Here is a 288,358-nt window from a genome sequence, read left to right as displayed (position 1 = left end):
TCTACCTACCACACTTAACAAAATATTTTTAAATGTGCATATCCTGTCACTCAAGTAAGCATACACAAGGATATAGGTGTATAGGGATGTTCATTACAGCATTTTGAAAAGAATGACAAAGTACTGGACACATAAAGTTTCATTGTTAGGAAATCAGTATAGAAAATTAGGGTATACCCATACAACATAACTGCAGGCTGATGTTTCCAACGATGTGGTAGCTATAAAATTATGAACATGTCTGATAAAATGTTAAGTGAAAAAAAAAGATTACAAAACCATATGATATAGCCCAATCCCAGTTTTTAAAGTATATACATACATATGTGTATACACGTATGTGAATATGTTAATATACATATAAAAAATAACTAAAAGGCTACTCAACCCTGGATGGTAGAAGGACCATAAGTTCCTGTGTGCCCGAAACAGTCCAGATTTATGCCTATTGTCCCAGCAATGATTAGCATTCTCTTTCACTGTCATATGATCACTCAACAATTTTCTAGGTTTTGTTTTATTTTATTTAAAACAAATATGTATTACTTTCCTGGATGTTAAAAGTGGCATGAACCAGACTACATTAGCTCTTAAAATTTTAAAAAATTAATGTAACTTTTAAGAGAGAGGCTTTTTGTTGGTGAGGAAGATTGCCACTGAAGTAACATCTGTGCCAATCTTCCTCTATTTTGCATCTGGGATGCCACTACAGAATGGCTTCACAAGCAGTATGTAGGTCTGCGCCTGGTATCTGGACCCCTGAACCCCAGGCTACCGAAGCGGAGTGGGAGAACTTAACCACTATGCCACTGGGCCAGCCCCAGAAAGATGCTTTTTAATACATGAATTTGCAACCACCAATTGTGAACTATCTAAAACACATTATACCACTTGACAGCATCAATGGCAAATGCAGATATCAAAAGAGAAACTTTTCATTTTTAAGAGCAGTGCCCAAGTGTGCAGTGGACGAAGACGGAGCAGATTAAGGTCAATCCCAATTCTGCCACTAATTAGGTAATTTGAGTCACATCCTCCTTTTCTACAAAATGCCAATCCAGTTATACAAGGTTATTGTATACAAGAGGATAAGAAGACATTATATAAAAGCATTTTAAAAAGTATAAAGCACGAGTAAAATGTAAGATGGTCCTTGAGAGGAATAAAGTAGCCCACTTCACAGTAAAGACCCCTCAACCACCCTATAGCCATTTAAGGCATAACTGCTCCCACCCAATTCAAAGACTACATTAGCAAGTTTATAGGTAAATACTGATACATTCAGAAATGCAGAAAACGAAAACAACGTATAAATTAGGCTCTTTATCCAACTGGAAGTATGCTGGGTTTTATATATACATCTCCTCATGTAATTCTCCCAATAATTCTATTTCTGTCATTTTACAGATAGAAAAATAGAGTGGAAAACTTAAAACTAGAGAAGTTCAAGGACACATTGCTATACATAGGAGAGCTGGGATCTGAACTCAGGACAACCTAAATACAAATTAGGCCAGTCTTAATTCAAAGGCCTTGCTCATTCAACTCACTACACCATGGTGCTTTCTTAGGAAACCAAAAAGACTCCTGTATATGAGTTTACAGACACCAAATTAATAATTTTTTTAATTAGAAAGTGATTAATGTGTTAACTTTTCTTTTCCTTTTATAAACCAGAATTTATGACCAATATGCCTTAACATTCGTTTTGCTTCTTAAAATGTTCTTTTTTTTCATTAAAAAACAAAACAAAGCAAAACCAATAATTACTTCAGACAAACTATTATTATTTTGGTTATTTAAGTGCAACAGAATTTGAGAAATATGTACTTTATAGAATTAGATATTAAAATACCAAAATTTCACTTGAAAATTCTGTTACACAAACTGGGCGTGTGTGTACATGCACAAAATTTTGCAGATGCCCTAAGATACTTTTTACATTCAAATTGAGCCTCTGGTGGTTCTCTTAATACTATGCTTTTTATCTTTTTCTGCCAGCAAAAAAAAAAAAAGAAAATTCAAATAAGCATACCTGTAACTCATTTCTTCTTTGAAGACCATCTTCCAATTGCATTTTACTCTGATTATCTTACTACTGATATCTCATCACTGCACAGTACTCAAAGAAAATTTGGTTATGGTTGTCACCTGATAAAAAACTAATAATTCGTGACCTTTCTAAGAGGCAGTATAAGGGAAACACATTTTAATATACTGCATCCCAACTAACACAGCACTGACGTACTGGGCCTTTGGGAAGAGGAGGGAAGGAAAAAGGATTCAACTTAATGTGGTCAGTGAACCTGCAGAGTTGTAGGAAACAGACTGAGGCTATTAATGTATCAATATAGCAATTCTTTAAATATAATAGATTGTAGAATCATGTTTGTTAAGACAGACACTACAGAAGGAAAAATGCCCTCAAGAAATGTGAGAACAAAATGTTAATCATCAAAAAGAGTCTCAAAAAGAGCCTGCAACGTTTTTTATCTTTACAACAGACTTGAAAAAGCTAAATCCAAAGGGACTTCAGTTAATGTTCTGATTTTCCCCCTAACGCTACAGAACCCCTTCCCTTACCTCCACTCCCATTCCATGTCTAAGCTCAACAGGTGAGGATTTTATAAAATAAGTCCTATCAACCCAAAGTTATTTTCAGAATTACATGCGTTCACTAAAACTCTCATCTCCTCCATAACAATTTAATAATGTTCCAAAGAACTAATTTTTGCCTAAGATGAGGCTACTTTCAAAGGTAAGGAAATGAAATTTAAATCTTTCTGTATCTCAAGGGAAGTAGTGTAGGCATTACAGAAATATCTTTCTCTTGTGTCTCCCTATTCCAGCAGGAACCTGTACAACACTGGCCATTCAAACATAAAATGCTCCCAAAAGATTAACGACCAGGTTTGTTGAAAGAGAACCTCAGACTCCCAAAGAATGAGATAGGGACTAAGCATAATCTCTTTAATTTACATGACATAACCTGACTGCCAGTCTGATCTGATCACAATGTTTACATCAACCAAACTCTCAACTATTCCTAATACCAAAATTTTTAGAGTTCCTCAAACAGACTGCCCCCAGACATTTACTCATTTTCTTCCCCTGCCTGCTACATTCTTCCCTTCTTTCTTCACTTGGCTAATCCTCCTCATCCTTTAAGACTGAGCTCAAGGGTTCAACTCCAGAAGGTTTCTCTGAACTCCACAGGCAGTAAAAGTTCCACTTCCCTCAGTATACTTATGGCATTCCTTGAAAACATTTAGCATACCATTTACCACATTATATTGAAATATCTGTGAAATATCCATCTCCCCCAAGAAATCACTACCCTAAGGAACAAAAATCACTTCATCTGTCTTTATATTCTCAGAGCCTAGCACTGGCATTTATAAGTATTCCATAAATGTTTTGGAAAAACAAATAAAAGCATAAAACTTTTATTCAACACCAATTATGTACATTGCGCCATTAAAAAAACGGTGAGACATGGTCTCTATCATACTCAGTCTAGCTGCAGAGATAGTCCACTTACATAAAAAAAGAGATCATTACAAATTTAAGAAACTCTAAGTACAATATGACTACGAGACAGGAAATGCTACACAGTTCAAAAATTGTAGAAATCATCAAAGTGGACAAGAAATCTTCACAGAGACAGTAAAGCTTAAGATAGTGGAGGATGGTACTCGCTACAGGGGAAATGGCCTGGGAAGAGAGATTAAAACCAGAATGGATGGATAAACCATGTTTAGAAGACAGTAATTACTCTGGCTAGGGAAGTTGGTTCCTATCAAAAATAAGGAGATATCACATGGCAGAGGTAGATGAGGGTCATTTTACGGAAGGCCAAGAATACTAGAATAAGGAGTTCAAGCAAGGGAAAGCCATATGCAAATGCTTTTCAGGAATAATACAGAAGCACTGCAAAAGATTAGTTGGCAAGGGACAGGTGGTGGGAGTCTGAAGGAGAACTAGAATTTGTTAAACATGTAAGTCTCTGTTATTTTGTTTAACACTCACAGCAATTTTATGAGACCACTGTTCTATTTAAAGATAAAGAAATCAAGACCAGAAATGTTGTGAGTTCAAAAAGAGAGAAAGTAGTGGGCAGTGTTTAAAAACCCAAAGTCAATGCTTTCTTCTTGTTACATATGAGAACTTCAGGCAAGCTACCACTTGGAAAACTATTTCAACAGTATGGGTATAAAGTTGACAGTGCTAGAAATTAAAAAGAAAACACAATAGAAAGGCAACATTTCCAAAAGGTATATGTGTGGAAGAGGGTAAGGAAAACTGGGAGAACTCAAAGATGACTGCAAGGTTTTAAACCTGGGTGGGAGGATGAGGAGTGGCAGCACCAATGAAGAAAGAGAAAACATGAAGAATAGGGTGAGAGGAGAAGGGAAAGGATTAAGAGTTTAACTTTTAGACTGCTGAGTTTGCTATGACAAAACACTTCTAAAATTAGGAATGTCCAGAAGGCATAGGTGCAAAATTATCAGATTAGTCAGTGCCAGAGGATAATTTTCACGCATTATACATAGCTAAACCTTATACAGTGCTCACTGTGTGCCAGAACCATTCCAAGCACTTTACATGTTAACTTGCTTGATCTTTATAACTCTATGGGATAGATACTACTATTATTCTCATTTTCCAGATGTGGAAACTGAAGTACAAGAAGCTTAAGTAGTTTGCCCAAGGTAACACAGCTAGCAAGCGGTAAAGCTGTGATTTGAATCCAGGCAGTCCTGCCCCAGAGACCATGTTCTAAACCACTAAACTGGACTTTGTTTTATGTATTATTTTATGTTTCTGCCTATTTCATTAAAGTTCATAAACTCTTTGAATGGCAGGCACAATATCTTATACCAATCTGTCTCCCCAGGACCTAGCACAATGATTTATACTAAGTAGATGCTTGATAGATTGTAAACAATGATGATGTGGTGATAGCAAAAGTCCTGTGAGTGGATGTGACTTCTGAGGAAAAGAAACATTGAAAGAAGAGAAAACAGAGGAATATAGGGTTATGCCTTTCTTTTTGCCACTGATAGGGTGACAGGAAAAGAAAACAAAATAAGAGGCAGGGCAATCAGCATCATGGAATCTCAGCGCTAAAAACAAGAGACAGAGCTCAAGAACTTCCCTTAAGACCCATGTGTATACATCATAGCAGCTACGAACTATGTAGCAATTAGGTACTTACTTGTGGGCCCAGTAAAACTACTTGAGGGTATATTCTCTTTTTATCCTCGGGGACTGCGATATACCTTGGCCAAAACTGGGACGGATGGATTAATGGATATGAGAGGAACAGAGAGACACAGAGAGAAAGGAAAACAAAAGTGTGTCAGAGAGAAAGGAAAAACAATCAGTGGATGAATCTAGCCCTTAGGTCTTTGGTACCTTTCGAAATATCAATTCCAGTAAAGTGCTACAGGAAAACAGCTGTATTACAAGGGATTAAAGAAAACTGGATGGTAAATAAAAGGAAAAACACAGTATAGGGCAAAATTAAAATTGTTAGCCATAAAAGAAAGGTAAGGAAGGACAGAGCTTAAAGGGAAAACAGGAAAGGATGTTTTTAAAGATTGGCACCTGAGCTAACAACTATTGCCAATCTTCTTTTTTTTTTTTTTCTGCTTTTTCTCCCCAAATCCCCCCAGGTCATAGTTGTATATTTTAGTTGTGAGTCCTTCTAGTTGTGGCACGTGGGACGCCACCTCAGCGTGGCCTGACCAGCAGTGCCATGTCTGCGCCCAGGATCCGAACCAGTGAAACCTTGGGCCATGGAAGCCGAGCACTGGGGTCATGGGGCTGGCCCCAGGAAAGGATTTTTAAAAGAAACTGGAGATTGCTCCATAAAAGAGATTAGTAAAGCAAATAATTAGAAAGAAGACTAAAAGAAGAGAGACAGCACAAGTGAAATAAGGTTCTGGAATAATGGTATATAATCAAGAGCACAAGTAAAGAAGGGGATTCTGCAGGACTCAATCTAACCAAATTGCTTTTCTCTTTGCAAGACCTATACCAGCCATCAAGTCTTCAGAACTACCACTTACACATCTCTACTTCTCTGTCTATAACCTATCTTTTATCTAAGAAAAACTTAGGCCTGGCCAGAATATTAATGTCATATATAAAATGGATGTGAACAAAATTTTTAAAAATGTATTCAGAATAAAGAAGCTGTGAGATGTTCCTCCTGCCTGAAAAGTGCATTTGCCCAACATCCACTTTTAAAAGTACCATCCATCTTTCAAAGCCCAGATCAAGGGGCCAGCTGGGTGGCGTAGTGGTTAAGTTCACACACCCTGCTTTGGCAGCCTGGGGTTTGCAGGTTCGGATTCCGGGCACAGACCTACACACCGCTCATCAAGCCACACTGTGGCAGCATCCCACATACAAAATAGAGGAAGAGTGGCATACTTGTTAGCTCAGGGACAATCTTCCTCAAGCAAAAAGACGACGATTGGCAACAGATGTTAGCTCAGCGCCAATCTCCCTCAAAACAAACAAACAAAAACACCCAGACCAAATCTCACCTCCTCTAAGATACATTCCTCACCCCACCTCTACCTCTGCTGGAATCAAGTTCTTCTTCCCCATACTTACAGAGTACCTCTGTTTCTCTATCACGGCACTTACCAGTTCATCTGCTATTATAGTTACTTGAACGTTTTTCTCCAGGATCTCTGAGTTTCCCATAGGTAAAGCCCCTATAATTGTGCTCTGCATATAGTAACTATTCAGTAATTGCCAGTAAAATAAAACACAGATTTAAAAAAACATACATTTAGAACAAGTTTTTATGGGTAAAGCCTAAACATGGTAACTAACCAATTACTACCTAAGAGAAAACTGTTGAGAGAAGCCTAAGATGTAATCTATGATAGCCTGAAGAAGGCAAAAACGAGAAAATGAATCTATGCTGTGCATATATATCTTTCCTGAATATATTTCCTAAATCAGTGGTTCTCAACTGGGAGTGAATACGCATCCACAAGGAACGTTTGGCAATGTGTGGAAACATTTTCGGTTGTCACAAATGGAAGTGAATGATACTGACATCTAGTGGGTGGAGGCCAGGGATGCTGCTAAACATTCTAACGCACAGGGCTGTTCCCCACAACAAAGAATTATCTGTCCCAAAATGTTGGTAGAGTGATAAAGTTAAGAAATTCTGTATTAGTGAAGCAGAGAAGAAAAAAATCCAAACAAAACTGCTACCTTGTCTACCTGAGACTCCTAAAGTTTCCTTAAACAATTAGTAGTCACCTACTCTTCCCACTGACTAAAAACTGGGTCTAAAGGAGGGTGAAAGTAGCCTTCCTAAGCAGCTCCACTTACATGCTAACAAGAAAGGAGTGGGTTACAAGTTCTCACTTACCATGTAACAAGTTTGCCAAAACTTTATCCCTGTAGTTCCCTGTAACTACTAATTAGCCCTTCTTAGTTACCACCTCCTAGACCACTGATAAGTCTATCCACAACAACTCAGCAACTAAATTAAAATACAGCTTGATTACAAAACTTAAATGGCAATATGTGATGACCACATGCCAAAATACCCACATACAGATGAAGAATCCACTATCTGAAACACAAGTGAACAAGAGCAATCAGTTAAACAAACCTACCTAAACTTTCAGGTACTCATTCACGCCACCAATAACAACAAACGGCTAGTCAGGGTTAGAGATGTAGTTGGAGGCTGCAAACAGTATTTCTCCACTATTAAACAAACTAGCCCTTTTAAAGTCTGAACCACCCTCCAACCCAAAACTGCCTCATGAGAAACTTGCTGCACTAGTGGGTCCAGAATTTACTATTACATATCTTAAAAAACAAAACAAAAACTCAGCAATTGCTTCATCTACCATGAAGGTAGAACACAGCAGGTGTTAGAAGGCAATGAAACACAGGCTAGGACAGGAAGTATACATTTTGAATCCAACTGAAACCACAAGGGAAACAGAAATTAACTGCCAAAATAATTTAGCCAGTCAATATTCAAGCAGGTAGAATGCTATGAACACCATTATAACAAAAACTAGACTTTACAAGCCTCAAGAGAAAGTCACTTCTTTCAAACAATTTTACCATGTTTGGTAAATCAGCCATGTTTGGCTGGTTTTCTGAGACCAAAGCTATTTTTAAATCCTGTTGGAGAGGGGGGATGGGTCAGGGAAAGACTTCTTGATCACGTGCATTAATATCAGTATGAGCTATAGGATTTCTTGAAGCTTCTAGACACAGTGAATACCCAGCCCAGCATTACCAGATTCTTCCAGAAACTGGAGCCCACACTATTTAGTACACACATTCCTCCCAAATGTTCCCACCAACTTCCCGGTTCCTCTCCCCAGGCTAGGATAAGGTCCTGCTTGCTACTTTATCCAGCCTCATCCCCTCCCCTTATCTCCCTCTGTCTCAAGATTTATAGTGACAGATTTTATCCTACAACACACCGGATATTTTAATTAGTATATAAATGACCACCTTTTTTCTGCTGCCTCTGAAAACAACCTTATGGCTGTTATATTATTTCTATCTCTGGTAACAAAGTTTCTGACAAAGAAGCTACCACTGGAATGCAGCTTCTTCACTAACAGAGGTATCCCAAAAAAAAATTCTAACAAAACGGGCAATTTGTAAACCTTTCCTGTAAAGGGGTCTAACACTAGGGATCAACTTCAAGGGGACCTCTCTGAAAAACCTACATCATAGAAAAAACTAAAGACAAAAGAGAGAACAGTGAAGGAAGGAAAAGAGGAAAGTTGGAGGAAGTACAAAGTATGAACAGCTGCCTCCCACAACAGCAGCAGATGTCATTCAGTGGCACCTGTGTCACCTTTTATAACCAGCTTTGACCTGTTTGGTATTCCCAACGGCTATGATGATTCTACTTTCTCATCTTCCAAAACAACTTTGATGATGTCTACCCTCTCTGGTACTCCAATACTTCTCCCACTCTTGCTTTCCCAACTTTGATATGTTAATTTCCATATTTCTGTTCTTTCAAATGCTGTTCTTTTAAAGTATGATATTATACCTCACCTATATTTCATTGATGGCCTTTCCTCACCCTTCTCCTAGCATTATCAAATGAACTATATTCAACACACCCTTTTCTTTTAATCAACAGAGGTGTCAAAAAGTCTTTAAAAATCTTTCCATTTTGGCCAGCACAGTGGCACAGCAGTTAAGTTCGCACATTCCGCTTTGGCGGCCCAGGGTTCGCCAGTTCAGATCCCGGGTGCGGACATGGCACTCCTTGTCAAGCCATGCTGTGACAGGCATCCCACATATAAAGTAGACGAAGATGGGCACAGATGTTAGCTCAGGGCCAGTTTTCCTCAGCAAAAAGAGGAGGATTGGCAGCAGATGTTAGCTCAGGGCTAAGCTTCCTCGAAAAAAGAAAAACTTTCCATTTTGTCATGAATCAAAAGAGAAAATACTGATTTTTCCTTCAATTTGAGTAATAAATTTCTAATTATTCAGTCTTGAAACCCCCTATTTAAGACTATTTCTTCTTATAAAATGTAAGAAGATATTCTTAACTTATTCATTTGGATATGTCTTGTCAGTCTGCTATTTCAAAAAAATGACACTTCCCTTCTAACCAAAAAAATTTCATCATCTTTTCTTGCCCAGAATATCACCTTTTTTCCCATACAAAGGATAGGTTTTCTTTTCTTTCATCTCTGCTCTATTTCTACAACTCAAGACTAATTTCACTCCCTTGATGTCAAATTCCCTCTTTCTTCGCTTTACTGATGTTTCTTACCTCATATCCTCATTTCTTACTCTCTTCAAACTGCTGTGTTGCTACCTGGTTTGCCACCACCCCACCATTTCAATGCCAGACACCCTAGCTCACCTACTCTAACAAACTAATTTTCACCTACATGAGGGAAGATCTACAACTATGCAGCTTCAAAACTGCCCAGTCATGGTCTTACACCACCGACAAAGGTAGGCAACAAAGCTCTTCCCGAAGCCAAGGTCACAAAGAATACCTACCCAACTCTCAACCACACTCATTCAGCAATACCCAGCATCCTCCTTGAATTGTCTATAAAAACCCACGGTTCCATTTTCATCAAGAAAAAGAATGTGAACATAAGGCTTCCCTGAAGACATTCTCCAGTCTCTCCACAGCAGACTTTAAATGGAATGATTATCTTAAGAAGAGGAAAAGGGAACTTTGGGCTGGTCAAGCCTTTCTTTATTACCTCTCCACCTCAGTCTCAGACTACTATTAGCCCTAAGACTTGCTTTATTTACTTAGGACAGATGTGCAAGACTGAGAAAAGTCTGGTGTTCAGGAATCTTTAAGGGATTCCAGGTCCTATGCCTGTTCAATTTTGCCTGTTCAACTTTAGCTGGAAAATACAGGTTATTTAAACATTTTGTTCACTCTTATTCTTTTCCCCCTTCTTGAGAGACCTAAACTCATCCTGAGCCATCTACCACTGACTCCACAACCTAAGGATAAGTCTTGCCTACCATGTTGATTTACAAAATATAAGATACAGTAAAACAGAAGCCTCTCAAAGCCAACTGATCTTCCCATTAAAATTACCACCACTCTCTCAATCTGCTTTTCATCATACTTTTCTAGTACCATTGCCACCACCTTATTTCTGGCCCTAACTGCCCACCATTATACTACAGATTCATCTTCCTAATACATAGCTATGAACATGTGAAGTTCCTTCTAAACAAGTCATCTCAGATTCTCTACTGGCCACTTGATGATATTCAAGAACCTCTCAAATACAGGCACCTTATCAAATCGGCTTTCCCTGATCACTCTGTCCATATAAAACAGCATAGTCCTATCTTGCTTTATTTTCCTTCCTAGTACCTGTTAACACCTGATAAACATATGTTTATTGACTGCATCTTTCTACTAGAATATATCTTTCCATGTTCACTCTTTTGTTCACCACTGTATCCTCAGTACCTAGAATACATAGTAAGCTCTCAATATGTATTTGTGGAAAGAATGGATGAACCCAGATATGTTGCACAGAGCACAGATAATCTGGAGTTAGAAAATCTACATTTTGAGTTACAGAGCTTCCACATACCAGGTATATGATCCTCAAAAATTTTAACTTCTTTGGGCTATACTTTCCTCATCTGTAAAAGGAAGGGGTCAAACTTAACAACCTATGAAAAACCTAAGTTTTTCCAGCTGCATCACCAGATATTCTTGTTTAACTGGACTGAACACCTCACCTGACTCCGGACCTCCCTATCCACATTTCTCTGCTCAGTATCCTTCCATTTGAATTCCCCTCTTCCCAATCCACACCTGTCAGGATATTGTTTATCCTTAAGGTCCATCTTAAGTGCCATTTTCTCCTTGAAGCCTAATAAACTGTAAACTCTCTAAGAGGAAGGTGGAGTTCTTAATTTTCTATTCTCAGCAGTTGGTACAATGCCTCTCATATTGGTGATCAACAAAATGACTGATGAATCATAAGCGTATGAATGAGCAATGAACAAAGGAAGCTCTTCCTGATTCCCCCCAGTTGCTCAGGTAATCTCCTGCCTTTGGACTCTTAAAACATTTGGCATCTTTTATGATACTTACCTTATTCTACTCTGTGCTGTTATTAATTTATTTGCCTAATATACACTAAACTGCAAATTCTTTAAAATTAAGGAGTGTCCTAATGGTTTCCATATCCTCCCTCTACAGCATCTACCACAGATCTTTGCCACAGTTGCATTTAAGTTTATCTGATATGTTAAACAATAAAAGGATAATAGAGAAAAAAAGGACCTTGATATCATTCCAACTACCTTATAGTCACTGAGCACACATTTTGTGTGGATCCTGTCCCTGTTAAACTGAGGCAATCAACCATAATTCAAAGATCTCATTATTCTCTCCTCTCCACACTATGCTTAATAAAACTATTACTTCCATAAGTAGAATAACTACCCTCGTGTTTCACTTACTACATACCTTCTCTTGCAATATACATATAGGGATCTGCTCACACATCAAGACTTTCACTTCACTAAACAGCTAAAGTGACTTTTCTGCTCATTTCAGACTTCTACTCCATTCAAATCCCTCTTTCACAAGGTATGAAACTACTTTTTTAAATATCTTCCCATAAGCCCGCCTTTCTTAGTTCTGTTCCTGAAAGACAAAAAGGGACCCATTTTAAGGTCTTCCTTCCCGTTTTCTAAGCAGTAACAAATCCCCAATTAACTTCAGGCTCTAACCACCTTTTCTCTGCCATCAAGACTTTGACCCTCATTTACCTCTACTTCCAAGCTCACATCCTGCTTCCATGGAACCTTTCTGGCTGCACAACAGCTGATCTTTCCATTCATTATGCTCTGCGATCAGGTACTTGGTTCCAATGTGTCTGCATCTTCCCCCTCCTAAAATGGGTATCAATCGCCCCCTTCACCTCACCCCAGACACACATCACCTACTCACACACACTCTGTACCAATGAGTCACTCTACCTCGGACATACAAGTTCCTTACACCACTCTTAAAGAATGCACGACTCTCAGAATGATGTCTTCCGACTACACTGATTCTAACCCAGTTTCTTCTGGGGAACCCAACCCCGTCCACAGTACCTCCCTCTTTCCTCACTTCCTCATCCATTCCCCCTCTTTATGCCCCCACTCCCACGACACCAACCAACTACAGATGACATTATTCCTCAGCACTTCCACCCCGAGAATGAAGAACAAACTCCAGCTTCCTGCAGTCTCCCCCTCCTCCCTCGCCGGCCACCCACACCCCCCAGGTGTGCTGGCTTCCACCGCGTCTTCTCTTCGTGCATCGCTCCAACCAATCCCACACCAACCACGTTTTCCCCCGCCACCGGGATGAGACTCCACACCCACCTCCACTCGGGGTCGCCGCCGCCTCCCCGGGCGCCTCCCCCACCCCTCGCCAGCGAGCCCGCGACCCCGGGCGCGCGCGCACACACCTCACACTTCCTTAACCTCCTTCCCCGCGCCGAGATGAGCCGGCTTCGCTGGAACTCAGCCTGGCCCGCGGGGGCCAGGTACCCGTGTGTGTGCCCGCTCCGCCCCCTCCCGCGGATTCCCTCGCAGCCCCCGCCTCCCTGCCGGGGAAGCAGAGGACACGGCAACTCCCCCGCCACCCCGGACATACCATCTCTGTGTCTGTTGCTCCATGCCCCAACCCTCGGCCTGCTCCCCCCACGTATGGGGCCGGCCTCGGCACTCACCGGAGATACTGCGCGCTCTGCAGGCTCATCCTCTGCCGCCGCGTCTTCCCGCGAAGCCTCTGTGGGTCTCTCAGGCTCCTCGGAGCGGCCCCGCGGCACCGCGGGTGCTGGCGGCCGCCGCCATCTTCCTCTCCTCCGGCTCCTCCTCGCTCGGCGGGGGGGTGGGGGTGAGTGAGGCGAGGGGGAGGGAGCGGGGAAAGCTGCTCTCGCTGCTGCTCCGGCCCGTGGGGCGCAGGGACACTCCGACCCGGGAGGGGGGAGGGGGAGGGAGAAGGGAAAGGGGCGGGGGGAAGAGGAGGGAGAAGCGGAGATAGGAAGTGGGGGTCCCTCTCGCGAGAGTTCAGCGGCCGGTGATTTCCGCCTCTCTGTAGCGCTCCCTTTGGGGATCTGCTAGCTGTGCGGTGCTTGTGCGGCTGCTGAGCGGCTCGCTGGAGGCGCTTGACGGCTGGCGGCCAATCCACCCCTCTCCTCCCGCGCGAGGGGGCAACCCCAGCCTCACTGGGAACATCGAGCCCAATTCGACCGGGAGTTACACTCAAAATCTTCCCCCGTCTTTCCACTCCACCCGATTTCTCTCTTCCTTTTTCCTTTCCTCCACTCTTCCCTACTGGAAACGCCGCCCCTTCCTCCTACAGTTCCGCCCCTAATCCCTCGACTCTTGTCTTCTCTCGCGCCCTAGAGAGTGACGCTGAGGACCCCCCTCTTTTCCGCGTCCCCTCCCTCTGCACGCTGGGAGACTGTTGGAGGGTATGGGGTGGAGCCCAGGGAGGAAGAGAAAGGAAAGCAATCGGATTGGATAAGCAGCTGCCATGGCAACTGGAGGCTGTAGTTGTATTGTCATAGTAACCAATGTGTGCGGACAGGGTGACCCTCCCTGGGCGACTGGATTGTCGAGAAAGTGCCCAAGGTTCCCCCTTGGCTTCCCTTCCATCCAAGGCCTCCCCCAGGTTGGGAATCTGGGTCGTGCTCCCAGGCGGTGAGGTTCATTTCCTCCTCCCTTTTCCCTTCCCGCAGCGATAGGGGAGACCCCGAGGCATTCACCGTGGGCTTTTCCACCGGCCTGCGGGCGGGAACCACCTCCATACTTTCCTCCCGGGGCCGGGCGTGGAGAGGGCCTAGAGGCTGGCAGGCGGCGGGCCGGAGCAGAGAGGGCGCGGCGGCGGCGCGGAGCGGCGAGGCGGGCGAGGGGTTTCCCCACAACGGCCTCGGGCTCCGGGAGGCGGGATCCCGCCAGGACGGGGTCCCTGAGGGAGGAGAACGGCACACGACAGCCGCGATCCCTCGCCTGCCGACAGGGACAGCCGACTTCTCCAAGCTGGTCGACCCCTTACAGAAATCCCCCCAAACCCCACCCCACACACACCCTAGGCGACCGAGCCTCCTCGGAGTTCCCCGCGTGGCCTTCCGGAGCCACATCCTGCCGCAAGGAGGCCAGAGCGAGAGTGGGAACACATCCTAGGGGGCTAACAAGTGGTTTCCCAGCATTTAGAGCCAGGACGTCGTGAGACGCTGACGATGGCCATCCCTCTCAGAGACACCCCCCCGTGGGGGTGCCGCTTGATGATCACAAGCAGACCTCCGAGGTCCTCCCTTCTCTGCAAACTTCCTCCTTCTCTGATGCGTCTGCAGTGTTTTGGAACGTGTCTCTCTGCATCTTTTGAGCCGGAGATGAAAGCGTTGGGTAAAATAGTATCACGAAAAACCTAGATGCTGGCGCGAAGTTCCACTGAAAGGCGTCTAGGAAAAGGATTTTAATACTTAGAGCAAATCTTTTTGAATATCTATTATGTGTATATTTTGTGTTTGGTTTGGGGCTAAAAAGCAGGAATAAAGAATTGGGTCAATAATAATATGGAGTGTGTGAGAAGTAGCTGGAGAAATCGTTGTCCTAATGGTTTAAAGGAATGATTTGACATTTTGCAAATTATGTTTTCGGTTCCTATTGTGGAGTCGTTTAAGCAGCTGTCCCAAAGGACTTTAGGATATGTAATGGTATAAAACCTTCCAGGAATGCAGCTCTCCCTGGATAGTTAAAAATCAGGATTTTAATGGGCTATTTTGGTCTGGCTCCATTTGGGTACCTGGATTCCTGCTATCTTCCGTGCTAGGTGAAGAGGCACTTTCAAGATCCTTCCCTGAGGTTGCAACTATTAAAAGACTGGACCAGTATCTATTTGGAATAACAGTATAAATTTGAGGGAAATGAAAGTGCAGGCTACTTTGAAATAAGTCCCAAAGACAGAGTATCATTAACGAAATAGAAACTGAACTATGCCCCTCCCGCTGCAGGCGCCTACTGTGATGGCGGTGTGACGCACGTGGTTGCAGCTGTACAATGCCCCCTGTCATTGCTGCACCAACCATTTGCCCGCTCACGGGAAAGAGAGCCACCTAGTGAAAGATTGTTCCCATCTCTGGTATAGGATCCTGTTTTTCCTTCAACCCTTAGAGCCCAAGGATGGAGATTACTACTACATATTCCCTAAATCCCCTACATTTCTTTCCTGAAATTTATTGGTTAGATTTTTTAAAAAGATTTTAGAATAAAAACTTTATGTAAAATAATTAGTAATCATCATAATAACACCTTTTATGTCTGTGGCTCATATCTCCAGCATAAACAGTATATGAACATATAACACTCCTGATAAGCAATCTGGGAAAATATTACTATCTTCTCGTTTTGGAAATAAGGGAAGTGGAATCAGAAACATGAATTCTTTTGTTGTATTGTTTACTCAGTAAACATTTACTGAGTACTTATTATATTTCAGGCACTGTCACAATGAAAGAGACATAGTCCCTGTCTTGGAGGAACCCACCTTCTGGAAGAGATACCAGAGAGTAGATTAGGATGCAATATGATGAGTGCAGTAATTAAGGTAAAAACAAAGTACTTCAGGTACACAGATGAGGGCCCAAAGTATAAATAATCTTTGTATTTTATGGCAGCTTTCCTAAGAATTTTATAGGATTCTTCAATAGCTTTACAATGTCCCTCGATAGAACTAGTCATATTTACATTTTACAGGTTATAAGACATTGATGCCCTCGTGTGACAATAACTTTCAAAAATCAACAGTACTCAGAAAAATTATGACCCAGAATTTAGATGTTGCTTGCTGTACATTTTTCCAATCTCATCTCTTTCTACTGCCCCCCTCATCAACAGATTTGCAGAATACAAGCATCTTCCTGCAATAGATTTTATTCACTTTTTTCCCTAGTAGATATAGATTATATCTAAACCAAAAGAAATTAAAGAGTTGAAGCAGAATGATTTTGTTTAATCCTACCTGATTTTAAGTTTTTCAGTTTGTGCCTAAATGATTTTAAGGAAAGATCGTAAGCTAGCAGACCTGAGTGTGGATTCCAGCTCTGCCATCTCAGTCTCTGAACTTCAATTTCTCCCTTGACTAAAATGGAAATATTAGCTATTACAGGCTTCCTGTAAACTTTAATGATGATATATATGACTGAATATGTGAGTGCCTCACTTAACAACACAGGTTCATGATAAATGTTAATTTTTTTTTGCCCTTTTGCTCTTTTATATCAAGCTAAAATGAATGATTTAGAACTACTGCAGCATAAAATTATTTTTTAAAATAATAGTTTATTTAGTCTTTATCTATAATACTCATAGGTCTGACCACACACCCAAATCTATTCTCATTCAGTGCTAGAAGATAGATTTCTTCATCCATGACTCTGATTATAGAAAAGAATACAGTATCAGGATATGGTGAGCCAGATTCTAGAGGGTTGAAACTTTTAAAAAACCTTTTTATGTCTAAAAACAGCCTAACATAACCACATTTCTGCCCAAGTAAACAGATTGGCCAGCTTTCAACCAGACACCAGCTACTTGCTGAGAAGCTACTCAACATTCATTCCAAATTTACCCAGAGCTTTGGTAACCTGACAGTTAATACATAGCAAGCCTCCTCCCTTTTTAGAATAATAGACATCTCACGTGTTCCATGAAACCTTAACAAGCACTGGTTTATTTTCATATTTAGCCTACATATTCGGAATGTTTCCAAATCCTGTGCACAATTAGGTACTTAATAGGTGTGTTTTTATTTTGATGGAAGGATTTATCAATTGCAGTCCTCAGGTACACAATGTATGTGAAGCTGGCCTATGCCCTCTTTAGTACCACACCTCAGACCGTGGAGCTAAGTGATTCAATCAAGTGAGTGATTCATTCTCTTCAAATAGTGAGTCACATGCAAATGGACATTGCAACTCAAGATTTCTTAGATCAAGGGTCAGCAGCCTTTCTCAAACAGTTTGCCAAATGTATGTTTATTCATTCACTCCTAAGAGGGAGTCACTGAGCCTGAGGAACAGTCAGGAAGCATTGCAGTCCAAGATCCCAAAGAAGAAACTCCTGGTTTGGAAAACAGTGGGGTGTTGGAGAATGGTGGTCAGAACTCTCTCTCGTTCTCTATTCTCCTAATATTTACTAAGGGAGACTTTATTAATCTTCAAGAATTTCTCCCAACTCCCAGTAAGAAAATACCTCTGGGAAAGATCTACACCTTGAAATTTTGTCTGCTAATTTAATGGACACAGACCATCTGGAGAAGACAAGAAGAAATGCTCATAGGGAAGACTGAAGAGCATTAAAAAAGAAAATTAAAACCTTAGCCTCTTGTACTCTATATTGTGCAAGGGCCTTAGTGTTTGTGGATCTCTTTACCACTCCAAGCACAGTACTAGCAAAGCCATCTTGGGGGTCCCTAGTCTAAAATCAACATATTTCATGTCAAAATCTGTTGTATTACCCAGAAGCTGCTGTTTTTCCCTAAAGCATCCAACTAAAAGAAAAAATCTTTTAATATTTTATTCTCTCCACTTTCTTAGTTTCTGTAGGGTAGACTACTATTTTTGAGTGCAGAGAATATGATACTGATATTCATTGTCATAAATCTGCTTTTCTTCGAAACCATGGGAAACCACACGTGCACAGACATGCACAACTTCCTCCTTTCCCTGCCTTTATTATTTTACCACCTCCATGTGCAATCAAGTTAAAATGTGATATAGATGAAAAGCTAAGAAACTCAGGACGTATGTTTGTCACATTAAGACATTCTAAGGATATGTACCCAAGTACTGTTCTGCTTTGCTTAACTATCTTAGGGTCGGTTTTTTTCTTTTTTTTTTTTTTTGAGGAAGATCAGCCCTGAGCTAACATCTGCTGCCAATCCTCCTCTTTTTGCTGAGGACGACCGGCCCTGAGCTAACATCCGTGCCCACCTTCCTCTACTTTATATGTGGGACGCCTGCCACAGCATGGCTTGACAAGCGGTGCCATGTCTGCACCCGGGATCTGAACCAGCAAACCCCGGGCCACTGAAGCGGAATGTGTGAACTCAACTGCTGCACCATGGGGCCGGCCCCCTTAGGGTCTTTTTTATTCTCAGAAAAATTCTATGTATCAGAAACTAGATAATTTGTCCTATATTTATAAAAACCCTTAATATCATTGGATTACAAGGTATGAGCACATTCCAGAACAAATAGTAACTTGATATATTCTTATATTCCACATTTTGACCATATTAAGCTTTTAAAAAAATTTTATTTCCTGGCTTCAATTCTCCATTGTCCTTAGAATAAAGTCCCCAGTCCTTAGGATGACCAATGTGATCTGGTCCTTGCCAGCCTCTTCTCTAGCGTTTCCTGGCGTCATCCCTCTAGCCCCAGTGACCTTCTCTTAGGTCCTTGAATAGGCAGTGTGCTTTTGTGCTCAGAGCCTTATACTAGCTTCTCCCTTACCTAGATAACTCTTCACCCTAGACCGCTCTTCCTTCTAATGCTTCAAGCCTGAAATTGAACTTCTTTGGAAAAATCTTTTCCTCCCACCATCCCAATCAGGCTAGGTTAGTTTTACCTGGTACATATTCCCATGGCACCCTGACCTCTTCTTCACAGCATTTGTCATATTTGTAAAATTTGCTTAATATCTGTTGTCCCCAGTTGGCAGTAAGCCCTGTAAGGGCAGACATATGCCTGTTTCACTCACTTCTGTCTTATCACTCCCTCAGCAGGGTGCTTGATACAAGAGGTGCTTGATAAATGTTTGTTGAATCAATTAATCTTAGAAAAAAACAAACAGAAATTTGGACCATAACTTTCATATAAATGCTTAAAATTCCTGACCATGTTACTATGGAACATAGAAGTAATCCCTAAGCAATAAGAAAAGAACTTTATTGGCCCTTCAACCTATTTAATCGGCCTTCAACCTATCTGGGGAATTGAAACCTGCTATTATATTTAACAAGATGGAAATTTTAATTAAATGAAATTTACTTAGGCAATGAATGAAGAGCACACTTATAAGATTATGGATAACTCATCAGTTATCCCACAGCAGTCTCATACTTGAATGTAGGGAAAAAAGTCTTCAATGTCCAAATCATTTTTATTTAACTTTTATGTTTTCTAATTTGGGAATACGGGAAGCAGTTAACCCTTTTATTATGTGGCAAAATAGGAATGCGCTGCTGGGGGAGGATGGCAAGAGAGAAGAGAGGCTATCAACTAATTGGAAAATAAGATGGAAAAATTAGATTTCAAAATTCAGAAAGAAAATTGGATAAGAAGGTAGAATGGAAAGCTCAGTGATTTTCATATTTCTCACCAGAAAAGTGTTTATAAATTCTGGAATTATTTTTTTTTCTCTTCTACTGAGATAGGGCTAAATAGATTGAATGTAAATTTCTTAAGGAAAGGGCCATATGCAATTTCAAAGTAACTGAGATATTTAAATTATGTTTCTGGAAGCAGGTTCTCCAAGTTCAGTTAGATAACGTATGTAACATACCTCTGTGCCGGGCGCTTAGTAGGTACTCAACAGGTGGTACTGCTCTTATTATGCAAATAGGGTGAATCAGAGCTTCACACAACTTCACACTAATGAACGTAAGTTAAACCTGTTTAAAAAAACACACACACAAAGTGTTGTAGAATTGCGTTTGTAGAGAGAGGTACACAGCATACTGCCTGAAAAGCATACGACCAGTTGTATCATATGACCAACTATAAATTGCCAAGAGAGAAAATATCTTTCATCTACTTACAGAGGATGTCTCAGTTCATTAGCAGTTTCGTGTTTGAATGAGATGAAATCCAAGACCTGTCAAAGCTGAAGAGGATAAGGAGGCTCATAAAGAGCAAACCCAGCTGCCTGTGCTTTCCCCTGCCCTCTTTCAAACTGACATCTCTAGAAGGCTCTCTGGCTTGCTCTCTTACTCTCTTGCTCACTCTCAACCATTGGCTGTAAGCTTCCCCTCATGGTCCCCTAAGTGATCCAATCCTTTGTCCAAGAGGACGTGCATGGTTTTAGTTGTTCTTTAGCAATATCCCTGTGGTAGAACAAAGCCTATAGGGCCAAATATTGGAATGCCAACATTTCCAAAAGGTAGGCAGCAGTGGCCGAGATGTTACAGAAGGTTATTAGCTGTAGAAAGAAGTTGAAATTAATTTTCTATAACTATTTGTGGGACAGCCAAATTTTAGCATTAAAGCACAGTAGGAATCTTAGGGAGAGTTAAGAGTTTAGGATCTATAGGGAGTGTTCAACTGATGATCAATTCCTATCTTTCTCTGCTCTTTCAAGACAAATCTAAATCTAAACCAATATTTTACTTCTGGGAACCTTAATCTGGATGTATCCTGATACTAAGGAGAAAGCTTGTTGAGTTATGGATCCTCTAGGATTTAAGCATGTTATTTATTCATTCTTTCATTCATTCAGTCGTCAAAAATACATTGAGAATTTTCTATGTATTGGGTCATGTGCTAGTCACTGGGGTACAAATGGGAACCACACAGTCTGCTCTCAGAGTTTAAAGTTTAGAGGGAAATTAAGTAAAGGCAGTTATGTGATAGGGTGATAAATCTGTGGAAGAGATCTTTGGAACCATTCCACCTTGAGATCACGTGCAGACGTGCAATCAGATAATGCGCTTAAGTATCCCAGTCAACTGTAAGGTCCTTCAGAATAAGATTTTGCAGAGTTTGCTTTTTCAAATTCTATTCCCCAGGAGGAAAAGGAATATATACAGTTCAACCGGCCAGAAAAGTGACGGAAAACCATGGCTAGAAGTATTCTAGACTAAAACATGCCTGAAAGACACAAAACTATATGTATAAAGTATAACTGTGAAATAGAATTGCATAAAAAATGGTCAGAAATACAACAAAATATTAATAGCAGTTATTTCTGTGAGGAGAACTGTCTATGGGCAGCTTTTATTTCTTATGTTTGTCAACGTTTCCCACCAACCCAAAAGTAAAATAGGTTTTATTGTTGTTGCTGTTGTTGTTAGAAGTTTCACTGTTTGTCATGGTTTTTAAAGAATGCCAGAACTATCTGCCACAGTACGGGAGCCTGAAAGTAACATTGGAAATGGAAAAGGAGATAGATTAAGGATCAATGTAGGGGCCGGCCCCGTGGCCAAGTGGTTAAGTTCATACGCTCTGTTTCGGTGGCCCAGGGTTTCGCTGGTTCGGATCCTGGGCATGAACCTGGCACCGCTCATCAAGCCACGCTGAGGTAGTGTCCCCCATAGCACAGCCAGAAGGATTTACAGCTAGAATATAGAACTATGTACTGGGGGGCTTTGGGGAGAAGAAGAAGAAGGAAAAAAAAAAAATTGGCAACAGATGTTAGCTGAGGTGCCAATCTTAAAAAAAAAAAGATCAATGTAATAGCTTTCACATCCTGGTGATTGAAAAAACATCTTGTTATAGGCTTTTCCTAAGGCTCATTCTAATGTAATATTAGGTACTGATACTTTTGTACAAACAAAAACTGAAGAGGGTGATCATCTTTGAATAGGTCATTACTGACCCTTGGTAATTTTGCATCTCCTGGGAACCATCACAGCCTGAGAAAGATGGAATGCTCTAGATGGGATTCACAGAATCATTTAAGTAATAAAAGTCTAAAATTTAATCTTTACTTAAACTTTTTGCTTTCTCTTGGCTTTATGGTTCTCTTCTCCTCTTCCCTCAACTTTAGGTCACACCCCTGACCCCTCCCAATTATATAACAACCTGTATTTCCTCATTTCTCTGGGATGTCACCAGTCAGGAACCTCAACATTTGCATTTTTTTTTTTCTATTTATGGGTGAGGGAGAAAAAGAGAGGCAGGAAAACTGAACTGAGAAAGAAGCAAGAATAGGGAAAGAGAAAGAGAAAAAGAAGTCTGAAGGAAAAGAAAGAAGAGGTGGATGAGCAAAGAAGCACACTGCCTGGTAGCAGTAGTAGTTGTTAGACACCTATCTATTAGAATCTACTCTCCATGAGAGATATTAAGAAGAGACAAGATCCTGTCTATCTTAAAAACAAGAAAGGGACCTGGCAACCTCTGAAATATACTTCCAGACTCAGCAATCTCTATCTTGTGAATGGGACATCCATGGGTCTTGCTGCCTATAATCTGTGACAGTTGGAGATGATTCCATTTAATGACCCAGTTCAAGGAGGCTGGAATACACCGTGAGAAACTTTGTATTGCCATTTTAAAGACTGATATTCTCCAGAACAAAAAGTATCATTAGAGAAAGCTAGGAGAGATTTCATCTTATAAAGAGATTACAGACTTCAGCAGGAAAGAATCCAGGATAGAAAAATAAGAGATAAGAGAGGCTAAGTAGACAGGAATGTGGCTTCTGAGGAAATGGGAGAAGACAGATTTTCAGGACACAAATGCAGAGAGGAAAATATCTTTTCTGGTAAAATAATAATGAGTGTAATTGTGAGATTTTCCTCCTCTCCCTCCCAAGTTTTCTTTTATCTCTTGCCCTTTTGGATTTCAAAACTTAAGGTTACAAAATTATATAGACTCTAGAGAATTCAGGACAAAGACTGATGATTTAAGAGTAAGGCTTTCAGCACCAGAATAAATAAAAATTCCTCTAATTGGTGTATACGGAAAATCAGAGAGGAGAGTAAGAAATAAGGGGAACTTCGTACTCTGCCTCCCACCCCAAGCTAGAAGCCCTGCGGAGATTTACAGAGACTCTAAACAGGTTTCTGGCATTGAGAATGGCAGAAACCTCAGCTCCCATTACTCAGTAAAGCCAAGGAAGGTAGCAAGTCCACAGAGTTCCTCACATCCAGATGGCACAGGAAAATAGGCTAAATGGTATTATGAGCTCACTTTATGAATTGCTACATCTTCTCCAAAAACTTCAATAATAAAAACTTTTTTTAATTAAAAGATATTTCTGGATTCATTAACGAGATTATCTTCTCTGGGCATCAGAAATGAAAAAGCAACACAGCTCTTACTGGGTTCGTGGGGCTAGAGCTGTGATCCTGATGGTCTTCTGGGTCTGAAAGCAGGTGAAGTTGGCTAGGAGTTTGACTCCTTCGGAGTAATGGAGATCAATAGCACCCCACACAGGGGTATGGCTCCTCAGCCAGGCTCACTGTGAACTGGGATTTGGGAAAAGCTATGACTTCCACCCTGAGCTAGAGTTTAAAAAACAAAACAAACAAAACCCCCAGCTCATCTGTGGGAGTGTTGGAAGGAAGCAGAGAAATCAGTGCACACAGACATGTGCCAGTCTGCTTTCTGGCTCAGTAAACACATCTGTTATCTTCCCCAGTGTTCTGAGGGACAGGAGTCCTGAGACACCTAGTTCTGGACCAGAGGGTCTCAGGATCTACAAGGAGGCTGCACTAAAATGGGATTGGGCTGGAGTAGGTAGAAAGATAAAGCTACCACTTAAGATGAGCTGCAAATGACAGTTTGCACACAAGGCAAATTAAGACTAAAAACATCAGCCAGCCTCTCAACTTAGTTTTTGTTTATTGATCTGTGAGTTTCTAATAAAGATATATTAAAAATTCCCAATGTAATTGTTAATCTACTTATTTTTCCTTGTAATTCTGTTACTTTTTGTTTTATTTCATGGTTATATGGATAGCTGGATAGAACTCCTGTCAATTTTTTAGCATTTTTTATTTTTACCACTTTTTAATATAATGTAATTTTTTATCATTATGTAATATCTCTTTATCCTTATTAATACTTATTTGCTTTAAACTATTTTATCTGATACAGTACTCCATTCCAACTTTCTTTTGGTTCTCATTTGCTTGCTGTAACTTTTTCCTTTATTTTCAACCTTTCTATGTTATTTTATTGGCAGTTGGCACATCTTTTGTAAACAGCATATAGCTGGGTTTTTGATTTTTCATCCTGGTAGTCTCTGGGGTTTTTTTCTTATTGTTGCCGTGACATTGGTGTATAACATTATATAAATTTCAAGTGTACATTATTATATTTCGATTCCTGTGCAGATTACATCATGTTCACCACCCAAAGACTAATTACCATCCGTCACCACACATATGTGCCTAATCACCCCTTTTGCCTTCCTCCCTCCCCCCTTCCCTCTGGTAACCACCAATCCAGTCTCTGTTTCTATGTGTTTCTTGTTGTTTTTATCTTCTACTTAGGAGTGAGGTCAAACGGTGTTTGACTTTCTCCCTCTGACTTGTTTAACTTAGCCTAATACCCTGAAGGTCCATCCATGTTGTCACAAATGGCCAGATTTCATCATTTCTTATGGCTCAGTAGTATTCCATTGTGTATGTATACCACATCTTCTTTATCCATTCACCCCTTGACGGGCACCTAGGTTGCTTCCAAGTCTTGGCTATTGTGAATAATGCTGCAATGAACATAGGGGTGCATGTATCTTTATGCATTTGTGTTTTCAAGTTCTTTGGATAAATACCTAGCAATGGAATAGCTGGATCATATGATAGATCTATTCTTAATTTTTTTTTTTTTAAATATTGGCACCTGGGCTAACAACTGTTGCCAATCTTTTTTTTTTTTTTTCTGCTCTATTTCCCCAAACCCCCCCCTGTACATAGTTGTATATCTTAGTTGCAGGTCCTTCTAGTTGTGGGATGTGGGACACTGCCTCACCATGGCCTGATGAGCAGTGCCATGTCCTCGCCCAGGATCCGAACCCTGGAGCACCACAGCGGAGAGTGTGAACTTAACCACTCGGCCACGGAGCCGGCCCCTATTCTTAATTTTTTGAGGAATTTCCATACTGCTTTCCATAGTAGCTGCACCAGTTTGCACTCCCACCAGCAGTGTATGAGAGTTCCCTTCTCTCCACATCCTCTCCAACACTTGTTGTTTCCTGTCTTGTTAATTATAGCCATTCTGACAGGAGTGAGGTGATATCTCATTGTAGTTTTGATTTGCATTTCCCTGATAGTTAATGATGTTGAACATCTTTTCATGTGCCTGTTGGCCATCTATATCTTCTTTGGAGAAGTATCTGTTCTGATCTTTTGGCAGTCTCTGTTTTTTAACTGGGAAGTCCAATCCACATGAGTACGACCTATTTGAAATAATATCTACCATCTCTACCATGTACTTTTGATTTTCTGTTTACAATGCTTTCTCCTTATTTAACTTATTTATTTTTGGTTTGTTTGCCTTTCCTGCCTTTGTTGGATTGATAACTTTTTTTTATTCCCTTTCTGCTGATTTGGAAACTATAGATTAAATGTTGTCTATACTATAAGTAGCTACTCTTAAATTTTTAAATGCACACTTAACCATTTATTTTCCTAACAATTTATAGTTTTTTAAATACAACTATCCTTCTGCTCCAATAAGACTGTGTTTTAGCTACCAAATGTATTGGGACGTTACTGCTATCTAGAATTTTAGTTCCATATTTATTAGTATATAACATAAAACAGTTACTATGCAGTCAATGTATAATTAGATTTATTAATCTAATTTATCAATTCTTATATATTTACCATTTCTTTCCTTAATACCACACTTTCATTCTGACTTCACTTTTCTTTTTGCTGCAATACATCCTTTAGTAATTCATTCAATAAAAATTTGTGGTTGGTAAACTTAGTTTTGAAAGAAAAGTTCTCTATTTCATCATTACTCTTGAATTATAGCTTAGCTAGGTATAGAAATCAATGTTGCCAGTTATTTTCCCCTCCATGCTTTGGAGATATTACTACATTGACATCTGGTATCTGTTGTTGCTGATGAGAGTTCTTTGTCTCATTGCCATTCTTTTTATGAGTAATCTGTGTTTTCTCTTTGGTGGCTTTTGAAATTTTCTCTTTATGCTTAATGCTATGGATCTTCACTATAGTGTACCTAGGTATGAATTTATTTTCATTATTTTGCACTTAATATGTGCTTTCATTTCAAGAACTATAGAAAATTCTCAATATTATCTCTCCAAATATTAGTTCCATCATTCCTTTTATTCTCTCTTTCTGAAACTGCTAATTAGATGCATCCTTCATGTGTTCTGTCTATGTATTGCTGTGTAACAAACCACTCCAAAGCATAGTGGCATGAAACAATAACCATTTTATTTTGCTCCCAGATTCTGTATGATAGGAATTTGGAAAGGTACTTCAGGGATAGCTTGACTCTGCTTCATGATGTCCAGGGCATCAAATAAGAAGACTTGAACACCTGGTAGTAACTTGAATAGCTGGGGTTTTTCACTCACATGTTTAGGCTATAGTAACAAAGGCTGGACTCTACTGGAGCTGTAGATTGGAGGACCTATACATAACCTCTCCATGTGGTTTGAGTTTCCTACATGGTAGTGGCTTCAGGGTAATCATCCTACTTATATGGCAGCCCAAAGCTCCAATAGTGACTGTTCCAGCAAACAAGGCAGAAGCTACATGGGCTTTTATTATCCAGCCTCTGAAATCACATAGTGTCACCTCCACCTAACTTAGTCACAAACGTGCCCAGATTGGGGAATGCAGGGGCTAGACCCACCTCTTAATGGGAGGAGTATCAAAGCATTTGTGGTCATAATTTAAAACTGCCACACATGTTTACTCTTTTATATCATGCTGTATTCTGCATGAATTCCTAAATATAATCTTCCAATTTAATAATTTTTTTCTTAATTAACTAGATGGAGGAATTCCCTTACCAATGTATATCAATTCATCACAATATACACTTTAAATACCTCACAATTTTGTCAATTATACCTCTAAGAAACCTGGGGGAAAAAAATTTATTCTCTGACTGTGACCAATTTGCAGTTTATCTCATTATTGATTTTCTGTCTTCTTTTTTTTTGGTGAGGAAGATTGGCCCTGAGCTAACATCCATTGCCAATCTTCCTCTTTTTACTTGAAGAAGATTGTCTCTGAGCTAAAATCTGTGCCAATATTCCTCTACTTTGTATGTGGGATGCCGCCACAGCATGGCTTGATGAGTGGTATGTGGGTCCACGCCTGGGATCCAAACCGGTGAACCCCGGGCCACCAAAGCAGAGTGCACGAACTTAAACACTACACCACTGGGCCGACCCCTAATTATTGAATATTTTTTATCACAATGTCTATTTTTCTATTTATTTTTCATATTCATTTTTTCTTTCTTTATCTCTTCTGTGTTTGTTTCTTAAGCTTTGATTTTTTAAATATTTTATTTCTTTGTCTCTGTGAATGTATTTATTTTAAAGTCATTTTAAGATTACTTTCCAATCTGAACTTCTATTCCAGTGGAAATGGATTGTCTTCAGGAAATAGAAGATTTCTATAATATATTGTGTACAGACATATACAAAAACCTCCACCTAACAAATAGAGGATTCATACATCTCAAACATTTATAAAATTTGGCCACATACTAGGCTAGATATTTCAATGCATCACGATAGTACAGACCAAATTCTTTGATAAAAATTTAGTTAAATTAGAAATTCTCATATGTTTGAAAACTTAAAAACACATTCCTAAATAACTCATGATTCAGACTAAAAATTACAAACCATTAGAAAAGAATAAAAGAGAAAATACTTCATGGCAAAAGTTGGATAACGCCGTGAAGGTAGTCATTTGAACGAAATTTATGGCATTAAATGCATTTATTAAAAATTATTTCAAGTGGATATGCTAAGCATTCACCTCAAGGAACTAGGAAATAAATATGGTCAACCCAAAAAAGGTAAAATTGATTGATAAATTCAAAAGCTGGTTCTTTGTGGAGACCAATAAAATAAACTTCTAGCAAGCCCCATTGAAAAGAAGACAGCTTAAATACGCAATATTAGAAATTCAAAAGGGGATATAATTAGAGATACAGTAGAGTAGAGATTAAGAAATCAGTTATACTATAAAATTTGTAAATTTAAGTGGTTTTTCTCAATAAATTGAAAACTGAGGTAAAACTGACAATTTACCAGAAAAATACAAGTTAAAAAGTTGACTTGAGAAGAAATACAAAATCTGAAGAAATTAATCATCGATGAAATAGGTCAGTAGTCAAAAGTCTCCCAATACTTCCCTTCCTATGCTCCCACTCTCCTTTGCCAAAGAAACCATGCCAGGTGGTTTTACATGTAAGTTTTACCAAATTTAATGGAACTGAAAATCCTCTCTCATACAAATTGTTCCAGAAGAAGAGTAAAAGCTATTCAGCCTATCTTATGAAGTTGTTATAATCTTGAGACCAAAATAAGACAAGAACTCTGTAAGCAAAGAAAATTATGGATGAATCTCAGTTTTTTGAACACTGATTGAAAATACTAAAGAAAGTAATTATGAAATCAAATCCAGCAGAGTGTACAAAATGATACATCAAGCACAAATAAAGTTTACCTCAAATATAAAGATGGTACTGCAATTTAAAATCTATCTGTAATCTACCTTATTATCAGATTAAGGAAAACACCCATATGCTTGTCTCAATGGATACAGATAAAGCATTAAAAAGTCAAGAACCATAATTAAAAACAAAATCTCTTAGCAAACAAAGAATATTAACTAGATGTGGATTATATGTGAAGAGTCTGTAACAAAACATTTAATTATGAGATTATAGAAGCAATTCCATTGAAGTCACGAACATGACAAGCCTGTAATAACTTCTTCAAGTAACATTATCCTACAAGTTCTGGTCCTTGTATTTAAGAGAAAAAAAAATATTCAATGATCAGCAAGGGAAAGTATAAAATATTTGTAGACAACATCATTTTTCAGCTAGAATCTCTACAAGGTTCTTCAAGAAAAACAAATTAGGCAAAGTGCTGAGCAAAGTTGCCAAATCATGATCAGTGTGAAAGATCAATAGCAATCCTATATACCTAAGTAGCAGGAAATCCGTATACCTGTGTCATAGTGGGGGAAAGATCCTATTCACAAGTGCAACAGAAATAAGATGCCTAGGAATAAATCTGACAAAAATGTGCAAGAGCTTTATGGCTAAAATACCAAAAGGCATGGGGGCTGGTTAAGTTCGTCTGCTCTGCTTCGGCGGCCCAGGGTTTCATCTGTTCGAATCCTGGGTGCAGACATGGCACCACTCATCAGGCCACGCTGAGGCATCCCACGTATCACAACTAGAAGGAGCCACAACTAAAATATGTACAACTATGTACTGGGGGCCTTTGGAGAAAAAAAGGAAAAATTAAAAAAAAAATCTTTAAAATACCAAAGGGCAAAAAAAAAGAAGATTGTAATAAAAAATACATGATACTAAATTCACAGAACAGAAAATCTATGTCATAAAGGATTATGATTCTCCACAATTAAGTGCAATGTCAGTCAAAATCCAAACAAGACTTTCTGTGGAATTTGACAAACGGATTCTAAAGTTAATTATAAAGAGAAAGATCTAAGAAGAGCCAAGGCAATTCTAAAAATCCAAGGAAGTGTGATTTATCCCTCCAGATAGGAAGATTCCTTATAGAGCTGGAGTAATTCGATACTGCAGTGTTGTGATATGATAAAGAACATTGAAGTAGACACAAGTGCATATGGGATGTTGACATATGACAGAGGAAACATTACAACCTAGTGAACTTGGGGGCCACTGACTTTCCGTGCTAAGAAAAATGAAATTAGAGCCCTATCTCATAGCTTATGCCAGCAGTTCTCAAACTTTTTGGTCTCAGAACTCCTTTATACTCTTCAAAATTACCAAGATTCCACAGAGTTTTTGTTTATGTGGGTTACATCTGTTGATATTTACCATATGCTTTGGTCTGAATGTTTGTGTCCCGCCCAAATTCATATGTTGAAATTCTAACCCTCAAAGGTGATGGAATTAGTAGATGTGGCCTTTAGCCTTCATAAGTGAGATTAGTGTTCTTATAAGAGACCCAACAGAGCTCCCTAGCCCCTTCCCCAATGTGAGGATACAGTGAGAAGTCTGCTACAGGAAGAGGGCCCTCACCCAACCAGGCTGACATCCTGATCTCAGACTTCCAGCCTCCAGAACTGTGAACAATAAATTTCTGCTTTTATAAGCCACTCAGTCTGTGTTATTTTGTTATAGCAGCCAAACCAACTAAGACACCACGTTAGAAATTAAAACTAAGAAATTTATAAAACACATGAATGCATAAGCGCACATTCCATTAGCCATCAGAGTGATGACATCATCACATGTCATGTAGCCTCTGGGAAATTCCACTGCTCATAAGAGAATGAGAGAGAAAAAAGCAAATAATGCCTTAATATTATTGCAAAAATAGTTTTGACCTTGCAAACCTCCTGAAAGAGTCTTGGCGACTCCTAGGTATCCCCACATTACATTTTGAGAACCACTGCTATAAATTAAACTCCAGGTGAATTAAAGATCTAACCCTAGAACAAAATAAAAACTTTATAAGTATTAGGAGAAACTATAGGCGAGCACATTTATGATCACAAGGGAAGGAGGGGTTATTTAAATGTGACATCAAAAACACAAATTATAAAGGAAAAGCCTAATAAATTTGAACCCTCCAAATTTGGTACTTCTATTTGATAAAATATCCCATAAACAATATTGAAAGGAAAGCCACAATCTCAGAGAAGATAATTGTAACATATATATCAAACAAAGGATTAATATTCAGACAATATAAATTACTTTCATAAATAAGAAAAAGACAAACAACCTAATAGAAAAATAGGTAAAAAGGAAACACGCTTGACCTTCCAGGTAATCAGAGAAATGTAAGTTAAAGCATCTATCAAAATGGGAAAACATTCTAAATGTGACAATATCAAGTGTTGGCTATCAGTTATATGAAAGTGAGAAATCTTACCTACTGCTGGTGAAAGTGTGAATTGGTGCAGCCACTTAGGAGAGCAATTTGGAAACGTCTTGTCCAGTTGAAAAGACACACGTTCTGTGATCCAGAATCTCCTCCTCTAGGTACATAATTTAGAAGAAATATTGAAAAATGCATAAGGAAACATGCATTCATTTATTGAATCAATATTTATCTAGTTCCTACCTGAACCAAGCATCATAGTAGGACTTGGAAATAAAAGGTCAACAAGACTGCTCTTACGAAAAGTGAGGCAGACTTATGGGTAAATATATATACTCATATATAAATGTTGGTTCAGGGAGTGGAGAGTAACTTGGAGCAAAGTGTGGCAGGGTAACGGGAGCGGGGCTGGAGGTGCTATTTTAGGTAGGAGGGACAGGGAAGGCCTCCCTGAGAACGCGAATTTGAGGAGACACTTGGAATGCGACGGAGCAAGGTCCATGTTTAAGTTCCGAGGAAAGTGCGCTTCAGGCAAGAAGGTATGGCGAACGCCAATGATCTGAGGCAGAAACGAGCTTGACACGCTGGAAGAAAGCAAACAAGCCCGTGAGGTAAAGTGGAGTAAGTGAGTGCAGTAGGGCGGAAAGCTATTGCCATGGTAGGAAAGAGATGTTGGTGGCTTGGACTTGTTTGAAAGTGTTGAAAAGTGGTTGGATTCAGGATACAGAACAATTTGGTGACAGGGATTTGAGGTGTGAGGGAAAAGGTTCAAGGACGACTCTGAGGTTTTTGGCCAAGACCCTAGGTCTGGTGCCTGGAGATGCCATCTACTGAGATAGAGATTGCTGCTACTGAGGAGTAGCAGATTGTGAAAGAGGTAGGAAAGGATAGTCATTATAGTATTGTTTGTATTAATAAAATGCTGGAAACACCCAAAGGGTGAATGAATAGGGAGCAGACTAACTATAGTATATTCATTTGATGAAATACCGTACAGAAGTTAAAATAACTAATTGACTCTATGTCAATACATGAATAAGTCTTGAAAACAGTCTGCAACATCAAATTGCAGCATGTTCAGTATGATACTATTTGTAAACACTTTTTAAAAACAAATATGATATATATATATATATATATATTTTTTTTTTTTTGGCTACGAATATATCAGACAAAAGCATAACAACATGGACTACCTTTGCACCAAATTCGTAATCCCTGTTGTCTCTAGGGAATGAGGGAGTCGGGGAGGAGTAAGGCTGTGGAGAGGCACACAGGGGATTTCACCTTTATCTGTACTGAAGGAAATATGAAAAGAGTAACACTTGCTCATTTGGGGTGATAAGTACGTAGATGGTTTATATTATTGTTTGTACTTTAAAATTTTGTTTTCATTAAAGAAGGACGAGGAAAAACTGAATAATCTCTAGGAAGATGGGCCAGAGCCAGGCCCATGGAGCAGTGGAATGACTTCCCATCCCCCTAAGGGCCTGAATGAGGTGACAACCCAGCAGTACCTAGCATGGGCTGACAGATGACTTATGACGGTGATCTGCCGGTTGCCAGTGAAATTAGACAATGGCTGCAGTCTGCATGCTGTGGGTCCCCAAAACCCTGTCCACCCCCATAGCATAACGCAATCCCCAAAGTCTGAAATTTAGATACTACTCAGAGAAAATCAGCCAAGATTATATTTCTGCCAATGTCAGAATGGGGTCTGTAATTGAAGTTGAATTTATTCATAGAAAAATAAAATATTTCATAAACATCTGAGTTTATGCTGCATTTTTATGTTAGGAAAGAAGAAAGTGAGAATGGATAGTGATGTAGATAAATTACTCACTGGGGGGAAGTGTGAGTTGTCTTGGGTAGGGAAGGAAGAGGAAAAGGGGGGGGGCCTAATAAATTGAGAGAACAAGTGTGGCAAGAATAATGGAATGAGGTAGCTGGAAGGCTAGGAGTTGTAGTCAGATAGTGACAGGTGTGAATTTGCCATTTGTGACGCTGAATGGCCCCAATGGATTTTAAGGTCCTGGGTGTGGTCACGGGACCAGGAGGATGAAGTGAATTGGAAGTGGAGTCAACTGGGGTCTCCCTCCTTTTCTCCTGGTTTATGCTTAGTGATCCATTAAGGAAATGTTTTCCCTTTATTTTATAAAGTGTAATCATGGATGGATTAGTAATGAAAGTATCCTGCTCATTGTTCAATACTTTCATATATCCACGGAGTTACAGAAGTCATAGCATCATGAAGCTAGAAACCCCTCCAGAGGTTATGGTCTTCTCCCTACTTCCAGAAGTGTCAAGCCCAGAATTATGTGTGTGTAAGGACCTCTCGGTAAAAAGAGTCTTTAACTTTTTGAGGTAACCTACTTAAATCTCAAATCACTTTTGATTTAAGATCAACTTATTATTTTAATTCAATACCTGTCTACTTAGGGACAAGTTCTTGAGTTCAGTAAGATGGGAAATTCTGTCCCACATCACCAATGGAAAAGATAGGTAATGCTCTTTACACTTATCCAGAATTGTCACTTCCCTGGTTATCTTTGGTTCTCACGTTATAAAAATTATATATAACTTCCCCCCATCAAATTGTCAAAGATAAAAATATTTGATAAAATACTGGTTTGATAAAGATTTAAGGTAGTAGCCACTCAAAAATAGTTGATGGGTGTGTCAGTGATGAAGAGCAATTGGGAAATATCTTTCAAAAGTAAAACTGCCCTTACCTATTGACAAAATTCCATTTCTACGTGTTTATTCAGTGAGTCTATTTGATGCAATATTGTTAACTATATGAAAGATTGGCAACAATATATCAATAGAATGGTGAAATAAAATGACACAGGCATTCAGTGAACACCATGCAGCTGTTAAAATAACCAAGCCACTAGCTCTCCAGAGACTAATATGGAAAGATATCTAAGATATATTCATAAGTGAAAAAAATAAAAGTAGAGAGGAATATGTATATTGTGCTATCATCTGTGTGAAAAAAGAAAATATGTATGTGCTTGTAAATACATAGAATATCCATGGAAGGATATTTAAGGAATTAGTAATAATAGTTGCCTCTGGAGAAGAAAACAGGATCACTGAGATGCAGAGGAAGGAGAGAAACTTTTTTTTTTTTAAGATTTTATTTTATTTTTTATTTTTTTTCCTTTTTCTCCCCAGAGCCCCCCAATACATAGTTGTATATTCTTCGTTGTGGGTCCTTCTAGTTGTGGAATGTGGGACGCTGCCTTAGCGTGGTTTGATGAGCAGTGCCATGTCCGCGCCCAGGATTCAAACCAACGAAACACTGGGCTGCCTGCAGCGGTGCACGCGAACTTAACCACTCAGCCACGGGGCCAGCCCCGAGAAACATGTTTTTAATGATATGCTGTTTTGTGCCCTGTGTATTTTGTAGCATGTGAGTGTGTTATCTATTCACAACTAAACAAGAATTAAAAACAAAAAAATCCACAGCCGTGCAGATAGCCATTTATTTATTCATTAAACGTAAAAAGATACTCCTCCACACTTAATATTACTTATGAAACACTGCATCAGCAATTTTTGGACTATGGAAAAGAAATATTCCACATAGTCAAGCATGGTTCCCTCAAATAGAGCATCATTCTGCAGATTGAGTCCCCTTCCTGTAAAGACAAGAGGTGACCTCAAGTGGTACAATCTGTGGACCATGAAAGACCCAACTAACCCAAAACATTTCCTCCTGCTAAGTTGCTCCAGTTCTGGAAATCCCTACCTTGAACCTCCTTTTTCAGGAAAAAGGCATTATATTTTCAGCAAGCCCCTGTTACACAGCAAATATGTAACCTGGCTAACCTGGTAACGTTAGGATGGGTTTATTTGTAGGTTCCCTAGCAGAAAGAAGTTTCCTGAGGAATGAGGTTGGTTTTGGTGGGAGGGAGTTAAAAAAACTCTGATGCATACAACCCTGCAAAGGAAAATTTACGTCCTAGAGATTAAGCCAGATGAGAGTTCCTGGGGAGTACAGGCGTTATGAAGGTACTGAGCATTTAGGAGAAATGAAGTAAAGCATGCAACTTTGCAGTGAGTGCCAAATACAAGTCTCACCCAGTTTTTATGAAGCAATCCTTGACTGTACGGTAGGGTAAAGCCCTGCATTGAAATTATAGAAAGGTCAAAAGTCACAGTAATTGAGTATAGGCTGACAGTAGACTTATGTCCTTTAGTATTTTTTTTAGCTATAAGAGAAGTATAAGCTATTATAAAATGGTTTCATACACATCATCTATCCCAATACTAATCAATGTATGTTCTGAATAATACTGGCCATTGGATGTTAATAGATGTGGCTAAAATAACGTGTTCCATGATTAAATAAGTTTGGGCAACAACAGTTTAAGCAGGATTTTTTTCTTGGTAGGACTTCTCAGAGGCTATAACATCATGTGTATTTCCCTAAGTGAAAAGGATTATGCAGTGTGCCCAAAATTATCTTCCCATAGAACCTTTTTTTAAATCACAGCACATCTTAGGGACTAATATTATATAGGACTCTTGGGGATAGCTGATCCTTTCTACTCGCCCTGGCCTCTTACTTCTATCCTGATGATCATTTTCATCTTGTGTTACCTCTCGGGAATCATTACATATCCTCCATTATGATGGTCATACTTGGAAACTATTGATGACATCAAAAGTGATGGTGACCTTCATGCAAGGTCTTCCTTACTTGTTACCATACCCGTATGCAGGAGAACAAGCAGGAGGCTCTGCATTTTCTGAAGTAATTACAATCTGTAACAAGACCCAGAGACATCAGTGTCAGATTGGAGCAGACCTGAATACACCATCTCATTGTCAGTGAGGCCTGTCCTTTAAGTGTCATGATGCCCCGTAACCTGGTCTTGCCTTCTTTTAGGCCTCAAAAACTAGCTCCAGGTCTTGGCCTTACGCCTCCCTGAAGCAATAATAGTGTCTTTTCTACGCTTCCACGTTTGATTCAACTAAATTCCTAACTCCTTTAAGGCTAAAATTAAATTTCACTAAAGGTAGAAACTCCAGACCATAGAATGCCACCCATCTGTGGCCAGCACCCACTATGAGTACGATATGACTTGAGAGTGGGGCAGCTCTGGCCGACATATTCTCTGAGGGTAAGAGATAGAAACTGCTGATTATTTTCCTCAAATATATATATTAGTAAAACCAGAATAGGGCTTACTCCAGCCTTAGTGTCCATCTGAACATTTTACCTCATTCAAAAGAATCCCAAGTCCATCCTTAAAGAGCTTTAAAAAATAATTTGTCTTCACTGAAGTCGTGAAGAAGTAGCAAAGTGGTGAATCACACCACATAACCAACAGTAGAACTTTGTTAAAATCCTCCTTTCCAATTTATTTCCCCAAAGCCCCAGACCGCAGAGCAGTTGCTGTCCAAACACCCTGTCTCTGCTTTTCAATCTCTCCCCTCATCTCTGGCTTCCCTCCTTTCTCTGTCCCCTTCCGCTCCTTTCCACTGTGGTAATTTCTTATCCCTTTAAAAATTAATATGCATCACTTTAGCTTCTCCTCCAGTTCCTTCTACCCTTTATCACCATTTCTCCCCATTGTCTGCCGCTACTTATCCCATCAACTCAACAAGGAAGCCGGGGAGAACAGAGTAAGAGGGAATATAGTCCATTCTCACTTGTTACATTTTTTTCTCTGTGATATACACATACACATAAGATATTATATGATGTCTAACATATAACGTATCTTTTATATATATATTATGTGGTGTGTCCAGCGTAGCCTCATTATAACAGTCTTTGCCTGTTACGGTCTTTCGCATAAAATTGCTAGGCTAATGCACCAATCAGGTATTTTCTTCTGATACTCTAGTAACTAGTGTTCTTAAAAATTCAAGCCCTTTACTCAGTTCCATGGAATCGCAAATGGTGTTCTAAGGAGTTTCTCCAAAGACTCTGTAAGTAAGCTGTGTGAGATTAAAGCAAATGGACAAAATACCCAGGTGTTGGTCATTTATATGAATAAAGCTGCCCTTCTGTCTATCTTCCTCTGGAGAGGTCTGCACGTACACGGGAAGACTCTTTTATGTCTTACTTGTCCTAAGCAAGATAAGGAAACCATTGAGTAGGAACTGGATCAGCTTCCTTGCACTGCTTATCACAGTCATCAAAGCAAATTTCTTAGGCTTAGAAGTTTCATGTCTCTTAAGTGGATTCCTTGTTCTCTTTTCTTCTGTACAAACCAGAAAGGCATTTGCTAATCATCCCACTTTCATGAAAGTTTATACATCATTGTGCGTGTGTGTGTGTGTAGATTTGTGTGATATTTCTCAACTCATTATTTTTTAGCTTGCATATCTGATGATTTACTGGACCAATGCTTCATACGCAAACTATGCAAAAACACACATCCAGGCTGAGTATATGATTTTAGAATCAAAAGTAAAAATTTCAGAGAGAAACTAAACTTGAAAAAGAATAGAAAATGTCGTAATACACTCCCCAGTCTTTCTGCTGCTTGATCTTGGTCAGAGTGAAATCTGCATTCAGTGATGAAGACCACATCCTGTTGCCATGGAAATGATTGTACTGTCACAAATTTAGTACTATGACTTCATGGTGAAGAGGAACAGATGGTCTGGAAGAGAATGAAAGCCTAGGGTTAGCAAAAATGTTTGAGGAATGAACCAGCTTAGATCCTTTTGGGAAACAGGTAGGAACATAAATAATAAGCAAAAACTACTTCACTATAGCTTTCCAATGCCACTGAACAGGAAGGAATTTAGCCAGGGTAAAACTACAAAGTTCTTTTCCAATGAGAGAAAAACAAACATTCTACTGTAAGATGAAGCATACATAGGAATACAATATAGCTTACAGTTACTCCATGTTCCAAAGCTGCCTCTTCACCCTTCACCAGCCTCTCAATTAACCACTATTGAAGTTAGTAATATCTAGAAACCTTAGGGCCAGTGGTAAGGCCCATACTTGCCACACTTCTCACACTGTCTCCTTTCTAGGTATTTCTGTCTTCAGTGTTGGTTTGACTCTGGCATCTTGGGTCATACACTTCCAAACAGCCTTAAGAACACAGCCTTGGGTAGTTGAGCTGGTAGGGTTAGGGCCTGCTGCAGGGGCATGTGTGGCTAGCTCATCTTGCCTCCGAGTGGTCACTCTCTGGACCCAATTCTCCAGTCATGCTGGCACTCTGGAAATTGCAAGCCTATAAGTACTACTAAAATCACTCATCCTTAGAAACATACTTTGTATTTGGAGTAAAGGCAACAAGAGAGATTTCCCAGCACTATCACCCTCTGGGGATGATTATCAAGTAAATTAATCAAGAGAAGCTAACATTAGTTAGCAACTAGTATGTCCCAGCCTAAGTGCTTAAATTTTTTTTGTTTTGTTTTGAAATAGCTTTAGATTTACAAAAGAGTTGTAAATATTGTACAGAGGCCTCATGGATATCTTCCATCCAGCTTCCCCTAAGGTTAACATGTTATACAACCATAGTGCAATGATTGACACTGTGAAATTGACATTCGTACAGCGCCATTAACTAAACTACAGACTTTTGGTTCCGAGATCCAGTCCATGTTACATTCAGTCATTATGTCTAAGTCTCCTTCAATCTGTGATAGTTCTCAGTCTTTCCTTATTTTTCATGACCTTGACAATTTTGAAGAATATTGGTCAGATATTTTGTAGAATATCCCCAAATTGGAGTTTTTCTGATGTTTTCTCATGATTAGACTGAACTCATGGATTTTGGAAATGACATCACAGAGATTAAGTGCCGTTCCCATCACATCATATTGGGGTACATGGTATCAACATGACTTCTTACCGAAGATGTTAAATTTGGTCACTTGATTAAGCTGGTGTCTGCCTTGTTTCTCTACTGTGAAGTTACTATTTTTCTCTTTCCATAATCTGTTTGTTGGAAGAAATCCTTAAGTCCAATCCACACTCAAGGAGAAAGGAATTAGACTTCGCGTCCTGGAAGTATGTGTATCAAAGAATTTGTGGACATATGTTTAAACCACCACAATGACTAATAAATTTTCTTTTTGGTGAGATACTTTGAAGTAGTGCAAATATTCTGTTTCTCCTTGGTTTCACCTACTAATTTTAGGGGATCTTGCTTGTAGCCATTATCACTGTGGTGTTCTCGTGGTGATTTTCAATTTCCTGATTCTTTCTACACTCTTTATTTGGAATTCTTCTGTAAGGAAGATTTGGTCCCCCTACCATCTAATTTATTTGTTTGTTTCATTCATTTATTTATATCAGTATAGACTCATGGATATCTATTTTATTCTTTGAATTATAACCCAATACTATTATTATTTATTTTGTTGTTCAAATTTTTTCAATTTTGGCCATGGGAGTGGTTTTAGGTTGGCTCCTATGTCCTTCCGATATGCCCTGTACAGGAAGGAGTTAACAGAGCAGGCCAGAGGCTGATATCTTTAGAAGGCCTGCTTGCAAGGTTGCCCTTGGCTGGCATCTGGGAACTTGGCTTGTGAAAAATTCCTGACTCTGACATGGAAAGTTCTCTACACTGGTAAGGTTGTTTTGCCCACTTAAGGCATTGAACACCTGCTCCCTTCTGAGAGCCTGGGATTTTGGTAGTTGCCAGGCAGGGAATGGAATGGCAACATGACTAGCCCCCAATAAAAGCCCTAAACTCTGAGTCTCAAATGGGTTACACATGTGCCACTGCATTTTCCCTGCCAGAAAAGGGAGCCCACCTGGTGTATGTCCTCCTGGGTGGAGGAAAAGTATAGAAAGCCTGTGGGTAGATTTCTCCAGACTCTGCCCAATGTGTCGTTTTCCCTTAAAGATCTGCTGTGTAACCCTGCTGTGCCATTTGGAGTAAATTTTAGCCATTAGTGCAATTATATGCTGAGTCCTGTGGGTCTTCTAGAATTGCACAGAATGTGTGAGTGGTCTTTTTACCCCCAAACATGCCCTGTCCTTTAATCTTTTTACATTTCCTTGCTTTGTGGCACCTCCAGGCTTGTATTTTCCTTATCCCAGTCATAGAATCAGCCGTTTCTTCAAGGAGTCTTGGTTTCTTTTATTGAAGGATGATATTTGGAAAGCAAGATCTGGGTGCTCATTGCTAATGGAGTGTCATTGCTCCCAGGCCCTTTGAGCAGATAGACAAGGTAATGTATGTATGTTTACTAAACCGTATGTATATACAAATTTATATTTATTTGTGTATCTTTCTACCTGTGTATACACAGGCACGTGGTGAATTCATAGTGATATCAGCAACTTTAATCTAGAACCACACCGTTCATTCTTGCCTTTTCTGCTTATTTGTAACTTCTTTCTTTGACAGTGAGAAACCTGGCTCCCATCAGCTACAATTTGTTTCCTTATTTGTTCAACCCTAGTATACATGCAAAGTAGTTGCAGAATTGCTAACTTACACCCCTGTGAGAAAAAAATTTTCCAACTAAAATAAAGCATTTATGTATAGTTGCTTTTGTTTCGGCCTTACAGTAGCCAGTCAAAAGTCAAAACATATTTGCATATTTACTTAGGTCAGCTCCCTTTACCTCATCCATTTCAGTTAGGTTATGTCGTGTATTTGTAATACAGTTAGATTTGTTAGTCTGCATTCCATCCTGGAATCCCCCCACATCCCGGTTGATTTTTTTAATTTGCTTACAGTAAATTTCACTCTTAGTTTAACAATAAATTTCACCTTGTTGGAATAAGTGTACTGTTCTATGGTTGTTGACAAATGCATAGAGTTGTATATCCACCATCACAGTACCATACAGACAGTTTCATCACCTAGAATTTGCCTTGTGCCACCGCTTTGCAGTCAACCTCTTCGCAACTCCTGGCAACCACTTATCTGTGTTTTCTGTCTCTATAGTTTTGCCTTTTGCAGAATGCCATATATATCGAATCGTACAATGTGCAGTCTTTTAGGTCTGGCTTCTTTCATTTACCAAATGCATTTAAGATTCATCTATGTTGTTGTGTGAATCAATAGTTCATTTTTTAAAAATTGCTGACTAGGGGCTGGCCCCGTGGCCGAGTGGTTAAGTTCGCGCGCTCTGCTGCAGGCGGCCCAGTGTTTCGTCGGTTCGAATCCTGGGCGCGGACATGGCACTGCTCGTCAGACCACGCTGAGGCAGCGTCCCACATGCCACAACTAGAGGAACCCACAACGAAGAATACACAACTATGTACCGGGGGGCTTTGGGGAGAAAAAGGAAAAAATAAAAATCTTTAAAATAAAAAAAAAAAAATTGCTGACTAGTATTCCATTGTATGGATTATTAAAACTTGTTCACCTCTTGGAGACATCTCAGTTGCTTCCAGTTTTTGGTAATTATGAATAAAACTACTATAAATATTCATTTACAGTTTTCTGAATATACAAGTTTTCAATTCACTTTCGTAATTACTCACGATTGGGATTGCTGGTCATATGATGTGTGTATCTTTGTTAAGAAATTGTTAAACCAGCTGTACCATTTTGTGTTTCCACAAGCAGTGACTGAGAGTGCTTATCGTACCACATCTTAACCAGCATTTGGAATTGTCTATTAAGATTTTTTTTTAGCCGTTCTAATAGATAATGTGGAGCTATCTTATTGTGCTTTTCATTTGCATTTCCCTAATGATTAAGGACTTAGAGTAGCTTTTCATATGCTTATTTGCCATTTGTATATTTTCTTTGGAAAAATGTCTCTTGTCTTTTTTCTTCTTTTAATTCAGTTGTTTGTTTTCTTTTTTTTTTTTTAAGATTTTATTTTTCCTTTTTCTCCCCAAAGCCCCCCCAGTACATAGTTGTGTATTTTTAGTTGTGGGTCCTTCTAGTTGTGGCATGTGGGATGCTGTCTTAGCATGGCCTGATGAGCAGTGCCATGTCCGCCCCCGGGATCCAAACTGGGGAAACCCTGGGCTGCCGAAGCAGAGTGTGCGAACTTAACCACTCTGCCACGGGGCCGGCCCCAGTTGTTTGTTTTCTTGTTGAGTTATAAGAATTCTTTTTTTGTTTGTTTGTTCGTTTCTTTCTTTCTTTTTGAGGAAGATTAGCCTTGAGCTAATATCTGCTGCCAATCTTCCTCTTTTTGCTGAGGAAGACTGGCCGGAGCTAGCATCCGTGCCCATCTTCCTCTACTTTATATGTGGGACACCTGCCACAGCATGGCTTGCCAGGCGGTGCCATGTCTGTACCCCGGATCTGAACTGGCGAACCCTGTGCCGCCAAAGCAGAACATGCAAACTTAACTGCTGTGCCACCAGGCCAGCCCTATAAGAATTCTTTATATTCTACCTAACAAGTCCTTTATTGGACATGTGATTTGCAAATATTTTCTCTAGCTCTGTAGCTTATCTTATCATTCTCTTAACTATGTTTTTTTCTTTTTTTTTTACAAAGCCAAAGTTTTGTAACTTAGTTTGATAAGTCCAGTTTATCAATTTTTTCCTTTTATGGATTGTGCTTTTGGTGTCATGTCTAAAAACTTATCACCAAGCCCAAAATGATGCAAATTTCTATATTTTCTTTTAGAAGCTTGTTACATTGAGGTATATGAGCCACTTTGAGTTAATTTTTGCACAAGGTGTGAAGTCTGTGTTGAGTTTTTTTCTTTTTTGTATACGTACGTTGAATTGTTTTAGCACTGTTTATTAGAAAGACTATGCCCTTTCTTCGTTGAATTAACTTTGCACCTTGTCAAAAATCAGTTGACTATATTTCAGTGAATTTATTTCTAGGCTTTTCTCTTCCATTCATCTATGTGTCCATCGTTTTGCCAATTCCAAACTGTCTTGATTATTGTAGCTTTATAGTAAACCTTAAAATTGAGAAGTATGACTCCTCTAACTTCATATATTTAACTTTATATTTACTTTATACATATAAAGCATGTATAATACTTTTGTATATATATATATAATTCCCTGTCTAGTTCTAACATCTATATCATATCTGAGTCTACTTGTGATGATTATTTTGTCTATTCAGGCTGTCGGCTTAGAAGTTTTAAATGCATTATCTCAAAGTTTTCAAAAGCATCTAAGAGTTCAAAGGTGATTTTTTAAATGTTCTGTTTATCTTTTATGATCATCTAATATATGATTATTCTAGATCTTGTCATACAGTATTAGTCCCCAGGTTTGTTTCTAGCTGAGTTTGTGCCAATGAACACCTAAAGTAACAACACATAATATTTAATGAGTGGAAAAGCATGTCAGACTCCTATTAATTTACATTTCTTAAAGTCAAAATGATAATTGTCCTGCATATATTTCCGTGCTCATGTTGATTAATTTTACCAGTTATGTAGATAAAACTAAGCTTTCGCAGTGATAATATAAATTGGAAAGGTATTTTCATAGCAAAATTCTTTGACTTAAGTTATTTAATAGCTTGAAATTTTGATTAAACATGATGAAAATTACATAGTGTCAGCTAATGAATAGCAGCTGACCTAATACGTAAAGTTCTTATTTACATCAAGTGAAGGCTAAATGACATCATGCTAGCTACACAAAAGAAGCGCTTCCAGCAGCAGTTTAGATAGAGGAGTGGGAGAATTCAATAATCTGTCACCTAATGGTTTCATATTGCAAGCAGATATATTCCTTCCATATTGTCTGTCAGCCCAGTTTCAATAGATTGCTAGCAGAGGTGTACTAATATTTTCCTAGAATTGTATTTTGGGATGCATTATTGAATAATGAACAATTCAATATTGGATTTATAGTTAAAAACAAGTTATTTATCGAACAAAGGGTTAATCTCCATAATATACAAAGAACTCACACAACTCAACAATGAAAAATCAAACAACCCAATTACAAAATGGGCAGGGAACATGAACAGACATTTCTCTAAAGAAGATATACGGGTGGCCAATAGGCACACGAAAAGATGCTCATCATCACTAATCATCAGGGAAATGCAAATCAAAACTACACTAAGATATCACCTTACACCTGTTAGAATGGCAAAAATATCCAAAATCAAGAGTGACAAATATTGGAGAGGCTGTGGAGAAAAGGGAACACTCATACACTGTTGGTGGGAATGCAAACTGGTGCAGTCACTATGGAAAACAGTATAGGGATTCCTCAAAAAGTTAAGAATAGAAATACCTTATGACCCAGCCATCCCACTACTGGGTATCTATCCTAAGAACCTGAAATCAGCAATTCCAAAAGTTCCATGCACCCCTATGTTCATCGCAGCATTATTCACAATAGCCAAATCATGGAACCAACTTAAGTGCCCAGCAACTGATGATTGGATAAAGAAGATGTGGTATATATATACAATGGAATACTACTCAGCCATAAAAAAGGACAAAGCCATCCCATTCACAACAACATGGATAGACCTTGAGGGTATTATGTTGAGTGAAATAAGCCAGACAGAGAAAGACAAGCTCTGTATGACTCCACTCATAGGTGGTAGTTAGCATATAGACAAGGAGAACTGATCGGTGGTTGCCAGGGGAAAGGGGGGGGGAGGGCACTAGGGGTGAAGTGGTGTACCTACAACGTGACTAATAATGATGTACAACTGTAATTTCACAAGGATGTTAACTTTCATAACCTTAATAAAAAAAAAACAAATTTGTTGTGTAAAATGAAAAACAATAACAATAACAGCAGCCCAAATTTTAGCCAGTCAATCTCAAAATCAAATGAAGTCAACAAGTGACAGAAAGCTAAAGGAACTCTCCTTAGTCTCTTCCTCCTATTTGGAATTGGCAGCTTCAACCTGAGTCCTTTGAACAGAGGCAGCCCTTCCATGTAGCATAAGCAGGCAAATTGATGATCTATAATGGCACCAGGGCACGTGGCAAAGGAAGGGAGTAGGACCTGAAATCTATCTAGAGGAAGAAGCACATTTTCTAATTTACACAGTGGTGTCAAATGGGGTAACAGAAACCTTAGTTGAAGAATCCTTTCCTTTGCCAAATCTATTCTATCAGTCAGGATACATATAGCTGCAAGTCACAGAATATATGACAAAGAATGGCTTAAGCAATTGACACATTTATCTGTAGATAAATGGTTCCAGGTTTGGGAAGTGGCTCGGTGATGCCATTAAAGATTTTTTTTTTTTAATCTTTCCACTCTGACATCCTTGAGTGTTGGATATTCATCCTTGGATCGTCATGGTAACAAAATCGCTGCTGCAGCTCCAGGATAACATCCTCATACAATTATACTGAACCCCCATCTCTGTTTTGATCAGGAAGAAAAATCACGCCCAGAAGTAAATCCCTCCTCCCACCCCAGCCGACTTCCCCTCGTGTCTCCTTGGCCAGAACTGGGTCACATTGCTACACTGGCTTCAGAGAGAGCTGTGAATGACAGCCTAAAGAAAGCAAAGAGAGTTGGCAACCAACGGTGTCTACCACGCCCATAAAAGAAAAGTCTCTTTTCCACTTTCTGTCTCAAAGGCAACCTCCAAGTCTAGTGTGCAAAAAGCATCTCAATCACCTTTTCCTTTGACTCTGGAATTTCTTTCTTCACTAACTTTGTAATCTATATATTATTGGACTCATTCAGACTAATTGGAAAGAAGATAAAAGTGAGTTAGTTTGATATTAAAAAAAATAGAGTAATTTTAGTAACTTATATGTCTATCACTTTAAACTGGACCTTATCAGTAAGGACTGGACTAACTAGCGAAGGCCAGGAAGGAATCCTTCAGAGGAAGCTTTAAGCTTTAATGAAGACGAATCCCCTGGGATAAATATACTCTTTATATACAAATGGATCCACCAAGCTTCTTAAGCATGTTTTTTTATGCACTCCCCCTGCAACCCTGTTTAACATGTTTATCTTTTGTGTGTAGGATGGAGGAGTGGTTAATCAAGGGAGCAACTAAAGGAAATTTAGGCAAATTAGCACAATATTGGCTTCTTAATGTAACTATAACTTAGTTTCCTAAATCTTATAACATGGATGCCCAATTAGGATCTTGGTATTTAGAGAAATACTATTTGTGACTCTCTAAAACAAAAAATCCACCAGTAATCAAATAACCACTCCCTAATTATCTCTTGTATAAACGTGGATTTACATAGATGAAGTTTAATTATAGTATACTTTTCTGCCTTGGTTTCTCTTAGTTGTATTATTTTCAATAGTATCCACATCTCTCACAACAAAAATTTCCAGGTAAACTCTTTTATGCTCTTTTAGCAAGACACTTCCCTCTTCGTGGGTTCACACACACTGGAAACGCACCCCCTGCCCCCAAACAACAAATATACCAAGCCCCACCTTATACTCAGAAAAACCCCATCTTGTGCAAACTTGCCCTTTATTTCAGCAGAACTTTTAGGAAAGGGTGTAAGCAAGCTTCATTTTTCTCCCTCTGAATCCCATTCCCAAGATTGATAAATTAAATCTGATCTGGGTCATTCTCATGTGAAAAGTACTTCCTTTTCTTTCAGTGTGGATTAGGTGGATTTGCTGAAGAGCATAATGATAAGAGAAGAGAGAAGAATGTGTCAAAATCAGCCACCAAGGCAGTACCTTGTCCATTGCATTGTGACATTGCCTCCTTATAGGTAGCATATTTAATTTTAATCCATAGTATGGCTCCTGCATTTTTCCAGAGAGGCTGAGAAAGCAGAAGACCCATCATTCCAGTTATAAAGATTGATTACTTCAAAGTACCCTTGCAGTGTTATTTATATGAGGAAATGAACACTCTGCTATACATTAATGACACTTCCTTTGCTGTCATGAATTTGCTCAAATCATCCTGGAAACCACCTCAACTTATAGGTAACCTTTAGGGCCGAAAGGAAGACTTTAAAGTGTTTTCACCAAAACTGGCCTGTGCTTACTTAGCTTCCGTCAGGAAGTCTTCCTCGAGAGAGACATGCTCCGGGACTAAGAGATCCTAGAACTAGAAGGAAATTCCAAGACCAGCTGAGCCAGAGAACTTTAAAGTCTCACAACTAGGGGGAAACTAAGGTGAAGGAGGCCTCAGCAGAGATGGGCGGGTGAGGAAGGAAGCAGCACAAAGGCGTCAGTGATGGTAGGCAGTGGGTGCTGCCTTACCTACCCCATATATCGCTGGAACTCTGACTGGTGGGACTCTGGCTGGCAGTCACTTCTGGATAGGTTGGTGTGCTCGGCCTTTAGCTGGAAATGTCACTGGGCTGCAACGTGGGCTGGCACAGCAGCCTTCCTGTCCTCCTCCAAGCTAGTTATCATGTTTGTGAGTCAAAAGACCTCACTTACGTCATGGTCCCGCAATTGACAAAGGAAGTTGTGTACCCCCATCCACAAGTCTTTCTTCAAAAAGGCAGCCTGGGGCCTTGGAATAGGAATGGGCCCTGGACTGCAGCAGCCCTTGTTCAAATCCTGGCTCTGCCACGTGCAGTGGCTGAATGATCTTGGGCAAATCCTTTGACTCCTCTGACCCTTTTCTCAAATGAAAAATTGTGACAACAGTCCCTGCTAATCTCCACACGCCCAGGTTTAGAGCATAGAAGTTAGGAAACATCTGACTTTCAAGCTCTCCTGAGAGTTTCTTTTCCTTCCTTCTCTTAAAAATACGTTTCCTATGCTGGTGTGGAGACAGAGAAGAGCTCCCATCCACAGGGGTGAAATCTGACCGTGTAGGCTAGTGGATGTGTGCACAAGGGCTGTTTAAGATAACAACAGTAATGAAAAGCAGCCGTAAATGTGAGTTATATAATGCACCCTCCTCACCTTTACAAAATGAAATCTCCGAACTTCCAGAGCTTGGGACCTCTAAGGACATCTTTTCACCTTCAGTTCAAATAGCCACATGGTCATCTGTCAGCTTTAAGACTGAGGGTGTATTGGATGAATTCATTAATTTGATTATGGCAATGATTTTACAATGTGTACGTATATCAGATCATCATGTTGTACATCTTAAATATACACAACTTTATTTGTTAGTTATACATCAATAAAGCTGGGGAAAAAAAGACTGAGAGTATATTTTTATGGATTTCCAATGTTCCATAGGGTCCTCTGCACTTCTCTTTCTAGAAGGCATCTACCAGTAATTTTAAAATTGCTGCACACACCTATCCGCAAACAGTAGCTTTCAAACTCCTCTTGCCTTCTTTAAATCCCTTTTAGGTCCTCTTTCTTGACAGACAGGTGTAGGCAAGGTGAGCCCCTCCCTTCCTACTTCTTGCATTTTCTCCTCTACCCAGGGCAACCTGAAGCCCAGCTAATCCTAAAGTGGCTATTGCCTGCATTTGCTGAGATGGGCTCGTCTTGGGCATATGCCATTACACCTGGAAAAAGTTGGGGAAGCCCTATAGTCTCCCTAAGAAAGTATTTTCCCCTTGCCACAATATCGAGGTCAGGACCAGATGCATCTATGTTTATCATGGTGCCAGTCACTCTAGGGACAGAGGACTGTCTTCTTTTCCTCCTGAAATGTCCCCCAGACAGAGGAAAAAATAGCATAGAGCCAACTTCTTTTTGTTCCCCTAGATGACAGCTTATTCCTCCTTCCCTCTCTCACTCCACTTCTGAGCAGCTGTTTGTGTATCACTGTCCCAGTGGAGACAGCGCTCTCTGTCCCTCAAGAAAGACACCTTGCCTGCCTGCACCTTTAAGTAGGATCAACTGAGATGCTAGGAAGTGTGAGAGCTGAGAGCAGGCTGTGTGGAAGGTAGACACAGCACCAGGGGCCTCTGCAAAGAAGGCGTCCCATTTACTGTAAATCACGATCGGAGCGCTCAAAGGGTGCCTGGTCTTTAATGCGACCGTGGAACCAAACCTTAGTCTCTTACTTCACCCCAGTGCCTTTCTGTGTGATGAGTAATAAGAACTCAGCCAGACTTTTAAGTGCAAGAGTGACTTTACTACAACATGGGAGCATCAAACGAAAACTATTTATAAAATGCCAAATTTTACCTACCTAGTATAGAGACTGAATCCACTTTTCTCCTCAGTTCTACTGCCAGGCCACTCAGGCTCTGCCTCTCAGGGACTAGTGGCTGAGAAAGAACAAAGAAAGACACCTCCTAAACTGGAGAAAGGCAAACATCTTCATAAGTGGGTCCTAGAGCCTTTGTGTTCAGATTTAAAATAGCATGCCTATCATCCTCGACAGTCTAAATTCTTCAATTCTCCCTCATTCTTAAAGTAATTTCTATAGCTAGCTGCCTGGAGGAGGACACTTGAATTTGGAATCAAGGTTCTGATCCAGTCACTTACTAGCTGTGACCTTGAGGAAGTTGCTTAAACTTCCTGAGCCTTGCTTTCTTTCCTCATATGAAAAATCTGTGACAGGATTTGCAAAGGCTTAGCTCACAGAATCATTCATTGTAATGATCAAATAGAATACACATGTGAGAGCACTGTGAGCTCTAAATGGCTCTACACACATAAACAGTTATTGGATCAAGTTCTTAATAATACTAATAACTTATTATTAATTCCAACTCTGCTCTGCTAGCCCCTTGTGGAGCCCTAGGCTTCTCTGCTCATCCTTCTCTCTCTCTTCTCCTTGTCATCATCTATCATTCTGCTTGATTCATCCTTCCTGCCATCTCCCTTCCCCTGCTCATGAAACATGCACACACAAACCTATAATTCTTTCACCCATTGTTCTAATTCCTGTCAATCAATTTCTTATTCATTGCATCTTTACATTTCCAAAATAACTGCATTTACATATAATTTGCTCTTGCCTGCACAAAAAGTGGGTACAGATACATACAGCATTTAAGGGAGTGTGTCAGGTTTCAAGTCAGGAAGCAGAAACAGATCTAGGTATTTCAAGCAGAAAGGGATTAAAAACAAGGAATTAAGTGCCTGCAAAATTCATTGGAAGAGCTAAAAAAAAACCCTGAAGGTAGGAGCCACCTTTGGACTCTAGATTTCAAAGGCACACCATGACACCTGCAGTCCAGAGCTTGGCTGCCAAACTGCCTCTCAACGCCCATGACTTTGGGGACTGCTAGAATGTGGGTTCTGGCTTCAAACACACATCTACAGTGTTGCTTAGCAGCAACAACAATAGCAAGATGGCTTTCACCTCACTTCCGCCTTCCAAATCTCAGACAAAGGAACTGTCCTGGTAGAATCTAATTAATATCCTGAAATCTAGCTGCAAGGGAGTCTGGGAAATATTGCTTCTAACTTTCAAGGCCCTAAAATTTGGGAACATGCATAGAGGGTTTGCAAATGAATTCCTCCTTCCTGCTAACAACAACCTGCTCAAGGGAATGACTTTGTATCTTACAGAATGAACAACACAGCCATGTCTAAAAGTGAGCTTGAGGAGCTGGCCCAGTGGTGTCGTGGTTGAGTTTGTGTGCTCTGTTTAGGTGGCCAGGGATTCATGGGTTTGGATCCTCAGAGTGGACCCACCCACCGCTCATGGGGCCATGCTGTGCCTGTGTCCCACATACAAAAAGTAGAGAAGGATTGACACAGATGCTGGGTCAGCAACAGTCTTCCTCAAGCAAAGAGAGGAAGATTGGCAACAGATGTTAGCTCAGGGCCAATCTTCCTCACCAAAAAATAAATAAATAAAAAATAAAAGAGACAATGAGGAGAGAGGGAAAGAAAAGGTACGTAGACCTTATAGTTGCAGGCTTTACAAATACCCATTGGGATTCATTTGGGGCAGTCCTTTTATTCAATTTTTAAGACATCTAACTCAGAATAGGAATAAAAAATTATGCACAGAGAGTGGAGTCAGCCATAAGTAAAAGTCATCTCAGGTTTATTAAACTAATAGTTTTTGAACCCTGGCTGTGTGTCAGACTGTGATAGATGCCAGTGATACGATAGTGAACAAGACAGAAGCTCTTCCTCCTCTCATGGAGGTTTTGGGAGAGTAGGGTATTAGAAATGTCTGGTTGACTGCCCAGGTTAAAAGCCTGCCTCTACCACTTACTAGCTGTGTGACCTGAACAAGTTATTTAACTTCCCTAAGTCTCAGTTTCCTCATCTGTGAGAAAGGTACAATCCAAGAACTGCCTTAATTGAGATGTAGTGAAAATTAAATGAGATAATGTATGTAGGGTGCTAAGCACACTGCCTGGTACACGGTAGTGTCTGAATAAATGTTGATGATGGGTATGAGCAAATCAAAAGGCAGTCACAATACAGGACACTGGGATAGTCTTATGACGCAAGAAAAACAGCACATGTGAGGAGAGGTATCACGTGAGACCTAGGGAGCTCACAGAAGTCTCAGGAAGTAAAGTAAGTAAATTCTGGGTTGGTATTTGTCAGCTTGGAAAGAACAGGCCACGTTTGATGACTAAAAGAAGTTCAGTGTGGCTGGAGTAAAGGGAGTAGGTGAGGTTGGGAGGCAATTAGGAGCCAGATCATGAAGGGACTTGCAAGATTTTTAGGAGTTGGAATTTTATTCTGAGGGCACCAGGAAGCCACTGAAGGATTCAAAGCCAGAGAGTGACATGATCTGATGTATATTTTAGGAAAAAAAAATCCTTTCGCTAGAGTATGAAAAATGGCTAAGAGAAGGGAAAGATTACTGGCAGGAAGTCCAGCCAGAACTCTTCAGTAATTAGAGAGAAAAAGGTGTCCTGAACCTGTGTAGTAGCAGAAAGAGAAAGAAAAATGGAACAGTTCTGGAAGTATTGGGGAATTAATTGGCTAGAAAGTAAGGTATGCTTTTTTTAAACTATTCTCCTTCTTTGTTTTCCTTTATTCATTTCTTTATTCGTTTAAATTAAGAAACAAAAATCTCTTGGGGCCGGCCCCGTGGCCAAGTGGTTAAGTTCGTGAGCTCCGCTTCGGCGGCCCAGGGTTTTGCTGGTTCAGATCCTGGGTGTGGACATGGCACCACTCGTCAGGCCATGTTGAGGTAGTCTTCCACACGCCACAACTAGAAGAACCCACAACTGAAAATACACAACTATGTGCTGGGGGGATTTGGGGAGAAAGAAACAGGGAAAAAGAAGGAGATTGGCAGTAGTTTCCTCAGGTGCCAATCTTTAAAAAAAAAATCTCAACAAAGTTATCTTTGTAGGCAACAGATCAGTGCTGTAACAGTGGCCTCCAGAAGCATATGCCCCATGTTAGTTATTTAACATAGTGGAGATTTTAATATTGCAAATTTAGGGCCATGTGGGAAAAAAGATGGAGCAGTGACTGTATTTGCATTTGGCTTCTGCTTTGGTGGCCCTCAAATTCTGCAGTGTAGTTTAGTGATCACCGTCCATTCTTTTGTTGGGCTAATTTTTTGATCTGAGCTACTTCTCTCAGAGCCATCTTAGGGGTAATAAAAAGTTTCATGCCACACCATCATTACCATTCCTCTTCTAGCTCCTGAGTCTGTTTTTTGTGGTGTTTAATTTGGGGGTGTGTTTAGAGTATTAGAAGTGGGACAGTGCCCCCTAATAACCCGGACTGATGAGGTGGGCAGAGGCAGACCTATTTTTTGCTCCCTGGTGAGTGGACCAAGATAGTCACATGACTCAAGCTGAGCTAATAGAATTCTCTCTCTACAGTTTGTCCCAAGACACAGAAACTCAGGTAAGTGGATGTTGGGAACTGGAGGCCATGTATAGCCTGTGCCATACTTTGGGCCATGAAAACCCAAATCATTCTTATGGAGCAGCAGGAACCAAGAACCTTTCAGAGAAACTGCTATGTGGAGAGAAGGATGAAGCTGATACATGGCACAGACAACAGATCATGTGAAGGGAGGAGAAAGAGATAGACAGAGGATGGGAGAGAGAGGGCAGGGGTGAGAAGAGGGAGATAGAGACTGAAGGAATTTAGAAACTTCTAGAAGCCAAGCAAGGATATCTTAGACTCAGTATTAAGCTCTCATTCTCAAGAGAGTATTTTCAACCCTCAGTCCTTGAAAGCTACAGCACAAGCATCCTAGATCATCCAGGGCTACCTTAGAAAGCTTTGCTCCTTTCCCACCAGCTCCTACCCTCCCACTAAAATCATTAAGTCTTAGCTTACTTCCTACAAGGAGTTTAAATTCTGAATATTAACAAGATATTTTCTTGGATTCAATCAGCTTGTTTCACTTTATGTCTACACTATATATTTTCTTCTTATAGGGACGTTGGCGGCATAATTTTGCCAAGCTTCTCCACTCTGTTCTAGAACAATCCTGCACACCCAAGTAGTTTGAGTACAGTTGGCCTCCTTCCTGTTTCCCTTCCCCTTCAAGCCCAACATGGGCAAATGACCCAGGTTTGGTCAATTAGAATACTTCCTCTTTCTAGTCACCGTGATTGATGAGGGATGGGCACATGATCAGTGCAGGACTAATCAGAGTCTTCCTTGAGACTTTTACTGGCACTCCCGGGAAAGATGTGCCCTCTTTCAATGGGATTACGATTTGTAAGGACAATGTAACTGGAGGCTGCCAGCGGCCACCTTGCTTTGATATGGAGAGCACCCATCTGAAAAAGTAATCACAAAGGAAAGTAAACTGAGAGACAGTGAGAGAAAGACAGGGGTCTGGATGATATCTGAACTTTTGGATACAGCTGGTCCTGAAGCTAGATGTATCTTTTAAACTTCTGTTTATAAATATATAGGGAGACAGTGCCCCGCCCTGAGGCAGCCAATTCCTAGAGACGGCAAAGGGCCCAGCAAAGAGCATGTCTTTGATATGCAAACTAATCCAGAGCCAGACCTCTTTCATCTGGCCCATAAACTCCAGGAGGCAATATTCTTCTGCCAGCAATCATCCTAGGGCCAGCTGCCAGGCAACTAGCGACCACCCCAATAGCCCAAAGCCCTCCAAAATTATTCAAACTAGCCAATCCTAAACTGTATACCCTGTCCTGCCTTGCCTTTCGTGTGGAAACCTCAACAAAGGCCATGGCCTAGGCCTCCCCACCACAACTTCCTGTCTTCTGCCTCCTGACCACCCTTGTGTTCCCATGTGGCCCTGCGTGATGTGTCATGCCTCCTGTCTCTAGGACCTGGGAAGATAATAAACTTTGTTTTCCTGAGCCTCTCCGTTTTCCTGAGTCTCCTCTTGTGGCCCCACCTAGCTGACCATCTCATAAAAGAGTATGAAACAACTTCCCAATCACATAAATTCAATGAATTCTGTCTTCACCTTAAGCTAGTTTGAAAAGGGTTTCTGTTATGAATATCTGAAATAGTCCTGAGTAATACAAGCAACTTATAAAATCTAAAAACATACAGCTGTCAACCTTGAGCCACCTCAACTCTAGCAACGGAATGAACACAGGTTGTGAAGATTAAAGTTAGGAGGTCCAATTGGTGCAGATTCGTTTTATGCCTCCATTTCCTCTGAAATTAGTTTAGTTATCACTGACAAGTTATTCGAGTGGCTCTGCTGCACTGTTATTTTCCACATCTCATAAGTTTAGGGAGTCATGGGATGGAAATTCTGGGGTAGATCGGACTTAACCAAATTGTGAGGTATTGACGTCATGGAAAAAATATTTTGTATTTTATGTTCCCTATCCTTTATTTAATGCTCCCTGGAGCCAAATGTGTTTTCCATTTGGGTGACTTAAAGGAGGGAGGCAGAGATATTCTCCGATGTCATTTCAGGGAATAATTTTACTTCTTAATCAATTATACTTCTTTCCAAGTCTGTTAGAACTGACTTGTCTATCTCCTATTTCTGCTCTTGGGCAAGCTTTTTATGAGAAGTAGTGAGATCTTCAGTCTCAAGGTGAAAATAATAATTTGTACATGTCCCTCCCCCATATATCTGAAAGAAGCCATGATGAAGAAATTAGCAGATATCTGAGTTATCTGAAGAAATTCCCTATTTTTAATGGTGTACAATGCTTATTGGTTATAAAGACCTGTGTACTGTTTTCCTTTCACTGTGGTGCCAGAAGTATTGCTATATATAATTGATAACCGGGTTTTAAATCTGGAAATATCTTTCATTTGTGAAATATGATTTGAATAATTAGAGAAAATATAATTCTGAGTGAGATTTTGGGGATTTAGAGCTGGAGGAAGGAGGATCTTGATCTAGGGACATATTTCACTCCACAGATGTAAAAATATTTGCTTGCGCGGAAGATGGGGAAAGAAATGCCAATCATTTTAGCTGTGTCTCCGAAGATGGTTATCTTGAAGAGAAGTGGAAAAAACAAAGGAGAGAGAACTATATCAATGTAAAGAACTGTAGAGAATTCCAGAGTCATGGTTTTCTCAGAATAATATTTTTACCAGGAAAACAGAAAATAAATATTCAGTATCTGACTTGACCCTGGGAACTGAGGGACCCACATCTCTGTGTATGTCTTTTTGCTCTTCCTAAAAAAGGTGATCTCTAATATTACTTTGCAACTCAGCTTTATAACATGGAATGGTTTCACCCTGATTTGTGGTGCAAATGGATGATTAATGTGGAATAGGGAAATAGGGAGATAATTGAGCATACGTCCCCACTCTGCTAGACTTCACAAATGCACATTTCAAATCAGACCCAGAAGACACTTAAGCCTGCCCATCAGAAAAGATGTTTACAGCAGGGAAAGCTCTGGCTTGGACTGTCTCCCCTGAGCCGTTTCGAAAGTGAACTGGCTGGAGCAGACTGCAAAACTTACTATGGAAGAATGACTCTGGTTCCTTTTCAGCCTAAAGCAATAACCCAGCTGTTAGAAAGTTGAAATATTGGACCAAATTATATGATCTAAATTAAAATAAGCACCCCTGAGAATAGATCACTATATATATTAAGGGACATGGATTACACAAGAGTTGATGTTCATATTTCTGTATTATGTGAACCAGCCTTGGAATCTTCACTGAAAATGAATTTGTTGTTAGTATGTTTTTGGGTATTTGTTTTCATTACTTGATATATACACTATTGACACATTTCCAAAGCCATTACCCTCTAAGATTGGAACTTCCAGAAACATCCTTGACAAAGCCATCAATAGAAACAACTAAACACCTAAGTACAATAGATGTTTTGTATGTAGCAACTGTGGAGTTTGACCTAAAGCTGCTCACATGCTTTTAAAAAAGTCATTTCCTCACACATGGTTTTACTTGATCCATACAGCACCCCTGTGAAGAACACAGGGCATGTATTATGGTATTTCCAGTTGACAAAATAGTCTTAGCAATAAAAGACTCGCCCAAAGCCAAACAATTAGCAAATGCCAGAACCAGGACTCGCTCTCCATGTTTTTATATTCCGATTCCAGAGCCCTCTTTGGGTATACACAAATTAGAGATAACCATAAAGAAAATTACAGGAGACAATTAGAATCACAACCAATTAATCTAATCTATAGAATTTAAACTCTTGCTTAAGACATAACCCACAAGACTAAAAACATATTTGTCACATTGTATAACAAATTCACATTTCATTGTTATTCTCTGGACTGGTAAAAAGATTTTCATACTTAATTCATCAGTAAATATTTACTGACCACTATTCCATGTGGGAATTTTGAGTTGGACATTTTTTTTTGGTGAGGATGATTGGCCCTGAGCTGACATCCATTGCCAATCCTTCTCTTTTTTTCGCTTGAGGAAGACTGGCCTTGAGCTAAGATCCATGCCAATCCTCCTCTATTTTGTATGTGGGTTGCTGCCACAGCATGGCTTGACAAGTGGTGTAGGTTCAGGCTGGGATCTGAACCTGCAAACCCAGGCCACCGAAGCTGAGTGTGCTGAACTTAACCACTATGCCACTGGGCCAGCCCCTTTTTCTGTCTTTTTGTTAAAATTAATTTGTAGAATTGAGTGAATGTCCAGTTATTCCAGCAGATTACATTGAATTTTGTTGCCAACTCTTCCCTTTTTCCTGGATAAAAAAGGGAAAACCTAAAGACTTGGTAAGGCAATTTTCAGTCTGTTCTTCAAACCTCTGCTAGGAAGTCCCATTCTTCTATAAAAGAGGTATCACGAATTGACCATCTATTATATGCAAAGTGTCCTGTGTACATTATCAGCAATCCTCACATCTCTGTGGCTTGGTGGGTATAGTTATCCTCATCTTTGCGAAAGTGGTTGGTATAGCCTAGCAGTGAAACAAGATGAGATAGCAGCCTTGGATCAAGAGCAGAGGCTTCCATAGAAACTACCAGGGTTTGAATCTGGCTCCATACATACTAGCTATCCGAACTTGGACCACTTATTTCTTTTCTCTGTGCTCCTTTATGCTCATCACTAAAATAGGATAAAAGTATATGAAGTTAGAGTTATTGTGAGTGTTAAATGAATTAACATCTGTAAATGGCTTATGGTGCCTGGGCTTCCAGTGATACTCAGTGGATGTTAGCTACTATTAGTAATTTGGTGTGCCCCAGGGCTGAATCTGAGGGCCTCTTTTCTTCTTTACATATCTGTTACTCCATAGGTGACCTCATTTAATCCTATGGTTTTAAATATGAAACTTTACTGATGACTCCAAAATTTATATCTCCTGACAAACTGATGCTCTTCAAGTACAAGCCAGCTCACATCACTTCTCCACTCAAAACCCTCCATTGACTTCCTCTCTTTCTCAGTGAAGAAGCCAAAGCCCTAATCAGGGCCTACGAGGCCTGATGAGATCTGTCATACTTTTCTGATCTGTCTCCTACCACTTTCCCACTCTCTTTTCTCCAGCCATAGGGCATCCTTGTTGAACACGCCCAAGCATTCCTGCTCCTCAGACTCTTTGCACCTACTGTTCTGCCAGGTATTTCTTCCCCGGATATTCACATGACACATTCCTTCACTTCCTTCCAGTCCCTGCTCAAATACCATTTTATTGGAGGGGCCATCCCTAACCACCTAAAATAAAAGAGGATTTCCCTTTCCTTTTCTTCTTACCCTGCTCTATTTTTCTTTTATGGCACCTACTACCACTATGTTTATTCCTTTTGTTATAGTCTGTTGTCCTCCTCTAGAATCTGAGCTCTATTAAAGCAGGGACTTTTTTTTTGTTCACAGCCCCTAAGTCAAGTGCCTGGTACGTGGCAGACACTCAATAAATATTTATTGCTCCACTATAATTACGTTAATTGCCCAGCTAGTAAATGTAAGAGTTGCATACCCACACCAGCCTCCCTTCAACATCTCTTGCTGTTTCTACCCCACTAATTTGCATCCTAAGTCAGGGAAGCTACAAACCCCATTGTAAATATACATCAATTCTTAGGACTCTTGTACTTAAACTAGAAAGTTTGTGCCTATTAGGGTTGATTGCTATTCAGCATAATTTAACAAATATGTACTGCACACCTACCACATGCCCTTGGATAAGAAACAAAGACCAACCCACTAATATAGGGTAGTAACTTATCCAAGAACATAAAGCCCAGCAAAGGTAAATTTTATACTTGTGGATCTCTAAGTTCAGAATTATTATGTACACCTAAAATTAATACAATGATATATGTCAATTATATCTCAATTACATAAAAGAATTATTAAGTCTATCTATTGTATCAGAATAGAACACTTGGTCATCCCTCAAACTTTCTCGATCTTTCTGAGTCTCAGTCCACTCATTTGCTTAAGTCAAATTTCAAAGACATTTTCCTAGATGTCTCTTTCCCTCATCCTCCACATCCAATCCATCTACAAAGACAGTAAAGTCTATTTACAAAACTTATCCTGAGACCATATGCTTCTCATCAACTTCACCTCTATAAATCCTAGACCAAGGACAGCTCCACTTCCAAGGCTACCAGCAGAATTTCCTAAATGAGTTCCTTGCCTTCCAAACCTACCCTAGCCTACAAGCCCTACTTGACTAGGTCCTCACCACCAGTCCAATCTTCTCTCCTAGCATGTTTCCGCTTATTCATGCGTTCTGGTCACACCGGCCTTCTTTCATTTCTGTGAGTATATTAAGCCCTTCCCAGCCCCAAAATATTTGTGTTAGCAACTCCTTGTCATTAAAATCTTAGTTTAAATTTCCCCAGAGAGGCCTTCTTTAGCTACTCATTTAAAATAACCCCCTCTCCTCCACTCACCTTTGTTCTGTCAGAGAGTGAATTGCATTCACTTATTGTGTGTTGCACAATTGCCATCTAATATTTTCCTTCTCTGTTTATTGTCTATCTCCCTCCAGTAGAATGTAAACTCAACGAAGACATGGACTTTGCTTTTATCAGCAGGATTTATAACAGAGCCAAACACATAGCAAGCACTCAAGAAATACTTGTTGAATGGGTAAATCTTTGTCTCAACTTTGATAGCTTATGTAAGATCAAAATAGTTTTCTAAGGCAGCTTTAGAAACTTGGCCCCATCCATCTTCTCTCAATCTGATAGCATTATTTCAACTCACTCCAGGGGAAAGATTCAGGTTCCTGCTATTTTTGGCAACCACTAGGTCAAGATGTGGCTCAGTTCAATAGTTCAAAATCATCAGATAAGGGGAAAAAGAAAGGCAGAAATGAACACTCTTGAAATGAACAGTGATCATTTCTCACTTAAAAATCCAAAGAAGCAAGAAAGAAAACAGTTCTTAAGACCAAACATTTTTGGCGTTGGAAATGTTAGAGAAAGTAGATGTGGACAGAAGAATGTTGGCGACAAGGAGGCAAACTATATCAGAAGGAGGTAAGAGATATAAAGAGCTCACACCATGCTGTAAGTATTCATGGTTCTGGATTTGGGTACCATGTCTTCCCTTGTAGATAAACACTAAGGAAGAAAGTGTGAAGGAGTGAACAGGGGTGGGGGCGAGAAAAAGGGAGTGGTGGGAGACCAGGACGAGAGACGCGAAAGAAGCTAGAAAGCAAAGAGAGGGAACCAGCAGAGCAACACAAAAGCGGTCTCGGATTTTGCCGGAGCTGCAAGCGTTAAGGGGAGGCGGGGAGTGACGCGGTTTGCGTCTAGAGCGGCTCCTCGGAGTCCACAGCATCCACCACCGGAGCCTCGCCTTCCTTTCTCCCTCTGCAGACACATCGAGACACAAAAAGAGAGGCGACCCCTGGACCAGGGCGAGGGACCCACCCACATCATGACCGAGACCACCAAGACCCACGTTATCTTGCTTGCCTGCGGCAGCTTCAATCCCATCACCAAAGGGCACATTCAGATGTTCGGTGAGTCCTCCCGCCCACCCCCGGAGGCTGCTTCCTCCTCTCTTCTTTCTCCGGCACCTGTGTTTTCCAGGGCGACTGAACAGTAAGGCGTGTGCCCCTCCGGAGGGGTGAGCAGGCTGATCTCGCTGGTGGGAGGTCAGCCCCTCTATTCCTGGCTCCTGGGAGGGGACGTAGACTGCGCTTCCGAGGCGTCACTTGCTCGGGCCCGACCCCGCTCGCAGGGGGCCAAGAGGTGGGGGAGGGGAGGGGCTGGAAGTGAGTGTTGGTGTGGGCTGGGCGGGAGGTCGAGGTTCGAGAACTGGGGTGCGGTGGTGCGGTGGTTTGGCTGTTTGGCTGGTGAGAATCGGGATGGGGGCAGAGGCTGGGCGTGGAGAACAGAGGAGGGGGTTGGAGATAACGTGCTGTTTGTTTAGGATAGGCGGAAAGCTCGAAGGAGTTAAATGATGTATATGCCTCGGAGACACAAACACACACACACACAACACACTAGTAACAGAGCTGAGGCTTCAAAGAGATTAATTTAGGGTTTGGCTGATGGTTCAGGGCGGCCCAGGGGCGAATGTTTGAGGGCTGTGGACCGCGTGTTGCCTGCGCGAGGTGGATGGCTGAGTGAATGGGGTGGGGGGGCCTGGCCAGTCTGGGCTTGGTTGCCAGGACCCGCTGCCTAGGAAGGGGAGGGGGCGGGGCGGCCGCTGCGGGCGGCCCTTTGCGAGCCGGTGTTAATGGATGGGGGCCCAAGTTGGCTGAGGCTCTGCCCAGGGTGACAATGGCACCCGGAAAGCTTGCGGCTTGCGATTGTATGTGTGTGTGTGCGCGCGTGTGTTGGGGGGTGGGTGGAGGGCGCATCATCACGCGTTTGTTTCTTGGAGGCTTTGGGGCGTGGAAGGAGAAGGAGCAAGGGGGGGGGGGGGGGCTCCTGGCTGCTTGTTTGGCATTCAGCAGCGGCAAGAGAAAGGTGATCGATACCTATTGGAGATCTTGGGCCACCAGTGGGTAAATGACGCGGCTTCGCTGCTGCTCCTGTAAGACCCAAAGGCGCGGGGGTGTGCGAGTTTAGACCCTGAGGGAGGGACACGGAGGTCACTTTAGAAGCCGGAATTGAGGAGAGGTTAGAAGATGGTGGTATTTTTTTTTTCTCTAGCACTGAGGGAAATGAGGAGAAGAGGAGAGGTAGTGGGCTGGGGTTGGATGAGAGACGGATGGGAGGCCCTGACCCGGCCGGCCAGCAAGGCGCTATCCAGAGGCGGCGGTGCTGAAACACAGGGCGCGCCGGAGCTGGCTGCGGGCACACGTGTTTACTCTGAGCCTGAGGATTGAGTGAGCCCTCCTAGCGCTGTTTAATGAAAGTCACATCATATCGGTAAGGATTGGGTGAGGTAGCTTAAACTAAAAATATTCCTCTCTTAAACCTAAAAGGTGCGTTGAACTGGGCCTGCTTATTAAAAATCTCGGGGGAAAGAATATTAGAACTACGTGGAGTAGAGCGCTGCTCAGGGAGGCACATTTATAGGATCCAAGGAGGGGGACTGAGAGGTAGCCATCCCTTTCGCAGCACCCCTTCGCTTTTAAAAGTGTTTTATTAGGAGCTAATGCCAACTTACCTATTAAATAAAGACTTTTATTCAAGCATCAGGGTAGACCAGAGCATCTCATCAGGATGCATCTCTTCTAAGGGAACGTCAGTGCCCTGGGAACACTCTACTTTCACTTTCGTTTGATTCTGATATCTTCACCCCTGTTCTTCTTTTCTCCTATGTCCGTATTTCCTCTAATCATTCTATGTTGATGTACTTTATTCCTCTCCGTTGCTCAGACAGGGATGAGCTTTCCTCTGGAACTCCTTAGCTCTAGGAATCTTTAGCGAGCCAGCAGGTACTCCTCCTTTCTTTCTTCCTGGGGCTAAGGATATCGTTAATTCTGCTTGCTTTGGATTGCAAGAGGGACAGATTTAGACTGAGAACTAAGGATTCTGTCTCACAGCTGAATAGAGTTTGGTAACAGTGATAAAGGCTTTTGTTGAGTGGATGCTGACCTGCCAATTCTCCATGAGCTTAGAGAAGAGAATATGTGGAAATAAGCCTGGATTACAGCAGGGAGGTTAAGATACAGAATAGGTGAAAGGAGACTCTTTGACAGTCATGACTGTTTGCTTGATATCGGAACTGGGGAAGAAGAGAATATCTGTCAACAAAGCCTTTTGAGTGTCAATTAGTTATGTGTAATCCAGAGAGAAAAAGGGAAAGAGGATATGGTGTGCTTACTGTGGCTTTAGGAGCTTATAACTTAAGGGAGGTTTTAGCAGATATATATGTGAAAAGGAAGCAAGAAGAAGACCACAAATACATATTAAACTATTTTTTGTGGAATCTCTCTTGTGGGAAACTTTGAGCTTGTGATAAATTTTGTAATTTATTTTTGGAGAGCAGTTTCCGGTTTACCAGGCCTTTTCATATATGTTATGTCACTTATTCCTAATAACAAGCTTATAAGAAAGGCATCATTATCTTTACTTTACAAGTGAGAAACTCATGTTCAGAGGCTGACTTCCTTAAGTGATTTAAGTGACATGGAGAGTGGGTGGCAGAGTTGAGACTTGAACGCTACATTCCTGGTTCCTCTTGCAAACGCCACATTCCTCAGTTCCTTTGCACTGTACCAAAGACAGGAAGAAGTGCTCACAAATCTTCTGACTCCATAATTCCGTGAACTCTATTTCCTTCAAATACATACTAACAGAGATTAGAATTAAATTGGCCATCAGCTAAATGAGATTCCTCAATACGTATTTCCTTAAGAGCTCTATTCCCATCTCTAAAGGAAACAGTTATCCGTGAACTATTTTCTCCTTTTAAATGGCTTTTAAAATTTTCTCTGCAATAATACAAAAATAATTAATGTAATAAAATTATCAAAGTTTCTTTAAGAGGCCTGAAATTTGTAATAGAAAATTTTTAACAAGACCCAAACAGAACTTTAAAATTAGATGTCTTTAATAGAGCTCCTATATTTTGAAATCCAAAGAAAAAAGAGAAAGAAAGAATATAAACAAAAAGAGAAGTGGCATTCAGAACTAAAAACTCACTCTTCATCTCTGTAAAGTAGTACTTGCACAGTTCTCAATATTAGTAAAATATTTTGTAATGTGCTTTTCCCTTTACTCTGAAAGGGAGTCGATATTATTCCTATTTATGGCTATAGAAACATATAGGAAAAAGATTAATGTTTGTGATAGAGATATTTGACATCTATATACTTAACTGTAGCTAAGATGTTTTCAGGGATGAATAAAAGTTTTTGGCAAAGTAAACCCATAACTAACAATGTTTTGTTTCATGGGTCTGCCCTATTACATAAGAAGATAATGTGAAGCTAGAAATTGTTGGTTGTTTTTTTGTACGTGCAAGTTCTTATTTATTAGGTATGCAGAAATTATACTTCATTATAAATTTCTTTGCATTTCTGTTGCTATATTTGTCCATAAACCCACCACTGGGAAATCAGATAGCAAGTTTAAATAGAAAAGTAAGAAAGGACTGATCAGATTAGTTTCGCTATAAAAAATAAAGGAATTGAGACTTGATCATGGCAGAAATGTATCCCATTTTTTGATGATTGCAAAATAACTGGATTTTTTAGTTTTTCTACTTCAAAATATTTTTGCTTTGAACAGTTGGGTCTTTTGAAAGAGATATGATCCAAATCGGTTCCTCTTAAAGGGTGATGAAGAGGGCTCTCTACATGTCGTGGAATTCGAAATGCAGCCCTATTGATACAACTAGAAGTCAGAAGAAAAATGAATTTGAGTTGCTACTAATATAGAGAGAACTGTCAGAATTTGAGAAACTGTTTAATATTCTTGAAATGCCTATAAAAAAAGGTCATTGACCATAGTATGGTACTTATACATTTGCACCATCTTTATTCAATCCTACGCTATAAGTTAAACTGAATGATATTATCATCCTCCTTTTACAAAAGACAAAGCAGAGGTACAGGTGTAAGTCATTTGGTGAAGGTCATAGCAAAAGTCAGGACGTAACCAGATTCCTGATATCTAGACCCTTTCTCTCATCCAAGATGTTTCTTCTTTATTCTTTTAGTTACAACAGCACCTATGAAAGGAGGATCCACCTGAACTTAGTTATCAACAAAGGGTAATGAGAACTTTACGAATTTTTTTCCCTGGCAAGACAGGCTATCAACAAAATATATTCAACAAATATATCTGTTCTCAATATCTTATGCTTATAATAAAGAAAGGCTATTTTTTTCTTAATATTTGTATATTTTCCTTTTAACTGTGTCACTAGAACGTACCTTCCACCACTTCCCCCACTGCCTCCTCCCTCCACACTCTTCTGTTACCACAACTAACACCTACTCGCCCTTCAGATTTTAGCTTCAACAGTACTTCCTCAGGGAACCTCCACTGACTCCTAAATTAAGTATGGTGACCCTGACATTTGATCCTACATCACCTTATACTTTTCATGCCATAACTCTCATTTCACTGTATGATTCGTGACTGTTCTCCATGGTAGACCTTAAGCTCTATTAAGACAGAAACCATGCCTGTTTTCATCATTGAATTATTTCCTATACCTAGTATGGAGTAGGCTTTCCATAATCGTATATTATAATAAGAGTTGCAAATAGCAAGTCTTTGCTTCATAATAGTTGTTGAATAAATAAAAAATAAATGAATGTATAGAATCTTGTTCCAGGTAGAGGAGTCAGCTATATGCAAGGGCTGGGGTGGTGAGATAGCCACATATATTAGAACAAAGGAAAGTTCAGGATGGCTCAAGGAAGAGGGGAGTAAGAGTTAAGACTGGAAAGGTAGGTGGAAGACTGATTAATTATAACAGCTTGTAGGTCATGTTAAAGAATTTATATTTTATCTTAATGACAATGAGAAAACATGCATGCTTTTTTTAAGTAAAGGGATGCCATAGTCATCTTTTAAATTATGATTTAATTCAATTTTGAATATAGATTGGTAAAGGGCAAGAATGGAAATGTAGGACAGCTAGGCACCTATTTCACCAGTACCTAGGTTAAGTCAGAGAAGACGGTCACTTCACCCAAGTTTTTGGTATTTGGGATGCAGAGTGAGTACATTTTGAAAATATGTAGGATGTAAAAAGAGATCCTTGTTTGATGATTTGATGGATGGGTGATGGCAAAGTAGTCCAGGGTAACTCATAGGTTTCTGTACAAGATGGATGAGTAAAGGACACTGCATGAGAAGCAAGTTTGGCATTGGTGGGAAATGTGAAGATTCATACTTCTTACTCTAAAATTTGAGAAATATGGATTCTAACCAAGCACTAATGCAAAATAAGGAAGTATCTAAATTCAAAGTCTCTTTGTAGCCTGGGACATCTGAATCTTCTAGTGAAATCTCCCAATAGGTTCCAGTTAGATTATTCACAGTTCTTCATGCAAGAAAGATATTGAAATTGGTTAACATTATGGACATAAAAAGATGAAAAAAGGTTTGCTGGCATTTAAAAAAAGTATAAAATGAGAGAAAATCAGGGTCCCAACATTGACTTTTTTTTTAATGTTGAGGCTGTGAAATTGGAAACAGTTGATGCAGTTCCAAAGACCATTCCAGAACTTGCTTATCACTGTGATGATGGCTGTAATAATATATTCATGCAGATGTTTGGGAATTCTAACTCCCTGAGAAGTTGAAGGTCCGCTAATGGAAACTCATGGATCACTCCTGGTCGTTTCACTGGCAGGAGCTGTGTCTGTTCACGATAGGAGAATAATGACTGAAAAAGAAAATTTAGGACATTTTTCTTCACATAAACAGGTGTCTTGATTTTCTTTCTCCTGCTGAATTGACTAACTGAGCCTGGTGGACCTAAGCTAACCGTGAGAGGCAAATCTCCCATCTGGAATTCATCCCAACTAAGGAACAGGATATGAGCAAAAAGAAAGTTAATGTTCGAGGAATTTTGAAATGTAGAAATACTCATTTTTAGTATTGTAGGGGAGGAAGACATTTCCTCTACCCTCTCTGGGTTTGTCTGGCTGGAGAATGAATTAAATTCACGTGAGACAGAATAGCAAGAGAAAATTAAACAAAGCTTTATAACATGTATACATGGGAGAGGCTCAGGCAAGCTGAGCAACTCACCAAAATGGCTGAAGCCCCCACCTTAAATATCATATCCAGCTAAAGACAAAGGAGGATGTTGGGGGTGGGGAGAGCCAGTTACAGGAGGTTACCAGACAAGCACAACAAACAAATGCAGATTTAAGTCCTTGCCTTCCCCATTGATTAAGAGTTTCTAGAGATAAGGTCATCCGCCCCTTCTTCCTGGTAGAGAGGGAGATATCTTTACAGATGGAGCTTTCCTTTACAATGTAAATATCTCTTACAAAGGGTAAGTAAATTCTACTTTTCAGTTGCTTTCCTGTATGCAAAGTAACCAGCCCCAAATAATCATGCAAAAGAGACATATCTTGGGGTGGCCAAATTCCAGGCCCCCACAGTATCTCTTTTCTTTTTGATCTTATTCTGCATATCTAAGCCTCTATGCTTAGAACGATCAGACTTAATAGGTTCATATGCCTTTTAAGAAATAGTTTGAAGTATCACTTAGTAGGAACATCCTTTAAAGTGTTATGAATCTCAAGAGAAACATTTCTACACAAATTTCCAATAGACCAAGTCAAAAATGAACAGCCTAAAGTTTGGAGGCAAACTAAAAAACATAACGTGCCAACCCTTAAGTTTGGACCTCTCTGTTTCACAGATATCCTCAGACATGAGAGGAACATGCAAAACTAGATGGATAATCTATGTTTTCTGTTATTTTTCTATTGATAATCAATAATCGTGAAAGTCGTCTATGCATGACTGGCAAAGAGAATGAAAAACCAGTTTTGAAAGTGTTTCTTTCAAAAGATTCAAGTCTAAATTGTGTAATATCAGTCTTCTCAGCCACCAATACAGTGTTCTGTATGTGGTGGTTGCTTAATCAATATTTAATGATACCACGAAATATATACTTTGTAGTAGAGTTCTTGTTCATTTTTAAAGAGTTTTCAACTCATCCTGAATTGCTCAAAAAAAATCCTAAGGACACAAAGGAATGCATTAAATATTTTTCAATGCCAGTTTTATTTTTTTAAGGATTTGTGTAACAGACTAAGAACTGGGATATAGAAATTCACTTTATAGAGAATTATATAACTTTATTTATGGATATGTTCCATATCTCAATATATGTAAATGCAACATCAGTTTACAAAGAAGGAAGTTTTCCATTGCCAGGGGTTTTCCAATTACAAGTGTTCACTTGCACGGAACACACTTGCTTTTTTTGGATACAGTTTGGCAGATAGCCTTGAAGTATTTTAGCCCAAAAAGATGCTCAGCAGCTTACATGGTGGTGTGACTAAGGCCATCCTTAGCTAACATTTTAAAGTTATTATTTCTGTATCACTCTTTGAAATAAGGAGAGTTTTTTCTTTTTCTTTTTTTGTGATTTTCTTTTATTTTTTATTTTCTGAAATAGAACCACTGTACATTGTGCAAGCCATATCTACTGAAGGAATAAATAAGTCAAAAATTATATTTCTGTACAACTCACCAAAGCAATCAAACAATCAAACAAGCACTTCCCTGATGGGAATGGTTCTCATTTAGGTTCCAATGTACCCCTTCTGTTCTTCAATGGGTTGGCCCACCTAGTTCAAGTATTCTCAGATTTGGTGAATTCCCTTCACCCTAGTTTGATCTTCTATCATCTTGTGGAATTTGGAACATGTACCTGCTCTCTTTGCCACAGACTTACTTGTTTGAAGAGTAAGTACCATGGAGATTCTTTTCTTTGACACTTATTTTTAGCTCTAATCCTTTCAGGAGGTCTTAAACAAGTGTACTTCTGCTCTTGCTATGAAGCCATGTGTTTCCATGTCTTTGAAATTTATTATTATATCATTTTAAAGCCTCAACTCAGTGACATTCTAGTGAGGGGTTGGGTTTTCCAAGTGCCTTATTCTTCAGCTTTTCTTTATTTTCAGCTGTTGATTCTCTATTTTCCAACCCTTCATCTTGGTACCCACAGGCAGGTAGAATCCTCGTTCCATGTAGCACTGAGATTAAATTACATCAATAACTATTCGTATTTCTTTTGAAATATTTATTTACTGATAAATATTTAGCAGTGTATGGTTCATCACATGAACTACAAGATCTTTAAAATAACACAAAATTTTTTTAACTTAGAGACTGCCGCCATTATAAATTAAAATTAAGAAAGACAATAAAACATTGTACATATAAATTTAAGCCATAATTGCATCATTTACCATAAACCAATCTTCCCAAGCACAGTTTAAAAATTATTTACTTGTTATGGCCCGGGGAATCAAAGTTTATAGATAATATATGATTTTCCCATGCTGTGAATAATGTTGATAAAGAGTGAGTAAATGGCCCAGTTTTTTCTATTGCTTCATTATTTCTCTATGTATGGACGTTACTAAACTGAACTGCTGTCAATTTGGGAACATGCTTAGTTGCCTCTAGCCTTTTTTCTCTCATCTGTAAATCGGGTGATTGACATAATCCAGGGGTCAGCAAGCTACAGCCTGCTGGCCAGATGTGGCTTGCTAACTAAGAAGGGATTTTACATTTTTAACTGGTTGGAAAAATGTAAAAGAAGAATAATATTTTGTCACACATGAAAATGTTATAAAATTCAAATTTTAATATTCATAAATAAAGTTTTATTGGCACACAGCCACACTCATTCACGTGTGTGTTGTCTGTGGCTGTTTTCATACTACGACAGCAAAATGGAACAGTTGCAACAGAAACTGTATGACTGCAAAGCCTAAAATATTTACTCTCTGGCTGTTTATAGAAAATGTTTGCCTCGGGGCCGGCCTGGTGGCATAGAGGTTAAGTTCGCAGGCTGGGATCCTGGGCACAGACCTACACACTGCTCATCAGGCCATGCTGTGGTGGCATCCCACATACAAAATAGAGCAGGATTGGCACAGATGTTAGCTCAACAACAATATTGCTCAAGCAAAAAGGAAGATCAGCAACAGATATTAGCTCAGGGCCAATCTTACTCACCAAAAAAAAAGTTTGCCTCCCCCTGATGTAACCTACCTCTGGGTGTTGGAATGGGGAATGAATCTGAAGGTTTCTAAAAATATAAAGTACAGTTGAAGTCCTTTACCCAGAGGAACTCTTCAATGAACAATTTTCAGTCTAAATCAAATCTCTAAAAAGACTCATTTGAGCAGCAAATGTAGTTTCAATTTCATAATTGTAATTTTTCTGGCTGACTGAGTAAATGGCCACGTTCACAATGAGGGTGATTTTCTGGTGTTTGGGTTGCACTGGACATTGAGTAGCCCCTCTGGCTAATGTTGGACGTTTATCTACCGTTGAACGTTAGACATACTTTCTCCGAACATCCTTTTGCTGATTCACAGCTACCTCCTTCTTTGAATCTAACATTTTACGTATCTTATAAATGAGGATTTTGAAAAAGTAGCACATCAGTTGCATCAGGCTTTTCCAGACTGCTCTTGCAGTCACATCTCGTTTTTCTGCAGCGTCTCACCCGCCTCTGAATTCTGATAGCACTTAGTTTGTACCTCTCTTATGGCACTTAGCACATTGTGCTGTGGCTTGTAGCTATTTCTGTCCACGTTTCATATTCTCTATCAGATTGAGGGCCTTGCCAGAGTCGTATGGCTTTTTGTATCTCCTAAGGTGCCTAACACAGTGTTCTAGGTACATGGAGGATACTATAAATATTTCGCAAATGGAGGAATGATTGAACTGTTAGGAATATTCAGAATCTCAAAGTTAAGGCAAAATACGTGATCAGAAATCAGACAAGAATTTGGGGACCACCAACAGAGATTCAAGTATGACAGAGTCAGAAAACAGCACCAACAGCAAACACTCAGGGTCTTCAAAACTGAGATGACTGTTGGCTCCAGAGAGGAAAGTTCGTGCATCCTTGAGTGGAACCCTATCCCGGAGTACAGCCTTCCCAGAGATCCACAGTGGGAACCTGCAAGTCAGGTTTGGGAGCTGTTAGGTGTGTAACATAGCAGGAGTGAAAAACGTGAGCTCAAGGACAAAGGGGAATCCTGAAACTGTCCACTGGATGCTTCAGTCAGATGCACAGCTCACCTAGGCATGGTTTCTCAGTGAGGCAGAAGGAGGTTTGAGGCCAGCAGAGGAGTTAAGTTTTATTTTTATTTATTCACAGTTTGTAAAAGGTTTAATATACATGGCACCTGTCAAAGGGAAACTTTGTATATTATTTATTCAACTTCAAACAAACAAAACGAACATAAAACCTTGGTTTGACAATTGTAAGTTTTCATCTTCAGAAAGCACAGAAGCTCCATTTGAGGGAGATTTCAAAAATCATGCAGGGGCTGGCCTTGTGGCTGAGTGGTTGCGTTTGCACGCTCCGCTGCAGCAGCCCAGGGTTTCTCTGGTTCGGATCCTGGGCGCGGACATGGCACTGCTCATCAAGCCATGCTGAGGCAGTATCCCACGTGCCACAACTGGAAGGACCCACAACTAAAATATACAACTGTGAACTGGGGTAATTTGGGGAGAAAAAGCAGAAAGGGGGAAAAAAAAAAGAAGGTTGGCAACAGTTGTTAGCTCAGGTGCCAAACTTTAAGAAAAGAAAAAAATCATGCATATACTCTTGCGGTCCTGAAATCTCCTTTAAAACATTTTTACAAGCATCTGCCCAAACTCTGCTTGAGATCTTCCTGGACCAGCAAATGCACTATTTTCCAAAGTAGCCAGACAGCACTTGGCACGATTATACTTTTTTTCAAGACTGTTCCGTCTTTTGGGCTGACATTGGCCTTCCTGAGACTTCCATGTGTTGGCTCTAGTTTTTTTCCTTGAGATCCGTGGAGCAAGTCTCATGTGTCTTCTAGAAGACATTTGAATAGCTGATGACAACCACTCGGTCCTCCTCACCCATCTTCTCTTTAGGCTTAACAAGCCCCAGTTCCTCCAGCTGGACATCCATTACTGTTTCTTGTCTTCATTACATCTTGGCTTATCTACTTTGAACACATCCTCATTGCCTACATACCTCTTAAAATGTTATGTCCAGTTCATGATACAGCATTCATTGTGGCCTGATGTGTACTGTCTTACTGAACTCGGTCTAGCAGATGTTCACTTTACGTGTGGCGCTGTGTCTCTCTCTTTTTAATTGCATCAGATAAGGCAAGTTATGGCTACCTGCCTGCTAAAACGTCCTGATCTTCTGAGTAACTGGTCACTTTGGTGGGCTAAGCTGCTAAACTATTCCAATTTACTTAAAAATCTACGTGGTAAGAAGAAAAAACGATAACTGGCTAGTGTGCTGTCAAGATGTGGTATCTTTGTAGCTTTGCAGGTTGACGCACATGCTTATTTGTATGAAATGTCAACCACACACTGGGAGTGACATGCTGCCTTTAGAATAAGAAAGCAACTTTGCAGGTACCCAGACAGGGCTGAGACTAGAAGCCTCTGCATTCTTAATTATCAAGTTTCTTGATATTTCATCACTGGGACTTTTATTTTTTAAACAGGTTCTGTTGAAAGCTCCAAATTAACTCTTGTCCATGTTTAAAAGTACTAGTTTGGGGACTGAACTCTGGACTCTCTTCCTAGCTTGTGTAGCCCCTCCCCTCCTGGCTCTACCACTGGCACTGCCCTATTCCCAGGATCCCACGAGAGTGGCAAAAATGCTTTTGTTTCCTGCAGTGGTGTTGACTTTGTCCCAACAGAGGTGAGGCATCACATTTAATTTGGGCAGGTGGAATCTTTAAAAGAACAAATAACAAAAAATTCGTTTTTCTTGTGGAAGTTTCGAAACACATGCAACAGTGAACAGAATGAAACCCTGACATACCTGTCATCCAACTTCGATAACTATCAATTCATTGCAATCTTGATTCATTGATACCCCAACGCTCTCCCCCAGTCCCGCCCTATGTTCTTGTGGAGCAAATCCCAGGCGTCCTATTGTTTCAAGGTGAGATCCTTTCAGCCAGCACATAATTGCTTCTCTGTCTATATGACCTCCATTTACAGACTGGATCTTTCTCCTCCCCATTTCATGTTTGTTTGCTTGACAGTTTGAGTTGCAGATGGGGCTGGTATGGAAACAGTGTCTAATTTCCCATCTTTGAGCAGATATAATAATGTCTCCATCCCAGTCGACAGTGGTTGACACTTTGGCATTGGCATTGCTTTTAAAGCACTGGATGTATGGCCTTTCCTGTCTCTCTCACATCATGTGGGGCCTCCTAGGCTCCCCTCCGGAGTGGAACTCTCACTGAACACAATGAGCCGTTCTTCCCTGACATGCAACATTCAGCTCATTACCCCTTGTCATTCAAAGTCATGAATGTCTGTGTTAGAGGATGTTCCTCCATCAATGGTTCCCAACCTGGGGGCTCTGAACAACCAGTTTCTCATAAATTAGAATAAGGGTCTGGGAACTGTTTGCAGTATTTCTAAGCATATGCATTCACCCTTGATATGGCACAGCATAAATATCAAGTTTTTGGGCTTTTGCTTGTATTATTATTAGCTTGGTGAAGTAAGCTCAAACTGATCAGGAGTCCCGCTTGGTAACTATAGATGTCTTTGATGAATTAAAAAAATGGGAATCTTCTTTTCTTCCATTTCTTCGCAAGAGGAGGAAAATAATTCAATGAATTCTGTTTGGTGACAAGGTTGGCTCCTGCGATAGCATTTGAATTCTGGGCTTCTGTTTGGCCTGACTTTAACCTCAGTAGAAAATTAAAATAAAATCCTTCTCCTTGGTCCCTTAATCCTTCCCTGGTGCTGTTTTAAATCAACTTTTCAAAGCGTCATTGTCATGCAGTTTTGTTATCATTTGCATTTAAATGTAGTGAAGAAAGAACTTCCTGCTGAACCCTTTGGGGAATGTTAAGTCCAATATCCCAGTTTGCCCAGTAAACCTTATGGTTCTGAATATTCATAAAAGAGGCTTGAATGACTTCTCCAGATGGAATTTGCTCTTCCCGGCTGCACTGTTTCGTTAAGGCTGGTTCTTCGTGGTTTCATTTGTGGTTGTATTGAGCTCTGACGGTGGACAGGGAAGGAGTGATGGGGAGCTGGTTAGGACAGTCTCCTGAGTGGGGTCTCCCGTCACCGCCATGGGATACTCTACTGTTGTGTTTCTGGCATTGCTCCCATCCTCCACTCAACGCAACCCACAGTAATTTACACATACACATCTCTTTTAGATGCAAATTGGTTTATTTCAGTCCCTTGTGATCAAAAAATTTGTTTGTTTGTTTGTTTAAAGAAACGCAGAAACACGCTGTGTTTGAAAAGGCCAGGAAAGGGAAAAGGAATAAGAAATGACATTGCTTCTGAGGAATCATTTTATTTTATTTTATTTTATTTTGGCTGAGGAAGATTAGCCCTGAGCTAATATCCGTTCCCAGTCTTCCTCTTTTTGTATGTGAGCCGCCACCACAGCATGGCCACTGATGGACGAGTAGTATAGGTCCACACCTGGAACGGAACCCAGGCCCCCAAAGTGGAGCATGCCAAACTTAACCACTAGGCCACCGGGGCTGGTCCAGGAATCGTTTTATTACATGGTAGTAGCTTTGGGGTAAAGTCCCAACTTTGGAAATTAAAGAGATGGAGAAGAGAAAGAAAACTCATCTGATCAATTATGTGGTCTCTCGCTTCCTCGCCCCTTCCCTTTCTGCTGGCTTGAACTATCCCCTGAGGGCACTTGCCCAAAAGCCTTTGTGGAAAATGGAACCACGTACACTCTTCCTGCCTTGAGGGAGTGGGGAGAAACAGTGGCCTGACATTCCTGACCATGGAACTTTCTGGCCTGTGTTGTGACTGACTCTGTTCATGCTCTTGAATAAATAAGCACTGTAACCTAACATGTGAGCTAACATTTATTGAGCACTTACTTTGTGCCAAGCACTGTATTAAGTGCTCTCCTTGCCTTACCTCATTTAATTGTTACAACAATCCTATTATCATTCCCATTCAGCTAATGATCAGAGAGGTTAGGTAACTTGTGTCAAGCTACACAGCAAGTGTGTGGTGGGCAGAAATGTAGACCCACATGCTCTGACTCTGGAGGTCACAGTTTTAACTACTGCAGGATGCTACCTTGCTCGTTTATTGAATGACAAGGGACCCCTCAGCACTGTGTTAGGTTACAGTGATTATTTATTCAAGAGGATGAAAAGGGACCCTCAGCACTGTGTTAGGGGCTGTGACAATGCAGAAATGAGGGCTAGGTCTCATCTGGCATTTGCATCTACCAAGTGGACAAGTGCCAGGGTTTGTGTGCAGAGAGGCTGGCAATCCTCTGGGGATCCTGCCCAAGGCAGCCACATGTGGAAAGGCCAGAGGACTCTGCAGACCACGAAGGAGACCTGTGGACAAGTCCAGAGCACAGAGAGAGGAGCGAAAAGAAAGGCTCAGCCGACAACCAGGAGGCACTGGAGGGAAACAGGAGAAGATTGGGAGCAAATCAGGAAGGGTCCTGGGTGATGACCACGAACAGAAGGAAGTGGCCACACACCTTTTTTGCTAACTTAAAAAAGACACAGGATGAAAGTGGACAGACAAGAACAGAAAATTCTCTCCCATCCTTTACATTATAGTTGGCAAGACTGTCTACAGATAATTATTCAGTAACCTCCCTCCCCTCAATGTGAAATGAGTATAATAATACCCACCTTATTGGGTTGTTGTGCCTATTAAATGAAATGATGTGACTACGTTGTAATACCGCCTCCTTTGACTGCCTGGCTCTCACCTTGGGTCCCAGCATGTTATTGCATCCCCTGCAAAATCACAGATGCAGTCCTGAGGTACTAAGTGATGTGAATTTTACTAAACGTTTTATGAAGAGATAGCAGGGGTTACAGTGTAAATCACCAACAGTTTCCGCAACGTCCCACTCAACTTTAGGGAGAGGAAATTTGGTTCTTCCTCTTATGGCAGCAGGTTCATCTCTCTTTTTCCAGCAACTGCCCCTACCTCCCTATATCCTTCCCACAAAATGTCCTGATTCCCCCTCCCCTGCACTTACCTTCCTTGGCCCAGCTGCCCCTCCACCACCTTTCCCACCTGTCTAAATCCCCTTGGCAGCCTACCCGACTCAGCAAACAAAAGCCACCCCTGCTAGTCAGACTCTGGCCAGTTATAGCTCTCCAAGCATGTCCCAGCCATGTATATAAAGGTTATGGTCCATCCTGTCACATACAGAGTTCTTAGCAAACTGTCTGGCCCACAGCAAGTGATGGATAAATGGGGGTAATATTCATAGTTGTTGCCGGTGTCTGTCCCGAGGTATCCTAGCTGGACCAGTACAGTCACCCTGGAGGTCTGGTTACTAGTGTCAGTGGAGTATTGGGAAAATGACTGAAAGGAAAAGGAGTTGGATGCTTGCCATCTAGGGATGTTGTGAGCAGGCTGGGATCTATAGAGGCCTCCAGACATGTGGACATTGCCAATGAGCATCCAGAAGTCACCAGAGAGACAGCCTCCTGTCCAGGGCAATTTACTCTTCTCCTTCTGTAATCACTGGTGGCTTAACTAATGGTGAGAATAAAGTGACTGGGGAAGACATCCTGCTCGTTCCTGGTGGGCAGAGCTGCTCCTTCAGATGCGAGCCCTTGGAAGGTCGTGCAGGGTAAGGCTAGAATAGCCTGTGCCCCTGGTCTCCCTGCAGAAGAGTCAGCTTTTGCTGCTGCTGGAAGAATCTAGGGCCAACAGTCAGGTGACTGCTCAGCCTCTGTGAAGCTGGCAAGAGAACCATGTTTTTTGGCTAGATTTTTGTGCCTGTCCTCACCCCATCACCCACTGGAACCAGTGGTGACTTGGGGTAGAGAGAGGCTCCACAGAATGGAAAATAATCAGATTTGCAGTTGGAAGAGACTTCAGAGTCATTCCATTGCTTATTGGATGCTTTTCATAACAGAGAGCTCAATTTCAGTCTGTTTCTTTGCTGGGCAGCTTCATTATTAGAAAGCTCTTCTGTCATGAAAAAAAATCCGTGTTCTTTACTTAGAGCTGTTTGTCCTAGTGCTGTCTTCTGAAACTGTCAATGAGGCTCTATTTTATTTAGCTTTAATAAAACCCTTATTCCCTAGCATCTAGATTGCGAATCTTGAACATCTTTGTTATTCAAATGTATAATAATACATTTTGTAGTATCTCCACTCATAATTTGAAGCACTGTCCACCCACTGCCAGAGGAAGGATTTGTGGGTAACATGTCAATAAGTCATTACTGGGCATCTCTAATATAGCTCATCTGCTCTGCTCCCCATCACTCTCTATCCCTTTCCCCTTCATAGCACTCTCACCTCCTGACCTATTTTAGGGGGTGTTTGTTTGTTTATTGACGTCTCTTCTCTAAGAGTATAGACTCCATGAGAACATAACCTTGTCCTGGTCTGTATTATCCCGTACTGTATGCTCAATGTTTAGAACAATGCTGGAACATCGGAAGTACTGGATTAATATTTATTAAATAAATAACAGCCAGATTAGGATAGTGAAGGTCCCAGATCCTGTCAGTACTCTTTTGAGTACTCCAGAGATGGACAACTTGTTTCTTTAAAAGCTGACTGGTATAGCTGCAATAGTCCTAATCCTGGAGTTAGGGGACTTGGGTTCATCCCAGTTTTGCACTCATTGTCTGGGTGACCCATAAATTGGATGTTTAATTCCTCTAGGACTTATCATCTGTAAAACGGAATTGACATACCCTTCCCTGTTCAGTTTCAGACTTGTCTTGAGTACGAAATACAACTATATGGGAGAAAGCATTCTGTAAACTGGAGAGCACTATATAAATGTCAGAGTTATTATTGTTATTATTATAATGATTGAGGTTGTATAATCTTGGTATAGCAAAGTACGTTTAGCCTGAGAATGAATTTATCTTCCACTTGAGGAGAATTAATTTCTGGAGCAGCTAAGGATCATGTGGTTTCCAGAGATGCTCTTTATGAGTTTGCTTACCAACACCGCTACCACCAATACTTATTTAAGTGCCTACTATGTGTAGGCATCAGTCCAGTTGCTGAGGAAGTATATCAAAGAACAAAATATACAAAAATCCTGGCCTTCATGGCATTTACAATGTAGAAGAGGCAGAAAGACAATAAACAAAATAAATAATTATGCAGTATGTTAGGGCTATAAGTGCCAAGGAGTACGAGAGAGAGAGAGAGAGAGAAAAAAAAAAAATGCCAGAGGAATAGGGAGTTCCAGGGATGGGAGTTGAAATTTTAAAGGGTGGTCAGGGGAGATCTCGCTAGATGGTGACACTTGAGCAAAGACTTGAAGGAGATGAGGGATTTAGCCTTATGGATGCTGGGGGAGAGGCAGAGGGAACAGCAAGTGAAAAGGCCATAAGGTGAGCATTTACCCTCAAATGTCCAAGAAAAAATGAGGCAATCAGTGTGTCTGGATTGGAGGGAGGTAGGGAGAGTGGCAGATGAAGTTAGAGAGATAATGGATGGCCAAATGGTGTAGGGCCATACAGGACATTGTCAGGACATTGGCTTTTGTTCCAAAGGAGAAGGGGAGCCATTTGAAGGTTTTGAAGAGAAGTGTTACATGCTCTGACACCCAGTGACTTATTCTGACTGCAGTGATAAGCATAGACCATCAGGGCTGTGAATAGAAACAGGGAAACCTGTTAGGAAGTTACTACATGTAATCGAGAGGAGAAATGATGGTAGTTTGGACCAGGGAGGTGGAGGTGAGAAGAAGTGATAGAATTCTAGATATATTTTGTAGAAAATTCCCATAGGATTTGTTAATGGATCTGTTTTGGTGAGAAAGAAAAACGAATCAAGGATGAGCTAAGGTTTTTGGCCTGAACTGTTGGAAGAATGGAATTGCCACTTATTGATGTCAGGTGACTGAGGGAAGAGCAGGTTTGGGAGGGGATATCAGGAGCTCAGTCTTGGACATGTTGCTTCTGAGAGAAAGATTACACATTCAGTTGGAGATGTTGAGTGAGCATATACTAGCATAAGCCAAAAATAAAAAATAAAAATAAATAACTCTGGAGTCATCAGCATATAGTTGGTATTTAAAGCTACAAGACTGGCTGAAAATTCTGAGGGAGTGAGTGTTGATAGAGCAGAGGTCACGAACTGATTCCGTGGTTATAGCAGTTAGGGACCGGAGAGGTGGAGAATAGGCAGTCATGTTGACTGTGAAAGAACAGCCAGTGAGGCAGAGGAAAACCAAGAGAGTGTGACGTCCTGGAAGCCAAGTGAAGTTGGCGCTTCAAGAGGGCAAGATCAAGCACGTCAAACGTTGCTGAGAGGTCAATTAAGACGAGCGTGGAGAACTGTCTGTTGGTGTCTCAAAGAAAAGGCCATTGAAAACTTTGACAAGAACAGGTTTGCTGGAGTAGTGGGGGCAGAAACTGGACCGGAGTGAGCATAAGAAAGAAAAAGGAATATAATTGGAGAGAGCAAATTTAGATGCTCTTTCAAGGGATGTTATTCTAAAAGGGAGCAGAGAAAGAGGATATGGCTGGAGGGAGAAATGGATCAAGAAAAGATCTTTGCTTTTTATTATTTTTTTAAGATGGGAGAAATAATATCATGTGGTATACTGATGGGAATCATCATCCAGTGAATATGGAAAAACTGATAGTGTGAGAAAGAGAGGAGAGAAATCTTGGAAGAATGCCCTTGAATAGGTGAGAGGGGTGGGTCAAGATAAAATGGAGTTGGCCTTGCCTGGGAGCACCAAAAATTCATTCAAAGGCGTGGAAGAGAAAGTAGAGAATATGAAGTCACATAGCAGGTAGGTCGATGGTTATGGTGGTGGAAGCATGGGGAAATTCTCTTCTGAGAGTTTCTATTTTTTCAGTGGAATAGGGAGAAAGGTTATCAGGTGAGAGGGAGGATGGGAGAGGAGGCACTGGATTTGAAGAGCGAAGAGAAATATGCAAAAGGAGCAAGGACAGAACATAGTAATTGATGTAGTGGTGGAGGGGTTCCTCTAAGGCCTTTGGCGCTGCACTCATGTGAAAGCACTTCTTCAGAGCTGATCTATCCCGCAAAATATCAGCTGTCCCTATCCTTCCTACGAGACTTCTTGGTCGGATTTTTATCAATTTTTAGGCATAAGTTTTGAAACTAACACTCACTTGTGCATCACTCAAATGATTTCAGGTTGTGGGAGCTATCAGAACTGCCATGGTGTTTTCAAAAACTGACTTCATAAAAAGCAAAAAGAAAAATGACTCAAGCTGACCTTCAAAATGTTGCAAATTTATGCAGCATCACATGATTTAATTTCTCCTGCACATCATTATTTAGGGAGTCAATCCTGGCCTGGGAGAGGAATTCTTTATTTCTTTTGTTTTATATAAATGTGCTATCCTTTACATTTCTCCCTGCCACAATGATATTGGTTTCTCTGGCCAGGCATTCTTAGCCTGAGTTTTATCTTTTTAAAAATTCTAAGCGCTCCCTTGAATCACTACCTTTTAGACAGCAGCCAAGAGTCTTCAATTTTGGTTTTAAGTATAATTTGTATAACTACCATTAGAATCAAGCAGCTAACAAGTATTTGTGAGGCAATTATGATGTACCAGCCTGGAAATCATAATGTAGAGTGATAGCACTTACATACTTGGCATTGACGGTACCCAGTGGAGGCAGGCTGGGATGCCTTCTCAGGCTCAGCCACCTCGTAATAAGGAAACTAGGACTGAGAGAGTGGTGACAGGAGTAGGGTGGGAAGATGACCTGGCATTTTCTCACCATAAACATTAAAGCACTTTCCTTCTAGTCATTAAGATCTGCACGTTTCTCTTTCAGTGCTGGCTAGTACCATGGGCAGTTTTTAGTGGCTATTTTCTCAGCAACATACATGCAGCTCACCCTACTCGGTCACCTCTGATTTATAAACAACACACACAGAGAAAGCAGCAATGTTCTCCCACCTTGTGTCACCACTGCTGCCCAAAGGAACCACCCTATGCAGTTGGTGCCTTCCAAGTCTCTGGGACCATTGAAACAATGTTCTAAATGGTGGTGAGTTTCCATTGCATCATTCTGTAAAACTTCAACTTTTCTCCGTTCATGGGTCCTTTTGGATAGTCAAGAGTTTACTTTAAGGACAAAAAGAGAAGTAACATTTTCTTTAACACCTACTCTGCTTCAGGTGCTTTTGTCTGTTTTGTCCCATTTAATTCTTACAACAGCCTTGTAAGGTTGGTTTTATCCCTGTGTTTATAAGATGAGAAGATCAAGGTAGTGAAAAGGTTATGTAATTTGACTGAGGTCATGCAACTATAAAACTTGGAATCAAATTCAGGTCTTTGTGTGTGACAAAAAAGGGATGTTTGTAAAAGAGAAAAATTATTTTTAATGTCCGTGCTTCCTTCTAAGGAGAAAGATTCCAAAGGGCATGTCCTTTGCTAAATAGAGATCAAAGGTGTGAGGAGGGAAACTGGAGACCCTACAGTGCTCAGGATCAAGGGGGAGTGAAGAGATCCAGGAGGAAGAGCAGTAGGGGACCTGCTGTGCTGGAGGAGGGCAGCATGACAGGGTAGAAGGATGACCAGCTGGCAGGCCAGGGGCTTGCTGTGGACAGAGATGCCCAGTGGAGATTTGGGAAGGAGAAAAATTCTGTGTTCTGTGTGAGGTCGTTTCTCTCCTCCATCTCCCAACCGCCTTCAGCAAAACCCTTTCTTTTCTTTGTGCTTCATGACATGTGCTTGCTTTGAGGGTAATGGAATAGTATTGATACTCTAACTTAGGGTTGGTTGGCAAGAACAAAGGCTGCCCACAAGGGTCTGGTGAGGATTTTCAAAGTCCACTCTTTTTCGAATATTCACTTCATGAATATTTACTGAGTCCTTTCTCTGTGCCAGGCATTGTTGTAGGGTGCCAGAAATGCAGTGATAAACAAAAATGAAGTCTCTGCCCTTATGTAGCTTATATACTAGTTGGGGGAGACAGACAATACAAAAACAAACAAGGACATCCTATAAAAAAATACAACAGAGAATTGTATAATAATTGAATAATTTAAATGGATAGAAATCTTCCTAAAATATCTTTAACACACATCTGCTTTATTAAAAATTGAACTGAGGGCTCGTGGTTTATTTATGGCATTTGTTTAACAAAGTTTTATCGATTAATGACAATACGCAAAATCCAGTTCTAGATCCTATAGGAAGTGAATTGAATATGGATCCTCAAGGAGCATCTGGTTAATAGGAGTGATGTGACAGGTTTATTAGTAATTTAAATGTGATGAGGTACCTAAAATGCTATGAACCTTCCAATGCAGTTGGCAGGAGTGGATTTCTTTAGGATCCTGAAATTGGTCCAGAGTTGGGAGAAAGCCCTAGATGGACTCTGCTCTGTGCCCTCACTTTGCTCTATCCCTACTGATTTAATATTTGACCCTGCTTCACCCAACTAAACACGGGCGCCTCCGTGTCGCCCAGTGTACCAGCCTGTCTTCCTGCCCACAGCTGGTTTCTTTCTTCTGGTAGTCCTGACCAAGTAGGAAAGCATGATGGTTAAGTGCATGGTTTCTCAGCTCTCTCACTTATAACTGGGCCTCCTTGGATAAGTTACTTAAACTGGGCTATAGTTTCCTTATCTGTAAACTGTGGATAATATTGTAAGCTGCTTCCTGGGGTTCCTGTGAAGATCAAATGAATTAATTTAAGTAAAGTAATTAGAGGAGTGCCTGGCACTTAGCAAATTTCGAGTTAGAGTCAGCTATTATTATTCTGGTGTTATCTAAGTGTCCGTTATTATTATTTGGACTGACCTCACTCGCCTTCAAGACCACCTCTGCTGAGAATCTACCCCCACAACTCCCACCCAAGCAGGCAGGCCACCAGGCTGAGTCCTTAGCACTTCAGATTTGGGATTATAAAAAAGACGTCTGCTTTTCCTTGAGACACGTGGAACCACAATGCAGTGGTATTTGAGACGGACCTTGGAGAGGGGGAGGGTGTAGGCATTTGGAAATGGTGGGGATGGGGAGGAGAAAGCCATTTTAGTCAGAGAGAGCACCATGGGCAAAGAAGAGAAGCCGGGTGTTTGGGGCTGGCAATGATACACTGGGTGGTTTGATTTGCCTGAAGATTGAATGCATGAGGTTAAGACCAAGAGATAGGTGTGGAAACAGGGTGATTAGTTGACAAATTGTGGGGGCACGTGAATGTTAAGGTTGTTGGTGTTAGACTTTACTCTAGGCAAGTGGGGACCTATTGTGGATTTTTAGGGATCCAGATTTTTTTCTCTGCTATAATGTAGGTGTGTAGGTATAAGGGCTGTTTTCTCCAATGTTAAATGACCCAAAGCTACTGTAATTTTTTGAGGTGTCCAATTTTTTTTGCTAGTTTTATCTATCTATTAGATGCTCCACAGAGATTGGTCAAGAAAACCTAAATGAATTAATCACCTACAGTGTATATTCCAAATCAAGAGTATTCCATATTTTCTCAATCAGAAAATACAAAAAACAGAGGTTTTCCATCACATATATATGACCTTTTAAGGCTATAGATGACATTTAATATAACATTTGATTCATGTATATATTTACTCTTGCAGATTTAAAATTATATACTGGATGAAATAGTATATTCATTTATAAATATTGCCTTTTTTCATGCACATTTCACCGGTTTTATTCAAACTCACCACAGGCATTTTCAACATGAGTGTCTTTGTTATTGCCAGAGTGAATTTTTGAATCATCTAATAGTTTTCCAGAGCACAATATCTTCACTAAGATATCTAAGTTGTTTCATGGAAAGCTCTTTTCGTATCTGCTTATAATATTTTATCCTGTTACAGTCCATTTGCATAACATAAGAACAGTTTTGATTTTTCTTTTTTCCTATAGCTAGCTATTCATGATTTACATAAAATAACTGATACTATACTGCTTTTTTATTGGTAAAGAAGTTTTAATTTGGGGCCAAATTTTGATACAATAATGTCAAGTGACAAAGGTATGATACGTAATTATATATAGTATGACCTTAACTATGAAACAATACCCAAAACAATTATACTGCTTTTAAAAAGTGATCTTTTCAAAGCTCATTTACAACATCCAACCCTTGTTATTATGAAGTTATATCCCCAGGAAAAATTATTAGACTTGTGTTAATTTTTTTCTCCTGGTTTTTCTACCAGTTTCATTAAATGTTTTCTAAAAGCACCCAAACTTAGAGTAGATTATTGTTGTTTTAGGTGAAATAACTTCCCCCAATAGTACATTGCTGTTCAAAATAAATTAGTTGAAAGGCCACCTCAAAATGTTAGAGACTTTGTTTGCTCAGAGCCTGGATTTTCTTTCAGGTGAGTATAATTTTTGCTTAAAAGATAGTCTTTTAGGTAACAAAATGCTGTAGTAGAATTAGACAAGCAAACAAAGAAGAACACCAAAAAATTTAATTCCCTGGTGTAGCCCTCCCAGTGTATGTCCCCCGACCCCCAAGCTTTCCTGATAATGGCTCAGTGCCCTCCTTCCGTGCTCTCAGCATCTAGGACTTACCCCCTCAGCGCCCTCATCAACTGACCTCCCGTGCACCCACTTACTTGTGTGGCTCTTTAACTAGACACTAAGTGTCTCGAGGACAGAAACTGTGCCCTGTTCACCTCCTCAATCCCTGGCACAATGCCTGAAGGAATGAATGAGCAAATAAGTGCCACGCATTCTCCTGTGATAAAGGATCGTTCCAATATCTTAGGGAGTTGGTACAAATTTCAAGTGATGCTTTCTGCAAACTTTAATGTTTGTTGATTCCAACTATGTACACACATTCAGATAGTTCCCATCTGTTGCCTAAATGTATGGGTGGCCAAATCTCATATATGAGGTGACGAAAGGAGGACAGGCAGTGGTTGCAGATAAAATGTGGAGACCTTTCTGAAAAAACAATCCAGGCTCTATCTGTTGTTTATATCACATGACTTTGGCTTTGTGATGGTGCCAGGCCACACCCCTGTATTCACAGAATATGTGCAAGTTCAGCAGGTCTGTGGACTGGTAACCTGCTTTAAGTTTGTTTTCTCTTAACTAGACCTGCGCCTGCCTCCTTCCAAGGTTGTCTTCCATAGGTGTATTTTTAGGTTGTTAGATAGCTAGTGAATGGTTTTCCAGGAATTCTGCCATCTGTGGTCATTGCGTCAGCCAACCTCAACCATCATCAATAACATTTTCCACACACACACAAGCCTACACATGCTCGTATACACCTATGGGCATTGATTTTCACACTATTTTTGTTGCATCCATTCCATGTTTTGCAGTGGTCTTGGTCACAGTTTATATAGAACACCTGCTCAATTTTCTGCTTGGTCATAACTGGTGACTGACAGAGCACCAAATACACCATAGACATTCAACATTGATCTTCAATGCGTTCCTCACATTTGTGTTAATCTCTCAGCCAGGAATATCAGTGCCTCCTACCTAAAGGCAATGAGAGACACTCACTCCCTGGGTGAGGATATGAGTTGGGAAATTTTTACAGGGTCCAGCGTGTTCAACGTTAGGACATAATGTCGCAGAGCTGAACTCTGGAATCAGATGCCTGGTTTGAATCTTGGTTCTACCATTTACCAGCTATGTGATCTGGAGCAAGACTCTTATTCTTTCTGTGCCTCAATTCTCTCATCTGTTAAATGGGTATATAATAGTTCCTACTCATAGGAAGGAGTGAGTTAAAATATGTGTAGTGCTTAGAACAGTACCTCACACACAGTAACTATTTTAAGTGTCAGTTACTATCTTTTTACTTTTTTTTGTTGAAGTAAAATAGGGCCTGTTATTATTACGTATGCTATTGGATCTGATTAACTGGAAAGAAACTGATTACCATGACCAGCCCAAATTGGGTTATCCCCCCAACTCCTACCAGCGTAGTAGGGGCTCGTTTTGGGCTGGTAACTTGTGTTTTCTCTGCTTGTAGAGGTTGGGAGAAGGAAGACCCAGGGCCTGCTGTCTTCTGTCCAGGACAGGAATCATGGGGGTGCCCATCCCCTCATCATCTAGATAGTCAATCTCTCTCTCATTCATCCTCACAACTAATCCTTTGACCCCTCCTGGAGATTTTCTATCCCAGGGCATCCCATTTCATCTCTTTCTCTCATTCTCATGATGGTTGGTCCAGGTCCTCTTTATCTCTCTCCTGGACCATTGAAAAAGTCTCCCCACTGTCTTCTCTACCTCCAGTCCCACACTGCTTCCAGAGTGAGCTTTTTAAAACAAATCTAATTATGTTTCTTCCCTACGGAAGACGTTTGATGGCTCCCTATTGCATGCACAATAATGTAGGAAGACACCGTTTGGCTTTCAGAACTTCCTTGAACATGGCTAGAGGCTCATTTACCCATACTCCTTTCCTGCTAACCTTCTACTCCAGCCAAACCCAACCAGTACCTGCATCTCTTGCATCATACTTTTGCTCAAGCCATTTCCTTTCCCAAATTACCTTTCCTGCTACTTCTCTCTATTGAATTTCCATCTTTAAAATTTAAGGTGAGATATTATTTTTTTAAATGAGACTTTTCTCCCAAGATCCCCTACCCTTTACCCCACTACCCCTCCAGTCAGAGTTTTTCATCCTCTCTCATACTCCCATAGTAATTTGTTTGTACCTCTGTGATAATGTTTAGTGAAGACTGCCTTGTGATATTTATTTTTACCTTTACTTATTTCAAAACTGCTTTTAGATGGCTAACAAACGCGACATGGTAATATTTATCAAAACTCACTGAATAGTACACTTAAGATGTTTATTTTATTGTATGCAAATTATACCTTAATAAAATTAATTTTATGAGAAAAATAGAGTAAAAGCATAGCAGAATAAAAATAAACAGATGCGGGGCTGGCCTAGTGGTGCAGCAGTTGAGTGAGCACGTTCCACCTTGGTGGCCCGGGGTTTGCCAGTTCAGATCCCAGGTGCGGACATGGCACTGCTTGGCAAGCCATGCTGTGGCAGGCATCCCACATGCAAAGTGGAGGAAGATGGGCATGGATGTTAGCTCAGGGCCAGCCTTCCTCAGCAAAAAGAGGAGGATTGGCAGTGGATGTTAGCTCAGGGCTAATCTTCCTCAAAAAATAAATAAATAAACAGATGGGAAAATTAGGATGAAGGAAAAATAAGGACAGAAAAATCAAATAAATTCAGGGGTAAAGTTAGTATAAAAAATGTACACCATAAATTTCCATGGGCTAAAAATTTGCTTCTGAGCAAATTTCTCAGCAGCCAAAGGAAATAGAAAATTATGACCAGAGAAATAGAGATTTTCCTAGTTTTGAAACCTGAGCAAAATCTCTTTCATGGGCCCTCATGAAGAGAACACTGTGTGGTCTGAGAGACAGCTTTCTCAATAATAACCCTATGTTAAACTTGATAATATGCTATATAGGGCTGTTTCTTATAACATCTCTCAGATCAAGCTGCTGGCAGAACATCAAAGTGCAATTAAGAAAACAGTTCCATGAAAGACTAAAATAGAGCAGTTCCAGTGCACAGCTTTCTAATGGTTTGGCTAGATTAGGAAATAAAACTTAAAATAACTATAGAAATGGATGGACTGCTTATCCGTTAAGAAATCTCTTGAGCTAATATGAATATATTGTAAATATATCTTTTGTTAATGTTTGAGAGAGTTCAAGGCTGTAGAGTCTGTGGCCAGATCCTGGAGTGCAGGTGACTTCTGTTAACCAGTAAGGGCAGACTTGTTTTTTTGAGCTCTGTTGTTAGGCGCATGCACATTTATGATTGTTATGTCTTGTTGAATTGACTCCTTTATAATTATGTCACATCTCTCTTTATTCCTTGGTCTGAAGTCTACTTTGTGTGCAATTGTCAAAGCTATGCCAGCTTTCTTTTGGTTAGTGTTTGCGTGTCTATTTTTCTCCATCCTTTTACTTTTAACCTATCTATGTTTTTATATTACAAGTGGGGTTCTTGAAGATAGTATAGAATTGGGTCTTTTCTTTTTTAAATCCAATCTGATAATATCTGTCTTTTAACTGCTGTGTTTAGATCATCCATATTTAAAGTGATTATTAATAGGGTTGGATTAAAATTTAACATCTTGCTTCTTGAATTCTATTTGTTCCAATTGTTCTTTGCTTATGTTTTCTTTTTCTACCTTCTCTAGGTTTAATTAGAATTTTCTTTGCAATTCTATTTTTATGTCCTTGATTGACATTGTTTATATTAGTGATTGTCCTAGGCCTTATATTACACATTTTTAAATAACCCAAGTCTACCTTAAAATAATATTATATCACTTCAAGTGAAACGTAAAGACTTCGTAACAGTATATTCCCAATACCTCCTTCCCATCCTCTATGCCATTGCTGTAATGTATTTCACTTTTACCTGTGCTACAAACACACAATACATTGTTACTCTTTTTGTTCCAAACAGTCAGGTATCTTTCAAAACAATTAAAAATAAGAAAAAAATTTTATTTTTCCTTTTCATTTCTTTATGTGGATTCAAAGTTCTGATCTGTATATTACTTCTGCCTGAAGAACTTTTTTTGACATTTCTTGTAGTTCCTTTAACACATGAATCAGAGTTATTTTAAATTTCTAATCTGATAGCTCCAACATCTGTATCACTTACGAATCTGGTTCTGATGATTGCTTTTTCTCTTCAGGTCCTGTTTTTCTTCACCTTTTTGTGTGCTTTGTAATTTTTTGTTGAAAGCCAGACATGTTGTATAGTACAGTAGATAATGAGAAAAGCTTATTTTTTTTTTATGCTTGAGGATGAGCACACCTTTCCTTTTTGTAGACCTGTAGCATGGGGAGTTTATATTAGTCTTGTCAGAAGTTAGTCTGGCTTTGAAGTTTGTTGTTGCTGTGTTTACCCTTATTACACCAAAGACTTCAAATTCCTCTCATGGTTACTTCTGTTTATGGTGTGGACTAATTTACAAGAAGATTTTTGTCAATGTCTGTTCTCTGCTTGACTTTAAATCTTCCTGCTTGGATTTGGGTCTCCTTTTGCACAGCTACCTAGAGAGAATCTGTCTTTTGCAGCTCTCTCTCTCAACTGTATTCAGTGTTTTTTAACTTGACGCTTGCTAACGTGGAGAAGGTAGGTGTGGGGACCGGCCATTCTCTGATGTTCTGATTAAGCCTCAATTGTAGGCAGGCACTATCAATCTGGGACTCAGAGGTATGGCTTTCTCAAAGGTTTTTACCCTTCCTCCAGATGGAATGCCGCACCCAGCATGCATTCCTCCCCCTCCACCAAGGGTAGTTTTTCTCTTTTTTTTTCCTATTCCCTTCCTCCAGAGTCAGTGAGTTTCCACTAGTGCCCTCACAGTATTATTTTGTTGTCTTTCCTGCTGAGTGTTTTCTCAAGGGAAATGGAATTTGAAGGGAGAGAGAATTTCAGCAGTGGCTGTTGCTCTCTCTCCCAGCCAGCGAGCACCACGAGGGGAACTTTCTCCCTGATCTTCCCTGGAAGCCCCTGGTAAGGTTCCTGGAGGAAAAATCTGCAAAGATAGCCTTATTTTTGACAAACAACTGAGTAGAATTGGACTCCTCTTATGAAAGTTAAGGCTCCCAAACAGTTCTTAGGCCCAAGGAGGCGGCCTCTCTAACTCAGCACGGAGTGGCTGCTGGAGCCCCTGTAGACAGGGCCATCATATTGTCCTCTCTCTACCCACTGCACAGGCAGAGGCCTCTTCAAGATCATAAAGTTCTATTTCAAGGAATAGTGGGTCCCAGGTTTGGATTTCATGGGGCAGTAAAATTAAAACAAAAAAAATAATTGGGAGGATCAACATCAGGTTCTCAATGTTTTGTTTTTCAGACCAAAAGCATGCATTTGCTGTCATATCATCACAGTTCAATATGAAAGGACATTTAATACACTTCCTCCACCCTTCCCACCCCGGCCCCCACACCAAAGTACAAAGGATGTACTCTTGGAATAGTGAACAATTATTACTAATGATATATTTGTATGTGTGTATATACACACACACACACACACAAACACACATATATATATGTATATGGTGCTAATAAATGTTAGTTGAACTGAACTGACACCCTGGCATGCCCTCCCCAGCACTCCTTGGGTCCTATTCCAGTGCCTCCCTAAGCCAACCTGGAAGAAGGGGAATTTCTTTTATTTCCTTTCATCTTAATAGCAGTCAGTACATGCCCACTTTAAGCAAGGGGTTTCTTTTTAGATGCTTGGGGAGATAAAAGGATAAGTAAGACAGAAGTTTTGCCCCTTAAGGGGTTTATAGTTGTTATGTGCACAGTATTTATAATACTAAACAGAGTGTGATCAGTGACCTTATTATAAGTACAGAGTGCCATGGGAACAGAAGAGAAAGCGTTTATGTGCCCATTTACTCATGAATTCTCTGAGTGGCTGCTTTGTTCTGGACTTCAGGTGGAGGGAGGATAATGGCATGGGCTTACTTTTGATGGATGGTAGTAAAGAAATAATGCCACCAAGGTGTACAGAGATAAAAGGGATGAGGAAAGAGCATGGTGGTCAAGGAATTTAGAAAAGGGAACAGTTACTTCTTCATGATAGAGGAGTGGCAGGTGGTCAGAGAAGTGATTAACGCTGATTCGGGGAAATCTGGGAAGGTTCATAGAGAAAGTGGCACTTGAGTTATTCTTGTGGCTGAGTAGAACTTGGATGTATGGGTGTGAAGGAGGGGAATTTGCCAAAAGGGAACAGCCTGGGCAAAGGCATAGAGGAGGGAAATTGCAGTTCAGCATCAGGAAATAGAAAGTGATGAAGTGTGGTCTGTGGAGTGGAGGGGATGGAGAGTAGAAGCTAGGACTGGAGAGGCTGGCCAGAACCAGATTGTGGCTGGCACAGAGCAGGCGCTTAATAAATATTTGTCAAGTGACTGTGCAAATAAATGGCCGCATCAGACACAGGGTGTTGTTATTTAGTTTGTTTATTTCTTTTGGTAGCTAATGGTGAAGAGTTTTGAATAGAGAGGTGGTATGATCGTATGGTGATGGCAGTTCCGTGCGGGACAAATGAGCGACAAGGCCGACCATGGGCAGGGACATGAGTTAGGAAACTGTGGCCATTGTCCTAAATGGCCTCTCTACCCTGAGTCCTGGAAGGTCTGATTCTCTGCCTCTGTGCACAGCCAGGCTGGAATGCTTCCCTCTTTTGAAACGTTTGTGGGTCAATGAATGTCACCACTCAAATTAAATGTAGAGTGTCTTTAAAAACACACTGGGAACATCAACACACGTCGTATTCCTAGGCAGAGGACAAAGGTCTCCTAATTGCATGTTTATCAAGGTTAGCCTGGCTCCTAGGAAGAACCTGGAGAGGTGACACACAGTATGACTGTCAGCCCTGAAGATTGTAGAAGATTCTGAAGGTCCTGGGCTGGATGATTCTTGTTCTTGCTTCCTAGAGAGAAGATGGAAAGCCATCTGACATTCTTCTCTTAGCACTCCTCATCTAGCCGGTATTGACATCAATAAACAATGAAATCAGAGGATCCAGATTAAGGAAATCTATTTTCCTTGCATGTGGCACAACACAGTTTGAAAATAAAAAAAAACAAATCAAACGCTCTGAAGGCAAAATGAATGCAAATTAAGGTCTGGAGAAATCTGTCAGCATCCTAACATCTATTTTGCTGCTTCTCCCCTTTCGATTAAACTAACACGACTTTCCAAAGCTCAGATGTGAATCACAGCCCCTTCTGGAAGGAATGATTATGACTCTGTCCTAGTTTCAGTAGATGATCCCCCACAAGCAGTGGGGGAGAGGCCTTTTCACAGGGTAGGTGGGAAGTGCTGAGGCCCAGCCTCTGGAGGGCAGGCTGTCAGATGTGGAATTGCCCAGGTGAGGTTGCCTGGAGCCAGAGGAGTGAAAACAGACCCCTAGAGAGTCTGTCTTTCCTTGTAATGAGCCTATGACTCGTGCTTTTTTTGTTTTGTTAGTGCTTCCTGTTAAAATTCTTAAATAGTACTATTGCATAGAGAAAACTGGTTCAGACCTTCATCCTTAGATGTGTGACCTTGCAAGGGTTACTTAATTCTCTGAACTGCAGTTTCCACCCTTAGAATTTGAGTGGAACCGTTTCCACCCAATGGAGTATTGCATAAGGGATGTATGAAATAATATGTGAAATGTATTTAACAAAGCGGCAAACAGTAAGCACTTAGCAAAAGGTAGTTCTTCCTTATTATTAATAAAGAGTAAGTTTCAACTACCTTAAGAGGAAGGCAGAGACCTTAAGAATAAGCACAGACTCTTGTTCTGGATACTTGTTCTTTCCTTGGTGACTCTGGAATTTCTTGGCTGTTGTGAAGCTTTTCCCCCAGCAGAAGAGGCCCAGGGGGCCCGGTCAGACCTGGGGCTGCCCCAGGACAGTCAGACCCTGTTACATCTATGCTCATTCTCTCTCCACTGGGTTCCTGGAGGGAAGAGAGGGGAGAAGAATCTGGTGGTGCATTAAGCCCATGTAAAGGGCCCCTTTGCAATCAGGCCCCACAGATAGGGCCTCAGGTGCCTGCCTCACATAGAGTACTGACTTTTAAAGAGAGGAGGTGTTTTATTTGACAATGGTGCCTGACCTTTTCCTGTTAAGGATTACCAGGAAATGGCAATTTGAAGAGCACAGTGGGGTGAGCAGAAAAGATACTTTTGGTTGGAGGGGATGCCCCAGACCCCTCTCGTCCACCTAGGGCCACCTGCCTCAGTAACCATCCCAGGCTCTCTGGTCCAATTGTAGCTCTGTGTAGAGCCTGTCAGCTCCTGGGATGAGACATCTGGGCCTGGACTATATGTTCTCCCTGGGGGAGCCTTTCCTTTCATATAGAACCCAGAAGATGAAAGAAGTTTGTACCCTCTGGTTCACAAGGAGAATCCACAGAGGGTCTTTCCCATGTCCAGGACCTAAGAGGTTAACATTTGATACTCATTCCTACCCCAATTCCCAGGCTGAGCTGTTCAGATGGCATCAGAGCCAAATTCTTTTTTGATGTCATAGAGTTTCTTATCCCTATAATAACTTCCCTTTAAATCTAGCTGTTCAGCTTGGTCATTTTCCAGGATCGCATTTTCAGATTTTGATTTCCAAAATCTCTTTAGAAATTATCTAGCCATTAAATAAAAGTGAGGGGGCACTTTTGTTTGCAGAAGCAAAACATTTGAAGAAGAGGACGAGGAACTAGGCAATTCTGCAGGAGGTTCTGCACTTTAATCTCACTAAAAAGGCTATTTTATTTTGGGGAACAGGAAGGACCGGGCATTCCATCTGCTGTTCTGCACAGGTGGCCCCACGCAGAGGATATGTGACTTTCTATAGTTGAAGGCTGAGGCTCGTTCTTGGTCTCCCTCTCCCAGCTGTGTCTTGGCACCTTGTTTCCCTCCCTCACTCAATACACCACCACCATCACCACCAGCACCAGCACCACCAGCACCAGCACCAGCACCACCCGGGCTTTGCTGTTCCCTTCTCTCCTTCTACTTTCTTCTCTGGCTTTCTGTATTTCGGAGTTTCTCTATTATCACTGTTTCTGCTTCTGCCTTCCCTCTTTCTTTTCTGTGTCTCTATCTTTCTGGTTTGCTAAGTATCTCTCTCCTAATTTTTTTTCACCAGCCAATGCCCGGGAGCCCAGTTCCTTAGGAAGCAGCCTTTGTTTCAGGATTCCCTTACCTGTTTCAGACATCCTTTTGAAGCTGCCTCTTGTTTCTCTGGAGAAGCAGGCATACTCTGCATGGCTCTCATTTTGTTTCATTAATACCGTGACTCCTTGCAAAGGAGAAAAGAAATTTGGAAAGCACAGCAGCTTCCACCTTCCTTGTCCTCCAGCCACCAGCAGACCCGGCAGAGCTCAGAGCACTGCAAGTTTCAAAAATTCCTTGGATTTACAGTTTCAGGAAGTTTGTCTCATGCCTCAGGCAGCTGAAAGCATCAGTCAAAATCTCTCTCTCTCTCTCTCCTTCCACCTTTTTTTTTCGCATGGAAGGCATGGGGGACTCCATCCTGAAATATTGGTCCAGGCAGTTTGCTCTTCCTAAGTAAAAATACGTGCCAGGTACTGCAGTCAGGTGCCATGCATTCACTCTCTCACTCACTGATTCAACAGGTCTTTACTGTGCAGCCACCGTGTGCCGGGCACTCTGCGAGGCTCCAGATACGGTGGAGAGTTCACCCGCTCTGCGGGAGCTGTCCAGCCTGCCTGCTGGTGGACGGGATGGAAGTTCAGGCAGGAATTTGATTCTTTGCAGCATCGGCATAATTGTGTGCCCATCAGCGTCCTCTTGTTCTAATTTTTCTGCCAATGCTTGAGATGCCAGAGGCAGCAAATATTTTTCTGGGGATTTTATTTCATTCCCCCAGGATTAACAAGCCCCAACCGCTGCTTCCCCTCAACGATTCCTCTTCCTCTTCCTCATTTTTCTCTCCCCAGCACACTTGTTAACTGGAGCAGCCAAAGACTGGCTGGGCTCCAGCATGGTCATGAAGGGTTTTCAGTTTTCTTTCTGAGGAAGAATGAAGTGGAGAAGGAAGGGGGACTGGAGCTCACAGTGACTGAGTTTATGCTCTGTGTCAGGCACTGTGCCCGATGGTTGGACAAATTCATTCATCTGACCTTTATTCTCAGCATACCTGTAGGTAGATAATATCATTCCCAAGCTAATGAAGAAGAAATGGAAGCTCCAAAAAGGTCAGACAGATTGTCCAAGAGCAGACATTTAGTATATGACAGAATGGCACCTGGAACCCAGGTCTGTCTCAATCCAAAAGTCAGATTCTTGCCACTACAGCCTCTGTGTTGCGTGTGCCCATCGTGTGTGGTGGGTTGTGCTGGGAGAGGATAAACTGAGCAGTATGAAGTATCCCGGTTTCTTTTTCTCCCACCTTGAGCCCTGGACCTGCAGAATGCCTTTCTACTCTTCTGCTTCTGGTCAGGATGCAGCTGTGCGTCACGGCCAGATGAGGCGTTAAGGAAATGAGGTATCCCACTGTCTCCCCAGAGCGGTGAGATTCTCATTCATGTGGCCCGATTGGTTCCAGAGCCAGGCTGCCCAAGTTCTAATTTCAGCTCTTCCGTTTGCTAGCTGAGTTACCTTGGGCAAGTTACTTAAACAGTCTGTGCTTCCGTTTCCTCTTTTGTAAGGAGGATAATAATAAGAATACTGTCCTCATTCCTGGAATAGTCAAATTCATAGAGACAGAACATAGAATGGTGGTTGCCAGAGGCTGGGGAAAGGAGGGAATGGTTTGTTTAATGGGTACAGAGCTTCCGTTTAGGAAGATGAAAAAGTTCTGGAGATGGATAGTGGTGACGATTGCGTAACAATGTGAATGTACTCAGTGCCAGTGAACGGGAAGCTTAAAAATGGTCACAGTGGTAAGTTTTATGTTGTGTATGTTTTATCACAATAATAAAAAAAGAATACCTTCCTCAAAGGATTTTGGGGAGGTTTGAGTGAGATCATGCATGTTAAGCACTTACAACAGAGCCCATAGTAAATGGCCCATGAGTGGGAGTTCTTGTGTGCTCCAGCCCTGCCTTTTCCAGGTCCCCGAAGCAGGGGCAGAGCTTCGTAGCTCACACCTGCCACTTGGCTCAGGGTTGCCGTGAAAGTGGTTGCACAGCCAGCCTCTGGAGCAGTTCCCCGTGCGTGGTTTGGCAGCTGTCAGGACAGGGGCTGGTGACTGTGCATTTTAATGGAAGAGCTCTGGCTGCCCATGTCGAGCACCAAGGTTATAAATGGAACACTGCTTGCTAAATTGCCCCATTTTGCACAGACTCACTCCATGAGTTGCCGGCTCTCACATGAGGCTGAATTTGGCGGTTAAGCTAGAACAAAAGAATTATGAACCCACTGAGGAAAACATCCAATTAAATGGCATCAACACAGTGTGTCTGAGAAGAGAATGGTGTTTTAATGTTTTTACTGGCCTTGCCCACAAATATCTGTGGAGTGTCGATAGGCAGGGGAAGAATGCAAAGTGCTTAGAGTTCAGATGAGAGAACAGCGAGTGTCATGTTATGGAACAGAGGAGGGGAAGCAAATGCACACAGGAGAATGCTCCTGTATTGTGCTGGATCTGGAGACAGGAGTTCCTTCAGACTTCCAGCATGTGATTCTCCCCAAACACTCAAATTCAGTTCAGATCAGTAATGTTTATTGTGTGGTGTACAGAGCTCAGGAGGTCACAGACAACCCTGTCCGGGGCAGGGAGCAGTCAGTGTAGAAAAGACTTCCCTGTCTTTGTCCCGGCCTCCAAGGACACTTCTTAGTTTACTGCAGCCGAGAGGCTCCCCCAATTCCAAACCCAGGGGACCCTACCGTTCTGCAGGGACAGCTCTCTGAGGCCCTTCCACCTCAGGGCTCTGAGACTTACTGTGTATTCTAGTGCTCACAAGCTCTCTATGGTGAAAGACCAGGTTTTTATTTTGTTCTGAATTTCCAATCCATTATGGGTAGATAGTTTTATAAAATACAATTAAAATGAATTACTAAATTCATTTAATAAATAAGTTAGAAAAATGAAATGAGAAACAAAGAAATACAAAATATAAGGCCACTTTTTAAATTATTATATCCAGTAGACATGAGTTTACCTAGTCAAATAGCTGTAAGTTTCTAGATGCTTGCTCTCCATTTTTGTGCTAATCCTGTGACAGACTCGTAACAGGCTGTCATCACTGTTGAACGGCAACAGTAATGTTGAAATGACTGTGCCCCGACACTCGTTGGGGCCCCCTTTTGTATGACACTACTCTAGAGTGCTGGTCTCCAGAAAGGTGAGCCAACACGATCCACTGGGGCGCAGGAAGAAAATATTGGCAGCTGTTTATATTTTTATCGCATCCTCTTTTACTTTTTATTTTTGTGTATGTTTTTAATGCACACAGCACAATAGTAAAATGACACATATAATTTATAAACAAATAAGTGGCAAGCTGTGCTCAGAATCTTTTTACTGAGAGAGTTATGTGTTCAGGAACACCTGAAGTCTACTACCCTCGACTACTCATGTAGAAGTTGGTGTCCCTCTTTGGGGCATCTCTTATCTTATATTGGATTCCTATTATTTAAGATTTTGTACAGTTCTGTCTGTCCTAAAATTATAAATTCTTTGAGGGCAGGAAATATGCCTTATTTACATTTATTTATTAAGCTGAGAAAAGCGTGAATGTGATGCCAAGCACTGTGCCAAGATATGGGAATATAAAGATGACTAGGAATTAATCTCTTTTTTCTAGGGTCTACATGTCTAGGTTGAGGACAGAGATTTTAAAATTAATCATTGCTTTTAGTGTAACGTGCAATCAAGTAAGCACATGTAAGTAACAAACTTGAGGCATAAAGAGTAGTTAACTCTGTTGGGGGTGGTTCTCAGATACACTCAGAAGAACTGATACCTGGGAAGATTTTGAGGGATGACCAGGCTTTGCGTGGCTGACAGGAAGAAGATATTTTGGGTAATGTTAGCACATAAAAAGGCATAGAGGTCTTCATACTCCTTAGGATGGCTATTATCAAAAAACCCCAGAAAAGAACAAGTCTTGGTGAGGATGTGGAGAAATTGGAACTCTTGAGGAATCTAAAATGGTGCAGCTGCTGTGGAAAAGGGTAAGGCAGTTCCTTAAAAACTAAACATAGAATTACCATATGATCCAGCAATTCCACTTCTGGGTATGTACCCAAAGGAATTAAAAACAGAAACTCAAACAGCTATTTGTACATCTATATTCATAGAAGCATTATTCATAATGTCAGAAAAGTGAAAGCAACAGAAGTATCCATTGATGGATAAATGGATAAACAAAATGTGGTGTATATATATATATACACAATGGAATATCCTTTAGCCTTAAAAAAGGACATTCTGACACGTGCTAGAACATGGATGAACCTTGTAGACCTTATGCTGAGTGGAATAAGCCAGTCACGAAAGCACAAATATTGTATGATTCCATTTATAGGAGGCAACTAGAGTAGTCAAAACTATAGATAGAATGTAGAAGGGAGTGACCCGGGATAGGGGGTAGAAGGGAATGGGGAGTTATTATTTAATGGGTACAGAGTTCCAACTGGGGAAAATGAAAAAGTTCTGGAGATGGATGGTGGTGATGGTTGCACAACAATGTGAATGTCCCTAATGCCACAGAACTGAACTCTTAATAGTGGTCACAATGGTAAGTTTTGTGTTATATATATATTACCATAATTTTCTAAAAAAGAAATCAAGTTACAAATGAGACAGCATGTTCAGAGCCTGTCATTTTCCGCCCTTCAATATGGCTGGACCATAAGTTGTGAGGAGGGGAGGGAAGAGAGGTAGGAGGTGCTCGTGTTCCTTCCAACTTAAAGTGTAACACTATTGCTCTAGCCTACATCCCTCTCTAGCTGCTCACTCTCTTTTTCCCATACCTGGACTGCCAGGTTTTATGATCTCCTTACCTCTCTGTAGCCACTTCACCTTCACCCATAACTACACTCACTGAGGATTGACTATGGCTCTTCCGCCATCCCCCAATGGCTCACAATGGCCTCTTTGGTGCTAAATCCCATGGACTCTCAAGTCTTCTTGACACTACTGATCACAGGCTTCTTGTTGAAACTCTCCTCTCCTTACATTTCTTTGTTTTCACTCTTTTGGTTTTCATCCTACCTTCTCCTGGTTCCATCTCAGTTTCCTTTGCAGGTTTCTCTTTCTTCACTTGTCTCTTCAGGAGGATCTCCCCTCAGGGTTCCATCTTGGGTTCTCTTCTCATATCTTGCAGCCTCCTCTTGCTGACTCTCATTCCCTCCTGCCGTTGTTTACATTTCAGTGACTCACACGTTGAAGTCTCTATTCCAGATCTCTCATCTTAGCGTAAGATCTGCTTAGTCATCTGCCTCTTAAATGTCCCTCTGTCAGCTCACACGCAGTGTATCAGTGGCACCACCATCCATCCCTGCTCGCTCATCGCAGTCCTCCCCTCCCTCACCCCCAACATCACTTCTCTTAATATCTGTTCAATTCTACCTCCTTTCCATGCCTCAAGTGCATTTCCTTTGAATATTAATAATTATAATACTTTTTAGAAGGCTGCTATTTTTGATCACTGTGTATTCTTTGAAGGCAGAAACTTATTCATCCTGGAATCACTCAGGTAGCAAAATGCTGAGCCTGCTGCATAGTACTAAGATTAATGAATAATAATAAAGGTAATGATAATGAAAATATCTAAGGCTTATATGGTGCTTAATATGTGCCAGGCACTTCTAATATGTGTTCTAAGCACTTTACATATAATAACTCACTTCATTCTAACAATTACCCTATGAAGTAGATACTTTTTCCTTTTACAGATGAAAAACTGAGGCACAGAGAGGTTAAGTGACTTGCCCAAGGTCCACAGCTTATAGAAGCTCAATTTTCAATGGATAAATAAAAACATGGATGGGAGAATAAATGTATGAGGCCAGAAAGATGGGCTGGGTTGTATAGTGATAATTTGTGCCATGTGTATAGTTAGTAGATTGGGAGCCATTTCCTGGGTTTCTGTCTAAGGAGGCACTAATTGTTTTGGCAGTTTGACCCAGGGTGTAGTGGATCAGAGAGAAGAAGAATCTGATGTATGTGATCAAAAGAAATAAGGGCATAAAACATTCTTGATAGAAAGGGAAAGGAAGTTGGCTGCTCCAAGGTGTTATTTCGGTTGCAGACGTGAGTCGGGTTGGTTTATCTGCAGTCTGTGCCTGTAGAGTGATTTTGGTGTCCTGCCTCATTCAGCCCTTGCTACACAGACATCGTGACCAGTGTCCCCCAGGGAGCTGCATACCTGGGATTTATATAGCACAATGTCCTGGACATCTGTCAGGGGCTGCTGGCTACCTGTCATTGTTCCTTGTTTTAAAACCCATTCTGGGTACCCACATCTCACCTATCACAATAGAGCCTGCTTACCACAAACTATTGGTTGCACATTTCCTAATCTAGAGAAATGATGCGGCCTGGACCCATTCACTGTCTTCTTTAATTCTTAATCCTTCCCAAGCTTCCTCTCTGTTTCCAAAGGGCTCTGGGCTACAGTTCTGTGGTCCCGCCCTCAGCACCCAGGAAGAAAAGCAATGAAAAGTGTGCTTCTCACTCCTTCGCTGCTCCCTTACAACCAAATAAACATTCAGACGCCTCCATTTTTCCTGCTATTCATATTTTCTTCTTTTCGCCCAGCTAAAAATAAACACATGAATAAGCTGCCCACTCTGATTCACAGGCTGTCAGAATTATAAGGAATCTTCAAGGCTTGCTGGTTTAACCTCTTCTTTTTAAATATGAGTGAATGGAAGTCTGCAGAAGGTTGAGGATCCTGTTGATGGGGGACGGGAACCATTGTCAGCTTCTGGAAACAAGGAGACTGAAACCATTCTCTCCTTGCCTAAATTTCTCCCTGCAGCTTCTACTTATATTTGACAAAATTGAACTGTAATTTTATTTTAATAGTTTCCTGTGATGTCTCGTCTTATTTTTCTACTTAGAAAAACATTTTGAAAAATCTATTCTGTTTCATTTCTTCTCTGCTGGTTCCCTTCTCCAAAGTACTCTTTGACATAGAAAAATGAAGGACTGTGTATGTTTTTCTCTCTTCCCTTCTAGTGATTGTATGTAAATAGAGGAGTTGCCCTTAGGATACCTGAGCAAAGGTGAATCTTCAGCATCTTCTCTTCCTGCAAGTCCTATCCCGTGTGCGCCAATGACGAAAATCCCTTTAGGGCAATCATTATAATATGATGTTATCTGTAAATATTTGTTTACACACCCATCTTACCCAACACATTATAAGCTCTTTAAAGGCCCAGATTGTGTCATATTCCCTTTTGAGTGGCTAGTACTTAGCACAATGTCTTGCCCATAGTACATGCCCAATGAATGATTAAGGATGAAAGACTGAGTGGAGTTATCAGTCTGGCCACTCATTCAGGGCTTAGATTCCCCTAATAGGGAAGGCTCCTTAGAGGAAATGGCCCTTGAGCTGAGCTTTAATGGAAAGACAGCACATGATAGCAGGAGGAAGAATGTTTTTTTTATGTACATGGAACAAGTCAGACAAAGGCTTGGAGCAGGAGATTAAAATTACTAGGTTGCCCATCAGGAAATTAAACAGCCTGTCCATTCATTAAAGAAAGAACAAATGACAGGCCTTGTGCATTACCAGACTGTTAATAAGCAAGAGCCAGACTCGCTCTTATATAAAGCGAGACTCTGAAGTCACGTTACCCAACCCTTTCAAGCCAACCATTCTTAAAGTCTTGCTATTCAGAGTTGTAAAGATTTATAGAGGGCTGGTGCTAGAATAAGGGGTTACAATCCCTCTTTTATAACTGTCTCTGTCCTCCTATTTCTCAGGCAACTGAGATGGTTTATATTTGCTCAGATGATCTCATGAAGCGATCAGCAGGGCCATGTCAGCCCTCACCCCAAAGCAGAGGCCTTGTTATGTGTTGAAGGGACCTCATAATAAACTCACTGACCTCTTCCAATTGAATACCCTGTTTTTTAGACTTCAATTCACTCTGCTGCCCATGTTGAAATCGGTCTGCCAGGGTCAAATACATCTTTCTAAGGGAAAACATGTCTAAAATGAGAGTGGGGTGATGAGAAGATCTAACAAATTTTTGAGAGTCTACTGGGTACCCCAATCTGCGCTTGATGCTTTTACATCTCATTTATACCTCAGAACAACCCTAAGAGAGAGGTTGACCACTTTTTTACGGATAATAAAGCTAAAGTTCAGAGAAATGAAGTACACTTGCTTGAGATCCCATAGTTAAGTGATGGAGTCAGAATCAGATACAGGTCAAATAAAAGTAAGACTGCGATCCTTCCAACACACCATACATACAACAGCTGTTATAAAAATACATGAAGCCAACAAATAACCCAATTTTGAAAATGGGCAAAGCATTTGAATAGACATTTCTCCAAAGAAGATATGCAGATGGCCAATAAGCACATGAAAACATGCTCAACATTATTAGTTGTTAGGGAAATGCAAATCAAAACCACAATGAGATACCATTTCATACCCACTAGAATGGCTATAATAAAAAATACAGACAATAGCAAGTGTTGATCAGAGTGTGGAGAAATTGAAACCCTTGTACGTTGTTGGTGGGAATGTAAAATGGTGCAGCTGCCTGGAAAACAGTCTGTCAGTTCTACGAAAAGTTCAACATAGAGTTACCAGATGACCCAACAGTACCATTCCTAGGTATACACCCAAGAGAAATGAAAACATATGTCCACACAAAAATTTGTACATGCATATTTATAGCAGCATTAGTCACAATAGACAAAAGGTGGAAACAACCCCAAATATCCATCCACTGATAAATGCATGAATAAATTGTGGTTTATCTAGATAATAGAATATTATTCAGCCACAAAAGAAACGAAGTACTGATACACGCTACAACGTGAAGGACCTTTGAAAACATTATACTAAGTGAAAGAAACCAGTCACAACAGGCCACCTATTGTATGATTCCATTTGTATGAAATCTCCAGAACAGGCAAATCTACAGATAGAAGGTAGATTAGCGGTTTCCAGGGACAGCAGGGAGGGAGGAATGTATGGGAATTTTTTTCCATGAGATGAAAGTGTTCTAGAATTAAATAGTGATGATGGGTGCACAACTCTGTGGATACAATAAATTGTACAATTCAAAATTAAGGGTGAATTTTATGGTAAGTAAACTTTATGTTAATAAAACCATCATAAAAAAATATATCTGAGGCCAAACAGTTGGCTTAAGTGAGTGTCAGGTAATCATACTTAAGAAAAAGTCTAACCCATTGGGCATATGCTACCAAGATTTAGGATCTAACAATAAAATTACGGATAGAATGTTTGCTGGGACTTTCTATACATGACAGGCTTGGAAACAAGGTTGTTGATAAACAGCCAAAAAGGAGAAAGAATGCCCCTTTTGGTTCTGGTGTGACATAGGTCAGTCAATACAAGTAATAATAATGTGCCTCACAGAGATTAAGGTGCTAGAAATGTAAAGTCAGTAGGAGACACAGCCCATCATTTATAATACGATAAAGATAAACAGTGCTAGGATCCACTGTTGCCACTTTGATTTGTTCACTCATGACGAAATATTTATGGAGCATCCAGAGTGTGCCAGGTATTTTGCTAAGGGTGTTAGAATTTATTACATTTGTTCCCTTGCAGACACCTCACAAAATATTAGTCTCCCCATTTTACAGATGAGAAAACTGAGGCTCATAGAGCTTAAGAAAACTGCCCAAGGTCACATAGCTAGTGAATGGTAGAGACAGAATTTGTGCCAAAATTGGTCTGACTCTAAAGCTAAGAGTCAGAGGGTTGAACTGGAGAGTCGAGAACAAACAGTGGCTGGCCAAGTGCGGACAACATGAGGACAGAGAGGATAAGTATGGTAGTGGAGGGAGTAATGTCCAGCCCAGACCCTGGAGTCAGATGCCTGGGTTCGAATCTTGCCTCTGCCCTCTCACGGGGATGTTGTGCAGATTTAACACATTACGCATGCAAAAATGTGTACAGCAGTGCTTGGCGCATAACGAGACCTCAATGTGCGAGCGTTGATTATTATTATTGCCTCTTCCGCACACACGCAGGTGCTCGTGGTCTGAGGTTAGGGACTGTCACTAAAAGGGTAAAAACCTTCTCTCAGATTCACAGTTGGAACAATGGTTATCTCTGGGGCATGGGATCCGGGTGGAGGGTGTGAAGTAAGAGGTCGGATGTTTTCACTCCCCCTTATTTTTATGTTTGAACTTTTTACAATCATGCGTTACTTTTTAAAATAAAACATAACTGATAATAACGCTTCCACCAATAAAAGAACACTGATACTTGGGGCAAAAACCAAACCAAACTTGGAGCATCCTTGTTTATTTCATTCTTGGGAAACCTGAAAAGTCAGTCTTCTATATGCAACCCAGAGACTGGAGTCTGCAGCGAGGGGCATAGTGCCAATTGTACAGATTCACTTACCTTGCTCCTTCAGCCTGTTTTCCATTATGGGCAAATTTGCTGTAATTTCATCCTGATAGATGACCTGGCAGGCATTTCTAGACCTCACGTCTGCAGGGGGCACCTCTCAGGTTCCTCCCTGCTGGGTACTCCCTAGATGGGCGATATTTACAGGAGTCTCCAAGTAGTGCCTTCCTTAGGAGATTCAAGGATGGTGGAGAGACTTGTAGATGTGGGAGTCTGAGAATTTCAATCATGGGTGGGACCTGGGCCCGAGGAGAGGGAGGAAGAGGAAGGGCTGAGCAGCCAGCATCCTTCTACATGTGAAATGACAAGCTGTCCCCCCCCACCCCCCATCTCAGCCTGGGGAGAGGGGCTTGGCTGTGCACCTTCCATCTCACCCAGCCCTGAATTTTCCATGTCAACTCTACAAGGCTGTTTTCCCTGGGTTGAGGTTCGGCTTTCTCATCTATGAAGTGGGTTTCCTATTTCCTCTGTTCCAAGACTTTTGGGAAATCAAGTTAGCTTTGGCCTCAAATGTATCACGTTGGCTTCTGGGAGCAAAGTGGAAATGATAGAGAAATACGGACAGGGAACAATGGAGTGACTCATCACTGGGTTTGGAGGAACCCAAGGGTGTGTGAAGGCACTTACTTCACATTTAGACTTAACAGCCCACCAGAAAAAGTCCACAGCCAGCAAAACTTCCATGTTTTATACTTAACTTTATATAAGGACAACGGTGTGCTTCGGGCAGACAATAGGGACACAAGAAGAAAGCTGCTAGGATGTTGTAAGCAAAAATACCATCATTATCTTGCAGGTCCCTCTACAGGAAGAATTTTTATATCTGGGCTAAATTTCCCAGAACAAATGCTTTCCAGTACTTCCTGCCTTTAAACCACACCTGTATCCCATCTTTATTAGATTCTGTCTTACACATCCCTCGTTTGTCCCTCTCCCACATCTGAGCCAGATCTTGGCAAGGGGGCAGGAAGGCGGCAGCCCCCAGGGACGTGTTCCCACCTACCTTGTGCTGGCTCCATCTCGTGTATCTCTTACAAACGATACAGATGCCCTCTGTCCTGTTCGCCTATGCTTGGAAAAAGATTTACCCATGCCAGAGCAGCCTCACACAGAGGAAGGACAGAGTTCAGAGCTCACATGGCTCAAAATATAAAATGATCCAGGAAATTAAGAGACAAAGACAATTGACATCTGCTTTTTGGGGCTTTTCTTCTGTTCTCATCCCACAGCAACCAGACAATACAAGATGGGCTGAGGGGTCATTCCAGCTCACAAACAAATCTGGTGGTTCACATGCCACTGTGTTTTCTCCTCTTGCCTACCTGTTGTGTAGGAGATGGGGAAGAGAGGGGATTTCCATTTCCTGAGAGTTCTTCATCTCCTTATGGAAAAGTTCCTAATGGCAGCACAATATGTGTGCTATGAAGAAGTTCTTATTCAGGAGCATAATCTACTGGTAAGTGTAGCCTTGAGGAGGCCTGAAGGGACCTGGGATATGCTCAACCCCTACTTCCAAAAAAAGAAGGGATATTTTTGGAAATGTGATCAAATTATTAAAATTACATAATAAAATCAACTATATGATGAAATCAGTTTCATGTGTTCTATAATTGGTATTGAAAGCCACAACTTTTAAAGAGAAAAATCAAGGTAGAAAATTCTAAGTGTATTTGACTAGCTCAACAAACAAGGACACTTCAATTGTACCATCTCTGTCCAGCTGTTTTCTTCCAGCCCACTTGCACAAACTTTGTTCATATTAACACTTACATAGTTCTGTATTACGAGGCACACACATTCCTGCTCTCCTTCCGTCCTGGACTGACCTGCCACTATTGTATTCAAGTAATTAGAGCTCCTGCCCTCTACTCTTAACCTTTAAGCATTTTATTTATGCTACACCAATAAATCTTGTTTTGATTATGTGATGCTTCCCTTCAGGAGAAGACAAAAAGAGAAGTTCAATGATAAAATGGAAGGAGTCAGAAAATCTTATCGTGAGGAAAGATCTCCCAGATAACTTGATCTAAGCCTTTTGTTTAACAATTGAGGACTAAGAGTTGACGTCATTTACCCAAGGTTCCACAGAGCTAGTGGCGGAGACACCAGAGGCCACATCTCTTGATTTCCCTTCTGCTCACATCATCAGAATGCAGCTCCCTTTGGATCATTCACGCAGCTTAGCCTGAGTTAGGGGTGGCTTGGCAGGGAGCATGCACCAGCTTTTGTGTGTGCCCTGTGCTGTCCAATTTGCTGCCATCCAGAAAGGAAGAGAGGAACATGAGAGGGCAGAAAAAGGGGAAAGCTGTACACTCTTGGCATGCTGGAAGATTCTAGAAATATTTTAGGCCCTGCATGTTTAGGAGACTCATATTGTCAGACCAAGGGATGAGGGAGAAAAGATGAGGCAAGTCTCCCTCACAGTTCGCTCTGGTACCTGCCGCTCCCCTCTTCCACTCTGGCTGGCTCTGCAGGTCCCTGTTCTCAATCTGGACACTCAACTCAAGATGGTGCAGAATATGTTTGCAACATTTTCGCCTTTGCACCTTTGCTTGAGCCTCCCCTCTTTCCTCTCCGTCCTTCAAGGCCCAGCTCAGAAAATCACGTTCTTCATGAGGGCTCCCCTGCAATACTCTAATGAATTTGATGACTCCCCTGAGTCACCCAAGCACTGGGCCACGGCACCTGGGCTCTTCCATGGATTATTTTAGTGCACGTTTTCTACTCCTCACCGACGTCTTCCGCACTCTGCTCTGCACCCCTCCCCCATAGCTATCTCATATCATTAATCATAAGCTTTTTGAGGCAAGTGTCTTATTCACTTTTACGTTATCCATACCATATGGCATAGACCCAGAGAGCACTGTGGTCACTACAATTGAGTAGAGTATTGGGTGTGAATTGTAGCAGGAGGCCTGATTCTGTTAGTGAAAAGTCACTTGGCTTTTAGAGGCTTATGTTCAGACATATCCTATTCAATCTAGGAAACTCCATCTTCCACTGCCATAATAGCCCTTGAAAGCCTGAAGGAATTTTAGCACTCTCCAAAGGTGAACATTTCTCACCTCCTTGCTAGTTAACTCTTTTTGTTTACATACTAGGAACACAGAGAGTCATAACCAGTTGGCTCAGCCCCATGGTTTATCCAGCTGGTCTTGTCTCTGGTATGGCGTTAGTGGATCCATGGTTTAATGGGAGTCAGGTCTGAGCACAAGTTTAAGCAAAAGAGCTGAGATCCGGGACAAAGGCACGTGGTGACAATACTACGATTTTGCACTCTGTAATTTAGCAGGTACATGGTAAACCACACAACCTGGTTGGGTGGTGTCTTGGCACCCTGGGGCACTCCCCAGTATTGCTGATCAGAAAGCCTTCAGAGCCAATGCACTGCTTAGATGTACCCAACAGGCTGGCTGCTCACCAGGCTGGCTCCAAGAGTCTGTGACTATCTTTGACTTATGAGGAATAGTATAGCATAATGGTTAAGTGTTTGGACAGAACCAGGTTAAGATCCTGTCTCCACCACTGCTAAAGGAGTGATGTAAGACAAGATAGTTAATCTCTTTAAAGTTCATTTTTGTTTATTTATTTGTGTTTTTGCTGAAGAAGATTCGCCCTGAGTTAACATCAATTGCCAATTCTCTTCTATGTGTGTGTGTGTGTGTGTGTGTGTGTGTGTGTGGCTGGTGAGTGGTGTGGGTCTGTGCCTGGATACGAACCTGTGAACCCAGGCCCCTGAAGCAGAGCATGCGAAACTTTAACCACTCGGCCATGAGGCCGGGCCCTACAGTTCGTTTTCTAAAATTTGTGAAATGGAGTAATAGCCTACTTCGTGGCTGTTTTGAGGATTGCGTGGAACTGTGCATCTCGTAATAGTGTCAGACACATAGTAAATGCTCAGTGCATGCCAGTTCTTGTGAGCTGACTACTCCCATGTGCTCAGTAACAGATGCTCGGCCTCCCTGGCAGCAGTTCTCCATTGGTTCTGGCTGTTAAGCAGGAAGCACTGCTCTCAGAAGACTAAGCTCTACCCTCAGTGGAGCTCTGAGAGTTCCAAAAGAAGGACTGAAAAAGTGGAGAGAATAATGGTACAATTCTGGTTGTCAAAAATCTTCCCCCAAGTGCCTGAGGCTGGGAGAAGGGCAGCAGATCTGCCATCTCTGCAGCAGGGGCTCCACGGGTGAGACCACTAGCACAACCTATACAGGCCCAGAAACACACTGGGGGCAGAGTCTGGTGAGGCCCTGGCTGGAGAAGTGGCCATTAAAGTCTGGGAGACAGAGCAAACTTCGGGAGCCTACGCCGGGGCTACATTTCTGACCGTGGCCTCGTTAGCATCTCTCCCAACCAACCCATGGAGTGCACATTTATTAACTCAATCATTCAACAAAATTTTATTAAGTGCCTCCTCTGTGCTCATGGAGTTTTCATTTAAATAGAGGACAGAGATGTCCATTAATTTGCCACAGGAGTAACAATATAGCACTGGTTCTCAAACCTTAGTCTGCAACAGGATCCCCTGAAGGGTTTGTTAAGACACAGATTGGGGGCACACCCTCAGTTTCTGATTCAGTGGTTTGGGAGTGGGGCCCAATCATTTGCTTCCTAATGACTTTCCTGGTTATACTGATGTGTCTGGGAGCCACACTTGCAGAACCAGTAATATGTAACAAACTGTGATAGGTTCTCCGGGGGAAAACTATAGGAGGCTCCGGGAGAGTATATCAGAGGATCCTAACTCAGATTGGAAGAGCCTTAGAAGGCCTCTCTGAGGAAATGGCATTTAAACTGAGATCTGAAGGTGAAGAGATGGCAAAGAGCAGGGGAAAGAAAGAATAGGGGGCTGTGAGGAGGAAGGGGGCATGGCGAGTTGGAGAAAGGAGGCTAGTGTGGCAGGAACATGATGGGTGGTGTGAGAGCCGTTCAGATGAAGTCAAAGGGGCAGGGGTCAGATCACCAGGACCTTGTAGACGAGCAGAAGGGTCGTGGGATATACGCTAAGCACAGCAGGAGGACTTTGTAGAGCAGAAAAATAACATGTTCTAATTTCTAGTTTTTTGGTGTTTTTTTTTTTGGTTGAGGAAGATTAGCCCTGAGCTATCTGCTGCCAATCCTCCTCTTTTTGCTGAGGAAGACTGGCCCTGAGCTAACATCCGTGCCCACCTTCCTCTACTTTATATGTGGGACACCTGCCACAGCATGGCTTGCCAAGCGGCGCCATGTCTGCACCCAGGATCAGAACTGGCGAACCCTGGGCCGCCGAAGCGGAACGTGTGAACTTAACTGCTGTGCCACTGGGCTGACCCCTAATTTCTAGTTTTAAAGTTTAGCTTATTGCGACTATGTAAAGGATAGATTGGAGAGAAGCAAAAATGGTAGTGGGAGAGTGGTTTGGAAGCTTTTACAGAAGTCCAGGCAAAAAATGGTGACTTGGATATGGATGGTGCCTGTAGTGATTGAGAGAAGTAGGTAAATTTGGGATATTGTTCGGAGGTAAAACTGATAGAATTTGGTGATGGATTGGATGTGGGAGAGAGAGAGGAAAATGAAAGAGCTAAGGATATTACAGGTAAGTGAGATGAAATTATAGCAGCAGGATAGGTCTGATGATCTTCCTGAGAAAGTGATGAAAATTTCGTGTCCATATCCACTAACAATCTTTATTTAACCTTACTCTTCATCCTTCTTCCACTTTCTCCTCTCACATCTTTGCTGTCAAGCCAGTCGATACTCATCTGTCACTTTTGGGCTAGTTAAGCTATTTGCTGTGGCAGTAGGGTATCTGAAGATGAGGGAAGGACCTGGAAAATTTGGTCAAGACCTGTGGGCTTGGGTTCCCAATTTGACAAACATGGTGCAGGGAAAGGATTGTCCACATGTACAGACACCGTATCCCTTTCAAGCCTCATCTGTTAAACTACCAAATCATTCATCAGAGAAAGCTTCATATTGTCATCCTTATTTCGCTGGGGTGACACTGAGCCGTGGAGCAAAATGCCTTGCTCTCTGAGAATGAAGCAATTCCAGAGTGGGGGTTCAGCGCTTCCTGTCGCCTGGGTATCTCACCAGGGCCTCTTGCTCAAACAAGTAGAAGTAGGTCATGAGCTGCAATGAGGGACAGGAACAGGATGTTCCCAGCTGGAGGTCTGAATACCAGTGAGTCAAAGTGGAGGTTCCCATGGTAATGGTAATGCCACCGCTTTTCTGAGACCAGCAACCTAGAAATAAGGGGGTGAGTCAACTGCTGCTTTGAAAGCCTGTTGTATTTCTTCACTTTCGTATCTTAGATCGGAAATATTTACGACGTCTTGGTTTCCAGGCATTCAATAGAGTCCAGATGGTTTTCCACAAGGTGATGAGGTCTTAGGATAGAAGTCCAGAAGCACTATCTCATTAATGTGTCTTTCCGCTTGTCCTCTGCACCATCCACAGAGAATGATGGACTTTAAGCCTCCAATGGAGTGAGATTTTTCTATTACCTTAAAAATCTTTCTCAGGGCATTACAAAATTTTCCAACTTTTCTGATTTTGAAAAATATCAAGAAGGGAAGGATGAATGGAGAAGATCTTGCTGACTGTTTTTGAAAGATCTCTCAGAACCTTTGCCCTGGCTCTTCTCCTGTCTCTTTAGGAGGTTGTGTTCAGAAAAAGATGGCCAGGGTCTCCTCCGAGTGCCCCCTCTTCCTGCCCTCTTGCTCACAGAGTCAGATTGCATGTCCGGGCCATGCAGGCCCCTTTGTGTTCCATCTCAAGATGAGTCAAGAACTCTTGAATCACAGAAAATTAGAGCTGGAAAGTGCTTTCATCAGAGAGGGGTAAGCACGGAGCTGTCTGAGACTTTAAGGTCTCATTCAGGTGAGGTCTCGCATAGCGTAGGACCTTGGTGTGGTCACTGTGTTCCTGAGACCAGCCATTAGTCTCATGGGCCCAGGTTTCACAGACTGACTCACAATAACTAGGTTTACAATAAATTGGCATATAAACTCCGATGTTCCTATATGCATTTTACATTGGGGGATATTCTATTTCAGTGACTGAAATTCTCAGGTCTCCTATCCAGAGTCAGAGTGTTTGGGACATAGAATTGGCAGTCAGAAGCTTACTGAGCGATCAGAGCTTCAGAGCAAAGGGAAGTGGATGACCTTAAGTGATCTTTTATCTGGGATAGAAACCACTGATGAGTGATTCCTGCCCAACAACAGACACTTTTTCGGTTATAGCAGAATGTTTCCATGGCCGTGAGCTGGCATTCTCTTCCCAGGACAGCCCTGGGAAAGTAAGTACTGATAAGTCCTGCTGCTTTGGGCTTACATAGGGTCCGCTCAGACCATATCCCTGTTGGTAACACATTACATTTCATTGAGTTTCAATTGTCTTGATGCTAATATCATTTGCAGTTATGTCCACTCACATCACACTCTGATGGCCTTATCTCCTGATGTATTGATGGGTTTTAGGATGGGTTAATTGTTAATGGTTCCCTTTCCAAGGGTACTCAGTTTCTATATTTTTCCAGGGAGCCCACAAGAGCCTCCTCGTGAACTGTAGAAGGACCAGCAGCTCTCCCAATCCAACAGTTTAGAACACATGTTCCCAGTGCCATATCCCAAGCATGCCTAGGCTAGAACACTGCCAGCAGTGAGGAGCTCACCACCCTACGGAGGCTTAGTCCTTTCAACCAAGACCCTAAGCCAAAAGGGATGAACCAGTCAGAAGATATTATCAATGCCCTTGTGTGTCTAGCACCTACCCGGTGGATGAGGTTTTTTCCCCAAGATGCTGCAAGGGATATAAGAGAAAAGTAAGTGAGATCAAGAATGGGTAGCTGGCCTGTTTCCCAAGTTCTGCAGAGAAGGAAGGTTCAGACCTTTACAGACTTGGCAAAGCATTTCTGGAGCTTGTTCAATCACCTCGAACTACTCCTGTTCGTGCAGGGCTCTGAGTGTTTGCTATTTTCTTGGAGAAAGATGAACCCTGTGGCCCATATGAAGAGTTGCCAGGACAATGTTGGGCCTATCATGGAGGGAATAGTCTGCTGCTAGGGCCCCCTGAGGCTTGTCAGAGTGCCTGAAAATCCCACCATGCCTTTGCACTGTTTTCTTACTTATAGCGTTGTCTGCAGAAGGTTCCTTTTATAATGCAAATCGTTTTACATGAAATCTGTAACAGATGAGGATGTAAGTGGCTGAGCAAAGAGAAAGACTCTGAGAAAATGGGCCCCAGGTGCTGGATCCCTGATCTGGAGTACGAAGCCCTGCTCTAAAGGAGAGAAGGGAAACTTTGAATGATGAGAGGTTGACTGACCATGTGATGGGACATGGCTCCCAAGGACCACCCCCTCAAACTCCAGAACAAGATTCCATGATGAGATTGCATAGCCGTTTTTGCTGACACAATTCTGGAACTGGGGAGTTTTCCCTCCAAATTCATCTTGAACTCAGTGAGCTAGCTTGTGGTTCAAATCCCAGCTATACCACTTAATACCTTTGTGATCTTAGGTAAGATATTAATTTCTCTGAGTCTGAGTTCACTCAGCTGTAAAAAAGAGAAAATAATACCTACCTGGAATGATTGTTTGTGAAGATTAAATGAAATTATATGTAATGTGTGGCATGCGGTAGACACGCAATAAACGGAAATAATTATTTCTCCTTTTATTTTTTGTAGCAGCTCCCTTTAAAGTGTCCATAAAGAATTCCTTCTACTCCACCCCCAAGAGTCTTACCTAGATGTGCACTCATTCACTCAAGTGTTCCAGGAGCCGAATTGTGATCAAGCCTAAGAACAACAGTGAATTTTGACAATTTAGCCTTGGCCTTTGAAAATCAGACATGCATACGCCTGGCTAAAGCTAACTTACAGACTTTGAGTTATAAAATTGTGGTAGTAAAAGGAGGGTCCCATTCTTTCTTTCTGTCTTCCTTCTCCCTTTTTCCTTCTTCCCTTTATCATCAAGACCTTCAGCCTGCAGGATATCTTTGAATGGATTTATCTCAATTTTCCCTCCCTAATTGACCAAGGCTGACTAGGACAGTTCCCTGATCTCAGTGGGTGAGTGGGAACAGGGACTCCCTTGTCCTTCTCAATACTCTAGGTCATGGCTCTTGCTTGGTGTGTGAGGGAGGAGAAAAGAAATAGGCTTGACTATCACGTTACTCAATTTATTTATTTGTAATGCTTACCATCCTCTGTAGTTATCCCTTGTGGAAAGTGAGTTCCATGCAGGACTCTGTACCTCGTATACCCTTATGTGCTCAGTGTTTGCACAGTGCCTGATGCACAGTAAGGATTCAACAAATGGAGATTGAAGGAATCCATGCATGTGTGTGATTGTGGCGTGGTGGGGCGGGATCACACGGCAAGTCTGGCCAAGAACCAAGCTCCGGAGCTTCTGACTACACTCTGCCAGTCCCAGCAAGGGGACCTCCTATTTTGCATTGAGACATGCCTCTTCTGGCAAGGTCAGCATAGGGATGGTCTCTGTTCCTTCTTCCCTAGAAGAGTGAGCCTCCCATGTCTCCCTCCCAGGCTCCCAGTCTTCAGAGCCAAGACACATTTCCAGTAGGAAATCAGCGTTTGATGTTCCCTCCGGAGCTTCCCCAGCATTACATTTGCAGCTTTGGGAATCTCACGTCCTCTTCACACCACTCAGAGAGGAAATTTCTCTCTTGGCTTTTACATTCTGGGCCCAGGCCACTTACTGCTGCAGTGGATTTAGCAGTATTATTTTCTGCTGCTCTGAGTGCCAACAGCACACTCGGCACTAGACAGTAACATGCAACGACACAGCTCTTGCCTGCCCGGGAGTCTTGCCGGGGAAGTTAAACAGACAATAAAACGCAGTCTTCAAATGTGTCAGAGGAGAAGGCATTTAAAATTCTCAGCCGGGGCTGGAAAGAGAATGCTTTTAGTCTTTTCATTTCTTCCTCTTTCCTTGCCTTCAGCATCCCAGCTGCCTGAGAATTGTCTTGCCCCTTCTCGGCCTGTGGGACCATTTAAGGATGACTGGTCCTTGTGAGCAGACGACGAGTTTGAGATGTTGGCTGTGAGTGTGGACAGTTCCTCCCAGGCTCCTCCTTCTGCCTGGAGGAGTGGAGGCACCTAAACTCGGCACAAACATTTCCAAGCCTGTTTTTAATTCTACCATGAAGAATGGGGTCATTAAGTTGATGATTCAGGATCACAAACCAGCACAGCTCCGTCCTTTGGGGGAAACATAATCCCTATGACAGATTTCACTTGGGCTATTTCTGAACACCAGAACCAGTGCCCAGGACACTGTAGATCAGGAAGCAGGTGAGCCAGGTCCCATGGGTCAGGAGACATCTGCGGGAGTTTCATGGGTAATGCTCTCCCTGCCCACCTTGGTCTTTGCCATGGACGTACCTAGGACATCACGCATCTTCGCTATGTCCACATCAGTGTTCCTTTCTCCTGGCAAGGATCTAACCTGTGTTCTAGGCTCTCTTAAGCATGACATGAGGAGGAACTGCAATGACTTCCAAAGATTTGCTTCCTGATCTTCGGCTGAAGCTGTCATTTTGAGGAAAAGTTATGCTCATTAACTGATGAAAGGATCAGGACTCAAATAGTGAATTTAGTAAGTCAGACATCAAGATCTCACCAAAATCCAGGACCCCCAGAAGCATCATATCTTCCTCATATCTGGAGTGTGTGGCAGGAGCAAGAGAAGGAGAGGAGTTTTGGCTCTTTTTTCTTTTCCTTTGGTGAGGAAGATTAGCCCTGAGCTAACATCTGTACCAATCTTCCTCTACTTTGTATATGGGATGCCTCCACAACATGGCCAATCAGTAGAGTAGGTCTGTGTTCCAGACCCGAACCCGCAATCACTGACCACCAAAGTGGAGCATGCAGAATTTTAACCACTTGGCCACGGGGCCAGCCCTGGTTTTTGTTTTATTAAAGCAAAAAGACCCTGCCAAAATGCCCCTTATCATGCACATACCATGAAAGACTGTTTGTTCCAGCAAATCTCCAAACACTGTCTGGGCTGCAAGGCGGGTCTGGTGTATTATGCAAAAACATTTACATTCCCTCTGTCTGTCATCCCCCCTCCCATCTCCTTCTCTTATTTTGTTTCCAGTATATTCACATCAGTACAAAGATCTTAGCAGCAAAGAATATAAATATCTTTGTGACTCTATTTTCTGTGCTTGTTGCAGCTCGTTGTACACAGGGGAGCACAATGGGTGGACATTTATGGTGAGGGGAGATAGAAATGATTTAACAGTGCCTCACTCAGCATTGTCAGAATACGTTATCTCCATTCCCACTGCTGCCTGTGTGTGCACTTACATACTCACGCATGCATGCACATGCACGCACACGCCGATTAGGACTAAACAAACCATGCTGCTTATTATTTCAAGGGACTGAAAAAGATGTCTTTGCTGGGTTGCCAGTGTTTTAACTAAATATTAGGCTGGATCGAAAAGGAGAGAATGTATCACTCATGTTGGGAAAATAAAGGAGCAGAGTATATTATGTACAAGTCTTGTCTTTTCAAGAAAGGCAGATGAGGAGACACTTTTCAAGATGGGGGTTTGGGGAGGTATATCAGGAATTCCCTTGGGGATGATTTTCAACATCCATGTCCTCATTCACTCCTGCCAGCCCCAGCTGCTATTGAAGTGAACCACGTTTCTGAGGAGAGTGTGTGCTGTCGGAGTGTTGGCATGAAAAACAAATGGTCGAAGTCAATTGGTCTAAAACAAGAAGATGATTTGGGGCCCATCTAACACAAGGAGAATGGCACCACTCAGGAAAAAATAGTTCCCACTCAAAGATCTGGGATGTGATTGGAGCCCCTGCTCTGTGCTGCACAGCTACATTGCATCTTTAAAGAACAGTGCCAGTGCACTGTTCAAAAATATTTTTGAATAAGTTCTATGTCTATAGCATAGTGCTAAGTGCTTCAGGGACACAAAGATGTTAAGAATGGCAAGCATTTTTAGAATGCTTCCTATATATTAACTTTCCCAAGCATTTTCCATATAACAATTTATTTAATCCTCTTCACAGCCCTATGAGAGAGGTACTATTATCATCGGCATTTTACAGATTATGAATCAGGAGTTTGTGCTCTACAGTAAGGACAGAATGCTCACAGGAGAAAGTGATAAAATGCCAGAGAAGGAACACAAAGGATGTGCTATAGTAGTTTGTAGGAAGGAAGGGTCATTTCCAACTGCAAAGATCAAGGAAAGCTTCACGGAGGAGAAGGGTGGTCTCAAAGGGTGGGGAGAGTTTCTAAGAGTTTGACTCTTTGTTTTGTCACAGGAAGAAAGGGGTCAGGAAATGACTATCATGGAGTGAGAGTGGGGTTGCAGGGCTGTTCCAGACAGAGGGCAGTAGGCAGAAACACAGAGGTTGTGGATCACTGGGCATGAAAAGATGTTCATTTTGGCTAGGGAGTAGTGGGACAGGCTGGAGAGGTAGAGGAAGGGCAAGTCAACGTATGTCTGGAGTTTGGGACTCAATTGTGTTGACCTTGGGAACCACTGAAGGTGAAGATCAGAATTGGCTTCAGAATGTTGAGTCTGGCGGCAGGGGGTGCAGTGAGGTTGAAAGTAAAAAGCCTGGAGGGGATCAGAGGAAGGGGTCATTAGTAGTGCAGGTGAGAAGCAGAGAGAGCTGAACATAGAGGTAGAATTGGGACTGGGAATCAGGGGACAGGTGTGAGAGATGACAAATGATTGGATGTGGGGAGAAGGGAGTGGACGGATAAAGTCAAAGATGACTTAAAGGGCTTAATGACTTGGTAAGGTGGGTGTTTTGTTGATAGAAACAAGTCAGCCAGGAGGAGGGTGGCGGGAAGAGAGGGTGTGATTGGATTAGCAGAGCAATTTTAGTTGGCAATAGGCTATCCAGGGGGAGATTTCCAACATGTGGAACCGGGAGATGGGACTTGGGAGGGAAGATGGGATTGGAGATGACAACTTTTCACTTTCCTTCCCCCCTCTGTGGTTCTGAACCAACAGAGAGCAGACCTGAAATAGCTGGAGAATTTCCAGTCGCCCTAGGATGGGAGGAAGCGCTGCCTGAGGCCAGCCTGTGCTCAGATCTAAGCTTCGTCATTACTAGTGGTGTGGTCCTGGGAAGATGCTTTGTCTTTCTCAGCTTCAGTTTCCACATCTAAAAAGTAGGGTTTAAATGAGATAGCCCATAAAACGCCTAGAAGAGTGCCTAGTACTTAATGAGGGCTCTAAATATTCTATTCTGTATTGTCTGGAAGTGTTTCCAGATTTTATGTGTTCTATCTCAAAAGGAAGTCTGAGTGGACTAAAGAAATTCCACCTCCAGCCCTGCTGGATTCCTTCAGTAATAGTAGGGCCAGATGGAGGTGATGGTTACTTTTATTAATGATAGATCGTCGTAGGCTTGTATGGGAAATTAGAACCGTTTTGTTTTCATTAGGATTGGCATGGAGATCAGGAGAGAATTACTTCTTAACTATGAAATCTATTTTGATGTCAGGGTCACAATTAGAAGTTGGCCCTCCCCAGATCACGAGTCACTCATGATTTGGGCTCTGGAGTGAGATGAGGCATTGGGCATTGGACTCTCAGCTGACATTCATTTACCATCTACCTTAAGCCAGTGGTTCCCAGCCCCAGGGCAATTTGTTCTCCCAGGGAACATTTGACTTTTTTGGTTGTCACAGCTGGGGAAGGGGGAACTACTGACATCAAATGAGTAGCAGCCAGGGATGCTGCTAACATCTTACAATGCACAGGACTGCCCCTGCAACAAAGAATTATCTGGTCCAAAATGTCAGTAGTTCAGAGGCTGAGAAAGTCTACATTAATCCACTCATTTATTATTCACAAAGCACCTACTAAGTGCCAGCTCTAAGTAGAGTGCTAGCTCAGCTGGCCATTAACTGCATGACCTTGGGCAAGTCACTTAGTCTGTCGCTTAGCCTCAGTTTCCCCATTGGTAAGATGAGCACACATCTTACGTTAGCTCACAGCTGCTCATGAGGATCTAATGAAAAAAACACATGTGGAGCCGTTGTGACCTACGGCCTACCCCAGGTAAAGGATATTATTCTAACAACCAATTGTTAGGTGGGGCTTCTGGGTCAAAATCATTTTCCTCCCCTGCCATTAGGGCACTTGCTGGATGCCATAATTAAACCAGCAACCTAGCAAATCATCCTTGGGTTGTGCTCCCTCAGCCCAGCTTGGCAGGCCCAGGAGGACAAATACCTCCCAGCAACCTGGGAGGTACGTGCACACCTAAGTCAGAAAGGTATTTGGAAAAACGTCCAGTCTGCTTGTCCTTGAGAAGCAGCTAACCAGAGGAGACAGTGCCAGGATCCAAACGGCCACTGGCACCAGCCACTTGACCTCCAGGGTACCAATCAGCTGTGTGTATTTGAGGATGTGCCTTCAGGGGAAGCCGTGTGAGAGGCTGGGCTTGCTAGCACAGCTATTTGCTCTGCAGCGCTTTGGCCTCCTGCAGGGAGGCAGCCCCCAGAAAGGGAAAAGCCAGAGAGTCTGGTTCTCTAAGCTGAGGCCCCTTGCAGGGCTGGTTGGCAACGAACCCTAAGGAAGGTGATGGGACCAGGCTCTGGGCTCATTGTAATCATTCTAATCAGCCCAACTGGCTCTGTTGACATTCACAAGGCCACTCCTCTTTCCTGTGTTTGTGTTTCCAGGATCCTGATTCTTAATAATAATAATGGCCTCACCTCCCAGAACGTGCCTGTGTGTTCCAGGCATTATGAATGCTTCCAACACCCTCTGGGGCAGACACATCCCCTTCAGGGCCTCTCATTGGACCACCTAGAAGGCAGAGATAAACGTGCTCCCTCAAAAGGAGCTTCATTTTACTGGGGCGTATGGTATCTCTCTAGTTGTCAGAGCACTTATCAAAAATGCATTGTGTGACGACCGAGATAATCCACGTCAAGTGCTTAGATCAGTGCCCAGCATATAGTAGGTGTTCAATTAATATTAACCATTTTATTACCTTTCCCACAATAACCCTATAAAGAAGGTATTGTTATGATCCCAGCTCTAAGCAGGAGGAAATTGGAGCTCAGAGAAGGTAAATGTCTTGTCCAGAGACCTTCAGCCTTTGAATGTGGCCTGAGGATTTGAATCCAGGATTTTTCTGAGCTGGGCTCCCTCCCACACAGGAACTGTTAACCCCAAACTCTTTCCAAAAATGCTGAAAGGGACTGCAGCAGTGCTCTCCAAGCTCTTACTCTGGGCGTCCACCCCTGAGGATTTAAAGCTGTGATCTCAGGAACTGGAGCTGCTGTGCCTGCCCATAATGGGATGTTTGTCCCCAGGGGAGCCCTTGTGGAGGGACTTAGGAGGAGAGGCAACTGGCAAGGCCCTGAGAGCTCAGCCAACGGTCAAGAAGAGCCACGTGGTTCTATCCCCTCGGACATTTTCTTCTTTCTTCCCAGTCCTGCCCTTCCCACCCCATCCCACCCTAATTCTTAGCCTGAGACAGGGTGGGACAGTCTCCAAAGGTTGCCTGGCCCAATCCTCTGTCATGGGATAGTTTCTAGTTGCTTCTTGCTCTTTCCCAGGCCCACACTATCTCGCTCTAGTGGTCAACTACCGCTCCTCCTCTGCAACCTCCTCAAGCCAGATGCTACTTCCTAGGTCACTAGGTAAACAATAGACTGCCCTCTGAGGTCAGCTGAGTAGTCTAGGGGCAGTTTTTCAGACTGATGGAGTGCATGCAGGAGACCTGACTTCTAATTTTAGCTTTTCCATTTACCAGCCTGGGCAACAGTAAGAACAAGCATTAATAGAGGTTGACAAAACAGCTTCTCAAACCTTGTTTCATTTGATTCTCATAAGACCATGTGAGTAATCAGGACAGATGCTCTTCTTTGCATTTTACAGAAGAGAACCTGAGGTTTGGTTAAGCATTTGATCAAGATTGTACCTCTAATAACTGAAAACCGGGACATGAACCCAAGATTCTTAGTCAAAATCCCAGTGTTATTTCCACATTGTCGTCTCTCTCTCTCATACACACAAACACGTACACAATGAACCTCAGTTTTCCAGGTATAAAGCGAGAGTGTTTGGAATAAATGATCTCTGAGGACCCTTCTAGCTCTCAAGTGGAATCGAGTGTCTTTCAGTTTTGTGATGCGCCCTTACTCATCTGAAGAACTCAGAGTTGTGATACCTGTACCAGGGGTATGATCTTTCAGATCTATTTTCCCACTTTTCTTTCCGTATCTTGTAACATTTCCATATTTATAGTCCATGAAATACACTTTCTTCAGGGAGGGGACCTATTTGAAATCAATAATCAGAGAATCGAATTCCTTAGATTGTGCTAGCAAATAAAGAAACAACCCTGCAAGTGGGTGCACACTCCAGCAGTCCCATTACTGGGGCATTAAACATCTGAGCACAGCACAGCCTCTCTCTGTAAAGAAGCCTGATTTGTGACATCGTCTAGCATCATCTACAAGGCATTTAGACCCTTGGAAAATGGCAGTAATAGTACAAATGGATGGAGAGTATTGATGGCTCAAGGTATCTAAGTGATTAAGAATTTAAAAATGGAGCAGGAAATGATTGTTGCCAACAGAGAGAAGCTTCAGCTGAATCTTTGGTCCATTACTTTTGAAGGAATAATTGTAATAGCCCACAAACTGATGGCAATTCTCAATTATAGATGCTTCTCAAACGTACGGTATTTTTTCTGCTGCAGAGAGGTGGTGGTTAAGATTATTGGTAGGAAGAAAACCTCCATTCAGGGCCTTAGTTTATTTAACCTCTACGTCTCTAGGTTTTTATTTATAAAAAATCTATGATACAATAATGCTCAATAATGTGTCAAATAATGATGTGAAGATTTTAACGATAAAGCAATTTATTTGTATATTTTCCTCTTATTTCCTTCCTTCTGTTATCTCATTTTCTCTCTCATTGTGGAAGTCCTTTTTTCCTTTTCTCTTCATTTTTGAAAGACAGCGTTAAATTTACATAGAGTGAAAATCACAGATCTTAAATGTACAATTCAGCTAATTTTGATAAATAAATACATGTGTGTAACCAACTTCCCAATCAAGAGACAGACCATTTTCATTTCCCCAGAAAGTTTCCTCGTGCCCGCTTCTGTGCAATCCTTGTCCCACCATGGGCAGCTATTGTTCTGATTTCTGTTATCATAGATTAATTTTGCATCTTTGAACTTCACATAAATGGAATTACACAGTATATATTGTTTTGCGCTCAGCATAATGTTTTTGAGATTTATCTGTGTTCTTGCGAGCAGCATAGTTTATCCTTTTTTATTGCTGAGTCTATTCCATTACATAAATCTACCACAATTTGTTTATCTGATCCGTTGAACGTTCTGGTTGTTTCTGGTTTAGGGTTATTATGAACACAGCTGCTATAAACATTCTCATACAAGTATTTTTTGTGGACATACCTTTTCTTTTCTCTTTGTTAAGTGCTTAGAGATAGAATTGCTTATTCATATGATAGGTGTCTGTTTAACTTTATAAAGAACTACCAAATAGGATGGCAACTAGACTTTTGGTGGTGAACACAATTTAGACTATATAGAAGTTGAAATATAAGGATGTACACCTGAAATTCATATAGTGTTATAAGTCAATGTGACCTCAATAAAATTAATAAATTATTATTTTTTAAAAAAACCCACCAGTCTTCCAAAGCAATTGCCATTTTACAATCCCACCAGCAATGTACGAGAGTTCCAGTTCTTTCACATCATCACCAATATTTGGCATCATCAGCCTTTTTAATTGTAGGTCTTCAAATTGGTGTACAGTGATGTAAAATGTAACCAATGGGGGAAACTGGGTGAAGAGTACACAGGATCCTTTTGCACTCTCTTTGTAACTTCTTGTGAACCTATAATTATTTTCAAAATAAAAAGGGTTAAAAATATATTGCTTTTTAAAAGACTAGTATGAAGTGGCATTCATTCTGATTTTATTTGCATTTCTCTGATTCCTAATGATGTTGAATACTTTTTCATGTGGCTACTGGTCATGTGTCTATCTTCTTTTGTGAAATGTCTCTTCAAGTTTTCACACATTTTCCCTTAGTTTGGTTGTCTGTCTTTTTATTATTGAGTTGCAGGAGTTCTTTATATGTTCTAGATACAACCCCTTAGTTACAAATATTACAGATATTTTCTCCAGTTGGTTGCCTGCCTATTTATTCTCTTAAAAGTATCTTTTTTATAAGCAGAAGTTTTAAATTCTGTTGAAGTTCAATTTATCACTTTTTATTTTATAGTTATTATTTTTTCCGTCCTGAGAAATCTTTGCCCTAAACCTTTGGAATTTTCCAAGGTCACAAATTTATTATCTAATATTTCCTTCTAGAAGCTTTATGGTTTTAGCTTTTATATTTAGATAAATACGCTATGCTCCATCTCAGATTAATTTTTGTGAATGTGTGGATAGAAGTTGAAGTTCTTTCTTTTTCTTCATACATTTATCTAGTTCCAGCACCAGCTGTTGAAAAGATGTTTCTTTCCCTGCTCATTGGCTTTTGTTGCGAATCAATTGACCATATATGTGCGGGTCTCTGGAAAGCCTTTCCTCAGATTGGACCTCCTGGATTGATCTAACTTTTCCCCCTCTCCTATTGTTCTTTGTTTTCATGGTTTTCTTTGCCATTTTTTCAACCTAGTCTTCCAACCTTTCTTAGAGTTTTAATTTTTGGCTGTAATACTTTTAGTGGCAAGAGTATTTTCTTATTCTCACATTTGCTACCTTGCCTGCTTCATTTCTCTGTTTAAATGTCACCTTCTCAGTGAGCTCTTCACTGATCATTGTGTTTAAATTTATATAATCCCTCCCTGCTAGCTCTCCCTAACTCCCTTCCCTGCTATTTTTTTTCTCTGTAGCACTTGTCATAGTTTGGCATAATTATTTTACTTATTTTTTTGTTTGTTGTGTCTCTCTCCAGCAGAATGAAAACTCCATGGGGGCAGGGATGTTTAAATGTTTTCTATGCTAGTGCTGTTGCTGTGTTTCCAGCACCTAGAATAGTGCTGTGCACAAATAGACACAGTAAATACCTAACGAACGAATTAACAAATAATTGTTTCTTTGTCTTAGCATTTTCTTCGTATTTCACAGATGTAAGATCATGTGTCCCTCTGACACAAGAAAATTTCTCTTTGAAATCTTTTTCTGTTTTCTCATTTCCTCTGTCTCTCTGAGTTCCTTTTTCCCCCCTTTTTGTTTATTTTATTTTCTTTCTTTATATTGGATGCTTTCTTCAAATGGCTGGTGATCCTTGACTGTTCATTCATAAGCTGGGCCTTGTTGAGTTGTAGATGGAGCTTGTTGACTAGCGGGTTTTGTAAACATGTGGGGGTGGTTCTACCAATATTGATCCATGTTTTCTCTTGAGCCACCAGTTTCCCCAAAGTGGAGTCCTCAGTCTTCTGCTCGAGTAACATAAACCAGTCTGGTAATGTTCTGCAAGCCTCATGGGAAAGGGGGCTGTGGATCTCACTGTTAGTGTGGAGACTGTCATTTAATCCCCTTGTGTTCTGGGAAGCTCTTCCCCTCTGCCCTTCAGTTTTTCTGGTTTCTTGGAGTCAAGAACCTCTTAGGATTATTTCCTCCAGAGAATAATATTCCCGTTTTCTGCCAGAGGAGGGGTGGGGTAACAAACCCACTACGTGGAAGAGGCCAAGGGCTTTGGGGTGACTAGCCTTTTTTTTCTTATTACTATTTTTAATTGAGATATAACATTATATTAGTTTCACATGTATGACAATGATTTGATATGTGTATATATCGCAAAATGATTATCACAATAAGTCTAGTTAAGATCCATCGCTTCATAGAATTTTTTTCCTTGTGTTGAGAACTTTTAAGGTCTACTCTCTTAGCAACTTTTAAATATACAATAGAGTATTATCAACCATAGTCACCAGGCTGTACATTACATCGCCAGGACTGACTTATTTTTTAACCAAAGGTTTGTAACTTTTGACCGCCTTCGCCCATAACAGCCCTTTACACTGATTTTTGCCCATTCTGTGTTCAGCTCCATGCTTTCTAAGGTAATGATGCCTCAAATCCTGAGTCATTCTTAGTTCAATGGTGCAAATTAGCTTTACGCATTTGAGTTTTGACTTTCTCCACTCTGCCATGTCAATACCACTCATGCATCTATTTTCTATCTTTCAAAATGTGTAGGCATCTTTTGTCTGGTGTTATCTCCCCTCCCATTTTCTTTGTCCTTGACGTTTTTCCATTTTTATCCCTTTAACGTCATTTTAGTGCAGTTTCAAGAGAGTAGAAATAAATCCCTGTATTCAGTCTGCCATGTGTAACAGATCTGGTGTAAGGATTAAATGAAAAGTGAAGGGGACAATGACTCATGTTAATGGTTAATCCCCTCCCCTAGCTGGATTCCTAATCTAGTCCATTAGGCTTTGATTTGATCATGTTGCTACTCTAGCAAAACTACAGTGCTAACAAACTAAAGTTCACTGTGCTGATTTAGGAAGCCATTAAAGTCTGTTGCCAGGGAATAAACTTGGTATTAGAGGAAACCACATAAATTCAGGGAGTAATTTCTGGCTAGGCTTCAGTTCTTCCCAGAAGTGAGTTTTGTAGAGTTCAGATGCTCTTGCTGTGAAGGTCTCTGCCTCCTATTCTTCTAAACCTCTTTATCTCCTAAGAACATCGTGTGCACAAAGACTAAGCCAACTTCTGATATTCATGGATATTTATCCAACGAACATTGACGAATGTGTATAATGAGCCAGGCGCTGGCTAGGCTGGGGATTAAAAGATAAGTTAAACCTGGTCCTGACTTCTGGGAGCCTACAATCTAGTTGGAGAAACATATATAAAAAATAATAAAATGAAACAAAGAGTCCTGGGGATGACTGCAAAAAGAGGTATCCATACGTAACGAGGGAGCATAGAGAAAGCTGTGATTGCTCCACCCTGGGACACAAGGGAAGTTTCCAGAGGAACTTATGTTTTGTCCCTCCCGGGTAGTTATATTTTTCCCCCAGCTTCAGGAAGGCATCATATAGATGGGAGAAATGTCCATCCCAAGGAGACATAGCCAAGCTGTAACTGACCTGAGCAGAAACATCTTCAAGCTTGGCTACAGCAAAGCACCCATGGATGCGAAAAGGAGCCCTCACTCCCAAACCACCTCACCACAGAGCGAGCTGTGGAGGTGACGGTAGTGAGAATGGTTCATTCACATTTTACACTAATGAGTGAAGGGCTGTCTCCTTCCCACCTGCATCCACAGCCAGAGATGTAGATTTTCCAGGAGATGGGGGCGGAGTAAGTGGAGAGGTGTAGAGTAGGACAAGACTGTGGTTTCTACCAGATATTTCCTTTTTTTTTCTTTTTTTGTTTTTAAAAGATTTTATTTTCCCTTTTTCTTCCCAAAGCAAGACCGTGTAGTTTCTACCAGATATTTCTTTTTTTTTCTTTTAAAAGATTTTATTTTCCCTTTTTCTTCCCAAAGCCCCCTGGTACATAGTTGTGTATTTTTAGTTGTGGATCCTTCTAGTTGTGGCATGTGGGATGCCACTGCAGCATGGCCTGATGAGCAGCGCCATGCCTGTGCCCAGGATTCGAACTGGTGAAACCCTGGGCCGCCAAAGCGAGCGAGCCAACTTAACCACTCGGCCCAGGGCTGGCCCCTACCAGACATTTCTAATTTAGGCATCTGAGTGGATGGTGCTGCTCTTAACAGAGACAGGATCTAATCAGGAGGAGGAAACCTGTTGTGCTCAGAGTTGTTACTTCAGTTGTGGTTATTTGGTGACTTTTCACAGAAACCCACTGAAATGGAAATAATGGGGTAGTTGAGTGAATTGAACAAGAGGACTTCTATAAAGTGCCTAGAAGGTTATGTTTGATGATTACTATTAATCAACATGGTGAAGCGTTGGAAGACCCAGCTGAATCAGATTTTTGTGATAACCTAATCCCAAACTGTGCTCTAGTTCCTTAATTCTCTCCACTTAGGACAATATCTGTGACCTATTCCTGACCCACTGACCAGAGCAGGCAGGAAGTGGGCCCATAGTGGCTTTCGGTTTCAGTAGGCTATCATAGAAAGCACGGCGTATGTTGAAATGCAACTCTGTTGGTGGGTCCCTAAGGCTTGAGAGCTGCTGCCAATGGTGGGAAAGTTGGAGCAGAAGAGAGTGGCTCGCACCAACTGGGGCTCAGACAATCTTGAAATGGGCTTCAGCCTGTGCAGTGGGAAATAGAGACAAACACCTTTCCTTGAGGAGGCTGTGTAGAAGGCCAAGGAAGCTCTCCTTTGATTTGATATTCGTTTAACCAGATTGCCCAGGTGCCAGCTGGGGATGGGGTGGCGATGAGTAGGCTAGGGACACATAACCTGCTTATCCCCCCAGAACACCTGTAGATGAGGGCCTGGACCCTGCACATTGCTGAGGATGGCGTTGTGTGATGGGCAAACGACTGTCTGCGTAGCGCACTCATGAAATATATTTCTCTGAATGTGGTAGGAGGGCCAGTGGGGAAACTTTCGATAAGCTCTTCCACTGGGGAGCATCCTTCCCAGCATCCTCTTCATTCAGTGAGAAAAAGCCATCATGCACATTTATCAAAGCCTCTGAACTTGAATTTGTCATTTTCTCCTTCCACCTTCCTTACTTACTGGGAACAATTAGACTGCGCTGGTGGATCCCTGAGAGAGCTGAGGAGAACAAATTCACAGCCAGAAATGACAATTGATGGCAGCATTAATAAGTCAGGAGGGAGAAGCACCATCCTCAGATTGTCTGCAAAAAAATCCAAGAGGAGCACCATGTTTCAGGCGCTCAGAATTGTTCAGAATTGGTTTGGGTCATGCAGAAGTCAAGTAGCTTAGGAAAAGTGTTAGTTTCCTGTCACTGCTGTAATAAATTACCACAAATTAATGGCTTTAAACAATACAAATGTATGACCTTATAGTTCTGGGGGTCAGAAGTCTAAAATGGGTTGAGTGGGCTGCTTTCCCTTCTGGAGGCTCTAGGGGACAACTATTTCCTTGCCCACTCCATCTTCTAGAGACTGCTGCATTTCTTGGCTCGTGGCCTCGCATTACTCTGACCTCTGCTTTCCTAGTCACATCTCTTCTTCTGACTCTGGCTCTCTTGCCTCCCTTTTATAAGGACCCTTATGTTATATCGGGTCTACCTGAATAATCAGGATAATCTCTCCATCTCAATATCCTTAACTTAATCACATCTGCAAAGTCCTTTTTTTTCCGTGTAAGGTGACATATTCACAGGTTCTGAGAATTAGAATGTAGACATCTTTGGGAGGTCATTATTCTGCGTATCACTGTAGAAGAGACCTTCTCCACCCACCTCTAGCTTGAGTTTTCTTTTGGGCTAGGAGCCCATCTTTGGGTCTATCTAAAGATGGTCAGTAACACCTCTGAGTGCTGGGGTATCCACGACTCACTTTTACCAGCTCCAACTATCCCCTGGAGGGTTCTCTGGACACTGGCTTCCACCTGGGTTTTGTTCATTCTTTCAAAAGAAATTTGCACAGCTGGGTGGAGTCCTTACACCCAGTGGCATTTCCAGTGGCAGCCAGATGCATACCAGCTCTGTGCCAGCATCGCCTGGTGACACTGACTTTGCAACCTGGCTCAGCCACAAGGCCAAGCAGCAACTTCCCTCGATCATTATCTCCAAGTGCACCATTAGCCTGTGGTTCCTGACAGGTTGATGGTTGTGACTGTTGCAAACAAAACGAGGAGAAATGTGCAGAGGATTTGAAGGCCAAGAAACGAGCAGACAGGGTGGGAGGGCAGGATGCCCAGACCTGGGCGAGGCTGGGAATTTTCCATGGTGAGTTTGGATCCCCAGAGAAAATTCCAAGGAGGCTATGGAATTTCTTTCTGGTCAAGAATAGTTTAAAAGTCATTCTAGGGTGGTCCTCCTGGGCTTAGTTAGCATGTTGTCCTTCAGGCTTCAAGGTAGGCAAGTGTCTTTTTGACTTTTTAGAATCTCTTTCCCACCTCCAGTGCAGGGCTGGCTGGTGACAGTGTCTGATTGCACCTCACTTCCATCCCACGCACTCACTCGGATCCCCAACCTCCATTTACGTTTCCTCTCCATGGTAGTTGCCCTCAATTTCCTCTCCCTTTGGTTCTGGTCTACATGACTGAGTGTTGTAATTTATTCAGCATTTGGTGCTTTTTAAACAGAGTATTCTCAGTTTAATTAATATCACACTCTGCCTCTTATCATTTAATTCTGTGGTGCATCCTGGGTTATCCTGTCCCCAAAAGACAGTCAGATAAGATAAAGCTATCTGAAAAAAAGTCCCATGTTGGTGAGATCAGAAAACACAGAAAGGAGTAGGTTTAACTTTGGTAGTCTGGGCCTGGCATGCAAATTCTAGAGAAGGTCTAGTGACCCTTTGTTTTCTGTCACATAAACAATTCTCCAGCAGAAAGCCCCTCTCCCAGCCCGGAGGCACAGGCTTTGCTCTGGTGGAGCTCTATTCCAAAGACACAAGTTCGATCTGGAGGGTTGCAAAGGGGTGCAAAGTGAGGCATGCTGCTGGAAGAGGGCTACCGGTGTGAGTAGGGACACACTGTGTTCCCCTGAAAGGGAAGCCCTGGATTACCAGCAGCGTGTGTCTGCTCTCTGAAGGGCTCAGGCCTGATGCTGTGGCAGGAGGACCCAACAGAGGGAGCAGGGAGCCCTCCAGAAAGGAAGGGAGTTCATAAAGAAAGCCTGGTGGCTTTTCATTATGGGGGAAAAGGTGTTTTCAGTCCAGGCTCCCTGATTCCCTTGGCCCGCCCCGCCCCAGGTCACACCAGCCTCCACTTCCCTCTGCCCCTCAGCCCCTCAATGTCTCCTTTCCTTCCATCATGTCTATCCAGCAGGGTCCCCAGCCAGCTCCTCACCCTCCAGCTTCCCCAACAGGCCTTCTCCTCCTCCTCAAGTTCCCAGCTGTGAGCTGACAAACAAGCAGTGGCTGCCCTCCACCCAGCCCCTCCTCTGGTTTCCATGCATGTTTTATGACAGCAGCTGTGGCTGATGGCTGCCCTCTTTCCAGTGTGAGGGTTCCATGCACTGCCATCCCCCAACCCCTCACAGTTTGCTTGCCTCTCTCCTCTCCCTGCAATTGTGGCGAGGGGTTCAGGTTGGAGGGGACTCCAGCTGAGTCTCAGCCGGAAAATCTGAGTTGGGGAAGTGAGAGAGAGGGAGGGAAGGGGGAAAGAACAGGGAGAGGGAGAAAGAGAGGGAGCGCACAAGTGCTGGAGAAAGGAAGGAAACGGGAGGTTCTTTGCACATTTCTGAGAAGTTGAGTGAAGGTCTGAATGAGATGTTAGGATCATTCAGACAGGGATTGGGAGCTCTGAGCCCTGAAGGGGGTAAAAAGCTTTCTCTGCATATTTTACTGTAGCTGTCTGACAGGATGTTAAAGTGGGAGGCAATGCCCATTGGAATCAAATTCACCTCACTGTTCCTGTTTCAATTAACCCCTAAGGATGCAGATTGACAAAAAACCAAAACCCCACATGTTTGTAGGTTAATAAGAAATGCCTCATTTATTTAGGAGTCCCTTTTGTGACCCAGCTCTACCCTTTTAGAGCCTGAGGCATGTTGGCCCCACTTCCTGAAGCGCTCTCAGCCTCCAGTGGAGCCTCTGAAACCCTCTCCTCCCACCAGGCCCTGCTTTGGGAGGGGGAGGTAACTGGCCAATCAGCGTGTGGGCCCACTGCCACCAATGTTGTTCTCGAGGGCACCACTAGCTAAAGCACACTTAGAAAGAACATGGAAGTGTACTGAGGAGGGAGTGTGGGCTGGGAAGGTGACGGGCAACGGGTGTTGAGGTGGCCCAAGCTGCAAGCCAGCATCTTACCCTCCTTTCCTTGGGTCTCTGCCTGGCTGCTTTTGTAACACAGCCCCACAGCCTGGGGTTAAGGGACTCTGTCCACCTGATGTCCCATGATGGCTCTACCCCCAGACTCCTCATCAGGCCCCCGATCTCTGGAGGCTGCTTGATTTTATTTAACAAACACACATATAGAGCATCCTATGTGCCAGGCACTATTCAAAATGCTTTACTCATATTAAGTAAAATCATGCTTATATCAATCCTACGCAATAGATTCTGGTTTTACGTCTATTTTACTGATAAGGTGACAGAGGCATAAAGCTGTTGGGTAGCTGGCCCGAGCCAATGCACCTGGGGAGTAGTGGAGCTGGGATCTCAACTGGGGCACCCTGGCTGCAGATCCATGCTCTTAATCACCTGGATGCTGCATCTCATGATGGCTCCTTTTGTCTCCCTACTGGATGCCCACCTTACCTGCTCTGGGTAGGAAGAGGAGTTAGCACAGCACCAGAGGTCAATAAACCTGGTTCTCATCTGCCTTGTGCCACTATCTGACCAAGTGTCCCTGTGCAACTCACTCAAGCTCTCTGAGCCCCAGTCCCACATCTTCATCGAGGTGACTTCTACATCACTCTAACACCGGATGCTTGCAAGGCCCCCAGAAAGCACTCAGCCATGCTTGGGCCAAGCCGTCCCTGCAGCTGCCTGGACCTCACCTTGGCGATTGTCACAGGAAGATGGGGGCAAGGGGGAAAGTGAACACACTCAGCAAAAAGGCACTGGGTGGGCAGCCTCCTTTGGAAATGTGACAACTTACTGTGACTCTGTGTCCCTTCACGAGGGAGACAGTAAGGGCTTGGATAATGATCTTAACAAGGAGATCCTCTTATGATTATGATCCATGATGTTCCCCTTGGCAGGGTCAGTAGGAAACTGCCAAGGGCTATTCTTGACCAGCCAAAGGCTAACCCAAGTAGATCTCCTCCCATACAGGCGGTAATAGATTCCAGCTACTCCTTAATGACTTGGAGACATGGACACTTTACACTCAAATGGACCATTTTACCTACTTAAGAGTCAGGATCAGAGTTTAAAATTGAAGTGTCCTATTTCCTCAATGCTAAGATGCATACATTTCATGTTGAACATTTCTGAAATTGGAATAAGTCATACAAACAACAATAATTATATTTAATGTAGTGTTTCTCCCCCCAATACACACACACACACACACACACACATACACACATACATACGCAAGCATTATTAAAATTGATGATGCATGTTAGAATTAAAGAAATATAACAGTATTATGATTGCTTTAGTCTAGGTTGGTGGTAGGGAGAAAAATCACTTTAGCAAGAAGAGGGACTTTATTATAATAATCATGAACCCCTGTGGGCAGGAATGGGCCTCAGAGAGGCTAGAAACCCAAATTTGGAATGCTGTGGCGAATCCTTGAAGTATATCATCTCTCATCTTTGCCCCTTTCTGTGTATCTGATTCATTGTTTGCTCTTTCTGCCAACTTGCCACCTCTACACCTCAAGATTCACAGCGCAAAATGGCCAACCATGACCTCGCAGGAGGACCAGATGTCTCTGTCTCCATGTTTCTCTGTCTCTCTCTCTTTCAATCCTATTATCAGGGAAAAGATTCCTGTTGGTCCTTCTAGTCCAATCAACTGTGAATGGAGTAGAGAGTAGGATCACATTTGACAAGATGGCTGCCAACTTCCTGTCCTTGTGGGTCCTCGGGTCAGTATAGGAAGACACTGTAAACTGGGCAGACATTCCATAAGGTCTACCCCACAGGAGGCAGAGGTTTACTACTGCAGAACATCATCCAATGGCATTAAGTGCTGGGGCTGGGAAGGACAGTAGGCACGGCACTCGGAGACAAGTCACCTAGAGCAGAGCTGGGAGGAGTACCAGCTCTGATTGCTTTGTGCTGATCTTCGTCTCCCTCAGAAAGACCTGGAGGACAGAGGTCCTATTGCCCAAGAGCATCTGAGGAGTGGCAGGGGGCAGAGATGGTGAATCACAGAAGAGGACTCTCCTAGAAAGGCTCATTCATCTTTAGACGAGCAGCAGAGAGTCTTTTCCCAAAATGCTCTCAGAGGATCCAGATTTTGCTGATCCCAGCCTCAGACTATGTCCAAAGAAAGCATAGCCACTCCACAGTCTCTGGAGGTGAGAAGAGGTGGGGCAGGTGGGTGGGGAGGAAGCCGGGAAGACAGGGTCCTGGGCTGTGGTGTCTGGCCCCTCACCTTTTTCAGAGACCTGCCAACTCTGTCTGCTCAACTAGCTACAGTGCTGTGTGGTCTTTAGTTCTGGGACAAGGTGATGAACCCCTCACATGATACCGTCCCCTCTCCTCTCTGGCCTTGAGTGCTGGCTGCAGCAGCCTCCCTGCCTGCCTGGAAGCTGCAGGGGCAGCTGACGTTGATGAGCCACCGACCTAGAGATTTGGCAAGAGAGCTGCATGCTAAGATGGAGAAGATGTCAAGTCAGAAAGGGTAGTGTTTAGTGCCAACTCCTGTGAAACCCAGGGGAGCCAGGGAGCAGACGGGGACAGGGAGGAGCAGGGAGGGAAAGCAGTAACCTCCCAGGGCAGAAGAAGAAAACCAGCAGCCAAAACTATTTTTATTTCCAATTCTCTAGGCATCACTCCCAAGAGATTTGCCCAAGTGACTCACAAACGTCCTTGTGCACTGAGAAATCACCTGGTGTGTGGGTACAGAGAGCTCTGTGCTGCCGAATAAACATCCCCTCTCTTCTTCAGCCACTCACCCCTACCACCCACTCCATGGTCAACGATTCTGGGAAGTACTAGTCTCTGTGCAGTGTGTGGATTTCCGAATAGGGAAGAGCTCTTGGAACACAGACAGTAAGAAGCACTGGTGTACATGAACTCTCGAGGGATTGAGGAGGATTGCATGCAAATATGGTCCATCTGGCTTGCTGGATTGGTGATTCTTGTGCCAATGCATCTCCATAATTTGCTGTGTGAACCGAGAGAAATCATCTTACCAATTTCTGTCTCTATATTCCTATTAAAGGGAAAAAAAGACTATAAATACTGCTGGGAAATGGTAATGGTGAGAGCCATCCTAACCCTTTTACTCCCATGTGGGAGGATTCGAGACTAATTCCATTCATCTCCTTATCTTGGTCCTTCCCCAGTCCTCTTCCAGCCACCTGGTTATCCAAGCCCTTCCCTAACCCCAAGAACCAAACTTTCAGCTAACCTCGTAATTCTTCCTCCAATGTGTATCTTGAATCCACCCTCCTCTCTCCATCTCCGCCATCAATTCTTACCTTGTCTCTTGCAATATCGGTCCTCTAGCTTCTCAATCCATTCTCCTCACAGCCCAGAGTGCTTTTCTTAAAACGTAAGTGAGATCATGTCACTCCCTGTCTTAAATCCCTTCAATGACTTTGCCTTTTCCTTAGGTCTGCCCAACATATGTCACCTACTGACCCACTCCATTGACACTAGACTCCATGTTCTAGAACACATCGAACTTTATCCTATCTTAGAGTCTTTGCTCATGCTGTTACCTCCACTGGGAATGCTAAGCTTCAAAATCTCTGCCCCAGATCCTCCTCACCATTCATGCCTCAAATAAATTATTTTTTTCCAAAATATCTTCCCTGAGAACCATATCTAAGTAGTTCTCTTTCCCTGTTTCACGTGTGCCTGATGACTGCATTCTGTTCATTACCTTCACACCATTTTTCTCAATTTATATTTATGTGTGTGTTTGTGTATATGCTTCAAAATAAAAACCTGTCTTATCTGTCTCCCCCGTCCAGGTCCACGAGGTAGGGACAGGTCCCTTTGGTCTACTGCTGACCATCAGCACTTGGTTGGGTATCCAGGATAAAGCAGGTGCTCAATAAATATTTATTCACTTCTTTTTTGAGCACCTACTATGTGTAAAGAATTGTACTATGTGCAAATAGCAAGGAAATAAAACAGGCTGCCCATATAAGGCTGATGGTCATAACACAGAATTTAACTATTATCTGAGTGTGAGGGGAGAAAGGGTGACAGCTCTTTTATTATCCAAAGCGCATTGCAATTGCATTAAAAAAATATATCAACCACAGACTTATCTGTTTTGCTCCACTGAAGAAATAATATGAGATGAGAGAAGGTTTTATTTAAAATAGCTCCAGCCCAGGTGTAATACTGTGGGCCTATTTAGCCATTTTCTCTAGAGGTTTCTGATGCGCCTTCCTCAAACCATCAAGCACTAAAGTAGCTTAAAGAAAATCTTAAAGATTGCCCTGAGACTCTTAAAGAACATGACACTTTTCATTTTTCCATTTTTTCATGCAGATAAATGTATCTATCTCTCCAGAGTGTTTATGGATTTTAGTCCTTTTACAAGTTGGCGTGTTTGCATTCAACTGAAAGAGAGGGAATAAAATGATTTTACTTACACGGAGGAAGAAATTGAATTTAAGATGAAGCTGCCTGACGTTGGGGAAAGAGTGCTGCCTAGGAGTTGGGAAGCTCAGATGCTGGTCCAGTTCTACTGCGAAGTAACTGGCTAGTCACATCCTCTCACTGGGCCTCAAGTTTCTCACTTGAGGAGTCAAGGAGTTGGACTAAGTTAGGTGTCCAGATCTACTCGGGGCAGTAGATCAGGATGGATGATGGTGAAATGGGTCACCCTGGGCCAGCGGCCCCTAATCATATGCCCTGTACCCAGAGCAGGACTTGGTGTGACTTCTGGTTCCTGGGTAACCTCGGGGAGTGCTTGGTTGGATCACAGTCATCAAGCCCACATTTACCCTGTGTTAGACACTCTACTGGGTGGGTTCTAGGTATCCAGAGATTCCTTCATCCAACAAATATTTATCAAGAACCTACTACACACAGGGCCAGGAGCTGGGCACACAATGATGATGGAAGGAAAGTCTAAGTCCTTGCCTTCAAGGAGTTTAAGACTAGTAGGAGAGACAGGGAACAAGAAAAAGAAAGAAAAATGTACAGTGTGAAGTGCTAAGGGTACGGAGATGGGGGATGGCTGAAGGAAAACCGCTTAGAAAGTGGTCAGAGAAGACTTCCTAGAAGGTGGGATCTGTTTGAAGGATCCAAAAGGAGGAGGAGGAAAGAGAGAGAACATGTCCAGAAGCAGGAAAGGGCTTAGAGTATTGGAGGACCTCAAGGAAAGCCAGAGTAGCTGGCATTTAGTGGTGTGGAAGAGAGGCTTGAAATAAGGATGGTGAAGAAGGTAGAAGCCAGATCATGCAGGGTCTTCTGGGTCAAAGTAAGGGGTTTAGATTTTATTTTATTTTATTTTATTTTTTGCTGAGGAAGATTCACCCTGAGCTAACATTGGTGCCAATCTTCCTCTATTTTGTATGTGGGTTGCCACCACAGCATGGCTGATGAGTGGCGTAGTTCCACTCTGGGGATCCAAACCTGCAAAACTGGGTCGCCGAAGCAGAGCACACTGAATCAAACCACTACACCAAGGGGCCAGCCCCTGGATTTTATTTTAAATAAGGGAAATAGTATGATTGGATTTACCAATCCACCAATTGCTAAATTGGTGAAATTTACCAATTTTGTCACTGTGAAATTTCTACTTCCAACAGTCCAGTGTACAAACATTGAATTGTGCTTATTTTCTGTGATGAAACTCAGCTAAAGAGAGTCCATTTCCCCTTTGTCAGTGCAGATGTCATAGTAAGTTCTGGTATTCTCTTTTGAGTACCCTCTCAGCAACTTCAGAATTCTTCCCCCTCTTTCTCTTCCGCCTTTCTCTCTGGATGTGCTCAAAATCCAAGGGGTATGGGACTGGCCTGGTGGTGCAGCAGCTGAGTTCGCACATTCCGCTTCTCGGCGGCCTGGGGTTCGCCAGTTCGGATCCCGGGTGTGGACATGGCACCGCTTGGCACACCATGCTGTGGCAGGCATCCCACATATAAAGTAGAGAAAGATGGGCACGATGTTAGCCCAGGGCCAGTCTTCCTCAGCGAAAAGAAGAGGACTGGCAGTAGTTAGCTCAGGGCTAATCTTCCCCCAAAAAAGAAAAAATCCAAGGGGTGGATGTATCTTCCTGGTGTTGAAGGAGGGGCAACTGACACATGTTGGTCTTCTGATGGCCTCTGTTGTTTTAATATACCTTGGCATTTGCTCTCTTGCCCTGGGTGATAGGAAGTGATTTCTCTAGGGGAGCTGAGAGATCTCCCCTTCCAAGTTCTGCCCTCATCTCAGCTCTTACCACTGCGCCCTCTCTCAGGTCCCCAGCTTGGTCGTCTACCCTGAAGCTTCCAACATTGGGTCCCCTTGCACACTTCATGATGATCCCTATCAGGCCCCCAGGCTCTCAATTCCCAGCTAACTTTAGTCCCACTTTGGTGAATGGGCATTTGTCAGATCTACTCTCCATCTTATAAGGAGCAAGGATAATGGGGTGGGATGGGGGAAGGGTTCAGGGAAAGTGGTATTGCAGGCCCTCTCTCTGCCTGAATCTGCTCATCTACGTTAATGTACATCCCTTGTTGGTGCTGGAATCTCTGTCTCCTTCCAGAGGGTAGGGGGGCCAAGTTCTTTCCATTCTCAGATTCACAAACATTTCCAGTTTTGACCCCATGCAACAGTAAAGAAGGGTGGGGGCAGCAGTGAGCAAGTGCTCCCTTTCTAATCCCATTCTCCTCTAAAACCCACCCCCTAGTCATCCAGAGAGAGATAAGGGCCACTGGAGTCTGGTGGTGGCAGTGGAGGTGGAAAGAATCTAGTTGATTTTAGAGGCTGTTGATGGATCAGATGTGGGGATTTAGGGAGAGGGAGGAACCAAGGATCCCTCCCCTGTTTCTGGCCTCAGCAACTAGGTCCCGGAGAGTGTCATTGCTGCAGGGAGGGAGTTGCTGGGGAGTGGGGGTGGTGCAGGTTTGAAGGTGGATATCGAGAACCTAGTTTTGTATGTATCAAGTCTGACATGTTTGTGAGAGACATCCAAGAGAGAGATGTCAAACAGGTAATTCGCTTTCTGAGATTAGAGCTCAGAGGAGAGGTCTGCAAGGTGATATAAATTTGGGAAGTGTCAGCACTCAGATGGTATTTAAAATCATGGGAATGGATCTCAAATAGTCTCTAGCGTTCAGGTGGAGCTTAGACATTGCTGTGTGGTCCTGAAAACTTCACCCCGTGATTTGGGTAAGAAGACCTTAGGCTCTAGACCCAGGTGGTGGGTCAGAGATCCCCTGACAGCTGCTGCTGCTCACTCTGCAGACTCTTAGTCTGGTGATTGAGGGGGCTCCCAGCTGGGGACGGTGGTTGGGACAGCCTCAGGTCGTGAGGAGTAGTGATCAGAGGAGGGAAGATCTGCCCAGCTGGATGGTGTGGGGAGGAGGATATTTCTAGACGAGAAGGAGCTGCCTAGCCCCGAGTGGTTGCAGTTGTTCCCTGAGTGTCAAGGCTGCAGGTGCAGCACAGGATGGTGAAGAAGTAGAACTCAACGCCCACTGTACTCAGGTCTCACGAGAGCCTGGGACTACACACCTGAGCATGTGCTGTCCCTCAAGGGTCTCACAGTCAGATGATGCTGAAATTCCTCATATTTATATCCCTTCTAAACCCAGAAACCCATAGAGTTCAGTCTCAGAGGGGTGTGGTATTCAGGAAAGTCACTTCAACATTCACTTGTTAATTCAAAAGAATTCTATCTTACCTGTCCAGGATGCTAAAGGCACTCAAATATGTAGTCAAATATGTACAAATATGTACATTAGCTAAAATCTTGTATCTTTTACTATTCATATAGTTTACATCCTAAAGCTGCTTTGACACCACCATTCTTAAACCTCTCTCTCCTCCTTTCTCCTAAATAAACTCTCTTCTACCCCAGCCTCTGAAGCTGCGTCTCTTCCTACCTTTCTCTCTCCCTTAGCTTTTCATTATGTATAGGATTTGGCCTCTCTCCCGGGAGGAAAGAATGCACGCTCTTTGTGAGGAAGGAGGTTTATGGAACTAGGTTAGAACGAAAGGATTCTCTCCGGTAGGATGAAGGAGTAGACATTTTTGTTTCATCACATACTTATAGGTCGAATGACATTTCCATGCTCTCATATGAACAACCTTGCAGGTTAGTTGTCCTTATTAACCCAATTTTATAGAGGAGGAAACTAAGGCTCAGATGTGAGGGGACTTGCCCAAAGCCACGTAGCTTACAAAAGGCAGAGAGAGAACTGGAACTGCTTGTGAGGAGGAAGGTGGCTGAGATGCGGGATGAACCAATGAAAGAAATGGAGGGAGGTAGTTTCCCTCTCTCCCTCCTTCTTCTCCTGTGTTCGCCAATCTCCCCTCATTCCCCCTCAGCAGCAGCAGGACAGCGCAGTGCCACCGCTTGGTCAGGAAAGTAGGGGAGAAACAAGGACCTGGGACCTCTCTGGCTCCTACTCGTTTCTCTGTCATAAGTTGAAGAGGTTAGAGCCGATGACGTCGGATCATATTCTGTGAATGCTGATGCAACCTGCACAGAGCATGGCAGCCTCGTGACCCCGTCCTGACATGGTGATGTACTCAGAGAAACAACTGTCAGATGGCCAAAGAGTAATACACAAAGAAATCTTAATCTCTCAAAGAACACTAAAGGGTGTTTTGCTCAAAATAGAGCAACATTTAAAAAAATCTCTCACCATGTACATTTCAAGTACAGCTACCTTGCAAATCCTGTCACCTCTCTCCACACTCCCAAAAAGTCTCCCGAAGCCCAGAAGACTCGTCTTTCTTCTCCTCTCATCTCACTTTCAGCATCTATTTATTTCTCTTTCACCAGTGTCTTAGAGAGTTACTTTCCTGAGGCAATCAACCCACCCCGTCTGGTTTCTCTCGGTTCTCTCCTTTCCCTTTACCCTAGTTCGGCAGAGAAGACTGTGCTATCCCAGAATTCCCCTCCGTAGGCAGAGACGGGGAGAGGCTGTTAGTAGCGATGGAGAAATGATTTTCTTATCACATTGGGAAAGTCCAGGAATGAGAGAATGGGAACTCTTTCACATCGCAGATGCAGGACAGGTCACAGAAAACTCCCTCCTGAGGTCTTCTTAGGTTGCACCCCACCCTCAACCCCACAGCTGTGGAAGTTCCCCAATTGCTGATTCCGGTCAGACAGGGGAGGAGCATACCCTGGTCTCCCAACCAGGGATGCGCTTTGGACACTCAGAGAAAAGTGAGAGAAAGAAAGAAAGAAAGAGGGGCCCCAGGAGGGAGGGAGGGTGGGAGGAGAGGAGGTAGGCAGGAAGGGAAAGGAAAAAGGAAGAAGGGAGGGAGGAAGGAAAGAAGGGAAGAGAGGTGAGGCAGGATGGCACTGTCCCCACACCAGGTGGAAGGGGAGGCAGCCTGGCCTTGCTGAGAAGGGAAGGATCCCCCTGAGGTACTCTTCAAGAGTTTCCCATCCTGCTCTCAGTTCCCCTGCTTCCGAGAGAGCTGGCTCAGCCTCAGGGAAATCAGGGTGATCCTTGGATGTGCTCAACACTGGCACGTATCATCTCATTTAAACTTTCTGACCACTTGTGCATGTAGGCACTGCCCTGAAATGATCTGTCTATAAGTCTTTCTCCCCCGACTGGCATGTAAACTACACAGGACTTTGGTTTAAGAAATCCTTGTACTCCCCGCCCTCAGCATAGTGCGCTGGTGCAAAGTGGGTGCTCAGAGTTGGTGGAATGGAAATAAGCAGAGCGGATTTTCTAGGTGAATCAACTAAAATCCAGAACCAGTAACCAGTTTCCAGTGGAGTCAGGACTAATGGATCTTGATTTCTATTTCAGCAGAGTTTCCAGGGCAGCAATCCTGGGTAGTAATGTGTGTGGGTGTGCACGCACCTGTGTCCCCAGGGCGTGGGCTCCTGAGTCCAGACCTGGTGTCGCTGTGATTCCTGACTCTGCCACTTATAAGCAAGTCCTTAACTGCTCATCTACAAACTGTGCTTAATGATACTACCCCCAACAGAGCTGATGCGATGATTAAATACATGGTAACAAGATGATTTTAAAAATCCTCAGTGGGCAAGTACTTGTTAGCCCTTCCCTCTTTCCTGCCTCAGGCACCCAGACCTGTAGAGGTCAGCAGTTGGGGGCTTATTTGGTGTGTGTGTCTACAAGGCCTCAGCAGATGGAGCCCGTGGCCTCTGGCTCACCCGAGGCAGCAGACTTAGGACTTTTCCCAGGGAGAGAAGGGTTGTGCAATGCTTCTACTGCCCTCTCCTCTTTGACCCCTCCCTCCCTTGGTTAAGAAATGCCAGCCCTCAGAAATTCCGCTCCCCCCTCACCCTCTTTGGGGGATTTCCTTTCTCTGGGAGGACAAGATGACCTCACTCTGGTTTCAAAATTCTGAAACTGATCAGGAATAAATCTTCCAGAGCGGACCTGGCTTCCAAACGCAGAACTCAACTCAATCCCTCCTTCCTTATAAGCCATGGCCTCTGCAACCCACTCCTCCTCTCAAGTAAGGAGCCAGCTCTGAAGGCTGACCCTGTTTCTTCACCTGGCCTGGGCTTTTCTCTAGCAGACTTGGCCGGGGTCTGTAACAGGCAGGAGAGCTTCGGGATGGAGGCCCAGAAAGCTCATAAAACCTAAGCGAGAGCAGCTCAGGGCTCAGGTTACGCCCCTGGGGTCCCGGGGCTGCCCCGGAGGTGAGGCAGTGCTGGTGCCCAGGATTAGAAGCTCAATTTCTCACTCTGTCCATGGAACTCAGAGCTTCCTTAGCCCCATGAATTTCCCCCATTGTTAAAATAGTAATTGTAAAGCCCACAGCATGGTGTCCGGCACACATAAAAAACACTCAGAAGTTTTGGCTATTATTACAACTCTTTTTTTCTTTTGTGGAAGATTAGCCCTGAGCTAACTGTTGCCAATCCTCCTCTTTTTGCTGAGGAAGACTGGCCCTGAGCTAACATCCGTGCCCATCTTCCTCTACTTTCTATGTGGGACGCCTACCACAGCATGGCTTGCAAGTGGTGCCATGTCCGCACCCAGGATCCGAACCGGGGAACCCCTGGCCACCAAAGCAGAACATGTGCACTTTACCACTGCGCCACCAGGCAGGCCCCAAAACTCTTTTAACACTGTATTACATCTGTCTATTTATGTGTGCCTTCCCTTACGGGGTGCACCTCTGTAACTCCAGGGCTTTAGCGCAGTATCCAGCTCACAGCTGATGCTAACTTGAAAAACTTTTACTTTGGACATCAGTCATAACTCTTTGAATAGCTCCTAGTGTTAACCTGAGCAGAAGCCTGTCCCTTAACCAATGACTAAAGCCCTGGGGTAGATGGACTTGGGGTGAGGTTCATGAATCCTTTTCCAACCCATGAGGTCACCTTAGGCAGTTCTGGGCCTTCTCTTCTCTGTCAGTAAAATGAGGAGGACACCGAGTCAACCCTAAAAGGGCTTTTCTGCTTCAGAGGTTTTCTGGAGGTGACTTGATTGCAGGTGGTAAAGGAGGGGGGGTCAAAGAGTGTGTAGAGAAGAGAGGTCAGGATAAAGATGGGGTTGGGGATGTGCGGCTAAGAGATAGCAGGGTGAAGTTGGGCCTGCTTTCTGTGATAAAAGGGCTGACCAGCCTGGCCACACTGCCCCCTGGTTGGAACTTTTGAGGTATGACCAAGGGCGCCAATCTAGAGGCATCTACCCCACCCAGACACAAGTTGCTGAATTTATCATTTAGTGTCACTCCTTTGGGGAGATATACTAGGGGCTCTTGTTAAAGTATATGTGTTAGACACAGATCAGGCAACATATATAAAAGACACACATGTCTAGTGATTAGTAATGTCAGGACGCTAAGTAACAACCATCCTAGGGCATGAGGGAGGCACTGTGCTCTGGAACAGGGGACATGCCAAGGATGCTGAATGAGAGCTCCAAAATGCAGAGCCAGGGCCCAGCATGAGGAGTCGGTGCTGCCGTGAAAGGTCTCAGTTTCCATAAGTGGGAAGAAAGGGAATCAGAAAAGGGGCTATTTCCAACAAATTTTGCCCAGTATACAATGTCCCTATGGACAGTCTACTTTTATTCAATGTTTATTGAGTATTAACAATATTTGAGATGTTTCTGCTAAGGGCTAGGGGGTGGAGTGAGTAAGGCAGCAGGCTGGATGAGAAACAGTCCTACCCTCTAGGATACAAGCAAAGTGACATACACTTTGCAAAAATACAATACAAGTCAACAGTCCTGGACAATCCATCGGGAACCCACCCTGGCCAGCTCAAAGGCCCAGGAGGCCCAGTGGCTGGTGTGCCCCGGGTCTGGGGCTGGTGCTATGGTAGTCTGGGAGGAAATCTGGGGCTGTTGTTCAGCTCAGCACATGATCTTCACAGGCATGAAAGAGAAATAGGTCAGAAAGAATGTGTGTGGGATGAGTCCACTCCCCTTTCAAGCTGCCCCTGCAAGAGAGACAGGGGCCAGCCTCTCTCCCCTCCGCTGCACATCCCACAGAGCGGCCATTGATCTCAGGGAGGAGTCTGGGAGACAGACCCTGGGTGACACAGATGCTCAGCCCCACCACCCTCTTCCTCCTCATTGTTCACATGGCTCTCTGTGACCTGTGTCAAAATGAATTCCAGATTCCTGGACCAGAAATCAGGTCCCTGGAAACCAGAGCACCTGGGTCAGAGGGGACTGTGGGCCTGTGACGTCACCACCATTCCTGAGGAAATCTGCCTGGCTGCCTCAAGCATCCCAATCTGTAGATGATGTCACCATGGGCAGAAACTGAGCCCAAGAAGAGAAATACAGGCTGACCCCTCCCCCAGAGCAGGTGTTTTATTTCCACAGTCATTAAGCAGAAAAAAACCTCTCCAGATCAAAGATGAAGACTGAGGTTACTCCGAATTTGGTGGTTTGCTCAGTTCATGGGCCACTCTAATATTTTAAAAGCAGTTTGGACATGGTGTCTTTAACTTGGATTGAATTAAACACCACCCACACACAACCTGTGTCCTCTGTAGACTGTACCCTCTAAAGGGATGCTGGGCTCGTCACTGCACGTGTTGTTACATGTGCGTTTGTGTTCCCCAATGTGGAAAGACTGCGTCAATGGGGAAGTCGGTGCTTACTCTTTATTTGGTTAAAAGAGCTGGGCTATAAATAGACTTTTTTAAGAAGCATCTACAAAAGTATTTTATTTCTCTCTGTATGTCTGTCCCGAGTGATTTCAGAGTCAGGTACAAATGGCCATCGCAGTGCGATGGGTTGTCCATGGAATATTCTCTTCTATTTCTTCTTTATCATCAGCAACATCTTTTTGTTGAGGTAAACTGATGTTCTAGATAAGAAGAGAAAAAAGATGGGACAGAATATTAAGGTGACGTGTTCATTTAAACTTTTGATCTAATTATTATTATTATTTCTTTCTTAAAATCTATATAAGGGGATGTTAGGAATTTCAATTCACAAAACTAGCATATAAAAAGTGTGGAACTTTTTTTCCCAACCAGTTACTACATTTACGTGTGAGAAATTCCCCTTTAGACTGAGAGTTCTGGTTTTGAAGGTGCCTGTACTTCGACACACACGTGATTCAGGGCAGAGCTGTGCACATCATGAGTGCTGGCTGAGTATTATCGAATATCTGGGTGATAAGGAGGGGCCAGGAGCTGGGGTTGCAAAGAAGGGTAAACCACAGTCCCAACCTAGCGTTACTCGAAAGAAAACGTGATCAAACCTATCATGGCGATATCTACAGAGTGGTGGAAAGAAAGAATCCATTCCACCTCTGAAGGTCAAGGAAGGTGGCATGGCAAATTGGACTTGGAGGGTTTTCCAGTGTTACCAAGCTGGGGAAGGGCTTTTGAGGCAGAAGGAACACATGGGTGAAGGCACCAGCGGGTGAGTTCACAAATCTATGTCGCTGGGGGACGAGCGCATGCTTGAGGGCTGTGTCAGAAGGTGCAGGAGAGAGCAACGAGGTTCAGATTTAAAGGACCAAATAAGGTTCTGCTTGGGAGTTTGGGCGTATCCTATAGGCAAGTAGTTGTAGAAGTTCTGAAGTCATGCGAGAGGGTGAATTGTGCCTCTGGAGACAGGCAAAAGGTTCCACATGGGACTCCCTGAAGGCTGCTTCTGCCCTTCAGCAGCAACTGCTGTTGGCAGAGCCAGCCACATAAACATAAGGCCCAAGGCTGTCGCTCAGCAAAAGCCACCCTGTTCCCAGAAGCTACACACCTGGCAGGTCCCTGGAGAGAAAACTCTGCTACAGCTGGGGCCAAACCGTAGCTTTCTGCTTCAAGGCATGTCTTCCAGCCTTCCCCTTTGGAGCAGCCCATAGGTGATAGTTAGTGATTCATTAATATGTGCCGTTGTTGTTGAGTTTTCAAAGATAAATTTCTCAAAAAAAAAAAAATGCTTGAACTTGGAAATATCTAAACATCTTGTGAAAGTGTCAGGAACATAGTAAGCATATTTTAAACATTAGTTTTCTTTTTTCCTTACTAACCAAATACCCAGTTATCCACGCCTAGGGAAGAAAGTACAGCTGGTTGACCCAGTGCCCAGAAACCAGGGATCTCCGTCTGTCCAGTGGCAATTACCCAAACCACTGCCCATTGCTTGTTAAGAGATGCACTCTCAGGCATGCTAGATTCTTTGTGATTGTCCTACTTGAAAGCACAGGTATTTTAATAACCTCACAAAAAATGAGTTTTTGTTCTTTTCTATTCCTCAGTATGCTTATAAATTTCTAAAATTGTCATAGTTAAATTGAACAGAAGACTGACGTATAGGGGTGGGCAGGGGGCCTGGCAGTGGAGAGAGAGAGGGATTAGTGAGATTGCGCGTCGGAGGCCCGCTCCACCAATGAAGACTGTGGGAGGGGGCCAGCTGGGTGGCGTAGTAGTTAAGTTCACGCACTCTGCTTAGGCAGCTTGGGGTTTGCCAGTTCGGATCCTGGGTGCAGACTTACACACTGCTCGTTGAGCCATGCTGTGGCAGCATCCCACATAGAAGAAGTAGAAGGACTTACAACTAGGATGTACAACTATGTGCTGGGGCTTTGGGGAGAAGAAAACAAAGACTGTGGGTTTGGGCTTCATAGGAAAGGACACTGGTTAGGAAAATGTTGGAGAATAATAATCCTGAATAATTACAAGAAAATGAGAAGTGATGAGAAGAGGAGAGGATAGTAGCTAATACTGAAGCACTATTGTTATTGAGGATTGTGCCATCCATGCACGCATGTGTTAAAGCTGTTCGTGCATAGTTTTGTTTAATGACTTAGTTCATTGGATCCTCACAGCAACCCATGAAAGAGATCCCAGCCTTATTTCGATTTTACGGATAAAGGAATTGAGACTTCAGAAAGTGTCCAAAGTCTGGACACTGGAGATACTAAGATCCACTGTTAGAAAGTAGTAAAGCCAATGTTTCAACCCAGTTATACCAGGAGATCTTGGAAAATTCTGTTTTGCAGGCCCGAACTTTTAAGCCATTTGTCAAGTGTTCAGCCTTTCTTCAACAAGAAAATGACGAGCTTAATAAACTGCCACTAATATGTCCTTTTTGTTAGGAAATACACACTGAAGTATTTAGGAGCAAAGCGGCAACTTACTAGCAAATAGCTTAAAAAGTAATAATAATAGGAATATAGAGAGAGCAAAAATGATAAGCAAATATGGGAAGATGTTAACAAATGGAGAGTCTGCATGAATGGTATGTGAGAGTTCTTTGTACTATTCCTGCAACTTGTGTCTAGGTCTGAAATTACTTAAAAATTAAAAATTACAAAAAACAACAAAAACCTGTAACTAATATGCATAGAAAAAAAGATTCCTGGTCCTTTTCTATTTCCTAGTATGCTCATAAATTTCTAAATTTGTTTGGTTAAATTGGGCAGAACACCGGGATGTGTGTATGTGTGTGTGTGTGCGTGCACACACATTGGGGGCCAGAAGTGTGCGATGTATTGCACAACTATCTTACTCTGTTCTGAGCAGCAGCCCGCTTCTTGGGGTCTGCAGGAGAAAAGAAGAGCAGTAACTACATTTCATGGCTGTCAATCATCAGGTTATAAAGCAGACCCCGTGTCCCCTGACCTGAAAGGCAGGAGGCCTGTCCCTCCAGGGAGCTGGACTAGGGACAAGCCTCTTTGTCCCCTCCTGCCAGGACAGTGCAGAGAGGTCTCTGCCATTTGAACTTTCAGGAGAAAAATAATCTTTACCAGCGGAGCGCCAAGAAACCAGTACAATTCATTTCACCTGATTATTATATAATATTATTTTGAGCCTAGAAAAGAGACTGCTGAAAAATCCTTTCGCTGTTGTTTGTCTGAATTACTCCCTCACAGCTTTTCATAAAGAACCAATTAATTAATTAGGGCTTGTAAGGAGAAAAGGTGCCCCTTGATATCTGGCCAAGGATTCCCTAAACTGCTCAGTCTGCTCATTCCAAAATCCTGTGCTCTTTAACTACTGTGCACAGAAACCACTCATTCTGCCCGCTCAGGGGAGCTTTTGAAGCTGAGATGCGTGACTCCCAGATGGGCATTCGGTTTGTGAAAGCAAAGGGAAGGGAGCGGATGGGAGGAAGAAGACATGTGAGCAGGAGCTTGTCCCAGATCCCCGTCCTTGACTCACGCAGCGGCACATCTCCATGTGCGGCTCTGAGGGTGAGCTGGAACCTTAGGACTAATCTCTTACAGCCCTCCTGGACAGCTTGGAAATCCCTTTGTCATGCAGGGTATTTTGTCATGATGCTGTTTGACTTGGTCACTTTTTCCAATAGCAGTCCCTTGTGGAAAGGCAGGCTCTGGAATCCCAACGCCCTTGTTTTTTCTTCTCTTGGGGCCTTATTTCTTCTACCTATGTTAGCATTATTAGTTTCCACTTTACTTTTCAGACGGAGGCCTTGTTTTATTTATCTAGAACATAGTTTCTTAACCTTGACACTATTGATATCTTGGACCAGAAAATTCTTTGTTGTGTGGGTTGTCCAGTGCATTGTAGGAGGTTTAACAGCATTCCTGGCCTCTACCAACTACCAACAGCATCCCTTCCAACTGTGACCACCAAAATTGTCTCCAGACATTGCCAAATGCCCTCTCAGGAGCAAATCTACTCCGGTTGTGAATGACTCATCTAGAACTTCCTTAGGAATAGGGGTCTTCCTGGTCTTCTTGGGAAACCACTGGGGACAGGAAAGGGGCCAGGCTGGAGGCATTTGATTCAAGCTTGGGCCAATGGAGGGAAGAGAAGTAGTTGTGATTTGACATCTGAGGCATTCTGGAAGACAGGGTTTGCTGTCTTACCCTGGGTGCTGGTTCCAAAGCGTTGGCACTATGTCCTATTCTGCACTGGCCGTCTGCACAAGGAGTTTCTCAAAGCTGTCTCAGGTTCAGGGCAGGATGGGAAGCTGGCCCTGGAGATACTAAGATCCAGACCGCAAGGCCAAAATCTTTGGATAATTAGAAATATGGCATCTTAAGAATGTTGGGGAGAGTGCCTCTGAGTCCCGCCCAGGTTGACTGCAGATTTGCCTAATCCTGGCAGTCTTTCTCTTTCCTCTCTGGTTAGAACCGCCATCTCTGTGGAGGGTCACAAAACTCATCTTTTACATTCCAAGAACAGCGCTGTGGACCACCCGGGGGAAATTTCCATGATCCTTCAGGTATTCACCCTATATTTTCAGGGAAGTGCTGAGAAGGTTAATCCAAGAGAAAATGTACACTATGCTTAAAATTAGGATGAAAAAAATAAAGTCTGGTCTTGTAGGGGGCGCTGTAAGTTTAGCTAAAAAAGGAACAAAAACCAGAGAGAGAGGTATGCTTAAGCACATGCATAGTGCGTTTAAGAGCATGAGAATATAGGACCTTACTCTTTAGTTAGAAATTTTGTAGAGGTTTTCATAATTCCTGTGGTGGGGGGGTCCTCCTTTCGAATCTTGGGAGAAACAGTACTGCCACCCATTTCAAAAACTGCTACCCGTATCATAAAATATAATATCATGTTGAAAAAACTGCAGTGTTCTGGGGAAAAGATTTGGCCAGATCAGATATGGTCATAACAAAATAATCTGCATAATCAATAAACTATAGCAAAATTTAATTCTACTATGGTATTACTCTCCAGTTAACATGTACCTTTTTACTTTGAAAAATAATATCTCAGTTCTCAAACACCTTGTAAGATATAGATTAACGTGTCTCCTTCAGAGGTAAATGACAGGAAGCCTGACAATTAGTGTGCTCAAGACTGCTATTTCTCACCTGGATTCCCATAATTGTCGCCTAGTTGGTCTCACTGGCTCCACTCTTGCTCGTCCACAATTCATTTTCCACCCAACAGCCAAGGGAGCTTTCAAAAATGTAACTCAGATCATTCCCCTGATCCACGGCTCTGCCACACTTTCCCTCCTGATCTTTATGCAGCTGATGCCTTGTCATTCACTTCTCTGTCCCCAGGCCACTTCTGCGGAGAAGCCCACCCACACTACCCAGTCTCTACCCTATCTCATTGTTTTATTTCCTTCACTGCTCTCATTAGCACGGTCTGAAATTATTTTACACTCATATAGTTTTATTCAAAGGTTGCTATACTATAGGTATTGTTCTGTGACTTGATTATTTTATTTCTCACCTAACGATGTGTCTTGAAGATCTTCCCATGTCAGACTGGATAGGCCAACTTCATTCTTTTTAATGGCTACATAATATTCCTTTAGATGTTTGTAGTGTAATTTCTATATTTATTTTTGACTTTATACTACTACAAATAATGCTGAAATGAAACATCCTTTTGAACATATCTCTGTGCACACATGCAAGTTTTTTTCTGTCATGTTGATTACTGGAAGTAGAATTGCCAGGTCAAAGGTTTTCTCGTTTGTCATTTTTGATAGACACGGACCACCATATTGTCCTAAAAGGCTTTATCAATTTATACTCCCACCAACAATGTGTCAGAGTGCAGCAAAACCTCTGTGAGCTCTGAGAGTTTCATAAGACGAATGAAACCCTTCAAAGCAGTCTCGTCCGTGGCAGCAGAAACCTCCTCTGACCCGCCGCCAGCAGACCTCAATCAATAACCTGGAGAGCGGTGGGCCAGCCTGACATTTTCTGCCTGTGGCTGCCTCTCCCATCCATCATCCACAGACATCCCGGCAACCCAGCGAAGGCTCGAATGTGAGTGGAAATGTGCCCAAGTGCAGCATACCACCCCCCCCCCCCCCCGCCCCCACCCCCAATCTTGGCTTCTCTGACATACTCAGAGCCCCTTGTTTGGTTTGGATGGGAGGAGATCGGGGTCTGGTCCTAGTCGGATACTTGGTTTCCAGAGATGGCTTCTCCAGCCGAGAGGGCCACGTCTGCTTTCTCTAAGGGAGGGCGGGACAAGCGAGGCAGTGAGCACCGAGAAAAACATCTCACTGGGGCACCGACAAGCCTTGTAGGTCAAGAATAAGACTTTGACTTCATACTCCCACATTGGCAAGCTGCATGCTTTTTAAAAAGAGTTTTAAAAACTTTTTTGTTCCACTTTCACTTTTTTAATAAGGAAAAAACTCAGTTTTCCACCTTCCCACGTAGGGCCAAACCCAGTTCTTTCTCATTATGAGTCTCTTCTCTTTTGCGTCTCCTTTTTTCCTCATACAAAACACTCATACTTCTGACACTCTCTGTCACCAAATGCGTGGAGATTTTGCCCCACAACAAACAATTTTCTGTGACACCAGCTGGTGTCCTACAATTTAAGGACTTCTGACACTATCTACCTGGAGATAGCATCAGATCCCACAGGTTAAGGGCTCAGTCCCACAAGACCCGCCCCCTACACACACACACATTTCAGGCACCAGGTTATTATCTGTGCTTCTGACCAACCAGCTACAGATTGGATGTTCCAAAGACCCCCTCTTTGGGTTCCAAATATTTACTACAGCAACTCATAGAACACAGGGAAATACTTACTTACGTTTACAAGTCTAAGAAAGAATGTGATAAATGATACAGATGAACGGCCAGATGAAGAGGTACATAGGACAAGGTCTGGGAGGGTCTTGAGTACAGGAGCTTCTGTCCCGTGGAGTTGGGGTGTGTCAACCTCCCAGCGTTGTGTTCACTAGCCTGGAAGTTCTCCAAACCTCCTGCTATTGACATTTTTATGGAGGCTTCCTCACATATGCGTGATCAATTATTAACTCCATTTCCAGCCTCCTGTCCCCTCTCTGAAGGATGGGGGATGGAACTGAAAATTCCAAGCTTCTGATCATGGTTTGGTCTCTCTGGTGACCAGCCTCTATCTAAGAGCCATCCAGGAGCCCACCCAGCGTCACCTCAGTAGAAGAAAAGATGCTCCTAGTGCTGTTATCACTTAGGAATTTATAAAGGTTTAAGAGCTCTGTGCCAGGAACCAAGGACAGAGACCAATATATATATTTTCTATTATCTCACAACTTTCCTCCCCAGAGGAGTTGTTAGACTTCCCCAAGAAAGAAAAGTATAGCCTGTGTTTCCTGGGTGCTAGTCCTATGCTAAGCTCTTTGCTTCCATTATCTAACTACACTGGAGCTGGGTAATATCACCTCTGGCTTAGAGAAGAACTGGTAGCCCAAGTAGTTGAGCAATTAACCCAAGGTCACCCAGCTGGTAATGCCTGGGGCAGGATTTGAACCTAGAGCCTATAACTTATGCTCTGTTGCCTCCTAGGTGGGCTCAGTGTCTAACCCAAGGAATTTCAAAGGTTTTATTTTGGGATGGTTATAGGTTATTGTACCTTTCTTTACTTACAAGTTTCTTAATAGGGAAAATTCCAAAGTAACAACAGAATTACTATAAAATTGTGTTTTTCCTGTGACCCTGAAAGAGTCCGACACATGGCACATTTTCTGTGAGCCAATTTCCTTTCTCCACTTCTGTGGGAGTTGATACTTGTGGGGTGAGTGCGCGTAGAGCAAGACGGAGTGGGTCGGTGGTTCACTGGGCACCCTGGTCGAGGGAGGGGTAGGGTGGCCAACTGTCTTAGTTTCCTATTGCTGCTGTAATGAATTACCACAAATTTATTGGCTTCAAGCAACATAAATTTATTGTCTTATAGTTCTGGAAGTCCTAAAATCAAGGTGTTTTCTTGGAAGCTCTAGAGAGATCTGCTCCTTTGCCTTTTTCAGCTTCCAGAGCCATCCTCATTCCTTGTCTCGTGGTCCCTTCCTCCATCTTCAAGTCTCTCTCTCTCTGCTGTCGGCTTCTGTTGTCACATCACATTCTCTCTGTGATTGCATCAGACCCACCTGGATAATCCAGGATAATCTCCCCATCTCAAGATCCTTAATTTAAGTCCCATCTGCAAAGTCCCCTTTGCCATGTTAAGGTGACATATTTACAGGTTCCAGGAATTGAGATGTGGGCATCTTAGAAGGGCCATTATTCAGCCGACCACACCAACCATCTCAGTTTGCCGACGACTAGAAGGTCTCCCAGGTCATAGGACTTTTTGTGCTAAAACTAGGAGAGTTACAGGCCAACCCGGACAGTCAGTTGTCCTCTTAGCAAGGGGGGCCTTGTTCCAAGAAGATATTTCTACTGACCTTGGGGAAATAGAGAGGAAAGATGAGCACAAATAAGAAAGCTATAAAGGAACAGTGTTTTTCCAATAACATTCTTTAGGGGAGAAGCAATCTTTAACCTTAAAGAAGCCCCACCCTGTACTACAGCCTCAGCAGGACCACATCCTTGCAAAAAGGAACATTCTCTGCCTCATGTTCTCCACTTGTTTTACTTGACAACAGCAAAGCTGTTTCCTGGATAAACTATGTTTCAAAGCCTGAACTATCCCTATATAAGAAGCCTGTATGGCGAGGTTGTATGCAAAAAGGTTAATGGTTAATAAAATGTGGAGTAACAGACTTGCATTTAAAAATAGAGCCTGATTCCATGCAAATGGCAGAGACTCGTCACCAGAATGTGAAGCCACGGTGGGTTTTCTACGTCATGATCCTCTTCCTGTGTTTATTCCTCTCCCTTCACCTTCCACTCTATCCCCCACCCCAATCCACCCACCCACCCAGTTATATTTAGGATTACAGTCTGTAGGTTTCTAAAATAATTCTCTCATGTGTTTATGAGTCTTACTGAAGAGAAAACCAATTCATGCCGTGTTTGTACGTATATATTTAGCTTTCTGTTTCTGAAGAAATAAATAGAAAAAACCTTTTTCAATAATGGGTGAATTCCAAGAAGCTTGGAGCCTAGTTTGAAAGGGATGGGTGAGGGGGATGTGGGGAGCTTCTCCAGTGGAAAGGATCTGAGTGGAGGCCAGAATTCTGAGGTGGCAGGTAGCAGCCGGGGCATAAGAGAGGTTCACCCAGGCGTGATCTGTCAGAAGTGACAGTTGTGAAAGTGATGGTCATAAATCATTTCCAGCTGTGAAGACAGAGGAACTCAAATTCTCCCAAGCTAGAGGTAGTGGAGCAAATGAGATCAGCAGTGTTCCTCTCTGACAGCCGGTTCAGGGTTGCAAGTAGCAGTGACTGCAGAAGCCAGACAAATGGGTGAAAATCCAGGAACTAGAGGGAATCCAGGCCTGCAAGGGGTTCTGGGAAGCATTTGTTACATTCTTTGGTGAATTCAGACAGCCTTAGGTGCATGCAGTGTGGGTGGGGGCAGCTGGTGGGAGGTGACAGATGGTCAAGGGGACCGGACCTATGCCTCCAGGCGAGCTTCTCAGTTTGCGGGGTCGCTCTGCCCGTGAGTCTGTCCAGGGACCTCAGCCTGATCCAAGCCCAGCCCACCTCTTCTGCTGGTCAGCCACTGGCCACGGAAACTGGGCAGAAGAACTCACCAGATCTGAGCACCTGATGACAACCTTGGAAAATGGAGCTTCCATCACATGCCTTTCTGAGTCAGAAAGAAGGACTAAGAAGCTGTCTTTCACTGTGAAGAAAAATTGTGCTCTCATAAACTCAAGGAGCTTCATGTGTCATTGTTTCTCCCATAGTTATGGGTGAAGGGCGTGAAGGAGGGGAGAGGCCATTGTGCTGGCGGAGCACATCCTCTTCCCCAGTTCTGCTGAGGCATGATGGCAACTGTTTGTAGATGGCCAGCTGGCGGCAGGTTGGCCGGCTTGAGGAAGAGCAAAGCTAATTGCTCCCTGTGGAGAGTAAGTCCAGAACCAGCCTGAACTTATTACAGGGGACCCTCAGCCCACTCAGCTAACGGTGTCCAAGGGATAGCATGGTGGATTCCCATGGTCCCACCCATGGATCAACCTCAGGGACAATGCTACCCTTTCATACTTATTTCAGACTCAAGTAGGAATCTCACTTGAAAACTGACTTATGCCTGAGGCTGGACATCTCAAAGGGAGAAGATCTGGTATGATCGACTGTCTCATTCGTCCAGGAAAATGTGATCGCCCGGTTCCCTGCTTCCAAACAGATTGAGACTGGAGGATGGGAGACTAGAGGAAGATGCAGCAAGGAGCTCCAGGTTGTGTGGGGGAGGTGAGACATCCTTAGTGACAGCAGATGAAAACGGCATCATTGCTTCTCCAACAAAGAAAGCCAAGCCACAGACCCTTCAGCAAGACCTGGAGACTCCATTCTTAACTCAATTCATCTATTCATGTCACTTTGTTCCCTAGAATGAGTGTCTTCTTCTGTTTTAAAATGTAGGTTTTACTATTACTTAGGTGTGGCAAGGCTGACAGACCAGGAGATGATTGCCATCGAAAAGATAGTTATACTCACAGATTCTAAGAGAAGGGGATACACCACTGTGCAGCGGGCTGCCACACGAGGAAACACTAGGGTCGGTCAGGAGGCAGAGAGAGAAGGGGAACGTGGGCAAGAGACTTCATTGTGGTTTCCGTGGAAAGGAATGGGGGAGGCAGGAAAAGCTGGCTTAGCATTGGTTAGTTTGAACAATTTCAGCAGGCTCTCTGACACAGGAGCTGTCCACAGGTGGGGGGAGGAGGGGGGTGGTTGGGTTATGGGCTCTGGATTGGTCAATTTGCACTTGAAAGCTGCATTCCGAGGGTGAGTTGTTTACTAACTCTAGGAACTGGCTAACCCTGGGAGGGGGCCCAGGTGTCAGGACCCAGCTCAAGTCTCATCTGTTCTAGGAAAGCTTCCCAGGCTACCCCGTCCCATTGGGTCACTCCCTCCCCTGAAGTCCTATAGCACTTAATGTCTCCGCTGTTCATTTTGGTATCGATGATCTAGGCAGAGTATGCTGGGTCCCTGCATCGAAAACCTCAGCTCCTTGGAGGTGGGGATTGTGTCCCTTACTTCTCTATGTCCCGTGTAGCACCTGGCACAGAGCCTCGAACATAATCAACACTCATTAAACTTTTGTTAGGGAAAGCCCAAGGTTCGGTTTGGTTAGGCCAGAGGGATAGTTTCTTTAAAAACAAATTTTTTTAACCCTTGAGCAGGAATAACCCTGCCTATGGGGACTCACCGTTTGGTTTCTTCCTTTATTATGCAGGGCTTGATCTTTCTAAGATTTAGAATGTTTGCAAATCCTGCCTGCCTTTGTGAAATTCACAAACGAGGAAAACTCAGGCAGCTCCAGCTGTGAATACAACTCAGAAGGGGTTCATTTTTTAATTGCAATTGAAAAGCAAAAATTGAGTTAGGATGGATGCCCTGACTACTGTGTTTCCTCCATTAACTCCTTGGAAGAGGAGAGTAGATTACACATGTCAGCCGGGTTCACTGAGTGGCCAGGAGGCAGACCAGACATGTCTGTCTCATGAATTATTATTAATGGACAAATCATCTGTGTTGTGTCCGTCCCCGGCTGGCGGGCCCAGCACAGGCTGTCCGCAGAGGAGATTTACCTGGTTCTGAGTGGTCTGGAATGATTTGTGAGACACAGTGAATGCCCAGGGTACCGAGGGCAGGGCATAGCAGTGCTCCTGGAGGCCGTGCACTCCTCCTCCATGAGAACGGGAACAAAGAGGGTAGACCAAATGGAGGGCGACTTGAACCTGAGGGAAAAATGTTACAATAATTTGGCTCTGTCCCTGGGGCAGAGCTGATGGACAAAAATAGACTACATTTTGGGAAACTTGGCATGAAGTTAAATTCCAGGGCCCTAGTTACAACTTCGCCAGTGGGCTACCTGCCAATGTCCAGAAATGCCTTTGTCATGCAAAGTGGAGGTGGTGGTGGAGTTGAGGAGGGAGGAGTGCTTCTCTTGTGGGTACTCTAACCTTGCAGGGGCTGCCCCACCTGTCTTTAGTCCCTTGCTATTCAAAATACAGTATGGGCTGGCCCAGTGGCATAGTGGTTAAGTTCATGTGCTCTGCTTCAGTGGCCCAGGGTTCGCAGGTTCAGATTGCGGGCACGGACCTACACACTGCTCATTAAGCCATGCTGAAGCAGCATCCCACATACAAAATAGAGGAAGATTGGCACAGGTGTTAGCTCAGTGACAATCTTCCTCAAGCAAAAAGAGGAAGATTGGCAAGAGATATTAGCTCAGGGTCAATCTTCCTCACCAAAAAAACCCAACCAAACAAACAGTATTGTCTATAGATAAGTGGCATCAGTCTCATTTGGGAGCTTGTTAGAAATGCTGAATCTCAGGCAGGGCTGGGAATAAGGGGAAGCCAAGAAGGAGGCCAAGGAGGGTGGCCCCCTCCAGAGCAAAATTCAAGGAGGCACCCAAAAACTCAGTAATCAAGATAAATATTTTTAAAAATCAAAATTCATACAAAAAATGCACAATGAACAAAATATCATAATTTTAAATGAAGACAGGATCTGACCCTGCCCTTGAAGGATCCTGCCCCTCTCACCCCACCCTAATCCTGGCCCTGATCCAGGCCCCACCTGGACCGTTGGAATTAGAATCTACATTCTGACAAGATTCCCAGAAAACTCACATGCACATGTCAAAATTTGAGAAGCACTGCTTTGGACAACACCTTCCAAGCCATAACAATCCAAAATCTTGGAATCCAGACAGTAGCAAAAATGGAAATGGATGAGCAGAGAGAAAGTTCCAGAAGCATCAACCCTACAAGTCTGCTTGCCATTTGCGTGGATTTGCAGACTACCACCTTAAAACTTTACAGTGTTTCATAGTTGACTATGTACTTCTTATAAACATTTTATTTGATAATTATAGATTGTAGGAAAGTTGGAAAGATAGCACAGAGAGATCCCGTGTGCCTTTCACCCAGTTTCCCCCAGTGGTTACATTTTATACAACAGTAGTACAATATCAAAATAAGGCAATTGACAGTGGTATAAAGTGTATGTACAGTTTTACGTCATTTTATCACATGTGTAGATTCATGTAACCAACACAATCAAGATACAGAGCTCGTCCATCACCACCAAAATCTCCCTGGAGCTACAGCTTTATAGTCACACTCACCTCCCTTCCCTGCACACCACCTCCCATCCCTAACCTTGGCCATCACTAATCTGTATAATTTCTGAGAATGTTATATCAATGGAATCAGACAATATGCAACCTTTTGAGATTGGCTTTTTTTTCCACTCAACATGATGAAATAGAGATCCCTCCCACTTGTGCATGTATTGTAAATTTGTTCCTTTTTTTTTAAATTTTCTTTTCTTTTTTTTTAGATTGGCACCTGAGCTAACAACTGCTGCCAATCTTTTTTTTTTTTTCCTCCTCCAAACCCCCCAGTCCATAGTTGTATATTGTAGTTGTTGGTCCTTCTGGTTGTGCTATGTGGGACGCTGCCTCAGCATGGCCTGACAAGTGGTGCCATGTCTGCACCCAGGATCCAAACCAGTGAAACCCTGGGCCACCGAAGTGGAGCATGTGAACTTGACCACTTGGCCACAGGGCAGGCCCCAATTTGTTGCTTTGTATTGCTAATAGTGTTCCGTGATATGGATGTACCACAGTTTGTTTAACCATTTACCTATTGTAGGACATTTTGATTGTTTACTGTATTTGGTTATTACACATAAAGCTGATATGAACAATCATTACAGGTTTTTGTGTAGACATAAGTTTTTATTTCTCTGGGATAAGTGCCCAGGAGTGCAATTGCTGAGTCACATAGTAAGCATATGTTTAGTTTTTTAAGAAACTGCCAAACTATTTTCCAGAGTAACTTGTCATTTTATATTTCCACCAACAATGTATGAGAAATCCAGTTTCTCCACATCACTGTCAGCATTTAGTATTATCACTATTTTTTCTTTTAGCTCTTCTAGAGGTGAATAGTGATATCTCCTCAGGGTCTTAATTTGCATTTCCCTAATGCTTAGTGGTATTGAACATTGTTTCATATGCTTATTTGCCATCCAGGCATCCTCTTCGGTGCAATATCTCTTGCCCATTTTCTAATTGAACTGTTTTTTTTACAGTTGAGTTTTGAGAGTCCTTTCTGTATTCTAGATATGGGTCCTCAAATAGATAGATTGCGAATATTTTCTCCCAGTCCATAACTTTTTTTTTCATCCTCTTAACAGTGTCTTTCACAGAGCAAAAGTTTTACATTTTGTCAGACTCCAATTTATTGGGGATTTTCTTTCATCTAACATATTTTCAGTGTCATGTCTAAGAGTCTTTACCAAGCCCTGGGCCCAAAGATTTTCTTCTCATATTTTCATCTAAGTTTTTTAGTTTTACATTTTACATCATTTGAATCTATGATCCATTTTGAATTAACTTTTGTATAGGGTATGAGATTTAGGTCCAGGTTTTTTTCACTTTGCTTGTATTTTTTGCCTTTGGCTGTCCAATTGTTCCAGCACCATTTGTTGAAAAGACCACCCTTCCTCCATTGAATTGTTTTTGCACCTTGGTCAAAATTCAGCTGCCCATACTTGTGTGGGGCTATTTCTAGACTCTCTAATCTGTTTCATTGATCTCTATGTCTATCTCTCTGCCAATACCTCACAGTCTCGATTACAGTAGCTGTGTAGTAAGTCTTGAAATTTGGATAGATTGATTTTCCCACATTATTACTCTTTTAAAAAACATTTTAACTATTCTAGTTCCTTTACCTTTCCATTTAAGTTTTAGAATTACTTTGTCTGTATTTACACAAAAAAATCTTGCTGGGATTTTGATAGGAATTACATTAACTTTATGTATCAATTTGGGGACAATTAACGTCTTTACTATGTTGAGATTTCTAATCCATAAACACAGTATGTCTCTACATTTACTTGGATCTTCTTTCATCAGCATTATGTAGTGTTCAGCATCCAAGTTCCATATATGTTTTATTGTATTTGTACCTAAGTATTTCATTTTTTGAAGGGTTATAAGGGGTCTTATATTTTTAATTTCAGTTTCTATGTATCTGTTGCTATCATATAGAAATATAATTATTTTTCTTATGTTGATTTGTACCTTATGAAGTTACTGAATTTACTAGTTCTAGGAGTTTCCTCATAGGTTTCCAAGAGGACCATCATGACAGCTGCAGATACAGTTTTTCCTTCCCTTTTTGATCACTGTGCCTTATTTCCTTTTCCTGCCTTATTAAGCTAGCTGGAACTTCAGTACTATGTTGAATGGCAGTGGTGAGAGCAGATACCCTTGCCCTATTCCTCATCTTAGGGAGAAAGTATTCAGCCTTTTGCCATTAAGTATGATGTTTGCTGTAGACGTCGTTTTTACAGATGCTCTTTATCATGTTAAGACCGTTTCCTCCTATTCCTAGTACTCTGAAGGTTTTTTATCATGAATGAATGTTGAATTTTGTCAACTGCTTTTTATGCACTGATTGATATAATCATGTGATTTTTCTTCTTTAGCCTGTTAATATGGTGGATTACATTGAATGATTTTTCATGTATTGAAACAGCCTTGCGTCCCTGGAAGAGGGGCCACCTGGTCATGGTGCATAGTTCTGTATATAGCTAGATTCTATTTGCTAATATTTCATGAATGATTTTTGCGTGTTTTGTACTCTCTTTAAATGGTTTTGGGATCAGGGTGATACTGGCTTCATAAAATGAATCGGAAAGTGTTCATTCCTTTTCTATTTTCTAGCTTTATTGAGATACAACTGACATATAAAATTCTAAGATTTTTTAAGTGTACGTCAGGGTGGTCTGAGGAATGGAGGGGCTGGCCCTCTGGATCAAGATGGCCCAATAGAAGGACATCCTAGAAGGACAAAAGTAGGGAAGGTAGCTACATGAGCCTCTAGGTGTGGACATTTGTTGAACATTTATTGCTCAATAAACAAATCATTATGCTAGGTGCTTAAGAGCCAAAGAAGTCTTCCTCATGGGTGATGACTGAACCACCTTTGGACCACAGATATGTTTTCTTAAGCCTGCACAATGTTTCAAATGGCAATGTAATGGGTCAAGTTTTTTTAATGCAAATCATCTTACACCCAGCTTGCTTCTTACTTGTATGTTAACTGTGCATCTCCCTTAGCTGCGAGTTTGGGACCTCTTATCTACAGCAAAGTCCCTGGCTTTGAAGAACTCCATACAGAAGAGAAATGAAAGCATAAACTTGCAGAAACAGTTTCCAGGCCAGGTCCCTTGAACTGGATGCACAGTGGCCTGGTAAGACAGTAGGTCCAGCGAAGGGGGATGTTGGACAGAGCAGGCATGCTGGACGTTGGGTAGAGCTAGACTTCAAATGAAAAGCTTGGGTAAGTGGAGAGTAAGGAGAGGGTACTTTTTGGAGTACAGGGAGAGGAAGGAAGTTCTGGCTTATTGCATCAGAGGATCTGTGACAGCCAAAGGCCAGATATAAATGATCCTGAGGAAGACTGGGGTATGAGGGCCAAGAAAAGAGAGGAGAGGCTATGGAATTTATTCAAATGTCAAAAAGGTTTTGTTACCAGTCCTTCAATTTGTCCTTGCTCTCAAAATAAAACTTGAAAACAGGTGAAGTAATATCACTCTTTTAAAAAGCAAAGGTGATGCATGTATTAGAATGGCTAAAATCCAAAAAGACTGACAACACCAAATGCTGATGAGGATGGGGAGTAACAGGAACTCTCATACACTGCTGGTGGGAATGCAAAATGGTACAGCCATTTGGAAGACAGTTTGGCAGTTTCTTAGAAATTAAAACATCTCTTAGCATGTGATCCAGCAATCACACTCCTAGAAATTTACCCATTTGAGTTGGAAACTTATGTACACGTGAAAACCTGCACTTGAATGTTATATTAGCTTTATTCGTAATCAATGAAAACTGGAAGCAACCAAGATGCCCTTCCATTGGTGAATGAATAAACAAACTGTGGTACGCCCAGACATTGGAGTATTATTCAGCAATAAAAAGAAATGAGTTATCAAGCCAAGAAAAGACATGGAGGGACCTTAAATGCGTATTGCTATGTGAAAGAAGCCAGTCTGAAGAGGCTACATAGTGTACGATTCCAACTATTTGGCATTTGGGAAAATTCAAAACTATAGAGATAGTAAAAAGATCAGTGGTGGGGCCGGCCCGTGGCTGAGTGGTTAAGTTCGTGCTCTGCTTTAGCGGCCCAGGGTTCACCGGTTTGGATCCTGGGCACAGACATGGCACCACTCATCAAGCCATGCTGGGGCGGCATCCCACATAGCAGAGCTGGAAGGACCTACAACTAGAATATACAACTATGTTCTGGGGGGCTTTGGGGAGAAGAAGAAGAAGAAAAAAAAAACATTGGCAACAGATGTTAGTTCAGGTGCCAATCTTTAAAAAAAAAGATCAGTGGTTACCAGCATTTGGGGGGCTGGCAGAGGGATGAATAGGTAAAGCACAGTGGAACTTTTTTTACTGAGGTTATGATAATTGAGCACAGTGGACAGTGGATTTTGAGGGTGGAGAAACTATTCTCTATGAAACTGCAATGGTGGATACATGCCATTATGCATTTGTCAAAAACCCATAGAACTCTACAACACAGAGTGAATCTTGCTGTAACCTATGGCCTATAGTTAATAATAATGTGTCATTATGGGGGCTGGCCCGGTGGTGCAGCAGTTAAGTTTGCACGTTCCGCTTCTCGGCGGCCCAGGGTTCACCAGTTTGGATCCCAGGTGCGGACCTGGCACCACTTGGCACGCCATGCTGTGGTAGGCGTCCCACATATAAAGTAGAGGAAGATGGGCACGGATGTTAGCTCAGGGCCAAGCTTCCTCAGCAAAAAAAGAGAAGGACTGGCAGTAGTTAGCTCAGGGTGAATCTTCCTAAAAATAAAAAATAATAATAATAATGTGTCAGTATGGACTCGTCAAGTGTATCAAATGTACCACATTAATGCAAGATATTACTAATAGGGGAAATGGTGTGTGGGGGGAGATAACAAGGTGGGAGGCTGAGTATGTAGAACTCTATGTACTATCTGCTCAATTATTCCATAGATCTAAAGCTGTGCTAAAAAAATAAAATCTGTTAATTATTAAAGAGAAAGAACCTCTGAGAGATTCTACACTGAAAGAGAAAAAAGGCAAATGTGATGAGAATTATTTTTACGTTTTGAGAGAGCCAGCAAGGTAATCCTGGAACCTTGCTTGTAAATGACTCAGCCAGCCTTGCTACCCAAGGTCCCCACAGGTAAGGTCCCCTTACCTATCAAGTAGCTCCAGGCCACATTTCCTCAGCGCTACAAGCTCAGGCCCTGTTGGATTTGTACAACGAACCCCCTCGGAAGTAATACAGAATCCGAATTTTCATCCCCTTCTTCATTTGCTGAATTTTCTCAGGAAAATGAAATTGAGCTTATCTGGTAAATTCGAGAAAGCGACATCACGAATACTTTCCAAAGGAAAAAAGGCTTTTCTCCGGCGGAACTTTTCTCAAACCAGCTGTAATGATGGTTTTCTGGTCTGATTGTTAATTCTCCCAATTATGTAGAAGGCCCTTTAAATTTGTCTTGGTGGTTTTTCTCTTCTGAGTAACTAGATGAGGCAATCAGCTCACCTTCCATCTTATAAAAAGGGCTCTTCTTTTTTTAATTACTCCTCCACTTTGGAATTTCTGCAAGTGATCATAGGGGTAAATTCCAATCTGTATCTCTCCCTCACCAGCTTTTAGTGAGGGGCTTGTTTTAAATCCCTCTAAATTACACAGGCTCCACCAGCAGAGGACCTTTAAAACTGGATTAATCCCCTTGAGTTCTAAATCCTCTTGCTCTGGGGGCTGAAATCTGCTTCCATAACCTTTTGAATCACCAATGTTTGCTTTGAAAGTTGGCACTTTCTATTTAAATGGCAAGAAAGATGGGAAATAAGCCTTACAGAACCAAACGTATTGATTTCAGTTATCACCTTTAATCCGCGCCTTTCCTCTTTATAATATGCAGTTTTCTCCTCTTAATTAGAAAGAGCCAGGGATTATCTGCACAAAACTGGAAGGTTTATTGTGATTGGTGGGATCGTCTCTCCTGTCCACGACTCCTATGGAAAACAGGTGGGTTCCTCCTTTGCCTCTCTCCTCCCTCACCCTCCCTTCCTGATCTTCCTGATGGCTCCTCGGACATAGAACTACTCTATTGCCATCTCTGCCACGATTCCTGGAAAAGCAAAACGCCCACTAGCAGGTGTCCCGCTTGCCATCTCTGGACCACAGTCAGACCTGAGCGGGTGCGTGTTGGGCAGCAGCTGGCAGGAACAGCTGCTCACGACCAGGCGGCCGCTCACAGCGCCAGGCCCAGTCAGGACTCAGAGCAGGAACACCTGCTGAAGGCCAAGTGTGACTTGGCATGGATGCCAAATTAGTTATGGGCTGGGCAAGTCTTTCCCGGGATTTTAGGAGAAAAAGGCCTATGCGTCTTATAATCTGATTTAAAATTAATTTCCCTGCCCCTCCCTCCCTGCCACATGTCCCAGAAAATCCAGGAGCTCTCCCAGCCATTCCCCTTGCTCCCCCAGATACAACTTGGTGGGCTCCAGGGCAGGTCACTTAAACAACCAGATTGAGCCACGGGACAAGGCAACGTTTGCCAAGTTAAGTCTTGTCTCTGTGCTGGGTATGGATTGGCTGCTTCGTCAATGGAGGCTCACCTATTGACCCTGTTGGGGATGGTACCCGACACGCTCTCTATTCTTTTTCTTTCCCCTCTGCCATCCCATGCCTGTCTGTGTGACAGATGGAGAAGTAGAGGGGTCACACCCTCATTCCCTGTCACCACTGAAAAATGGCTGCACTTATATAAAGGGCTGGCTCGGGATGGGGTCTCGGGGAGGCCGTGGGGAGGAGACCGTGCCTCCCAGTGATTGCTCTGTTGCTTCCCAGGGCCTTGTGTCGAGCCGGCACCGTCTCATCATGTGTCAGCTGGCCGTCCAGAATTCCGATTGGATCAGGTAGGGCTGGCCTGATGATGCCAGAGGTGGGTGGCCCTGGGACTCACAGTGGGGTGAGGGGCTAGAGAAAGAGGAAGAGTCCTGGTAGCAGTTGGATCCCGCAGGGGTGGGGAGGCCAAGGGGTGTATTAGCCCCATGCAGGCAATAATTACATAGACCTTCGGAGGGGGTCCAACTCATGACTTTGTTTTTTAACCAAGCCATGGGGCCTGTGAAAGTAAAGAGGGAGCTTTCAGTGTTTCATCCGCTCTGGGCCCTTTGGATCCAGGAGTATTCTTGGAGCTTTCAAAAGCAGCGCTGGGTCTGAGGTGAGGCATGGCCAGAAAATCCGAAATGCCTCTCCACTTTCATCCCCACTCACTTCCATGAACTCTCACTACTTCTCAGAGAACGTTCCTGGCCTTGGCTATTTCCCATTCCCGAACTCAGGCTCCCCAGGGCCCCACACTGACGAGGGACAGAGGTGCAGCCGGCCAGCGCTCACTGCCTTTCCTCAAACGGCCCTGCACAGTCCCCTTGCTAACACGGCAGACACCGCCGGTATCAGCTGAGCTTGCAGTGTAATTAAAGCAGCCTTCCACTAATTATGCTAATTATGCTCCCCAAAGTTCTTACAGTTATAATTTGCATGAGAAGATGATGTTTTTAAAAAATAATGGCGCACCATTTGTACTGTAATTTCCCTGCGTGGAAAAATAAGCGGCACCTAGAGGTTTACGTGAACAGCGAGAAATGAGGGGAAGCTGACCTCAGAAGGAAGGACGCAGAGAGTCAGCGGAGAGGAGGTGGGGTGGGTGGAAATGAGAGCAGTGAAGGGAGGCGACAATCATAATTAAACAGTGATCCTTGCCGTTTGTGTGTGGTGATTTGTGTGAGAAGCACATGCCCTTTATAGACTTTCTCATCTTCCCAAGATCCAGGTTAGGTGGAGAGACAGCTGTCTTTTCTCAGGTGACAAACAGGCCCGGAGAAGTCAAGGGGCTTGAGAGCAAACAGCCCATCTATGGTCAAGTCAGGAATAGACACAAGGCTCTTAACATTGTAACTCATGATGTCCTGGGGACCCAGGGGAAAATACTGGGCAAGAGGCTGTTACTGCTTGGAGGTGATTAGAAGACTCTGAAATAATGCCCTCACATTCATTCAACAGATATTTGCTGAGCGCTTACTGCCTGCCCTGCAATGCTCTAGGCACTTGGAACAACAGAATTCCAAGAACTGCGATTCCGAGGGAGGCTCAGAGTGAGCTCTAGAGCTGGGGCTGGGCGCGGCAGGGCCCCCAGACCCCTGGTCAGGTGTCTGCCAGTCTCAGGAGAGGCGGTGGTCAGGGATCTGGGGGAGCCAGGCTCAGGGCAAGCAGGCGCTCTGAGGGTTTTCATTTGGTGAGATCTCGTCTCTGGAAATCTTAGGTGTGTATACATGGTGGGAGGTGGGCAGGGAATGCTCAAATGCTAAGAAAATGTTGAGAAATAGCCCAATTTAGCAGCTCGTGAGGTTGGCAATTAAGCCAGTGCTGCCTCAGTCTGAGGCTGGATCCCCGCTCCCTTTGCATCCTGGTGTGCAGGAGGGGTTGGCCAGTCTGCAGCTCTGAGCCTTCCAGTGTGACTGCCACGCCCCCCTCCATGCCCATGAGGTGCCCCAGGGAGGCAGACAGGAGCTGATTCCGCAGTTCAGATAACAAGAGCCACCTCTGGACAAGGGCCCGGCTCGTTTAACCCACATCACAATCCTATAAGGTCCAGAGGAGAAGTCCTACTGCACAAGTAAGAATAGGAGCAAGACGCTGTACTAAGCGCTTTCCCTAGAAAACTCACTGAGCCCTTCTAATAACGCCACAGGAGAGGTACTGATGTTCTTCCCATTTCACGGATGGGGCAAGTGAGCACCAGACAATCACATAATGTTCCAAAGCCCCCCAGGTGGGAAATGCTGGGGCTGGGATTAAACCTGTACAGACTAGTACCAACATCCATTCGTGTAAGCTCTGCCATAAGCCTCTCAGGTTACAGAGGGGGACTTTAAGGCTCAGGAAGGTGTTTGAAGCCCATATCTTATCTGAGCTGAGATCTAAGTTCACGGTATGACCAGGTCTGCTAAGCTCCCTGAGCTCTGGGATTCGGAGGAACCACCGAGGAGAGAGATTCAGGATGGAAATGTCTCTCCAATTGTGTAGGGTGGACCCATGGGAGTGCTATCAGGACACCTGGCAGACGACCTGCAGTGTGTTGGAGCACCATCGGGACCTCATGAAGGTGAGCTGGGCCGCGGCGGACGGGTGGGTGGACCACAGAAGCCAGGCGGGTGTAGAAAGTGTGCTGCCGGCCTACTGACCTGGTTCAGCGTCTTATCTCTTAGCCGGCTGCGGGGGCGACCAGGCCCTGAACAGCACGAAGCAGGGCAGTGAAAGGAACCCAGAGCGGCACCAGACGCTGCTCCCTGCCTTGCTCTCCGCTGGCTCTGACTTGGGGCTGTTTTCATCTTCTGGCAGCAAGTTCAAGGTGGGATGGAGTGGACCACAGTCCACTTCAGAAAGTGAAGGGAGAAGGAGACGAGGCAAAAAAAACCAGGAGAAGAGAGAGCACTGGAGGAGCGACAAGCAGCCAGGTCCTCCTGCCCCATCTATTTGGGACCCATTAGTCCCCTTACTGTAGCATGGGATGCTGTAACTGAGCCACTTCACACCTGCCAGGTGTTCATTCTACCATCTTTCCTACTTCTTCCTCCTCACATGAGTCCTACAGGCAGACAGTGTTCTGATCCCTGTTTTGTTAGTGGGTAAAAGGAAGCACAGAGAGGTGAGTCGACATATCTAAGGACACACAGCAACTGCTTAGTAAATACAGATGGGTGCCTGGGCTTGCAGCTGGGTTGCAGTCACTGAAGAGCTGGCTGCCAGGTGAGAACGGGCTCCCCATCAGCCAGGAGAACTGGCCAGAGCGTGCAGAAAGCACCCTTCACGGATCGATACCAACCCATCGGCTCCCACAGTGACAGGATGGAAAGCAGTGCCTGTGCTGGCGAGAAGCCTGACCGACCAGGACAAGACGCAGTCAATGCTGCCCACCTCCACAGACCCTGAGACAGAGCCTCTGCGGCCCCAAACAACAGTCAAAATGGCATTGTTCTGACACAGGGCGCACCTCCACCCACAGAGGGCCTGTCAGAGTCTTCTCCTCGGGAAGCTGTCGCAGCCCCTGATCACCCCACACTCCACCAAGCAGGCAACAGTGCTTTATTTTAATAGATGTGGAGCTCCAGGGCTCCTGACCACCCAGGGAGTCCAGAGCCAGAGAAGGAGGGAGGGCTAGCTAGCTGTTGCTTCATTTAAGTTTTTTCCCCCCTGGAGTTGAAAAAAACTCATCTCCTTTCCCCCTGCTTTCAGAACCCCTTCCACACATCCTGAGTCTTTCCTGGTCCCCTAAAAAGGACTCTGACATAGTGTGGTGCTAACTTGCTCCTCTGTGCTGGTCTCGACAATAGCAGTGATAAAGGACACCCCATGATACTGCATAAGGGTGTATCAGTCAGGATAGCCTAGGATACGCTGTGGTAACAAACATCCTGAAAATCTCATTGGCTTCACATAAGTTTATTTCTCAAACTGCATGGCAGCTGAGGGGTCAGCTTGGGGCCTGTGCTCCTCATCACACAGGAGCCTTGGTCTCCATGATGGAAGGGAGGAGTCAGGGACCCTGCAGGCATTCCTGAGTCCTGGCTACTGTTCTGCTTTCTAAATACCTGGGCTTCCCGAACCCTCTCTCTGTTTCTCTGTTACTCATGCCCAGAGGCGTGAATCTGGGCCAGAGAAATTTGGTCAGGAGCCCCAGCTGTTGCAGGGATGGGCACAGACCAGCAGAGAACGTAGGTCACGATGGGCCTGTGCCTTGGAGCACGAGCCTGGAGCTGCTAGTAACTCCTGGTCTCCCCAGTGCTAGCATCAGGCCGGTGTCCCTGGCATGGAGAGTAGACCTCTCTGAGAGCTAGACACGGGGCTTGATAGGTGACTCAAGGCTATGTTTGGAAAGGCCTCTGAGAACATGAGAGCCTAGAGAGGACTGACAAGGGCAGAGCAGGGCATGCAGGCCAGCCCTTTTCTTCTCTGCTGGCATAGACCAAGTCAAATGAGCCTAATGATGCATGCAGCAAGAGAAAGAAATTCCTCAGCTACCAGACCAATTATTAAATGAGAATGTGGCGTTTTCTTTTCTGAGGGTGAAATAATAATAAAAAGGAGGCAGACTGTCCCTTCCACTCCACCAGCCACAGCTGGGCAGAGAAGCCCACAAAGCAGACGGCAAAGATCCTCTGGTACCCAACCTCAGCTGCCTCCCAGATGTGGCTGGATGCTGCCGTGAGCTCCTCCTGTCAGGAACATTACAGGTCACCCCACAAGAAAAATGCCTGCTCTTCCAGGGCTCAGAGGGACTCATGTGCTACTCTAGCTGCAGAGTGGCCTTTGGAAGAGGTGCCTTCAGAGGGTCACCCCAGCACTGGGGCTTAGGAGGTCCTCTGGCAGCAGGACTCAGTAACCCAGAAAGGGTGGTGGGCAGGGGTGGGATGCTGGCTTTCAGGGAAGGGATTTTGAATAAGCAATGGCCCTTGTGAAGCTAAACAGATTGAAAATTCATCCTTTGTCTGTTGCCCAAAAGCTACTCTCCCCTATCCACTGCGCGAGGGGGGTGGCTTCTGGGTCAGCCGTGAAGAATGCTGCGTTATCAGCTCTATGTTTTCGGCGGCACTGGAGAGAAGCAGCAGGCCAGATAACACAGGACAATGGATAATACACATAGAATTTCCGTTTGGCTCTGGAATGTGTATTCACACTGGCGAACAGGCACGAATGTGCACAGAACCCTGCACCCCCTTCCTGCAGCACAAACACATCCCGCTCCGCCTGGCACCACTCTCTGGCTTGGCCCTGTCGTTGGCATCTCTGGCCTGGAGAGGCGGCAGGTGGTGATAGTGCCTGGTGTTTGCCTGACCTTTCCCAAGCCTCCACAGCCCTTTTGCAGACATGACCTCATTTGAGCCCTGTGAAGGTATTCATGTTACGCAGAAGGTTACAACATCGGCTGCTATGTACGAAGTTCCTGCCACGTGCTGGGTCCTCTCTAAGCACTTTACACACGATTGCTCCTATAATCCTATTGCAAAGCAGAAAGACGGCTATGTTACCTGGCTATATTAGGCTGGTAAGCTGAGGTTCAAGAGAAGCAAAGTAACTATCCAAGGTCACACAGCCAGAAACGAGCAGAGCTCAAACTTGAACCGAGGTCTGTGCAACACCACGTCTCATGCTTTTCTCATTGAGCTTTCCTGCCTCCTGCCTGCCTGCTGTGGCCGCGTGGGACAGCTGGGTCTAGAACCCACCCCCAGTGCTCTCCCTCAGCTCCAGGTGGCCCCACCATGACAGATAGGCAGCTGGGCATTTGGAGATAATGGAAAGTCTTTTCCTAAGTCATTTGGTTAATGACACTGCCTCTTCACTTCTCCCTTCCTCAGCGGGTGACTGGCTGCATCCTCTCCAATGTCAACACACCCTCCATGACGCCCGTGATTGGACAGCCCCAAAATGAGACCCCACAGCCCATTTACCAGAACAACAACGTGCCCACCAAGCCCACTGCAGGTAGGGGAACATTGGTGTGGAGCAGTGGTTCTCAAACTTCAGAATCGCCTGGAGGGCTTGTTAAAACCCAGTTGCCAGGGGCTGCCCCAGGATCTGATTCAGTAGGTCTGGGATGGGGAGGAGAATTTGCATTTTTAACACGGTGATGCTGATGCTCTGGTCCAGGGACCATACTCTGACAACTCTTAATATAGAGCATCAGAGAGAGGCACAATGAGAGAGAGAGAGAGAGAGACAGGGTTGATGGTGTACATTCTTCTACACTTGAATATAATTGCCTTAGCTGGGAATTAAAGATACAAAAGGGAGCATTTTTCTCTGCCTCTTCCAAGGGGGTTGAAGATCTTGCCCAAGGTCACACAGTGAGGCAGCAGAGGGCCAGCAGTCAAACTCAGGCAGTCTGTATCCAGAATCCCATACTCTTAGCCACCTCTTCAGCGAGGGAGCAGGGGACCCCCAACACTTACACCTAGCACTATATGCCTGCACAGTGCTCAGTGCCTTACCCAGGTTCTCATTTAATGCAGTAATTCTGTGATATAGATACTGTGTTCCCATTTACAAGGAGAAAACTGAGATTCAGAGAAGGTAAGTGATTTGCCTAAGGTCACACGGCTCAAGAGTAGAAGAGCCAGAATTCATACTCAGGACTGTCTGATTCCCAGGTCCATATTCTTTCTAATATTTCCTTCTAGGCCAGTTTCACGAGACAGAGCCTGGTATTACTTTTCAAGCCTAGAGACCATAAGTTATTATATTATTAGTCTATTACAATCAGGGTAATCTACCAGAAGAGCCAGAATTTCATAGTTTGCCTATAACTACATGTGGGAGCTCAGAAAACTTTTCTGGATTGGAGCCCAGAGAGATCATTGAAAACCTGATCCCTTTCAGCCAAAATAGGATGTCTAATTATTTTAAAGACCATCTGCATGGGAAGAACGCCTTAGCCCAGCAGAAATTATTCCGAGTGAGTTCTTTGCCATCGGCCAAGCGTCCTTATATTTCGGTGTTAGTGTTCAGTGATGAGAGTGGCTGAGGACATGCTCGTGATTTTAAAAAAAGAAAAAAGCAAACAATAACTATGCACTTTAAACACAGAATATGATCCAGCTATATTACATAGACATATCTGCGTAATACACATTAAAAATGGAAGAAAATAAATAATATACCAATATGTTAGTGGTGGTTATTTCTAGCAGTGGACTTATGGGTGTTTTTTATTTCCCTCTTTACATATTTTCCAATTTTTCAACAGTGTAATAAACATGACCAGAAAATAGATTCCAGTCTATAGCTCAAAATGCTTGTGGCTTGGACTGAGAATAAGAAGGAATTTTTGCTGTCATATTTCTGTTCTTTCTCTCTGCCCCCCTTCTGCCTGCCACCACCCAACCCCCGCCCCTCCAGTGCAACCCTGTTGTTTACAGCGGCCCAAACGCCAGGCTGACTGAGTGTAACTTGTGAGTGGTTCTCTCCCTCTGTCCCTGTCTGTCTTGCTCTCTCCCATAGCCAAGATCTTGGGAAAGGTGGGAGAAAGCCTCAGCCGGATCTGCTGCGTCCGCCCGCCTGTGGAGCGCTTCACCTTTGTGGGTAAGGGAGCAAAGACCTTCCTCCTTGCTCTTGTCTCTTTTCTTTCCCTCTTCCCTTCATTCGTTAAGCAAACATGCCCTAGCCCCTGCTATGGGAGGACCACTTATAGAGCAATGACTGAGAAAAAACAGGTGAACAGCAATGTGACCAGGCCTGCAGTGCCAAGCTGTTACGGGAGCCCCGAGGGCACGATCAACCCAGCCCTGGGGCTGCCTGGAGACCTCAGGCGGTGATGTGCTCCTTCCTCACCCTCACAGAATGTGTCTACATGCCTAAAAGTCTTCAGGGAGCCCAGAATCCTCCCTCCGGTCCTCCCAGCTCCGGCGGTGTCTGTACTCCTACTGATAGGCTAAGAACACACACACTCTTTCCTCGATTGCCTCAGTTTTTTGGCTGCTCCCCCAGGAACTCAGCATGAGTGAGAATAACAGAGTCCCTGGGGCTCTCTCAGAGTCCCAAAATTCAACTCTGCAGAAGACCTGCAGGTCTAGACCGCATTCCTTTGATTCTTTGGGACTGACTTCTGCCAATTTTGAGATTTCCAGTTTCAGGCATCTTGAAACGGAACTAAGAGGGATGATTGAGGAGGAAGGGAGGTGTGGACCAAGATGGCATCTCCACGGCTTTGTGCACACCGTGCATCCCCATGCAGGCATTGCACACTCCAGCGCGCACGTCAAAGGCTCTGTCTTTCACATCTTCCTCCAGTTCTTGCTGCATTCTGCCACAGGAAAAATCTCAGCATGCTCAGTTTTGCTTGTTCTTTGAACTAGGTAGCCCCTAAGGAGAAAGGGCCACCTCTTGGTGACTCTAAAAGCTGTCTCCCTAGGTTTTCAGGTCTTTGCTCTTGTGGCCAGCCTCCCTAAAATACAGAGAGAAACAGAAGGCGCTCAGCATGGGTGTGCGTGTGGTCGTCATCGGCTCCCCAGCGAGCCTGTCTAATTCTGAAAGTCCTGGAAATACGAAGTCCTGCCTTGGAGCACGAGGGGACACTCTCTCTCCATTTTGGGCTGCACTGTGCTCCCCATTCATTCCACTCAGACACCCCGCCCCATGCAGGGAGGCAAGCACATCCCCTACTCCCACCCACCCCACCCCATCTCATGCTCTCCTTCCCAGGAGGCCCCTGGGCAGACTGATCGTACGTCAGGTACCAGGAAGTCGGTTCTCTAATGCTTCTGCGTTCTCTCTTTCCTCCCCAGATGAGAATGCCAATCTGGGCACAGTGATGCGGTACGAGGAGATTGGTAAGCCGGGCTGGGAAAGCAGGGACATTGGGAGCTACCTGCCTCCACCCCGGGCAACGTGGGGGAGGGGAGAGGCTTGAAAACCCTGGGTAGTGTTTGCCACAGGGTTGACTCTCAGAAGAATGCTTGTTCCCAAGCTAAGATCATTCTTAGTTGTCGCCCCTTTGACATCTCCTAACTGGACTCAGGCCAGTTCCCAGGAGGTAGGACTGGATCAGTTGGCAATCTTCCCTCTGGAGTCTCGTCTCCCTCTTCGAAAAGACATGGAAGTTGAGCTTCAGTGCCAGCTAGAGAGACCCTTCTTTTGCCCCTGACTCTGCGCAGGAGGCAGAAGAGCTCCCCTGCTTCCTTATCAGAGGATTTCCCTGCGTGGAGGAAGAGGAGAGGGGGCTGAAAGTCAGCCTTGGGCAGAGGCTGCAGCATCTGCTGTCTGTATGAGGGCCACATCAACCAAGGCCAGGGAAGGTGGAAGGTGGGCACACAGAGCTGTCAGACCAGAAGGAGCTGACCCACCCGTGCAAATGAGCTGAGTCCCGGGTAACCCTGGGAAGCAAACCAGGAAACTGAAACCTCCCCAATGTTCCAGAGTAGGTGAGAGACACAACTGGGAGACACAGTATCTGAAGCTGGGGAAAGAGCAGATAGCCTCCAGAATGGAGCTGGAGTTGGCACCGGTTCCAGGTGACAAGGAGGGTTGGTGACAACTGGAATGCCTGGATCTCTAGGATAAGGAGCAGCCTAGTGTCCAGCAGACATGCTCAATCTTAAACTTCCAGCTGCAAAGACACTCCAGGCCTCCCCCTCCCGGTATTCCTCTGTCTAGGGCTGGAGGTCAGGGCTCCCTACCATGATTCTGGGAGGTGTGGGGCTGTACCTGAGCATCAGGTTCTCCCAGGAGGCCAAGCAGATGTGACGTCCTTTCAAGGGGCTTCTCTGGAACTTGTCCTCTGATCTGAGGCGCAGTGGTGCACCTGAGTCGGCTATACTGGTTTACTAGAACCTTTTGTAGGATCTTTCAGGAATTTTGCAGACCGGTTGCTAAATACAGCTATAGGGGAGGAAGAGCTATTCCTCTACCCTCTGGGTCCTTCTGGCTGGCCTAAGAATTAAATTGACATGAGACAGAATAACGGGAGAAAGTCAAACAAAGTTTAGTAATATGTATCCATGGGAGAAATCCAGGAAAAACTGAGTAACTTGCCAAGATGGTGGAAGCAGCCAACTTAAATACCATTTTCAGCAAAGGACAAAGGAGGATGTTGGGGGTAGTGGTTTGGGAGTTCAAAGGGGAGGAAGGCAATTCACATGGAGACGGAAAAGCAAATGTTTGGTAAACAAATGTTTGCTGGGCCATCTATAGACAATGTGACAGAGAGAGAGAAAACTTCAATAAAAGTGGGCTTAAGCAAGGATCCTCCCAGTCTACCATATCTAGAGTTAATTATGGTGGTGGCCTGTTGTGGCACAGGTCTTCTATCTTCAATTCTTTTAGGCACTTAGGGGAAAGGTCTAAGTTTCTTTCAGAGTCTTTTGTCCTGAAAAATAATGAGGTCAAAGAAAACACATTTTGGGGTGGCCAATTCTGATCCCCCACAGCCAATACTGAAAATTAAATTAAGTAACAGTTAAATAAATTGTCAAAAACAAAGATAATGAATACTCAAAACTCCTCACTTCCTAATTATTTCACTATGTTTTAATATCTGTCATTTACTAGCACATCACTGTCTGAGTTCCACAAAAAGCAGCACCTGGCTTGCCGGTTGCTGCGCCTCCCGCTTCCCTGTGGTTCCACATCTGGCCAAGAATTGCCTTTCCTGGGAAGTCGTCCTGACCAACAGAGCTCAGAGCACTCTGTTGACTTTTAACTATATTCCAATGCATATTTCTCGCCAATGTCCCAGAAAGAATTTATTGTGGCCAAGCTTCAGCTCTGACCCAGGGCCTGTGTGGCAGTCCCCGCCCTGGGGAGTTCCCCTCCTACCAGGAGGCAATGCCAATGGGTGTTTGCACAAGGCACTGCCGTGAGCCCAGCACCCTCACGTGCATTATCTCACCACAGCCTTGTGAGTGGCAGGCTAGTCCTAGCCCCATCTTACTCTTCTTTCACAGAAAAGAACCCTGGGTGGCCACAGCTGTCAGGATGGATTTGCGGCCTGACCATACAGGTGGCAGCTGCCTCAATGGGCAGTGGGAGCTGGAAAGGGCCGCAGGGCCTTCACATAGCCGGGATTCCTGGGTGGGGAGTGTGGGGGAGAGCGCTGATTCTGGCTCCCGGCCCCTGGATCCGGATGAACTGGGGAAAGAGGCGAGGCCCAGAGGAGGTGGGAGGGAGCTGCGCTGCCTCCAGACAGCTGTGCTGTGAGGTCGGGTGGCTCACGTATCCCCTTTGCGGAATCCCCTTGCACGCTTTACGAGGAGGAAAAAGCCATTTTCTCCTAACTCAGTGGGCATCTGTGGCTGCATTTCCATGTTCTTCACCAGCTGACTGCTCCTCGGGGGCTGCCCCAGAGCAAAGGCTTTGTGGACTGGAAATGTGCACATTGGTCTCATACAATGAACCAGGAGAAATCACTGCTGCCCTCCAGCGGCCACACGTGGGATCCCAAACCCTGCTGCGGCCTCAGATCTGTGACAAATTCATCTGTTCTGGTCTTGCAAGAAAAAGTGGAGACCCCACTCTTTAACTTTCTGTGCTTTGGCTTAAAAATAATAGTAATCCAACATTATACTCCAGTGGGAAACTCAGTCTCTGTTTTGGGAATAGAAAAGAGATTCATTTTCATGGCTGTAGAGCAGGAATTCTCAACTGTGGATAATTCTATGTTGTGGGGGCTGCCGTGTGCATTGTAGGATATCGGGGTGCATCCCTGCCCCCTACACACTAGACGCCGGTAGCACGCCCCTCTCCCCAGTCTTGACAACCAAAAATGTTTCCAGACACTGCCAAATTCTGGAGACCAAATCACCCTTCGCTGAGAACCACTGATGCAGAGAAAACTAAGGGCCAGCACATCCTCTGGACGCCACCTCTAACTGAACTTTTAGGCGGCCTGAGTTACAGAGCCTCAGCGTTTCATTAGAGGACTGACCTGGAAGTCTGGCTGCCTCCAAGTGGGGGATGGGGAACAATAGGATCCCAGGAATGAGCCGGGTCTGGCTCCTCTCAGTCACACCAAGGTTGTTTCATCTCCATAGTTGGGAAGTTGGGCCAGCAATCCCATGGTATAACATGGAGGGAGGGAGGCACCCCTGATTAGGGCGAGCACTTCCCCCAGGACCCCCATGCTGCAAGAGCAGAGGGCGTGATAGCCAGCACAGCCATCCCAGACTGCCCAGAAGGCTCTTAGTCAGCCTGCCTGCATGGCCTCTGTGGTCAGCCTGTCTGTTGTTCACTTATTCAATACGTCCTGAGCACCCATTGTATGCAGGTCACTCTGCCAGGCCCTGGGGATAGAAAGATAAATTAAGGTCCCTGTGCGTAAACAGAATATTAGGCTACAGTGTGACATGGAGAAGAGAGGAGAGGGGAGGCTGCAGGAATATTTAGGAGTTAAGACTCCAGTCTTTCATGGGGTTCCCTGAGGATGGGCTGCCCAGGTGGGATGACGAGATACTGGCACTGGCTGTCGTTAGCCCAGCAGCCTTCCACCAAACCATCTGGAGACTCCTGAAGCAGGGACAGGCTCACCATCTGAGGGTCCTTGTCAGGCTCCTGAGCTGCTGTGGGGTCTAAGGCAGGCAGAGATGTTGGCCATCTCTCAGCCTCAGGGGCCAGGGTGGCGGCAGTCTCTAGAAGGCTCAGAGCAAGACTGGCTCACTGTTTCAGACAAGATGCCCACAGCCACCACCTCTTGACAGAAGGGCCTGGCATGCCTGGGAGCCAAACATACCAACTTGAGTCACACCTGGGGTGGAGGTCTCTCTCCCGTGGTTCTGAGATCCCAGGATTCTTTTTCCCCATTGCTCCGTTTTAATGCGTGAGTCAGTTTGCTGATTGTTTTAAACTAAGATAGGCCTCACTGGGATCATTCAGTGTGGGCTTCACGAGGGAAGAAAAACAACTAACAAGCAAAGTGTGCCTGGGAGTCAGGAAGGGGAGGGCTCAGCATTGCTTCTCAGGCTCTTTGCTGAGGACAGTGGCCATGTAACGAGAGGACAGCTGATGAACTCAGCTACCACATGGGTACACTCAATTCCCACCCACACAATGTTGGCACTTGTGATGGGAGACAAACCCCAAAAATGCAAAGCAGCAGAAAGCCAAACTCCGTTGACACTAGAGTTTGATATGGAACAAGAGAGAGACCCTAGACCTCAGACAAAGCACATAGCTGGCTCAGTCTCCGTTAGGGTACCAACCACCCTGATTTAGCACAGAAGGACCCCTCAAGAGTGGGTAAACCAACACTCTCCCCCCTGGGGAGAGTAATTCTCTCCCCAGGGGGGCGAGGGTGGTCTGTAAGCAAGCCGGAGAGTGAGCACAGGTTTCTGCACCGCACCGCCCCCCTCCCCATGGTGCAGGGATGCTGAAGAACTGGGCTCTGGGGCCCCAAGATTGGGAGATGGAGACACCTGTGTTCATCAGGAAGATGGCAGAGGGTTGGATAGCTCCAAGGTATCCACTTAACTTCCTCTGCAAACTTTGTCCCTCCTCCTCAGAGCTGCGAATCTTGTTGCTGTGCGGCAGTGACCTGCTGGAGTCTTTCTGCATCCCAGGGCTCTGGAATGAGGCAGATGTGAGTAGCAAGGTTGTGGCCCACCCGTGGGTGACATGGGGAAGCATGAGGAGGGGCACTGGATTTTGGCCTGGCTTTCCCTCCCCCGACAGCCCCCCCCCCCCCCCACAACTGGAATCTCCCACCCCCTATGAGCTCCCAGGAGGACAATCTATTCACATCACTATGAAAGAAAATTCTCACCGACCCCAAGCTTTATCTCCTGCTGCATTTTTCCGCTCACTCCTCCTCATGCTTGCTCCTGTACAGCCCCTGGGAAAAAAGCAATCTGAGTCCTAGAATACTTTCTCCAAGTAGTGCTTGGGGGGTGTGTGTGGCAAAAGGGGGAGGTGGGAAGGGAGGGATAAAAAAAACCCTTTGCCCTTCTGCGATTATTGTGTGTTTTGTTTTCCTTTGATTCCTTTTGAAGAAGTAGTAAATACCAACCTAGAATTCCCTCAACAAGAGAGAAGGGGTCAAGAGGGGAGAAATTAATGGCAAAAGGTCAGTAGGATCCTTCTGGCAATTGACTTGGGATCCAGGAAAAAGGAACCAGGAAGTTAAACTTACACCACTTAGAAGTTCAGTCAACATCTTTTGTTGCCGCATGTGACTGTGATGGTCTTGAACCAGCTACGTTATAAGTTACTCACCTTCTTCATACATACGTTCTTTCTTGTTCTTTCATTAATTCATTTATCTGATAGCTGGAGCTACTGCTGGCTCCCAGTCCCACAGCTCTATGCGAGCTAGCTTCTCAAGGCAGCAATTCCAGACCTAGTGCCTTGCTATTAACTTGCTGTGAGACCTTGTGCAAATCTCTCAACTCCTCTGGGCCTCAGTTGTGGGCTTTTTTGCCCAGTTTTACTGAGCTATAATTGACATATAACATTGTATTAGTTTAAGGTATACAAATAATGATTTGATAGATGTATATATTGCAAAATGATTATTACCATACGTTGAGTTAACATCCGTCATCTCACGTAGTACAACTTGTTTTGTTTCCTATATCTATAATCTCTATAAAATGTTATCTATCACATTTTGAGATTTTAAAGAAATGGACGATACAGTTCCTGCCCCCAAGCATTAGGTGGTAAGATGTACACATATGAAATTTTTTCGTGTACATATGTATGTCTCTGTAGAGAGACAGAGAGACAACTTTTAGGATCAGACTCAAAATTCCAGTTCTACTCCAACACAGCTTGTGACAAAATTATATTCTGAGCATCAGTTTTTCACATCTCTAAAATGAGCATGATAACAGTACCTGCCTCATAGGATTTGGTGAGAATTAGATGAGATCTTCTATATAAAGTGCCGAGCCTAGCACCTGACACTGAGTTACATACGACAAATGTTACTAAGTGAATTAACCTAAGTAGGCATAGATATTCAAGGCGAAGGGCCTAATGCTAATATGCTGCGGGATAACCAAGAGGGGAGCCAGAGTTTCAGGGAAGCAAATTATACCGTGTAGTCCCTTCATCTCCACCCCTGAACAGTTTCCTGCAGGTGAAATTCTAAACCTCCTTTCAGCTCTGGATTAAGTGGCTTAATTAACTTTTACTTTCCTCTCTACTTCACAAGGTGCTGTGAAAGTAAAAAGTAATTCCGGCAAAGACCCCTACAAGATCTCCACGAAGCTCTTTTAAGAATCCAGGCAAATCCGGGCCATTGCCTGGGGCCCCGTCCCAGGGGAGGCCGGACAGTGTGGAGGGATTAAGTCAGCAACTGAGGCGGCAGCCCGAGGGCCGCTTGTATCAGCACGGAACCTCCAGGGCCTCTTAGCTAAGTGTGACGTGATGTGTGCCTCTCAGCGGCAGACCCAGGCTTGGTGGGACCTGAGATTTACACAATTTGGGGCCCTTGAAGCGCAGCCAGTCTGTCTTTGTTCCTCTCAGTTAGATTGCTGACTACAGGTCCTCTGACTTCTCTCCAAAATGGCTACTCTCGATGTTGTCAGATCCAACATTTGAAGACCAGGGGAAAGAGCCCTGGGTCTCTCTTCTTCCAGTTGGTCCCTGGTGCTGAAATGACATGTAGGTTAAGATGGAAAAATCTGAGAAACCAACAGCTGTTGATTTACTGGGAATATGACAGTGGAGGTAGAGTGAGACCCTCATCTATTCGACCATGTTCCCACTTGACCAACCAGGATGGTGGGTCACCCTGGGGACCCAGGGCACCCAGTCTGGCTATTCCCAGAGGGCACGACAGTTCTAAGCCAGTGGGGACGCTGCATCTGTCCAGGGTGGTGAGAATTCCAGTCCACAGCACAGGCAGCAGGGGACTTGGGTGAAGCCAACCCTCTGGCTCCAGAGGGCTTTCTAGAGCCTAAAGCTCTCCCTTCGCACTCTGCCAGCCTACTACTTAGTCCCCTGATTCAACCCACAGTCAATCTGTGGGGTCCTTAGAATCATGGCGTCTGAGGTAGAGGCACCAAAAAATCAAGGAGCTGTTTCCTTATAGAATGAGTGTGAATCGCAGCCCAAAACAGAGGTGTGCCAGAAATATCACATTTCATTTATTTAAATCAAATTAAAATTCTTCTCCAAATCTCTATCCTATATGGATGATGGGAAGTTAGTCTCAGTCATTACTGGCTAGCAGAAACTGAGAGGCTCTTGTATGCCCTGAACATGAAAATCAGTTCACCAGGGTCCCCATAGACATCCCTCATGGTCCTCATGGTCCCTTGAGGTTGGTGGCACTCTGCTCCACACCCACCTGGGACACAGAACTCCTGGCTGAGTCTGGAAGCCCAGCGCTGGGCCCCACTCACCTCTGATCACCAGGCCCCCTTTTCTTCTGAGGCTTTGCCCCCGGGATGCTGTCTGGGAGGCAGGAGGGGGCAGGGGCCACAGATGTCTAGCTTCTTTCTAGTATGTGTGCGGAGGGGACAGCGGAACCTCTTCTTTTTATTCTGAAGGTATCTCCCCTATTTTCTCACCTCTCCTAGGGACATCTAGTGAAATCTCTTCAGTGAGTTTAAAGCCATTGACTTCAAAATGTTCTGTTTTCTACCATGGAAATTCATCTCCGAAAGGGTCTTGTTCTCTGCTAGAAATCGGAGCTGGGCAAAAGGGGATATAAGGAGAAGGAAACTAGTTAAGAACTCAATGAATTATTCCACTGTCCTTATTTAGGGAAAGTTGTGTCTCAGGGACTAGAAAAGGAAGGTCTTTCTTTCAAAACTGGGTACAGGGTCATCCCTGCTTATTCTACTAGAAAATTCTACCATCTAGGGTTTGCCTAGAAGCAGCCCGTTCTAGAGATTTCGTTTCCCAACTATGACATTACCAGGGATGAGGTATGCGAGACCTGCTTCTACCCCAGGTTTCATGCATTCATTCAACCCGTTGTCAGAACACATCTCTTTATTACTTGGCGTCCCAAGTGATACTTCTTGGCCACAGACCTCTGTTCAGTGACCGTGAGCTCAAAGCCCTGAGTCTGCCCATGACTGGGCACAGGAGGTGGGGAGTCAGGGCACCGTAACTCTGCATTCTAGCCTCCCACATCTTCTCCAGAATCCTCAGAAACAGGGCAGGAGAGAAGCTACTAGATCAAACAGGTCTGGGGAGAAATAGGAGCCTCTCCACCCCTCTGTAGAGAAAGCTCAAAGGGGGCTGTGGAGCAGCGTCGGTCCCACCCAGGCTGGGAAGCGGCTGAGACAGCCTGCGCTACAGCAGGACTGCCAAGGCCTTTTCTGGCACAGCCACAAACTCTCCGCTTAGTCAGTCTTGCTTTCTTTCGCTTTGGATTCCTGAACCAATGCTCTCCATCCAGAAATCTAGTTACACAACTAAGGGGACAACCCCACCCTGACCCAATCTCATCCCTTGGGCATTTCCTATTAGGCACAAAGATCCATTAGCCCACAGTGAATTCTGACCTCCTCTGACCAGTGACACACCCCTTCCCCCTTACATTCCATGGAGAGAAAATTCCGTACATATTCATCATTTCTCTCCAGGGAATACAAAAGAGCTGTTTGTGTGGCCTGCCAGTTGGCATTTTCATCCTTGATTCCTAAGGACAAGATCCGGGTTCCCGGATCGGCCCTTTGAGATCAGGACCCAGCCCCACTGGTCCATCCCATTCCTGGATTTTTTATTAGGGAACTAGTCTCCCCCAGGAGACCTGATCTTTGTTGTGCTGCATCCTGACACCAGCACCAATGCAATATCCAGGCTTGGACCAAGATCTAAAATGTGTGGGAAATCAAGGTCAAAGGCTAAAGAGTCAGCCATGGACAGATTTGTGAAGCAGGAAACTTTTATACTCACTCCCCTCCCCCCAACAAGACCCCTTGACTAAGGTCGTATACTGTCAGCTGCTTTGACCATCATATTATAATGGAAGGCAGTCTGGCAAATCAATTCTGATTCAACTGTTCTTTCCTTCAATTCGTCTTTCAACTAATACTTACTGAGTGCCCAGCAGGAACATAAGCATGTAATTAGCCCTTGAGGCACTTGCCGTCTAAAAATATCTTACTTTTTATCATACTAGTTGTTTATATTAAAGACAAAACATGTAAAAAGTTTAGAAGGCTTTCTGAACCCAGTAAGCACTCAATAAATGTTGGCTGTTATTCATTCATTGATTTAAAAATATTGATTACCTATCACGTGCCAGACCCTGTTCCAGGGAGGAAGAAAGAAAACGAAATGGGCAAAGTTCCCCACCGTGTACACTTTATTTTCTAGTAGGGAAGACAGACAATAAACACTTCAAATTGTTCTCATGGATTATCTCGGTTAACCCCTGGAACAGTCCTGTGAGGTGAATCTCTGTTCCCAAACACAGGTATGGAAACCAGGGGTCACGTGGATTGTGACTTGTCCAAGATCACGTAGCTGTTGAATAGCAGAGCTGGACTTTGTACAAGGCTTCAGATCCCTAACCCAGATAAGACAGATGAGGGAGAAGAATGCTGTGTGTAATTCACAGCAGGCCACGAGGGAGGAGGCGGCTCATGAGCTGGACTTTGAATGATGGGCAGGATTGGGTTAGGTGGTGGAAAGAGAAGGGCTTTTGGGGCAAAGAGGAGGCTCTAAAAGACCCAGGGGTGGGAACAAGCACTTCTGGGGAGGTGGTTCTGGCAGGATGAAATAGAAGGTTTATCTTGGTCTTTATGTGGGAAGATTTTGATTTTTGAGCAAGCAGGCAAAATCATTAAGTTTAATGATTAAATGAATTAGCTGCTCTCAAATGGTATTTGCATTTTAAATGAGCAAGGGTCAATATTTAACCCAAAGGCATGAAAATGTAAAGGTGGAGCATTAGGCACCAGACATGGGCCAATGAGGAAATTGGTTTTTCTTTTTTTCTTTTTCTTTCTCTTTGCTCTTCTCAAAGCCCAACATTCCACAAGCTGGCTCTAATTGGCTGTATCCCACATTTTTCCAGCCAACCATCCATGGGCTAACTGCTTCCTACATCCACCAACTATGGGAAAACAACCAAAGAAAATAAACAGAGGAAGAGCCTGGGGCACTCTGCTCTCCAGAAGAAATCCCAGGGCTCCAGGACAAATGGAGCAAAGACAAACATTTGGCTTTTCAGGCTCAGATGGTTTTTATCAGACAGTCCAGCCCCAGCCAAGAAGCCCAATGGACACTTCCACCCTGGGATTAGGCCCCCGCACTGATAAGCCTGATGCCGAATTTACAGGCTCGCCTATGGGAGATTTTGGTTCTCGTGTGAAAGGCACTGTTGGCTTGGTTTTCAGGCTTTTGCCTTGAGTCTGGAATCCTCTGCCTTCCCACACCCCCAGTCAGATTGGAAATGGGGGTGGGGATGACTTCCTCTGGGAAACCCCTCTGAAGGATCCTTCATTTATTTGCACTGAGAGCATCCTGGAAATGCATTCCCACCTTCTCACTTCTGACCACACTAGCCTCTGCCCGGCCTTCCCTCCAGAGAGGAGCAGGGGGCCAGAACCGGGGTAGAAGAGTCTTTAGTAAAACGGATAGAGCACGTTTTAGAAGCTCCTCACCAACGGACCATGTGTCTTCTGCTGGACGCTCCCTCCTTTCATCTTTTTTAATCCACTCAGAAGTAGTATACAAAATTATATACTCCAGGGGGCGATATAGAGCAATGAACTGAGGCCTTAGCCTATGATAGGCCTCATGATAGGAGAAAAAATAAGATAGAATATATTTTCAAACCAAAAATTTTCAAGTCATTAAAACATGAATGTTAAAAATGAATCTAAAAGAGATGTGATGTGAAGGAAAGAACCTTTAAAGCAGACCAGAGTGGGTTCAAATGCACTTACTAGCTGTGCAACTTGGACTAGTTACTAAATCTCGCTGAATCTGGGTTTCCCCATCTATGAAATGGGAACTGAGGCACATGTCTCAGAAGATAGTTTTGCAAGGATTAAATGTACTAATAAATAAAGCTGCTAGTACTGTGCCTGGTGCATAGCAGGTACCTAAATAAATGTTTCTTCCCCTCCATGTTCATCCCTGAATATCCTCATCTGGAAAAGAAACACAAGTGGGCCAAGTAACTCATGTACTGTACCTTGAGAAAAAAGCATTGTTGGTGGGAGACGGGCAGGATTCTGAACTCTGATCTCAGAATGATCCTTCATAGGCTCTTACCAGTTAGGTTGCCTGGATAAGTGAACATCAGTTGGATCCTGTTCCTAATGGAAGTCATGCCCTCTATTTAAAACACTCTGCTGCGTTCTTTTTGCAATTGGAATGGAACCCCATCTTTATCATGATCTGGTCCTTGTCTACTTCTCGCACCCCTCTGTGCTGCAGTTCCACCTGGTTTCTTTATTTCAGCAGTTTTTCACACCTCAGGGCCTTTGCACTAGTTGTGGCCTCATTGGGAATACTCTTCCCCAGGTATCCCTATGTCTGGCCCCTTGTCCTTTAGGTTTCATCTCAAACGTCATTTTGTTTTATATTCAATATTGTACTTAGCTCCACCTGGTGTTTTCTTGTATATATTTATTTGTTTATGATCTCACCCTACTAGAAGGGGAGCTCTGTGAGCACATTAAACTTGCCTGTCTTTTTAGGAAACACCTGGAAAGTGCCTAGATTGCCATATACACTCAATGAAAGTTTTTGAATGTAAAAGGGTACCTGGGAACAGCTTGGTTGGAGGAGTTCAGCCCATAAGATTATTTGCCTCCACCCTGAGATATGGCCCAAACTTTTGCCAGTTACCCATAAGACATTAACCACTACAAGATATTGGTCCCTTAATAGTAACCTGCCCTTGTCCTTCATAGCCATCCATTTGAAATAAGATAGTTAACCATTGTTTAATTTCTCCCACTAGATAGTGTTTGATCCAAGAGTGAAGCCATATCTGTCTTGCTCACCCCTCTGTCCCTGGTGCCCAGGAAAGTGCCTGGCTAAGAGCACAGAGCATCTCCCACCCAAAGCATCCCTGAAATCCAGCAGGGCAGGTCTTGAAATTCAGCCTCCTGGAGGAGTAATGATAATTCACATTCCTTCCAAGGGATTTGCCGCCTGGATCGTCACGAGTGTTCTCTCTCCCAAGGCCGAGTTGCTTCCTGCCTCGACATGTCTCATATCCTTCCCTCAGATTCCCCACGTTTGGGGAAGCAGTGTCTGCCACCTCCCACTTCCTCTCCCCATCCCCACCCTGGCCTCCCCTGGGGAGCCTTTGACCAGAAGATGAAAAGATGTGATCAAAGCTGTGCCTGTGAGCAGGAAATTGAAGCAGGATGAATGTCCCAGACCCCCACCTCTGAGACACGACGCCAGCCAGAGGGCCACTGTGTGCTGTGGGGGAGAGAAGATTGTACCCCAATCCTGCTGACTGCGGTGTGGCAGTGTGAGGTCATGTTGGGCACCACCCGGAGAGGGACTTGTCAATCAGGACAGCTCTGCTGCATTGACCACTCACGCACTCACCTCCCTACCTCCAAGGCAAGACCTGCAGAGAACTCTTCATGAAGACACGAGCGGTTGGACCCCTCATGCTGGAATAAGAGCTTTGTTCCAGGTGCCTGGGCACACTCCTGTAGGCTCCATAGGCAGGGAGAGGCTGAGTAACCCTCTATTTCCCGGGGTCAGATGTCTGCCCTAACTACCCGCACTCCCCAGGGCACAGGGTGGATGTCCTCATTTTTACTGGAATCCCCAAAAGTGCTCGTCCCACAGCTCTCTCATTTTGACCTCATCCCAAACCAAGCCAGAACATTAGCAGCTTAGGCAACTGCCTATGTGATTTAAAGCAACAATTTCCCACAGGTGGGTGCACATCAGAAGGATTAGGGAGCTTTGCAAAGAGAGAGGCTCCAGCCCGTCATAGAACATGTTGTATCAAATCCCTGGGGTGAAGTCTGGGGGTCTGCTGTTTTTGTTGTTGTTGTTTTTAAAGCTCCTCCAGGTGATTCTGCCAACCAATCAGATCAAGTTTGGGAACGTGAGTTTCCAAAAGTAAGATCACCCTTGCCTGTCATAGAGACCTGAAAGTCTATCTTTAGTACTTCCTTGGGTCTCTCAGAGCTCCCGGTAGGTACGATGGGCTTCCCTCCACGTCCTGAGACAGGGAGAGTGTACTAGTTAATGCCTTGATGATAACTGCCCAGAGAGGACCGCAGGAATCACTTATCCAACAGCACCTACTGAGCATCTATGATGTGCCAGCTCCTTTTTGCTTAGACACACGGCAATAAACAAAACACACAGAAATCCTTGCCCTCATGGAATTGACCTTTATAGGAGAGGAAGAGGCAAAAATAAGCTTACACAAAGAAAATATACAAGGTGTTAGATAGAGATAAGTGCTAAGGAGGAATGGGAAGCCCAGAAGCAGGTAGGGACTGTGAGGGTGTGGGGGTGTGGGGTCTATGCGCACGGGGATGCAGGTCGAAATAGCATGGCCAGAGAAGATCTCACTGAGAAGTGATACTTAATTGAAGGCTTTTGAGCCAAGGAGGACATAACTTGACTTATATTTTTACATTAACGATCTGGCTGTGGGGAATTGACTGAAAAAGGTAAGAGAAAAACAGGGAGACCAGAGCAATCCAAGTGAGAGGTGACGGAGGTGAATTAGTTTTCTGTTGTTGCAAACTCAGTGGCTGGAAACCACACGAATTTATTCTCTTACGCTTCTGGAAGCCAAAAGTCCAAAGCAGGTTTCACTGGGCCAAAACTGTTCTTGGCAAGGCCACGTTCCTTCCAGAGGCTCTACGCGAGAATCTGTTTCCTTGCCTTTTCCGGCTTCTAGAGCTGCATTTGTTTCGTTCCTTGGCTCATGGCCCCTTCTTCCATCTTTAAGGCCAACGGGATGGCATCTTCAAATCTCTCTCTGCTCTGTCTGCATGTCGTCTTCTCTCTTCGGTTAACTCTCCCTCTCGTAAGGACACTTGTGGTTGTATTAGGGTCCACCTAGATTATTCCGGATGATTTCAGGATCTTCGGTTTAATCACATCTGCAAAGTCTCTTTTCCCACATAATGTTATGTTCACACGTTCCAGGGGTTAGGACCTAGATATCTTCCGGGGCCATTATTTAACCTACCAAAGGAGGCTTGGACCAGGATAGAAGTGATGAAAATGGGGAAAAATTAGCAGATTCTTGGATTTATTTTGAAGACAGAGTCAACTGGGTTAGCTTCTAAATTGACTGTGGGATCTGAGAGAAAGAGAAGAATCAGGGAAGATGCCAAAGCTGTGGACTGAGCAATTGCAAGAGAGGTCCCATTTACTAAAACGAAAAAGACTATAGGAAAAGCATTTTTTTTGGGCGAGGGGGGAGTTGATTGATTGATTGATTGATTGGTGTCAGAGGGTTCAGGGGCTCATGGACAGTTTAGGTTTGAGATGTCCCATCCAAGTGGGCATGTTGAAAAGGCCGCTGGATATATGAGTCTGAAGTTTGAGAAGTCTATGCTGGAGGTACTCATTTGGGAGCTTTCAATGTGTCTTTAAAGTTTTGAAATTGAATGAAATCATTAAAGGTGTGAGTATAGATAGAAAAGAAAAGGAGGTCCAAGGACTGAGGCTGGGGGACTCCAATGGTTCAAGGTCATGGAGATGAGAAAGAACCACTCCTGGTGACACAGGAGGACAATCAGGAGAGGGTGTTGTCCTGGGGGCTGGGTGAAGACAGGATGTAGGGGTGGGAGTGGGAAGGACAGCTAAGCCCCTGGAGGGAGATGGGTACCTATGGGACTGAGTGCATCCCTCCCACCCCAAACACACACCCTCGTAAACACCCTCCAGCATAAAAATCAGGCCTATGCCCTAGGGTCTGGCCAAAGAAGCAGAAAAAGTCTGCAGTGTCTGGTCCAAACCCCTCCAGAGATGCTGCTCGGATGTGGTAAAGCTGTCTTGTCTCATAGACTCTGTCTCTCTTGCCCCATCTGTGATCCCCAGGGGGCAAGTCTGTCACCTGTTTCTGGAAAAGGAAAACATCTCAAGTAGCAAGGTCTCCATCTGCTTGTCACCCACTGAGCCACCTGGCACTGTTATTGATTGGGTGCTCAGATCATTAGTTCCTAAGTGGAAAGCAGCAGCTGCACTAATGTCACCCATAGGGCGATTCCCCCATGAGGCCTGACTGCCACTCTGAGCCATCATTTTCGTGCTTTAAACTAGAACGCTCACTTTAAATAACACCGTTATTTCCCGCATCATATATGAAACATCCATCAAGGTTCAGAATCAAATTGAAGGCAGACCCTACATTATGCAATGTACACCAGATACCCTGAAACATCTACATAACCAGGCCGTTGAGGAATCTCTGTGTATACCAGCTTGGATGGAAACTCCTCCCTTTCTCTCCCTTCCCCACCCCTCCCCTCTCTTCTCTTTCCTAGCTCTTTCTCTAGCCTACCAAATGCCCTGGAGTTTTAATTCAACACTTAGACCTCTGGTTCTCAAGCTTGGTTGCATATTGGAATCACCTGGAGAATTTTAAACACTATTGATCGTGCCTGGGTCCCATTCCCAGAGATTCTGATTTAATTGATCTTGGGTGTAAGTTGGGCTTTGAGAGTTTTAAAGGCTCCTCTGGTGATTCTAATCTGCAGCCACGTTTGAGAACCGGCGCCTTAGGTTACCTTCTGAGTAGTGACTCCCAGAGCAGTGTTCTAACAGCTGTGGCGGAGGAACTGGATCTCCCTCCCGCTCCCTGCCCCGCCTCTCCCGAACATTCCTGGTTTACAGGACAAACACTTGGTGCCAGTTTACCTGATCTGAACACCACGGATGGATGCAGCATGTTGTGTAATGCTCTGTATTTTCCGAACGGCATGACCCAGTGGGGGCTCTGATATTTCATACCTAGCCTTAACTTCTCTCCACAAGTTCCTTCCTAGGGCACCTTCAACCAACTTTTTATTTCAGCAACATCAGAGTTCCAGTTGCAACTCTAGCTCCAGTTGTAAGCAATGGGAAAAGTAGGGTAAAGGTGAATGGAAATACCCAAGGGCGTGCATGTGCACACACGCACGCACACACACACGTATAATCAATGAGTCAGACTTGGAAGTCAAACTCTGCTGGTATGGAAATCTGATAGAAAAGAAGCGGCTACAGTGCTCCATAATGCCTGTTTTTGTGGCACTTGTTTGGAGAATTATGAGGAGAAACCTGGGTCCCTTGCCACCAGAGCAAGCTTGCTTAATGAGCTGCCAGCTTAGACGCCACCTGGCTCTGCCCCTCTTCTCCCTCCCTCTGGGATGCTTAATTGGCAAGATCTAAACAGTAATATGGCCAGGCTAGATCCAAGTCTATTAAATGCCATAACTTTCAGGCTCTTTGAAAACAAAAATTGGCATGAATTTCCAGAAAGCAACTTGGTGCTGTGTCTCAAGAGCCTGAAATTTGTCCAGTTTATACCCTTCTAACCAATTATTTTGCTTCCTATCCTAAGGAAATAATCAGACGTGGTAAAAGATTCATGGATAAAGAGCTTCAACAAAGTGTTATGTATAAGTGACAAAAATCAGAAGTAACTGTACACTTTCTATGATACAAGATTGGTTTAACATATCATAGCATATCATAGTACAGTCAGACAATGAAATATACAGATTGTTAAAACTTAATATTTTTAAATAATTTTTAATGATGTGAGAAAATGCCCCCAATATAACGCTAAATGAAAAACATGCAGGTAAAATGATTAATTTTGCAGTTTAATCCAATTGCGGATATATACACATTCGTAGAGAGAAAAACACTGCACAGAAATACACTATGTTAACAGCAATTATCTGGATTGTGTGATTGTGATTGATTTTTTTTTCCTTCTGAGTTTCCCAAGCTTGTATTGTGTCTACAATCAGGAAAAAAAAAATGTTATTTTTAAACAAAAAGGTTTCATTTCTCATCATAGCAGCAAGATTCTCTCAGAGGCAGACCTCTCAGGCGCCCCCTTAATAACCTTGCTCCTTTCACTGCCTGTGCGCACACTGATGCCTTCACAGTCCTTCCCTGCCCTGGAGTCTCGCAGCAGCTTTGACGTGGCTGAGCCCAGGCAGCATTCCAGCCCCTCCCAGTAGTCCAGCTGGGGGCTGGGATCTGCTTGCTGGGCAACAGGGTCTGTGTTGCTCACGAGGGTGTCTGCCAGATAAGGACTATGCATCGTTCGTGTTATTCTTCAGCGTTGTGAACTCAACAGAAGGCTTAGGATTGGAGGGATCTTGCCCAGTCATGCAGGGGCACATTTATTCATTCATTCTCGAGGTATTTATAAGTGTCTTCTGTGTGCCAGGCGAAGTTTCCAGTCATTCCACTAACACTGCTATGGGTTGGTACTTGAAAGAACTGACTGACAGGGCTGAGAGGGCAAGTTTGGGACTAAAGCTTGGGGTTCCGCATGGAAGGTGGCTCCACCCTGTTAAGTAGTTGCTTGGTAGGGGTTTGGAGTCACAGTCTCACCAAAAGGTGCTCTCTCTCTCTCCCCCCGTTTCTTCAGATGGAGGTGATTGTTGGGGACTTTGGGATCGTCGTGGTGCCTCGGGATGCAGCCGACACAGACCGAATCATGAATCACTCCTCGATACTCCGCAAATACAAAGTGAGTCCTCCATCTCCCTGCTGGTGTAGCTCTGGGATGCAGCACCTTTTCTGAGGGGCCTGGAGGGCTGGAAGAGTGAGGGCGCAAAACGAGTTTAGTGTGAGGGGCTGCCAACCTGCTCTCTCTGCTCTACCCCCAGAACAACATCATGGTGGTAAAGGATGACATCAACCACCCGATGTCTGTCGTCAGCTCAACCAAGAGCAGGTACGTTTGACAAATGGCCAGAGAGACCTTGGTTGGACCTGCTTACATATTTCCATACAATTTTCCTCAGTCAAGCTGACCTTTAGATTGGCCAACACCTGCTGCCTGGTATTCAGCCTTCTACTTGGACCTCACTTATCTGTCCCCAGTCATTTCCTTTTACAAAAGGAGACAGGCCATTAGCTAGCTGGTTTGGGGAAAGAAGGTGTTTTCAGTTTTGGGCTCTTTGGTTTGAGGTGCTCATGGAATACTGCTTTAGTAAACGTATAGGCTAAGCTGGCATAACAAAAAGATCCCCAAGTCAGAGTTTTAAATAAGAGAAATGTTTATTTCCCTCTTACTGAAGTCAGAAGAGATTGACTCTGGCCTTTTCAAAATGAAACCTCCATCTCTGGATCCACGACTGCAGCAATGACTGCTCTCAACCATTGGGAAAGGGCAAGGTGAAGCCCATGGCAAAGCGGTCATCTTTAAGAAAGTGGCCCAAAGTAGCACATATCACTTCCCCTTGCATCCCACCGACTCAGCCTCAGTCATGTGGCCATACTTCAAGGGAGGCTGGAAAATAGACCTTATAGCTTGGTGTCATGTGCCCAGTTAGAACTCGGGAGTCTCTATTACTAAACAGAAGAAGGAAAGAATGGATGCTGGGGGCCAGTTAACAGTCTCCACCACAAACCCCACATGGAAACGTCCTGTGCAATGGTGAGGTGTATGGAATATAGAGGCCTGGAAGGGTAATAAAACTGAAAGCCATGCGTGTGTAAGTGTAAATTAAACTTAGGAATGTGGCTGAGCTCACAGGGAGAGTCAAGAAGAAGGCTATGGGGAACCTTTAGAACATGTTAGCCTTTTAAAGAAGGCTAAGAAACAGGCAGAAACCACCAGCAGTGGTGGCCGCGGAACCAAGGCAGGAGAGGGTACAAAGATGGAGAGCATTGTCATCTGTGTCACATGTTTCAGAGAACTCAAATGAGCCCAGGACTTTTAAAGGTCCACCGGACTTCTTCCCTGGAAGGCAATCATGTAGACACTTGACAGAGTAACATCAGCTACGAGGTGAGAGCAGAACCCCAGTGACAATGGCCAGTGAGGGTAGAGAGGAGGTTGTGGTTCCAAATACGGCTGCACAACAGAATTACCATGAACGCTTACACAACAGCGCAAACTCCTGTGTCCCACTCAGTTCACTGAATCAGAATTTCTGGGGGTTGGGCCTAGGGATCTGCTTTCCGGGTGATTCTGATGAAGCTGGGCTTGGCATGTAGACCACTTTTTCAAGAAGCCTCCCTGAAAACTGTGCGGGGAGGCACTTGAGGACCTGGCTTGTTTGCCAGGTCAGGACAGTGGATGCATTGAAAAGGCAGTGAGCCAGCCTCATAGGTGAGATTTCATGGGGCAGGGCTCAGATGCCTTTCAGAATCTAGACACCTGAAAGAGTATATGGATTTGCACAACTAGCTCCTTGGGGTCAGACATTCCCAAGACCAAGTAGAGAATGTGGAAGAAAGAAAGTAGAGAAGTGAGAAAGAAGTAGAGAAAGTGAGTAAAGAATGGGAAGCAGTCAGACCAAGGCTGGAGCAGAACTGCAGAAAGCAAAGGGTCTCACTGGAGCTCTTTCGTACCTGTCAGTGCCTTCCTCCACTGCCCCCAGGGCTTGTGAGAAGGGCCTCAGAGAAGCGCACCTTCTTCTCTATCAGGGCTCCAACAGGAAGGAAAGGAAGTGGTCAATTATAAGAATCCCAGTGAGATTCATTTTCACAAGACCATGGTGCAGAGAAACACAAAGGGGTGAAATAAGAATAGCTAACACTTACATTTCAATGCCTAGTGTGCTTGGGCTATTTGAAGTACTTTGCATAATGACTCAATCCTTTTAAGAACTGAATGAGATAGGCCCGATATTACTCTCATTTTACAGAGAATACTGAAGAACGATAGACTTAAACAACTTGCCCGAGGCCCCTCAGTTAGGAAGTGGCAGAGCCAGGATGAAATGGAGTCGCCAGCAGAGGGGAGAATTGTGGGGGCAAGAGGGCTTTTCCTAATAGGGCTACCATTTACTTGGCCTAAGCAATTCTGGTAAAGGAGCGTTGGGTAAACCCCTTCCGTGAAAGAGGGTGGGCAGGCCAGTCTTGCCTTGCTTCAGGGAAGGATGTCCATCTGATTACGGTCTCTTCTCATCCAGGCTGGCCCTGCAGCATGGAGACGGCCATGTCGTGGATTATCTGTCCCAGCCGGTCATCGACTACATTCTCAAGAGCCAGCTGTACATCAATGCCTCAGGCTAGCAGCCACACAGCCTCTTCTCCACTCTCCCCTCGTCCTCCGCCAACACACTGGCCCCTCCAGTCTCTGTCAGTCCCCCTGTTTCTCTCCTGCCTCTCTGTTTCTCCATCTCCTCATCTTGACTGTTCTCCCCACTTGCTGACTCAAGCCCCCACAGTGTGGGGGACCTGCAGAGAACCAACGCATACCCTATTCCGCAGTCATCTTTGGACAAACTTTCCTCTAGTCTCCGGGTTGGGGGTGGGTGAGGGAATAAGGGTGGGAGTTGGGGGAAGTGCAGTCCTTGGAGATGTGCTGGTGTCTGTCTCCCAGCATGCTCTAGAGAGCGGCTCTGGTGCCCATCCTCCCAGCATGCTCTGGGGAGGCGGCTCTGGCTCTCGCCTTCCCAGCATGCCCTTTACCACGAAGGGCTATTTTTCTTTCTTTGTTTTTTTTTTCGTCGGTTTGTTTTTTGTTGTTGTTGTTCACTCCTCATAGAACTTGGATGAAATCAGTGTCCGGGATTCTTTATGTTTGTAGTCTTGATGCATTCCTGTGGGATTACTTTCCTTTTGATAGATTACCGTAGCCAGCCTCAGCAGGGGTCCGTGCAAGAGGGCCACACCCAGTAAAGAAGGCCCAGCCACCTCCAATTCCCCGACACCCCCACCCATCTACCCTCTCACTCACACACAGCAGCAGCAGCAGCAGCAGCAGCAACATTCTCCTTTGAAAGATGAGGGAGCAGAAGTCAGGAGTGAGACTTTGTGAAACCTGGGATGCAAGTCTGGCAAGAGGAAGTTTTCTCAGAGGAATCTGAATCCATTTCCTTAGTTTCAGAAGACCATTTTCCTGACGCTCTGGGCCTAACATGACACAGAGCCAGTCCAGCCTCATTTTCTGGTGGCGTCTGTACAGTTACTTCTTTCGGCTGTGACTGATGGCAGAGTGTAGGGTTCCCTGCCAGCCAAGGCATTTCCAAGGGAACTTCAGATCACCATGGAAGCCCTTCGAGGCCATACTTAGCCACATTCCTGCATCTGAGAAGAATCTCGTATGTAAGGCCAAATCCTAATAATGCAGTCATTTCTTAAATAAAACATGCTAGGAATTTACTCAACCCTAGAGATCTTTGCTAATTGGAATTATTTATTGCCCATTTGGTTGGGAAACGTCTCTGTCCTAACGTAAGTCCAGGACGACCTAGGAGAAAACAATTTGTTGCCCTGATGGGAAGCAATGGTTCTTACCCCCTCTAGCTGCAACACGGGTGGTGCTTGGGGTCAATTCCTCCTTGAGAAGCAATGCCTTGCCCTTGTTTCTGGGGTTGGTCATATCTCCTCAGAGCTCAGCAACCACAGTCATCGCCTGAGGAAATCTGCCTGGCAGGGGAATGGGTTCACAGAACACAGGTCATGAGGGGCATCAAGAGCCATTAAACTTTTTTACTCCTCTTTTCTCTAATTTCCCTTTCTCTGCTGCCCCCACAAATAGTTTTGACAGACCCTGTTCCAGTTGTTCAGCCCTCATTCATGTCCTGCTTGGAGAGCTGAAAGGAAATTATTCTCTTGTACGCTGTGTCTCTCATCCAGTTTCTCTTTCTTGGGTTCCTGGTTGTCCTGGAGGAATGGTCCCTGAGCAGCAGGATAATTTTATCAAAATCTAGTACTTCCAGCTACGGCCCAGGAGAGGTTAGGTGAGATCTGACACCAGGGTCAACGTTCTTCACCACACATTTCACATCTGCAACCTCCTTCAATAGCCTCCAAGAAAAGGAACTGGATTCAACAGAAGAACATGGTAGAGTAGCATCCAGGAGGGTATTGCTCCTCTTGGGTTATGGAAATCAACTCCAGAGGAGGAAGGAAGATCCTATTCTTGGGTCTCAGTATTTGGCTAAGGATCATGGAATCATGAATTAAAATAACCATAGAGATTAGTTGATCCAACATTCTCCTTTAAAAGATAAGGGAGCAGAAGTTCGCTGGATTAAAAGGCTGGTCCAAGGTCACACAGCAAGTGTAGAGCCTTGTAAAAGGATATTGTTTCCCTGACCCTTAGGTCATCACACTACACAATCTCTGCTCCTCTGGTTCCCCATGATACTGGCCAAGTAACGTGCTTTTCAATCTTTACCTGGCAACTTTCTCTTAAATTATGTCTATCCCAGGTGCTCCCTATATATGGCATTGTGTATGCCAGTCCTGAGGGAGGATTTGATCATGAGGAAGGCCATAGCTAGGTTTCCTTAGAAACTAAGAGATCTCAGCAGCTTGGAGGAAACCCCAGAAAAGGACCCTCTGAATCCAAGAAAGGATTGCTTTGTGGAAAGCTAAGAAAGCCCCAGAAAGTGCTCAGGATGACTCTGGTGCTGGAGAGAGAAAGGCAGAAGAACCTTTGTCTAGGCAAAACAGTCAGCAAATGAAACAAAGGAAAAGAGGGAGCTGGATTCCCTGGAGGAACACAGCAGTTTCAAGGATATGGAGTTTATGGAAAGAATTTCTTATGAGGATCCACATGAGCATCTCTGAGAAAGACCAGATATCTTTTATCCCTTTCATCCACTCTGCTACTCTGCTGGACTCCGTGGTCAAGCCCCATTTAGTCCGCAACCTATGAGAGGAAAGTGGGCTTGTTCTATGCACACGGGGGCCAAAAGGCACATAATTGGGGAGATGCAGATGAGCTAAGGAAAAGAACAGGGCCATAGAAGAAGTAGATTTCCAGGAATGCAATGGGGCAGATCTTATCTGGGTGGATCACAGGAATCATGTTAAAATACCTTTCTTTAAATACAAGGAAAAGAGTATCCCCTTTGGGGTAAAATTGTCCAATCCCCACCCTGCCTCATTCTTCATTTGCTGGGGAGAGGTCAGAGCCCCTCTCTTAGTCTAGGGCAGGACATTGTGGCTGTTAACCAGCTAAGGCCAACATCAGAAAGATGATTCAGAGTTGGAAGGAGTAAGCCAGGTGCCAATAGGATGACCTCTGGGCCCTGACTTCCCCTCTGGGGTCCTGCTCCCTCCTACAAAGGCCAACCCAAGGCTGGCATGGCTCAGAGTTGGTGAGAAAGTCATGGGCTGGAATGAGCATATCAAGAGGGGTCTGGAGCCTCGTTTCCTGCCTAACAATAAAAAATGGCCCTCCCATTTTTCTGAAAGTAGCTGATATGAGTAAGAACAGGCAAGAAGGGAATCCTTTGTGTCAATGACTCTCTCCTCAAGGAATGGCCCTCTGGGGGGTCTGTGCTGCTAGCTGGTACCTCATTTGCCACCCTTCCTACCCCAGGCAGCCTCTGGGGCCTTCTTGCTTTCATTTCCTTGAATGTACATAGGAACAGGGGAGGAAAGTCTCTTACTGAAGTGCCTGAAACCCAGAGCTAGAGCTTCTAGAGACGCTGTTCTTCCTGTCTCAGCTTGGCCAACCTTTCCCCAAAGTTCTCTAGTCTCATGCTCCAGCTTCTCAGAAGGAATAAAAGAACTTGTTGTTCTAATTAAGTAGAAAGCGAGACTCGATCATCAACCCACAGCAAAAGACAGAGAATCCCAGGGAGAAACGACTTGTATTTTAACCGCCCAAATCTACTCTCCCAGACTGATACACTCACACTCTTTAGGGGACTAAGAGAGAGAAGCATGTTATATTTTATTCATCAAAAGAGTAATGCAAAAATACATCAGTAGAATATGAAAAGCTCAGGATCTCTCCCAAGGCTGCTGCAGGAAGGCCGGCAGGTGAGATGGGAAGGAGGGAAACGGGGACCGATTTTGTAGCTCACCCAATTAGGACACCTTAGGAATAGCATTGTGGTCATGACGATGAACATGCTCTGTCGGATTCATCCCGCCTGCACCCTCCTATAGCTGCCCAGTAAAGTCACCTCTTCACGTGGTTTCTCTGTCATGTGAGTTTGGAGTGTCCTACTAGCCTGTTCCAGTTAGTTAGGAAGGAGTTATGTTCGTTCCCTCCTCCTTCAGTCTAGGCCCAGGGCCCAGAACTCGGCTTGATCCAAGTGGTCTCAGGATTGGCATGGGGAGGGGGAAGCTTTTTTTGAATCACTTTTTGGTCACTGAATCTGCCCTTTGAAGAGTAAGATTTGCTTTAACTCATTAATAAAGACTACATTCAAGTTGCAGCGCCACTTCACAGTGAAATATTTTGAGTAAAATTTTGTTGCTAGAATAGTCACAGACAAAAGTTTTATCAGCAAAATGTTTCAATGACGTTAATAAACAAGACAATGCTACTAGAGTCTCGTTGCTTGGTCTAGAATCTTCTCTGAGGGTTGCCAAATTAATCGCTTTTTCTTCATAGTCTTACTTGACTGGAGCCAACAGTTGCAAAAATGTGTTTAAAGCAGGAGAATTTCCGCCTGGTTTAGCTGATGCCACATGGGACATACAAAAGTATATACAGTTAGGGGCTGGCCCGGTGGTGTAGGGGTTAAGTTCGCGGGCTCCACTTGGGTGGCCCGGGGTTCGCAGGTTCAGATTCCAGGCACAGACCTCGCACCACTTGTCGAGTCCCGCTGTGGTGCATCCCACATAAAATAGAGGAAGGTGGGCACAGATGTTAGCTCAGCGACAATCTTCCTCAAGCAAAAAGAGGAAGATTGGCAACAGATGTTAGCTCAGGGCCAATCTTCCTCACACACACACACACACACAAAGTATATGTCACACCTATTATTATAAGCAGGGAAGAATAATTAGTGAATTTGTGAATCATGCCTAAGTTTTCTCAACTTTAAAAAAAGTCAAATCTTAGATCCCACCTAATCTGCATAGCCTGGTATTGGTTAGCTCTGGCTCCTTAATGAAATTAGTTCTTTATGAAATAAAAATATATTTATGAAAATTAAAAACTTGAATAACTGACTTTTTGGCATGAAAGATCTTAAGATAGAGGTTATTAAACTCATATTTGTTTTGGCAATGTAAACAAGGAGAAAATGAATTTTTGTTAATTGTTCAGTCCTGTTGTGACTATCAGTTCTTATTTCATTTTTAGTTGTGACATACATTATGTATTGGTTTAGGTCTAAATGGTGATTGCCATTAGCTAATATCAGTCGTGATTTAGAAGGTGAAATAGCAATTCCCTGTTAGGCAAGCTCATTTAGGGCTTACCTACTTGTTTGTCAGAGTAGTTGTGTTTTTCTAAAAAATCATTTTGGGGGGCCGGCCCAGTGGTGCAGCGGTTAAGTTCACACGTTTCACTTCGGCGGCCCGGGGCTCGCCGGCTCACATCCCGGGTGCCGACATGGCACTGCTTGACAAGCCATGCTGTGGTGGGCATCCCACGTATAAAAAAGTAAAGGAAGATTGGCACAGATGTTAGCTCAGGGCCAGTCTTCCTCAGCAAAAAGAGGAGGATTGGCAGCACATGTTAGCTCAGGGCTAATCTTCCTCAAAAAAAAAAAAAGGAAAAAAATCATTTTAGTTCTTGTACATTTTTTTGTTGAAGATTGAGATTAGCCAGCTTTGTGTGTAGCTACATGGCTTTGGTGACACATCATAATGATGCTTGATATGCCTTGTAAATTCATTACTTGTATTTATGTTTGCTATTCATAAAGCTAAACACTTCTTTTCTCTGTCCGGTGAATGCGTAATGATGAAAGCTTGTTTAAAATTGGGTATAAACACTGGCTTAATTTGCTAACTTACAAAATATATACTAAATATGGGGCTGGCCCAGGGACACAGCGGTTAAGTTCACATATTCCGCTTCGGCAGCCTGGGGTTCTCTGGTTCAGATCCTGGGTGCGGACATGGCACCGTGTGGCAAGCCATGCTGTGGTAGGCATCCCACGTATAAAATAGAGGAAGATGGATATGGATGTTAGCCCAGGGCCAGTCTTCCTCGGCAAAAAGAGGAGGATTGGCGGCAGTTGTTAGCTCAGGGCTAATCTTCCTCAAAAAGAAAAAAACAAAAAAACACTAAAATATATACTAAATATGAATGAACATATATGTACACACACATTTCTTCCCTTATGACCCATAAGTAAACTTCAGACTTGGAATTTTCTAGGAAGTACCATGTAGCCAATAGTATAAAGAATGCAGAGAAATTCTATGCTTTCCATGTGGGAAAATGGAACCACAGCAAGAATCCATAACATCCCCATGACCATGCAAAACATTAAAAGAAGACACGATAAACATATTCCTGGTCCTTGAGACTTGTTACAAACATTGGACGTTACTGAGTATCTCCTTACCCTTTTCTCCAGACTTCCAAGAGGACTGAAAAGAAACCACATCCTGAGATAAGATCAGAAATACATCTACTAAGAAGCTACAGCCTAGCGGCAGTTTCCTTTCTACCCTCTCTCCAGACAGAAATTCCTGTGAGTCAAAGTAGATGACGATGTGTGTAAGAGCCTACCAGCAGCATGATTAATCAGAAAACTCTCAGAGGAAAAGTACAGGAAAGTTTTCACTACTAAATTATAAATACTGATGAGAAATTGGAAGGAAGGCTCACTTAACTCGGCAGAGTCAGGTCAAGACTAGTAACAGAGGTTACGTCCTGGGTAAGCTGTCTCTAAGCCACACGACCCTCTTCTCTTCTTAGGGACAGTCTGTCAGGTTGTTAGAAATGAGGGAATCACTTCTATGCCAAGGGAGTTGCACAAGTCTCTTTTCCATTCCCCATCTCTTCTCAGGGATCATCTCCCATTTGTCAGGGAAGACATTCTCATGACTTTCTTAACAATATCTTAACATTGAGAAACCCTTTCATGACTGCATGGTACGTTGGATATTAAGTAATGGGATCCCTCAGCAAGCTCCCTGGAAGATGCACTGCCTAATCGTGTACTCAGCAGACAGCCAATCACTAAGAACGCTTTCTCCCCTTTCAGAGTAGAGAACTGTCACTCAGAAGGGGCTTCCTATCAAGACACTATTGTTTTCCAGACCCCTTGCAAGTTAGATATGGTCATAATTCTGGGTTTTAGACGATGGGATCTGAAAGAAAGTGATATGCAGCGCCTCCCAGGCCTGGCCCACACCAAGCTTCTGTGTGCATCCCTTCTCCATGTCTTTTTCCCTTCCCACCCACTGGAATGGAGATGATCCCCCAGGGCAAGCTTAGAAGTCACATGTTGTAAATGGCAGGGCCTCTAGAGTAACTATGTGGAGGGCCACCCTGCCAACTTTCTCCCCAGCTAGTCTGTTACGGGAGCAAGAAAAAAGTCTATTGTATTTGGGTCATGCACATTTCTAGGTCTGTGTAACACAGGAGTTAACCTAATCGAATTAATACACACGCATTTTCTGGGCACCAGTTGTTAATTACAGTGAGAGATTTGTAGGCTTCACGACTGAGTACGCCAAGACGGAATTATACTTTCACTTCCACAGAAGAGAAATCAAAGTGATCAGACCCGTCAGAATTTAGGGGGTCGATGTGGATAGGAGCAGAATCCTTTCCTCAGCCGTTTGGGCAGATGCTCAATTCAAGATCTTAATTTATTAAATTTTAACTTGTTAAAAAGCATGACAATATTTCAGGTGTTAAAAATCACGATAAATTATTGATTTTACCTTTATTTTATAGATGATGAAAAAGGATAAAAATATTACAACCCCCACCCTGCTCGAGTTGTTCCAGAAATAAATCCATCTTCATGCTTAGAAGACAGCACCAGTTAAATCTCATAAAGTGCTCCGCTCCTATAGTTGGAAAGGACAAAACACGATGCTCAGAAAAAGGAATTAAAGAAGCTAACTCTAGACTCATTGCTCTTTCTATGGCGTTTTAGTTTCCATTGTTTTGGCACCTCCACCTTAAGCTTAGAGGTTAATAAATTAGGAACTAACCACAGGCATCTAAGAATTATTCTTTATTTAAACCCTTGTCCATGAAAAGCCAAGGAAATACAGAAGTGAGGCAGCACCAAAGTCTTCTGAGCTGAAGTGGAAGTGCCTCTGGTTTTTCCAGCAAATCCCACTGGTGTCATCATGACTCAACAGTCTGTTGCAATCAGTTGTGGAAAGGGGCAGAGTGTCAGCTGGAATGCAAAGAAGTGTGCACAACCCAGAAGCGTCTCAACTTTGCCAAAACCCAAGTGTCCCCACAGGAGTGTCTTGCAATATATGTTCTGTTCAGAAAAGAGGTTGCAAACCAGGGGGTTATTCCAATCACCACCACTTGTGATGAACAAGATTTGTAAGTTTAATTTTATTTTTTTAATGTTTTTCTTCCTCACTAGAAAATCAGTTCTATGAGGGCAAATACTATTTCACCACTCTACTCCAGCCCCTGGCACACAGTAGGCGCTCAATAAATATATGTTGTAAGGATGGATGGATGAATTGAAGGATGGATGGAAGGATGGATTCTATCCAGCTCAAGTGTGAGTAGGAAGATTTTCTGCTATAAGGAGAGAGGGAGAATAAAATAAAACACGTCAATGCATGTAATTTTTAATGTTTGAAAAGTGGGATTGAATTAGGACCAATAAATCTAGATAATGGCACCTCTTTCAGTGTCCAAGTTACATTTTTCTATCACTTTGTAACCCAAAAGTAAATACTTTCCCAGTGTTTGCTTTGCTGGCAGGAAATGCTTTAATAAAAATGTAGTCTCTAAGTTGCCATGACATCATCAGGAGAAAGGATGTCTCTCTGAGACCCAGAAGAACTCGAAAGTGGCAGGACATGACAGGCACCATTGCTCCAAATGGGTCAGCCTTACAGCGCCTCACTCCATCAGTGCTCACTTCTTCCAGCTTGAAAGCGGCGCACATGTTTATGTAATGGTTTATGTTATGGATGGTAAGTGGGAGGAACTCTGGTCAACAAGAAGCTTGCATTGGACACTACAAGGCAATGGTATTTTACTGGCCACAGTAGGACTAGACTTCACTCTCTTCTGAAATGAGGAAGAAGTTTATAGGTGGACAAAGTAAAAAGATTTTCCTTTGGTCACATTACTCAAAGAATAAGCTGACTATAACCCAGCAGCACTTGTCCATACTCCAGGACTCAGTTTATGACTTTCTGAGGCAAACATCTGCCTGTGCAGTTTGTCCTTCCATCCAGTCTACCCTTTGTCGTCAGGCCCTTGATCAGTCTCACACTCAACGTTATTTGCCTCATTGCCCAGGACCAGGAAGCAAATAGTATCACACTGGTGCAATAAAGACATTTATCTGGCCGAGGTCTCAGGGATGGGATCAGGTTCACTGGGGCCTGAGCACACGCATTCAACATATTCAAATATTCCCATCCCACCCCACCCGCATGCGGGCTCCTGAGCCCTGAGGTCTGAATCCCAAGAACCTTGGTTGAGAAATCTCTAAGGCAGCTTCACTGTTGCTCAAGAGCCTGGGTATTGTAGCAGCCCGGGGGCAGGTTGTCCCTGATGTTCTCCAGGTTCTGCACATCAGCCAGAATCCCATCTATGCTAGTCTCCAGCAAACGGAGGTGGCCCTTCTGCCGACGTGCCCTCTCTTCCAGCTCTGACATCAAGGTCCGTAGCTGGCTGTTGATCTGAGTCTTGGCTCGGAAAAGCTTCTGCTCCAGTAAGATCAGCCTCTCTTCATCCACACTGCCAGGCTGGTCTATTTCAGGGAATGAGAAAGGAGTTAATATAGAAGAGCTGTGGTTAGATCTCCTTGAACACATGTGGACCCTGTCTACCCTTAATAAATTCCTGTTTCCACCTGTCCACAGCAGACAGCATGCCATACATTCAAAAGGCTTCTTTGAAATTAGCAATAATACAGAAAAAATTCTGAGAGCTCTAGCCTAATTACTGAGTTATGAACAGCCCAGTTCAAGCCTCTGAGTTCTACAGTGAAGCAATATGAAGCTTGGATTTCTCCTTTCACGTCTGGGTCAACAGTTCACGCTCTGAAAAGATGAAGGCTGAAGGTCACAGGGGCCTGAGTACTGTCCAAAGTGGCTGCCCATCACAGCTCACCCTAGGACCAGAATCAACTCCAAACTATGCTTTCTGAAGCACTCTTGGGAAATATCTTGTTGTTTTCCATCAGAAGATCTTTAGAAACTGGCAGAGCTTCATGGTTTACAGAGGCCAAGGTATGCTGCGCTATTTGGAGGATGTTTTACAGCTGTTAGGAAATGATGTAAGACTTCATTCTGGCCTGAAACAGTCGGAATCTGGCTAGACACTAATTTATGTCCAATGTGAAATGGAGTCACATTTGTTCAGGTATGTTTTACCCATAAACAATCTAAAACCAATGTCAGCACAAAAGGCACCTGGCCAGGCCTGTTTGGTTTGAATAGGTTTGAGCCGCCCTTGGTCAATTCAAACTCAAGGTCAGGTTGCCTCACATATCTAAACTGCAGCGCTAACATCTGACTGCATGAGTTTATTATACCCAGAGCAATTAAACTGTTATTGTTCCAGGACTCGAGAGAGCAAACAGCATAGAAGCAACACCAAAACAAAAGTGTTGATCCAATGGATCAGTCCTGCACCTGGCGCAGGGGAGAATTCAAGAATTTAGGGTTCGACGACATGCAGAGAAAGTTAAATAAGCCTGGAGGCAAGATAACCATGTCGGGGGAGGCAGCATGAGCTACTCAAAAACTGCAGGAGCACTGGAGACAGAGACCTCGGTTTGAATCCTGCCTCCACAAATGACTGTGTGATCTGCAGAACATTATTAACCTCTCTGAGCCTCAGTTTACTCCTCTGTGAAATAAAATAATAAAAATAATAAAACTCACCTCATAGGACCTTTAAAAGACTGAAATGATGTTACACCATGAAGACACCTGGCCTAGTGCCTGACACATAGTAAATGTTTAATAGTTCCAAAATACCACTCTCTCATTTTCTCCTTAGAGGCCTTCTTAGTTCATTACCTTTTTCACAACACTAAACAAAGCCACTAAGATCTCAGCTAAGGAGTGTTTTGTACCCTTAGAGAGTAGTTTACTCGTTGGGGCTTATTGGATCACAAAGCAGGCCTGTTAGCATAACAACACAGACAATATTGGTCTCTCAGGGCAATGGTGCTCCACAGAAAAATCAGGTGTCAAAACCATAATGAACTGAAAAAGCAGAACCGCCTTTTCCTGAATGTTACTGGAATCTATGACCAAATCCCCGGTCCCAGACCTGCTACAGTTCGAGCTTGATGAAACAGGCCAAATGAGGGTCTGGTACCAGTTCTACCTAAACCCAGAATTTTCATTCAAATCAGTTTTCTTCTGGGAAAAATTCTGTGGGGAAGTCTGAGTCGTTGCCACGCTGTGCCATCCAATCTATTTTATCCTAAAATTGTGCAGTATCTCATGGACCTGTTACCTTTATATTTCTTCTGCGTAGCTCAAATTTCCCCATTTGGTTACATCAAGGTACAACTGTGGTTTGGGGAGGGACAAACAGCAGAATCAACAAGTGATTCTTGACTTCACAGACGGGGAGAACCTTCGCTCTCACCACTTCTCCTGCCTCAGCAGGCTCCCTCACCTCTCTCCTCAATTATTTCAACAATCTTCCAGGTGGTCTCAGCCAGCCTCTGTCTAACCCACCTCCAAGCTCTCCCCACTCAGCCACCCTGACGATCGTTCTGAAATACGCAGGGCTGATATTATTCCTCTGCTTAAAACTGTCCACTGGCTTCTCAGGATCGAAGCCAGAAGCCGTAGCAGGACTGCCAATCTGTCCAGTCTTCTCCTTAGCTGTGAACTTCCATTCCTGCCTCCACAATTTACTATGTGATCTGCAGGACATTAGCAAGCTCTCTGAGCCTCAATACACTTCCCTAAATACACCCAGTTCTTTGACCTACAGACTTTCACCTTCAAGGGCAATAAGTTCTCAGTGACCCATCTTAGAGATGGTAAAGTAGAATCCAGAAAATGGATAGTAACCTGCCCAAAGTACCTGAGCCTGGAAATAAAGCAAACTTCTGATACCCTTAAGGAAAGCTGAGACTCCCTTTCATCAGGGCCAGGTCTAGTCAGTCTTCTGGGGAGAAGCCCTGGAGCATGGGGCTGGAAGGTTGTGGATACTCCACATACCTATTAGGTGTAGGATGCCATCCAATGTGTTGAGTGTGTCTTGGATCGTAACTCCAGCATTCTTGGCTCTGTTTTCAACTCTTTGGGCCTCTGCAATTACCTGAAGAAAAAGAAATACAAACCAGTCTTGAAAGGGTGTTTCCCATATTGGCAAGTTTAAAGGGATCTCCTGTGGAAAGATACGGGAACTCACCATCTGCACTGCGTCCATATCCATGTCAAACTCCTGCTCCTTCCTTGACAGCTCTCCTTCCACTTCTCTCATCTCACTTTTCAGAGTGGCCAGTCCCTTCTCCATGGCCAAGGCTCCATCTGCTGTCACATTGGCTTCCAAGTTCAGACCTCCTATCTCCTGGGAGAAGAAAAGGAGCCAGGGACGGAAGGAGAAACAGGGGTGAGGCACAAAAACATCTCAAAGACAACTGCAGAAAAAATACAGCTGCAGGCAGGCCCTGATGGAGTGAGTTAGATGAATAACGAGCGAGTCAGACTTGGCGACACACCCTTCCCCAAGCTCTGCCTCCAACAAGTTACTTTTGGGGTAGGTCTCTAGGAACTGGAGCCATCAGCAGTGAGACACTGGTCAATGGTCACCACACGGTGAATGCAACAGGAACCAGTTGGGAAAACCCAGAGGGCGAGAAAGGCACGTCATTTTCTGTCATATTTTTTTGCCGCCACAGTCTTTTGAATGACTTTACTAGGATCCCCAAGGCAGTTTAGTTGAGTTTAGGATGCAGAGAATGAATGGGCTACAGCTTTGAGTTTTGTTTTTATTAAAACAAACACTGTCAATATCAGGCCAGCCCCATGGCCAAAGTGGTTAAGTTTGCACACTCCACTTCAGCAGCCCTGGGTTTGCCTGTTTGGATCCCGGGCGTGGACCTACGCACTGCTCATCAAGCCATGCTGTGGCAGCATCCCACATAGAAGAACTCAAATGACCTTCAACTAGGATATACTACTATATACTGGGGCTTTGCGGAGAAAAAAAAAGAGGAAGACTGGCAACAGATGTTAGCTCAGGGCCAATCTCCCTCACCAAAAAGTATACTTAAAAAATATATATTAAGAAAACCCAAAGTCTATCAACATCTTTATCAATAAGCTATTAATAAGCATCAAATTGCAGGTGACTCTGTGCTAGAAGTGTATAAAGAGAGGCACATGAAATTGGTTTCTACCCTCACGGAACTTAAAATTAGACAGTATTTTTACAAGTTACCAAGTGGTCCAAGAGTGAGGCCAAACAGTCCAGATCCCAAGAGTTCCCTCTGGGCTTTCTAGAGCTGCATAAGCCTTCTAGAAGTCATGCTTAAATAAGAACTAAGAAGCTTTCTTTCAACTGAGAAGCACTCCTACTGTAGCATTTAACCTATGGGTTGTAAGTGTAACGTGTGTGTCTCTCTCCATTACACTGAGTGCTCCTTGAGGAGAAAGACTGGGTTTTCTCATCTCCATATCCCCAGCCCCAAGCGCAGTGCTGGCACACGGTGGAAGGAGAGAGAATAATGAATAAGCAGAGCTTAGACATAGAACACAGATAGGGGCAAGGTATCTAGAATGCCAGGATTTCATAGTCTTCAATCAAATATTGATGATAAGTGTTACAGGTTGAATTATGTGCCCCAAAAAGTTATGTTGAAGTGATAACCCCAAATACCGCAGAATATGACCTCATTTGGTTGCTGCAGACGTAATTACTTAAGATAAGGTCATATTGGAGTGGAGTGGACCTCTAATCCAATATGACTAGTGCCCTTAGAAGAGATGGAGACACCTAGAGAGAAGAATTCCACGTGATGACAGAGGCAGAGATTGGAGTGATGCTGCTGCAAACCAAGGCACACTAAGGGTTGACAGCCACCAGCAGAAGCTAGAAGAGGCAAGGAAAGTTTCTACCCAGAGTCTCAGAGGGAGCGTGGCTCTGACACCTTGATTTCAGACTTCCAGCCTCCAGAACTGTGAGAGAATAAATTTCTGTTGTTTCAAACCCCCCAGTCTGTGGTACTTTGTTAGAGCAGCTCGAGGAAACTAATACAATGGTCAATATAAAAACAACCTTGGATGGTTGGTGTTGTCCAAAAAGGGAGCTGAAAGGGAGATGTGGGGGGTTGGGGCCCTAGCACTCAGTCAATCACAGCTCTGTGAATCAATCAACAAAATGGGTGCCCAAGTGGATCTGGGGCTGTCGAGGACCACAACAGGACCCTGAGCCCTAGGGCTCAAAATGAACCTGACGCTCTCTCTCCTTCCACACTACCCTTGCGTTTGGGGCTGCTCATGCCAACCTGCATTTCAATTTCTCTTTACCTGTTCTATCTTGCCAGAGATCTCCAGGGCCTCCCTGGCTGCATTCTTTGCCCTCTGGGCGTCGGCAGCAGCACTGCCCAGGGCTGCTTCTGCTTGCTTCGTCTTGTCACTGGCACCTGCAACCTTCTGGCTGATGTAGGAGAGTCTCTTCATGGCCTCTTCAGCTTCTGCTCTTTTATCTCCAACCTGCAGGTCAAACTCTGAAATGAAGATAAGAAAATATTGCCACGAAGATGAAAACTAACTTATAAAACTAACTGACAAATGAAGATGAAAAGGGCCAAAATTTTTAGGAAAAATTCTGGAAAAAGTGTTATTACCGCCAAGTTGTGGCTGTTCCTGCTTTCTTATCCAGGAGAAAGCATCTTAAAGGAGGCATTGGACGGGCCATAATTAGTTCTTTGCTTAGAGAAATTGACAATCAGTGTGTCTTCGGTACCCACCACTGCAAGACTATTAAGACCCCAAAGTGGATCAAAGGCAGGTGGAATCTTTGAGGCCCAAACGTTCAAGCCAGAACATTAAACCCTAAGCTGCCAATGACAATAGTTGGAGGCTGGATAGAATGGGTAGAGAGGTACTTTCTGTGAAGAAAATCCAAAGACTATAGGAAAGTTTCTTTTTTGTTCTTTAGTAAAGAAGACTGAAATTTTAACCAGATCTCTAAAAGGCACAAATGCACATTTCCTGGATCTAGATGCTGTGATAAAGCTTGCTCCATTACCACCACCAAGCAACCACCTTGGTTCCATTCTGGAACCAACCAAGCTACAAAAGAAAAGGAAAAATTTTTGTATGGTAGTGGGATGTTGGATCTGTAAGAGATCTTAGAGATCACTGACTGCAACCTTCTCCCTTTAAAGAAGAGGAAATTAGGGTCCGGAAAGGCTACATGACTTGCCTATGGTCACACAGCCAGCTCAGCCTGGTCACATGGCCCAGCAGAGATCAGAACTCAAGCCTTCTGACATCTAGTTCAAGTCTTCGCGCTACATCAAATATTAACGAAATTTTTTTCTTTAGAAAGATACTTCTTAAGCATCTCTTAATATCCCAATGTACCTATCACTTAGAGAAACATATGAGGATTCAAAATAAACCAAAGTCATGGTTATACCTTTAAAATACTCAAGTGACCTAAACCATGAACTACTCACCTCTGAGATTCTTTAAGATGTTCTCAACTTCATAAAAAGTGGCATTGCCCATACTTAGTGCTTCTTGGGCTCTGCTTTTAGCAAGGTTGGCACGGGAAAGCAGCTGATCTGATGTCTGCAAATAGGCAGACAGAACAAGATTAGAGTAAATGTAACATACACCCGGGAAGTGCATTCCTGTCAGCAAAATCACTCCAACACATTTCTCTTCACGACAACAGTCCTGTGATTCACTGAATAGTCTAGGGGTGCTGTGGCAAACCCTTCCACAATCTGAGACAGAGCAAACTTCAGAACCCAAAAGGATCCCATATAGAGAATAGCCTCAAACTCTAGCCCATTATCAGGAACAAGAATAGTAATGTAAATCATAATTTTAAACTCTAGATACTTCCTGAAGTCAATCTAGCAGACAGAGTAGGCCAAAATTGGACCAGGAGGCCTGAGTCCTCTTCTTAGATTTGAAGGCTGACTTAGTGGGTGGAGCTGAGCTAACTCCATCAAGGCCTGTGTATTTCAGTTACTCTCCCTGTAAGCAGCAGTTCCGTGACCTTTAGACTGTTTTTGATGATTCCTCTTGCCATATTTATTCACATGGTAGGCATTCAATACGTGTTTGTTGAATGAACAAATTAACGAAAGGATACCTGTCTCCCATTCTTTCCATTCTGTAAGAGCTGCCGGGTTTCTTCTTCCCAGTTTCCCAGATTGCTTTGCACGTGCTTGAACTCATCCATATGCTTAGTCACACGGTTTGAGAGAGAATCAGCTTTTTGTCTGAGCCTCTTCGCTTCTACCTGTAAGCCCAAAGAAATGAATGAATCTGACTTTCTGCTCACCAGGTACCACGACAGCCTTCTTAGGACCTGACATCATTGTTTGAAAACAACAATTCAGCCCAAAGTCTAACAGAAATGAGGTAATATGCCTAATGAAAGTCAGGCAGCAGGTCCCCAAGCATCAAACAGGGTTTGTGTCTTTTATTTTTTTCATTATTTTATGTGTTAGTTTATACATACATGAGAACATTTTTTGTGGGAATCATTATGAGTGGTTTTTACTGTAGGTAGAAAGCTGAATCTTCTTAATGTAATAAGTTTGGAATAGCTAAAGGAATCGATGACAGAAACAACGCAAAACTTCTGAGAACTTCTGAGTGTCTGCATATAGAGATGTACCCTAGGATGGACCTAAGTGTATAAATATCAAATTTTATCTATAACAATTTCCCACAGGTTTCAACAGTCCCCAGAACTACAGAAGAGATATAAAACTTCTACCCACTAATAGGATTGAGCCAAGGCCTTTTCAGAGACCAAGATTGGGGTTTAAGAGCAAGAAAACGGATAATGAGAAGGATAAACACTCTTTCTAATCTAAAGCGAGAAACGTTAATATAGAGGGGAAACAATAATTGAACATTATTACGGAGCCCCCAGAGAAGAAAGCATTACAGCCCTTCTTCTGTACATCAGTGCCAGGCTAGATGCCCTTACCTGCAAGGACTGATCATTGACTCCCTGAATCTGAGACACGGAATTGAGAAGGTGGAGACTATGCTGATAAGACCTATCTGCTTCCATGTCGGTTTGCGTGGCCTCCCTCGACAACTCCTGGGCCAGAGATTTAGTTTTCTGCAATCTGCAGGGAACAAAGAAAGGGGACTTTGAGAAGTCACTCTTTTTATTCAAAGCAAAACTTGAGCCTATTGTTTTAAAAGTATATAGTTGGAATTATCAAAAGAACCAAATGAGGTTATGTGTCAGATATGAGTCCCTCTCCACAATCTAAACATAAGCCTTAAAGTTTATACAGGTTAGGTCAGAAAAATTCAACCCAGGTTTCCCAATTCTTTATAATATAAATATATTATTCTTCGATCCTCCACGCCATCAGATGGATTTACTCATAGTCTTCAAACACCACAGAGGGTGACCGTAACTCCAAGTACGCAATCTCTCAACCAGCACACAAACTTTACTTCGATTCGTCAACCCTTTCTTCTCTTAGCCTAAAAGGCATCTGCTTTAGCCCAAAGTACTACTCTCATTCTCTTCTCCCTCTTATTACCAATATATTTTTAAAGAAACGGGGCATCTCTCAAACACAGTTTGGAGTATACCCTGGGAGGATGCAAGTTATATTGGTCCGCGTGAGGACCCGTTGAAACATACTTTCCCACAAGCCTTTGCACCACTGCTCCGTCCAGGCTGCCGCTTCCGCCTCCTTCCTGCAGAGCCTCGCGCACCAGTGACATCAGCTCTTTGGAATACTCCTGGGTTTCCTTTGCCAGTTGCTCCATGTTACTGGCTGACTGAACATGGCTGAGAGGATTAAAAACAAAGAATTTGAGTTTTCATAGCAAAGGGCTTCCTTTAGATCTTTTATTTAAATGAAGGGAGAGGAGTAAGGGAACTGGTTTGGCTAGAAAAGCCAAACAGAATTGACCCCGGTTAGATGGAATTAGAGGAACTACCAAGACGCAGGAGGGGTTCTAGAGAAGCAGCCTCATGTCATAGACTTTCTGGTGATCTTTTCCGTTTCCGGCGTAATCAGGGGAAGCCTGGGGTAGGGGGGTGGAGATGAGCAATCTAGGGCGGTAAAATATTGCATCCATAAGCGGTTCTCTGCAGGAGGAAACCGCTGGGTTTTATTTCACCCAGGATCCAACTCCCTTCTGACTGTTGCTGCATCTCTTAACTGAGCCCACCTCTAGGGAGGAGAAAGCCTGTCTTAAAAGTCCCACAAATGCTTTTGTCCTCTTCGTTTTAGAAAGTGATTAAAAAAACAAGCTCAGGAGACAGTTTAGGCTACAAAAACACGGGCCAGCCCCCTTCTGCTGACTGAATTCCTGTTGGGATTAGCAGAGCCTGTCACCCTGCTGAGCACTCTGCTATGAGCAACCCTCTCGACATAGGATTTATAGGTGGACAAGGACTCAGGAGCTGCCTGTTATCACTGGGGCCCTGCAGAGCTGGTTTTCAAGGGAAGCTCCCCCTCTGCAGACTTAGCCCCTACGGGCTAGCAAACAACTCGTTGCTACTTGTTCCCAGGCTCGGTGTGGGAGCCTGGGAGTCCCTCAAAGCTGCAGAGCGATCTTTTCCAAGGGCTGATTCATTTCACGGGGCCAAAGAATCACATCTGACATACACCAAAGCCATACTGTGAGTCATGGAGAAATCTGAGAAGGAAATACTCCCACCCCCAACTCCTGCCACACGACCGTGCCCAGCGGCCACCTACATGTACTAAAGGCCAAGTGGTTAACAAATGGCTTCAAGGCAGGGGATGGCTTCCAGGGAGCCTGGAGGTAATGAATATAGAGCGTAGGGCCTGAATACCCTACAGTTTTGTTCAAGTCTGGCCTTGAGAGATGGTCTGAAGCAGAGGTGCCCTCTAATGCTGCTCACCTGTCTGCCAATCTCGTGGCCTCCTGAGCCAGACTTTTAAAGCCATTTGGCCCCACGTAGTGCTCTGAAGGAGGAATGTTCTGTGGAAAAAGGAGAATTGGTTAAGGCTTTGCACTTGGCCATGGAGTCTAAGCAGGTTCTGCATCTGTCCTGCCAGAACTGCTTGTCATTAGCCACACAGCATTCCACACCCTGACACATCAAGAGTCCCTAGTCACCATGATCATTACATTAAAAGAAAAAAAAAAGTATATCGGGGCTCGCCTGGTTGCATAGTGGTTAAGTTTGTGAGGTCTGTTTTGGCAGCCCCAGGTACGCAGGTGCAGATCCCAGGCACAGACCTCCACACCAATCATCAAGCCATGCTGTGGCAGTGTCCCATATACAAAGTTGAGGAAGACTGGCATGGATGTTAGCTCAGGGCCAGGCTTCCTCAGCAAAAAAAAAAAGAGGACTGGCAGTAGTTAGCTCAGGGCTGATCTTCCTCGGAAAAAGAAAAAAGAACATGAGCCAATGATGTCTGTAGGTGAGTCTCCCAGCACAGCAATGACTCTCAGTCCCCTGGCTAACCCAGTGCCACCTACGGTGTTTTGCAGGGAAGCCTCACTTTCCTCCAGGCTCAGGCGCATCTGAGTGATGAGCCTGCGAGTATCCCGAACTCGGTTCTGATACTGACTGCCCAGGGCCCGAACTCTTTCCACAGTCATCTTGAGGTCATCCAGGCGGTCCCGGTAGCTATTCTCTTGAGTCCTTGCCTTGGCCACCCGGAGATTGAAGGATCTAACAGCATCTGAACACCAACAGAAAAGGGAGTCTGAGCACTTTCCGGGTCAGCATAGAGTCATCAAACACAATGGAGGGTTGAAAAAGCGACTTTGACTGGCTTATGGCAAAATGGTAAAAACCAGGATGTGAATGCATGCAACTGCTCTTTTATCTCCATCATTCAGGTCCCAGAAGAATGCCACGGACAGTCCTTCTGCCTCTGCAAGGGCTAGGCAGAGACATCTGCTGAACCAAGACCCACAGAAGAGTCTCTGACCCAGCGTAGCAATGCTTTCTAGAACTATACATTCTCTCCTGTCTGAGGGGAAGTTGGCCTCATCACCTTGTGAAATCTGGGCTTCTCTCAGAATGTCCCGAAGGGCCTGCTCAGCCTGCTGCATCCTGCCTTCCAGCTCTGCGTTGGGTACTGCTCCACCCTGAGCCTTCGAAATCAGGGCCTCCAGGATCTGGAGCTGCTGCATAAACTGATCCATCTGAAACCACACAGGAAAGAGGATCGGAACAGATGGCAGAGATCATGGTCCTAGAGGATGAGAGCTGAAAGCCCAGAAATGCTTGGCATGTCAGGGTGGTTAAAAGTTTAGACTTTAGAGCCGAGACTCCTTGAGTTTGAATCCCGGCCCCACCACTCACTAGCTGTGTGACCTTGGGCAAGTCACTTTCTTAATCCATAAGAGGAGGATAATAATAATAATACTTCACAGAGTTGCTACTTGGACTAAATGAGTTAATATTTGTATAGTGCTTAAAACAGTGTCTGGAACAAAGAAAGTGCTACAGAGGGCTAGTTAAATAGATGAACTTTTTTCAAAGTTGAGTTTGTTCTAGATTTGGGATTCTGTTTGGGCGCTTTCCTCCTCCACCCCTCACCCCAGCAAAATACTAATAATTAACAACAACAACGTCAATTTCATTCTTCTCTGGATTTTGAATGATAAATTTCTGGAGGCCATTCGTGTTTGGATAGCCTCAACCCCTTCTGGCCTCCTCCTGTCTCTTAAATGTTTATGTTTTCCTTCATTTGTCTTACAAGGACATCTCTTGGAAGAAATCCAGTGGCATGTTATAGTGACAAGAGCACTGAACTCAGAATCAGGGGACATGAGTGGGATTCTCGGTTCCACCTGGCCGTGTCATTTTGAAACATTGCAAATTTTTCATGATTTTGTTTGCTCAGTGAAAACTGAGGTCAGAATGCTTTTTCTCCCAACTTAAGTATCATGAGTACCAAACGGGACGGTATCCACAAAAGGGGTTTTGAAAATGGTACATACGAGAACTTAAACCTGAGGTATTATTACTATCATACAGAATTTTTTTTTAATACAGTAATTTTTAAAGAAAGAAACAGTGACCCTCGCCTCATCTCCAGCAGACTAGTCGGGTCCTAGGTCAGTGACAGAACCACCCAGTAGACACTTGATTTCACTCTAGGGACAAGGGTCAGTAAGGGGAAGCACGCTCACCTGAACCTTCACTTGATTATAGCAAGCTGGACAGCTGGTCAGTGCCGCATGCTCACAGCTGAGACCACCAAAGCCTGGCTTGCAAACACAGCTGCCATCACTTCGACACTCCACAGGCTCCGAGCCCACTGGGTTGCAGTTGCAAGCTAAAGACAAAAGACAGACAAATAGGAAGTATTCATATCAAGCCAATTCCAGAAACTGGAGGTAGAGCAAAGATAAAAGGAAGAAGTTCAAGTCACCAAGGGCAAGGAATCCTTCAAGAATTCATATTGTGCCAGATTCATCTCTTGGTTCAGTGCCTCCAAGCACATCCTAATACGGACAGGTCTTAGGAATATCTGGCAAGTTAGGTTGGTGGGTGTGTGGATGAAGAGACATTAAAACAGTCCATCGTTCCTGGTGACACTTATTTTCTTCCTCCTATTAAATTGTAAGCCTTTTGGATATTCTGCAGGCACTCTCGCTTTGCTCACAAGGAGAATAACATTTCTTCTGGGCCTATTATATGCCAGATATATACATCTGCCTTGCTTTTACAGGTGAGGAATATGAGCTCAGAAAGGCTGAGTAACTTGTCCAAGGTCACACAGCAGGTAAATGCTAAGCTGGAATGAGAACTTGGAAGGAACCAATACTCTTTTCCTTCTGCTCTGCTGCCTTTGATGTAGGAATTGCAGTAAGAAAGCAGTACCTTTATTCATTCAGTGAAACTGGTTGAGTACTTACTATGTGCCACATTCTGTTCTAGAAGCTGAGGATATAACAGCAGGTGAGACACTGCTCTGACAGGGTTACAATGATTCTCTGGGTTGCTCTATCTTCGGTGCTCGCAAATCACTCAGCACATAGTGCTATGACCATATATCTAAGTACTATCCTTATCTGCTTACATATTTGTGTGTCTTCCTGGTTAACATATGAGCTCTTGGGAGCTGGGGCTGACTTGTTCACCATTATAACCTCAGGACCTAGCTCCACACTGGGTATATGGTAGGTGCTTGACAAAAGATAAGTGAGTGGAGAAATGTATGGTCTAAAGCCAGTAAAGTCTCTATTACCAGCACCTTATAGCTAGAATTATATAGTTTACAGTGTACTTTCTCATATGCTATTTTATTCTATCTTTGCAACCACTTTGAGTTAAATGTTATTCATCCTTATGAGGAAACAGGCTCAGAGAGATTGATATAATCGGCGTAATACAACAGGTATATTAAAAAACTGGACTTGAACTTGGTACTGCTGATGTTGTGTGGCCTCTTCCTGTCATGGGCTACTTTCCAGCACATCATAGCTCACCCCCAGGTTGGGGTCAGGGCAGGTGGGATCCGTGCCCTGAGTAGAAGCCCGGGCTGCAGAGAAGTCCTCCGGCATCTCCAGGGGCAGAGAGCCTGGTGAGCGGGCAGGCACGGGCTCCCTGCAGCCCTCCTAGGGAACCAGGAGTTCTCCATTCTGGGACCCAGAGCCACTCTGGACCTTACAATAAACAAGCTTCTGAGTTCCGCACACCAGGGCTGGCCTGGGACCTTTATGACTAAGAGTGAGTCTCTGGGCAGGCCAGCTCCCTAGAACGGAACTGGCCTGTAGAATATAAATGTGCAAAGGCTTGAAAGGAGGGCTGAGCAAGAGGACCGATCTGCACGTTCACGCTTTGATCTGAAGCAGCCCTTAGGAATGCTCCACAGTAGCTGCTGCTTTGAAGGCAAGCCTTCTTAGGAGAAGGGTGACGGTTCTCTTTCTATACATCAATCACACTAACTTCCTGAGAGGGTCTCTTAAACTGCTTTACTGCCCACTCCCCTGCCCACTTCCGTGTGTTCAGGCTGGGTCTCCAGTCATTTATTACTCCCCTGTAACAGGTTTGGCAGCCACTTTCCTGCCTTCCAGCCTTGGGATTGGGCATAGGACGTGGCCCCATTTTATCTCCTCTTCCACTTAGGAATGTAAACCTGACCTTTTCACTTCTCCTACCCAGCTTTAACCCATTCGCCATCCTCCAGCTCTGTCTTCCAGACAGAGCTGCGGGGGAAACTGGTCTTGAGGCCTTTGACAGGTGAATGGTCCAGGCTGTTCATGGGCCGGTTGGTCAGAGAAAGCAAAGTAGCATCACAGTGTTACCTGCTGTTGGCCTTGCTGACTTGTATGTTCTGACGTGTACACACTAGCAAGCTTATGCGTACACACACACACCCACACACCCACCCATACAGTCTGTCTGGGGACGCAGGCCTACCTCGACACTTGTCTGCTGGATTGGGAGCCAACGGGTCCCCATAGTAGCCTGCTTTGCACTGGTCACAGTGGACCCCAGCTGTGTTGTGGATGCACTTCAGACACCTGCCTGTCAGGCGGTCACAGTTCCCGGAGGCACTAGGGTCCACGTTGTTGTTGCACTGACAGGGCTGACAAGGCCTCACTGGGCCACGTTCCCCGAAGGGGTCCCCAAAATAGCCATCAGCACAGAGCTCACAGCGGGCACCTGGGAGGAACAAATGGCCAAGGCCAAGTAGTTATCGACTGGCAGCGAGACCAGACGCAGAGGCCTAAATACAAGCCACGTTCTAGAAGAGCTTCCCACCCTGGCCCCCAGAACCATAGCGTCAGGAGCAGGTGCGCAGGGAGGGGGTCTGCCTTCCACTCGCGTTGGTCCCAGACTTTAGAACGCAGCGCATCTCTACGAGGCTTCCTGCCAGTTAGCTAGACGGGAGACGGCCAGGTTTCGAGCAACACCACCAAGCCTGCTGCTGAAGGATTAACTCTTCTCTCGGACTGGCCAGCAGAGAGGTGTGACATTTAAAAGGTCACTGAGTGTTCCTTCTTTACCTTGGTTCATTTTTAAAAACTTAGTTAAACCATGTATTTTGTCTGAAAACGTTATGCCCTAATTACAAACCTCCTGAAACAGCTTTAGATGTTTCCTCCCCATACATTCTGCCGTTCCTCAATCTACCTCACCTCTCGGGCATCGAAATATTCCTATGTTTAGAATGAGCCCATTTAGATTAACCCCCAAGTAATTATAGTTCCCTAGACATTACCTGGGAGGGAAACTATTTACGCAAATTCACAGCATCAGGACAGGGTGAAGCAGGTCGATGGCCTTACCAGTGACACCCTGGGGGCAGTTATTGCACACCACCTCCTCTGTCTCAGGCATCACGGAGCAGCTGAACCCATTGCGACAGGGGCACGGCTTGCAGCTGCGGGGGTCTTGTGGATCGTTGTAGAAACCAATGGGGCAGTCGGCACACTCAGGGATGTCAGGGTTCTCATCCCCTGAGTAACAGTCTCCTGGGAGGCAGAGAAGTGAGCCAGGTAAAACTACACACTTCCTTTAATATGGATGATGCATGGGAGTCAGAGCTTAGTAACTCAAAGCTGCCTTTCTGAAGCTTTCCCCAAAGTATCTGAGCACTGGCATTCACCTTTGCCCCCGTACCAACTCTAAACATGGCCACGACCCTTGACTGTCACCCTTACTCTCCCATGCTAAGGAGACATACAGTTCCTTTACAATCCATAACTGAATGCTGCTCCCCCGTCCCCCAGGGCCTGACACCATTTGTCGGCACATCCATTCAGGCCCTGTCATCGCCTTTGATCTCCCTATACAATTCTTGCAACTCGACACCAACTCCCCTGCCCAGCACTGAACCATGACAGCCACTTCCTGTAACCTAGCACCTTTCTCACAACCTTGTGGCATTTCCATAATGAAAAGGGTTGAGTGTAATCAAGCGCCATATCCATCTTCCCTGACTCCAGCCCTACTTTCCTTAATCCTTTCCCATCTCCAAAATGAGTTCAGGCACAGCCTTTCTTACATAGCGCTTTCTCTTCCACAGGAGACCCCAGTCACCTGGTTGCACCCCCAGCCACCTGGTCCAGGTGTCATTTCACTCACCTGTGTCTGGATCGCAGGCCCCTCCCCCTTGGCAGTTACATGGAATACAGGTGCCAAAAGGTCCCAGTCTGGCTGAATCTCTTTTGTAGCCGGAAGCACAATCCTGGCAGAACTGCCCCTTGTAGCCAACAGGGCATACACATTGTTCAACCCAGGGTGCTGGGGCTCCAGAAACGGGGCGGGCTGAAATCAAGGTCACGTTGTCAATGTACCCAGTACCTGCAATAGAGAGAACAAGTTAGAAGTAGCAAGTGGTAAGGCCTAAAGATCTAAAGTCAAGGCTCTCTTTGGATTTTGTTTTTCTTAACTCCCTGTCAAAAACAGGTGGTATTCACTCGCTATGCTATCTGTAGAGGTATAGCAGTCCACCATGCCTGAGCGCACAGGCTCTGGTATCAGAAAAATCAGGGTTTGAATTCTAGCTCCTCTCTCACTAGCTGTGGGAACTGGGCAAGTCACGTAACCTGTCCAGGACTGTGTTTCGTCAGCTGTAGAAGAGAAGTAACACTGGTGTCCACCTCCTATGTTTGTGAAATTAAATGAGACAATGTATATATTATAACGTGCCTGGCACAGAGCAAAGATTCAATAAGTTGTCAGTAAACACCTTTTCTACTTCTTGCTTTTTTCACTGCATCAGTGGAATGGAAGTAGTGCATGCCAGCCATGCTTCCTTTCCACATGGGTGCTAAAAAGCTGGAGGAATTCTCATTTAAATAATTCCAATCAGGATTAGGAGGACCCAACATGTTAAATTCGATAAAAGGAATTAACAGAATACATGATGATATCCAAACACAGCAGTACTGAGTATAATCCCAGAGGAAAAGCTACTCAAGGAGTAGAGGGCTGTGTGGTAGATGCCGTTTCCCAGCCAAGGGAACGTGCCATTTGTTGTAGATTATCTTCTTCAAATAATCAGCTTTCACCTAAATGTGGAGACTCTTTTAGCAAGGTAGCATCATTCATTCTTCATTGGTGCTGACCTCCTTCTGGAGAAAAATTCCTTTTTTAAAGCTTTTTCTAGACTTCACCAGGGACTACATCAAAACCATCAAGCAGTTGATCTACTTGTCTCGAGACTGTCACCACCTTAGGGAGTTGAAACAAATTCAACTAAAAACCTAAGAAGAGGGAATTTCATTTCTCTCAGTCACTTACTGTATTCTCCGTAGGTAGCTCGGATCCGCAGGGCTGTGAGGTTCCGCAGTAACCTCCGATACTCAAAGTAACTTAGCTGGGGGCTCCAATTACTGCTTGGATGTTCATTTAATCTGCATGATTTAAAACCAAAAGCTTAAATATCCAACTCTTATCAAATCTCAGAATTTGTATACCTGACACAAATTATGCCTGAGAACGTGGGAACAGGTAAGCCCCTTCGAAGCTCTGCATAAAGGGGCTAAGGACGGGTAGCAATCCTGGTAGGCAAGAACTTGGAGCTTTCTCACTCCGTGGGGAACGCAAGCTCCACAGGACATGATGGAGGACATCCTAGTGTAGGAAGCCGTGCTCCAGCAGTCACAGCATCCAGTGCTGGTCCAAGTCATCAGAGACCACCTTCCATTCTTGGCCACACAAAACCTAACATCAGAACCATCTCTGAGCTCAAGAAGCTCTGATCCGCAAGAGCTACCATTCATTTTCAGTTTTGTTGTTTAAACAATTTATCTGAGCATGTTTCACTTGCTATTTTCAAAAGTCAGTTTCCACCTTCTACATTGTCCACATCTAATACTTCTTAATTTGGCATCATAATGCCTCACTGCATCATATCACCAGGGCTTGTGCCATTCTCATTAATTTTGTTGTTTTCTGAAATATCTCTTCTAGGAACAATCCTACACTGTTTTGTTCCATTCACTAATTTGCTAAACAAAAATTTACTGTGCACTTGGTTTGGGCCAGATGATGTATGAGGCTGGAGGATACAAAGACAACTAGGGTGAAGTGATCAGCATCCAGGCAGGGGAGTCAGTGGGTAAACAAATACTTATGATACGGTGCAGTGAATGCTATAACAAATGTATGTAGAGAATGCCGTAGAAACCCATGAGGTGAGTGTAACTTTACCAGGATTCTGAGAAGGCTAATACAAAGGAAGAAGCTTGTAAGCTGAATTTCAAAGAGGGAGGTTCACCAAGCTGAGAAGGTGGGAATGGGTATTCAGGCTAGGGTAGCTGTGTGTATGTATTATTAGAATAAGCTGCACTTACTTATTTAAGTACCCCTTGTGTGCGTGCTGTGGGTCGTCCATTCTCTATCCCCATCACCTCTGCCCTGCGTTAGGCCCCAACAACTCTCACTTGAACCACTGCAACTGTGTTCTGATGGCCCACTTAAGGACCCTACTGAACTATTTTCCACACGGTATTTCCACCCAGCCTTCACACCTGATCATGCCACTTCTCAACTTCTAATCTCTCAGTGGCTTCCATCATCTTGCCATCATGAACAAGATCTCAGCTCCTTGACATGACATACAAAGCCCACCATGCTGGGTCCTTTTCCAGCCTGTTCAATCTTATCTTCCCATCTCCGCTATGGATATGCTGTGTTCCAGCCATAAATATTGCTTGCCAATTCCTTCCGTATTCTCCCTTTCCACGTCCCCACATATATTCACATGTACAGGTTGTCCTGATTTTCCTCTTGGAAAAGCCCTGTGCTTCTTTCTGTTCTCAGCCCACACACTGCCTCCTCTGTGGCACTTTTCCTGACTCCTCCAGGCAGAATTAGGCACTCTTTCCTCTCCCCACAAGTCCCCATGAACATGCACCTCCACTAAAGTGATTATTGAGCTGTATTCTGTTTGCTTTTGGACATGTTATATATCCAACTAGACCAGGAGCTCTTGGAGGACAAAGACCATGTTTCTTCATCTTGATTTCCCAGCCTCTAATGTAGTACTGAGCACTTAGCAGGCACAGCCCGCTTCCCTGACCTCTCTATACGCACCATTCAAAAACCCCATTCTACAGGATAACCTGCAACCTCCTTAGACACACACAGGGACGTCCATGACCTCACCCCCGCCTCTTTCTCTGACCTCACTTCTCACTGTATTCCTCTCCCAGATTCCATGCTCCACTCATGCTTAACTACTCGGAATTTCCTAAAGGCATAGAACTTCCTCAAGCATGGTACCGCCTCTGCCTTGGTGACCCTTCTCCCTTTCCTTCCTTAGAGAGCTGCTCTTCACTTGTCATATCTTCTTGAGAAGCTTTCCTTGATCACTCCAATGTGGGTTCCTTGTGCCTCCTGTGTGTGTTCAAAACACCTGTGTTTCGTCTATCTCGGCACTTATAAGCCACACTGGAATCATCTGTTTATTTTTCTCTCCCATGAGCCTATCAGGGGTTTAAGGGCAGGAATCATGTCCTATCTCAGCACATAACACCATGTCTGTATGTAAAAGTACTCAGAAAAGCTTGTTGAATGAATGAATGAATGATGATTGAATGAATGAACAAAGGAACTGGACTTCAAGCACAGCTTGCTCTATTTGACCCACTTGTAGTCTCTCTTTTTACCTGAATGTGTAAGTCTTGGTGATCCCACAAGGCAGTGTCTTGCTAAGTGGCATCAAGGGAGCTGTGATCCGTAGACCAGCACCTTCCAGGATCACGTCATGGGCAGATGGGTGTCTGCCTCCCCTGTCCACACGGTAGTCAAAAGATAGGCTTTGCCCGTAGCTCACCTGTTGATTCCCAAGAAATTTGGCTGTGAAGTAGAATTTGAAAAAATTGAGATCAGTTTTGAAAGTGGAGAAGCAGACTAGTGAGCAAGGTTGCATTACTGTTGGCAATTTCTGTTGGAGTTCTACGTTCCCCACCCGCTGCCCTGCCCGAAGAGGGCCTGGCCACACTGCTATTGGCTACAAGGAGGGTTAGTTACTGAAATGCTAAATGGGCTATTGTAAGACAGTTCCATCTATTAGATGATTCACAGAATGGCCCTCAAGACAGACCAAGATGTCAAGTTCCCAGGTATACCAGCAATAGTGCCATTTGTCACAATGTTTTATGGTTTCCAGAATGCATTCACAAACATCACATTTGATGGCAATAATTCTTGGAGGCAGACATTATTATTCCCATTTAATAGCTGAGAGTTAAAGTTTGGAAAGGTTAAGAGGACAGCTTGCCCAGGAATCACGTATTAGAGCAGGATAGGAACTAGGATTAGAATTCTAGCCAGAGCTTTTCCACCCAGCTTTTCTATACCACTGACTAACATATACTTTTTAATTTACAAGTACTTTAAAGCTTTGAGAAATGCCTTGTTTTTGCTTTTCCATCTGCTTCTCAATAGACCCACAGATTTGACCGTAGTCCTTATTTCTTGTCTTGGTGGGAAACCTAGAAACTCCCCATCTGATTAAAGTAGGAACCTCCCCCGGGGTCTGACCACCTGGACCCCCCGTTCTGCTCTACTCTGCCATGGCTATGTCAAATGCAGCTGAAGCCCAGCTGTCTTCTGGAGATACTACTGCCCTGAACACTGAGTGAAAGGGTTGCCACATCTTCTAGCTCCATTTTCCTATCCTGACTTCCTTGTCTTATAAGTTGGCTTTGATAGGAAAAAGACCATACATACCAGGAGCTACAAAATAGACAGGGTCTGATCGTCGTGCTGAGCTAAATATATCCCGATGGCGCTGTGACCAATGGAGCTTTGCAGGAGACCCGTTTCTTTGGACAGCCTTCCAGCCATCAACATCTGGAAGACAAATAAAACCATTCTGCATTCAGACAAACCTCATCATCTGTTGAGTTAAACAAGGCAAGACTTGCTTGCCAAAAAGTCCTAGCACTGAGTAGCAAGTGAGGTTTTCTTAATATTTCCACGTTTGTGTACAGTCCTCCAAATTGCCTATGTACCTCTCTACTTGGGTCTCAAGTTCACCCGCTCCCACCCTACAGCTGCTTGGACTTTTTGTCTTTGAGTCTGACTCTTGTAATAAGAGAGCGTGTTTTCATCTGCCTGTAATTTGTATTTTTATTTTATTTACATAAACAATGTCTGCCTTAATGAGGTAAGAGGGTCCAGTATTTCAAAGAGAAACTCAGAGTTGAAATTATATCAATCTCCCATATTTTTATAGTGTTTTGTAGCTTGGTAACTAATGTTACATATATTAACTCAATTAATGTATGTGACAGCAGAATTAGTAGTGAATGTGAATTCCAGGAAGACTTTCATAAACTCCCCAGTCCAAAAGAATGATTCTTTTGTGGTTTTGAAATAGAGGGGGATGGGAAATACAGGGAGATGAAAATCTGGTCTCTTTAGTTATGCTTTTAAGTTATCACACGTTGGTATGAGTAAATTGTTCAGCTGTAACTTTTTCGAGACACGAGGGTCTGCCTTAATGCCCTGATGGAAGAATGTCCATTACAGCTAGAAGAGAGTGTCTAAAGATGACTCAAGGATCCCATCCTGTGGTTGTCTGTGAGCACAAAGCCCTATGCAGTGTTACAAACAAAATCCTAGAAGACAGAACACTGTACCTTGATGGAAGGCAGAGATGATTTTATGGACACTGTAGTCCCCAGAGCTGTGGCAGCTGGCGGAATGCCCATAGCAAAAACACTGGGTACAGCCCTGAGGGTTTCCCCCATCCAGGTGATAGTAACCTGGTCGACACCTGCAGTGGCGTTTTAGAAATCACGACAATATTATAGGTTATTTCTTATTCCATATAGAGAATATGATGACTGATCTTTTCCACTGTCTCTCCCACCTGGCACTATTAATTCCCAGAGGTGGGAAATACTACATTGCACATCCCACCCCCACTCCCAGACCACCACGTGGACAATCAATCACAGCCCCCCACTGAGAGAGCATGAGGAACATTCACTTTCTCTCCTTCTGGTAGAGCAGAATCACCTTTGACTTGATTGTCTCGAAACTTAGTGATTTTCCCATCCTCGCTGAGGAATGGAGTGGGGGTCACATGGGCAGGAGAGGGAGGGGTGGGGCACGGATATGCAGAGCTGGCCCTGTCCTGGGGCAAGTGTTTAATGGGGGCAAAAGAGTGGGAGGTGCAACATGACTAACAAAAATGTACAACTGAAATCTCACAAGGTTGTAATCTATCATAACATTAATAAAAAAAAAAAAAAAAGTGGGAGGTGTAGGCCAAGAAAGGAAAGGGAAATGCTCCAGCCCCAGCACCCCCTCAACTGCACTGACCCCCCTATAAGACCATTAGGTGTTGCCCACCATCACTCCCCCTTGTACCTGGGCTCTGGCCCATGGGGGAAAGGGGCGGGTGAGGATATGACAAAGAAGGATGGCTAGAGGCTGGCCCTCTACAAAAGCAAAGCCTAGGCTGGCGTTCCACCTCCGCTCCAAGCTCAAGCTCTCCACTAGCTTCTCTGAGAGCCACAGCTGCCAGACAAATCCCAGATGTTGGGGTCACAGAGAAGAAGGTGAGAGGGACTTGTTTTCAGTCTGTTCAAGTTAACTGCATCGTTCTACATGAAGTAACGATAGTTTCAATGATCATTTATTTAGCACTTACGACATGCCAGGCACCTTATGTATGCTCTCTCATTTAATCCTCACTACAGCCCTATGAGATAGGAATTGTTATTTTCAGTTTCTTAGATGAAGAGACCATGGCCAGAGAGACATGTTTAGGATCATACAGCTGGTAAGCGGTTGAGGCAAGATTCAGACTCAGGTACATCTGCCTCTAAATCATGTGGTCTAATCCACTGGCCCAGATGTCAGGAGTATGATCATTGTGCAAAATCACAGAAGAGCAGGTTAGCTGTGAACAGTAGACGCTTCAGTGAACGGCTATAAATAACTAAGCATTGTGTTTTCTCTGCAGAGAAAGGGTTAAAAAAAATCAATATGGTTTCTCTGGAGGAAACCTGTAGATTAAAAGACATTGAAAAAGAAGGAAAAGAGAGAGGAAAGGAGGGGAGGAGGGGAGGAGAAAGGGAGGCCAAGAAAGAGTAGGGAAGGAATGATAAACAAAGGGGGGAGGGGGAGGGAAAAGGATCAGGCAAGACTGAACAATAATGTTTAGGGATGCACTTGGGTAATTATGAAGAAAACAAAGAAGTGATTAACATGGAAGTCAGAATAGGGGTCACTTCCAGGATTGGGATGGAACCTTTATAGCAAAGGTCTATTTCATATAATTGGTGGTGCTGACATTTGTTTTATGTGGCTTTCTATTTCTGTGTTATGTTTTGAAATGAAAAACGTTTTAAAAAAGTGACGCCTCTTTTCACTCTTTTTTGTTGAGGAAGATTAGCCCTAAACTAACTGCTGCCAATCCTCCTCTTTTCGCTGAGGAAGACCGGCCCTGACTAATATCCATGCCTATCTTCCTCTACTTTATATGTGGGACGCCTGCCACAGCATGGTGTGCCAATCAGTGCCATGTCCACACCCAGGACCTGAACCAGCGAACCCGGGGCCACCAAAGCGGAACGTGCTCACTTCACCGCTGCGCCACCAGGCCGGCCCTCCTCGTTTCATTCTTAAGCTATATGTCCCTACCCTCACCTCAGCCAAAAAGAACCCCCTGAAAACCCAAGCTCAGAATCTATCTGCCATTCCCTCTGCCCAGATATAAGTACTTGTCAGGATGCCAAAGAACTGCTTTCTTACTACCTTTGGAGCCAAACTCACAGCCGTCTGCTCACAACATCTCAGGGGAGGGAAGTTTTAAGTCGGAGCAGTTTGTACTTAAGGAATGTCCTGCAGCAGCAGCCGAGGGTGGATCACTCTTTACCGCGCCACCTGCCCCAACATGGCGCGGGGCCCAAAGGGCTCTTACATCTTCCCGCAGTTCATGTGCGTGCATGTAACCGCCACCCCATCCCTGGGCGGTTCCTTTTCTGCACACGATGGTTATAAATGGCCATACCACATTGCCATATTCCCTCTTACTAGGATTTTCCCAACACATTTAATTAGGCCAGGCCTTTTCTGGGGCTGAGTTGAGTCTTGTGATCTCATTATTGCATACCACCTTGTATCGGAGCACCTGGGATTCAGAGCCAGCTGGCGAGGGGACTCACTACGGCCTTGTGCCTCTGCCACAGTGTAAACAAAAAGAAGGGGCCACGGCAGAAGCGTGGAGTCCAGTGAGATTTGGGAGCTCAGCTGTATTTAAAAAAAAAAAAAAGCCTAGTTTTGAGGACCGAGGAGAGGAAGGTCATCAACACTTGTTAAGTATTCCTTTTCCATAGTTGCACTCGGAGGATGAATTCTCAGGCCAGCTGCCAAGGGACTCTCCTGCTGTGTCTGTAGGACCACAGTTCACACTGACCTATCACAGCGCTCTCCAGTGACAGCCGGCTTGCAGACACAGCGGCCTGAGTCACAGGGCCCTGAGATGCCAGCTGGGTCACAGTCACACTTGGAGTCTCTGGGAAAGAAGACAAAGAAAATTAGGAATGTGTTCCAAATGCTTTGCAACTACATACATAAAGATCAAGTGCTCATAAGCAAATGTCAGCAACTTGAACAGATCTTTCATCTTCAATGAGGCCTCTCTTAGCCATCCTGTCCACACTAATCTCTCTCAGACTCTTTAAGGACTCATTTGTTTCTGCCAGTGCTACTCAAAGTGTGGTCTGTGGGCGACAGCCAATCTGTGAACTGTTTGCTACCAACCCCTAAGGAGAGGAGGGGTTTGTGCCAGAATGTAAACCAAAGTCCTCACTGAACTGTTGAGTTTAGTTGACCGGTTCAGTGGACATTTTTTTAAAAATTTTTCATTTGTTTCTCTATTGTTTAATTCAATACTGTCTGCTTTCATCATGATTGATTCCATCTACTTGTTGTTTTAGTTCCTTTGGTTCTTTCTTTTGGTAACACTTCTATTGAGAGATAATTCACCTACCATGCAAATCACCCATTTGAAGTGGACAATTCAATGGTTTTAGTAGAATCTCAGTTATACAACCAGCACCACAATCAATTTTAGAACATTTTCATCACTCCAAGAAGAAACCCTGTGCCTTTGGCAATCATCCCCCAAGCCCGAGGCAACCACTAATCTACTTATGCGTCTACAGATTTGTCTATTCTGAACATTTCCTATTACTGGAGTCATCCAATATGTGGCCTTTTGTGTCTGGCTTCTTTCAGTCAGTATGTTTTCAAGGTTCACCCATGTCATACTATGCATCAGTACGCCATTCTTTTTATGGCTGAATAAAATCCCATCATATGGATATACTACATTTTGTTTATCCCTTCCTCAGCTGATGGACATTTGGGCTATTTCCACTTTTTAGCTACAATGCTGCTATGAACATTTGTGTACAAGTTTCTGTGCAGATACATATGTTTTCATATCCTTGAGTGTATACCCAGGAGTGGAATTGCTGAGTCTGGCTGATTTGGTTTGTTTGGTTGTAAGACTTTCTCAGTGAAGGAAATCATTGCTTTCATTATTTAATTTTGGCGCAGTTTCCTTGTCTCGTGCAGACCTGTGACTCGGGCACTGGTCTCTGACTAGGCACACCACTGCTCTCTGTCACTCAGTTTGGCACACAGTCACACGCACCTGTCTCATGGATCTAAAACCAAGTTTGTTGTCTGTTCCTTAATGATCTCCTCCTCCTCTGACTGCCCTATGACCCCATTCAAATCCTGCCCAAACCTGGATTTGACTCTTTTCTCTCCCTTACATTCCTCATCCAATCAGATGCCGAGTCCTGTCAGACTTCCTGAAGATTCCTCTCCCAATCTTCATCTTTCAATCCCCATAGGCAGCTCCCTGTCTTAGCCCCTCCATACTACTTATCTGGACCCTTTGACAAATGTGTATTCAGCATCTACTTGTTGCTAAGCACTGGGGATACTAAGAAATAGGAAATAGCCCCTGTTCTCTAGGAGTCTCAAGGCAGGGCAGATATGTGAACAGCAACAGCCATAAAGCATAATGCCAGTGTAGCTGAGCTGGGACACCCTCTAGGTGCCTCTTCCTACTCTAGGCATGGGGATACAGCAGTGAACGAGACCAAACCACAATGGGGCTTATGGTCTAGTGGGAAAGAGAGACAAATAAATACATATATAAACTAAGAGATTGAACTAAAACAACAGAGTCAGAACATGGAGGGCTGGGGACTGGTCAGGGAAGGCCTCTGTGAGGAGCTGAATGACGTGGGAATGGGGTCACACGAAGCACTGTGTTGTTCTGCGGGAAGGAAGAGTGCTAGAGGCCAAGGCCGTGGTCACATACTCTTGGCACCTTTGAAGAAGGGAAGGAAGGCTGGTGTGGCTGGAATGCAGAGGGGAGTGGTGAGAAATCGAGTGGGAGCCTACCGCTGAGGGTGGAGGGGGTGCGAGGATCTTGCAGGGCCCTGCCAGCCTTGATAAGAAGTTTCCGTCTCATTCTGAGTGGGAAAAGGTGCTAATGGAGAGTTGTGAGCAGAGATGTGAAATGATCTACTTCATGTTTTAAAAGGGTTACAAAAAGGAGATTGGGCCCAAGGGAGGGTCTCTGAAAACTACCTAAAAGGGGTCAGGGAAGTCTGGAAGAGAGCAATCCATGCAAAGGCCCAGAGGGTAAGAGAACTTGGGACAATGATAACTGGAACAGTGCAAGCACGGGTGGAGGGCGGTTCTCATATGGGCAGGGGCTGGAAAAGTGGGCAATGGGGAAGCGATTCCTCTGTGGGTCGCCTTCTAGCTAACGGCTTCACTGCTAAGCTTTCCCTCCCAACACTCTGCCAGCTCTGCATCTCTGCAGATTAGTTATGTGATTTATAATGTATGCTCCGTCTTCTTCAAACTAAAGGGGATTAAAATTATGCAGAAAAGTCCTTCTACTCCAAATTCATTTGGGTTGAAATGGGTCCTAGGTTAGAATCTTTCCCTCCATCCTAGTTCGTCTAAACGGGGGGCAATTGTTAGGGTGAAGAACACGGGTTCCAAAGCCAACACTCAGGCCTGAATGTTAAGACTACCTTCCCCAGTAACATCAGACAAATTATTTAACTTCTTATGGTTTGTTTCTTATCTTAAACATGAGTACAATGCTAATCCCAGCCTCTTAGGGTTATTGTGAAGATTTAATGAGATAACCCACGTGAATTCCTCAAAAGAGTGTTTGGCATACAGTAGGCATCAGTAAAGGCAAGTGGTCAGTAATGTTCATATAATCGTCACTATTCATGGCAGAAGCAGCAGTGCTGAGTACAGATGCTTACAGCAGCCTTTGGTCTTGGGTGCACCCAGCATCAGTGAGTGTGTGGAAGCTGGGCAGACATCGGTCACACCTGTCTCCTGTCACACCTGGCTTACAGCTGCACCGTCCAGAGTTGTCACATCGAGCGCTAAGAGAACCTGTAACCAACAAGGTAGGGATAAGGAAATATTTAATTTATATGGCATTAGGAAGCAACTGTCATCCTATGGAACTCAAGAAATACTACTAACCACCGCTTGCTGCCTCTGGCAATTCTTTTACATCATCTGAGGATCCATCCGCCCACCAGGGAAAGTTCTGACAGCCAGGATGGCTTCTTCAAGGAAAGAAATGGAAATTACTCCTGAAAGCATTTTTATTTATGGATCTACTCTGATTTCAACATTAAGTAGTGTGACAGCCACTGCCTTTAAAAAGAAGTTCATCAAATCCTTGAGATCTCAAGAAGAAGGAAAATTTGCGAACGCGCACATCAGCCTCCTCGAAGACAGTATGAGAAAGTGAGCAACATTCTCCCTTATTTCTGGCAGACAAAAGTCATCTTTTAAGGGTCAGTGCTTGAACGGTGTAATTTTTTAAGAGCACAAAAAGGCCTCTTAACCAAAAATATCTCTACCACCCTGGAGTGGTAGAAATTCTCATCCTTGGGGCATCACCCCTTGTGAAGAATGGAGGACCTGTGCATCTACCCGGCTCAGTGCACTGGAGTACTTGTCCTATGATTCACTTTTTATAGACATGCTTGTACTTGTAAATGGGTCCTCTCAGACTGAGTGCGGATGAAAGACAAGAGGTGCTCAGGATCACAAAATGCGCCAGTCTGGAATCCAGCCCTTCTCACTGCCTCCCCTTCCACCACCCTGGTTCAAGCCTCTGTCCTCTCTCACCTGGACCCTGCCTCTCACTCTCCTTCCTGCCTCCATCCTTGCCTCCCTGGGCTCCATTCTCTAGACAGAAGCCCAGTGCCCTTTCACAAATGCAATTCAGATCATGCTATTCGTCTGTTTTGGTCCTCTGGTCTCTCCCCACTAAAAGCAGAATAAAATGCAAACTCTGGATGCTGGCCTGTAAGATTCGATCTCTCTTAGCTCATCTCCTACCCTCCTTCACTGAGTTCCAGCTCCCAGCTCTCCAGTCTGTTCCTAGAACGTGCCAACTGCTTCCCTCCTCAGGGTGTCTACTCTTCCTGCTCTCCTAGCCTGGAATGCTCCATCCCTGGAACGTCCCCTACTTGGCCCATTCTCAGCACTCAGGTCTTGATTAAATATTACTTCTCTAGAGAAATCTTCTCTGACCCCCCGATCTAAAATATCCGTCCCACCCCTGCTCCAGGCCTTAGCCCTGCTGACTTACGAGACCTCAGCTCATGTTCCCCGCTGTATCCCCAGTGCCCAGCACACTGCCTGACACAAAGAAGAGGCCCTGAAATCTGTTGGCTTAATACATGTACACCAGGAAAGAGGATGGGGCTATTGCGAAAGGAGTTAGGAGGGCGCCAAAAGATGAAGTGAAAGGTGCCTAGAGGTCTACCTCACTTACTTTATAATTTCCCTGCAGCTGGCAGAATTATAAAATAATCCATATATCTCAAACAACTGCGACAATTAGGCTATCCATAATCTATAAAGCCAGCAAAACATTAACCAGTTGCTCCCTTTTTTTCTAAACTGTTGTCCTTCTGTGGGCTTTCAATTCACTAGTAGTCAGAATTCACATCAATAAAAATATTGGCTCTGCGCCTATGTAAAGGCTTTTATGCCACATATGGAATGGTGAAGCAAATTAGTCATGTTCACGGTTAGAGTCTGCGAACATCTCCATGTCAGTTTTGCAAGGCTTGAAGGGGCCCTCAGTGATAACAGTAGAAACTACATTTTTTGAGCACCTATCAAGTGGGAGACACCAAGTTATGCCCTATGCATATATATATATATTAGTTCATGCTATCTACTTTTGAAGTAAGAGCTAACAGAAGGATAACAGATCCATTTGTGGATAATAGGGAGCTATCAGAGGTTCAAGCAGGCAGTGATAAGATCAGACCTGCAGTTTAGAAAGACAGCTCTAAAGCGAGCTGCAGGATGCCTTGGGAGGGAAGGACCAGCAGGCCCTCGTGAAAGGAATCATCCGCTGACATGATGGCCTGGATTAGAGGAGTCTGGGTGAGTACTCTACAGAACTGGGTGGTACTCTACAAAACTCTTCTGAGGGCTATTAACCATCATTTCAGGAAAATAGGCATTCTGTGTTCTTAGAGTTTGGGAAATGGTACATACTAAATCTTTCAGAAATTTATAACATAATAGTACATTCAGTAGGCATGAAGCTCGTTAACTTTTTAATGCCAGTGTTTCCAAACATTATTTGACATTCTTATAGGCAACACCTACTATTATCTTGAGGAACACAGTGTGCCATAGGACATTGTCTAGAGAATACAGCTCTAGAAGCTGGGGGACATAAGGAGAGCCCGGGCTGTGAAGTCCAACAGATCTCACTTCAGATACGAGCTTGGCCACTTATTAGCTGTGTGTCCTTGGGCAAAATGCTTACTCATCACTGGGGTTAACAACCTCTAGCTGTAGAGCTGTTGGAAGACTCTGAGCTAAAATACATAAAGTGTCTAATTCAGTGTCTCATACGTAGTAGGTGCCTAAAAAGTGTAGTTTATACTGTAATCTCTAGGCCTCCTTCGAGCCTTGCAAAGTTGACGTGGAGACGTACACAGGCTCTTACTGTGAACATGACTAATTTATTGCATGTTTCAAAACTTCTAAAATAATAGCACTGGGTTTTCAAAGAATCTCATCAAAATAAAAACACCTGCCCCATTTCCTACATCATGAGCTACTCTTAGGGATTGTGAACAACTGGGTTTAAAGAACAGATGAAGAACAGCGTCCTGTGCCAATAAGCACTGTATAGGGCTTATGCAGATGTAGTCTACACGCACTTGAGGACTCAGGAAGGTATTCTAAAATGATTACAATTTAAACCAAGAGAGTATACTTCTTTTTGAGAACACTTTTCCTCTTTTTTTTTTTTGAGGAAGATTAGCTCTGAGCTAACATCTGCTGCCAATCTTCCTCTTTTTGCTGAGGAAGACTGGCCCTGAGCTAACATCTGTGCCCATCTTCCTCTACTTTATACATAGGACGCCTGCCACAGCATGGCTTGCTTGGGATCTGAACTGGCAAACCCCGGGCCCCCGAAGTGGAATATGTGCACTTAACTGCTGTGCCACCAGGCCGGTCCCCTTTTTGGGAACACTTGAAAAATATATATGCACTTGCATTTTAAAAGAACATTATTATTATTTAATAATTATATTAAATTAATCAGAACACCTGAATTACAACTTTAGCTCTTGCAATCCCTTGCTGGGAGACTTTAGGCCATTCATTAACTCTTCCAGATCTTAGCTTCCACACTGTTAAAAAACATTCCAAAAGCTAATGGCCATTTTCTGGATGTTAATAATAAATAAAATGCTAATAAATAGTTTTAGACCAAATATGTGGCCTCTGCAAGGCTTCTGTCTAAGCTGGAATGTAAGTTTTTAAAAAACCAGTGTTCCAGGGCCGGCCCCGTGGCCGAGTGGTTAAGTTCATGCGCTCTGCTTTGGTGGCCTGGGGTTTCACTGGTTCAGATCCCAGGCGAGGACATGGCACCGCTCAACAGGCCATGCTGAGGCAGCATCCCACATAGCACAACCAGAGGCACTCACAGCTAGAATATACAACTATGTAGTAGGGGGCTTTAGGGAGGAGAAGAAGAAGAAAAAAAAAGATTGGCAACAGTTGTTAGCTCAGGTGCCAATCTTTAAAAAAACAAGCAAACAAACCAAAAATCAGTGTTCCAGGAGATTGGGATCCTGACCTCTGCCCTAATAAGGAAAACATCTGAGTTGTCTACCATGTGCCTAAAAAACATCATTTTATCCTCACGATCCTGTCATATAAATAGTACGACCAGTCTTTCACAGAGGAGGACACAGGGATAGCGAGCGGTTAAGGAATATGGCCAGAGTGACACAGCAGTAGCAGCAGTGCCAAGATCTGAACCTGGGCTGTCTGGCTCCACCCCCGCCGCTGTACTCTACATCGTGATCTTTGATGTCAGCACCCCTGGGGCTGGAACCCTTGCTCTGCCACATAGCTCTCCAACCTTCCACAAGTTTCTTCACCTCCTTCTCCAAGCCTCTGCTACCTCATTTGTAAAATGGAAATAATAATAGCACCGTCTTCCTAAGGTTATTTGTGACGATTAAATTAATTACTGGATGAAAGCATCTAGAAAAGTGCCTGGCACAGAGTAAGCGAGGAATGCATGTTAGTATCATACAAGATATAAATCATCGCTAGGCTCCACTACCTCCTACCAGGCTGTTCACACTGAATCCGGGATATCTATTCCCCAGAAGAAAAGAAAGAGCCAGCCTCATTGTTGCTGGGCAAGCAATGGACTACACAGTGACAAAGGAGAGACGACGTGGTAAATCCTTCGCTCTTTGCTAGGCAGCAGGCTCCTCGTCTACTCTGAGACTAACAACCTTGTCTTCAGGCCAGGCTTTCCAGCTGAGCCAATTAAATTTCTAATTACATTCTCACTGATCATTTTGCTGGGATGACCCAACTCCAGTGACTCACCACGAAGCTGCCTAGCCTCAGGGGATATGGGCTCATCAGAGAGGTTAAATGCCCATTAAAATGGAATCATTTTTCTTTCAATTTTTCCTTATGAAGTTCTTTGATTCATAAGGAGAACTGTTAAATTCCAAAGATTCTGGATGCTGATTCTACGCCACAAAGCTGGGCAAATCTGACTCAGACCACATCATAACAGCAACTCTGGTGAATTTGGGAGTGATTGCTGGGATCAGGGTCTGTATCACCTCAGGGTCACCCTAGTTTTCCATGAGGTTGCCGGACCCAATCTACCAGCAACTCATGGCGGAACCAAAATCTGCCCACTTTTAGATTCTTTCAGCTGCTGCTGAAACCGAATTGGTCCCACAGAGCTACGCTGAGTCACTGCCAAGCACAAAGGCCATGCCCTTTAGGTGGATTAATATTTATCGTATCACGCTATTAAACACATGCTAGCAAAGAGAAGAAACAGAAACTGCCAAGAAAGATAACAGACAGAGCAGTTTTAAAAAAACTCAACTCATTTAACAGAACTTCCTCTCTCCCCTTCTTTATACTTACTAACTTGTCTTTACTGTCTGCCCATGATGAATAATAGCATGATGTGTGCATCTGTGTGCATAAAAACTACAGTCCTGCAGATACATCACTGGGTGATACATTTGGGGAGAAAAACAAGCCCTCCTATGAACCAGCCCCGCTATGTGTTATTCTATTTTCTCTTGTTAACAATTCTGTGAAAGACTCTAATTTGCCTGTTTATTCGTCTGTCTCTTCTACGGGTACCGCTCTGTATTGCTAGCATCTGGCTCAGCACCAGAAACAGATCTCTCTAATCTCGTACTTTCTGAGAGTTTGGTCAAAGGGATAGTCATGGATATGAAGAGCCATCACTGGAAGAGAGCAAGCTTCCTTTGTCCCTGGGTCAGAGACTGTCACCTGCTGAGAAAGGGAATCATGTGCCTCTTGGTACTAGAATTCAAACCCACGTGTCCTAAAGGCCCCAGCTGGTTCCTACCACCCAGACTGAAGCAAAACAAGTTTCCTTTCAGATTGAAATTGCTAAGAAGACCAGTGTCTAGCAGATTCTCATTTGCTCTAGACGTTGAACGTCTGCTTGCCTCTGCCTCTCTCTCTCCCTCCCTCCTTCCCCATCTCCCCCAACTCTCCCTCTCGCTCTTTCTTTCCCCCTTTTTTCCAACTACCTTTAGAGTTACAATTGCAGGGTAAACAGCGGTCCCTTTCTCTCTGTCGGTAAAATCCTGCCTTGCACCTCTCGCAGTGGATGCCGTCAGTGTTGTCATTGCAGTTGAGGCAGCGGAATCCATTTCCTGTCTGTTTATGAAGTTCCTGGTCAAAGATGCATTGCCTGGACTTCCCGTTGCAATCACAGACTGGGGATCAGGAAAAAAAGACATCATTAGCAAAAAACAACTCAGGGACAATTCTCCCAGGTGTTTTATTATTATTAATATAAATTATGCATGGGCTACCACACATTAATTTAAACTGCTCGATGGCATAAGGTAAGGGAGTGAAATGCACCCCTGAGGATTGTGAGATTTTTTGCTCTACCTAAAGGAAGCAGCCGTTACGCAGTGCTGGTGGGGTGTTTTCTGGGAGAAGATGAGTTTACGGTTGCCAGACTGTCCAACTCCTCAAGAGAAACCAAAAACCTTACGTGTTTTTATGTGAAAATTCTTGATTTAAATATTTGCAAGGAATTTATTTCTAAAACCCTGTGCAACCCCACAGAAGAAATCTACGGGCTAGAGAAGACCAAGGGCTGCCAATTTGTGCACTCTAGAACAACTTTCTAACAGCTGATGGTGTCATCTGTTCAAGATACATAGCATTCGTCCCTTCAATGATGGTCAAGGCTGAGGAGCTAATATGACTGTCTGGACAGCTATCTCCTCTCCCCTCACTATACCTTGAGTGTCCCTCCAAAGCCAGGTGTCAAAGAGAACCACAGTCCCATGAGGAATGACCTTTCTCAAGTGTCTAGGAAAGTTCACCCTAGTGAACAAGTGGATGTTCCAAAGAGACTCATGGAGTGATGCAGTGACTAACATCTCCAGTTGGACCTAAACGGCCAATGAGGTAACAGGTGGAAATACTTAGCATAGCACCTGGCACACAGCAGACATTCAAAAAAATGTTTCTGTCATGGTGTAGAAGAGAAAGATGATGAGTCTTGAGGTTAAAATAATTGTATCAGATACCAGTTCTGCTATATCCTTGGGCAAATCACTCAACTCTCTGAGTCTTGTTTCATCTTCTGTAAATGTAGACAGCATTCTGTGCCTCCCCGGATTGTGGGATGGATCCCACTGAGGAAAGAATATCAACTCCTTTGCCTATGCTATTTCACCCGTCACTCGCATGAGACAGGCATTGCCTCTGAAGAGAAAAACACAGCTCAGAAAAGTTAAGTCACTTGACCCAGTGGAAAGCTGGGATTTGAACCTCTGTCTGATGCCAAAACCCACTTTCTTTCCACCAGTCATACCGTCTCCATTGGCCACACAGCCCCAGTGAGAGCGTGTTTCTAGAAGTGCCTAGGGCCATGACTTACCCAGAGTAGGATAAAAAAGTCAACAAATGTGCCAACACCTACTGAACAGCTGCCCTGTGCAGGCCGTGTCAGGCTCTGAAGGCACAGAGGTGGCAAAGGTGACGAAGTAAATCTGATGGGCTTCCTAGGTGACTTCCTCATGACAGCTCCTCAAACTCACTCTCTTACTCCTTTGGGGGCCATGTGATCTAGGGAGGGTCAACTAACATCAATCCAGCCCATTCCACTTTCTGGACTTGACATCATCAGCTCAGTTAATTCTCATGATAACATTTTAACATGGTTTTATCATCTCCATTTAACAGATGAAGAAATGAACGCTTAGAGGGGGTAAATATCTTGCTTAAAGTCACACAGCTAAATGGCAAAGATACAATTTGCTCCCAGGTCTGTCCAACCACAAAGCCCTCACCGTTCCATTTTAACCCTGCTTCTCGGGAATCTGGTTTACTACTGCATGGGGGCATTCTTTCTATCAATCCCTCACAGAGTTATTCGGCCCCTTCTCGAATCCTTCCTAATCTAGGATGATGTCCTGTCCCTCCATAGACAGCATTGGTTGTTACAAATTATGTTTAATGGAGTTTAAAATCTGCCTCCCTCCCTGTAATTTTTACCACATGTTCTTGTTCTTCCCTGGAAAACAACACACACACACACACACACACACTCACACAGTCACACCTAGTCTCTTCTTCATTTACTTATTTATCAGACATTTGTTTCAAATATTATTTTACAACACACTGCATCAGCCAAGTCTTTGAGTATCTGAAGACAGCTATAGCATCTCCCTCCTTAGTCTTCTCTTCTTCAGGTTAAACTGGAGACTTGTCATCTCTAGGTCTTTCAACCATTTCCCATGGCATGACTTCTAGATTCTTCTTGACTACCCTTCTAGAAACAAACTCTAATTTTCAATATCTTTCTTAAAATGACTGGAATTTATTACAGTACTTCAAGTGTGATTTGAACAGCTCAGCTTACAACGGGACTAAATGCTATAATTCCATGGATGCAGCCTAACATTTCATTAAACTTACAGCATATTAAGCTTGCATTTGATTCAAACTCCCAGAGCTTTTTCAGAGAACTGGTGCCAAGCCAAATCTTTCCCAACCAATGCTTGTGTGACTGACTTTTTGGATCTTGAACAGATGTGCCACACAGCTGTGAAATTTCTACCGAGTCCATCGTCAGGCACATACCAGAGCTAAACTCTCCAGCCAACGAGGTTGGTCAGCTGGATCACACAGTAAGCCAATGCCTCCTCTGCCCTGGATGCCTTCTGGGAGCAATCTCAAAATAATTACAAACTTTTCATTGTGACTTTCTTATTCAGAATAGAATTTTTGCTGGTAAGAGTTAACTTCATAAGGACAGCACGTGATAAATTTCTTTAGAGTAATATTTTAAAAATAGATAACCTTGTTAGAATCTCTCTTTTACCACCTCCCTCTCTTTCTATCCTTCCTTCTTGAAAGCTCTACCCTGAAAGAACTATGTTCTTTTAAATTCCCAGCCTTCCATACAGATGCACTACAGTTCCAGCAAGGGGGGTCTTCAGCCAGCGTGTCCACCCTGGAACTTGCCCAATGGGTTACGCTACCCTCCTCTCTCTTAGTTGAGTTTCCCTTAAAGCCCAGGGTTGTGCTGGCTGGAGTGAGGGGACATATGTGCCTCGTGTCCGGGGAGTGTATTGACCTCCCGTGTCCGTGTTACTTGGGAACTCCATGAAGTCACTCTCTCATCTTGCCTGCAGGACTCTGAAGTCACCAATCTGCACTGCACTCAGCTCAATATTGAGTTTTGCAAACAGTCGCACCCAGAGAGTTTGCTCCTTTGGCACGGAATGATACTTTTTGTCACCGATGCATTTGAAACACGGTCTTTCTCAAATCATCTCCCAAATTTAGCCTAACTTCTCTAAAAGCAATTATTCCTCATTCTCACTATGGGGGAAAAAAAATCTTTATATTTCACATTCTAGAATATTCCTGCAACTGAGCTTAATCAAATGGGCCTCACCCAGCCTGTGCCTGGTCTTTTTTATTCTGTGACCAACTTCCGCCCAACCCCTGTCATGGGCATACTGGTTGCTGAAGGGCAGTGCCAGGCTAGAAATAAAGCAACAGGGAGCAGTGGGGACTCTGCCAAAAGGGCTAAAGGGTGAAGCAGTGCTTCATGCCCAGGCGATTGCAGTCACATGGGCATGATGCCTACCGTAGTCAGCATTTCCACTTAGGTCTTAAAGAAGACAGAAACCTGGCTTTGGGTATGAAATCTACTGATTTTTAAATGTGGGCAAGAAATATTTTAAATTTCTTTTAAAAATAAAGCTGTATCCAAGGGCAAATCTCTGAACTTGACTCTGCTCTTCTAACAGCCAGAGAACACATCTCATGCTTTAGAAAAAAGGAACAGTGAAAGCCCTAGCATATGGCAGAGTGCCAGGTCCATAATCATACCTAATGTTTTTAATGAAAAACCAAATGCACATTCTCTTGAACTTCAGGAAACCCCTAGATGTGATTAAAGGATTCCATGTGTCCCTACATGTCTGGACATGCCTTAAAAACACAGATACCAATATTTAGCAGTCACTCTCTTCTCTGCTCCTTGAGGGAAGGCTTCTCTTCACAGGAGCCTAGTCCAGAAAACAGCCTTTCTTGGTAACTTACAGTACAAGGATATATTTAGGTCAACAAACCTAAATACAAGCCTATAATACATTTTAAAATGAGGAAATTCTAAAAAAATTTTATTATACTTTCCTTCCTTTATGTTTAGCCTTGTTCAGTTTTGTGTCTAGAATTTTTTTCATTTTTATTTTGTAATCTACTTGCCATTCTCCTGTAGGAGATAAGAATAGGCCACCCCAAAATGTGTCTCTTCGGTTTGATTATTTTTAAAGACAAAGACTCTGAAACTTTGACCTTCCCCTTAACTGCCCAAAAAGGATTGAAGACAGAAGGCCTGTCTCAGGACACGCCATCACCATAGATAACTCTGGGCTTGATACACTGGGAGGATCTTTGCTAAGCCAGTTTTTATCAAGTTTCTCTCTCTCAAGTTACATTGTCTATAGATGGCCCAGCAAACACTTGCTTTTCCATCTCCATGTGAACTGCCTTCCTCCCCTTTGAAGTCCCAAACCATTAACCCCAACATCCTCTTTGTCTTTAACTGAAGATGGTATTTAAGATGGCGGCTTCTGCCATTTTGGTGAGTTACTCACCTGGCTTTCTCCCCTGTATACATGTTATTAAACTTTGACTTTCCTTGTTGTTCTGTCTCATGTCAGTTTAATTCTTAGACCAGCCAGAAGGACCTAGAGGGTAGAGGAATAATTCTTCCACCCCTACACTCCCAAATTTTGGGCTAACTGCTAACTTTGTAAATGTCTCTAGTTTCCATCAGGGAGCCTTGACACAAAATGCAAGCAATGGACGTATAAAGATGGGGGTCGGGGCTGGCCAAGTGGCACAGCTGTTAAATGTGCACATTCCGCTTTGGCGGCCCAGGGTTTGCTGGTTCGGATCCTAGGTGTGGACATGGCACTGCCTGGAAAGCCATGCTATGGTAGGCATCCCACATATAAAGTAGAGGAAGATGGGCATGGATGTTAGCTCAGGGCCAGTCTTCCTCAGCAAACAGAGGAGAATTGGCAGCAGATGTTAGCTCAGGGCTAATCTTCCTCAAAAAAAAAAGATGGGGGTCTTAGACATTTCCTGGGTCAACTGGGAACCACTGATCAACAGACCATTGATCCATTCATTCAGTCAATATGGAACGAGCATCTGCTATGTGCCAGGCCCTGTGTAGCCACCAGGGATACAGGAGTAAACAAAACTGATAGATGTCCCAGCCCTCGTGGAGTTTACAAGCAAGTTGGAGGGAAAGAAAATAAACAAGATGTCATATAGAGATAATATTTGGATAGTAATATTTGTCAAGGAGAAATTCATAAAGCAGTGAGGGAAATAGGAAGTTAGAGGGAAGGTTGAAAAGTGCCATATGCTGGTTTACTAGTTTGTTTCTGTTTTGATACTGATCCGTTCATGATCTTTGAACATGATGTTTTTATGTATCTATTGAGCATGATGTTTTTCTTATAAATTATCATGAATTATTTACATAGCAAACGTCAAACTATTTGCCTGTCATTTTGTTGCACGTTTTCTTTTACTCCTCCTGATAAATCCCCATTCTCTCCAGGTACCTCACTGCCAGATTTTGTTTTACTGGATTCTTACTCCTTTCCCCTGTCCTCCCTCTGTCCTCAGTCAATGGGATGTACCACATTTATTTCATTCATGTAATAAATATCACTTCACATCTGACAGGGAGGCTGCCCTGGAACTTTACAAGCCAGCAAGATTTCAAAACAGGGGGTTGCCAATGTTTCATTTTGTCAACTAAGACAGCAAATATATATATTTATTTGATATAGACTGGGCTTCGTCAGATATTCATCACATTGTCCATGTTTTCCTCATTTCACCATGGACTGGCATGAGTCTGGGGCCTGGCATTAAGATATCATTGCACCAGAAAATACAGAAACAAATCAGACTGGGACCCTCAACACACCTGAAGCCCTTATAGGATCTAGGAATCAAGACAGGCAGGTTCCTCCTCCCTCTTTCACTGACCTCTGTATCCTAGGTGCCAGGTCCCATCCACTACTCTTACTTGATTATTCATTTGTACTGTATGTGCATCTTTCCAAACCAGGGGCATCTCTTCAAAGTTTCCTCCTCCTCTCTCTGTCCCCTCACTCCAACCCCCGAAATCCTAGTCTCTGTCAGCCAGGCTTCTCTCCAGAGCTAAAGGAATGAGATTCATCAAGTCAACCTCAAGCCCTGAGTAAACACATCTGAAACGGAGTCCTTTCCCTCAGATTTTCACATATTTCTTTCAGTCTAGTAAAGCGTGGGTGGTAACTGTGTTTGACGACGCAGCATGCGCTTCTTTAGCACTTAAGTATTTATTATTATAATAACTATAATAGCAGACAGTCGATGACCCTTAAGGTGCTTCTTAGAAAAGCCAGCCCGGCAGCCAGACGCGGGCTGATCCGCCCACCACCACCCACGCGCCCTGAGCCGCAGCTCCAAGGAGCTGCAAACCTCTGCAAACAATGGAGCAAGGTGTGCGCAACCCTCGGGCTCGCTTCAAACACGCCCACCCTCACTCGAACACACAGCGCCAACAGGTCAGGACAGGAAGCACACGGCAGAGGCTGCTTCCAAGCTCGATCCTTAGGAGAATGAAAGGAAACCGAAAATATTTCCTAGGGTTGCACTCGGGGCAAGGCCTTGGAACAATCAGCATCAGTGGCTGCAGTTCATGGAGACCTCATTTTAAATTTCCCATAGGAAACGGTGCAGGCAATTACCAGAAATTTTAACAACTTGGCATTAATATGGTCGTTTGTGTATAAGCAGATCCTCTTTCTATTGTTATAAACTTAAAAACATGCTCAGCTTTCCACCAAGGTGATCTGATTTCCATCCTTGGAGGATGGAATCATCGTGTTCCTTAGTGCTTTAACAGTAACAGCAAAATTACAATTCCAAACTCCTTTCAAGGCCCTGCGGTCAGCCCTGCTGGCCTCTCCAACTTTACCTCATTCCTCTTTCTCTCTCTTGTTCACTGGGCTCCAGGACACAGACCCTTGCAGGAATCCTAGGAGGTGCCAAGCTCTTTCCCTCCTCAGGCCTTTAGGCTGCCTATTTCCTTTGCTTGGGGCACTACCTGCTCCCACTCTCCCTAAACCCACAGAGCAGCCAGAGTAATCTCCTTAAGGAGCATAAATCAGATCGTATCTGGTTCCTGCTGGTTCCTTCAAAGCGTCTCCTTCCTCTGCCCACGAGACTTCATCCTCACCTCTCTCCTGGCATTTTCACGTTCTATCCTGAATGATCACTACCTGTGTGCACATCTTACCTCCTCTATAGCATCTCACGTGGTATCCCCTCAGGACCTAATATAGGACTTGGGACTGTGGTTGTTGGATGGATGGATGAATGGATGGAAGGATAGATGGACAGAAGAGGAAGGAAGGAAAGGGGTGAGGGAGGGAGGGAGACAGGCAGTCTGACCTTCAGAAAAGCCAACCAAGAACCTGAACATACAGAAATCTCCCAGGAGTCCAGAGACCCAATATGAAATTTTCTCAATACAACACACAAAGTTTGCAGTGTCTACATATATGGTATTCTACCTAAAATGTTTCAACCTAAAAATTGCAGGGTGAGATGAGAACAGAAAGACCTGTGAGAGGAACATGACACTTTCAGTTAGTAGGAGTGTCTGGAACTTTCTTTCAGGTTGCTGCTCACACGAGATGACCTATTTCTGCGCCAAGACCTCCTGCCCATCTGTGGTCTGTGAGCCTGGAGCTGCAGTGACATTCTGCCTGCCATCTAGAAGGGGAGCAAGTGTAGGGCTGCGTGGGAGGAGGGGCAAAGGGAAGAGGCCGGCTCGAGACCATGAGATCAGTTTGCAGGGATCAGGCAGCCTCGACAGGTCATGCACTTGGCTGGTGTGTGGGACTATCTCAGGAGCTGGGAATCTGAGCGTCATGTTTGAACCTGACTGTGGGTGCTGGCTGCTATTATGTAGAGCTCTGCTGCTCTTGCTGCTGTTTCAGCTGCTCAGTGTACTCATAGTGATTGAGTTAAACAACAGCAAGTTGATAAAGTTACCTGTAATCTCCTGGGGATGAGGCCACATTTAGACCATTCGAGATGGCACTCCATTCTCTTCCCGATTTAGAGGAAAGGAGTGTACCCTGTGTTTCCTTTCCAGCATTCTGTGCCCCTCACTCCCTTTCCGAGAAAACGAATCTTTTTGTCTCCTTCCTTTTTGAAACTCTCTTCCCTTGGATACCATGCTGCCATACTGTCAGGCTCCACCTTGGCTTCTGACCTTTCGCACCGCCCCACTCAAGTCTTTGCTGGCCCCTCTCCTTACCCCAGCTCTAAATGCTGGCGTTCCTCAAGCTCGGTCCTGAACCTCCTTGACTCCTCACTCTAGAACTCTCTCATCCAGGCCAGGGGTTTCAAAAACCATCATAGGTGTTGACATCCCAACAGGGATACTTCCCTGGCCCCGATTTCATTCTCAACTTTAGACCCTCATGCCCAGCGGTCTACTTCACATCTCCAACTGGTTGCCTCAACAGCTCTTTACATAAAACACGTTTAAAACCAAACTCGTGATTGCCATCCCTTCAAGTCAGAAAGCTGGAAGCTATCCTTTTAGGTTCTCCATCTTTCTCACCTGCCCATCTTCTATTCAACACCAAATTTTATTGATAGAGCCCACTAAATAGCTCAAGTCTATGCAAGTCTCTCTCCACTACGGCCACTCTAGGCCACACCCCAATCACCTCTTGCTTGCAATGGCTTCCTAACTGAATTCCCTGCAACTCCTCTTGCCTCCCTCCACTCAGCAGTCAGAAAACCTCTATAAAAAACAAATTTTACCAACACCTCTCTGCTTAAAACTCTCTGATCCCTTTCCTTTCCTTTTAGGATAAAGACCAGAATTCCTTCCCCATCTCCCACAAAGACTTCCATAGTATCTACTTTTCCAGCCTAATTTCACGTGACACTCCCCGCTGGGACATCTTCATCTCTCTCCCATTCATTTCACTTATACTTCATTTTAGGTCTTTACTTCCTCTGCTTCTAAACATTCTTGCTTTGTAAAGGAAAAGCATCATGGTGGGGAGAGGTGTGCTGAGACTAACGATCCCAACCACACTCCTCCCTTCTGTTTGTTCAAAGAAGTTACACTAAAAATTAAATCTTAATTTATCTTACTGGATACCATTCCCTTCCTCTGAGTCAAAGAACTGGTCTCATGTAAACTGACAACACTTTTGTGCTCAAAGAAGCAACCATCACCTTCATGAAGTCAGTTGTGATGAGGCCCTTAAGTAGGAAGTCCAAATGTGAATAGCTGGACTAAAGATGGCGAATAAAATTAAAGTTGAAAATAGTACATTCACTTTTTAAAAACCTGGCAAATTCTTATTTTCAGAACAAAAGCAATTATTGAAAGTGTCCTTTAAATGGCAACCTATTCTAATGTATTTTTTAAATTATTTTTACAAATATTCAAATTGTGCATTACTTATGAAATCTAAAGCAAGATACAACTGTCATCTATCAGTTTGGTATCAAAGGCATTGGAAGCTATCATCCTATTTGCAAAAATCAAAGTCACCAAATCTGAGATACTCAAGACGACAAGATGAATATTTTTATAATATTATACTTACATGTCATGATGAAAATGCTCATAAATACTTTCGAGTTTTAAAACCTCCTACATGAGATTTTTTCTTTCCAGGGTTTAATATGTTTCTCAGCTTGGATGAATATTTTAAAACAAAATCTAAACATTTCATCATTTAAACGGACTTGAATTTCATGGTTTAATGTGTGAGTGTGTGCTTCCAGTTTTATCCTTTTAAGGTATGTCACAGTATATTTTCTAATTAGAATAAGAAAACTGAAATGGCACTTCTCTCGCCAAGAGTCTTAACTGAATTCAGTTTTCTCTCATACTTTTCACAACCACATTTTAAACCAACGCACCAGAACCCCTGGTGCCGTATCCTGCCGATCCGTTTGTCTCCCAGGACGTGTAAACGCCCAAGCAGCGTAAAGAAGGCTGGAGTGTGACATGCTCCGAGGGGAGGAGCAACAGAGGCAGTGTTCTAATCACACGGGCAATTTTGGATGATAAAATATGGACAAAGCTTTTCAACTTTAAATGGTATAAAGTCAACAAGTGTCAATGAAACTCAAGTCTCTACATTTTTCCTTTGAATAATTATGGTCTACAGGAGTCATCTATTTTCCCTAAGAGTTCACAGCACATTATATTACAACCTAGACTTGGAAACGGCACAGGTGGACTGTGGGTTACTCAGCCTGGTGAGGACTACGCCAGGAGACCACACCTGGAGATGTCTTCCCCTAACAGCCCCCCAGGACCCAGGCAGACTGTGGGGAGAGGGAAAGAAAGTCCCAGTGGACAGGGAGGTTGGGGACGCCAATTTCTGTCTCACTAGCAAAGGGGTTGAGGATAAATGAGGAAGCTGAGGGCTCAGTCTGAGTTCAAAGATGAAAGGGAAGAGAAGGTTAGGACACAAGAGCTATAAGAGCATCCTTCTCAGACACAAGGCACCTTTCAGGTTTCTGCTCCAAGACAGTTGGTGTCAGCTACAGGGTGGAGACTCAGTGAGTGATCGTGGCAAGGATTCTATATGAAAGTATTCATCGCCCTCAGGTAACCCCACACCCTTCTGACGACAGCAATTGCAACTTCTACATTTCTATGAGATCATCCATAAAGAAAAGCATTCCAATATAGAAGGCACATTTAACTGTTATTCAAAGAGCATAGTGTTCTTTGAGCACTTCCTACATGGCTCAGCAAAAGGTGTCATATGCCTCTTTAAGAAGCAATTGAAGTAAAGGACATTAGGGAGTCCAGGACAGCTAGAGGTGACATCTGAAGCAATGAGGACCCAAAGGGAAAAAATCCTGTATAAAGAATCTGAATAAAGAAAGATAAAAAGGAAATTCTGATTTGTACTGAAATGCTTTTGGGAGTACACATTAAATGTGGTTTTTCAATCATTTAAATTTATGTTTTGTTGGCTCCTTAAAAAAAAAGTTACCTAATAAATAATTCTCCCTCTTTAAACCTTTTATTGCTTTTCGGAACAATATATTTTTGTGTAAGGAGATTAGCCGTAGAGGTTTTGCTATCACTACGCCCCTTCACAAAAATAGAAGCATTTAGGTGTGTGCGTGCTTACAATGCACCATTGGAGTTCTCAGTTTTGACAAAAGAACAATGGTAATTCGTGCACATTTACAATGTGGGAAAAGTACGTATGGAGTGCATTTATAGCATCTTCCTTCAAGATTCCTTTCTGAAAAAAATCCATTTGTAAAGGATAAATTAAAACCGTATTACTTGAAGTCAGAAGAATGAATTAAATGGCCTTTTAAGAGACCAACCATTTTTATACATCTATAAGAGAAGTAACAAATATTCCAAGAAGAGATTGGACCATGACACCTCCACCAGGGAGTGGGAACAATGTGTGTCCTGCCTCTTAATTGGACAAATGTGTTACTACTCCACTGCCACTTCCCACGCCAGGTCCATGTGGCCTCGCCTCTGTCCTCGAACTTCTCAGCATGTGAAGATCCCCTCCTATCACGTACAACCCCCCGGATAAGGCAGGAGCAGCAACTTCACGTTACTGTTGGACCCACTGCTATCGCAAAGTAGACCAGTCTGCTTGAGCTCGGAAATTATCTTTAAACATTAGGAACTTTCTTTTACTAAGAGCAAAATGGGTAGTGATTTGAAATCGCAGTAAATCTATGTAAAGCTTACATGGTCAATGTTCTGCCCGTGAAACTAACCTGATCCTGGAAGACTCCAAAACTTATACCAACAGTCTCCAGCAGGGAGAGGAAAATAACCTCTGGACACAACTCTGCAGATGTAGATTCAAAACGTCAACAGCCCTTGAAGAACAATGACTGGTAAAACAGAAAGGTTTATTGCCGTCCCTCAACTGTCCTGTTTTGTTTTTTTTTAACCTGAGCGCCTTGGTCAATTCCAAGCTGTGTGATAATCTGACAGCAGAGTTGAACAAAGAGAAGAGGAAACATGGTAACTTGGAATCTGTTCTCTTGTCAATGCCCCAGAAACTAGAGTTTATGCTTGTTTGGTTTTTTTTTAAAGATTTTATTTTTTTCCTTTTTCTCCCCAAAGCCCCCCCGGTACATAGTTGTATATTCTTCGTTGTGGGTCCTTCTAGTTGTGGCATGTGGGATGCTGCCTCAGCATGTGGTTTGATGAGCAGTGCCATATCCGCACCCAGGATTCGAACCAACGAAACACTGGGCCATCTGCAGTGGAGTGCGCGAACTTAACCACTCAGCCACGGGGCCAGCCCCTTGTGCTTGGTTTTAACCCGTTGTTCTCCGACATGTGTAAGGGAAAGGCCAGTATGTTGACTCACATAGACAAATAGAGACTTCTGAATAGACAGGACACAGGTGTCCCATTTAGAGACATAAGTTATGTTCTTATAATAGATCAAGATTCCATCCTCTGAAAATTAATTTAAATAAAATTCTTAATAAGAATTAGAAATAAGCCAAGGAGGTACCTTGTAAAGAACATTAAATGAGCAACTGAAATGTGGTTCTGTTACCAAATGCATGGCTCTGGTCAAGGTAATCACTTTTCTGTGCCTCAGTTTCCCATCTATAAATGAGGATTACACAGGTTGGAGCCCAGCTCTGCTATAACCAACTGTGAGAATCTGGACAGTTACTTTACCTCCCTGGGTGTCCTTTTCTTCATCTATAAAATGAGAAGTTCTCATAGAGAAAACCCCTAAGGTTCATTCTCATTTAGTTCCATGATGCTGTAATAAGAGAACAAAATGGTGAAACATGCAAAGCTTTTTGTAAGAAATGCCACACGTAAGTGGAGCTGAAGATTTGGATAATTTTTCCAATGTTTAAGTTAGTGTGGGGAATGATTTGGCTGCAATTTAATTTTGTTTTTTGAGAATGTGAAGATTCATATTCATACAATGAATAAAATAAAAATCTAGAAAAGAAACAGTTGGAATTCTGTAAATGGTTAATAACAAGCTTGAAGAAGTCCCGGATACAGCTACCTTTGCCCCATTGATCGCCACCGTCCTATGATGGAGAAGGAGGGAAAGATTCAAGCCCTTACGCAGATCAGTGTAGGAGGAAGAGCCATTCTTTTCGTTTCATAATTGTGACATAAGGAAGCACGTGTTTGCTGGGGAGACACATATAAGACATACAGTCACCCACAGACACAGGGAAGACTTAGCTTTTGGCTTTGGATATGATTCAAATATTACATCATGCACCTGGGGGTAATATTAGAACACAGCCCAGTCATGGTGCAGAAATCTACTAGGTCTAATTGTGACTAAATTAGAGTATTCCAGAATCCATGGAGCTCCTATTTCTACACTGGTCTGTAATGGATGATTCAAGCCTTGTCCTTGCAAATTTCTCTAGGAAAAAAGAAAAGTCAATACCGTTGAACCACTAAGAACTAAAAAGGGAAAAATATTCCCAGGATTGCCGCAACACCTAAATTGCATGCACCTGACTTTCCCAGACACCGTGATCACAAATCCACATTCTTCCTCAGCTTCTTGGACCAGTGGAGCTAAACCAACGGCTGCCCCAAGCTCAAGACATCCAAAATTTAAGCCTACATAGGAATTTCCAACTTACATTTTAACCCGATTCTATATTCCTGTTTATTGTACATACTTGAATATAAGGTGAGGGTTTTTATTTTCTCAATTTTTTTCCCTTAGAGGAAAAAAAGGTCACATTTAAGTCTTTTAAAAATCTCTCATTTTATAATGCACTTTCTCAATTACCTTATTTTTAAAATAAAGTATTGTTTGGGGAAGACATGTTAATTTGAAATGAGCTCAGTCAATGTTTTGGATACTTAGAGAAAGAGGCCAAGACATTGAACACAATCCTCATAATTGTGAGTGCTGAAAGTTGTCACAAATAAGACTTTCAAGATGCTTACGCTGTGAAGATCACAATGTGCACTTCAGGATAATGTTTAAATGTTTTGAAAATGGCGTACTGTCCAGTTACAGCATCAAAACAGATTCAAACACATCTGTATCTCAAGCCACCCACTCGGAAGTGAAGAAGAAACTGCATTAAAGTGGCTTTAGGAATGCTAAAGATGAATGGAAAAAATATATAACTTCATGAAATGTGAATGAAGAAATCAATATTTCTAAGTTATTATTTTATAAATTGTGTGACTTGAAATATGTTTGTTTAGCTAGTTTACTAAATTAAATATAAAGAGACATGTGACCACTGCATCTATATTGTTACATATTTTCATAAATCAAGTTCGCCAAACGCAGTTTTTGGCGGTGGCGGGGAGATTTTCCCACTGAGCAGTAAGAGACCATCTTATCTGGGATCACTGTCTACGATTTGCTGAATCTGCTTGTGATGAGTTCTGGTGCTTGACAAAAGGCAAGGAGAAGAAAGGATGTGCATTCCAATCTACTTTGGGTTCCTTGCCAGGTATTCCATTTGTTTCCCATGGGGTAAAACTTGGCGGTTCCTTTCAGCCTGAGCAGAAGGGTCCCTCATCATCTCTCTTGGGCTGATGAAAGGAGAGTAAAGAGGAGCCACTTCAAAATCGTCCCCACTTAAAACTCAGAAGGCAACATACTGACATTCAGTATTGGCGGGGCATTTAGTTATATCCCAATAATACTGAACACATAGTGAGTGCTTACCAGGCCCTGTGCAAAGTGCTTTACATGCAATGAGCACAACAATTTATTATCCTCATCTTAGAGATGAGGAAACTGAGTCACAGGTGAAGTAACCTGCCCAAATGCCACAACTGCTAAATGACAGAGCCGAGATTTGAACCAGACCATTTATTCCAGAGCCTGCCCTCTGATGCATGATGCTGTACCACTTCACCAATTTAAATAACGGAATCTACGAGAGAGTATAAGTCTTTCCAGGGGTCCCTTCCACTATCCACAGCACCACTTTTCCAGTATCAGGCATGAGAGAAACAAGATTTGTGGTCTATAATAATCTTGGATTCTGAGCTCACTATTCTAGAAGAACAGTTGCTTCAAAACATAACTGGTGGCTGAATCCGAGAGTGTGATCTCAGTCCTCGTTCTTTGTATATTCGTATTTTGATATCTGAATACCATTTATTACTCCTACCCTGTTGAAACTCGTCCTTTGGCTAACAAAACACTCCTCTTTCTTGATTCTCTTCCATCCTCAATGCTCATTCCTCCTATTCTCCTTCAGTGTTCTTCTGTCTCCTTGCCAAGTGTTGAGGTTTCTTTTACTTCCATATCCCAGATACTGTCATCTATTTTCAAGGCTTTGATTTCCACTTTTGGGCTCCCAATTTTATATTTCAAACTTTTCTTCTAAACTTCAAAATCATAGTTCCAGCTCTTCCCAGGGACTGTTGGACATCTCCACTTGTATCTCAAATTCAACAGGTCCCCACAGGAACTCACTCCCTCCTCTTTATCCATTGCCCAATTTTGCTTCCAAATCTGATCCTTCTTTCATAGTCCTCATTTCCTTTAACAGCGCACTATCTAACCAATCACCCAAACCTGAGGCCTTGGACCCATCTTGGACTCTTCCTTATTTCTCACAATTTTCCCTTAGATGTATCCATAACACACACACTCATTGGATCACCAAATTCTTTCAATTTTACCTTCTAAAAGTCTCTATAATCTGTTTCCTCTTTGCTATTTCCCCCACCATGATGAAAGCCTTCATCATCTCTCATTTGGACTACTACCATGGCCCTTTATTTGCTTCTTATAGCTCAACTCCACCCTCTAAGCCCTTAAGTGAGTGGCCTTTCTAAAACGTGAATCTGACCACACCCACTCCTGCTTATAAACCATCTGCAACCCTTCTTTGCCTACAGGACACCAACCCAACTGGACAGCCTGGCATGTAAGGGTCTTCACAACCAGATTCTTGGCTATATTTCTAGTCTCATTCCTATCCCTTTCGCATGCCTTCTGCAGTCAGACCTCTCCATGTGAACTATGATCCAGATATCGAGCTATGTGCCATATTCTCTCACATCAACTGTAAGTTTCTGAAGGGGAGTCTTTATCTTCCTTACTGATCTCTGGGCATCCAAGTTCACTATACCTGTACCGTTGGCTTCAGACTTTTTAAAGAAATGTGGTTCCAGGCATTTTAAGGCACTTTACCATAATCTCTAATCCTTTCAACAACTCTACAAGGTTGCACAGTACTGTTGCTTCTGTTTAACAGGTGAAGAAGCACACTCCAAGCAGCTAAGGAGCCTGAAAGGTTACTCAGAAGGAAATAGTAAGTGAATGAGCCAAAATTTCAAGCCAGGTCGAGCTGTGCTTTAACTGAGACTAACCCTGAAATTCTCGCTGATTACATCTAGCACATTATTCCACCTGCGAGGAAACAACCAGGAAGCAACATCCTTGCTTTAGGCTCCCATAGGTGCAGCGCATGGGACACACATATGGGGGTCACTTTGGGAGGTGGCAAGTACCGTACTTTCAGTCCAACTTCCACTACATTCCAACATTCCATGACTGGAAAAGCATATGTGTTCACCTCTAACACCAAGCTTTTCACACTCTCACTGAACCCCAAAATGCACCCTTTGAGAAGGGAGCCTAATATGTTAAGTGGCCTGTCTCCAAGGAAGGAGAAAGTCTGGAAATGAGTCCAAACACTGCTTCTGACTAAATGGTCTAGACAGAATGCTCACAGCTTGTCCATCCTTGAGAACTGAGAGTCTATGCTTTGTCCTCTTGAGTCTGATTTCGTTAAGTAATTGATAACATCCTACATATTTATTTCTGTTATCTAATGCTAACACACACACAAATACTCAACTACAGCTAAGGGGAAAATTGCCTCAATAATTATCCATTATATAAAACACATGTATCTTGTTCCCTTATTATTTTTATAATGTGGTCCCAAAAGCTCCAGCCTAAGCACCCCTGGATCAAGTGCCAGATGTGTCTCTGCCAACAGCTGCTTGTGTGGCTTTGTGCAAATCCATTTCCATTTTTTCACTGTGTAAGCCAAGGGGTTCTAGTAGTTGATCTGTGAGCATCCTCTTGAATTCTAATATTCGGAAACTACCCTTACTTTTATGATGTTTCTCACTAGGTTAAAGCTCCTTTATCCTATTTATCTAAGGAAACCTGACCTACATGATCATTTTCACAAATGGTTTTTAAATGGTAGTCAAGGATGATGGGTTGGAAGTTAATTCCAAGACTATTTTAGGGGAAAAAAAGGACTGTATCAATGCATTCAACACATGCTAAAATATTCATGTCATTCAAATACAATTCAGGCCAGCATCACCCAGACTGCATGGTAATAAATGGAATGTCTAAGATAATTCCATGTGCACGTGAATGTTGTCTCAAAATCATGCATGCACATGTGTGAAAATGGCTCTTGGACCTACTGAAATGATCATTGAAATGTCATCAGGTGCAGGAAACGATATAAACATGAAACTCCAGGGTAATTATACAAGTAAATATCATTGGTAAAACTAAGTGACACAAATGTACAGTAAACAGTTGCTAGGTTCTCATAAAGTCTTGTTTACGTGAGCTGAACTTCTCATGATATGACAGCCACTGGGTGCTCTAGATAAGAACAAATGACCTGTGACACAGGTACCCAATAAATGTCTGCTGAATGAACATTACGTGGAAATACCATAGAAAGTAATGTTATGCAAAAGCAAAGCATTGTTAAGGCTCATTTTCCATCCCAAAGATGGAAGGGGAATTCCAGAAGGATTATTAAAGAGGTTCCTTTTCAATCTTTGTGGTGTTCACAGCCATAGAAAACATTCCTACCTAACTCATATCAGTAAAAATACAGAATGGGAAAAGAATTTATATACCAAAATATGGCTGATATTACTGATCAAACAGGGGCTCCTTGATCCAAAAAAGCAATCAAGAAGAAACATTTTAAAAGTAAGGCAACCCCTAGTTTAGCACACCTATTGGCCTCACATTTTTAAATCAGACAGCTTTATATAATATTAGCCTTATCTAAAACCCATCTCTGGAGAAGCCCCAGATAGGGGAGGAAGAGAGAGCTCCAAAGAGGTTCTCGACACAGTGGGAATCCTCCGAGGTGCACTCAGCCATCATGGTCTGCAGAGAAAGGCCAGTTCACAGCCCAGGGCTGCGACTTTTCCTCCTGGAAGCCGACTCACCTTCCCTCCCGGAGGTGGCCCGGGCTGCGGGCAGGAGGAGCGAGAAGCAGAGGTAGCTGCTCAGCCAGAGCGCAGGCATGGCCGGGCCGGCGCGCGGTCCGCCGCTGCAGGGGTCGCTGCCCGGCGCCTCGCCGCTGGGAGTTCTCACTCTGCGCTCCGCTGTGCCTTCCTTTTCCTTGATCAGGTGGTTTTATCGACTCTTCTACCTGACTCAGTCCTGACAGGAAGAGAGCCTGTGTTTCAGGGTGTGACTCACCTGTGAATAAGGAGGACCCAGCCCTCGGGAGGCAGACAAACACACACAGCACACATCGAGCTGTAAAAGCGCTCACCCCAGCCGCCGGGCTCCCCCCTCGCCGCAAGAAGGGCGCACACCTGGCCCGGGCTAAGGGTGTGGTGCAGAGGCTGCGGCCCGGGGATCCTGCTGGAGGAATGCGCCAGAGCCCTCCTTCTCTTCCGGGGTGGTCTAGGACAGAATTCACAGAGGTAGCTAGCAGCCTGCCCCGTCCTCAACCCGGGAGGCCCAGTCTCAAGTGCACGAACTCAGAGAGAAGTCAGCAGCCCTGATCAGCTCTGGTGTAAAAGACATCAAGGAAAACAGACCAGTCTGAGAGTCACAACCGGGTCCTCTTTGCTCTCCGGCCTGGGCTCAACCTCTCTCTGAGATACAGCAACCCTACCCCAGCCGGCCCACTCTGCCCACACCTCATTCTTTGCCTCACCATCACCAGGCAGGACCAAGGGCTCCTCTCCTGGGTCCCGGTAACTTCCTGACCACCTGGGCTAGTGACTCATTTTGTCGCTTGTTAACTGGTCGGTGTCCCTCTGAAGGCTAGGCATCACTCTGTGTCCTTAACAACCAGTACAGTCTCTAGCCCACAGTCCATGCTCAGTAAATGTTCTGTTGAATAAGAAAGAGGATCCAGAGTTCCCATTCCTTTTACATCTTAGAGCATATTTCCCGTGCCATTCTCCGTGGGCCCATCAGAAAATATTTGTTGAGACCAACCATGAGTGTCACTCATGTCCACTGTACTAGGTGAAATGGGTGACATCCCAAAACTGCAGATTGCGGTGTATCCTACATCGTCCCTTTCTCTAAGGAGGCCGGTGGGAATAATTCAGAGAGGTGGCTGTCAAAGAGAAAGCTTTGGTTCCTACTAGAGATTTAAAAGGTACCAGAGGTTTATATATACACTATATATGTATTATATGTGTATATAATATATAAAACAATAAATAAATATATATATATATAAAACAACCACCCTAACTTTTCATCATCAAGGCCTGTGAAGGCCCCCAATAAATTGTTGTTGTTCACTAAGTGAATGAATGTTCTCTAGATAGTTCTATAGATGATAACATAAGGCAACAAGCAGTATAAAATAGAATATGATTGTCAATGGGTGTAAGAATTTCAGTTTATTCAAACACATAGATAAAGAGAACAGATTGGTGGTTGGGGGGGGAGCAGTGAAAGGGGTAAAGGGGCACATGTGTATGGCGGTGGTTAAAAACTAGACTATTGGTGGTGAGCACAATGCAGTCTATACAGAAACTGACATATAATAATGTACATGTGAAATTTCACGTTATAAGCCAATATGACCTCAATAAAGTAATTTTTTTTAAAAAAGAATTTTTCAAGACCTGTGTGGGCTAACTGGGAGAGCGAGGCATGGCTTTGTTCAGTACGTGGAGCATGAACTGGGTGTTCAGGAATAACCAGGATCTGCATATAGCACCAAAGAACCACGGGGGCGAGGCAGGTCATTGCAAACTGGCTAACACCTGCTCTAAAACCTCCAGCAACAAAAAATGAGGAATAGAAAGGCAACTCCAGTTTTCTCATCCCAAGGTTGATTCTCTTCTACTCTGTCCAGGATTCAAACAAATAACAGAAAGATTCTTCTCTCTCAAGACTCATAGTGTCCAATTACTGCTAAAGTTTCAGTTCACAGAGACCAGATATTTAGAATCGTCCCTTCTAGTAGCTGGTACATTGTAGAGGCTGAAATTATGTCCCTGAGGCCCCTGATCCTTGCATTTCTACCCATCAGTATTGTGCAGTGCCCCACAGTCCCGCAGGAACAAGGAAGAGGGACCTGCAAAATAAAGTCTTGAAGGTAGCGTTCATTTTGGTACAGATTACCATGGTTTATTATGTCTCAAAAGTTGGAACAGATGTTTTCATCTACCATCATTTTTGGATAGTGATAATAATAATAGCTAACACATATATAGTACCTACTATTTGTCATCACTGTTGTAAGTCCTTTTATACATAATAACCCTTTAATCTTAAAACAGTGCTATGAGGGGCCGGCCCGGTGGCGCAGCAGTTAGGTTCGCATGTTCCACTTCTGTGGCTTGGGATTCGTTGGTTTGCATCCCGGGTGCAGACATGGCACTGCTTGGCAAGCCGTGCTGTGGTGAGCGTCCCACATGTGGAGTGGAGGAAGATGGGCACGGATGTTAGCTCAGGGCCAGTCTTCTTCAGCAAAAAGAGGAGGATTGGCAGCAGATGTTAGCTCAGGGCTAATCTTTCTCAAAAAAAAAAAAAAAACTCCAAACAGCTGTGCTATGAAATAGGTGTACTGTTAATTTCCCCCTTTTACAGATGAGAAGACAGAGGCATAGAAAGGTCAAGTAACATGCTCAAAGTCACACTGCCAGTATGTGGCAAAGCCAAGATTCAAAACCAGGTAATCTAGTTCCAGAGTCCATAAGCTCTTTGTTAGGTCAGATTAAAAATCACCACAAAAAGGACAAATTCACAATACTGAATGAATTTGATATACAGTCAATGGTTATTTATCAACATCCATTACAATTCAACCAGATGATGGACTGCCGGTCCACATCGATAAAGCCAAGTCACAATGGATTGTGGATACTATTTCTGATTTCCCTAACATGCTAGCTCTGAAGGGACCCCCAGAGGTCACCTGGACCTGGGGTGGAATATGGGCAGCAGGGCCCTGGGCACCAGGCCAACCAGTCCCAGCTTTTATGTGGACGGTACGCTCCAGTTTCCCTCAGCCCCTCCCTCTTCCCGTTGCCTTACTCTGGGCCTCCTCGCACAACTAAACAACCTGCCCGGCTCAGGCGCGAGACCTCTGCCCTGGCTTAATCTCCCACCTTGCTCAGGGACAATACCAACCCCCTTTGCCAATTTGAGAAGTCTCTGTGTGCTGCTGGGGTTAAGAGCGCTCTGGTGCTCAAGGCCCTGGAGCAGTTGCCCAGTTGCCCAGTTCCTGGGAAGCAGTTTCCCAGATCCTGGCTTCACTGCTCATCAAGGTAGCTTGCTTAGTTTTCTCTGAGCTTCAGTTTCTTCATCTGTAAAAGAGGGATACTAAAAAGACACTCACCCGGCAGGGTTGTTGGGAAAATTAAATGAGTTAATGACCTATCCAGTGCTCAGAGCGGCGCTAGGCATATAACATGCACTATACGAGTAAGCTATGATAATTATTACTGTTACTGTTGTTGTTACTAATATTATCACTAAGCTCCATCAGTTTTTTCCTTGTTATAATAGCTGACAAATACCCATATGAGAAACATGGGGGGTTTTACTTCAACCCTTCTACTAATTGACTGTTCAATCATAACTTTAAACTTCTGTGAAACTCTCAGTCTAATCCATGTTCATGTCCAGTTTACCAACATTTACTTGGAAGTTGTTAATTAGTTTGTATTTCTGCTCCATATCTGGAAATTTCTGTCACGTTCAGGTTTGCCTACAAGTTTCAAAATTTGTGCACTTAGAACTTCATTTTAAATAAGGTGGAGTAGGATCTGACATTTCAGGGAAAATATAAAGGTAAGAAGGATTTGAGTATACTCTTATGATTAACTTTAATTAACATGTTTTTCAAAAGGGCAACAAATACCGATTTGCTTTTCCTTATGACCCAAATAAATATTTTTTCAAATCCAGACAAAAATCAAGTTGATGTTCACACAAAAATGGTTAAGATGATAAAGTTTATGTTACATATATTGTAACACAATAAAAAAAAATCAACTTGATACTACTCAGCAACGGAAATGAATGGACTACTGATAGAGAACATGGATGAATTTCAAAGCATTGTGCTAAGTCAAAGAAGCCAGACACAAAAGACTAGATTCTAGGAGCAGACCCCATGGCCGAGTGGTTAAGTTCACGCGTTCTGCTTCAGCGGCCCAGGGTTTCGCCAGTTCGGATCCTGGGCGCAGACATGGCATGGCTCATCAAGCCATGCTGAGGTGGCGTCCCACATGCCACAACAAGAAGGACCCACAACTAAAAATATACAACTATGTACCAGGGGGCTTTGGGAGAAAAAGGAAAAATAAAATCTTAAAAAAAAAAAAGACTAGATTCTATATGATTCTATTTATATGAATTTCTAGAAAAGATAAAACTACAAGGAAAGAAAACAGATCAGTGGTTGCCAAGGGCAGGGGACTGACTGCAATGCAGCATGAGGATAAATTTTGGGGATGAAAGAAATATTCTGAAATATGATAGTGGCCAAAAGTAATGAAATCATATACATAAAATAAATAAATTTGATTATATATAAATTATACCCCAATAAAACTAGTATAAACGTAAGAGAAAATCTCAAAAAATCATATGACAATTAAGATGATACTTCAATTCAAATATACAAATTCAAACCCAGGACTAGAAACATCACTATGTCTGCATAAGTTGTGACAAAGTCTCAGGATGGAGGCCGGCCAAGGTGTCCAGCTGGTTCTGATAAGCTCTAAGGAGCTTTGGGCAGCAGCCCATCTCAGGCCTTCAGGCAGAAATACCACCCCCTTTTCTGGAAACCTCTCTATTTTGGCAATTTACAAAAGGTCAGAGAGGCCTTTCTGAAATGTTTGCTTAGAGGCACGAATTTTAAACCCATCTGGACTTTTCTTCTAGAAAGTCGGCACTTGGGTTTTTCTCTTGTCTTCGCCCAAAGTTGTCACATTCACCTAGAGTGTAACCTCTGGTACCAAGGAAGATAATGTTCTGTGCAGAAGTTCTCCACGCCTGACACTGAAGTGTGCCGGGGCATTTCTACAGGAGCGCGCGGGGTGCAGGAGGGCTGAGACCCTGGAAGTGCGCTTTATCCATAGTTTCCTTGTCCAGTCATCAGCCAGGGGACTTTTCTTTTTATAATGCTGTGTAAGTCACTTCACAGAATTGTCATCTCTCCACCTCAACCTCCCAAATAGAATTGCAAGTGACATGTTGATTTTTGCCTTGAGTTCCATTATTACCTTAGTTAACTTTCAGAAGGAATGTCTGGCATGTCACCCGCTTTCAAACTCACTTATGATAAAAACTGAAGCACTGGCTGTTAACATGCCAGCAATAGACAGGGCCTTAATCTCATTCCCTGCCCTTAATCTCCCCAGATAGTTCTAATTGCGTCAGCATTTGCATAAAAATTTTAAGTGTAAAATGCAGCAATCAGGGGGAAAAATGCCCAACAACTCCCCTTTGCTCTTAATTGGTAAAGGAAAATGTCCATAAATGGAAATGGTTCAGTGTTTCCTGGATCGTCTGGTTAAATTCTCTGAGGTTGGCCAGACTCCAGAAAACAATGCTCTCTGAAGCAGTACCCTGGCTGCAGTGGCAGCCTTCCATTTTATGCAGAAACGTATATGGTGTTCCCACAGCTAGTTTTCAGGCAGCAGGAGAGGCCAGACCAGAACTCAGGAAATGCCGTTAACTTCTTAAGGGGAGATGATCCTTTTCCTATGGGTAGCTGATGATACACCTGGGCCAGGGATGTGGTGGGAAGTCAACAACTACGCACAAAGAACAGCTTCATTTGCATCTTTTTTGGTATAGTTATTACAGACAGAAATATCCAAATCCATTATTTGTTTACCAACACAAAAGCGGAGAGAAGCAGAGAAGAGAGGGACACATGCTCAAAGACAAAATAGATACAGAAAACAACCCAGAGAGGGTGAAAGATTCTGAGAAAGGGAACTTTAGTAGACTCAGGGGTGTGCCAGCTGTTTTGTTTCCTTAGACTGAAATTTGCTCAACCACTCAGGTGTGAAATGTCCATCAGTAGAGTAAACGCTGCCCACGGTTCCTCAACCACCAAGTATGAATACTTGGACCATAGATACTCAGATTTAATGAGAGGTGAAGGAGACCATGGCAGTGAAAATTCTTCCCCAGATTGCAGTGGGCTGCAGGCTTGACAGGATAAGCTGGAAGTGAGAGGCAGCCACCCTTAGATCAGAGATTCCAGCCCTGCCTTCCAAAGTAAGAAAGAATTCAGGAAACAATGCTTCTAGATGCGCTTCTTAATTTCAATCTGAAACTTTTCCACCTTTAATAATTTAAATTATAAAGTCTGAAAAACTCTGTAGCATTTAGAGTCTAATGCTCTGCCTTTAGGTAGGAGACCTTGGACACATTGTAAACATCTAATAATAAATTTAACAATTACGATAATAACAGCAAAGCAGTGCTGTATACTCTACCTGTGCCCAGCTCTGCGCTGGGAGCCTTGCAGGGTTTGGAGTTCATGCCTCACCACCGCCCTGTGAAGCAGGTCCTATTATTACCCTCATTTTGAGGTTCCCCAGGCTCCTTCACAAATCTATGCCAATACCTCTCTCTAGAGTTATTATTCAACTACAATATAAAAACAAATTAAGCCTCTCACTGTATAAACACACCCTTCTCCAATTAAAACAAAAGTTGAGTTGGATCTTCAAATAAAAGATGAAATGCCTAGTCTTTATAAAATATACTATATTCTACAGTGACTCGTCTCCTGCAGGTCAGCAATAAATGTTGGGTCATTGGGTGCGTTTTCCTTTCCACATTACCTTTGGTAATTCTTCAGTGGGCAACGACTTCGGATTCTTATGCAACATCCTTTTACATCGTCCCATCAGGTCTTGATGGTTTTCTCTCGGTCTGATACCTTAATCCAGGTGGAAGAGCTTGTTATTAAGTCATTCAATTCTTGAACTCTGGAATAATTGGAAATTATTTTTGGTGTAGTGTAAAGAGTCTGAGCGGTCTGAAAGAGCTCCAGAATTTGGGAGTAGTCTCCCTGGGTTTGGCTTTTCTAGGGCCTGGTACACAGAAATCCCCAAACATTCCTGGGTGGTTCTTTTGCAGGACGCCTGCGGATTGGATTAGACTTCGGTTAAAAGATGGAATTGTTAGTTCACTGCAATTACGGAGAGAGCTACAAATAATCACAGAAAAATTTAGAGACATACCTCACTAACCTAAAAATTTCTCACAGCCTCAATATGTCTACTTAGATTAAGTAGGAGAATTAATGCAGTGATTCAGACAACTTAAACCAAAATGACACATTTGCCTCAACTATCTGGCTATGTTAGGTGGATACATTTTAGGCCTGAATTTTTTGGGCAATTGTTTCAACGTTCTGCTTTTTATAGTATGAATCCCCAGCAAAGCAGGATTGAATTGGCATGGCTTTATCAAAGCTACTGATGCCTTTGCTAGTTTCTTGTCTCAGGGTTCTCTATTAATACAACCCTTGGAAGTAACGGAAAATTTCAGCTAAAGCAGAATACGGCTACTTGGTTTTGCAGCAAAATTGTTTATATGGGGGGCTGGCCCCGTGGCCGAGTGGTTAATTTCACACGCTCCACTGCAGGCGGCCCAGTGTTTCGTTGGTTCAAATCTTGGGCGTGGACATGGCACTGCTCATCAAAACCACGCTGAGGCGGCGTCCCACATGCCACAACTAGAAGGACCCACAACAAAGAATGTACAACTATGTACTGGGGGCTTTGGGGAGAAAAAAGGAAATAAAATAAAATCTTTAAAAAAAATTGTTTATATGGAATGAAATACATTTTATGTGCTTCAGGTAAACTTAAAATGGATTATACCTATGCTAAAAATTCAATACACACACACACACGGATATATAGTGCTTGAGCCATAGGTAGAAAATCTCTTTTTGAGTAAAACTTGTGGCTTTTTGGTCGGTTCATTTGTTTTTTACGTTTTAATCTTACATTCAATATTTTCTAAGGAAAGAGCACTTCTAAATCTTCTGACCCTTCAGGGCCTGACGGAAAACCCATTTTAGAGGTAACCGCCCCAATTCTATCCCCATTCTAATCTTTCCTGTTGAAATTTTCTAAAGAATTCTTACTAACTTTATAAATAAATTTATATTAATAAAAATGAATCTAATGAGCTTCCTTTCTGAACCAGATCTTGTCTAACCAGTCAACCACAATGTTGATTTTCCCTCTGGAACCCAGACAGAGCCAAAAGAGTGATAACGCGATAATACATACAATGTCATGCTGATTCAGATCAATGTCCGCTTACACAGAGGGCTCTGGACCTCCCAGGAGCACCAGGGGATGTTTTGGGGGTAGGCTGCGTCCATGACACTAACCTTAAATATTCAGGAAAACAGTCCAAAATATCCTAAAATTTACTTGTTAGCATATTATGGAATTGTCATCTGTCAATTTAACCAACTCTCTCTTTTAAATATCTATATTTTCTGGAAGTTTTTGATATGCTATATAAAATCAAACTTCTTTTATGTTATTAAAAGGACCTCTTAATTATCCCTGGGTCTCGTACTGTAGGGTTTGCTAAATATTGATAAACAAGAGTATATTTCACCATTTCCCAACCCCTTATGACTGTATAAACTATCTATACGTCCCTTTGCCTTTCTGGCTGAAAAAATCCCGTTTTTAGACTCATGCCCCGGCCATGATTTTGGTTATCTTCTCAGGATGTTTCCAAGCTTTTCCAAGTATGTCTTGACCCAAAGAGACCAGTTGTAAAAACTTCTTACATTTGGATGTGCCATAGCTTGCATGCTGGTAGCATAACAGTTTTATTTTTTTTTATTTTTTATTTTTGAGGAAGATTAGCCCTGAGCTAACATCTGCTGCCAATCCTCCTCTTTTTGCTGAGGAAGATTGGCCCTGAGCTAACATCCATGCCTATCTTCCTCTACTTTATATGTGGGACGCCTACCACAGCATGGCTTGCCAAGCGGTGCCATGTCCACACCCGGGATCTGAACCGGTGAAGCAGAAGGTGCGCGCTTAACCACTGCACCACCGGGCCAGCCCCAGCATAACAGTTTTAGATGGAGGACTCCCTGCAGGCCACCTTATATGGTTAAGGCCAGCACAAGAACATCGGGCAGAGGAGGTGTGCAGCGGGAGGGGGTGGTAGAGCACTACAGTCCAGCACAGAGCTTCTCCTGCCAAGCCGTGCGCCCTGGCACAAGCCTACGTGCGTCCGGAGGAAGGAAAATTTTCTCTACTTGGTCTGCCCAGAGGGGTCCTCTTAAACATCAGCAGGAAACGGGAACTAAAGGATCAGTCCACATGACTCCTTCATTCAGTCCTTGATGTGAGGCTGGTAATTCAGATACCATCATTTAATTATTCTAATTTGGATTATTTTTCCTTAAGTGTGATAATTAATAACCAGTTTTCATTGAATTTCACATTTCACCTTTCTGATTACTTCTGTTCTTGTGAGCTTTTCCAAAAAATTTCTTTTCTCTGTATTGATTTGATATTTAGCACCAACTTCAGCAAAACAGCGTCTGGGAGATTAAGCAACGTATTATGTCTTGCAGGTAATTTACAATCATTTTAGAAAACATTGCTTACCACATCAACCTTTGGAGGATATTGCTTTTAACACATTTTCCTCCATCCAAAAACTGCCCATTCTTCTCTCTAAGCAAGTTCCCTATGTATAACAAAACTGTATCTCTGGTTCTAGGGTAAAAAAAGTTTTAAAATAATTTCTGGTGTGAAAGTTTAGTAACTTTTTTGAACATTCAAACAAATAACTATTATTTCTATCTTGTCTTTAAACTCGTTTATGCTCCCAAATTGCTGTTTTGGTGTGATCAATGTCCTTTTTCCCAGAATCCATGCTTCCTTTCCCAGGGTAAGTTTCCTCCCTCCCTTTATTCAAGATTCTATCATGCTGACTCCCCTATCTGTACTTTCTGAGGCAGTGATGTCAGTGGAAATTCCTGCAATGATGGAAATGTTCTATATTTGTGCTTCCTAATAGGGTAGCAACTAACCACATGTGTCTATTGAGCATTTGAAATGTGGCTGGTGCAATGGAGGAGCTAAATTTTTCATTTATTTAACTTTATTTAAATTTAAATAGCCACAGTGGCTACCATATTGGACAGCACAGGCCCAAGGTCTTCTCGGGCACTCTTTTTCTAAAAGAGCATCTCACTCAGTACCTCCTTCACAGCGTCCTCTTGTAACTCAGGTATTGTATCTTGTGGTCAGCAGTCCCATAATTTGAGTTCTTGCAAAATTGGTGAGTATACAGAACCACTTCTGATGGAAAAAAAAATCATTTATCAAAGTAAATACTTAACAATTTATTGTTTGACCATTAAAATTTTATCCAGCAGAAATTTTATCCTATGTATTATCTAAACTTTTCTGATCCTGCATTTCTCTTGGCAAAGATCACTTTTATGTTAATAAAATCTTGTGAACTAGATGCCTGGAAATGGGGCATAACTTTTTTGCTCTGACTTTCAGTTTCATGTTCTTGAGTCTAAAATTTGGAAAGTTGCACGTATTTTCATTTTCACAATTATAAAGTAAGGCATTCACATTGCTATATTTAAAGGTATTCTATGAGAAATGAAGTAATCAGTGTTTGTCAAATACCAGAAAACGTATTCTAAATTGCTTTCCAGAACTCTCTTAAAACTTACTCAGGTGTTGTAATCACCTACAAATGGAATTTACCTACAAAAACAGCCACCACAGTGCAGATTTTGATTATATGGTTTGATCTTTTTAAAGAAAATAATATGACATGAGAAAGAGGAAAGAAGTGCTTGTAATGTGTCTTTTTCAGTGACTCTAGGCTAAATTCTTTATATTAAAGTCTGACAAATTTATTTATAGAGAGAAATTTGTAGAGAATCCTTTATTGTAATAAAATATTTTGCTGTGCTCATTCTTTCACTTACTGTTCAATGAATTTTTTTGAGCATCTACTATGAGCCAGGTGTGGTGGTAGACACTTGGTAAATAATATGGCTCCATTCTACCTAGGAAAAAGGACAATAAGACAGGTGCTACAGAAACACAGTTTACTAGGCACGAAGGGAACGAAAGGAAAAAATATTATTATGAAATACGTTTTCGAAGACTTGCCCTGGTAAAGTAGGTTGCTTTGAAAGAGAACAATGCATTAATCCCCTCAATCTATCTAATAAATGGCTGCTCAACTCCTTGTGAAGACTATAAATCAGCTTGATGAACAGTAAGAATTTGTAAATTTTACTGTCTTTGGTATTTCTGGGGACATTTGTGCTTGTCAGAGAGTCTGTAGGCTAGTAGGCTTCCAGTGATTGCCATCTCTCTCAGAATAGAACCCAAAATTGTTATGAGGCCTCTAGGGTCGTACGTGATATGCTCCACCCTACCTCTCCAACCCATCCACTGCTGTTGGCTCTCTCTCTCATTCATTCTGCTCTGGCCACCCTGCTCCCTCTGCTGTTTCTCCTACAGGGAGCCCATCCACCTCAGACCCCATCCCACCTGAGGATGACCATGATCACCTGCCACCTCCCTCACCTGCCCAATCATTCTCTATTTCTTACTTTGCTTCACGCACCTTCCTACCACTTACTACCACTCAACATAAGATTTACGTGTTTATTATCTGTCTCTCCCTGTAGAATATAAGCTCCAGGACACCTGGAGTGTCCTTTGTGTTGTAACAAGGGCTAGAACAGTGCCTGGCTTTTAGCAGATCCTCAGTAATATCTTGTTGAATGAATGAGTAATACATGTTTAGCACTTATTTTGCAAGATGAAACTCACCTTTCTATGTTTCAGTTTAAACATTAACATGATGAGGGAAAATATATCCTATCTAAATTACACCTTAAGAATGTTAGAAAGATGACTAAGTTAATACTATACAGATTTGACCTGCTTGGCAGGAAAGCAATTCTAAAACTCAAGTCCTCTTATTTTATTAAGATAATTGCACAGATCACCAAAGCTATAAATTCATACAACTAAGAGAGACTAAAACGAATGTAAAATAGTATATAACCATATTAAGAATGGTATAAGAAACATTAAACTTCAAAATGAGATATTGCTTATGAAAAGCACTTTTTTTTTTCATTTTATTATTGTTGTTTTGGATAAACTCTTTTCATTAAAGCCTAAGGTTTAAGATCCTTTTTGGGACTGGCCCAGTGGCATAGTGCTTAAGTTCACACCGTCTGCTTCGGTGGCCTGGAGTTTGCTGGTTCAGATCCTGGGCGTGGACCTACACACTGTCATCAAGCCATGCTGTGGCAACATCCCACATAGAAGAACTAGAAGGACTTGCAACTAGGATATACAACTATGTACTGGGGCTTTGGGGAGAAAAAAAAAAGAGGAAGATTGGCAACAGATGTTAGCTCAGGGCCAATCTTCCTCACCAAAAAAGAGATCTTTTTCATTCTTCCAGTTTTAGACAGGAATTTAACAAGTACTTTCTTATGTTTAGAGCTTGAAAATGACTAAGGGAAGAGACCTGTACCTAAGACCAAGGGCAACAATGGAAGACAAAGAGAAAGTCCAGATCCTCAGTGTTCTTTGCCTCCATCTTCTTGGTCCCATCACAGAGAAAGTGTCCTTCAACCCTGATAGTCCATAAATTAAAAGTCAATTAATTGAAACTTCCCTGCCCCCTAAAAAACCCACACTCACCAATCTAGGTAGTTATAAAGAACTATAGTATTTTATTCTCTATTTTTCACATTTATTTTTAATGATGGAAAGGAAATTTTATAGAAACAGGTGTCAACTCTTTTTAGTGTTTGCAAACTTTGAGAGTCATAAATTTATTTTTAAATTTTCCATCAGCTAGGATGCGTTTAGCTATGAGTAACCGAAGTCCCAACTCAAAGTGATTTTTACAATAAGCAAATTTATAGGCTCACATAACTGAAAATCCAGAGGTTGGGTGGGAAATAGGTTTAAATTACCCTGTGGTTCAACGATACCATCAAGGTTCTGGGTTCTATGTTTCTCTTCTGTCATCCAGAGTCCACTTCATCTGCAGGCTGGTTCCCCTCATAGATAGAGACTGTTTGCCAGTAGCCATCAGGGTTGTATGCTTCCTTATTCATGTAGCAGGAAGGAAATCAAATCCCTCTCCTCAAAACTTCCGACAAAAATCTTTCCCCTTCCTGATTGGGCCAATTTAAGTCAGACGCCTAACTCTGAACCCATAACTGTTACCAGGATAATGCACGATGATGATTGGTTTAAACCCGGGTACCCTAATCACTGACAAGAGGGACGGGATAACTATGATTGGCTCAGGGCAGAGGTCACAAACTATGGCAGTGGGCCAAATCCTGCCTGCCAGCTGTTTCTGTGAAATTTAGTTAGAACACAGTCCTGCTCTTCCTCGACATATTATCCATGGCCACTTTTGCAGCACTGTTCAGTAGTGGGTAACAGAGACCATAGGCCCATAAACCCTCAAATATTTGCTATCAGGCCTTATACAGAAAAAGTTTGCCAACTGCTGGCTTGGGTCAACATGGACCTGCTTTGGATCTGAGTCTTCTCCCCTAAATCACGATGCCAGTACACAATGAGAGAAAGTTGGACTCAATGGGGTCAATGTAAGTCCTCCACATGCCAGCCTAAGTTGACTTTTTTCTCTTGTTCTTTCCTGAGCAGAGCTGAAAAAGAAATGAACGGACAGGCTTCAGAATGGAAGCCTTGGTTCTTGAAGTCCATTGACTTTTCCTCATTCCTCTCTTCCAGATCCATATGGGTTCCTTACATTGATCTGGGTTCTAATCTTGGCTGGATGGTTTGTTTTATTCTGTTTTTCTGAATTGTCTTCAAGTCATTTGTTAATTCCATGGAAGCAGACTATTTAAACACTCTACCAGATCTTCAACCCACCGACAGTGTTAGATGGAATTCCCGAGTCCTGCTGCTGTCCTAGAAGAATCGCCCTCGAACCCGGGCACAGTTTCGTAGTGCCTGGTCCGTCACAGGAGAACGGCTCCGGCAGATGCCCACATCATGATTTTCTGGGTAAGTGACTTCCTGCCGAAACACCAATCCGAACTTTCTTTGTTATAGCTTTTCTTGTTTATTTCTACGATTTCAGGAGCGATCCACGTCCACCATAGAAACACTACAAAACACAGATAACCATAGGAAAAACAAGAAAACTTGTCACCATCCCACACCCCGGGGAACTTTTAAAACAAAACAGCATGTTCAGGAGATGCACTCTCCCTCCGAGTGACCTAACCAGCTTTGACTTTTCCAGTAGGAAGTCACGATGGACTCTTTTATTTTTTTTCAGCCCCTTATATTTATTGAAAGGGTCTATTTTTTGAGTAGCCTGTCTAAGGGGCTTTATTAAATTGTGAACTTTCTGACCATCTAAGGAAATTTATGGAAAAGGGCAGAGTTTGAGAAGTTGCTGTTTCCAATTGCTTTCTCAAAGTCTTATGTACGTCTTTTGCAAACATGAAAGAGAACCTACTTCTCTTCATTGGGGCTGGTATATACAATTTCACCTTATTTTGTAAATAAAAGGGAGCCAATCTTTCTGAAATATAGGGTTGGGAAAGCATGCTCAGCCTCACAGATCCTCATTTAGGCGCACCTGTGGGTTTACTATCACTCATTATAGAAACCACTTGAAAATGCCCCAAGGTTGGGTTGTTTCCAAGACATCAGATGGGTACAATGTTAGGTTTAGGGCTAGAATAGACTATAGGATGGGATCAGTATCCCCGTGGGGATCTGAGAGTGGGATCAGGGCCAACGTAATTAGAAACCAGGCATGACTTCAGAGAGTCGTGCTGCCTACCCCGCTCACAGCACCCCAACCCCCACCATTATTTCTCACAGAGTCCACACAGTACTGCTGACACCGTGGGTCATAATGAATCTGGCCACTCATAGCCTAAGGATAATTCCTGTTGAAGGGAATATGAGCCCCTGAATGCCTGGAAGAGAAGGAGTGAATGGGGGAGGGAAGTAGACAAATGATAGAGGTTCACGGAACACCGGCTTAGGGGCCTAGACTGTCTGGATTTTTTTCCCAGCTCCACCCTCACAGGCACGGTGATCTTGGGTCCTTAAACCCTCTCAGTCTGATTTTCTTCATGGAAAAAAGAATGATATTAATAGCACTCACCTACTTCATAGTGTTGGCTGCTGTGAAGGTGAAAGGCAATAAATGGGCTAAAAACTTAGCCTAGTATACTGTGTAAGCATTGGCTCTTATTTGTGTGAGGAGAAAGGGTTCAGAACGGGGAAGCTGGGAGCTTCGGAAGCTGTTTCTCTTCACAGCATTGCCTGCCCTTGGAGTCCGTATCTACAGGGCTCTGACTGCCCAGAACCGCCCCATTTGTGGTCAGACTTTCTGCACCAGACTGGCTCTAGGAGACAGTAGGGTTTACCATTCAGGCAAGTCATTTTTTAAAAATTTATTTTATTTTTTAGAAAAGCGAATCATTTATAGAAAAATTGAGTATATAGTACAAAGATTGCCCATAGACCCCACTTCCAGTTCCTCTTATTATATGTTACATTAGGATGGTATATTTGTTACAATTAATGAACCAATACTGACACATTATTATTAACTAACGTCCATATTTTATTCAGATTTCCTTAGTTTTTTACCTAATGTCCTTTTTCTGTTCCAGGATCGCATCCAGGATACCACAGTATGTTTAGCTGTCACATCTCCTTAGGCTCCTCTTGGCTGTGACAGTTTCTCAGACAGTCCATGTTTTTGATGACCTTCACAGTTCTGATGAGCATTGGTCAGGCATTACGTAGAATGTCTCTCAGCTGGGACTTGTCTGATGTTTTTCTCACCGTTAGACAGGGGTTAGGGTTTTGGGGAGGCAAGTGCCATTTTCATTTCATCGTATCAAGGGTACATGCTGTCAACATCACTTATCACTGTTGATGTTGACCCTGATCACCTGGCTGAGGGAGTGTTTGCCAGGTTTTTCCACTGTAAAGTGCTCTTTTGCCTGCTTTCCAGATCATACCCTTTCAAAGGAAGTTACTACATGCCGCCCACGTTTAACGGGTGGGGAGTTACCCTCCATCTCCTTGAGGGCAGAGCATCTATGGAAATTATTTGGAATTCTTCTGTATGGCAGACTTATCTTTTCTCCTCAAGTAATTTTTCTAGTCTGATCTTTGCTTGAATGAATTATTTTTACCAAGCACCACTGAAAAATAGTCTGAAGCCAACTTCCCCCAAATTGATGTCCTTAAAACTCACCACTTTCTGTAATTAAGTATTGTTCTCAAGCTAGGCATGGGGAAATATGAGAAAGGCAAGATTTCTAAAACCTGACAATCTTCTAGTTGAGTGTCGCAAATGGCAGCTCTGGAATTAGCAATTCCTTGCTAACCCTATATGGAAAGGCCTGAAAATGAATAAGGAATTAAAAATAAAATGAGTGGGATGGTCAAAACCAATATGAATGAATAGCTGTGAGCCAAGTGGAAAAGCATCCTTTGGCAAGTTTAAACGAGTTACCTCAGCATGCCCTGAAAATGTGCTTTCACTGTTCCAGGCTGTGAGGCTCCTTTTGTAGGCATGAATCCTGCCTCTCCTCAAAAAGGAAGCTGTCTCTGTGCCTCTCCTGAAACACACATCTCCTAAAACACTCAGAGCGATCTAAGATTAACATGCTCTTAAAAATCACATACACACCACCAAACGGCTAGAGAATAAATTCCGTGTTTTAGAATTAGAATCACTACAATTAGAATAATTGGCTGAGTAGCTGAAAATCCACTCGAACTTTTCCTTGAAAAGGCTTCTTTTTTTTTTTAATTGTTTTATTGAGGTCATAATGGTTTATAACAGTGTATAATTTCAGGTGTACGTTATTACATTTCAGTTTCTGCATAGACTGCATTGTGCTCACCACCCATAGTCTAGTTTTTATCTGTCACCATGCATACGTGCCCCTTTACCCCGTGCAGTGTTTAAGGGAAGACTTCTAGTAAAACTAAAAAGTACATCTTTAGGGTTGTTCATTTGAAAGAAAATGGAGGCAAGATTATTGTTGGATTAGCCTGTAAGATTTCTACATCTGTTAGGTCAGATCAAACTTTAGCCACCATTGTCTTCATTCTATCAGGAAATTTTTCACTTAAAGCAATTCAAAATTGGCTTCCAAAGCATACAGAAATAGACGAGTGTGTTCATTTCTCCAAAGTTTACCTCAAGGCAAAGAGTCCTCTCATGTGCTCAGTGGATTCCTTTCACGCCCCCTTAGGTCGGGCACAGCCCTCACGGCAGCATTCGCGGCTCTGACACATCTCTTTGGAAGCCCACCCATTGCATGGTATATAGAAGCATCCGTTTCCCAGTGGTGGAGGCCATGGTTCTTGTCTTATCCCATTCTGCTGTGCTTTCACAAACACCCCAGCACCAGCCTTCATTTTGATCTATTATCTCAGGCCATGAAAATGAGCAGAAGGAAAAAAGCTCTTAAACAGCTCCAGTGTAATTGTGGGGAAGATTTTTAAAAAGAATTATCCTGGCCAGTTCAGAGCCTTCTGAACTTCCCACTTCCTATAAACACAACAAATGGAGAATCCCTGATTAAACAGAAAGTTCAGGAAAGAAGACGTTGAGGTCGAATATGGTTTCTGGCTAACTAAACCCCTGCTGATGGTTTTTTCTGAAGTATGGCACTTCAATTTCTAGACCAAGGCATTCATGCCTTCATTTTACAAATTAGGTGCCCTCTCTGTGTCACCCCCTATTGTCTAAAGCATGTTTATCATCATCTTTCTGGAAGATTTCAGATCTTGTTCATTCTTAACTATTATTTTTACTCTTCAGCACTATAAGTTAATACAGACAGTATAAACCAAGTTTTTGCCCACCCTTTGACCTCGCTTGGAAATTTTGGATAGTTCTTTGTCTTTTTTTTTTTTTTCTCCAGTGATATAATGGATATGAATTTATATTCTGGAGATATTTTTCTTTTCAATTAATTCAATTGCTGAAAAAAATCCAGTCAAATTAAGGGTTCTGATTAAGGATTTCTGGGTAAATGCTATTCACATTCTTTGCCTGGAGAAGTACACTTAGAAGAAGGCCAATTCGCAGAATGCACCCAGCAACCACCAAGGGAAATACAGTAATCTGATATTTGGTTTGAGCAAATCAAATATTCCCAACCATTGGCTTTACAGAAATTACTCAAGTATACTTCATCAACCCCAAGTATGTATGCTAATCTTCATTTGGGATTCAAACCCATCGTTTTCCATCAAAGAGTCTGATCAAATGTCCCAGTCATGTGTCTGTGTGCAGGATGCAGAAAGCCAGGGCATCTATGAGTCACGATGGGTCATTCATGGCCTATGAGCTGCCGGCGAACAAAGATTTCATTCAGCTTCATTTGAGAAATAAAACTTTTGGACAATTTACTGAGGTGGCTTCAACTGGGACTGATTGAAAGAGAGAGAAAAATGTGGCAGCTTAACCAAATAAATACTCTAATAAAACATACTCTATTTGACTACTCAGCCCTGCGATCACATCTGGATCTTGCCATTCCAAGTAACACTACCTCTTCCAGAACCTCAGTTTCAAGCACCCAATAATCTCTAATCACCACCTCTGGTTTTTGAAGGTCAGTCTCTCCAGTGCCTGGACTTTAAAAATACCTCAACCCCACTGGGACCTACAATCCATTGAACCTACCCACTTTGCACTCTCCTACCTCCTCTTACAATCATAGCCCTCTTCACCCATTTTAATGCCCTAGTCAGCCATTAGAATCCTCCCTTAGAGTCCCATTAGAATCCCACACACAACTTACTGTCACACTCTGAATTCATGCTCGTTAATGTCAAGGGGGTTCTGAGCAATCAGACTCCATTTCCCCACTCCATTGGTTCTCCTAATCTCCTGGAAGATGATTTCACATTTTCCCCTTTTCTTCAAACCTCTCACACCTCCTCCCCATGTCGCTCTCTGCTAATGAGCTATTTCCTGAGACTGAGAAAACAGAAAAACATAGATGCAACAGTCCTCAATAAAATATTGGCAAACCATATACAGCAATACATTAAAAGGATCATACACAAGGATCAAGTGGGATTTATACCAGGGATTCAGGCATGGCTCAACAGCCACAAATCAATCAATGTGATACACCACATTAAAAAAATGAGGAATAAAAAATCACACGATCATCTCAAGAGATGCATAGAAAGCATTTGACAAAATCCAACAGCCATTTATGATAAAAAAAAAACCTTTCAATAAAATGGCTATAGAAAGAAAGTACCTCAATATAATAAAGGTCATACGTGACAAATCCACAGCCAACATCATACTTAACAGTGAAAAACTGACAGCCATCCATCTGAGAACAGAAATAAGACAAGAGTGCCCACTCTCACTATTTCTATTCAACATAGTACTGAAGGTTTTGGCCAGAGCAATTAGGCAAGAAAAAGAAATAAAAGGTATCCAAACCAGAAAGGAAGAAGTGAAACTCTCACTGCTTGTGGACGACATGATTCTATAGATAGAAAACCCTAAAGAATCCACTAGAAAACTATTACAAATAATCGATAACTACAGCAAAGTTGCAGGGTACAAAATCAACTTACAAAAAATAAGTTGCATTTCTATACATTAATAATGAACTACCAGAAAGAGAAGTGAAGAATACAATCCCATTTACAATCACAACAAAAAGAATAAAATGTCTAGGAATAAATTTAAACAAGGAGGTGAAAGACCTGTACACTGAAAACTTTAAGACGTTATTGAAAGAAATTGAGGAAGACATAAAGAAATGGAAAGTTATTCCATGCATGTGGATTGGAAGAATAAACATAGTTAAAATGTACATATTACCAATAGCAATCTACAGATTTAATGCAATCCCAATCAGAATTCCAATGACATTCTTCACAGAAATAGGACAAAGAATCTTAAAATTTATATGTAACAACAAAAGATCCCAAATAGCCAAAGTAATCCCGAGAAAAAAGAACAAAGCTAGAGGCATCACAATCCCTGACTTCAAAATATACTACAAAGCCATAGTGATCAAAACAGCATGGTACTGGCACAAAAACAGATACATAGATCATTGGAACAGAATTGAAAGCCCAAAAGTAAAACCACACACCTATGAACAGGTAATCTTCGATAAAGGAGCCAAGAACATACAATGGAGAAAGGAAAGCCTCTTCAATAAATGGTGTTGGGAAAACTGGACAGCCACATGCAAAAGAATGAAAGTAGACCATTATCTAACACCATACACAAAAAAAAAAACCTCAAAATGGATTAAAGACTTAAATGTAAGACCTGAAACCATAAAACTCTTAGAAGAAAATATAGGCAGTACATTATTTGACATCAGTCTTAGCAGCATCTTTTTGAATACCATGTCTACTCAAGCAAAGGAAACAAAAGAAAAAGTAAATGGGACTACAACATACTAAAAGCTTCTGCAAGGCAAAGAAAACCATGAACAAAATGAAAAGACAACCCACAAACTGGGAGAAAATATTTGCAAATTGTATATGTGACAAGGGGTTAATTTCCAAAATATATAAAGAAGTCATACAACTCAACAACAAAAAAACAACTTGATCAAAAAATGGGCAGAGGATATGAAGAGACATTTTTCCAAAGAAGATATACACATGACCAACAGGCACATGGAAAGATGTTCAACATCATTATTCATTAGGGAAATGCAAATCAAAACTACAATGAGATTTCACCTTATACCTGTGAAAATGGCTATAATTAAGAAGACAAAAAATAAGAAATGTTGGAGAGGATGTGGAGAAAAAGGAACCCTCATACATTGCTGGTAGGAATGCAAACTGGTGCAGCCACTATGGAAAACAGTATGGGGATCTCTCTAAAAATTAAAAATACAAATACCATATAATCTAGCCATCCCACTACTGGATATTTATCCAAAGAACTTGTAATCAACAATTCAAAGAGATTCATGCACCCCTATCTTCATTGCAGCATTACTCACAACAGTCAAGACACAGAAGCAACCTAAGTGCCCATGAAGGGATGAATGGATAAAGAAGATATGCTGTATATATACAATGAAATGTGTATACTACTCAGCCATAATAGAAGACAAAATCGTTCCATTTGCAACAACATGGGTGGACCTTGAGGGTATGATGTTAAGCGAAATAAGCCAGACAGAGAAAGACAAACACCACATGACTTCACTCATATGTGGAAGATAAACAAATAGATGGATAGAGAACAGATTAATGGTTACCAGAGGGGAAGGAAGTTGAGGGGTGGGTGAAAGGAGTAAAGGGGCACATATGTGTGGTGACAGATGAAAACTAGACTGTGAGTGGTGAGCACGATGCCGTATACAGAAACTGATAAACAATAATGTACACCTGAAATTGCACAATGTTATAAACCATTATGACCTCAATAAAATAACTGAAAAAAAAGAAAACAGAAGCTCTTAGAAGAGAAGCTCTACCACACACCTTTACTGCCCCATCCAAAAACCCGCCCTCCTTTTCACCTCCTCTGCTGTTACATACCCATCTAGGGCCATCCTTTCCTCTAGACAAAGACGCATTCCACCTTCTGGAGGATTTTTCATTCTGTCTCCCACATCATTGGATTTTCTCCACTTTAAGAAAACAAACAACTCCCTTGAACCCATGTCACACTTTAGCGTCTGCCCTATTTTTCTGCTCCCTTTTAGAGTTGTCTCTCTTACGGAGAACAAAAGAGTTGTCTAGACATGTGCTCCCCAGTTTCTTTCCTTCCAGTCTCTCTTGAAACTGCTGCTACTGGATTTCAAGAACTCTTGGTGCTGCCCGGTGGCGCAGCGGTTAAGTTCACACATTCTGCCTCGGCGACCCAGGGTTCGCTGCTTCGGATCCCAGGTGCGGACGTGTCACCGCTTGGCACGCCATGCTATGGTTGGCGTCCCACATATAAAGTAGAGGAAGATGGGCACGGATGTTAGCTCAGGGCCAGGCTTCCTCAGCAGAAAGAGGAGGATTGGTGGCAGACGTTAGCTCAGGGCTAATCTTCCTTAAAAAAAAACAAAAGAAACCTCTCCAACCACTGTAATTCGGCCTTTGCCTCCACCGCTCCACTGAAACTGCCCCTGCTGAGACCTTCAAGGACCTCCATGTTGTAAAACTCAATGGCCAATTCTCAGCCTTCATCTTCTTAGATCTTTCAGCATCATTGGACATAATTGATCATTCCCTTCTCCTTAAAACACTCTTCTTGGTTTCCAGGACATCGTGTGCTCATGTGGCTTTTCTCCTACCTCACAGATCACCCCTTCTTGGTCTGCTTTGATGATTCCTCCTCATCTCTCTGACCTCTTAACATAGAACTGCCCTGTTAACATAGAAGAAGCCGCTCAAGACGCAGGCCATGGATCTCCTCTCTTTTCTGTCTATACTCACTCCCTTGGTTTTCTCAGCTTAGTCTCATAGCTTTAAGCATATCTGCATGACTTTCAAATTCATATCTTTAGCTTGCTTGCATATCTCCCCTGAACTCTTAAGATCATATTCAACTGCCTAATTGAAATCCCCATTTGGATGGGTAATTAACATCCCCGGTGTCAAAGTTGAGCTCCTGATAGTCTGCCTCCTATGCCTCTTCTGCCTCAGTCTTCTCATCCTTTTGACCTTCAGTCCAAGTACCTTAAAGTCATTCTTGACTCTTTTCTTTCTCTCACAGCAAATCTTGCTGCCTCGCTCTACCTTCGGATCATAATCAGAACGTGTGGATTGCTTCTCATCACCTCCACTGCAGTTGCCTTAATCCAAGCCCCCTCATCTTTTGCGTAGGTTATGGTGATAGCCTCCTATCTCATCTCCCTGCTTTTGCCCTTGTCCTCCTTTAGGCTACCTTAACACAACTGCCAGCCTACTCCTATTATAGTATAACTCAGATCGCATCATGCCTTGTTACAAAAGCTTCTGATGGCATTCCCTCTCACTGTTAGTAAAAGTGAAAGTCCTTGTAATAGCCTCAGATCCTACACTGTGTGTCCTGCTCCACCTCCAATCCCCATTTACCTCACTGTCCTCCTTTTCACTCACCCCCAGCCACATGGCTGCATCCACTTGGGCACCTCTGCACTCTCTAGTGCCCCTACATGGAATATGTTTTCTCCAGATATCCATGTGGTTCAGGTCTTTAGTCAGATGCCATCTTCTTAGTGAGCCTTTCTCGACCATCTTGTACAAAAATTTCAAGCTCCACCTCCCAAATACTTTCTTTCCTCCTTCTCTGCTTTATTTTTTTCCATAGAACTTTCTACCCTACTAGACATTGGTGTGCCACTTAGAGGCAGTATAATGGGGTGGTTGAGCTACAGATAAGTCCTGGAATCAGTCTGTCTGAGTTCAAGGCGTGGCTGTATCACTTACCAGTAGTCAGGATAGAATCTCTCCATTCTTCACTTTTCTCAACTATCAAATGGGAATAACAGTACCCATCTCATCAGGTTGCAGGTTTAATATTTACAAAGGTCTTAGAAGAGTATTTGGAACTTATTAAGTGCTACATGATTAGCTAACACCTAGATATTTCGTCCAACTTTTGTATATTATGCTTCCCCCACTAGCCTGTAAGTGTCATAGGGCAGGGGTTTTGTCTGTTTTGGACTCTTATATCCTCACCACACAGGACGGGGCCTCACACAGAGCTATTCTCAGGATACAGTTGTAGAATGACAGGTCATTAAAGTTTCTTAGACACTCAAGAGTCAGTAAGGAAAACTTGCTAAAAATTTCTTTAATATAATGACATACATATGAACAATAACTAGAGGTCCCCTATTGCAGATGCTGGCATGGGCCGAGATAAATCTGTGTTAGTCATTCACAGGTGGCAAGCCTCTCTCCTGGGTCACTTCAGAAAGTCACACAATAGACTCTCCTCGTGCTGGGTGGGCATGCACTGGTTCTATTTTAGTAAGACATCAAAAATCGTTTTCCTTTGATAAAAGGGAACGAACTGAGGTGTTCTAATCCTAAATTGAGGCTCCTCTCAGTGTTTTCTGACCAATATATTCTTCAGAAGCGTCATTTAAGAGAGCAAATATCCACAGGGTGCTCTGGGGTCCCCAGTGATAGGGGCTCCCTAAAGAAAGGACACTATTGTTATCACAAGCCATCTCACAGACTCCGGAAAGATAGACTCAGAAAAGTTAGCTGAAGAGTTCAGATCTTTCAACTCATTAAAATAGCACTGTTTTTGTTGTTGTTGATGATGTTTTGTTTTGTCTTAATAAAAGCAAACCTAGCACCAAGTCCTGGCTGAAATGCCAGAGTCTGTGTCCCTGCTGTCCAGAGTTTATGTTCTGTTCAGTACAGTGTGTGCTTAGAGCAGGCGTGGGCCTGAAAACAACTCAAAACGGCTCCAGAGCTGGACCGTCTCTGGTATGCAATTTCCCGCCGTGGAAGTGGATGGAGTTCTATTTTAAGAAGGGATCATGAGGAACTGAGTTTTGCCTCTTCCATTTCTGAGCTATACAGGTTAAATGAAGAAGACAGCAAAGGCCCCGCCCAGTTGAGCCGTTCCCTGTGGCCCCAGTGAATGTGGTCCTTGGGGCGCTCCTTCTTCCCTTGGCAAAAGTCTGATTCTGCAGCCTTCGGGCACATTCTGGAGGCCAGGCACTCCCCTCGAGCCGCACCCACCGTTGTCATGCAGTGAGCGCACCGAACAGGTTCGCCTGGCTAGACGGCAGCTGAGGTGTCTGCAGCGGAAGAGAAGTACAGTCATGCACACACCCGATGACACAGTGACATAAAGGAAGCAACTGCTCTGTCTTTCCCCAGCTGAAAACAAATATTGCACCTACACAAAGGTGGATTTCCCGTGTGGAGACAACGGAGCTCATGGGCCTCTGTACTTCCTTTTGCATTTGTGGTCTTACATTATTTTTTAAAGAGGGCCCCAAATTGCACAAGCTTCAGGCCCCACAAAAACTTAGTTTACTTGACTATACTAAATTTCACATAGCTTCACAGACTTCTCGTTTATGTGAATAATTCTAAGGTTGTGCCAGCCCCATCCATAGGAAACACAGGCAAGGCTGAGAGGCTTACCTGAGGGCACACATCTACAGTGTCCATGAATTGTGGACACTCAGTAGGCCCTAAGGTTTAAATTCAACTTCTTTTGATGTCTGTAGCTATATTTATTGGTTATCCTAATTTCAAATGGATCTCCCACATTGAATGACTCGGCTCTATTTTCTTTTATGCTTTTCAGAACGAGCTTACCAAAGTCATAGCATTAGATGGTCATGATGACTCATAAAAGGTCTAGCCTATCCTGTGATCTTTTGGCCTGTTCACCTCTAGTGGATAAAATTACTATTTAGAAGGTCTTATGAAAAATGGAGAAATCAACTGGGAACTAAAATACTTACATTAAAAGATTTAGGGGGCACGGAGGAGGATGAAGGTAGTGATTAGGCACATGTGTGTGGTGATGGATTGTACTTAGCCTTTGGGTGGTGAACATGATGCAATCCACACAGAAATATATAACGATGTACACCTGAAATTTATATAATGTTATAAACCAATGTTACTGCAAAAAAAATTTTTTTAAAGATTTTATTTTTCCTTTTCCTCCCCTAAAGTCCCCCATTACATAGTTGTGTATTTTTAGTTGTGGGTCCTTCTAGTTGTGGCATGTGGGATGCCACCTCAGCGTGGCTTGATGAGCAGTGCCATGTCTGTACCCAGGATTCGAACAGGTGAAACCGTGGACCGCAGCAGCGGACCGCGCGAACTTAACCACTCAGCCAGGGGCTGGCCCCTACTGCAAAAAAATTTTTTTTAAAAGATTTAAAAAATACATTTGTCCGTCGCTACTTACTTTTTAAGAAGGCTTTTGTACTCCATAGGAGGAATGTCTTGATTAACTAACTAATTCAATGTTATATAAGACTTAGAGTTTCTTAGCAGTTTTAAGAAGCATAGAAAAGAGTTAACATTGTCTCCAACACTGTCATCAGCATAGACACATTCTGAACTTCTCTCTCCCCAATTCAAGAGATTACATCCTGTTTCCTAGCAAGGGTAGATGAAAGCAAAGGTGAGACCTGATTGAGTCCAACATGCAGACACAAAGGATATACCAGGAAGAAGGTTAACATCAGGGGAGAAATTGTTGAGAACCAATACACAGCACTCTCTGACACTCTAGTCAGCCTCAGACTCCCCTGCACGGGCCTTGTGGAAACACAGATGACCCCTCACCTCTCCGGAGCCCCTGAATTTCTGATTCAGTAGGCCTGGGGTGGGATCTGAGAACGTGCATTTCTAAGTTACCTGGCGAGGTAGATGCTGCTGGTCCCAGGGCCTCACTTTGAGCATCACTGCTTACGTTCTGAGTCTACAATTCTATGTGAATACAAACTTCATTTTATTACCTAATCAACCTTCATAAAACTTAGCGCGAGAGTACAATAAAGCCTGCACTGGTTTTTTTCCAGCCCTTTTTTAGAATCTGATAAGACATCAATAAACTACCAGTGGTTTGGTAATTACCCTTTTTGATCTCAACATGGCTAGTAACTTCTTTAGAACCTCAAATAAACAATGTGAGTTTGAAATAACCAAATAACTTGTGATGTTGTCATTGGTCTTACAAGATGACAGCATCACACTGCAAGAGTAGCCAACAATAATCAATCAAAAACTAGAACATGGCAAATGAGCACATAGAGCATAAGACTTCCCTCCCTGGGATTAGAGACCACAGGGCTGGGGTTCTGGAACATCCTCAATATGCAGAGAGGAATGGACGGGAGGAAAACTCAACTACTCATTTGCACATCATTGAATTCGCTATGCCTGCATTTTCATATCTGGGTCAATGTCCCCAAGCCCATTCCCTAGATCTTTGTTCTCTCCAACATGGCTAAAAAATATTCCTTTTCATACAAATATAATTTTTCCTTCAAAGACTTCCTATAATGAACTGTCCTGAGCATTCACTTATTATGTATATAAATATAATATATAATTATAGTACATATATGTCTATAATTACATCATTATATATATATATAATGTCCCTATGTATCTATTTACCAACATGCTCGCATTCCCTATTTTATAGAAATATGTTTTCCTCTATTTTTATTTGAACTGTTTTTTATGTTTGTTTTTTGCTGCCTCTCCTACTTAATACACTTCTCAAAGTAGGAATAATTGCCTTTTTCACAGTATAAAACCCATGGGGACCACTACTAGGTGGGCTTCAAGAACAATGGGTGCTCCAAAAATATTTGTTGATAATGCATAAAATAGGCAATCATGTATGGGAGGGAACAGGCCATGTCCCCTAAACCCAAGTAACCTAATGAACAATTTGCTTAAAATTCAGCACCATGTTCAAGAGTTTTTGCATCCATCTGAGTGACCTATTTTTTGTTGTTGTTGTTGTTGGCTATTAGCATTTTGAGAATTGGCAAAACCTACTTTTTCAAGAAGTTTAGGGCAGGGAAAGTACAAGATGAGCCTGAAATATCTTCATGTGCCAAAAGTAAGACAATGTTCAAAGAATGATGGGGACATATCAAAAAGTCACAGAGGCCAGCTTCAAGGTACTCCCACTGGCCAAAAAGGGACATTTAAGAATCAAAATAAATATTAAGAACAACATATTGTAATCTATTAAATAAAATAGAAATCCACAGATATGAAATGGTGTATATACATATATATATATATATATAAGGAAGAGAAGGAAAAGGTCTACCTCAGAGCATAACGCCAGTTAATAAACACAAAAAGAATGACGGAATTAGAAAATCTCCATTTGGCAGCCATCATCAATGGGTACTAAAACTAGTGGGTAAAAGCGTGAAGAGTAAAAGGATATTTATAGTCACAAGGTATCTCCTCATAAAATACTTATTAATTACAAAAGGTAACAGAGTAATTTTACAATGGAGAAACCTGGAAAGTACCACACCAAGCAAATGTCAAAGTCGAAGTTAACATTGCCAGTAATAAGTTACATGCCTCCTGATTAAACGTGCTGAAAAGAATTCAGCATCGCTTCTAGGATTTCCCTGCTGAAAGAGCACAACCAAATCCAATCAAGAGAAAACATCCAACAAGCCAAACTGAGAAACACTCCACCAAATAATTGTATTTTTAAAAAAATGTCTACATCGTGAAAGACAAAGACAGACTCAGGAACAGTTCCAGATTAAAGGAAATGAAAGGACATGACAATTGAACACAACACCTAATTTTAGGTTTTCTTTTGGTATTAAGGACAATATTGAGACAAATGGTGTATTAGATTTCTAAGGCTGTGTAACAAATTACCCCAGATTTAGCGGCTTAAAGCAATACAATTTTATTATCTTATAGTTCCGTGGACTAGAAGTCTGGTGGGGTCTCTCTGGGCTAACATCGAGGTGTTGGCAGGTCGCTGCTCCCGTCTGGAGGTTCTAGGGAACACTCCATTCCCCGGCCTTTTCCAGCCTCTAGAGGCTGCCCACATTCCTTGGCTCCTGCCCCCATGCTCTATCTTCAAGCTGGCAACCGTGGGCCGAGTCCTTATCACATTGCCTGCCTCTGACCTCCTTTTCTGCTTCCCTCTTCCAGTTATAAGAATCCCTATGATTACACCGTCCCATCAGGTAATCCAAGATAATCTCTCTATCTAAGATCACCTAATTCACAACCCTAATTACATCAGAAACCTTAACACCCCTTTACCAGGTCACCTAACATGTTTGCAGGTTCTAAGGATCAGGATGTGGGCATCTTTGTGTGGCCCTTATTCTGCCTGCCACAAATGGCGCAATCTGAATAATGGCTGTCGATTAGATAATTGTATTGTATCAATGGTAATTTCCTGATTTTGATAATTGTACTGTAGTTATGTAAGAAAGCTCCCTGTCTTTAGGAAATACATACTGAAGAATTCGTGGGTAGAGGGGCTTCATGTCTGCAACTTAAAACAGTTCTCTCTCTCTCTTTCCCTCTCTCTCTCCAGAGAGCAAGAGCAAGAGAGCAAGAGTGAGAGCGGCAAAAAAGCAAATGTAGTAAAATATTAACATTTGCAGAATCTGGGTAAAGAGTATAAGAGTTTTTTTGTACTACTCTTGCAATTTTTCTGTAAGTCTGAAATTAGATAGTAATTAAAAAGTTTTAATGTAATCTTTGTAAGTAAATTTCCTATTTCTAATAAATACTTAAATTTGTGACATATCATAAATGATATGTTCATTCTGATGGATCTTTAAAAACCTCTTTTGAAACTTTAAGGACATTTTAGCAAGTTGTTTAATGACATTATTTGCAATTAACTATGAACAAGTTATACACTGGGCAGTCTTGAGTGTATTACAAAAGTAAAATCAGTTACTTTGGACTCCACACTCCTATTTCCTCATAGCTTGGGGATTGATGTTGACTATTTTCATTTTCTGTTTTAAAATTCAGTATTACTTTAAAAAATGGGGTCTTGAAAAGCAGGTGTTTAAAAAAGTAGGCAAAGGACTGTTAAAAATTTTCTACCAATATTAATTTGTTAATAGTATTCTACCAATTTCAGTTTCTTAGTTCTGATAAATGCACCATGGTCATATTCAATGTTAGAGGAAGCCAGGTGAAGGCAAAGCAAGGTGAACCAGCTTTATGTGCCTCATCCCTGAACCTCAGGAGGAGGAAGAGAGAGGCAGGGAAACCCATGAGCAGCAAGAGGGCTGTGAGCTGCATGGTGCACATGGCTTGAGGACAATCAGGTTCCAAGTAATAATTCTGCCGCTAACTGGTTCCTTAATATTGGGAAAGTTACTGATATATTTAAATCCTGCCTTGATCCCTCTAAAAGAGGGATTTGAGGAAGCTTAAAATAAAAAATACATTTATAATAGGGTTTCTTAAAAGAAAAATGGATCAAAATCACGAGACAATGAGGCAATGCGCCAAAATAGTGGTGAGGGTGATGGAGCAGCAAACCAGGGTTTGAATATTCTCCTTGGTTAGATGGAGACCCTACTCAAATGAGGGGAAAATGAAGGAAAAAACTATGAAGTTGCCCTTTAAAACAGGGTATACAAGGCGAGCTATCTTGATAGTGCTAGTCCTTCCTGAGTCCCTCAGAAACTTAAAGGGGGCAGTTGGTTTGAAATCTAGGTGGCAAAACTCATCTCTCTGGCCAGGTCTGGGCCTCTGTATCAGCTCGACCGAGACAGCACAGAAAGCAGACTGTCTGAGCCAGGAGGGATCAGCAAGTTGTAACACAAACTTCTCTGACCATGGGAAACATGTAATCACCAAAATCACAGCTGTTTCTCCTGGGCCTTTATCCTGGACGCTGGCTCAGCAGCCCTGGAACGTGTAATCCACGCTCGGACTGCATATCTTCCCCAGACATTTCTGCTCACCGCTGGACTTGTGCTTACTCTGCACTAACCTCAACTTAGAAGGGACGCTCAGGAGGAAAGAAACGTCCACGGAAGAAATGGCTGGGATCCAATTAATAGAGAAGAGTATATTTAGAAATATTTAGAAAGAAATTGTACTAGAAATTTTTAAAACTGGTTGCCACGGCACAAAATTTGATGATACAGCTTAGTTACTGAAATGACAAAACATCTCAGTATAAGGGCAGACACCATGTAATGGGCCCCAAAAGCATCAGTCTAAGGTTCAAGTAGAATTTTTTGCTACTAGCTATGGTGAAAAAGGATTATGAGACGATGGAAAGGCAGTCCTCAAAGGTATGACTAGTCACGTTTCATAGAGACTCACTTTAACTGACTTGGACATACTCGTGGAACAACGCTGTAATAGAGGGTTACATTCTTGATCAAGGGCCTGATGCTCAACTTTTTATAGAAATAAAAGCAAACTATAAGCAATACCTCTATAGCCTATATTACAAGGCTTCCTAAGGTACATACGCAAACAGGATAAAACACCAACCAGTCTGCTGAAATTTACTGGTACTGTTCCCAGGAGTTGGAGGGAAAAAATGGAATTAATGTTATAACTTTGGCCAGGAGTCAGAGATAGCTACAGAAGGGGCTGTGGGTAAAACACACACACACATGCAGAGCAATGGGAATACCTAGCGTGAGGCTATAAGTAAGACAGCGGTTTCATTTATCGTGCTACAAATCCCTCCTTAGGTGGGAGTGTTGAGGGAGCAGAATGCTGTTGGAAGGAGGAGAGAGAGTTAACAAGTATGCATAAACCTCCCTCTCCTCACAGCAGCAAAAAAGTAACAGGAATGGGAGAACAGGCAGATGAGAAAGGTTGGTTACCTTCCCATGTTTAGACAACCTGAGCGACTAGTGTCTGCCTCCTCGCCCTGAGGATGTGGACATGAATAAACCAGACCTGGACCTTGGGGAGGGAGGGAGGTGAGTGGAAAGGTGGGTGAGAGACACCTGATCAATTAACACGTGTCCAAAGGCCACGCTAGCAGCCAGTACAAGGCAGGAAGCGGTGGCGGACACAAGGAAGGATCGGCCAATTTCAACAAAGGAGGTGACACCTTGACCTCAGGCTCTCCTGTACTGGGAAGGGAAAGAAAGGGCATTCTAGACAGAGAGGAGTTAAAGCAAAGACATGGTGTTACAACAACACTTGAAATGTTGAGGATTCTCCTATTTGAATTCCAAATCAGGGATTTTTTAGCTTTTCTTTGGACTTCCGCTAAATGTTTCCCTTTCTTAAGCACACATTTGATTTTTTGTTTTTCCAAGATCGGCACCTGAGCTAACAACTGTTGCCAATCTTCTTTTCTCTTTCTTTTTCTTCTTCTCCCCAAATCCCCCCAGCACATAGTTGTGTATTTTTAGTTGTAGGTCCTTCTAGTTGTGGCATGTGGGACACCACCTCAACGTGGCCAGATGCGCGGTGCCATGTCTGTACCCAGAATCTGAACCAGCAAAACCCTGGGCCGCCTGAGTGCGAGAACTTAACCGCTTGACCGCGGGCCGGCCCCAGCACACATTTGATTTTTATTTAGAATTTCACTTATTCGTGGAGAGCAGGTATAATCATTCTAGCAGACTCAATACAAATATAAAGCACTCTCGTTGATGACCCCTGGACCAGTGGAGCCTCTGATAGATTACTTACTACAAAGTTTCTTATTTTTCACTCCAACTATTAATACTCACTTCATTTAAACCTGCTTAGTGTGAACAGGCAAAATTACCGGCCATTTACAATTGTCTCTGTTCTGTTTCTGTAAGGTATGGGCCTGGAGAGGCTCTGTCCTTCCTCACCTTAGTAAGGTGCCACTGCTTTTCCACTTCATGACTCCCTGGGTGCCAGGGGTCTTCTTCAGAAATTCCATTTTAAGCCTAATGGAGTGGGGCTGGTGAATTCAGATTTATGAGGGAGCTAGAATGCTTACTTAAGGAGGAAATGTTTGGCAATACTTTGAATCATATTATGCCGACACCAATTTTGGAGAAACTGCTGACTGAAATAAAATAGGAGCCACTTGAAAAATCTCTCATCAGTCTGAGACAGCAACTACAAAGGAGATATATTTGCATCTGAATCAGATCCTACAAATGGGTTAAGAACAGGGTATGTAAGAAAGCTAGTAACTAGTGCCCTCTAAAGCTCTCTCTGAGAAAGTGTGACGAGTTCAGGTTCTTCTTTACAGGTATGGTAGTTATAATGATTTATAAGACTGGGAAGGTGGCACGTCATCCACAGGGACTCGGGGCTATAAACAGAGCACCGAAGAGTAAATCAATGCCTTTCTGCTGTCTCTGGAGTTCCAGAACTCCTCACCTGGCCTCAGGTTACTCCATTTGGGTCAGCCTCCCAGATGGGGTGAAGACAATTAGCTCCTTCTGGCCTGCTGGTCCAGCACATGACTCACTCACTTTCCCTTTTTATTCCATTATATGTTTGAAAGTGTTTCTCATCATCTGAAGAAACTACCTTTAGCCAAAGACATGTGCATATTTAAGAGGTGGAAAGACAACTTTTTACATACATCTGCTAGTTTACAAAGCCCAAATAATTTAAAAATAGGCCCCAGTAGTCATTAATCAAGTATTAAAACTACACCAGGGGGTCTGGTAAATTACAGCCCAGAGGCCCATGGCCTGTTTTTGTAAATAGTTTTTTTGGAACACAGCCACACTCATTTGTTTACATATTGTCCACGGCTGGTTTCCTGCTACAACAGCAGAGAAGTTGTAACAGAGAACGTTATGGCCTGTAAAGCCTAAAGTATTTATACTCTAGCTCTTTACAGATAAAGTTTGCCAACCTCTGGACTATATATACAAAAGTATCCCAATCTGAGAAGGGTAAAAAAAAAATTATATATATAAATATACACACACATACACACATATCGGATTGCTCTCAAGAAAATAAGTAACCCAAAGAAGCCACATGAGCAGCTTCCCTTTCATCATACCTTTCAAAACATCTTCTGTCCCCAGTACCAGACTCAGGACACACCAAATATAAAGGGTTACAAATATTCAGATTTTATTATAAATAAAATACTGGTTTTTTTTTTTTAACATAAAAAATGCCGAGTGTTGCATTTTCTTCACCACCCTGGAGAGCAAGACTGTAGAGATTAAGGCAAACAGCTCAAGTGAAGGCACATATAAAAGGGCCACAGTTGGAATTAAAAGGAAAAATTCCAGGGAACAGCTGTGTATGTTCCCTGTGACACCCAGCATTCTGCAGCAGCCACCCTGTCAATTTTATCACATAAAATACAGATAACTGGAACTATACAATAAAATAATGGCAATATTGCAGGAGTGTAATTAAGGTATCGTCTTATAAAGAATTTTTATTTTAAAAATAAAATTCTGTTTAAAAATACACCATACAGATGGAGGAGAAAAGCAAAAAAAACCAACAAAACCAAGAAATTTCCCCGTGGCCTAAGACTTACTGGAGTGAACCTGACCCAGAGGCTAGATGGAAAACTACCCTGGCAATCTATCTTCAGTCCTTTTCCTGCAACCTTGACCAAAATGTCTCTGTTAGGATGTGGCCACTTAGCAAGAGGAACTAGCTAGGAAACACTGATGTGAAAACTTGGCAAGAAAGAGCCATGCCTCCTGGGACAGCAGAAGAGCCCTGAGAGAAGCAAAGAGTGAAAGCTTAGAGGTATGCTACGTCAAGACACTTGTAGCCAACTCCGGTATGTGAGGAGGAGATGGAAGGGCAAGAACTAAGTTCCACCACCTCTCCCACTCTACCTACATGTAGCCTATCCCTGATGCCCTTCCTTATAGACTTGACCCATCCAGCTCAAATAACTGCCAGAAAGGGCATTTCTAGCTCATTCCGGGCTAGATCCACATTGATGTCAAAGATACCCTTTGGCAAAATTTCCTAATTTCACCCTATCCTGTCAACCTGGCGTTCCTGCTCTGGAGCAGGCATTGAGAACAACCTTGTGCTGCAGTTTAGGATCACCATGAGCACAACGAAGAGGGTTCTAGGTACCTCTGTATAGTGGCTGTGTGTGGAGGAAAGCAGGTTGACACTAGTGTTAGAGAATGGACATGCTGCAAACACAAGGCAAAGAGCAAAGCAATGGGGAACAAACACAATCCGAAGAATTGCAGATGGAAGGGAAGGAGGTATGCAGACACATCATGCCAGTGAAGAGGAAAAATGGAGTGAAAAAGTGGACAGTGCCATTCTAGAAAGAGGACCAAGCATATTTACATAAATTCCTTACTCTATCATCATGATAAACAAAAAAACATTCACACAAAAATATAAATTTGAAATAATTAATAGCACCAGTGTGTCAGATAATAGTTTCTTCCCCCCCCGCTACGCAAAGTACAAAGTTGCATAGTGTTAAAGGCTATATATGAATCTCGAAGGCGGACTGGGCGGAGGAAGGGGTTGTGTGGCAGGGAATTGTCACACTGTGATCTTAAACGAAAACCACAGAGCTGAGGATCAAAAGTTGAGAAGCCCACTAGGAAACTCCACATAAGGCTCTTCCCTCAACACTTAGAGGGAAGGTTCAGAGTGGGTTTAAATCACAAAGTGCAGGAACTAGATGGTGTTGGCAGCTGTGTGAAATACTGAGTGCAAGTATTTGCCACCAGGATTTGGCAAACAATGTGTTTGCGGGATTCTAGAAGATGGGAACATGAGAAGAAAACTGAGGCAAAGGGTCAAATGGTTCCTCTCTCCCCAATGGAAGAAAAATGGATATATGGTAACCTGACAATACAAGTTGCATCTAAATTTTATCCCTTTGCTAGAAAAGACCAAGACAAGGATGGTTGTTTACCTTTTGTTTTGTTTGTCAAGATCTTAGGGACCGACTGTTCTCTGTCAGATAACAACACTAGTTCCAAGAGTAACATACTAAAAAAGCTCTAAGAATTAGTTTAATCTTGAAAAAAACTTTAGTGGTTATCATATCCCTATTTCTTCTGAATAAATTCCATTTGTAGGAATATCAAAAGACGTCTATTGGCGAGTGCAAGCTGCCCACCCAGATTTAAATTATCAGCTGCCCAAAGATGTGGAAAAAGTTTACCTTCCTAGTCAACTATTAACAATTGAGAAAATGTTCAACCTACTTCTGCAGTCTCATATTCTCCTGGAGACTGTCATAAATAATTGCATCCTTACCCGTGGATGGCTCAGTGTCCTATACTCAAAATAGCTAAAACAACTGATGATGGCTCTCGACATTCTAAACGACCAATACCTTTGGCACAGGATGTTTGTTTTCTTTAGCTTACAAGGAGGAGGGGCAGGAGATGCAGGCGCACGTTCTTTATCTACAGACTGGATATACTGGCCATCACAATGCTACTATTAGTAGCCAAACTTTCCTTCATAGAAACAAGAGTGTTGAGACTGAGGAGGTTCTGCTGGTGTCATTGGGAAGGGGAGGGCTACTTGCTCAGCCCTGGCATACAACGGTTCCCACGAAGTATTTATGCCACTGTACAGTGACATAGGATGCCACGTCCTTACACAACTCAGAAGGGAAAGTGTGGGTAAGGGAGCGCCATAAGTGGAAGAGAGACTTTATTGGATAAAACCCTTTGTTCCCGATTCACGTTGTTTAATTTGCTTCTCTTTAAACTTTGTGACTTTTCCTGGTTCAAAAGGACAGTGGTGGAGAGCAGCTGAGAAGTGGGGGTCTGAAATGTAATCTTTGTGTTAAGGCACTCTATGGCCTCACAATGGCTCCCCGGTCGGGGGGTGCTGCCTTCCAGCCCTAAAGGAAGACGCTAGGGCTTTTCAATGGACGGCGTGTTGAAGCAGCCAGACGGTAAGGTCTTCTTGATGTCTTCCAGGTTGCGAATGTCCTTCATGATCTCCTCAATATCTCTGTTATAGTCCATGATGGCAGCCTCCTGCTTCTTGGCTTCATTCTCCAGGTCCGACACCTTCCTGTCTAGATCACTGACTTTCATTTCATCTTTGGCTTTGTTCAGGGTGCCTTCAATCTCATTTAGCTTATTCAGGTCCACTGTGTCCAGCTGCCCTGTAGAGTCAGAAAGGACACAGAAGAGAACAGACGCACTCAGTAAGAATTATAACATCACTCCACAAGTTCCTCCACTAGCCTTTCTATAAACGAAGCCTGGCAGCTGCCACTATGCAAAGGCAGCCTGCAAATGTGACTT

General features: G+C 43.2%; 4 protein-coding genes across 10 annotated transcripts in view; 1 reads left to right on the top strand and 3 right to left on the bottom strand.

Moving 5' to 3' along the window:
- SMG7 (SMG7 nonsense mediated mRNA decay factor) overlaps window positions 1–14,996 on the bottom strand; it is an 84,036-nt gene extending 69,040 nt beyond the window's left edge. For 4 of the 6 annotated variants that reach the window (XM_046681436.1, XM_046681442.1, XM_046681441.1 and 1 more), the window contains exon 1: window positions 11,999–12,039. In XM_046681436.1, the coding sequence (XP_046537392.1) occupies window positions 11,999–12,017 (19 nt within the window). In that variant the 5' untranslated portion in view covers window positions 12,018–12,039. Of the gene's footprint in view, window positions 1–11,998; window positions 12,040–13,256 lie in introns of those variants that run through there. The other 2 variants (XM_046681437.1, XM_046681440.1) reach the window with 2 other exon arrangements.
- Window positions 14,997–60,204: 45,208 nt separating this feature from the next.
- Window positions 60,205–195,545, top strand: NMNAT2 (nicotinamide nucleotide adenylyltransferase 2). Its single transcript, XM_046684472.1, has 11 exons — window positions 60,205–60,323; window positions 161,522–161,610; window positions 162,436–162,503; window positions 164,677–164,755; window positions 168,006–168,132; window positions 169,648–169,728; window positions 170,931–170,975; window positions 175,638–175,714; window positions 188,645–188,746; window positions 188,886–188,953; window positions 191,142–195,545. The coding sequence occupies exons 1-11, from the start codon at window positions 60,239–60,241 to the stop codon at window positions 191,242–191,244; spliced, it is 924 nt and encodes a 307-aa protein (XP_046540428.1). The 5' UTR covers window positions 60,205–60,238; the 3' UTR covers window positions 191,245–195,545.
- Window positions 195,546–199,063: 3,518 nt separating this feature from the next.
- On the bottom strand, window positions 199,064–252,192 carry LAMC2 (laminin subunit gamma 2). Of its 2 annotated transcripts, XM_046683062.1 has the most exons (24): window positions 251,939–252,192; window positions 251,607–251,823; window positions 233,329–233,517; window positions 227,476–227,611; window positions 224,580–224,678; window positions 221,791–221,927; window positions 220,877–220,999; window positions 219,811–220,000; window positions 217,439–217,551; window positions 216,278–216,496; window positions 215,479–215,664; window positions 214,607–214,852; window positions 212,371–212,516; window positions 211,227–211,377; window positions 210,703–210,908; window positions 210,119–210,198; window positions 208,883–209,032; window positions 208,205–208,349; window positions 207,356–207,505; window positions 206,709–206,823; window positions 205,552–205,751; window positions 203,432–203,590; window positions 203,239–203,338; window positions 199,064–200,798 (listed from the first exon to the last, which is right to left on the bottom strand). In XM_046683062.1, the coding sequence occupies exons 2-24, from the start codon at window positions 251,683–251,685 to the stop codon at window positions 200,545–200,547; spliced, it is 3,573 nt and encodes a 1,190-aa protein (XP_046539018.1). In that variant the 5' UTR covers window positions 251,686–251,823; window positions 251,939–252,192; the 3' UTR covers window positions 199,064–200,544. The 2 variants fall into 2 exon arrangements, with proteins under 2 accessions (XP_046539018.1, XP_046539019.1); XM_046683063.1 differs by lacking the exon at window positions 251,939–252,192 and having other exon boundaries at window positions 251,607–251,878.
- Window positions 252,193–285,188: 32,996 nt separating this feature from the next.
- LAMC1 (laminin subunit gamma 1) overlaps window positions 285,189–288,358 on the bottom strand; it is a 116,545-nt gene continuing 113,375 nt past the window's right edge. Inside the window, exon 28 of the mRNA XM_046680978.1 lies at window positions 285,189–288,216. Within this exon, the coding sequence (XP_046536934.1) occupies window positions 287,960–288,216 (257 nt within the window). The 3' untranslated portion in view covers window positions 285,189–287,959. The remainder of the gene's footprint in view (window positions 288,217–288,358) is intronic.

Source organism: Equus quagga, chromosome 13 (assembly GCF_021613505.1).
Source record: "Equus quagga isolate Etosha38 chromosome 13, UCLA_HA_Equagga_1.0, whole genome shotgun sequence".
Lineage (NCBI taxonomy): Eukaryota > Metazoa > Chordata > Mammalia > Perissodactyla > Equidae > Equus > Equus quagga.
Note: the sequence above shows the minus strand (reverse complement) of the source record. Positions and strands in the feature narration are given on the sequence as shown.

Bases quoted from the DNA above. Each gene is read 5' to 3' on its own strand.
- NMNAT2 (XM_046684472.1), top strand. From the start codon at position 60,239: ATGACCGAGACCACCAAGACCCACGTTATCTTGCTTGCCTGCGGCAGC. The intron at 169,729-170,930 runs GTAAGGGAGCAA...TTTCCTCCCCAG, and splicing joins GGAGCGCTTCACCTTTGTGG to ATGAGAATGCCAATCTGGGC. The intron at 170,976-175,637 runs GTAAGCCGGGCT...CCTCCTCCTCAG, and splicing joins GATGCGGTACGAGGAGATTG to AGCTGCGAATCTTGTTGCTG.
- LAMC2 (XM_046683062.1), bottom strand. From the start codon at position 251,685: ATGCCTGCGCTCTGGCTGAGCAGCTACCTCTGCTTCTCGCTCCTCCTG. The intron at 216,497-217,438 runs GTAAGTGACTGA...TCTCTATTGCAG, and splicing joins AGCTACCTACGGAGAATACA to GTACTGGGTACATTGACAAC. The intron at 211,378-212,370 runs GTGAGCGTGCTT...GTGTGGTTTCAG, and splicing joins ATAATCAAGTGAAGGTTCAG to ATGGATCAGTTTATGCAGCA.